A 288,358-nucleotide genomic window follows, 5' to 3' on the forward strand; every position below is an offset into this window, starting at 1 on the left:
CCTCTCTACTTGGCTTTCTTTATAGTGGAAGCAAATGGCCTTTACGTAATTTAACTTCCTTTTGCTTGGTTCTTTCTGTCCAGCCTTACAAACCGCAGAAGTCTTCAGCTGAACAAATGGGAAGTCCATAATCTGAGAGCTCTTTGTTCACGATAAGAGGGTCCTTTGTGAGATCATATTAAACATAAATACACAGCGTAAAACAAACTGTCTGAATTATCTCCTCAAATGCATAACATATTAAGTTTGACATTTCTTGCAAGAAATTTTTAGTGGATTTAACAATTAAAGAGAACAAATAAGAAAAGAAGGAAAGGGAGGGGAACTGCAACATAAAAATCAGTCAGAAAAAAAAGTTAGTTAAATAAGCTCTGTTGCAGTTGAATAGATGAATTGTATGAATGAAGTAGCTCGCTTTAGTATCTGGCAGGAGGAAGTTGATCTGCATTACTTTCTCGTAAACAGTATTTAAGGACAATTTAATTGAGAACTTGCTGACGGCTTGGAAGCATAAAAAAAAGAAGTCAAAAATACTTTGAAAATATTTTAGATCTAGAATATTGCAGTGCTTCCATAAAATGCCAGTATTGGTTTGCAAACTGATTTCTCAATCCCTTTGATAAAATCTGAATGCAGTCTTTGCTAACCTTTTTCCATTGGCTTCTATAGAGGAAGAATCTACTATGCCTTCCATTGATAATATGCTGTTTTCTGGAAGAGAGCTGGGTCTGTCCAGATCTTTTCATATTGGCAGCTGGTAATGAGTTTTGACAATAGCAGAAACCACATAAAAGCATACAGAGTTGAGATTCTGTAGGAATAATTTCAGCAAAAGTTGGGAACACAAAGGAGAAAATGAACAGGAGGTTTAGCGCTTAGATGCAGCACATGCATGTTTACTGTATACATGGGTATTCTAACTGAGATGGTACCTGTTCAGTCAGTGTTTTTACCAGAAAATGAAACAACACCTGATTAATTGAGAGATAAAAAAGACCCACACCAAACTGTAAAAAAGGAATCAATAGTACATGGAAAAGTTCCTAGAGGAGTCTCTGTTTTCTTGGCTCAGTTGTTATTTAATATCTTCCTCTTTAATGAGTAGGAGAATTTAAATCATTTCCAATAAAGTTTACGTAAAACATGGTGTAGTGAAAAAAATAGCCAGACAGATCAGTTATACACAGCAGTCTAGTTCACGTGGTTGGTCTGTACCTTGTATTTTAGTACAGCTGCAGGGAATATTTCACAACTGTGAGCAGAGAACAGTTTTCTAGACAGGAAACTGAATCCCGCAAAGAGCAAGCAGCTCTTTGTGCATTTCTTTTTTTATGATCCATAACTAACTGGAAATAAGTTTCTGGTATACATATGGGATTATTTATGTCTTAGACCACACCTACGTCTGAACTGTTCTCCTGTTTTCTGGGGGTTTCTCCTGTTGATTTGATAATAGGATCTTCTAAACCAAAAATTTACACAGTGACATTTGTGTCTCTTTCTTCCTTCCAAATGTAAATATTTTCATTTTTCCCCATCCTATTTCAGCCAGTACATTGTTCCAGACTCATTCAGCTGTTTCATTTTGCTCGATATCTTGCTCAGTTAAGTATTAGCTTTGCTTCCAAGGTGAAATCAGCACTTTTTTAGAAGTGAGTCCATAACATTTCATTTTTACGGTTGAACCATTAAAATTGTTTTGCCCTGATGGCTTGCACAGAAACAAGACCAAAATCTTGGTAGCTTTTAAAGACCGTCTACTACTAAATGCTGTAGATGCTTGATGCACTGTTTAACAGTCCAGGTTGGATAATCTGACCTTTTTACAATGAGGCTGGATTAATCTGACCTTTGTACAATGTAGCATTTTCTCTGGAAATTGCAACAGAAAAGAAAACTGAAAATGCTGAGTGGACTAGGTCAATGAGAGGATCCCTCTGTCCTAACTACAACATAGCAAAAATGTTATTTTCAAAGACATATTCAGGGCATAATTCAAGAGTCCTGGCAAACTGCTTTGATTCTCCATTTGAAAGTTATTTTGTCTATTAGAAGGGATTGTCAAGCTTATACTCACCAGCTGCTCCACTTTACAATATAACTACAGTGGTGAAATGTGACCTAGCTGATTACATTAGACACCGAGTTAGACATTCTGAACCTCCAGAGCAAGGAGTGTACATCTCTTCATTGCTTCAAAGTTACCAGCTGTTTTCTTCCAAAACTTGTGCAATAAATATCATGTGTGATGGAAAAGGCCATGATTATGCTATTATTAAAACAATGGCTAAAAAAGCTGTGTAGATATTCAAAAGTTAGATGTATAACATTTATATGCTGGGGGCCACCCAGCTGGAAAACAGCTTGGCAGAAAAGGACCAGAGGGTTCTGGTGGACACCAAGTTGAACGTGAGCCAGTAATGTGCCCTTGCTGCAGAGAAGACTAATGGTATCCTAGGCTGCATCAGGCAAAGTATTTCCAGCAGGCTGAGGGAGGTGATGCTTCCCTTGGTCAGCACTGGTGAGGCCACACCTGGAGTTCTGTGTCCAGTTCCGGGCTCCCCAGTATGAGAGACATGGACAGACCGGAGAGAATATAATGAAGGGCCACTAAGATGATGCAAGGACTGGAGCATCTCTCTTATGAGGAAAGGCTGAGAGAGCTGGAACTGTTTAGGCTGAAGAGAACGTTCAGGAGGGATCTTACACATTTATTTGAATACCTCAAGGGAGGCAGTAATTAAGACAGAGCCAGGCTCTTTTCAGTGGTGCTCAGTAACAGGACCAGAGGCAATGGGCACAAACTGAAACACAGGATGTTTCTTCTGAATGTCAGGAAACACTTTTTTCTCTGAGGGTGACCAAGCACTAGCACAGGTTGCCCAGGGAGGTTGGGGAGTCTCCATCCTCAGGGATATTTAAAAGCTGTATGGACATGATCCCGCACAATTGGCTTTAGATGGCCCTGCTTGAGCAGGGGGTTTAGATCAGATACCTCCTGAGGTCCCTTCCAACCTCAGCCATTCTGTGATTCTGTGATTAATTTTGGGGACTGATGAGAGTTCAGTCATTGCATAGCTTGAAAGAAACAGCTACAAATCGTTACCTGAACCTTTACCAGCCTCCTGGCATTACTGCCATGGCCAAGTTATTTAAATAGTTGTAGGACTATTGAACCCTGAGGCTCATGTACATACACCCTAATAAGGCTCATATAGGTGGACCACTCACAATACATCTTTATTTCTTTATTTGCTTTCTCAGTTTTCTTCTTCAGGTCAAGTGGTCTTCAACAAACTCTTCTTTTCACTGCTTTGATTTCCCTTTTTATTCATTCAAGCTGGTTGAACAGAGGCCTCAATATGAGTTTATTTCCTTATTTAACTTGCTGAAAGTAACTGATATTGTTTGTATGTGCTTTTTTCAACCTGTGCTCCCAGGACCAAGGCATTGATATCATGTTGATCAATTAAACCGACTGGTCTTGCAGTAAGGCTCAATAAGATATAATAATCTCCTAGCACTACTTATTTTCAATGGCTTTCCTCCTCAGGCTCATCTAAGAGGCCCCAATGCCTGGCTTTCTTCCATCTTCACTGCTGTTGTTGGTGATATCATCAGCATATGTGTTCATAATGAGTGTCACAATCAATGTGTGCGTAAAAGATGTATCACATTATTAACAGAGCCTCTGATCAAAAGTACAAGATTGCTGCCGACTTAGTATGTAAAATGAAAAATCTGTAACTGTATGGTAGATAACAACTTCTAAGTACTGGACATCAGAAGGTGTTCAGGGAGGAAAAACAACAACTTTGGTTTTCACAGTTGCTTCTGTTTATTTGCTTTTTGCAGTTTACTTAGTGAAGAATGAAAATACCCTGGGTTCATTTTTGCATTTACTGTTTTTAAGCCAATTTCATTTTTAGTCAGTTCTGCAATGTTTTCTTTATAAACATCAGAAAAGGCTTTAATTACTTTTTTAAAAAAATCTCTTCTTGTCATGTGAAAAACCAATTAGAGTACCTCCTGTTAATGATCTTAGTTTTATGAAAAATGATTCCCTTGCCCCAATATTTAATTCACTGGCAAGTAAAGCTGAACAAATTTTGTAAGCTAATATATGTTTTCCCAGACCAACAGACATGATCAATGATGGACAGAAAATCAGCATCTATATATCAAGACCAAGGAGCAATACATTACGCATCCAGTTTGCAGCAAGTGATATGAAAATAAATAAGGTAACATAAATTAATTTGAAGAAGAAATGTAGAACCCTGAAATCAAGCATATAAGCAAAGTTTATTTTCATCCTTATTGTTTTTAAGTTCAAATAGATAGATCCTAATACTTCTTTGAGATCTGCTGCTAGAATGACTAAAGTAAAGCTTATACATTATCTCTTGTTTTATTATTATTAATATGTTCTTTAAAATTACTTCAGTTTACCTTACTGAAATCAAAGATTATGCAATTACTGCAACTTATTAAACCTACAACTTCAATAATTTTCTGGGAAAATGCATGTGTCAGTATCATGCACAAGTATTATTTAGCTAGATGCAAGAGTGCTAAACAAACGTAATAGAAAAGCAAAAAGTATAGCCATATGGGCTATGAGAATGCTTTGAGGCAGTAATTCTGCTGCTCCTGCCCTTCTGCGTCACTTCAGTATCTGGTGACTAAAACCATATGAAGCTTTGATTCTGAGATTCCAGAGCCCATATGGATATATATATTAAAAAGGAGTTGTTCTAGATGGCAACCGCTTTGATTTCTGAGATCACAAAAGTGAGATGGAAGTGGTGCAAGCAGCAGATTTCCCTGAGAAACTTGGTTATTCTGGACTTAAGCAAGCTTTTTTTGTGAACTTGTTTGTTGTTCTTCATGAAATGAGTATAAGAAAGGTTATCAAGGACATCAGTGGACATCAACACTGAATTTTTGAGTCATTACTAACTCTTGCTGTTTAGAAAAAATGCGAGCTAACTCCAAGGACATCTTACTGTGGAAGAACCAGGTTTATTCCTGAGATTTTTTTCTAAATAATGGCTGCATTCTTGGTCACTGATATAATTTAGGGCTTTACTTAATGTAGGCTGGCAGGAAAAGTACATGAAGGTTGTTAAAATTGGACCTGCATTTGTATTTATGTAGATAGTATTGTGTGTTTATAACCCTCTGATCTTCTTAATCCCTGTACAAACATTTTTCCTCATTACCTTGGAGGTAATTATACACAAACCATGCAAAATTCCTACAAGCACTGCAGTGCATCTTCAAATCCTCTCAGCAAAGTAGTGTATCTGTTTAAGCTCATTTTTCAATTGTGCACATCTACATATGTCCGAAGCAACATGGCTTAAACATACAAATTGGTCTGTTGGTTCTGTCAAAGAAGCATTTTTTTCAGTATTTTATGTTATCCACTGCTTTGCTGGGCTCTATTATTATTGTCATTCCCTTTGGGAGTGATTGTATAGGAAAACAGGCCTCACTGCTAGAAATTTTTTCTCACATGCTGTAAAATTCTGATCACTATGTACACTCCCTTTCAGTCCAATGGGACCACATACCTCAGTATAGAGCACACAATTATTTGCTCCTCTTTAAAATTGCTGTTTTAAGAGAGAACTGTGAAGGTTTTTTGTCAAAATGAACCTATCTAGTTATTTCTAATTGCAGTAGAATATAAATTACTTTCTCTGGCCAACATAGTAAGAGAGAAGTGATGAATATTTTAACTTCATCTCTTCAAATGAGAAAATCCATTTTGGAGGAATTGTTCTGTTTTCATTGCATAAATGAATACCCATTCAGACCCTTTGAAGGAGAAACTATTAGGCTCAACATAAACATTTCTGCACTGATTAACACTGCTTCACTTTCTTGCTTAATCTAATAATTTCTTCCATTAAGATCCAAATATGCATACATGAGAACATAAAAATAAACACATATTCTTATAAACATGTAATCAATTCAGTTTCTAAGTCATAACTGCAAATTTATTTAAAATACAGAGTTCTAACCTGAGAGCTGGGAGGGATGATAACTACTTTGCTTAGAGTGCTGAAGGAAATAAGACAGTTTATGCTCAGGCTTTGTGTTTTAGGCCAGAAACATTGGGGAAAAAATAAAATAAAAAGAAAGGAAAGAACATCATATACGATGGTAGAGGGAATTATTTAATTCTAGTTGTGATCATATTGGTGGTGGAAAAACTGACAGGCCTTACTGCTTTGAAAGCATGCGTCTTACAGTCTGCTAAGCATGGGGGGAAAAATATGTCACCAGCAACACTAACTTCCTCTCTGCCCATGTGTTCTACATAAATACAGTAGATGTATATTCTCTGTAGTGCAGTAGGAATAATAGTGGGGAAATTGTCTTTCTAAAAATTTATTTTGAACACGGCAATAAAGTAGGGATCTAATCTCATATCATGCTATGCAATGATATTTACCAGAGTCATGAAGATATACTCTTATGTATATCTTTAAAGAAAAGTAAGGGCACGTAAGAACATTCTTCATTTTAATTTTTATTTAATCAAGACAAAACAGCAACAGACTGTGTAGAAAGTTTCTTTGAATTAACTTGTTAATTCAACTTCTTTTTTGTTCTCTTTTGACAGAATTCTCATCAGTCCAATGGGTAAAACAGAATAAAAAGAAATTGTTCTTTTTTTGAGTGAGTGGAAGTACATGTGGACACTTCTTGTACTAGGTGATACTATGAAAGATAGTAAAGAGCTGGGTTTCAAAGACTCTTTAGCAAGTAAACAATTTTCTTTCTCTTTATGAATTTCTTTTTGTCTTGAGCACTTTTGTCTGAACAAGATGTGCTGTCATCAATAGTCCCTGAGCAGCAGTTAGGAATAATTGAAGCTGCCTGGAGAATGAAACAGGCACTTGATGAACCAATATCATGAGCCACTGATGACTGTACGGTGACACAGGAACTTGCATTCAAGAGGGAATGTGATGGAACATGTCTCTGTATCTAATACCTTCATCCATGTGCTGTCAGTCATTACAGATATCCAGAGAGTTACCACATACTGAAGCTAGGCTGCTTTCTGTGTGAAACCACCAGGATATACGGGTAGCCCACTGTCAAACACACCTTCTATTTAAAATTTTAAAGAATCTTTCAAAGAGAACTTACATGGTCTCAGTTTTTTACTAATATCCTGCCAGAGAAAAACTGGTTTAACATAAGTTTTGTAAAATCTAATTAAAGAAAGAATTAAATTTAAAAAATGAAAAATACAAAACACCTACTTCTTAAATTAGGTTAAAATGTTGGTTACGTTTTGTGATGGAAAAGGTGAGATTAGTTGTAGCAGGGGGGAAACAGGGTCTTTTGGAGACTATAGAAAGGGGAAGTTCAAGTACTAAAATAATGAGATGTCAGAAGTTTCTTCAGTGAGCTGTTAAGAGGAGGCACCGCACAAAGATGTAGATTTTAGATCTTGCACAAAAGGGAAAAAAACCCCCAAACACACGCTTCTGTTGTAGTTAGTATCATTCCTGTAGCATTAGAGATTCTAATGAGATAGAGACAAAACCTTGAGACACCTGAATCCCTTTCACAGATTCAACTCTCTTACTTCCTGGTAGGCTGGCAGGTAAATCTATCTTTTGAAATGTTCACCTGAAATCACATTTTAAGCTGACTTTCCTTATTCACAATTTCTTTTCTTGTTTCCTTTAATTGCTAGTTTACTTTGCTCTCTCTCAGCTCAGCTCCTGACCTCTTCATTGCTACAGTCTGTCTGGTATTTCCTGAGCAAAATGGGGTGTTCTCCATGCCTCCCAGAGTCCTACACACTCAGTTTCTGGCTGCAGGAAAATGTAATAATGTGGTGTTATGGAAGAAAACTTATTTTACTCTATTCTGAGTCATTGACAGAAATAAAGACTTTATTGTTACAATTACTTGACTTCACTTTTGAGCTACACAGATCTGAAATGAGCTGAAAGCATGAACTATTCATTCCATTTATGAGATGTCAGGAATCAAAGAATATTTTAATGATTTGGTCAAATAACTCTACATTTCAGAACATACTTCAGGTCCCCTAAGGATAATTTAGGATTATATAAAGCAATTGCAATACACATTAAATACGATAATAGCTTTCTTTTTTTCATGCCTTAAACACACAGGGTTGATGTTTCTTTGCTTGGTGTTTCCTTGTAATAAACATTCATGTCTTTCCTAGATTTGTTTGGAAAAAAAATGCAAGAAGGTGCTGCAAAACATCAAAGAAATCTTGTTTTAATTCATTATTTCCTATCTTACATATCAGTCTTCCATATCTTATCAGTTAAAAGTGTGATTTGCCTGGACAGAATTTATATTACAGAGTTTAGGAAAAAACACAGAAAACTTGTTTCACTATATATCCTAAGCAGCCACTCTGGGGGATTTAAAGCAGTGTACAGTGAAAAGCAAATACAATGGCAGCAGATAAAACATATTTTGTCAGGTTATAAGTAACAGAAACAGAAGAAAGTTCATGTATAATAATGCCTTTTTAGTAATCAGTGATCAGTTAACCACATGAGCTCTCTCATTCAGCAAAGTACCTAAACTCACAAATTTAAGCTCAAGAATAGTCCCACTGAAACCAGTCAGAATTACTGACATAACTTTCAAGGAACGTACTTTTTTAGGTTAGATCCAGTAAAGCACTTGAATACCTAATACTTAGATGTGTCATCTCTATGGCTTCCCAAATAGAAGCCAGAACCTCACCCAGAGTTCCCTATAGAGTGGACAAGCCAAGTACCTCCGAATGGGATCTATAAAGGGCATTTCCTATAGCTATGGCAGGAAATCTACAGAGGAATAGGGCTATTTCTAAAATCTCACATTCCTCTGAGGTTTAGGTAGATTCCTCAATTTTCCAAGACAATAATTCCATTCACAGAGCATCACGGCTCAGAACGACTGCTTGGATGTAGGAATCTAGCACTAAAAGTATATAGGTAGCTACTTATGTAAAGCCATATCTGAAAAAAACAAATTCCTACTCTCCCACATCAAAGAGAGAGAAAACTAGGTTGTTTCTGTTTTAAAATATGGTCAGTGGTAGCAGTAGTGACTTTGCACTGGAATTTCCCTTGTCTTTAAAGAGCTGATCAGTTTTAGTACCTACCTTATTTAAACCTGATCAGGATTAAGAACCTCAAGGAAATCACAGAAGTCAGAACCAAAGTATCTCAGAGAGATACTGGGATGTGGTTCCTTGATTTGGGTTAATGCCATAGCTGAATTCTACTGAAGTCCTTCAGGAATCCCCTTCTCGTGTATTCTTATAGTTTCGTTCTTTAAATATGTGATGGGTGATTCATAAAACTTCTTGTTTTACATACACATACATATATGTAATATATATATATACACACACACAAATGTCTTAAGATGACTACATGCTGCTGTGGAAGTTTCAGCCTTCATTTGCATGTCAAAATGAAAATAGATACAACCGTATCAGAAATTATAGCAGAGCAACTGTGCAGAAATACAGAGGAATATTTAAACCAAGCAATCTTTGAATGCCATTTTGGTTCTTTCTATAATCTACTTGCATAGCTGAGACCTTTATTTCCCTTAAGAGGATGTTGAGGATTTCTGTAAATTTAAAATAAACTGTAACTAAAAAAAAAACCCCAAAACAATCCAACCAAAAAAAACCCCAGCCAACAACAACAAAAAAACAACAGTGTAACAAATGGTGCAACTGTGTTTCCTTTTAATTAAGTTTTGCAGCTTCTCATCTGATGTGCAATTTCTTGACTATAATAGAGAGAGTTTATTGCCAAATACTTGGCATGGTTATTTATGTCTTTCCTTCACTCATCATGTAGCCACATGCAGAGGAAAGAAATGATTGGACTAAGGTGGATGTTGAGAAAAATGTGTGTTCATTTGGAAACTTTGGAAACTGAATTTGATTTATAACCCTCACATATCGCTTCTGATTCCATTTCAAAAGCTTTTTTAAATAATTAAACAAATGTGTTTGATGCTGAGGTAAAAAATAAATTTAAGAAGTAAATTTCTGTTTATCCAGAATGAGTGTTAGTAGGTGGTGATTACATGCAAATGATTACTGATTGAGACAATGCAGTCTTAATTGCTGGGTGGAAATGAGTTCTCTGTCCATATCGTGGCTCACATGTCTTTTCTCAAGTTTGTATCTGATTTGAGATTATGGCTTAAAGCAGGTTTCTGAATTCTCTCAAGGCTCACCTTTTCTCTGCTGTTTGCACCTCTTTCCACCTCACAGCAATCATCAGAGATGCAAATTCTGGTGTGTCTTTGATTTAACAGAGAAGGCAAGCTGAGGTTTATAGAAATCCTTGAGACTTGAGAGTTTCCCTTCTAAAATCTGTTGGGTTTTAGGGGATATATATAGGAAGAAAAGACAACATAGTGTTTGGCTTAGTGAGGCATATTGGTTTACTGGAAATACTGCTACATTTCTAAGTGTTCAGCTTTAGGGGTAGGTTTTGATTCCTAACCAAAGCTAAACTTTACAACGGAAATGGGGAAATCCAGCTCCTTGATTTTAACACTTCAAACATGGAACAGACCAAATTTCTAAGATTTATTTTGTATCTTACTCTCTTTCTGTTGTACTGTTGTTTGAGGTCGTCGAGTAATACATCTGAGTGCCATTTGCGTTGTACATTTATCATGATTCTTCTGAAGACAGGCTGAACGTCTGAATTCAGAATGTTTTCCATACCAACTTGCAGAGTGGCTGACAGTACTCAGGTCTCAAAATACTGAAAGGCTTCAAACTGTCATAAATTATGTTTGTTTTGGAAAAAGGTGTTTTTATGCTGACATGGAAAAGGAATCTCTATTCAGATGAAGAAATCAATTTTCTACGTCTAAATGTACAACTCCATCTTAGAGTTTTTACATTTAGAACAAGGGGTCAAAACCTAAATATACAGAAGATCAAACTGTAGCTCATAATCCTTGCATAGTTTAATTCTGAGACTGCTTATCGATAGGGAAGGCTCAGGTGGGACCAAAGCTTCTTGTGAACTTGAATCTCTGTAGGAAAGAATGGCTGTGGCTAGTGTTGCTGGGTTACTCTGTGTGTCCATCTCAGCTCAGCTCTGCCCCAGAAAGGAAAAGGAGTCATCATCATGTGAACCTCTCCCGGAACTCCCCTCCTTTTTTTACCCAGCTCTCTATAACTTGTCTCGTGGCTCTCAGATTTATAAAGATATTTTAGTGTTGCTTGTGTTGTCAGTGTTGCATGGCTAAAACTTTGCACATGAATGGGCATTGTAAAGGCTCATCTGAAGGACAATATATAAATACATTTTGCTTGAGAGCTCTGTATCTCTAGAGGTAATATTTTAAGTAGTAAAAACCTTTCTCCTGACAGATCTTATACTTGTTCCTTACTCTACTACCATATTTATAGGAAAAGGGCATTATATATTTCCTGTTTCTGAGCTGCAGCTTAGAAATTAATCGTTTGCCACATTATAATAATATCGACCAGAAAAGAAAGTGTTTAGCCCAGTCCTGGTACCCATGTTTCAAATCCTGTGTCCCTTTTTTCTACGATTTTTTCCCCTCTGTATCACTCCACTCACGAATTTATGAAACAACTCAGACCTGCACAGTTGCTATTTCCAATATTCCTTAGCAACTTCTACCATTCTAAAAAGTGACCATCATTTGCAAAGTAAAGCTCAATGTGGAAAAAATAGGTAATAGCATGGCAATGAGAGTGTGCTTGACCTGAAAGATCACTATATGTACCTTTAGAGCTCCCTTTTGCATATAGATTTTTTTTTACAATGCCTGTGACTTGAATTCTCAATTCAGTCAGGCATCAAACAGTATGTTTTCTCTTGTTTATGTAAAAAGCAATTACTGAATCTGTGAGGCAGTAGAAATTTTTCTAAGATCTTGATCCTGTAAGGCTCTAATTGCATTGCACAGCCCAGAACATGGTGCTGCCTTTCCATGACAAAAGTGCTGAGTGGAGGAAAGTGTAGATAAGTTTGGAGCACAGAGTAAGAGACCATTAAGAATTAATCTCACAGATTCATATTCAGACTATTCCTCATTTTTCATCTAGTAATTGGCTATCTACTGATAATCTCTCATCTATCAGGGATGATCAAATAGATTCTTGAGGAATGTAAAATCCAGGAAGTCTGTGAGATGGTCAATAACATGAATAGAGATGAGACAGGTTAAAATACAAAACTTCTATACAAAAGTTCTTTTCCATGAAGTAATTAACCTGTGTTCCAAGAAACAGAGGAAGCTACTAACTGAGTTTCAGACTGAAAGCTGTGGGGCTGCTTTCACAGTCTCTGAGGAGTGGCAAATCCCACCATGATGTGATTAATTCCTAGTGCTGGTTTCAGTGACTGTTCAGATGTTTCTAGTACAGCACTTGAGATGTGGGATCCTCTTAAGTGAATCACAGACTCATAGGTTAAAAGGTCTAGTCATCTCACCCATCATTCAGCAAGGATGAGCATGTTCTCAGAAGCTATTCCACTATGTAGCTGGTACCGTAGCAGGATCTTCCTAATACTCAGCTCATTTTTTTCCTGTCTGAATTTTACCACTTCCTCCAGTTGAGTCTCAGGAGGAATTTTTCCTAGTCTTGCTTGGCCACGACTTCCTGCTTGGCAAAGAAATTCTTATTTGGCAAGGCCAAAATCTGTTTCTGCAACCTAAATCCATACCATCAAAATCTGAAATCCTGCAGAGCCTTGCAAAAGAAAAAAAGGGTGAGGTGGAGAAAGGACAGGCTGCTCCAGACTTCGGTGAAAGATATCCCCTTTCTTATTTGAAAGGCCACAAGCAGTGTTACTGGTGACTCATGGCTAAGTCCCACAATGTGCTGTGTTCTTCAGGTAGGCTCACCTCAAGGGACTAGGGACACCACTACAGCATACTGTAGAAGAGGGCGAAGAGATGTACCCAGCTGGTACTTCCACATGATGCAACGGCAAGCTATGTAGAGACATTAGTTCCTGAAAGCCATAGAGGACTACCAGAATGCAGCTGGTCCTAGCTAGTTAGGTTTATCTGCAAGGCTAATTAGATCATATGCAATGCCATACAATTGTGGTTACAATGTTTTCAGGTCTGAAGCAGGTTCAGCTGACAGCAGGCTGGAGCTTTCTTTGCTATTCAGATGTGCAAATACATGCTAAACTGCCTGCTCCCTGAGGAAATAAGAGGACCTCAGTTCTCCCACAAGAGTGTTAAACAAAGCCACCCTGCCATAGGTTCTGTTTCTCTATTTGGCCTAATATTTCGCTAACAGTCTAAGCAAAATAGAGCAACTTCAACACAATTGCTTGAGAGACACCCAGCTCAAGGGGACAAAACTGTCCACTAGCTAATGCACACTCTTGGGAAGGCAGTTGTGGTTGAAGTGGTCATAGCAGGTAAAGGACTTACATGGTGTCTTCCACATCCCAGGCAAAAAACCAGTACAATCAAATACTCTGGTCCTACTCACCCGTAGCTGTGTGTTAAGTCTTATAGCCTTGACTGCATTCTAATTCAGATTATCACAATCTGAATAATTAAGACTGTAACCTATATTTGCAGTTAGAGAAAAATGATATCTCTGTTCTCTGAAATTCTCATACTTAACAATATTGTGCAAAGGATCGGCTCTGCCCTCTACCTGACGCACCCATATTTTGGAAGGAAATGAGTAATCTCTTGAGACATGCAATCTGAATTTCCTCAGACATTCAGTAAGAGTTTCTGGCTGCATGTGACTAGCAGAGTATGCTGTATTTTTACCTTTTTATTTTTCAGTTCCCTATGAGTGCTTCAATTAGTTCTCTAATGGGCTAAGCTAGAAAAAGTGCAAAATATTCTGGAACTGCTAAGTTCGGCAAAGACTGGGCCATGTGAACTGAGTTTCAGATATCTGTCTGTAAAGAAATGTGTGATTAAGGAGAGAGGAAAAACTAGCTAGGCTGGGATAAGAAATGAATTTGAATATGGGAGGGAGAAGTTAAAAAGGAATCCTTAAATAGTTGAGATAAGCTTTAGTATCCTTATATCTTTATTTGAACTAGACTGTTGAACATTCATAGCCTGTCTATCTCACATCTATACCCCTTGAGATATGCCTTATATAATTAATCACCTGGGGAGTAATAGATTTGTTAGAGTTGATGTTAGTGTAGGTCTGTCCTTCCCGAGCTAGCTAATACCAAGCAGTGGCTTTCCTCCTGTATAAGGGAAAGAAGCTTTGTAGGAGTGCACTCAACACATTCCATTTGTCCCGACTCAAAAAACTGTTTAGTATGATACTCTTTTTGTGGTACTGACTAGCAGTTCCTGCTTGTTAGGTAGTGGTGTGCAGAGTTTATTACAGTACCAGATCTATCAGACTCAGAGGACATTTTTTTCTTCCTTCTATTATTTCTGCCTCTTCTATCCATTCCCCTAGGGAAACTTTTCATTAAATTCTTGTAACAATTAAAGAAGGGTTCGTTACAGAAAAGAAACTGAGTGGAGTGTGAATCCCAACTAAATCTTTATGTGTATAACCACCTTTACCTTAAAAGTATCTTGCAAAAGATAGCAAGAGGGGCCTTTTGCTGATGGGACTTCCAGGTACAACGGACAGCAAATAAACTGCAAACTCTCTTGTTAGTTCTCATATCCATTTGTATATTACTGAATTTGCTCTCGTATCATATCTTTGAAATCTCAGATGACTCAGGCATAGATCATTTCTTGTAAATTCAGTGCAAGTTGGCTGAAACTTTAACATCTCAAGGAGTCTTAATAGCTTTCCAGATCTGACTTGTTCAAAATGCTGTTCAGACATGACCTGCTTAATCCTTCCAACAATTCAATAAAATGTTTAGCATATATAAGTAATGTTTTAGAGGTGAACAAATAACTCATGATACTTTATTTCTTGCTAGTTGCATATTTCTGCAAATTAAAAGTTAGTGAACACATTGCAACTATTTAGATATGCATTATTCAAAAGAATTTGGTAAATTCCTGAACAAGTGTTTTATTTACAAATTAATCACAAATGGTTGAAAAAGTAGTGTGCAGGAACCGAAAAATTATATGAGATTGGTTAGCAATGATGATCGTGTGATACTGCGTCATTTGATGATTAGTGTATTTATATAAAACACCAGCAAAGTGAAAATATTGTAATTTACAATTGCATAAACCATTGAATTTCTTTTTTCTGTAGAGATTTTCTGTCCAGTTGATATCTCTGTCACCCCAATCATTCCTCAAAAGGCAACCTGAAAGGACTGCAACTGAATGCAAGCACGTTTTCAAAATCATATTCAAGGTAATAGTTTTTTCTTAACTTCAGTAAGTTATTGTCACACAATATTACTCAAGAAAAGACAAAGCAAATAAACCACAGGTAGTATCAGCTTTTGGTCAGTAAGAAACATACTTTCTCAAACACAGCTGTGTTTTCTAGATATGTAATGAAAGAAATAAGCTTCAATGCATAATTGAACTCTTACCGACCATGTAATAATATCCCAGATGAGTGTTTATTTTTCATTTCTAAAATATCGGCTTTCATTGTTACTTAAGCCAAGTTGTTGAGTAGGCAATGGATGTGTGGTCTAGTGTGACAATTCGCAGTTCTAAGATAAACTCACTGTGTTGTAATAACATTCAGCTCCTCCCTTATCTGTTTTTTTACCAGAAATTCAGGAACATGGAAATGTGCAAAACCAGAGTTTTGGTCTCGCTAATTTTGTGAAATCTATTTTCTGTGCCTCTTTGCCAGCCTCACACAAAACTCCTGCCTCCAGAGTCACCCAGAATTATGTCCTTTTGCTTATTTATATAAAGAAAGCAATTTCCTTCAGAAGTCGTCATTTATTTTCCTTGACAATTCCCATATAAATTATGTACAGCTCAGAAATGAAAAATGCTTTCCTAATTGCCACCTCTACATGCTCCGAGTGAACTCCAAGGAGCAAACTGGTGGTGGTGGTGGTGGTGCTGGGGTGTCTTGCCTTGTGTATTCTCCATCCATGGATGGACGCTTAGTGCTGTTTGGACCTGAGGCACCTCCCTGGGCTCCCTGTTTTCCAGGTGGGCTCAGGGAGACAGCTGCCCTGGCTTTGTCTGGGTATGCCTAGGTGGGAAGGTTTGATATTCGGTAAAGAAGCTTCTGCTGTTGCACCAGGAGGAACCAAATTAATTGATTCCTGGCTATGTTTAACCTGCAGACCTAACAGTGTCTGAAAATATGTTATTTTTGGGGAAAGGGGGAAATGATAGTTGCTGCTGATGTGTGCATATCCAACAAGGCAAAAGGACTGCCTGTTTGAGGAAGAAGATGCTACTGCTGAAGTAAAGCATTACCTAAAGTCATGTAAGAGGGGCAGACTGCTTGGCGTATATTTTATGCAGCAAGTTTAGCATTCCAAAACTTAGCATTGTTATGCCTGTCGGCCTCCTCACCCTGTTCACCATATGATGTGCACACACCTGCACCTTCCCTCCTAAAGCCAGACTGGAACTAGCTATTATCTTTGTGTCTGAAAACAAACATGCCTATTATGGTCTAAAATTAGAATACTTTTCCTTCCCTTCCACCTTTCACAGTGGTCATAAACTGACTAACAGGGAGGCTGCTGAAATTCAGTAAGTTTCTGTTTATATATACAGACCAGGTCTGGTTTTAGTGTTCCTGGTAACTGGAAAAGACAGGCTTAACTATTCATTCCCACACTTCTATGTTTAGGGCACAGCCTAAATATGGCTATGGCAAGACTGGCACAAACAGACCTGGTGTGAACAGAAATTTTTCCATTAATGAATCCAACTAAAATCTGGTTCTTACTTTCTTTAGATATGAAAATATTTTATCAGTAGCTATAAATCTGATGTAATCCCTCTATCCTCTCAGATTATGTATATACAGAGGAAAAACGCAACACTGCATGCAGAGTTATCATAATATAGATACTGGGACTAAATCAAACACTGTTCACATCTGGCTTGACTCAAAATTCCTCAAAAGCAGTAGAAAACTTTCCTTGACTTTGACTGTCTTTGGCCAGGTCCATATTAGGCATAAGAGCCCCTAAGGATTTATCCGTAGGTACAGTTAACAGTTTGCCTATGCAAATACCAAGTGTTTCCCGAGTTGTGTGAATGTTTGCATTTTTTGAAAGCTCACCTGCTCTTCTGGAGGTTTAAATATTTGATTTAATTATTCTAACATGCTGCATAGAACAGAGAGTGAATAAGAAAGGAGGGGGGCTAAGGAGAAGGATAAATGAGTGGAGAGGAGAGAGAGAAGTCAAAGTAGAAGAAGCAAAATTAAAGGGAAAAGAATGGGAAGACAGTGGGGGGGAGAGTGAGGGAGATGAGAAAGAGCACATCCTGCAGGTGGCCCGGAGCCCGATTTACCTATCCTTGAACTGCAAATGAAAGAAATGAAAGTGGGAATACAGAATGCTTGGTGCAAAAATGGTAATTCGTGCTCTGATATATCGGTTTCCAGGTTCTTGTTGCATGGTGTGTGCTGGGAGGCCCAACCAGCAGGAGGGAGGGGCAGAGACAGGCTAGAACCACCTACAGAGAAAATGTCTCTCCTTCTCCCCTCGGTTCCCCCTGTACTCCCCCCACCCCCAGCTCTCTACACAGCTGCTTGTGGCTCAGTTAGTCACTGATGCATTCAGCATGCCTGTGCTGCATGCTTGGACAGCCGGTGGCAGCTGCTATGTACAGGTTTCCTGCCCCATCTCCAGCAGCAATGTAGTAACTAACTGGGTAGAGTGGTACAAGAGCTGTGAATGGGAACTGGTACTGTCATTGCCTGCCTGTGCTCTGCTGGGAGCCATGGAGATCAGCCAGGGACCGAGTGATTTGGGATGGTGCTAGGAACAAGCAAGCTGATGGGGCCACATGGTCTGCCACAGGAGAAACCTTGCTGTAAAGAGTTTCTTATGGCCTAATTGAGCGATTCTGGCTGTCAAGATTTTTGCCTGTGTCGGATTAGTGAGTTGTTTAGGGATCTGGGGCAAACCAGTAAAACAGGCTGATGAATCCACGCAGTAGGTGCCAATCTGGGTTGCTGCCTTTCTCAGAAGTAAACAACTAGGAGCCATTGTTCATCTTCCTAACTCTCTGCAGGACACAGGCTGTAAATTACGTCTAGGAACAAAAGGCTGATGGGAGTAGAACCGGGTGCCCAACTTCCCAAGGGAGTGCTTGCCCTCCAGCCAAAAGAGTAGCTTTTCTGGCTTAAACCAGCACAGGCTCTTATGCCTTCCCACCAGCACTCCATGCCCAAGTGTGCAGTACAGGATTTGCTACGCTGAAGTATTTACAACTGTTTCCATTACAAAAGCTGGTTTCAGGGTTGATCATGGAAATTAAATCCAGTCTGAAACGCAGAAACAAGATTGCAGTCTAGGGACATAGGAGGAAATCTTATTAAAAATACCATATCTTATTGACATTACAGTTAAATGAGTATAAAATCCTCACTCCTCTCCCAAAACTGATTTACAGCCAGTCTCACAGACCAGCTGTAGTCTGTGCTGAATGTATGCTGCCATGACTAGAATTACTTAATGAGATTTGTACTTTTTATGTTCACCAAGACTACGTTCTTCAGCTCCCCATAACAAACTTGAAATTTCCACTACAATACGTTCAGGAAAGGATGTTTTTAATATTTTATTTTTTTAAAAAAAAGTCTGCTGATAATAGTGGGAAAAGAAAAGGTTTTCAAATAGAGAGCTTCCTTTTTTGAAGTTTCTGGTTTTTACAATAGACATGCCAACTATTTTGACAGAAAAAAAAATTTCATTCTTCCCACCTTTCAGTTGTTCCCATTTGATCATGAAACCACTCTCCATTGGTGTCTCTCTTTTCATTGTAAGTTCAGGTACATTCACTTTCTGATCTGTCCACATAACAACATCCAAGTAAGTATACATTATAAGGAGATGCTGCCCCACTGAATTCCGTGGAATTTTGGCCTTTGACTTCAGCTAGGCCAGAATTTTATCCTCTATAGGGATTCCCACAAAAATATCTCTATATCACTGTAAGCCATCCATGTTCCTTTTCTAGGGCTCTAAAACACATACTCCCTAATAGGATTTTTATCAAAATTAATTGGTGCTGGCTACAGTTCATGTATGTGATAAAATCATGCCTGAGTTATTTTGGTGCTTCTGTACTATATTGCACCATCATAGATTCAGTATCTGCTATTTCAAAGGCTTCACAGGAAAACACTTTTTAACATGCTGGGGGTTTATTCTTTTTAGTTGTATTGTTTCGTTCTCTTTTGAAAACTTAATTTAATTATTTGGTACCATTTATTATTTTACAAATTTTTAGTGCCAGTAATTTAACTGCTTGTTGCCAACGGAGTAAGCAAATTCCAAAAGTTTAAACATTTAACTATGTGATTTGTGTTGTTAACATATAAATCATCAGAACATGGGAATGGGAAAAAAATGATAGGCTCAACTTAAAGTGATGGTCTGTGGCATTTCCTCAGCTGAAGATTTGATTTAGGATTTTTCTGTTCCTATATACAAATATTGTCTTAAGCTAAAGGAAAAGTTATGTATTTCTCACAAAGAAACTCCCAAAACAAACAAACAAACAAACAAACAAACAAAAACCACCAAAACCCCCCTTTTCCTAGAGCTGTACATCTCCTTTGACTAAATTTTCTGGGTAGCATCAGGCCCTGTACTCTAAATTTGGACTGCTGCTTACTTCAGGGCAACATGTTTTAGGGGAGAAATTCCATTTTTGGGTGGGAAAGAAGGAAATACTTTTGTGTCAGCTTTTTTATTTGTTTGTTAATGGTAGTTCTTTGAAGTGTTCAGTGCATTGGAATGCAAGTGTGTGTCCTAGGCTGGCATGTAAGCAGGCAGATGGCATGTGAAATGGATAAACTTACATGTTATATACATCCAATTCATTAATTATTTCTGTGCTTATCACATGAAATGACGTGCTGTGATGAATTATTTTTCTTGTACACAGCTGTCTCTTCCTTTTGCATTAGGTATTAGCACACTCATGAAATTGGTCTAAATGTGCCTAATCTTAACCCAATTTTATAGAGTAACAAGCAAGACAGAATTTCCAGAGTGGAATACCATTCATCCCCACCAAACACACTAAGATGCATATCGAATAACATTCAGCATTGAGAAAGCAACCTGTCCATAATCTGATGTCAGAACGGCTAGAATTTGAAACTTCAGACCGTGAAGAGACTAGGAATTTCCAGCCCTGATAAAATAAGAGTTCTGCTTCTGTAACACTTGCTCACATCCCTGAAACAGACATTTTTCTCCACTTACCTGTGCCAAATAAAACTTACTTTCACTTTTTCATTCCATGTAATTGTGAATACAGGACATTAACAGAGAGGTATTTTATGTTTACCAAAAAATAAGACTCAAAGATACCTAAATTTTAATTAAATACTCCATTCTTCATTTTCATCTATAGGGGTGAATTGTAAACCTCATTTAGCAATTGAAGAAAAAGATAAGCTTAACAACCTTAAAACATGCATTAACTGTGCACCAGCTCTTTAAATCCCACTAGACTTCATTCATATAATTTGATGCCAAGCTATAAACATACAGGAATTCACAGAACTATTTCTTTTCCACTGCTATAAACACTGAGGTATATAGGAGATTGTTTTTTCCTTGCTTATAAAGCCATTTGTTTCAAAAGAAAAAGTAGCGTATTCGCTAAATAAAATGTGTTTTATCTGTAACTTCAAAGTTGCTAGCTTCTTAATAAAAAGATCCCCTGTGTTTTAAGGAAAGATTTTCACTTTAACTTTGTCCCATCAGATATTCTAGACCCGTAGGAAAAGCCTGTTAGAACCTGTTGCTAAAAATTTGGCTGATTGAGGAAAGGATAGCCAACCATGTGTAAGTCAAAAGTCAAAGAAAAGGCGAAGTCCTGAAAACCTCTTTGTGTAATGTTCTTGTGCCTGTAGCTGGAAAGACCTGTCTGTATTTTTCCATTGTTCATGTTAACAGAGATTAAAAATTAGTGAGAAAATTCTTTCAAGTGGGAGGGCTGGCAAAATGGTAATCTGATATAGAACTATTCATTTCAAATTTGCCGAGTGAAACTGAAATCTAGGCATTACTGGCTGTCAATCATTGCCACATGTGGGTTGTTAAAGGTGAGATGTACTGGCTTTGGTGATCCCTGACCCAACCCCTCATTCCACTGCACACAAACCACTGCTGCAATTCTGCAGCTCTGAAGAGAGGCCAGTGTATGAAGAAACCATGAGAAATCACTAAGGCACACAGCAGACATAGCTTTCGCTTATCTACAGAGGCTTTGAGGTTTTCACCAGGGATTTCATGTGGCATCTACAGTCACACAAAACCTGACACTGCAATGAACATAAGTCCCTCAGGAACTGAGACCTCATCTGAATGTCAAAGACTGTCGTATGTTCTTATCCTGTTTCTCTGCTTTGCAAATTTGGAATAGCAGGAATAATTCGTCCTGTACCTCATACCATTGACACAATAAAATAGCAGCCTTAGTCCTCAGTATCACTGCTGGCACTGGCATCGGTTACCACTGTTGTTGGAGCAGCCTGTGCGGAGAAGCCCAGGGCAGAATGGGCTGTGGGAGACTGAGCTGCCTTGACTTACCTTCTGTGCATGGTTACCCTCCAGGGACAAACAGAAGCATTTTAGACAGGTCCATTGCAGAGCAGGCATTTCATTTGCTTTAAATAGAACTGCAAAAAGAGAAAATGATGAGATGGGACAAAATAAGCAAAATATTTAGGGGAAACCTGTGGGCAGTTGTAGGTGTGTTGCTGGGGTTCAGAAAAATCCAGTGCTTTATGATGAGATTTTAAAATGCAGGAGGGGAGGCTTATAACAAACAGTGCCTTTCTGCGCTAACTCATGCAAGATTGTACAAATTTTCCTGCAAGTGCAGTAAGTATAACTTTTAACTGTACTTGTGTAAGAAGAGGAGGTTTAGTGCCTCTTTAAAACTCGAGTGTGGCTGCTTAGTCAGTACTAGCTCCCCCCTTCCCCCCTCCTTCTTCCACTGCTGGGTAACTTTTGTTGCAATATGGGTGTGACTTTTGATGGAGCTCCCCCTCCCAGTTATGTCATTACTTCAGTTCCTTTGAATCTGAATAAAAAGTGCAGCAAACTTCAGACTCATTGACTGCAGGCTTAACGAGCGTCAGGGCTTTCCTTCTTTCCGCAGCTTGCAAGGATCTCTGGATTTTGCAAAACAGTTCCAAGAAAACAATGGCCAGCTTCTTATGGGCAACTTTTGGATTATGTTTACTGAAGCTTTGTCTAACAGAAACACGTAAGTTTTTTATGAATGAAAACACTTATGGTTGCTAATAGGTTTATGCTTCAGACACCAAGAACTCTTCTGCTAGAGAGCTAACAGCTTTCTTGCATCTATATAAAGTTTTATTATTTGGAAGAGTTATCAGAGATGGTTTAGAACTGTAACTTCAGCTGTGCTGGTCTGTACAATCACGGAAAGCTGTGTATTGCTTGTAAAGGGCAATTCCAGATCTATAAAAAGTGAATTGCAGATCATTAAAGTTAAGTTCAAACTAAGAACAGAAGTACATGAGGGAATTTAGAATAGCTCTGGTAAAGCTTGGTTCGACAATGTGACTGGTGTTACAGACTTAGTTTTCTCTCCCAGCTCCATTTCAGACAGTAGAGAAAAGGGGGGGTGGGGGGTGGGAGGGTGAGTGGAAACCCCCCCACAACATACAACCGCTGCATTCTTGAACTTACATGGGCAGAACTAACAGATAAAACATACTGCATTTGGACATAGCCTGGCTGAATAGAAGCAAAACTGCAGTTATCTGTGGCTGAAATTTGGAGAGCTTTTATGCCAAGCATGCTTGTTTCTGACTTCTTAAGGTTTATTTGGGGCAGACTGGCAAGATTTTGGAACACAGAGGGTTAGAGTTGACTGCAAAATTCAGTTGTTTATCAATTAACTTTTTGTGTCTTTGTTATGTGCTTCAAATATTTGTATTTAAAAATGAAACATTAATACAGAGAAAAAAACCGAAATTTCTATGTCCAAAATGAGAATATGCTTTTGAAATTTCACATGGTGCAGGCTCAACCATGCTTGAGGGAAATGGCCATGCTTTTAACAGACTCTCACTGTGACAACAACTGCCTTGAGGCATTTTGTGGCTAGGGATAACAATTATACTTCTACATTATTTTTCTACTCATTGGCTTCAAGAGACTAACAAAATACATTTTTCATGGCCATTGTCACCCAAGAGCTGTGTGTGTATGTATACTAAATACATATCTTATTTGTCTGAGCAATAGTGCATACTTCTGTAATGGCTGCAGCAGTGCTGGGCTGTGAATGGGTGTGTTGAAGTGAACAGTTCCCAGCGTATCTGTGGTAGCTGAGGCACCCTCATTGCTTTTCGTTCTAAAATTGTCTGTCCATTGTACCAAAATGCTCTTGCTAAAATCAGGTATATGGATAAAGCCCTCAGAGAAAGGGCAGAGGTACTGTAGGCAGATCAAGTATGTCTGACTTGGTCGAAGCCTGTATGCTGTATAAGTATTATAATTATTCAGTTACTGCCTGCTCAACTGATTTCTCCTTTTATGAGCTGCAGGAGCATCCTAAAGAAGCAGAGTCTGCACTGACTCTGAGAATAATACATTTTTACAGCGAGATGTAGCAGAAAACCCCCTCTTTGGTGTAGTTACAAAAAGTATGTCAAACTTCATGTATGCCCCACAGGGAAGTTTCTTTAGTGGCTTAGAGAGGTATTAGGCTATAGCTACAATATATTTTAATTGGTATGTGGTACATTCCAGCATGACTTTGTAGTCAGTAGTGACTTCAAAACAGCAGTTGATGGTGTGGTGTTTTGTTGTTTTTTTTTTTAAACCAGTGACTTTACTGTGTATCACAGGGTAGTTGTCATCACTATTGGGAAAGACTTTGCTTGAAGACAAAATTCAGATCTACTCCTGAATAGGAATTTAAATTCTTTTAGTACAGAGTTTTGCGAAATTAGAAAGCACCTGCGATTACTGTTAATGTGGTTACTGAAGATGAGCTACTGAGAGCAGCTGAAAAACTTACTCATCCTGAGTTCTGTGCTGTTGTGCGTGTGCTGTCACTGACATATGAGCAAGGTGCGTTCATGATATTGACGTGACTTTTGTTGTTTAAGGAGTCCAGATCAAGGAGGATATAGATGCTGTCATCTTGGTTAATGATGATTCTGGGAGAGATTTTCCCCTGTGAGCATTATATATTTGTAAAAATATTTCTCTCAAAGTTTTCCTTGATTAATACAAAGTGAATCCTAGAATTTTGACACCCATACTGAAAGAAGCTGGAATAGAAGTAGTAGTAAAGATGAAATGAGAGAGGATGAGTCCACTAGTGAGAGGGAGGAGCTTAGCTATTAGCACTGGAGATATTGCCAGAGTCCCGGTACAAGGTAAAGCTCTGAGACAGGGCTACTTACTGTACCTATCAGTCAGTCACAAAGGAAGGACCTGCCTGCCTCTTGACTTATATATCCATTATGTGAATTTGTAAATAACACAGTTTGAAGAAGCTATTTGTGCTAGTTTATTTTCATTTAGTCCTTGCAGTGTGTATCTTGGCTATTTTCCCAAAGCTGAAAAGTAACGAGACTTTATTGAAGTTCACTTGAACTTCCATCATCATTTAACATGAAGGTTGCATACTTGCCCTTGAAATACTCTCACACAGAGAGCCAACAAACCATGGCAGAGGATTGTCTTGCAGTCTTGGAAAAATGTTTGTTGATTCTTTAGTTAAAGGTGTTCACCGCAATGTAGAACCATTATCTTGAAAACAGGAAGTCAGAGAAAGGCTTAATGAGGAAAGAGCATTATACAATTGAGGAATAACTTTTTAAACTAAATGTTTTAAAATCACTGGTAGCCGTAGCCAAGGTTAAACAAAATGTTCCCCCATACCTGGTGTGTAATTCTTTCCAGAACAGTTCCCATGACTTTTATTGGCCAGGATTTGAAGATGGTATTACTATTGAAGTTAGTCATCTAGCACCTAAACTTCCATGAGGTTCTGCTGTAGCAAGAACATCCCAGCAGGATGAGATGTCCTGAGATACTGATAGACAGGTATAAACAGCAGAGAGAATCATGAGCTCATTACTGCTAAAATATTTGTGGCAAATATGGGTTCACAAGAATTTCATTAAGGTGTTAAAAAATGCTTTCATTGAAGGACAATTGCCATTTCAAATGAAAGAACTTAAGGAAGAGAGCAAGATAATATAGTGAGTAAAACTGTAGATCTCAAAGGAAGTTTGATTGTATAGCAAAGAGCTTGGGGGATTGCAGGAAGCAACTAAAATTAGTTATATAGACATCATGAAGACTTGAGAAATTTAAGTTAGAGAAGAAACCTGAAATATATCCAGGCAAGAATCTAGTGTAAACCTCTGCAGACATATCCACTAATTTGGATGCCAACTGTCAGGAAAATGGGGAAAATAAATGAGGAATAAAAAAAGACAGATAGCAGCAGCAATCAAGTTAATGCATAATAGGAGCGGAACCTATAGATAAGTGAAAAGTTAAAAAAAGTAAAACCAGCATTGCTGACATGGCATAGGAAAAAGCTCTGGTGAGCTCTGTGGGATATGGGTTCATTAAAAAGCAAAGAGCAAACATGGCAAGATGGCGATGTTCTTGCCAGAGAAGAGATGGCATTCAGAGGGAGTGGCCAGACGGCATCAGTAATTAGGTTTGAAAATAGGTTGCAAGGCGCATTGTTTCCAAGGACAGATTAGATAAGGACAGACTAGATCAACATCTTTAAAGGACAGTTTGGGTGTTGGTGGTTATGCTACTGGGTAAGAGGATGGAGTAGAAGACCTCTGCTAGCTCTGTTTCTTCTTTGATAAACTAATAATTTTAGTTCTGAATGTAGTTGACTGGTAGTGGAATACATTATAGAGGAGCAATGAAAAAGTGATGTAGAGTTTCTCATATAAGGAGAGGATAAGTCAGTTCAAGAGCTTAGAAGTCTTTTGGAATTCCAGAGATACTGTAAGAATACTCCTCCATTGGCTTTTCTGGTCTTCTTGCCTCACATTTGTTCCCACAATAATGGATAAGTGTTTGAAAATATAGGCAAGATAGAAGACGATAACTCTTAACTTCATATGACATATATTCCATTATTTAGAAAAAAAAATTTTTTTTAAAGAGAACCCTATGTGAGAGAGCAAGGGAAGGTATTCTGCCAAACTCTTGCCTAAAATTGCTTTTTCCAGGACCAAGGTTGAATGCATATAGTCACCTGTGAACTGTAACTTCACAGAGTGGATAATCATGAGATAAACATGACCCACCGCAGTAATCTTGCCTACTTTGAAAACAATACAACATTGTACTGGAGCTATTCATGATGTTCAGAACACATGATATTTTAGCATCAGCTGGTGACTGAAAACACGCTTTACCAAATCCAATTTTTCAGCACTAAATTGAATTCTTAGACTAGAGCAGTTCAAACTTTCAACTGAAGGCCAGCGAAGTGAGAGGAGCAAAAAAGAAGTTGGGTTTGTCACCAACACATCTCTGAAACATACATCATGGTTGCTACCAAGTAAAACCCACATCCACAGTCTGTTTTGTTCTTTGCCTTTACTCCCCTCTTTGTGATATATCTGGTGGTTTGGACTGGTCTCCATGGGTTATCAACAACTGTAGGCGTGAAGCCTGTTTGGCGTAGCTGCTGGTCAGACTAGACCAGAAATTCATCAGCTGTTAACATGTAGTTGTCTTTCACTCCCAGGGAGGTAATAATCATTTCAAAGCCATCAGACACTGTAATTATCAGTGACCATTATGGCTGCTGCTAATATTGGTGGCACAGAGGATTGTGTCAGTCTGGAATGTTTATCAGTTTGCTCCCTTCCAAATCACAGGCTTCCCTACGGTGGCATCAGCAGTTATCTCAGTAGCAGCTGGTGGTGATTTTCCTCCCTTGCCGCGGCTGCCGGAGCTGACCCCACCCAAGGGACAACCGAGCAGCTCCTCATATGAATGAGTTTGCAGGCAGTGAAATGGCAACTGAGAGAAAGAGGGGTTTTCTCTGGAGAATCAGTCAGACTGAAAGTTTAGCTAATTGTGATTTAAAATTCAAACCTTTGTGACTGTTTCCTGCCTAACAAAACCTGCAGTCATTTTTGGAGTCTGTGCCTACAATTAAGAACATAATTGAACTCTCTTTTGTATGCACTAACTTTGGGACTTTCCAGTTCCTCTACATGACAACACTGGCTGTGCTAGATAATGCAGCAATCTTATTTCAGTACGATAACTTTGAACCTTCACATTGTGAAACAGCAAAAAAAGAAGACAGAAAGGAGCTGAAGAATAAACTATGATTTTAGCAATTAGTAACGTGGAAGCTCAAGCAAACATGACAAATCAAATTAAAAATCACAGAGAAGACCTGAATCTTACATCTGCAGTTTGAAAAAATACGTTGCTTCATTTTTTTCTTTCCTTCTCTTGATGACTGAGCTCAGCGCAGTAGCTGGAAGCATTAAGACTGTGTTGTATCTTTGCAAAAAAAAAAAAAAAGAAAAAAGGAAAAAAATCAGACATGCAGCAGCTGTGGTAAAACTTCCGTCTCTGTTTCTGTTAACGAAACTGTTCCAAAAGCAATGTGAGATGGTTATAAAAGAGGTTGCCAGGGTACAGGCTGACAGCTGCCTAGGAAAATGGCATTAGCCAGCAATCATCAACTACACAGTTAATGTCTGATTTATTAAATACCTGCTTTCGTAAATAAGAAGCTACCCTTGACAGAATGTAAAATAGTAAAAAAAATCTGATGTGACATAGCTTTTGTGGATTATATATGTCTCATGGTGGCAGCATGTTAGCAAAACAGGTTCTCAGAAGTATATTTCCCTAGGGGGCTTTTTTATTGTTATTTTTGTTAATAGATAGGTGTCTGTAAAGAAGCAGGGTGTGGTATGTGTGGGTAGATGTAATGAAGAGTTTCTTGCAGCATTCCCATACAGAAGTGAAAGGTTAACTGGAGCTCAGCATATGGGTTTTGGTCACACAGGACCCTCTGGGCAGATGTGAGAGACCTCTGTCGAGGCAGAAAGCAAGCTGGTATCCAAATTGGGGTCTAGAAGTCAAGCACCAGCCTTGAATTGGCAGCTTCTCTGAGGGAACGTGTCTCGCCACCAGGAGCACTTATCAGCAAGGGCTTGGTATCACACTTGCCGGAGCAGCATGAGCGCCACTGTTCTCAGAGAGTAGGCAGAGCCCACATGCCCACTCAATACAGACTAAGCAAGCTGGCAGCCGCTCCTTCCACAGCATGTAAATGCAGTAGTTCAACAGCACCATGCAGGTGTTTGTGATGGCAGTGGTTAGTCCTTTACCTACTCTTTACCATCAGCCATGCACATCTTATCTACAAGGTGGAGTATCCCTACTGCAGAATGAGACTAAGGCAGTAAAAAGTACATCGCTGCTAGGGGCAGCCAGGCCTTCCCAACTCCATTACGGTGCTCTAGCTGAAGCTTCTGCACCAGGAATATGGAATAGTTAACTGGGCAGGTTCAAGGGAAAGTAGTATTTGCCAGTTATAAAGAAACATGATTCATTAATAATGAAGACGCTGAGGGTGAAGCCTGAACTCACCTTAGTGTTTCACTTTTACTCACTTCCCTGTTATTCCTCCTCCTGCTTGATTAGGTGTCCTCCATTAATTTGCATGTCCTTTCCCTTTTCTGTCATTCACTCTGGCATGCAAGTGTAGAAAAAAAGCCTTTTTTACTAATGAGTCTTCATAGTTATAAATGCAGGGTTTTGTTCTCTGTTTCTCTATATTTCTTACGCATAAATTCAACGCATAGGAACATCTACAACATGGAAGTGAAATAATATGTGTTCTCTTCAAATCAATTTCTCCAGTAGCAGTGCTATAAAAATCAGTTAAATCTTATCTTTGTTGCTCTGACAGTTTATCCTGTTTACTTTTGTGTATGTTATCTGTACACACACTGAAGGCTGGCAGCTATTTTCAGTTTAGTGGCACTTGGTTCCTGTTAGACAAGTATGGTTTTCTTAAAACTAAGTATAGTTTTCTTAAAAAGTTCTTATTCAAGATTTATCTTTTTATGATTAGGGGTGTTGGAAGCTGTTTGGTAAATGAGAACTGACTTAAGTCTTTTGTCCTACTGTCAAACTTAACACTTCTTTTGGCTCAAGATCTTTAAAAGTTATTTAATAATTAACTGAAGAAATATGTCTTAAATTTAGTCAAGTTTCTCTCCTGTTTGAAGCAATACTTTTTGGTGAGAACTATCAGCTATCTCCTTGAGAACTTGTAGGTATTTGTATGTAAAGGCTTGATACTCTGGGAAAGATGAGTGCCAGTAGGCATAAAATGACCCAGCAAGTCAGAGACGGCAAGAATAGACCCACTGTCTCTAACCCGAAGGTGGGCCACCTGCTCACAATGCCAGAAAACCATGTGGCCAGAATGTTACAAGTCCAGAGGAGTTTGAGTGCCACTGTGCAGCAACTATGTGCATCCGGGTGGTACCCAGATATATCTTTTAAATGTCCACCTCTTCTTTTAAACAACTTTTTCTGTTTCTCACACCTTTTTACTGTTGTCCCCACTAATCCATCTCTGTCTCTCTGGGACATCTGGCTGAAGCAGTCTCATAAATCTGATAGACTCATGTAAGCATGATAGAAGGTTATATCCGTTCGATCCATTTGAAAATTCTGTTCAGCAGCTTAGTCATTCTCAGGCAAAAGGAAACATAGAGACCAAGTTCTTCTTACAAGAGATAGGCCTTAGAGAAGACTCAAATGACAAGAAAATTCTCTCATTCATATATTTTACGATTTTCTTTTGGTTTTGTCCTTCTGTGCTGTCAAGTCTCACTTACTGTCATTGTGTTCAACATAAGGCTAATAGGGCAGGAACATCCTGTGACTTCAGATCAGTAGTAACAAAATGCTACTCTTACATTGCACTAGCTAGAGTGCCTTTCTTTTCTGGGAGGAGCAAAAACTCTTGTAGCACAGGAAATAAAAATACTTTTTTTGAAATCTCATATTGAGCTCTAAACTCTTAGACTCCTCTTTTCTAGAATGTAACAAAGTAATTTTATAGCCTACAGATAATAGATGTTCGGTGGTTCCAGTTCATCACTGAATGGGCACAGCTACGATTTTAGGCAGGCAGCTATCATCCACAGTTCTTGTATTAAAAGCAGTAACAGGCAGAAGTTGCAAGCGTGTGAGACACCTTCCCATGGTGACTGCTTAGAGCGAAGTTTCTTTCCTGCTTTTGTGGCTTGCCTCAGAAAACCCTGGATCTGTTTGCTCACTGTTGTGGTGTAAAATGTTGCAGAGCCCTTCTCAGAGTGTGTATGATGAAAGACTTTTTTGTCTCCTGACATTTCCATTAGATCAGTCCTATTCATTCATTTTCTCGTGGCTGTATTTCCTGGCTGCTTGTTGGGCGGGAAAAGATCACAGTAGTTTTATTCTATTTTCTCAACATGTCCTTGACCTGCCAAGTCTCACACATTATCTGGTAGTGATATAGTTCATGTTCACACTGGACAGAGAACAACATTAACTGGCTTTTAAAACAGTGAAGCAGAGGCAATCTTAGAGCATCGTGGAAGGGTAAAGACCACTACAGTTACTCAGTTTTTTTCAGAGCATGTCTAGGCATAAGTGCTAGGCAGCATTTTCTTTCTCTGTGGGTTCATGTGGATTAGACAAAAGAGAAAACCCTAATTTATTAAGACAAATGACTGAATCCAAATTTGTTTTCTGTTAATACTTTGCTAAGAGTATATTTTTATCCAAGTAGTGTGTGTAACAAGTGGTTTCTATTTCTTTCTGGAGTTGGAACATTTTTTTCTTCTTCTTTTGTATTTTCTAACAGCTTCACTATTTATATAAAGCCAGTGGGGGCCAGCCCTATTGTATATTAGTATACATAGTATATTACATACAGAACAATGCAAGACCGTAAAATGTTGCAATAGTGCCCTTAAAGATCAGTGGAATTTCTACCCAACATTTTCCACTTGCAAATGAATTAACTCCTTAATTCATTTCCTTTGACAAGCAAAGGAGGAAAAGTTCAAAAACTCTCTCTACCTGACTAGGTTACCGTTCAAAATAAAATACAGGCAATGTTATTTGCTTCAACTGCTTCTATGTTGTCACAATCCCATTTAAAAAACAAAGTAGCATAGCTACAGCATTGAAAGTCATGCATCCAGCAAGGGTTATATCCACTAATAATCGACAAGAGTGTTTGTTGATAACATCTACTTGATGATACACATCTACATCTTCAAAGCTCAAGGTGCTCATTAGTAACAAGATGAAGTGTTTTCTCCCCAATATATCCTACAGCATCTTAAACATTTGAACATTTCAACATCGACATATGTCTGAGATGTATTCCTTCCACTTGTCATCGGCTGGATTCTTCCAAGTACTGTAGAAGAAGAGCTTGAGTTCTTGAAAAAGATTTAACGTCTTATGCTTTCTCAAACTATCACTTCAGAAACAGGTTGTCTCTCTAATGAAACTTTGTCCTGTATAATATTTCTTTTTCTTGTGTTACGTGGAGTTGACATAAATATTACATTTTGTCTAGAGCGGTTTACTATCTTATCTGGTGTGTGTTTCATCAACACATTCAGCACATTTGGAATCAGGCTGAATGTGTTTAAACTATTGTAGAACCTAAAATTTCAGCTCTGGATATACTGTTATTTAACAGAGTAAAGATCATCCAAGAGAGTAAGAAAGAAGTGATCTGACAAACACACTGACAGAAGATAACAACAACTTGGGGTTTTTGTAGCTCTTTGGAAGTCAGTGATTTTGTCCCCACCTCAAAATAAGTCACCCCAGCAATGTAGCTGTAAATAGCACATTTTTCTCCTAAGTCCCAGCCACTGTGCCATCAGCAAGATTAGTGCCTCTTTCACTTGAATTTCAGAAAGCAGCTATTTCAGAAATTCAGAAAGGGATATTTCAGCTGAGGCAAGCATTATTATTAGTAGTAAGAAAAAAGCCCTTGTACAAACATTCTTCTGCTGGTACAGAAGTGAACATAAGTACAGAGGACCAGAGCATTCTCTGGGAAGCTTTTATCTTAGAAACAGGAAACTCTTCAGTTACTAACTGGTAATCCAACATAGATCCTGGCTATAAAACCTTGCTTCAGCTGGACTATCCACATCAGAAAATACTGTTTATGAGTAAGAGCTAAGTATTTTCCTAATTTTTGAAGCATCCTTACAAACCATTGTTTGCAGACCTGCACTGAATTTAGTAACGGAATCGGTCAAATACTTATCTGACTTTATTGCTCATACCCATAGTACTCAGGCCATGTCACTTTATCAACACCAGTCAGAATTATATTACTGTTGACTCACAGCAATTGCAAGGCAACAGTTTGCAACATTTTAGCACCTTTTTCCCACCCTCAACATGATACAAATATATCTACAATAATGGTCATAGCAACATGTTCAAGTCCTAATATAAGTCTGCCTTTTGCTTTTTAGCTTACTGGTTTGGTATCCTGAATTGGCTGCTGTATTGGGAGATATCCTGATATCTCCCATCCTTCCAGGTCAAATAGTTTTAAGAGTCAGCTGAATTAGCAGTGTTTCAGGAATTGGTATAGTAAGGTGTGTCTAAGACGTGCTTTCAAACTGTTCAAGAAAGACAAATGGAATCTATACGCAACGACTGGTAGCAGATCATCTGGAAAAGTGGTTCCATGCTGCGTCAGCTACTTCTGCGGTTCCTAAGAGAGATCTCTGCTTTGTTTAAAGAACTTTCCACTTTTATTTCTTGCAAGTATGTGATGAGACCTTCTTACTTCTAATTCCAGAACGCTATACTGACTTGCTTTCCTTTCCAGCTCTGATACCAGCTTACTGGTCTCAAGCTATCTTTCCTGTATATAGCTCACTGTTAATATTCATTGTCATGTGGTAGTAATGGGTCACACAAGATCAGTTTCTTTGTCTTAGTTTACCTGACAACTCAATGAATTTTATGTAGTATCTGAATTCACAGAATATTGAGGCCACACTGCCAATGCCTCTTTCCCATTCTTCCCACGTGCAAATGCATCTTCCCTGCCTCTTATGGATTGTTAAGTTTAAATAAAGGTTTTTTTTTAAAAAAAGGAAAGATATATTAAACTCAAGGCATATCATTATTCTCACCACATTTCTGATAGCAACAGCATTGTGTTCATACTAATGTTAACTATGATCTCCAGTTATTAAACATACCTTTTTACTAAACCAGTTATAAAAGGTTCAAAACTAAGACTGTAAGAATTATTAAAGAAGCCTAACTGAACATCTAACTTGAGATACTAATAACTTGCATACATCTTAGAAAAGTTTCTTGCTAGTCATTACTTTCAGTATAAATCTCAAGATTCTTAAAACTGTAGTATATGGATGGATGGAGTAACACAGAGTCCAGAAAATGGAAATATTTTCCCACCAAAAATTCAAGTGGGAGCTGCCTGCTGGCCCAGGCATTCTGGTTACTGGCTATGGGATCCTTGCCCTTATGAGTATCAGCAAAAAAACAAAGGGAGTAGTGGATGTGACAGTGTTCTCTTCCATCGTCAGAAGCTTGCACTGATTTAAGGTGGGGTAAGACCTTTCCCATTGATTTCTATAGATTCTAAATGAGATTTGCTTAAGTAGATTGTGTTAAGCATTACACACTTTTTACAAAGTGATAATTTCCAAAGGTAGGTTTTGTTTGAACCATACTTACTTCAGATCCCAAGCCAAGTCTTTCTGCCAATGAAAATACTGTTTGGATTTTTTTTTCTCTGTCTGTCCTAATATTTCCAGAGCAAAATTTCAAGGTCTTCAGGAAGTAAAAATGAAGTGTATTTCACAAGTTTTACTTTTTTCAGTAGGGTGCAGTATGCCTCCAATGCTCCTGAAAGCACCATGGTTGCCATCCCTCCATTGAAAATGTACTTATGACTGGGTACTTCTTGGGTTTTTATGGAGAGGAACACATTGAGGTCAACCCATTCTCCATCTCTGAAACTGCAGTAGCTTGTACATACAGCTGGATAAGCAACTTTCATTTTCATTACTGCCTGTGAATTAAGTTCTTCAGACTTCTTCCATGATCTCTTCTTCAGAGAATGCTTTCTTCCAAGACTGTTTCTTTACTTTTTCTTTTGTACCCAGTATTTCTGATCTCTTTGAAACACACCATTTGTAAGGTCTTGTGGGTAACAAGGACCAGACAGCACTGCTAGCAGAGGTTACTCAAAATCCCATTGTGGAAAGAAAATGGTATTTCAGTGTAACATCACAAAGCAGTCAGCTTTTGCTAACCATTGATTCTAACAAGTAAATTTCTTCAGGTTTTGGTTTTGATTTGATTATCATTCATCCAGTGATTTGTTAAGACTTAGAACTTTTCCATACTCTTGAGACCTCCAGAAGGCAGATGATATTATGCTTTATTCTGCTTTATTGTGAAAATCACAAATATTCAAAAGTAGTGTATTATCCATCTTTAAAACTGCAAAATTACATGCAAAGGTTACAGTTACATTCTTAATATGAGAAATCTGGATTTAGTATGAATCATTAAATCATGCATTACATTGGAGGTTTCACTTCCCCAGTTTCATTTCTAGCAGGCCAAATTCAACAGATTATCAGACAGTATTTTAATCAATATGCAATTACCAACTATGATCCCTGGTTTAAGTCTTTAATGTTGTACTACTTTGTACTCTTTGTAAGGTATCTTCTTGTAAATCTACACAAGAAACTTCTACAAAAGGTTGGGTTTCATCTTAATTTTCCAAGGCATTTGAAAAAAATGGAGAGGGAAAAGAAACTGGGAATGAGTTCATGTGCATTGTGGGGATGTTGAGTTTGGAATAACTACTAATATGTCTCCTATTTGGGCAGTCCTCTTCTGCCATTGTTTGTTACTAGGAAGTTGGCATGGGTCTTTTGTCTTTTGACATGTCTTACATTGTGAGGCATATCCTAAGCAGCTGCCTTCTTTTTAGTGTGACTGCCAGACTAATGTTACCTTCATTTTAACTCGCTGGCTTTCAGAGCTTTAAAAAAGATTCTTGGGGTTCCCTTCTCTGTTGTTTTCTTGCAAAGTGGACTTGTTAAAATCAATAGATGTTCTACTTCTTATTCAGCATCTTCTTTTCTCTTTTTCAGTTTTGGTCATTGTTTGCTTTTCCATAATGAACTTACTGCACAAATGAGTTTAAAATTTGAGAATCCTTATTAGTGGTTTTCCTGATAACTCAGAGGAGCAGAGGAAATATAAAAAACCATAGTTTTAGAACTTTAGAAATTGTTTATAAAAAAAAAATAATGCAATATCATGTGAAAAATAGTTTCAAATCACAGCTGGTATTATTATTGAGTAACAGCGCAAATCATTAAAATTCAAAATCTGTCATTCAATTGGACTTGTTAACTGTCGGTCTGATTTTGCAGTAATTTCTTATCTAAATAACCACAGACCTTAAAACAGACTTCTTGTGACTTGTCAGATCTTAGATGGAGGCTGAATGTAAAAGCTGTAAGAACACCATAAAATAATAATGTAATGGTTCTTTGCTCTTACAGCATTCTTTATCAGTAAATCTAGAATTGCTTTATTAAGGAGGTTAGTTGCAAACTGAGGCAAAGAGAAATGAATTGACTTATCCAGGTTATATCAGTGGGTAAATGACAGAGCAGGGAATAGGCATAAGGCCCTTCGACCTCCAGGCTGGAGGTATGTCTGCTGAGAAACACTGTCTCACCTGCTTTTATCCCAAATGACTAAATGGTTTGATTTCAGTCAAACAATGAAAGTCAGACTCCAACTATTATTCACCAGCTTTGTTTCATGTATGTTTCTTCACCTGGACTGCATGGAACTGATCCCAACTGATTTGCTTCACAGTCCCTGTTACTCAGCCTTTGGGGTTAGACTACTCATTGTACAGCCTGAAGCTTTCCTAGTATTGACAATGATGATTATGTTTTCATCATCTTGAGTAGGGCATATCTGATAACTGTCTAATTCCAGGACTATGATTTCACTGCCTGCAATTTTTCCACTGAGGTGCTGCACAGCTGTACCATGTTCTAGTGGAGTCTGAAAACTTTCAACTCACTATTGTGTGAAACTACTACAAAAAGAATAATATTAATGTCAACAGCAAGGACATTTATCGTAAGTGATGACTGTATAGGCTCACTCAGGATGTTTACCAGAGCAACGGTTGCCAAGCAGATAAAGTATGTTTGGAAGATGCATTAGCAGACTTTTTTCTTCCCTCAGCAGCTGCTGAGGAATGAAACATATTTCTTGTACTTACTTGCATTGTGAGTGACTCTGTGAATGCTTGATTCATGAATAGTGCCACCCCCACTCCCACTTTTCTAAATCAGTAGCCAGGAAAGCTATCAGATTGAGACACTGAAGACTTTTGCCCATCTGTAAAAGGAACAGAGACAATGACTTTGGTGGCCAGCGGGCAGATTCGTTAAGAACAGTTTAGAAGGAAGTCAACCGCCTGAGCGGGGTCCCACATCCTGTTTCCAGTGTGTACTTGCTGAAGTAACACAGCAATGTAAGGAGTACTTGTTAACATCTGGTGGAGAAAGGAGATCCTCCTGCTGCAGTGTATCTCTCTCTGGCCACTGTGTTTATCCCCAGCCACATCTCTCCTTTTCATTTCACAGATCCACCTGAGCCCACTTGGATCACAGGGTTAACATGGCTACGTCATGACTTTTTATGCAGTTAACAGCATACAGGAGAGTGAAGAAGCTACTATCTTATTTGCCTTTTCAGCCCAAATTACTAGGTACCCAAATATAACTGGGTAGTAGGAATAGCTTTGGCAACACTTCAAAGAAAGGTCTGATTTTATACCTTTGAATCTGTAGAGAGGCATCTTCACTTTCTTGTCACCACACCCAACTACTAAGAATATGTTGCCTCTATTTATAGCAGGCACTCCTTACAACATGCAGCTAAATTCCTTTTGAAGTGTTTTCCTGGACTTTTTTGTCTTTAAAAAGCCAGGTGTGCAGATTCCCTACCCGCCCACCCCCACCCCGAGTATCAGCAATATATTAGGGATATAATTATGGGTTGTTTTCTCTCCCATGCAAATTTTCAAGACTTACAACACTTTCCTATGCCAAACTGACACGAATATACGAGATTTTAAAAACCTCTATGGGGAAATTTTGGCCTGCGTTCCTTAAAGCATCTACTTGTATTGCAACCAGGTAAAGGTTCAAACTTAACTTTCTTAAATTGTTTTATTCTGTTTTGTGCAAACTAATTAATTAAGTTTCAAAATGAAAGGCAGTTTCAAACTGAGAAACAAACCCCTTGTTTTGCTTTATTTAAGTATCCACAAGGGATGCTTCAAGAATTGAAAACATGGTTTACTGCCACTAAATCTGGAAATGTATTTCCTATAAATCATTTTAAGTTTCACAACCTGTGAATACCCCTGAGAAGGTATTTCATCTGACAATTTCCAAGAACCTGTAAAGACTTACTTTCATTGTCACTATTTGGAAAAGCCTTGCTTATGGTGTAGGCAGCTTATTTCCAGGTTTTTTACTCTACTTTCTGTAGAGAATGGTGGCTGGCAGATCAAGAATATCATAACTGGGAGAACAGAAAAACATCACCCAGCCACGCTAAATGGCTATGCATGTTGCTTGATCCTTGGTGGTTTTGTGTTGTGACAGTAAAGGACTGCAGCCTCATAGACACATGCTTGCTTGACTCACATGGATCCTGCAGAATCTGACTTCTAAATTTGATCAGTGTGTAGTCATCCCAGTTTAGCCTCTGATTTTCCCAGCACAATTTTCCTTTCCCCATCAAGCCCTGAGGGATTCAGGTATAGGTGTGTTTTAATGATGTCGACACGTGTCTATTGGTGACTGCAGCTGGGATTAATGAATCATTTTACATAACCTAACAAACAGCTATCCAGTGATTTTCATCACTACTGACCTGGGCTTCAGTCCAATTTCTGACATAAAGGTGGAAGCCTCTGTATCCAATTACAGTTGTCTGGGCTGCGAATTGCCTTAGTGAACGGTTTTACTAATAGCCTCTGAAGAAATGATGGAATACTCAGTAAATAATAATACCATCCAGGCCCATGTGTATTGTAGTGTATTATTAGGTAATCACTGGATGATATCTTTGTACATTCAATTCTCCCGGATGTCAAAATGGTGGTAATCGAGATCTCTTAGTTGACAAAATGTCTTGGGTCTTGAAATGTTTCGTGAATCCATCCCATACAAAGTTTTGTATTCAGAGGGCAATTCATCTGGTCAGGAGTAAAATAGACATTCTTACTTAGCCATGAAGTTGTTTTCCTGAGAAACATTTTTTTTTTAAAAAAAAAAAAGATCAGCTGGAGATAGGTCTGAACTGAGAGCCAAGATCTGAACTGTCCAGACCTCAGATCTTAGGATTTATATGACCCCGTTTCTAGGTTTGCCTGGAGAGGAACCATAGTTAATAGGAGTCTCTTTTAAACAGATGTTAATCGGTTTCAAATATGCCACTTTTCTCTACTTCATTACTAGCATGCATTAAAGCAGGTGCTAATATTAAAAATGTAGATATCAGTGCTAAGCTAACAGTTGTTCCCGTTCAGAAGTGTCGCTACAAGATTAAATAATCTGAGATTATTACCCAAGTATATCTCCCTAGAGCTTGAAATCTAATAAATTTAGAACAACATTATTACAATAAATATAAGAACTATATTCTGTTAAAGCAAACAGAGAAGAAAACCATCTGCACTGTCAAACCCCTAGTTCTGTTGCTGTTTCCAGCTCAAATTTATCACATCCTGGTGACCTATCAATCATCTCAAACCACAAACAGAAAAGGAAAATCCCCTTGAGAACAGTACATGAACATTTCCTGGTTGCCATGCAATGCAGACTGTGGTTTTACCAAGAAGTCTGTTAACAACCTTGTGTCTTAAGTATTCTTCTACTTGTTTTTGTTTAAGAGGGGAAGGTTGTTTGCAAATCTTCCACTTCATTTGTTTTGATGTCTCTTTGCAGTTGATAAAATAACTTTTTTTTTTGTTTTTTTAATATAAGGCAGTATCCACCTCGAGAGTGAAACCTCCAGGTATTGTCTTGAAAACAATGAAAAGCAGGGAGCAGTGCATGAAACATCCATGCAGTGGATCAAAAATCTTTATGAAAAATCCACTCCAATGGGAAAAGTTAGCATGAGTCAGTGTTACTCATTGTACATAAGGGTTGAAGAATCAGGGTGGAAATGGGGATTGCAACCGTCTTCTTACTGTGACAGCTTCTAACAAGCTTCTAGTATTAAAATCAGGGTGTAACTCATACTTCCATGAAAGGACAATGCTCTTTAGTCTGTCTCATCCAATGCTGTTACACCAGTGGGCTCTAGCTAGAAAGTTGTCTGTGGAACTGCAGTTAGTGATTTTGGCTGAAAAGGATTAATTGACCCTGGTTTAGATATGTGAATGGCAATAGCAGAGAAGGGCTTGCATGCAGCTGCTTGAAACAGCACCAGAAATCCCAGGTAAGAAAGAAAGAAATGGCCTGTGTGAAAGTTAATGTTCTCCAGGCTCATAAAACTCAGTGCAGGCTTAGGGGCATTCCATGGCTTTGGGTTGAGTCACCCAAGTCTCATGGTCTGGACGAGATTAATGATGATGACAATGCAGACATACTTTCTGCCTTTTTAAAGAGCTATTATGAAACAATTTTGTCTTTCAGCTGTAGCAAGTCATGTGGATATCAGGAAAAGATCATGGCCTGTCAGCTCCCAAAGCCCGCCAGCTATAAGTGGGGGCAGAAGGGAAGGTTTGGGTAATGTTTGTGATTCCACTGTGAGTCCACTCTGAATCAGCTCCTTTGAAACTTCAAAAAGGTTGAAGGGTTAAGTAACAGTTTGGCACACAGTATGATTTTTGCATTGCCTTGTCTCTTGAAACAAAGGAAAAAAGCCATCTTTTGCATAACTGTGTTAAAGCCAGCTAAGTAACATCAACATAAAAGAAATGTATTTGACCTTCCTGCGCTATGGGAAAAGGTGGAATATGTGTTTAGATTTGGATTTAGCAATCATGTTTCTTTCTTAACTCAAAATTAGTCTATAAGCCTCAGCATGGAAAAAAATAATTTAAGGTGTTAATTCAGTTTAGACCCTGTCTTTTATTTTCTGTAAGTTTTGTATTGATACAACTAGAAATATTTTCATCAATTCAATTAATAGTCCCCATTGTCTGGATGTTAAAATATGAGAAGACAAAGTAAAAAATCTGGGTTGCCAGGTCCAGGCAGTACATTCTACATCTGTATGTTGCTGGTTTTAAAACATGGTATTTGCTGTCTTCACAGAGGAGATGCTGGGTTCATGCAATTTACTTAGACTATACAATTTCATGTGAGTTTTAGGTACTGCTGTAGTCCTTTTTCCACACTCTCTGCTTCATGACCAGAGTATCTATACTACAGCAATGTTATAAACATTTTTAATAGTAGGTGTAGAAGATATCATTAAGATAAAAACAAACCATGCTGTCTCAACATTACTTTAGGGCAAAGTGCCAACTAATTGGATGGCCTCAAAACTAGTTTTGGGAACTGAATTGCCACATTTTTGCCCAGAGTTTCCTGGACATTCATGTGATCTCCCACACTGCACGAGCGAGGCTTCTTGGGAGCTTTGACCCTTCTGTGTGTGTGTGCAGTGCAGTTGGTCAGCACATGTGCTGTAAGCCTGGTACTTCCCACAAGTGTCCTGCTGTACAGTACGTAATGCTGTAGAGACAGGCTGAGCATTTCCATGGAAAACGTACATGCATTGTAAATGTAGCCCACAAGTAGTTCCATTAAGCCTATTTGTCTAAATAAACCTATTTATTTTCAAGAGTTGGAGTTTAAGGGATTGGCTGCCTAGTAAGTGGGATTTTAACTACAGCTGGATCTCTGAGTGGTAGTGGAGCATATATTGTAGTGTTTTAAAGTGATGAATGGGCTGAGGTTTGATGACAGCTTAATCGAATTCACTCTAACCAAAAGTGAACTACATTTAATATTTCAATGAATCCAGATTGAGCTGCAAAATTCAAATGCAACCAAAGCAAACTGATGTGGTATCTGCTTTTATCACAAAAGTTCTTCAGAAATCAGCCTAAAGATATTGGAAGAGATGTTGATGTTCCAAACAAATCTAGTTCCAAAATCACTGAGCTTGTTACTTTTAAGTAATCAAATAGATCTTTGTGATCTGATCCCCAAATTTAATATTAATTCTTGGGCTTCACAGGGTATGTTTAATTATTAACAAATTTAGGCCTTCCTTGTTCTACAAGAGAGAATCAAGAAGGGAAAACTAAAGAGAAAGTTTTTTCCGTCTAGGTCATTTATGTTTTATACAGCTACTGACCGGACAACTTCCCAAATGATGTCAGGCTTTGAATATGGAACATTTGGAGCCAAAGTAGAAGCCACTTGTGGCAGCTGTAAGAGTAGCTCCATCCTATACCAGTAGCCGTGGGCCACATCCTTCTGCGCAGAGTAGCTATTTGTTGTGTTGTTATGAAAACTTCTATTTTGATCTGCAACTTGAACATCTGTTGACAGTATTTGTGACACCATGTACACGTGGCGATGGCTTTTGAGTATGTGGTGCTGTTCAGGGAGGGGTGTGGCTGCAGAAGGTCTCTAGTCCATCAGCTAGCCCCAGGACCAGTGCTGTGCCCATCTGTGCCAGGCACTTGTGGAAGTACTGTGACTATTTCAGAATCATGTGTAGGAACTTGTTGAGACTATCATTCTGTGTTAGTCCAGTAGCTTCTCCTCAGACTGTGCAACTCAGCCCTGTTGCAAGACGTTAAGTCCTCCAGGAAAGAAAAATGCATTTGTTAGTGTCCTTTTCCACATAGGTTCCTCATTCTTGCGTTCAAAACCTCTCATGACATGGCTATTATCAGAGAAATTTCAGTAGAATTCTTTCCCTGGAAGGAAACAGATGTGTCAAAATAAAGGCATTTTGAGAAAATGTGTTAGCCTTGTACAAATTTTACGAAACTAAATATTATGTCCTCTTGGTATTTTGTATAACATATGATAATAAAAATATTAAGAACTGTAATCATCAACGCTGTTAAACAGCTATGCAGTGTATACCAGTTTTGCCTACATTAAATGTTTTTGTCAGCCTAAATAATTGGGGATGGGTGTATGTGTATGTAGGTGGGAGAAGAGGTATTTTTTGCGTTCTTTTTGTGGAAAGGCAATCTGTGTAACCGTAATGATTAATTCTGTTGCCTATAGTAAAAGTATTTAAGATTGGAAGCAAGCTTTTGAGCAACTTCGGACAAGCAGTCATCAATACTATTGGACTCTTACCTATGCTGCCACTAATGGCTGTCTTCTTATACACCATACAGTCTGGATGTTATCTGGTATTTTATCTCCTTGATTGTTTCCTGTTACCTGTGGAAAGGAACATTCCTTCCAATTTACATAGAGTAGATATGCTGTAGATCAAACAAACTCAGTTTCCCAATGAACAAAAGCAACTGAAGGAAGAGTGCATGCCTTAATTACTATAATTTGCTTTCACATCTGTGCCATAGAAGAAAATAGACCATCAAGCAAAAATGACATTAGGGAAGTTGCTTGTTATTCACAACAGAATGTGTCAATGCAAACATGAATGAATTGCATTTCTGGTCTTCTAGGAAAACAGTCATTATATGGCATCATTTATTTCAAATAGATGGTATGGACACCCACTTTTGATATTTGGAGAAAACTGGTCTATTTTTGCCTTTCTTGCACATGGAACTGCGATTAAAATTAAGATAAAAATGAGTCATGCTCCTCTGGTCACTGGGTGTATTAGGCGACTCCAATTAAATGTGCTTTGTAGTTGTCATTCTAGTCTGGAGTTGCAACCACTTTTTTCTCTTGAGGGAAAGGTGGGGCAGGAGCAAAGTTAATTCACACTGCTTTGAAGCATCCTGATCCTTCCCCATTTTCTCCGCACACATTATTATTCTTATTTGTATTAGTATTATTATTAACTCTTTCTTAGCTGTTGCTGTTAAAAAAAAAAGATGTTAAATGTTTATTTTTCCTTTCATTTTACTCAGTCAGACTTCCCTTGGACTATACTGTTTCCCCACTGTACCTGTTGCATTGTGTAGGCAGTATCTTTCCAACATAAAGACGAATGGAGTGTGATGTCCTCTGAGCCTCTAGCCCTTATGCCTTTCACCCGATGTCTGTAGTGAATTGTATGCAGCGTGCCCCTCCCGTAGGCTTTGCACATGCTGCTTGTTCAGGGTTCCTGAGCTGAAGGCCAGAAAACAAATTGCACAACATAACTATGGGACCTAATTTTTTTAATCATCTTATTATTTTTACCCTGATACTGCTTGCCATTGGAAGTTACTTCCATGTGCAAACCTTTGAAGTATTATTGAATTAAAATCTGTCTAAGACATCCTTTAACATTAAGTAGGCTTACTGCAGCACATATTGAAACTCTGGCATGGCTGGCAGCAAGGTGTTTGTGTGTGTGTGTCAACTCAGCCAGAGGAAGCCTTTCAAAATGGAGGGAAATACTGGCAAGATGCATGAGCAGGGAGCAAGAAGTTCACTCGTGAATTCTTAGATAATGTGTATTTGACGCTTTTCTATCTGTCCCAGCAGGCTGAATAAGAAGAGCTTAAAGATTATCTTTCAGGGTGTATTTAACAGTATAATGTTGTTCTGGCCAGAATATCTGTGCAGCTCACTTAGTTTTTGTCTCAGGTAGATCATGCAACATCAAACCAATGCAAGCTTTCTGCTTTTATCTAGTCAGTAACAGGCACACATTGCTTGAACTAGGTCTGAAACTGGGGATTGACATATATGTTCATAAAACATGATTCACTGTGAAGGGATCACAATGAGATAATTAAGGAACCTCATGATCATAAAGGTTTTTATTATACACCATTTCATCTTTAAAAAATTATGTTATGAATGAAATATTTTATTTTCAAATGCATTTGAATATTCAGTTAGCTTTGCAGCAATGTGGCTTCCGAGACTTTCAGAATGTATTTACATCTTCTGTATGTTATTGTTAATGGAATTTTGCAAGAGCTAGGTACCTCACGAAAACATGCTGTATTGCTATTTTTGCAAAGCAAATCTGAAGTTCTGGCTTGTGTCTCAGCCCAAAGAAGGGAAGTAGTAAGAAGGTGATTGAAAATGTTAGTGCTGTTTCTGAACAGATCGGTGGCTGCTACTTGTTGCTGGTTCACATTGAAGCACTATAATTGAAAATAAATAATTTCTGTGTCTTTGGCGAAGCATTAAATCCAACAATTTGTAAATACTTTTTTTTTCTTTTCTTTTGATAACAGAATTCAATGTAAGTTGCAGATATGGAGGAGTTTTTCATGTTGAGAAAAATGGTCGCTACAGTCTCTCACAACCTGAAGCAGTTGAACTCTGCAGAGCTCTCAACAGTACATTGGCAACACTAGAGCAGTTGAAGAAAGCTCATGAACTTGGATTTGAAACTTGCAGGTAAAGAAATCCTTGAAAAAATAATATATCATGACAAGTCCATGCATCCATGCTATAGTGTAATACTTAAAGTTGATTTCATATAGCTGTTAATTACATGGCTATATCAGCCCTCACGTAAGATATTCTGTGATGAACAAAATGTTTTTGTGCATGTATGCTCTGGGTCCAATAATAAATAAATCCTTGACTGCCTATACTTTTTAGCAATTATCTTTAAGAAATCATAGCTTCTTACAGATAAAATCTAAACATAACAAAAGATTGACAGTATAATGAACTAATTAGGAAGATGTTCAGATCATACTGTATCACTGACTAATTGGTAAGATAAGTATGTGACAAGTATTTATGATTTTTAATGACCTGATGTAAGGTCAAAGACTGAAGATGTTATAGACAGTATAGGGAACTCTGTCTTGTCAAGACACAGTAAAAAGCAGCAAGTGGTACTGTGGGGATGATATCTTAATATCCCAGTGAAAAAATGGCCAGAGTATTAAGCATTGTTATAATCTGTGAATGGAAAAGTTTCAGAAGACAGCCATAAAAATTACCACAAAACCCAAAACCATGTTGTCAAGTGACTTAATTACCCTCTGCAATTAATAATGTGTAGGGCAACAAATACAGATAACACAAAGCCTTCAGTTTAGCAAAAAATAACTTAAACTACAAGACTGGAAGTTACTCACAAAAGATTTTGGATTAAAAAAAAAAAAAAGAGTACCAATATGTACTAACAAAGTATGTAAGGATAATGATTATTGGCTGAAACAACTTGCAAGACTTCTAGTATATTCTTTGTCACACCAGAATTGATAGTTTTCAGGATTAAATATTTTCCCCAACAATACATTCTGTTCAAACAGTAATCAAGTTGTGACGGTCCTGTGGTCTGTAAATACATCAGACAACGTGATCCTGCAATCTTGCTTTACAAAATATGTTATACATTTTTTATGCAACTCATCTTAAACATTCATATGCAGAAAAGAGATTAAACTCAGGAGCTGTAAATCTGAAGTTTTTGATCAACATAGATTCATGTTGGTAAACCATTATAAAGTTGAAATAACTTTCAGTAGATTTTCAACTTTATTATAATCTAAACCAAACAACAAATACAGAGAAATGGAGTTTATCTATTAACTGATTGGAGTAGAAAAATTCAGTGGACATTTCTCCAGAAATTTAAGACTTTCATTCTGATATCATGAGAAATCGTACTACCATCAATACTGCTTGAAACTTTCCTGTGAATTATTTCATTTCAATTTAGTCAGTAGTGCTTTACTTTTTTATCACCTAATGCATGAACGTTCTTTCCCACTGGTTTTCAAGCCTATGAGAATTGAATAAAGCTCCTTTCAAATTAATAGTATCCATATAAAGTAATTTGTAATCATGGAAAAATACACATGCAATGCCTTAAAAACATTCTTATACATATAAATGTCATACACTGCTGTTGATGACAGCACATGACACATCCATTTTTACAAGCATTGTGCCATGCAGGGTGGTGAAAGTGGTGGACAATAGTGCCAGGGAACAATGGATGGAAAATTCTTACAAGGTTCTTCTGTGAGAAGTAAGAATGTTGTTTAAATTGGTACCGCATAAAGACCAGAAACAATTCTTTACTCCGAGGGAAAAGTCCTGCATAACACAGTAGGCATGTTCTTTCTCTGGCATTAGCATATGACCATACTTAGCTTTCTGAATTGTCCAGCACCACACAATATGTAGAGACTAAGGTTCAAATACTAACTGAAGACCTAGGGGCAGAGATTTCTCATGCTAGCAATTATGAATACTCTGCAATGTGAAAAGTCTTCTCTGAAGTTAAAATATAAAGATAATTGAAAGAAGGAGTAGAGGGATTTTATTTTTTTTTTGCAGTAGGGAGCTGTACTTTTTCATTAATGTTACAATTCTCCATAATTTACTGTTTAGAGAGGGATAGATTTGGACATGTAAGTCATGTAGATAGGATTCCTTTCTCTGTTCCTTCTGGTCAGTCCTCCCACCCTCTTAATTTCATTTGTTGATCTTGTGCTAGAAGTCCTTGTCAGTAAGGCTAGGCTCTTATCAAGCTTTAGTAGGAGAGAAAAAATGTACTGCATATAATCATCAAAATACATGAGAATGGTGGGTGACTAGGATGAATCAACAGACCATAACACAAGTAGGTGATTAATGGATTATAAAGTGTCAATGTTAAAGGCTTAGTTGGAAGTGTGAGTAAAGCAGTTTATAATTCCACTCAAAAGACTGTTTCAGAATTGCAAGTATCTGCATGTTAGACATGTAACTGGAATGGGGCTCACAAATAAAAAACTGCAAAGCTATGAAATTTATTCATCCCTGAGAAATTGTACTTCTGAAGAAGTAAACCAAAAACCAAACCAAACCCAAGTTCTCGTTAACATTGTATTACACCTCCTAGCTAAATATACTGGAATTAATCAGGTGTTACAGGATTGCAAAATAGTAATAATGCATTGTGCAATATGGAGCTTTGTTAGCCACAGTCATCCCTGAAATATATGAGCTCTGTACATAACAGCCATTTTTCAAATGAAAAATACAGAAAGAATTTGTGGATGAATGAGTGTTGTATCTGAATATTTTACCAAGCTGTCAGCTTTTGCACAAAGGGATGTGTCCTACAGTCATTCTCTAAATTTGCTCAGGTACTACAAATTGAGCCCCCAGCATTTCAGTGTGAAATGTCACTGAGCAGAATGTTATGCTCAAAGAAATGAAAATGTGACTCCCTGAAGAAAAAAGAGGCCAGTCTTTAGTGTCACAGCCTCACACTGCCTCCCAGTCCCTCACCTTTGTTGCCTTGCTTTGGAACCAATTGTCTTAGATAACAAGATACTCAATTGAAATGGGTTTAGCTCTAGAAATTACATGCAGAGTGGTGTTGAGTGGCTGGAGACTGATGTAGCTACCATGTGAGAAAGGAACACCCTTCATATAAAAAAAAAAAAGTATGCAAAACACATGCATTTTTTAAAAATAATGTAAGTTGAAAATAATGGCCTCTTCATAGCTTCTTCATGTTTGGATATCTGGAACATTTCTATCACCTGCTATAATATTTAATATGGTATATTTTCCTCTGTTCTTCACAGGTATGGTTTTGTGGTGGGGAATATTGTTATCCCACGAATCAATCCCTATCATCTTTGTGCAGCAAATCATACTGGCATTTACAAACTTTCAGCAAACACAACTGGTCGGTATGATGCATACTGTTACAATGCAACAGGTACGTATATGCTTTTATGAAGTATTTTAGATGCAGATTAACAATAACATATGTAATCTATTTAAGGTACTAGAATGAGGACTTCTGTATTAAATATCATCATTTTTTCAGCTGAGAAGTAATATATTTTGTCAGCCTCTAGAAGTGTATCTGTAATGCCAGCAATGAATTTGACTCATTTTGTCATTAGTGTGTTTTGAACTAAACCACTTTCTCCACCTGGGACTAGCTTAGTAGCTTCAGAACAGCTTGTTACAATGGCTTAGGGCAGTGAACCACTGCAGCAGTGAATCTAAAGGGCACCAACTGTTTTAGGCTATGGTGTTCAGCTTGTTTGTTCATACACATACGAGCTTCTATAGCAAACAACAGTTATTTGTGTTAAGGCATACTAGGAGTGGCTGCCCCCCGCAGCAGCCCTACAGCCTGGGCTGGCCACCTGGCCCAGGCCCATGGATGTGGCTTCTGCTCTGCTGCTTGCAGGTTCATCCAGTATTTGCTCTCAAGCAAGTTGCCATTTACACATTAGGCAGTTGGATAGCCATGCGGGTCAGAAGCAGACTGTTTTTGTCCAAGGTTTTGAACTTTGTAGTAGTTGGAAATATTTTGCTAGATTACTAAGAAAATGTAGATAATCATGTGACAGATGCTGGACATAGTATTTGAAGATAAAATCTGGACTAATGTAAATGTCTTAAATTTTGGTAGATTATTACTTTCACAGTGGAAACAGAAAGATCTTACAGAAAGATGCAATCAAAATTCATTGATGATTTGAATGGCAGTGACATTTTTATATTTTGTTCTTCATGGTCATATCATTAAAAATCCTCTTTGCATTAGCATAGTATCAGGTGAGCTGCCATCCTCTGTCACCCATGGATGACTCTTCTGCTACAACGATGCCCATCCCCACCAGAGCTTTAGAACACCCCCTGAGTTGCATTCCCTTCTGGAGCTATAGGCAGACTCACACACTGGCCCCCGAGCATGGCACTGCAGCCTGCTCCCCAGTGTTCCCCAGTGCTCCCCAGACCAAGGCACACTCTGCCTGTGCAGAGCCTTCAAAGGAGGGAATGGGGTGCCTCCAGCTAAAGAGGATTAGAGCTGCCACTGCTACCACAGCAGGGCTCTATGCATTGCAACGGGGCCATAGGGCTATTCTAACTGACGTTAACTGCAGCCATTTTCTGGAATGGTTATGGGAATGGACAATCTCATCGTTAGCTGGCAGAACATTCTTGAAGTGCCCTACCTGGGAAGGAGCGAAAAAGGAACATAGGTAGATCAGTGAATAACATTTGATTTGGAAACTGGTTTTCAATTGTCCACTTCTGAAGCTGACATTTTGTGATTGTGTACAATTAATATGGGTATACACGTGACTTTGTTCTCAGTTTTCTCAAATTAATATTTACTACTTTTCTTCTTTTACAGAAACAAGAGACAAAGCATGTGAGCCAGTTGAAAGACTAGATACTTCTTTCCTCAATAATCAGGGTGAAATAGGTATTGTATTGATTATATTGTTTCAACTGCCACTTGTTTCTTTTTAGGATCTGGTTATCTTTATGTAAAAAATTGCTAATATTAAATATTAAGCAAAACATGATAAAAAGAAATCAAGGGATGTTCAACAAAAATTAAAGCAATTAGTCACTTGTCTTCCCCTAAATGCTATGGAGATTGGCTCATCTTAAGGTGTTACCAAACATCTTTTATATAGGTATTTGACATTTTTCAGCACTTCAGAGCTGCTAATGTTTCTTTGACATATAGAACTTGCTTAAGGCAGCAACCCTTGTACATCTCATTTGAGCTGCTGGCTAGAAAAGCAGCTGGAAGTGGAAGAAAAATCATAATGAACTATTTGTCGAATTCTAAAATTCTGATTGACTTTACAGAGGCCAAGATTTTATGTTCAAAATCAAAATGTCTGATCAAAATATCAAAATATTTGATGCAGAGTAGGCCCTGTATGTTTGACAAATATATAGATACAGTTTAGTGATGTATGATCTAGACAGATTAGATAGGATGGCAAAAATAGATGGACTGATATTAATCCACAGCTGTTTCTCTTTATTTTTTTGTTATAGGACATAAACTGTATAGCATTACTGATATATAGCTATATAGCTCCTTGGTAGTATCAACTGCTTAATCTCCTCTTTCCAACAGTCATTGACAACGCAGATGGCTCACGTTATACTGCAGATGGCACGCGCCATAGTGGAGAGTCCTCAACGTCAGGTGCCGATGATGAAAATATAGGTAGTGGATCAACACATGACACAACTCCCATGGATACCTCCATCAGGAGATCCAGCCCTTCTTATTATGGAAGTGTTACTCCAGTCTCACAGCTGCCAGATCATTCTTCTGGAGCAGGGGAAAGAGAAATTCATAGAAAAGATTCTGGTAAGGGCAGTATGTTGCCACTATATCCCCTTTAAAATACCGGAAAAAAGGATTACATTACTAGTTAAAGGATGTCACGAGGGAATAAGAATCACTGTCTCTAATTTATATCCTGGAGAAGTAAAAGGAAAATGTGTGTCTTTGAAAGAAAACAGAAGCATTCTGAATTTGTAAGGATTTTTTTGATTGCATGGAAATACAAAGCAGACACACATCAGCATAGTTTCCTACATAAACCTTCCCAGAATGTTGAGAACAGACAGTTCTAAAAATTTGCTCTTGTTCTTATTAAAATTAAAATCAACATGGCCTGACAATGTGCACTTGCAGCCCAGAAAGCCAACTGAATCCTGGGCTGTATCAAAAGCATGACCAGCAGGTCAAAGGAGGTGATTCTGCCCCTCTACTCTGCTCTCATGAGACCCCACCTAAAGTACCCAGGTGCCCCCAACCAAAAAAAGGACATGGACCTGTTGAGGCGAGTCCAGAGGAGGGTCATGAGGATGATCAGAGGCCTGGAGCACCTCCCCTATGAGGACAGGCTGAGAGAGTTGGGGTTGGTCAGCCTGGAGAAGAGAAGGTTCCAGGGAGGCCTTCCAGTACCTAAAGGGGGCTTATAAGTGGCTTATAAGGAAGATGGGGACAGACTTTTCAGTAGGGCCTGTAGTGACTGGACAAGAAGTAATGGTTTTAAACTAAAAGAGGGTATATTTAGTTTAGATATTAGGAAGAAATTCTTTACTGTGAGGGTGGTGAGGCACTGGCACAGGCTGCCCAGAGCAGCTGTGGATGCCCCATCCCTGGCGGTGTTCAAGGCCAGGCTGGACGGGGCTGTGAACAACCTGGTCTGGTGGCAGGTGTCCCTGCCCGTGGCAGGGGGGGTGGAACTAGATGATCTTTAAGGTCCCTTCCAAACCAAATCATTCTATGATTCTATGAAAATATTTATTCATTAAAGGTTCAAAAACGTATCTAGCAGTGAATACAGAGAGGTTAGTGAAGCAGAGGGTATGGGTATATAGAGATAAGGGTAACATATTATCTGCTCTCTAAAAGGATGAATTGATGATAATAAGAACATGAATGAGTTACAGTACAAGTGATTTCTCTTTCTACACATACAAGGGCTTTTTTAGGACATCTTACTACAGCATATTACAGAATGCACAGAGATACAAAACATTCAAATTAAAATGTTATTAATATCTTCTTCCTTGTTTTTCCACATAGTTAGCATGATGAAAGGTAAATCCTAACATTCTTTTCCTAAGGGACTGGGATCAGAGCCATTTCCCAAGGTGTATGCCATGTGCTTCAATTGTTTACCATGACAACTCTTTATCAACTCTGCTTACATGCAGAGTTTAGATTTTTGGACTAAATGTCAGGATATATTTCAGTAAAGAGGGGAATACAAATAACTTCACTCATTGCTCTAGAATCCCTGTCCAGATAGTGTACAGGTACGGTTAGAGATTGTATCACATGAACGGATCATCACCAGAATGTTCATTGTCACTGTAATACATACTCCTCATGAAATAATCAGTTTTGGTGATATCCTTACTATGTTAGTAAAGTAAGGCTATTAAGGTTGAATTTATGAAGAACCTAGTCTGTATCTTTCTTCTCTCTTGGACCAATAAATGAAGGCATGAAGCCTGTAGCATAGAGTAATTGAAGTAGTTGTGAGTACTGGGTTACAACTCAGCTAATGAAATAGTAATGGTTCATCCATCACCATACAGATGATGAAGTTTCTCCTGTATCACCTGACATCTCTTTGGTGACAGCAGCTGACGATGTCCCTGAAAAAGATGGTGGACAATATCCTGCAAGTACTAGTAAGATTTATGCATTATAATAACTACTTGAAATATAGATTGCATTAAAACTGCTTTCTTCTTCCAGCAGGAGATTCTGGTAAGTGGTGAAGTATACATCACCTCCAATTTTGGAAAGACATTGAAAGACAGTACTTTCCAGACTGGTTAAGTCAGAAATAAACTTGACTCTCTGGGACAAGGGGAGCAACAACATTTACTATTTATTTACTTCAGTGCTTATACTTGAGTTCAGAAGGCCCGTTCTGTGTTTCCCACTGCTGTTTTATCATGCCTATTTACTCTATGAGGCACCACAAATTGGTGCAACTTTTCAATTATCACTTGAAGTCAATTTATTTCTGAGGTAGAAAAGGACATTTTTGTCAATTTGTGATGGAAGTGTCTGTGATTCTAATGTATTTATGTTTGTGAATGTGGGTAATCCACATCAAAACCATGACCTCACTCACAAAAGTGGTGCTTTAAGTGTCAGTTGCAAGTGCCAAGCTACTTGTACACTGCAAAAACTAATTTTGACTTTGTTGATGGCAATATGCATAAGAAAAACCTGGGGCCTCCACAGGCTTTGAGGGGTCAAAAGAGCAATAGCCATTTTCTCTGCTTTGTCCTTAAATAACTGTAATGAGTGGGAAAACCTGCTTGTGATGTTTTTATCAAATATGCAGTGCACAACAGCTACAGCAAATAAAATACTTTTAAAGTCATCTTACACATTTTAATGTGTAACTGTACATATATTCACTCTGCTTCTTAAGTTTAGAGTGATAATGATATTTGCTCCAGAAAATAAAGTGAACTTAAAACGAGAACATTTTAATTATACAGAGTACATCACTAGAGATATGATATAGTAAAGACTGAACTGGTAGAAATGAAAGTTTCTTCCTGCTGACTCCTTTTTTCCCCACCATGGAAGCCCTCAATGGTGAGGAATTTGCTTAATTGTTTGTTGATTGCTGATAGTTTTGCTACAAAGTGTGGCCTGTAAGGGCAGGGTGGCAGGAACAGGGGGGCATGCAATGAATCCCACTGATAACAGTGGGGGGGTTTCTGCTTGACTCTGGTGGTGATATTTCCTGTATTTGCTTTTGTACACATGTGTTGCTGAATTCTTCCTTGTACAGATGTTTCTGTACCCTTTGCAAAAACCTGTGCATTGCTTCTAGACAGGAAATCCTTCGGTTTTCCTTTTACTACTTGATTATCAAATGTATCAATCCTAAATATGTATGTCCATTTCTGTTGCTAACAGTTCTCTCTCATGGGCATGACTATTTTACAGAGGGAAAACTAGAGGTATTTTAGTATTTTAAAGATCAAAATAACTATAGAGCTATGTAATAAAAAATGTCAATACTGATAGATATGAATCACACAAGTGATAGCATTGGCATGATTGCTTATTGGTTTAGAATTGATAGAGTGATTCTCTGGGGAAAAAAAAGACTATGAAGGTACTGCACCTGGCCTTTTCTGATAGCTTCAGCTATTACTCAGAAACATCACTTTAAAGCCAGACAGACCCATTTCATTTAATTTTACTGCATTACAAACAAATCAGGAATTTAGCACTCCTTTCAGAAGAATAAGCTATGCATCTCTGTGAGAAGTCATCAAATATTCAGTCGCATAGGAGAAAGTTACACAGAGAACAACCGAAAAAGACAATAAAGCCATACCCCAATGTCTGCTATTCACATTGCGCAGCAGTTCAAGCTCATTGGAATATCCTAGCCACAATTTAATTTCCCGGTGAAAAATCCCACAGACAGGAAAGTAGAAAATTAAGAAATGAGTAATGAAAACTGTTTGGCATATATCTTCACATAGGTGGCTAAAGATACATCCATCTAATTCTACAGTGCGTGAAAGTCTCAAACAAAACCAGTAGCTTTCCACCTATTCCACACACTATTTGTAAACTAAAAGTTTGGTGAAAAGGTGTCTAGCTTGATCAAAACATTTCTTTGGTATGGGCTTAAAGTGAACAACTGCCACAAATCCTTGTTCTTCAGATGATCCCCTTTCATTATTTCCTTGGTTTTGGACATTATTGATGATGCTCTCCATCAAGTTTATGGTCCAGATTAATACAGTGCTAGCTCTTTGCCATTGACGTTTTCTCCTGTCTGAAACAACTTTTTCTTTTTGTTACTAACAAGTTATAGTTCATCTGTAGATGTGCCATGGATCAGATGTCATAAAATTCTGTTGCTGATCAATGAAATACTTCCCTAAGTTATCAGAGCCAATTACTGAAAAGTGACTGCAACTGCTTTCTTTCATCCATATAAAATAGATATTTTAATGCTCTGGTGGAATTTCCTTTTATTTTGTTTGGGGCATTCCATGGGAAAAAAATCTCATCAATTAAAAAAGTCTTTTGTCCATACTTTGGCTGATATGACAGGAAAGCATCTGCATTGATATTTTTTATGTGGAGGGAAGCCATGAATATACTCATCACTTAGAAAATGAGCTCCTAAGGCTTGCCGTGGAAAGCAGGTGGAGGTGAGAATTTTGCTGTGATTACAGCAAGTCAGATGGAAATTACTTAGTTACTCAGTTATTTTCTTGTTAATTGATTTTTTTTGGCATTATCATTTTGTTCACAGTTCCATCCTAAAGCTCCAAATCTGAGGCTACCTGCCTTTTGATGATCTGTTGCTCAGAGATCAGATTTTGAACATCCAGGTTTCCCATTTTCTGACACAAATGGCAGAATAGTACTAATAATACTATTTTTAGGGAGCAACTAGAGACTGTGAGAAGAGACAGTATTTATTTAGTCAAGGACAGCTTTTCAGGAAGGCAAAATCTGTTAGGTTTTGCTTCCAAAATAGCTAAACCTTTTGCTTCCAAAATAGCTAAACCTTGACAAAGTGCATTTCCGAGTTGAAGTCTATACATTTTGTACACGTTGGAGTTTACAGATAAGCAAAATGTAACTACTGCAGGCTGAATAACATCAGTTCATCCTGTTTGATTATTGGAACTTCGATTCCTAGGCCTTGTATTTTCCAGTGCTTTCATATATTGCACAAAAATTGATCAAAACTGGTGTCTTTGATATTAGTCTTCAAGGTATATTTCTAACTGAATTTTAAAAGATTTTTTTCTGAATGAAAAAAAGTACATGATATCTTTTCTTCATCTTCAAGATATAGAAGTGAGATGGTCTAAGTGCTGGTAAAAATATTCCTTGTGAGGAACTGGCAGAATAAAAATATTTCCAGAGAAACATGAAAATTATTTTGCTTTCTTTTGGTGAATATGTGTATGATTTGAAGTGCAGCTCTTCTTGCAAACTTTGCTTCTCGTTTATTGATGGATAACTTAATAGAGAGAAAGGTTAAACCATTAAATGCCTTGCTTGAGGGATTTCAGTTTCTGTGGTGTGCATGCTTCTATTAGCTTTGAATGCTTTTTGTCAAAATACTGGGGCATATTGCACATAAATTACCTATTTTGATCTGCCTGAAAATGCTATGCTGAATTCATTGACTTCAGTGGACTTTCAGAGCTGGTAACGCAATCTTATACTTTAGTAGAATGTTTCAAACTTCACTTACACTAAAAACATTGGATCTTGTTGCTGTTGAGGAATGTAATGAAACCACAGGTTCATACATTCGTCTTGCACTCACATCCATCTCAGTGGCTTGAGCATGCTCAGGGTGCCGGTGCTAGTGGACTTGACTTTGCTGGAGGTAAAAGTGCTTCTCAAGAAATAATAACAAGATCTTGGTTGAATGAACCATGTCCTAACAGCTCCAGGACCTCATCGTGAAAACCTGGAGAAAGCCACCACCCAAGCTCAGTGGGATCTGATCTCAAACCACTGGTGGTGGTTGAACCCTGCAGAGAAGACGCAAGAACCCACGCAAGCAACCAAGGGTAAAGGATGTAATGCTAAGGGGGCTCTTTGGTTAGGGGCGGAATAACCAGGGCACCGGGGCAGCAAGCTTCAGAAGCATTGAGTGGAGGGGGGTTGAATGTGTGGTGTATGTCACTGCTTTTCGTTACCATGTGTTAGAAGCGAGAAAAGCAAAGTATTGGGCTACCTCTCACTGACTAATTTTAGTAGCGATAGAGCAGCTGTCCACATGGCTCATGTACTGCAGAGATATTCTGTGTTTCTGAAAGTGATGAGTATGTGAGTCATTTTATAAAGGACATACTTGGGTTTTTCTTTTTTTCCTGTTGGAGGCAATTTAGAAGTAGACTATTCCAAGAGAAGGATTTGTGGGGGAGAGGAAGAAAATATTTTCAAGCCAGTGCACTATGCTCACTCTGCTAGAAGAGGACGAAGCATGGTTAGTGCTGCAAGCATGCACAGGGCACCGAAATGTAGCTAAGAGCCACACTGGGGCAGGTTCAGCAGGGCCATGGCAGAGTGGTGCATCCCTTGTGGGTGGAAGAACCAGGAGGAGATACAGACTATGGGAAGCACGGTGCTGTACACTCACCTCTGTGATTCTAAGGCTGCATGTAGGGGAGACAGGAAAGCATAACTGCGGTCAGCAGAAGACTTGTGGGTTAGGGATTCATGGCAGATTTAACATCATCACAGCAGATGTGATCTCAAGTGGCAATGGTTCAGATGATGAAGACTCTTCAGAGGACATGATTTACCCAACAGTGTTTCCAGACTGGGACAGGAGTGTGACCAAGAACGAGTATGCTCCAAGTACTAGTAAGGAACTTCCTTTCTCTTTTGGTGGTTTCTTGCTTCTTTTTCCTGACCTACCTGATGTTCCTCCTCCTTTGCCACACATACACTGTGTGAAAATTGGATGCTCTCCTGTTCATCTCTTGTTTCAAGCACACCTCCTGTGCCACGGGAAATACTCATTTAGATTTCTGAGGCCCATATCCCTAGAAGCACGATCTTCCATGGCTTCTGGAATTGACACCTTGCCTCTATATCTTATTTGTGGGCTTCCCTCATGGCATGTTGTATCTCAAGGAATAATTCCTCTTTGGAAAGAGATTCCAGCCTCTACACATATGGCACAATTGTTTCCGTTTTCATGCCAATACTTATTTGTCTTGCTTCACACACTAGACAAAAAGGTTGTAGATTCATGTAATTTTTCTAAACAAAAATCTCTTTCCATCCTTAAATGCCTGTCAGAAATCTATGGAACATTACTATTTGAAATGCTATGTTCTAAGAAAATATGGTGCAGTGGTAATGTGACAGGAGTAAAGCTATGCCTCTCTCTCCATGCTATGCTGAACACCTACCTGGAAAGTGTTTCTGGTGTGGATTTTGCTGACAGCATCAGGCCAAAGGGAGTGCATGTGTCTTCTGAGTGGAATGGCTGTAGTCCTGAGCCCAGGTCCTTGGCAGCATTGGCTTCATGGGGTTCTCAGTAGAAAAGAAGGCTAAACTAATGGGTGTGCTTATTTCTGGGTGTCCTTTTTACACATCATGAATACTTCTTTCTCCTTTTGTGTGTGATTTTACATCATCTTGGTGGATGTTCCTCATTCTGGAGTCTATCTAAGGTTATCTGCTCTCTCCTGCTGGCAAAGCCTGTGAGGAACTCATTAACCTCGTTGAATGTGAAGGGCTAGTAAAGCTCCATAGGGCTTTTTGATGAATCTTCTCAAGGGACCATGCTCTTTCTAGGAACTGCCACTAGTGTTCGCATCTGGCTAAATGTTTGAGGAATGTAATGAAACCACAGGTTCATGCATTCGTCTTGCACTCACATCCATCTCAGTGGCTTGAGCATGCTCAGGGTGCCGGTGCTAGTGGACTTGACTTTGCTGGAGGAAAAGTGCTTCTCAAGAAATAATAACAAGATCTTGGTTGAATGAACCATGTCCTAACAGCTCCAGGACCTCATCGTGAAAACCTGGAGAAAGCCACCACCCAAGCTCAGTGGGATCTGATCTCAAACCACTGGTGGTGGTTGAACCCTGCAGAGAAGACGCAAGAACCCACGCAAGCAACCAAGGGTAAAGGATGTAATGCTAAGGGGGCTCTTTGGTTAGGGGCGGAATAACCAGGGCACCGGGGCAGCAAGCTTCAGAAGCATTGAGTGGAGGGGGGTTGAATGTGTGGTGTATGTCACTGCTTTTCGTTACCATGTGTTAGAAGCGAGAAAAGCAAAGCATTGGGCTACCTCTCACTGACTAATTTTAGTAGCGATAGAGCAGCTGTCCACATGGCTCATGTACTGCAGAGATATTCCGTGTTTCTGAAAGTGATGGGTATGTGAGTCATTTTATAAAGGACATACTTGGGTTTTTCTTTTTTTCCTGTTGGAGGCAATTTAGAAGTAGACTATTCCAAGAGAAGGATTTGTGGGGGAGAGGAAGAAAATATTTTCAAGCCAGTACACTATGCTCACTCTGCTAGAAGAGGACGAAGCATGGTTAGTGCTGCAAGCACGCACAGGGCACCGAAATGTAGCTAAGAGCCACACTGGGGCAGGTTCAGCAGGGCCACGGCAGAGTGGTGCATCCCTTGTGGGTGGAAGAACCAGGAGGAGATACAGACTATGGGAAGCACGGTGCTGGCTTCATGGCAGATTTAACATCATCACAGCAGATGTGATCTCAAGTGGCAATGGTTCAGATGATGAAGACTCTTCAGAGGACATGATTTACCCAACAGTGTTTCCAGACTGGGACAGGAGTGTGACCAAGAACGAGTATGCTCCAAGTACTAGTAAGGAACTTCCTTTCTCTTTTGGTGGTTTCTTGCTTCTTTTTCCTGACCTACCTGATGTTCCTCCTCCTTTGCCACACATACACTGTGTGAAAATTGGATGTTCTTCTCATCAACTGTTCCTTCAAAAATGACACTTCTGCAATTGGAGAAATCATATGAGGTCCATATCGATAGAATGAATATCTGTTTTATCATGTTTCATGCCTATTTGAATTCATGCATTCACTCATGATTTTCCGAGAAAGAAATGTTTACTTTTCATTTTATTATTTTCTTTTTTGTGAAACCAGTATTAAAATAATTCCAGTTCATGTTATTTATAATCTACATTTATTCTATAGTAGGCTTCCTGTCTGTGGGATAAGATTTTCAGGCACAATTTGGGAGGCCAAACCCCAAATGCTTTTCTCATTAGGAAGTATGAACAAAACAATTTCATATTTGCTGCCTTCCACACTCTTCCTATGCACTCTTCTAACATCACCTCATTTGTTTTGTGACTCAGATGGTCAGGCATGATCCAATACTACAACTCAGATATTCTAACACATATCCTTTTTCCTGATATGAACAGTCCCACAGTAATCATCTGATAGCTCTTTTTTAACTTCAAAACCCACCCATACCTAAAATCATTTTGTCTCAAAACCTGAATACCACCACATGTGAGGATCAAAGGTGAATGCTGTGCATCACTGAAGCACGCAGTCTGCTGTGTGGCCTTATGACCAGGAAATGCCCCCAGCCCTGGTTTTTTTTTCAGTATAGATTTTGCCATTAATGACTATACTTTAACAATCTTATTTGTACAAAGATAATAATCAGTTCCTTTTTTGCCCTTTCATTTATTTTAACTTGAGCACATCTTAATGCATCTTTTGTGCACTTCTTTACACAGTAGTGTTTATAATAATTGCTGTTTATACGCATTTTTATTTTTCTGAAAACAGTGGACTTTTTTTTTCAGTGGTGGTCTTCATTTTTAGAAGAAAATACAAAATAAATCAGTCACTTGCTTTGGGATTTTTTACTCTTTTGCCTAAGTTTTGGCTGTTTCTGGTGTTTATTTATCTTTGCATCTCCACATTGGTGACTTATTCCACACAGTGTATTGCATTCCAACTACCTTCAATGGCCTAGCGGTGTCTGCATGCTCCATGGGTGAAAGTGTATACAGTTTCTGATACACTGTGACTCTTCAGACTCTTGTGGAAGTTATATTTTATCTTTTCAATTTTAATATAACTTTCTTTAGCAATATTGGCTTCCTGGTGCCTGTCAAGGTGCTTCAGTTTTTTGCTGACTATAGCTTTTGAGCTCAGTGGTGGATATTCTAACATAAATCTGAATACATCTTGAGTACTTAGCAAGTATGCTTTACATGTATTCAGACATCTACCATATTCTTTAGTCCAGCATTATTTTTCAAACTTGCCTTTAAAGTCTATAATAGCTGTAATGGTTTTGCACTATTTCTGCTATACGTTGTTCTTCTATTGCTTATTTTCCTCATTCTTCTTGGGAAACTTTACATCTGTCCGATGCAAGGAAAAGATCAACTGGTTTTATGTAAAATGATTTGATAAGAGTAGAGAGACTACAGTTAAGCTATGCATGAATTTCCCTTTTCCGTCATCTTTATGGCATACACTAACAGTAGAGTAATAGCAGTAGATGTAGAGCATGGTCAGCGTTGAATCCTCCATTGTCCTAACAGCTGTGGACTCGCAATACAAAACACCTCTGGAAATCTCCACACAAGATCATTGGAACTCTGCCTACACAGATGAAGAGGAGCAGTATCCTAGCTCTGCTGGCAGGGGTAAAGCATTTAAGCGTTTCAGATAATATTCAGATTTGTGATGTAATTCAATGAAGTATAACACTGTTATGGTGCAGCTGGTTGTATTTCCCATACCATTAGCCCCAGTTCAGTACAATGCCTTTATATTATTTGTACTAGAGCCCAGCCTCTTTATTCCTCTGTGAAAACAAGCATTTTCTACATCCTGTGGTAGTTCTTGCATTTATATGATTTGCCTTCAACAGATAGATACCTGTCTTTCTGGTTCTGAGATTGTTTTGAGCAGTGAAAGTTTATATAATGGGCATCAGAACAGGTGCTATAATCACCCAGAAATAATTTTTGTGATAACTTTCTTTTATTTCTGAGTATGGTTAGATCAGTTGTATTTATACATTAGTTAATTTTAACTTTTTTTTTTTTAACAAGATAATCTATATCTATTAGGTTTAATTACAAAAATAAGGAATAATATTTTCATGAATACCCTCTTTATGAACATTTCATTGCCTGAATGTGAAGATGAATATTCCTCCAGTTTGGCTGCTTTTGGGAAATAGCGTAGGTTTCTCTAGCTGGTGACTTAGTGCATATGTAGCAGGTCTAGTTCATTCTTTGCATGCTCTGCTTAAGGACCTTTGCTTTACCTTTAATATATTCACTCACGGAAACTTCTGATACCTAAGGCAAATATATTTCACAGTGAGCTCTAATGTTCATCTTAGTGTTATAGGTGTTCCTTTTTTTTTCTGATGTATCTTTTCTAAGCCTTTTAATGTTAATTAGAAAATTTCTTATGGTGGTGGTACATCAGGTCATTTCTGGCTGCGTCTTCTGCTATGTAAACAACAGCAAATTAAAGAGTGAAGAATGAATTTATTTTACCAGTAAGAGCTTTAGTTATTTCTAAGTTTAAAACAAGTATGCTTTCAACTTTGAATATATGAACGTACTTATTTCATTCAACCAGGCCCAGAAGAAATAACAATTGCCTTGGAATAAGCCTTGTAAATGTGTAATTGAGATATTGATTCAAAAGAGAAAGTTCTTCCTCTTTTTCACTTTCAAAACCCCAGATTACACAGACTCAACAGTTAAGTTAGTATTAATAAACATGAACTAGAGATGCAAGCTGTTGTTTCTAGGTGTTCCTCCCCTGCTTCTCCTATAGCTTTTCTCTGCCATTGGTCATTGGGATACTTTCCAGCACACTTAAACCTTCTTCTGATCCTGGTGACGCTTTTGTGTGATAGCGTTTCCAAAGGACTTTAGTTTTCTTTCATCTTTCATTTCACATCAAATGCAATGATGAAAAGAAAAAGCCAAAACACAAAAGCCAAGCACTCTTGTGTAGAGCATGAAGGTGAGAATAAAATGACTGGTGTTGGGTATTTTGATCATTATTGATTCAATCAACGTCTTATCAGCACTAGTTACAAGTGAGAATGGAAACCGTCAAGGACCAACCCAACATCCGCTATTAATGAACAGTGTTCATTCTGGATGGATCAGTCAAGAACAAAATCCTGCAAATACCACTTGGAGTACTGAACAACATGAATTTACTGTTGCAGGTGAAAATGATATTGAAAAGGAATCTTCTCATACAGGTAATATTACAGGTGACATTTTAGTAAATTATCAGGGTTTATTAAAGCTTTAGTTTTAGGATTTTTTAAGCTAACAATTTAGTATTCTAAGGCTGTAACAGAAATTCTGTGAGTAAACCTGAGCAATTCTGATGTTATATTATGGTCTCTTTTAATTATTCTATTATTCAGTCCTGTTTCTGGAGGTTTGTTCTCTCTCCTATTTGGATTGTGTGTCAAGACCTATAGTAGATTTCATTCTGTAACTGACTCCTATATTTTGTGTTCTGTGTCGTGCAGTCACAAGGTTTTAACAAGTTATATACCAGGATTATATCTGTAGGAAAAAGTGAATGTTCAAATAGAAAAATAACATCTTTTATATTTTTCACATATTTGGGAGCTGTGTTCACTCCCCTGGTGCAAGTCATTATTAGTCTTGTTTGCTTTTTTTTTCCCCAGTTTTTTTTTAATATGGCAATTATATCTAAAAGTTTTTATCTAAAATATCTACTCACCCCACTTTTGAACTATGAGAAGATGTACTTGTGATGAAGGAAAGAAAACAAAGCACAGAGTGGAACAAGAGAGACTTCTCTCATATTGGTTGAAGCAATTGAAACATAAAAGATAAAATACTATAAAGCTAGTAACTGAAAATTGACATATGTTAGTTTCTGTCCCTGTGAGTGTATTAAGTTTACTGATTAATGACTGATGTGCTGTACTAAGCACTGCCAATATTGAATTTAACACAGTTGTCATCTGCTCTTGCAGATTACCAAATACAGGTCACTGAAGTCAAGCATATCATAAACATGGTTTGAGATGCTGTAGAATGTGGATCAATTCATTCAACTAAATGTAATCTTATTAGCAAAAGTTTTGTGTAGCTCACTGCTTCAGCAGACCCTAATTCCACATTCCTCTAAGTTATCAACCCCAGATGTTTCATCAACATCCTTTAAAAATCTGATGATGTAATAAAATGTATTACTGATATATGTATAAATACTATACTATACAATACCACTATAGCAATATAATTTGGCCTAGTTGCAATTAAAATTTTAACATGCTGTGGTGACTTTCTTGTGTTTTTTGATTGGGTTGGGGGCGTTAAGGAGTGGCATAACTATATAAATAAGATTCAGGTTCTCTTTTGCTGTGATTGTCTAATAAAAACTACAGACTGGTTGATACGGACAACATCATATTTTTCTAAATAACCGCAATATCAAATATTCTCCAGCTGAAAGCTGTCTTATTTGTTGTGTGCACCATTCACAAATCTACAGCATGTGAATGTCACACTTCCTTGTCTATTTTCCTGGACATGCTGCAACTAATAAAACAGTGAAATTTTGAGGGGGAAAAAATGGATATAGTCAATACACTCAAATTCTGTGATTAAAATCTTACTGGTGGGTCATATTCTTGCAGCTATTTCTGCCTTTGCTCTTCTTAATTCTGCATCAGTGGATACTGGTTTGATATTCAACCAGTACAAAGACAACAGCATGATTTGGGGAAGTAATTCTGAAAAAAAATGAGAGATCTTGATTCTGAAAAGCTCATACTCAGTTTGAGGAAGGAGTCAGTCCTATTGGTGACAGTAGGCAGCTTTTCTAAACATAAACCAGAATGAGAAGCAAATCTGCTTTAGTTCTCTTTACCATTAAATGTAGTAGACACGTGAGCAAGGCTTGTCATAGAGACAAGAACCAAAGAGCAGAATAATATGAGAAATGGATCTTTATATACTGAGTTCATAATTGCTTCACCATCATTATAACAGCTATGGTCTCCAGCCATGGAGCCAAACAGAACAACTCAGTGCAAGAGCCATTGGTGTATCCAGGCTGGGACCAGGGAGAGGATTATACTACACAACCTGCTATAATGGATAGAATTATTCCTTCCAGAGAGAATAATCATGAAAAAGAGTCTTCCACTGCAGGTACTAGTAATAATAATGTCAATTATGTGTATCTCTTCACTTCTGTCTCTCAGATGGCCTGTCTTGGAAAGATATTGCATGAACTTGTACAGAGGAGTAACTTACTGATCTCTTTAAGGCAATGATAAAAATTATAGGGTGATTAGTTTTCTCTGTGCTCGCACTGGGTGGTGGTGAGACAGAAGGTCTCAATTTTAGTTCTGTTGAAAACACTAATTTTTCACTTACCAACACCACTCTTAGTGCTTTCTGATGCTTAGTGAAGCATGAATGTGGACTTGCACCTGGCTTATTACATAAGTTCTGTTATTTGGTGGTGTCAAGCAGGCTTTACCATAAAGTTGAATTCAGATTTCTGTATATTTGCACATCAACAGGCTAATGCTTTTGATTTCTGAATATTCATCTGGGGAAAGAGTGTTCTTTTCATAGACTTTATCGAAGCATTTGTCCCTCTGATTTGTAGAATGATAAGAAAAAGGAATTTACAAAACTGGCATGACACAACATCATGATGCAGTCTCGTATAACATGTAACATTCATACCATCAAAATAATGTTCTAAAAGCATGATATGAGAAACACATGACTTATTCCTGAAATAAGAGGAAAGGTAACTTTAACCCTTTCTTAAACAGACAATGCTCAGAACCTGTTTTTGATTTTGTGAAAACTAGTTACATTCCTTTTATGGTTGCTCTGATTGTATCTCTTCTGTCTCACTGCTCCTGCCATTATACAGCATTAACAAGATATTCTGAAAAAGCAGGACAGCTTAGGAAATGAAGCTGGAAAGCTGATGACAATGAAAATAAATAAAAAGACTGTTTTCTTTTCTTCTTTATGATCCAATTAGAATTAAAAAACTTAAAGTCTACTCTGCATATTAGGAAGAAAACAGTGTGGGTGGTGGGTTCATTGCACACCACATCACAAAGTAATTCTAGCAGGTAAAATCCTTCAGTAATGCCAAAATCTGAAGCTGATTCTGAGAGAAAATCTAGTCTTGTGACTACCATGAACAGAACAATGAAAAAGAGCTATAAGCTCTTTTCTGTAACTTGTCACCACTCAGTCTTGAGCAATAAAGGAGGTGCAATGCCTTCAGAAAGGTTTATTTACTGTCAGTACTGATATCTGTAACATAAACCACACTGTAGCAGCACTTGACAGTGTTCCTGAAGATAAGGATCTGTGGTCAGCCTGGGATGCAGGTCCAGGAATTTTCCTGACTTCTGTCTCTATGTCCTTTCCCTGTGTCCACTGTCTCTGGGAATCTTTTGGATTAAGTAAAAGAGTCAATGAGAATAGCAAATGAAAATGTCTGATCATTGAGAGAGCAGAGATGATGTACATGAAGACAGGAGGTCCCCCTTCTCATCCCCTTTCATGGTGAGAAAAGGGTAGCAGTGGTTTAAAGTGAACAGGAGACTTGAAGGTGGTGGGAATGGGAGGGGCACAGCAGCACACACAAGGAATTTACAGCTGATTAAACCATCATGGTACACAGCCGTTGCATTTCCTGATGGTGCCTACCACGAAGACCCAACTCGGCCACCTCTGTCCTCAGATATGGAGCCAGGGCAGGGCACTGAAGGCTCCACGCACCCCACAGACGCCCCTGGCAGTGAGGTCCTCTACAGTACCACAGCTAGTACGAGGAAACCTGGCGACGACTCCTCTCTGACGGCTACCAGTAAGAATAATGGATCATACTCATTTCTCATGCCCAGTGTGAAATGAGGGATCATTTCTTCTGAAATTGACTCTTTTCCCTGTCTTTCTTATCCTGGGAGTCTACATACTTGTTGCGAACTTGCAGTGAAATGTTTTCATGATTTTGTTGCATGTGAACATTCCAACAAGAATTGCTACCTCTTAAGGATGCTTTTTCCCCTGGGTCCCCTGTTTCTTATGCCCCCCAACTTTTCTCAGGTTTGTTTTTCATAGAAGGTGATATTGAGAAAGCAATTGTTTTGTGAGGTTAGCGGGTAGTGTAAATGAATCATAGACTTAAAAACATTTTTTCATGTCTGATCATTCCTGGTCTTGGCGTTGCCACAGATTCTCTTAATACTGTAAACTTCTAAATAACTTACTGCAATCTGTTCATGTAGTAATGCAAAGTTCTAACCTCAATTCCTAAGGTCTGTATGTTATCCAACTAAAATTATCCCTAATCAAAATATTTTTTTCTTACTCTAATATTTTTATTGTTTAGTAATGGATTTTTATGACATTGTAGTACTTTCGAACTTTTAAGATCTTTCTTGCATTTTCTAAAGAAAAAATTCTAAGGAAAAATTAGCATTTATGCTGTCTCTTTTCATCTTCAAAATCCATTTTCATCAGGACTGTTTCGTCTGCAACACTTAGGATTTGCTGAAGAGCTATGAAACCCAAAAATTGTGTGGATTAAAATACAGATTTTTCCTCTACTCCTTACTCCTGTTTTCTAAATATGGAAGAGAACCTGTGTCAGCCTGTTAAGCTTTATGTGGTTTGGTAGATCAATTGCAAATATGAAAACCTAAGCATGATTTTACAATTTATTCAAATGTTTTCAACCAGGTCATTCTAATCTTATTCCTATGTAATGACAGGAGTATTTGTACTCGGTTTTTTTCTGATAAAAATGTTTTTTTTTTCTCCCTTCTAAATAGTGATTACTAGACATTTTCAAAACTAAGACTTTAGGTTAATGTTGTTTGCAAATACATTTTTTGTTTTCTTTTGCTTAGTGATGTTAACTTTCAGTGGTGAAATTTTGAATGAATATCAACCTTTATTATTCAGTTAATATTTTGAAGCACTTGGAAATTCTGAAAGTACATTTAGTTAAGCTATGCTTATTTCTTGCTTCTGTGAAATCCTTACTCTTCTGCATCGGTTGCAGTATTAGCACTGCCAGAATGATTTGTAAAGGATGTTCATTAAATAATTTAATTCCTTAATTTTTCAACTGAATTAATTTTAAGTTCTTCTCTTGGGAGACCAAAACACATTCTTGTGATCATCTCATGGAAAAAGAGAGATACCTAAAAAAACTTAAAAAGACATTTTTTTAACATGACGATATTGTCAATCTCAAATAGTCAGGTCTTAGTGGCTGCTACTTATTCTTTGGAAAGCCTTTACATGCTTTAATCCACGCTGAAATTTAGGACATTAATAAGTAACTATTAAAGTGATCAATAGAGTATTATTGCAGGAAAAGACAAATCAAAAATAATGTAACATATACGCAAGATCTTGTTTGCTTGTGTTTTTCTTTTCTCACTGTATATTCTATATAGGCTAAAAAGAAAAGGGTAGAGCTTGCTAAATAACATAAAGCCACAAAAATATATAAGGTGGGGTTTTCTTAAACATCTTTGAAGTTAACTTAGTCATCATCACAACAGTCACAGCCTCCACTGATGTTCTGAAACCACAAGATATAACCCAGGAAGCGTGGGCACCTCACATCATGGTAACAGCCATTGCCTCTCCTGATGGTGGCCACCACGAAGACCCAACTCAGCCACCTCTGTCCTCAGATATGGAGCCAGGGCAGGGCACTGAAGGCTCCACGCACCCCACAGACGCCCCTGGCAATGAGGTCCTCTACAGTACCACAGCTAGTACAAGGAAACCTGGCGACGACTCCTCTCTGACGGCTACCAGTAAGAATAATGGATCATACTCATTTCTCATGCCCAGTGTGAAATGAGAGATCATTTCTTCTGCAACTGACTTCTTTCCCCATCTTTCTTATCCTGGGAGTCTACATTGTCAGTGTGAACTTCCAGGGCAAAAATCTGTGGTGGGATCTGTGCTGTTGATAGAACTACCTTCTGGACAAGGCATAAGGGACTCCTTGCTAAACTGCACTTGGTGGTTTCTGTCCTTGGCTGAAGCATGTTTCTGGGTGGCCTCCTGACTGTTCTGCAAGACACACACTTTGGTGATTCTGAATCCCCAGCCCCATTTCTTGCACATCAGTGGGACCAGGCTTGATATGCTTTGGCACTGTGATTGGTGTGGTGGAGGTGCTCTAGTGGGTTAATCAGATGGCTTGCTCCTGTGACTCAGCAGCAGCACCCGCACTGGAGAGTACTGTCCTGGTGGTGAAGGCAGGACAGTCACAGAGGGACTACGTAACATAAATTCTGCCTTCAATTCCTTACTCCTCCTCACCAGTGGATTGCTAGGCAAGACCACCACAGATCTGGCTGCAGTATGGCTGCTCACTCCTGAGTTACAGTGTCAGGTTGTTGCTGTTGTGGTCTCTTCTTCTGAAGGTCTTCCTTCTCCATCTGTCACTGGGATCTGTATATGTAGCCACTGTCTCCCTCCAACATGGTGAGCACATATGTGGTACCTAAGGGTCTCTTAGAAGCCAGTGACAGCGTGGAAAAAGAAGAGGAGGCCTTCATGTCTTCTCTTCTTCTGTGCTTTGAATGAGGAAGATGGACATGCTTTTTGGCTCGCTGTGGTACAGGAAAGAGTGGAATAATGTGGGTGGTGGTTTTGTGAGCACTCACTTTTAAAGCTGATCCTGCTGTCGTCATGGCAGTCACAGAGTCCGTGGATGATGTTAACCGAGAGAAAGCAACCAAGGAGCCACAGTCACCTGGCACTCCTCCTGGAAGTGAAAGTGAACAAGCAAACACCACAGATAGTTCCCATCTCAGTTGGGTACCTGGAGTTTTTCCAGACATTGAAGATCATCTTAACCAATTGCAGACCCCTCTTCCTACTAGTAAGAACAATGAATTAGGAGCATTTTAATTTATCCATCAGTCAGTTATAATTTTGGACAATGGTGATTACCCCAAAAATACGTGTAAATTATTTTCATGTTATAGTTTCCTTTTTCACTTTTATTATTGTTTATAACCTGCTTTTAAGATGTTGTTAAAGGGAATCTCTTCCTGTGCAGAGCAGAGGACATTTTCTAAAAGACTGAAAACAGTGTTTTGGAAATAACCTTTTCTTATATCCTGTTATCTGTATGTGATAACACAACTGTTAAAGTGAACGAGGGTAAACTTTCTCCTCATGCTAATACATACATAACAGCATTTTGTCTTTCTTATTTGCTGGGCACAAATGACAGCTATGTAACACTGAACTGTCTGCAGCTTTTCCCTCGTCTATATTCCCTCTACATTAGTTGAATATGTATCGAAAGAAAGGTAATTCTCTGCAAAACCTTGTCTTCTAGGTGTATTTGCTGCTGGTATCTTGCCAGTGATTAATTATAGTTATGTTATTGGGCTATTATATGTAACTGACATTTCATTTGTGAACAACTTTTTTTTTAAAGGGCTATTCTTCTGATAGAGTTAGTGCAGTTAACAGTAACCCTGTTTACTTATTACACCAGCTATAGCCTTTCTTTTTGTGTGTGTGTGGTCACATGCTAATAGTACAGGAAATGAAGGGACTTTTCCTTATTCCCAAATAAAATTTCCACAAAAATAATCATCCTAATGTTAAGGTTTTTTCCAAATGCTACTTCCCATTCACACTAATCAAAATATGATTTTGTGCACTTTCTTGGAAGTCAGTGGAACCATCCCAGAGCTGATTGTCGCCAGTGCTCTGTGGATGTTCTTTGCACGTAAGCAAGATTATGTACCTATATTTTTATGGCATTGTACAGCAGACACTTTAAAGATACTTCTATTGCTAATTAATGATAATTCATACATTTTCAGGTAGACTTTGGCCTACTTTTTATTTTTCTTCAGAATTTTATATAAACTCAGTAAAATCAACTCTATCAAAATTGCCTGAGTTACAGTATTTTGACATAGGTACAGTAACATAAATGCAAAACATGTATTTGATAGAATCTTATTGGGAAGATAAGTCTGATTTTAATAATAATTTCCTACTACAACAAACTTATTTCTTGACTTTTTCTGCCCTACTCACTTAAGTAATCCAAGCTGCCTCCTTAATTTTATGTGCAGACTTTACGCACTATGAAAAAATGTTTGCTACCTTTCTGTTTTGAGCACATAAAACCTGTAAAAAATAATTTTCAAGGTGAATGTCTGGATTGAATGTTTGCATTCTCACTGCCCTGGCAAAGGCTTATAAGGCCATATTCCCAAAACTCTTCCTTTTTTCATTTATCTTCTCTTGGTCCTTTTTAAAAACACAGTACAAGGGAATTACTAGGACACTACCATCATCATAAAAGAGGTTATTTATTGAAGGGTTCATTCATTTGTAATGTTGCCTCACATAGCTGTAATGTGATGGAAAAGATTCATGAATGTATTGGCAGACTATAGTTAACGGCTTTCTCTGAACAAATGAATGGCTTGATGTATTTTACTACTTTTTTTCACTTGCTTTTTCTCTACAGCAATGTTTAAGCTGTTGCCTTACATCACGCTAATGACTGATCTGTTGTCCAAGTGTCCATGGAAAAACAAATCAGTCCACTGAAGGAACCCAAAAAATAACTGTCAAAAAGAAAAATATCTAGTTTGTCATCAAAATGAAATGTACAGAGCTTTTAAGGATCCCACCCTGCCACTTGCAAGCAACTCCCCAGAGCCAGAACAGCAGGGGACTGGACTGAATCCTGCTGTTTCTCAGTGCTCAGGGGAGGGGAAGGGCAAATGTAGCAGTTCTCTAAGCACAAGAATTTTAATAAATGTCTGAGTGCCTTTCTAAGGGGCTTTGTGGTGGAAAAGCTATGGCATTTCTCAAGGATGATATAAAACATCTTAAAAAAACCCCACCTGCTGAGATGTGGGGTAGACAAGTGCGTATGTTCCTTTTGGTCAGCTTTCTTGGAGGCTAGATCAGGGCTCTTAGCTGCTGAATTTGTGCTCTGTCCTGTGTGGTGAGATAGCACAAAATAACTCACCACTTGGTAAGTTTCTTGTTAATAAAAATATTCAAAACATCTGGAAGATTCATGAACTACTTGCTGGCTGAGCTTAACAGAGGGAAAAAACATGCTATTAGGAAATGAGATCAGAAATGCTGGCTAGAAATTAGTTGCAATGTGTGTTAAAGAAAAATAACTTTACAGCTGATTAGAGAGAGTGCTTTGTTTTCTGTGTTAGAGTCTGGAAGAATTCAGAGAAGTGAAGATCTGTAATATCTTTTTTGTAGTGATAAAGAAGTAGTAGTCCCAAATGAAATCACTATATCTGTAGGCTGCTGATAATTGTAGGTTTGGGGTACCCATATGGTAACGGCGTGGGCCAGAAACAGAATTGTGTAAAAGTTCAAGCAGTATAACCAGCACTGCAAAAACTTGGGACTGGAAGTAGGCATTTTGATTTAAGATGTAATACTGTCTTTGAACCAAGTTAAAAAACTTATTTAAAAAGGAGAAGGGGATCGACCTCTAAGTTTAAAGAGAACATTTTTTATATTAGGAAAAATATTTCGAATTTTTAAAGTCCCATTCTATACATAGCTATCAAATTTAAAATCATTCAGGTAATCATTCTTCTACTTTATGAAAGCATTAAACTTTTAGAAATTCAGTTTTATCCTGTGTAGGAATAAAATTAAATGTTATAAAAGTTCTCCATATTGGTCATTTTAGATTTAAATAAAACCCTAAAGTTTTTCTCCCCCTGCCTCTTCTTTTCTCACTTTATTTTCCCCATGGAACAGACAAGGTGTTTGACTTGTATGACAAAAACCTCTTCCAAGAGTTGCCAACATTCAAATGTCTTTACATTTTCTCCAGAAAATTTCTAGAAAATTGTAATTGCATTTTGGCTCACGGAAGTATAGCATAAGCAAAACTGAAATATATGAGAAAGACAATAAGGGAAAACCATGAGTTTTATTATTAAAAATACTAAAACTAGCCATAGTTCAGATGACCATGATTATTATAGTCTATGTAATAGCTTTCAGTATAAATAATTTTTAATAGCCTCAGCATGAACTTTCTAGAATATGTTTTTTTAATTGTTAAAATCATAATGTTTGTAACTCACTGTTAAATATCCACTAAGCCTATTTGGCCTAACAGATTGTTTTTTTCTTTAGGATCTACCTCCAGTATATACGGTGATCAAGGACCGCACAAGGGACATTATGAATCCACTACTTTCCCTGGGGACACCACAACAACAAAAATAGTTTCACAACGAAGGTCGGCCCAGGTACCAGGTAGGTTTTTGAAGTCTCATGTTTTAAATTTAAGCACAGAATTGTATTGATATGAACTGAAGTAAGAGAGGAAAATCTAGGTTAATTGCAGTTGTTCAGACTTTGTTCTGGATCACATGGTATTTGGCATTTTCGCTAGCAGTCTGAAAAACGGAGCATATTGTGACTCACATAATTTTCCAGAAATATCAAGATGAGATAAATCATGCATTTGGAGAATGGGATTAAGATCCAAATAACCTTTCTAAACTGATATGAAATCAGGCAAAATTCAGTAAAGGTATATGCAAAGAGAATCCACGAGAACATTCGGTGAAAATGGTAGCTGAGACGAGTGTTGCAGAATTAAAACGGAACAGAGAGAAGCCAAACCCATGATACAATTGCAGAAGAATGCAAATATATTCTGGGACATATTAACAGTAATGTTATTTTTAAAACAGAGAAAGTAATTATCCTACTCTACTGAGGCCCAGCAAATCCAGAGCTGAAGCTTTATATTTGGTTCAAGGCATTGCATTAATCACATAGAAAAAAAAATAAATACCTGAGAAGAGCACAAAGAAAATTTTGGAAAGGTAACTTTTGAAGTAGTCATCGTTGTCAGAGAAAACTGAAGGGAGATATCAAAAGGACATGCTACAAAAAGAATGCTTCTCAGTTTTTCACCATGGAGTAATAATAATTAAGTGATAAGAAGTAATTTGTTTCAAATGAAACATAGAAGACTTCTTAAACAAGGCAGACTTGTTTCAAACAAACAAAATAAAAGAGGTAGTTCTTAGGAGAGGATCTCTGTCAGTCATAGTAGTACTGCATAAAGCATAGTCTACTGGAAAGGTTGTGAAGTTTCCTTTAATAAAAATGTTAAGAGCAAATGGAATATTCCTCACCCATCTTCTTATTGACCCTGTTTCACTGGAGTGAAATGTAGCTGATATGACCTCTGAGGGTCCCTTGCAGTTTTGTAGTTCCTTCTTTTTTTAGGCTTTGCCCCAGAAATACCCCTTTAAGTAAGTTTTTAAATGAAAAAATGAACATTTCGCTCTACCTTTAAGTCATCCTGCTTTTGTGCCTGGGATTACAGGTATACCATTGCAAAGCCTTTTCTTTTGCTCTTGGAATAAATCAGTGACAGAACTCCTCTTCACCTATGTCCACCAAAGTACAGTGTTTATAGGTGCCAACAGTGATGGGATATTTCATCTGAGTTGGCCTGTATATAGCTGAATGATGAAAAGTATTCAGTTTACACAGAAGCACTTCGTAAAACAGACAAACATTCATGTGAACTAGGAAAAACTGACAGTTTAAAGAATGTAAAAGAGCTTGTGTTCTTGCAATTCTACAAAACAGCGAAACTACATGAGCTCCATTAACACGCTGTCCTCCCCTCCCTCAACTCTCCCCACAGAATGGCTGATCATAGTTGCTGCTCTTGTGGCTCTTGCGTTGATTCTTGCAGTGTGCATTGCTGTTAACAGTCGGAGAAGGTAAGGTAGCCCCTTTTTCAAAACACACTGCCTTGCTATTTTCTTCATCGAGAGGTTTCAAAGCTTCGTGGAAAGGCAGAGTAGCATAACACAGGAAAGAGCTTCCTCTGTGAAGCACTGTGAGTTGGGGTGTGGGGGCCACCACGTGAAGTCCGCAGCTGTATAAACCATTTAGTCTTCACTTGTAGATGGAAACTAACTGTACATATATCATAGAGAATTAATTATTCTCTACCTATTAGTTATTAATGGGAAAATCCTGCCCACTGAGGGTGAAAACTGTGTGAGATGGACATAGCAACCTGAGGATGAGCTGAGTATCACCCTCCACCATTAACAGTGTTGTCTGTGTATAGTGTGGAGGAGTGTATTGGGCAATCACTGTCACATGGTGAATTTGTTCATTCCAAACAAACAGCAGTATCACAGCTGGCAGGGATATAGTCTAACATTGCTATCAAAGCACTCAATAGCTTTATTTACTCCTCTACAGATGAAGAAGCTGAGGAATAGAAAGTTGCAGTGATCTGTGCAAAGTTAGCCAGGAAATTTGAAAAAACTCTAGCCTTAAGAGGCTATAATATTCTTAACTTTCTTTTCTCTGGGGGCTGTTCTGAGGTTACTTCTCAATTGTCTTAAACAGCTTTTTGCTACTTGAATGTTAAAGTTGAACCCCTTAACAGAGTAACTATTTGCTACTTGAATGTTGCATTTCAACATTTTTTATCAGAGTAACTATATAACATGTGGACAGAGTAACTATTTGCTACTTGAATGTTGCATTTCAACATTTTTTATCAGAGTAACTATATAACATGTGGAGGTTCTTGTTCAGGTTCATGAGCAAATTTATTCCTAGTCTGCTGGCTCCAGGAAAGCACATGATAAAGCTTCTATGAAATACTGTTAAAGTCCTCCAAAGCATGGCATGGGTGCTAAAATAAAGCATTGCCACTGTGGTGAGGGAGCAATCCAGGCGGTCCCTGACCTTAATGCAGAAGGCCTCTATGCGGCAAAACAGTGCAAACTAAATGCCAAGTTGTAATAGTAAACTGATACAGTTTTGCTGAAGTCAGTAGTGGGATGCTGCCTGATACGTTTGACCTGTGACTGTATCCACAATATCAGTGCTTCTCCGACAGTATTATTAGAGACCTGCTGAAATAAGAAAGCTGTCCAACATACGGTGAGACAGAGAATGCTACAACTTCCTTTCTGTGAAATGATTCTGGAGTTACACAGCCTGAATGGCATGGCTTATTGATTTATATGTTACTTTCTTACGTCTTTAACAGTAGAGACTGCCATAGTTTCCTCCCTCCACAGGAAGAGTCACCATAGGAAAACACAAACAGGGCCACTATGACTAATTATAGATTGCATCTGATAAGAAATGAAACAACCTCAGAGCTGTAAATTATGCCCTAGATACCGTTAATGGGAAACACCTTTTACTTAGTGCTTCCATGCAGCTGGGAGTGAGTAGGAAAGACAGAAAGTGCGTGGGGGTGCATGTATGTGTACAAATGCATGGATTAGACCCCAGAATATGTGTTAGTCACAGCAAGGAAATAATTTTGAAGCAGCAACGTACTCTGGTATGCTTAAAAGAAGTGGATTGTTTTCTTTCATTTTAGCAGGATCCAAATGATAACATGAATAACCTAAGGATTCTTTCTTCATCTATCCTGATAAGCACTGATACACGGAAAATTCATAGAGAGGCAGCTGGCGTGCGGTCAGAGCACTGCATGTGAACACCGACTAATCCAAAACCAACAGCAGCGCTTCGAGAAAACTGGATAGCTGAGGAAGGAGGGTTGAACATTTCAGGGTTAGCTGAGCAGCAGCTTGAGAATGTTTCAAGCATTAATTTATTTAAAAAGTGAGAATAAACTGTGTTTTTATTTGTTTAATGCTGTCAGTTACACGATTTTTCAAATGAATGCTAACTGCAGCATCTCCAGTTTCTCTCATTCGGGTTCTCTGAAAAAAGCCTAATGAAGCATAGGCTTCTGTTTCAAGGTAGTTACCTTCCTGATTCAGAAATCAATAGATTTAGCCTTTCTAGTTAGGAGGTCCACATGGCAGAGGTTTCAAGTATTTGAAACAAGCAACTGGGCCTCCTCAGTAAACAGCAAATTGTTTGGCAACTATATTTTTTTTCTTTCTTTCTTTTCTTTTTTTTATTTTATTTTATTTTTTTGTTAAATTGGTGTTGTCATAAGTGATCTTAACCAAAAATCAAAATGGCCAAGGTCCAGTGTGATCCTATTTAGTTAGTTAGTTATTCCTATTGTTGCAAAGACAACTGCCTCTGTCTGGTGCCTGTCATAAAAAAAGTTAGGATCTCCTTCCAGGGTCCAGAAGATGCTGCCCAGCCTGACCACCACATCAGGAGAGACATTCTGAGCCACTCTTCTGAGAGGCTGTGAAGCTCCCCAGCTCCTCGCTGGCCTCTTTCAGCATTTCAGGGCTGCAGAGCAGAAATCATTCCCAAGGACATGTGTAATTTTATCACAGTGAACTGAGCTACTTTGGATAAAACAACCCTCATCTGTCAGGCAGTAAGCATGAAAAAAGTAGTTACTTGGACGGATAATAGTATAACTGAACTGCCAAATTAGTCATTCAGACAAAATAGGCTTCCTTTAAGAAGAAAGCACTTTAAAATAAAGCTTCACAGAGACATTGTTCCTCTTAAGAGAGCTGTGCTTTTTATATTCAGTTTACACAAGACTGTTAGAGGACAAGTAGGTTGTTCAGCACTGTGTAGTCAGAGAACTGTCTTAACAGTCTGGGGCAAATCTAACTGCTGTACTGCTAGTATTTTTTTACTCCCTTGAAGAATACACATCCCACATTGACCAGCATGCATCAGTTTTGGACTGGTGTCGTGGTGTAACCCCGGCCAGCAGCAAAGCACCACGCAGCCGCTTGCTCACCCCCCCCGCCCCCAACCCAGAGGGATGGGGAGGAGAATCGGAAGGGGATGTAAAACTCAGGGGTTGAGATAAGAACAGTTGAACAGGTAAAGCAAAAGCCGCGCACGCAGAGCAGCAAAGCAAAGCAAGGAATTCATTCACCGCTTCCCATGGGCAGGCAGGTGTTCGGCCACCCCCGGGGAAGCCGGGCTGTGCCATGTGTAATGGTTACTTAGGAAGACAAATGCCATAATGCCAGATGTCCCCCCCTTCCTTCTTCTTCCCCCAGTTCATATACTCAGCATGATGCCGTATGGAATATCCCTGTGGCTAGCTTGGGCCACCTGTCCTGGCTGTGTCCCCTCCCAATCTCCTCCGACCCTCCAGCTCTCTCACTGGCAGGGCCCGAGAAACTGGAAAGTCCTTGATTTAGCATAAACATCACCCAGCAACAGCTAAAGACATCAGTGTGCTATCAACCCTGTTCTCACATCAGAGCCAAAACACAGCACTGTACTAACGACTAAGAAGAAAATTAACTCTGTCCCTGCTGAAAGCAGGACAACTGATGATTTCTTTACAAGAGTGTGTGTGTGTGTGTGTGTGTGTTAATCCAGAGCTACATATAGAATTTATTGGGCAGCACTACAGTGGGTAACTTTAAAAGCACAGTAGCTATTTCCAACCTTGATATCATAAAGAGCTATGCTGTTAATAGTAGCAAGAGTAGTTATTTCCTTGCTGTTGGCAAGCTTCTAGGCCTGACATGCTAATACAAGGAAGGAAAAAGTTATCTTGTATAATGAGGCGAGCGCTTGATCCAAACTTTTTGCTATCTCAAGTACTTGAACACTTTCAAAGGTGTGGTCCCAACTCTGGACTTAGAAGGACCCTGTCCTTATAGTGGGATATCTAAAAAGTTCATAAATGCTATATATCCAAATGTTAGAAAATATTTTTTAGCTTTCAGTAATGAATGTTATTCCTATCTGTAGTAACAAAAGATACAAATTGAATAAGTAAGCTCCTGCCAAATTTTATGAGCATAATGGTGGATGCTTTCAAAACCAAATTATGTACTATGGAGAAACTGTATGTTTTGCATTGTATAAGTGTGCACTGGCAGACACAACTGTCATTTCCTCGGCACTGGCAGAACAAGTTTCATTTCCAAGCACCTTTTCCTAAATAGTGACTTTCCATTTTTTTCTTATTTGTGTTAGTCTCCATTTATAGTACTTACTTTCTTTTTATTTCTTTCTAGATGTGGACAGAAGAAAAAGCTAGTGATTAACAACGGCAAAGGGGCAGTGGAGGACAGGAAGACAAGTGGATTAAATGGAGATGCCAGCAAATCACAAGAAATGGTGCACTTAGTTCATAAAGAACAGTCAAATGACCGAACAGGAGCATGTGACGAATTCCTGACCATTAATGAAACACAAAATCATCAGGAGTTTGACATGAAGAGTGGAGTGTAACAGTAGCAAGTTGCCAAGTAGATCAGAGCTGGGGAAATCAAAATCACATGGAACCTGGACAGGAATTCACAGATGCACTGTGCTACTGATGTCTTTTGAACATAATTAAACATAAGTTTTATTCATTTTTAATCACTTTTAAATGATGTCTGATTTACAAAATTGACATTTGCTTTCTGAAATAAGCCCCCAAGAGCTGCCTAATGTCGTCAGTTCCCATTTCCTACACAGAGGACACTCACTGTGTCCTGGGTGTTAGGAGGCATACAAGTTTACGTCATTGTTCCCCAGATGGAGGGTCTTCGCTGTGCGGAGCTGCAGAAGTATCCAGTCACTCCACCTTACAGGCATTTAAGGTACTAAACTTGCCATGGTACAAGAGTAAGTGAGGAACAAATGTCAAGACCAAAAATCAAGTTTAAATCAAAACGGCCTCCTATACAATGTCCAAAACATCTGAATCCTTCAGCAATGCCTTCCAAATGGGAAGAGCAATAGGTGCATTCAGAGTCTGCCAGTATAAACAAAAAGTGATGTTTTAAAACGATTTATGGCTTGGTCTGCAATAAGGGAAACCCAGAAGGACAAAATTTATTTATCTTTGTTTTTAAATGCCTATGAGCATACAGCAAGTCTTCTTGGGAGGGGGAATAAGGAGATTGAAACATGAGCTGATACCTAATAAATTTCTGTACTTTATTATCCTAACAATCTGTACAGTTATCCTTGAGTTTTTGAGGTGTTCATTGCTTTTCCCCCTCCTTCCTTCAGTTGTCACAGTTTGTGCATGTTTTTAATGAGGCTGTTAGTTAGGAGAATGAATAAAACAGAATGACCCCAGCTCTATCACACATGCACAAAACAAGCAATTGGAGGTCGTTAGGGAAGATGAAAGTATTTTATTTCTAAAGAATAGGTCTCTATCATCTGCTCCATTTTACTTAGGAGATGCTGAGCCTAGTAAAACTTGTTTCCCCTGTAACAATTATGTTACACCAGTTTGCTGATATTTTGAAAGTTACATTTCCATGATCTTGCTCACTCTGAATTCTATTTCATCCATGTTTTTCCCTCTGCTTTTTAAAAATACCGAAACAAACATTCTTGCTTATTGGTACCAGAAGTTCAAATTCTACAGAAAAGATCAAAGAAAACTAAAGGAAACTCTGCCAGCTATGTAATACAGCAAAGAAGCCGCAGCTGTATTGTTACATGCTTTTGTTTTGTCCTTATGTGTCTGTTATGTAAAGTATTTGTATTAAGCTATGATGCTGTGCATTGTATCAAGATGAATTGTCAGAAAAAAAATTATATACTACCAGTGGTCTGTGCCATTTTTAAGAAAGCATATTGGAATGGAGGGAGAATGATGACTTTTAATTGGGCTGCCTCAAGAAGATTCAAGTAAAAACAATCTAAGGTAATTGCGACCAGTGGTCTGTGTCAGCTGTGGGGTGGGGAATGTCCTGTAGTAGCATTATTCAAGTGTTCCTGTTCACAGACCATAGCACCTCCTTCGAAACTGCTCTGCTAAAGCATGTTATTTTATGTTCTCCATCTGAAGCAATTTGGAGGATGAGTATTCAGCTGGATAAATACTAACATTAGCTAGCACTGGAACATAAAGCACAAGACTGTTGATTATATTTCTCAGTCACAGCTCTCCAGAAGTTTCCCATGTGTTTCATCAACTTGCTCAGTGCCCTGGTGTCTGCAGGCAGATCTCCTCAGGGGCAATTTACACCTGGGCAAAAGGTCCCAAGAGGAGGTGTAATTTTATAGTACACATAGGATGATTTCTGACTTTATGTAGGTCAGCATTTTTCATCTATGAACACAGCTTGTGGTCCAAACGTGTTCAAATAAGCTTCAGCTAATAGAGTCAGGGTGATTTACACTGTCAGTACTTGTGGTCCACTGTCAAACTTCTCAGACTTTTGATGTATTTTAATACTGAACTGTGTAGTGGGAAGTTTTTTGACTCTGCATTGATTTTTGTTTAATTCCTGTAATGTTTTAAAGCAAGCTTTTCTATTTGTCATTATAAATCAAAACGATCTGTTGAAGGCTGTGTTTAAACTGGTGTTATGTACTCATTTCACTAAAGATGGACATCCAGAGTAAGAATTATTCCTCTCTTTAAATCCTAATCGGATATGGTTTAATCAAAAGGAGACATTTCATTGTCTTGAAGGCTGAATTTTTCCACAAAAAAAACCAAAAGGCTGTGGCATGATATTCATCTCCCTATTCAGATATTTAATGGAGAATTCCACAAACTCCTTCTAATTTATCTAATGTTCAGTAGCTATAAATGCACAGACAACACTGTTTGGCTTCTTTTTATATTTTTAGGTAGGGAGATGCTCAAGTTGTCTTTATAGAGGTGATGCCATTTTTTTATATATGCTGATTCTTTTTAGATCATGTCATGTGATTCATGTGTAATTAAGTCTCATTATAGTTTCAAAACTAGTTGGCCATTTCATATGTGTAATATAGTAAGTATTTTTATTAATCTTGGTTTTATTATTTGAGGGGTTGTTTGTTGTGTGTTGTATTTTTTTATAGAGAGCGCTTGATATATTTGCATATTTATTTAACAGATTAATCCAAATGAAAGAAAATATTATCTCTAAATTGTAACTAGAAATAGTATTTCTAAAAGCACATTGAAATGTAAAATAAGGTTCCAAAAATAAACTTGATTCCACATTGAGGATAAAAAGTAAGACCAGCATTATTAGTGGGAGAGAGGTATTCAGCAGGATAGTTGTGTTTAGTACTGGTGAGCTGAGGGTCATTTTTTCTGTTTGCAAACTCTAAGCCAGGCTCAGCTGAATCTGTGTGACCATTTCTTCTCTGCCAGCCTCCCATAGCTTCCTCAGGTGCTCTGGGAGTTAACAATTAACTCAGCTTCCCTCTAGAAGCAGACAGCTGGGTCCAGTTTGAGATCAACCCCATAATATCTTGACGACTGTTCCTGGCTCACTGAACTGATGGGATTTGGGAGAGCGCAGCACCCAGCAAGAACCAGCCATTCCTTCAGGCAGCTGACAGACAAGTTGGGTCTTGGTCTGTCCTTGGTGCCTGGAAAGAATGAGGATCTCTCCTTAAAATGCTGAGGAGACCAGAGAGGACCTAAACCAGACCCTGTGATCAGCTGGTGCTATTCCTTTGTCTTAAACAGTTTTAAAGAAATGTAATCCAGACCACCTCTCTCATGGAACTACTGTCTAAAGCAGTAAGTATATTTAACAGAGGGGTTGTATGTTTTATAAGAATGTAATATTTTCATTGGTCAGTCTGGGGTGATTGTTTTACCTGTATTTTCTTGAAGACCTTACAAGGAACGTTTGGTTAAAGCAGAGAAAGGTTATGCGGCCATCAGGTCTGCCTCCGTGGATGGTTAAGGTCTTTCCACAACATCGATCTCAAAATTATATTTCTGCACGTTTCCCATGTGATAGGGGTGTCTTTTGTATGTCCTTTGTCAACAACAACGACAGCATCTGTGCTAAGGAGCTTGAAACACATTGCCTGGAGTATTATTAAAGGACAATTACCAAGTGCCTCTTCAGCACATAGGAAAAAAGCTAGGCAGGGACAGAGTACATCACCCTGGTTAGGGCTGATCCTCATTGCTCTTTTTGTAGACAATCCTCTGACAACTGTGTTCTGCTTCAGCATACGTAGACGCTAGGGTATTTTGTAAGTCAGTAGGGTTTATTTTATGCTATATTAGGCCATTGGCAATAATTATTTCTCAGTCTTATTAAACAATTCAAGGTTCTGACTTCTCTGGTTGCAAGAGACTTGATTAGTCAAATACAAACCCTTTGGGTAACCACAGGTGCTGACTAGTTTTCCCCTGTGGAGGGGAAAAGGACAGAAAGGTGGCAGGAAAAGTGCTGGGCTGGGCTGTTCCTTACGGTGCAGTTCCACCTGTGTGGGAGTGGGTGACAAACCTTTTCCTTTCAGGGGGCAAGATTTGTGCAAAGGTGCTTTTGGGGTGGGAGCTCTGGGGGATCAGGGACGGAGGGAGGATGAGGTCACTGGCAGAGGAAGTAAAGTGAGAGTGAAATTTCTGTGCTGCTGCTACCGGGAAAGTCCCTCCAACACCCCCAGGACTTTGGCACTTCAATGTTTCACAGCTCTGAGAAGGAAAAAAGAATTGGCCTTTTCCTGTGAACCCACCACCACCAAATGACCCTCTACATTCACTACCTCATTTGCAAACTGATTTTGAATAATTTTCCCCTGGTAGCTTATTTCTCATTATTACTATGCCATGCTGCATGTGGCATCCGCCAAAACCATGTTGAGACCAAGCAGCTGTGACGATGACAAATGAGAGGCAAAGCACAAATTTAGCAGAGATGAGTAACAGTTTCTTTCATACAGCACAGAGACTACTTTTTGTCTTCCCTGTCTCGCCCATTTGGAGTAAGGTTAGCAACGGCAAGATTTCAAGAACTTTTCTCTTCTTGCTCATCTTCCTGTTTTGAAAGTACCAGACTTACACAAATCTTCACATAGGTCAAATGTGCTGCTGCATAGTTTTTTGAAAAGTTGAAGCTGATGAGGCAAACCTATCATCAGAGAAGCTCTCCTGACCTCAAGGGCGCTGGTTATTGTTAAAGTGCAAGTAAAGCAGAGGCAGTGAAAGCTTTACATATGCTTTAAACACGGCCTTCTTTCAAATTTGTCTGGATGGTTCCAGCAAGCATTAAAAAGGTTTTGCCTGAGCAACAGTTTCAAGGAGCCTCAAACTTTTTATTAAACTTCTTACTCTACAGGCAAAAGGGTTTTGGATGAACAAGTGGATGGATGAAACTCATTTTCACACATTCCCTGCCACACAGATCTGTGTGTGGTACGCCAATGTGAATGTCATTAGTTTTGTCTTTTCTTTCAGAAAAAAAAAAAAAATAATGAAGTTTTGGATCAAAACGAGTCTACAAAGACTGTCAAATGAGAAGATGACTTTTTTGTTTTCAGAAATAGACATAGTTTTAATATCTCGGATAGAAGATCTAGCTGTGCAAAATTACTTCTTTGTTTTGAAGATTCACCATGCTTAATACATAATATGGCTTTCCTTTTGTACTAAAATGAAACTCCTACAAGTAATTTATTTCCCATTGTAAAAAATGTCTGTGTAAATTTACAGTAAAATAGGACTTGTCAAGTCAAATAAGATCTGAGATAAATTAAAGTGTATCTATCCGAAAACCCTCAAGCATTTTTTAGAATATTACTGAAAAATCTCACTCTGAAACACCCACCTAACTCGGGCTTTAGCATCTTTTTTCTGGTGCTGAAGCTGAAGCAAGAGGCTGCCTTGTAGGTGATGCCAGAGGCACAGCTGAAGTTAGGGGCATGTAGGCTGGCAGTGGGAAATCAGCACAGAGCTCACAGGCAGCAGAGCCGCTGTACATCCGACAGGTTCCAGGTCTGCTGAGTGAGTCATGAAGGCCTTCAGACTCCCAGAGCAACCCAGGGCAGAAAAGGATGAGAAAAGGCGTTTTCCACCTCTTCTCCAGAAGCTCTAGGTTTTGTACCTGGCATCTGAAAGCCTTGCCTCAGACAATCACGTTAGGGTGAGATCAACTTCAACACCCATATGCTAGTCTCACATTGCAATGTATGAATGGTTTGGTTACAGCAGAGTTTTAGCTTTAAATCTAAATTTACTTGCAGTCGTTGGTGTGCATCTAGCTTCTGGCACCACATACTCAACAGGCTCTTTTGTTTTTCCTGGCTTAATCTGAAAAAAACCCCAAAAAACTTAGATCATTTTCTGTGACCACATTTTCTTTGCATGAATCGAGACTCCAGGCTTTAATTTTACCCAGAACAAACAGTAATAAACTGGGTATGTTTTGCCTTATGATTGTATGTTAAGTCTGAGTTTATATTCACTACTTTTTATCAGCCCCTGTTTTTTAATAACAAGCATCTGGTTCAGGGCTGCTGCTGCAGACTGCTGGCAGCACTCTTGTGCAGCTAGCTCAGAGAGGCAGTTTTCAGCAGCTTTCAGCCTGAGCCTGTGGAATGAGTGTTTCTAAGGTGAGCCTGTTGTAGCTGAGCCCCGCATCCAAACCACAGTGATCTTGGCTGACAACAGCACAAGAAGGGGGAGAAAAGCCCTCCTGCAAGTGCTCTGGACTATAAACATCAATGATACAAGCCTCATAGCGAATCTCTAGAAAAAGTACGTTAAGTTCATTTTACTTTTCAGATGTACAAATGATTCACTGTTTTGACTTTTTTCAAGCTCTGGCAATGTTATGTCTAAATGCTGCCTGTTTATCTGTACCCTGGTGTTCAAGTACATGGGGTTTGTTTAATGTTAAAATTGGTTTACGATCATTCATTCAATGAAGCATGTTTTTTTCTGCAGCAATGGGTCATCAGATTCACCAGTGGAGACTAGTTTATAGTTACTGGGTACTTCCCTGCAGTTGTTTTGTGGTTCATTTTCTAGTTAATGTTTCTTTCGTTCACCAAGAGAATCTGAAATGAACTCCAGGTAAGGATGCTTGTTTGTTTAGCCAGTGACTTAAAAAACAAACGTACCCTCCATTCAAGAAGGGTGACTTTCCCTGCTGTGTAGAGGACAGGTATAAAGCCTATCCACTGGTTACATGCCGGTCAGAAATGGGAGGCACAAGGTCCAGAGCACCAGCTTGCTGCTGGTTCACTGCAAGGGCGCGGGGGCTTCCTCGGGGAGCCTTGTTTAGGGCCATCGTCATTCATGTGGAGCAACACCTTCAAAAATCAGTGCTAAAAAATAAGTTAACAAAGCTTATTTGATCCTAGGAATTTAGGCAATATATGTAACCTAGGTGAAATGACGGAATGCATTTGAGTGCATTTCCTAGCCTGGCCCCTCTTCTCTCCCCTTCGCAGAGTGGGAGTCAGCTGCCTTTTCTGGCACAACTCCACAGCGGCATTTCTCCAGTGGTGTCTGTGGACCACAGGATAGTGATCCATGGAGTACTTTCAGACACCCCAGTAAGGAAACAGTCAAATGGAGGTAGATGTCTCTACAAATGGCTGCAGGAAAGGCAAACGTATTTTATGGTTCGCTCACGAGTGAGAATGAATAGCACACCACTGTGAAAGACAGACTCTGGGCTGCTTTGCTAAATACTCATCCTTGTACTACTCATCCTTTAACTACAGTTACAGAAGCACTGTAAACAGTGTGAGGCCTTGTGCCCCTGGATCCCACCCCCGCAAGTTTTGGTGGGCAGCGGTCACTTTGTAATTTATCTGTCTACACAGACACGTTTTTCTTATCACCGCAGGACCTGCCTGCCTTGCTAACCCTACCGCGACTGCAAGCCCTGGTCTTGCACATGATGTGTTTTCCTTCCCGCGCCTGCTGCGGCGGTGGAACGGTGCGGTGGCACGGTGCCCATGCTGGGCAGTATCTGGCCATCTGCCAGGGCTGGGGACCTGCTGCAGCTTTGTGTGCCCGCACGGGGCTCTGCACAGCTCTGGGGAGCTTCGGAAGCCTGGCAGCACCGAACCATGCCCAGGTACTTGTATGTTCTTGCACTGGAAGCAGTTGCTGCAATAACCCTTGCTAGCCCAACTCAGTGTCATTTTTAATGTTGTTTTCCTCCTAAAACACTGCAAGTTGGGGCCACCTGTTTCTTTCATATCCTTGTCCTGTTTACATGCACTAATAGAAAAGAGAAGACTGTTAAAGGTTTAGCAGCCCTCAAGTGTTCTCTCGGTTTTTCTTTCGTGCCTGAGAGGGTCCGTGACTCACTGTGCTTTATAGCACCTATAGCAGATGCTTTCCTGTAGAGAGGGACACATTCCAGATACAAAGACACTCCTGAAATAACCTTTTTCTCTAAGACTGAGGACATGTAGAAAGAGGGCACACAAGGGGCTTGCAAGGGGGGAGTATTTTCAAAAGGGACAAATCCATATAATTGCAGCATTGGGTCCTGCATGGGTTGGGGTTTTTAGGTCATTCTTGCAGAAACATTGCTTTAAGAAAAGCATCAAACATAAATCACAGTGTAGAGTCTTTAATTTCAAACTTTTTGGCATGATGTGGAACAGAGGAATAACGACCTTTTATGGTAGGAATTTGAACATACACAGTGCACATAAAATACCTGATGGGGAATCCTGAGCGCAACAAACATCAGTGAGGAATTCTACATCAGCAGCACACATTTATTAACAGTGCCTGTTGATGAGGCCACATCGGGATGTTTCCGCCTCTGGCAGAAAGCGGCAACGTGGTACAGCAATGGCAGCAGCTAGCTTGGGCCTCAAATGTCTCTTTTGCCAAAAGATCTTCCCAGGGCCGGGTCAGGACTTCGCTCGGTAGTGACTGCATGGGCAGGCTGCCAGCTGGAGCACTGCCAAAGCCACTTCCTGACGTGCCTGGATTTTCATTGGAAACTTATCAAGTGGATGCTGGCCTTGGTTAGATTAGTAAGAAGCAAGCCCAAGGTTGTGCAGACTGTTAAACCTCACAACCCGGGTTTTTGTTATGTGTCTCGCTCACACAACGGTAGTTACACTATTTCCGTAACGTGTGCTACTCTGAGCATACACGTCTAAGCTTTCTCTCCATTCTTAGCAACGGCCAGTCCTCCGGGCCATGGTTTACTCCGTGAGCATCTCTTAATTCATGTACTAAATAGAGTTGGTTTCTTTGCAAAGTGCTCCAGGGGTTCAGCTACAGGAGTTATTTATTGACTTTTTTAGAAGGGCTTTGAGGAAGACACTTATTTTTCAGCAGCCAGGAGAGGCAAGTAGATTTCTAAAGCAAGTGCAACCGTTGCACTGTATCCTCCTGCCCTTCTAACATCTCTTCCCACTTCTCTAGACTTCGTTGCCAAGAACTGTAGTTAGTGCACCCTGGCCTTTGTGGCAAATGAGCTCAGTTGCAGCCAGCACCCCGGAATATGTGAAGGATATAGTGAGGGGTGAGATTTCTAACCCTATGTCAAAGTCAGGTCCACCTCCTACCCTGCCTGCAGTTTTCAGAGCAGGCAGCCTCTCACACCAGACTGCGTTATCTGAGCTCCTACCCAAAGCATCCCTGTATTGAGCCCAGGCTGACATGAAAACTACACATATAAGCCATGAAAATTATGAATCAACATTTATTGATGATATGTACATAAGAGGTACAACACTTAGTGAAATACTATATTCTTAACTATTTCCAGTACAGAAGCAATGTCTAGTTTATTTTATACGCGAAAGTTACAGAAATCAGTTCACACCGTAAGAAAGCATTAAAAGCAAATGACTACTGATTATTGTGAGGAAGAGAGGATCTGAACTACAAAAATAGACTCAAGTCTATGAGGCATTCCAACTACAATATACAAGATCAGAGCCCAGAGTTGGGAGAATTGTTATCATCTGCATTCATTAGTTTTTAAACAAACTGTGCTATAGATACTGTACAGTATGTCATTTCAAAATCTGGGGAACTTCTTGTGTGTAAGGGAAACACCAACCTTATCCCTCTTCCTTTTTATCCTTTTAACATGAAACATCTGAAAACATTCCAGCTTGTGCCTGGTCGCTTTGAAGAGGGAGCCAGAGGTGATGACTAGGCAGCACACAGCACTGCAGTGTGCGGTTCCTACTGTAGCATCGTAATGGGGCTCACCAAGCAGGACACATTCTGTGCTTTGGGGCCCGATTTTGATCTCCTTCTACTCACAGGGGATGATTATATTGATGAGATCCAGGCCCAGGGTATCTAGAAACAAACCAGCTTCTTCTCGCTGTCCCAAGCTCTTTCAGAACCACCTTCAGGTTTTGCCCCAGAAAGGTCTTATTTTCTTACAGATCTGCACTGTAGCCCTGATTTCAGGAGATTTTTGCCACTGACTATATAGTTTGTACGTCCGTTTTATGATCAGACATACTTTTTGTAAATAACAGGCCTGTACAACAACCACGGTAGCTTGAGAAGCATTTAGCTTAGCAGCCCGCTGCTGCCTGCAGCCTTGCCCACTCACAGCCCTGTGACTGCACTTGCTTCGCTGGCGTCTGTGGTCAAGGAGGAACTGGAAGTGACTCAGAGGTATCCTTCGATGCTGTGACGTGACTAAGGGCCGAGTGATTCACAGTGCATGAAGAGTCAAAAGCAGCCAGGGCATCCAGCAGGAACACAGTTAGATGGATTTTCCCTTATTCATTGTGCCAATTTAAATAGTGACTTATTAAACTTCTGGTGATAGGAGTCCCAACATTTCAAGCAAACAAGAAGAAAACAAAACAGAAACCAGTAATTCTAGGTGAACATTAATTCTTAATGCTTAACAACTGCATTTACAAGGCAGCAAATCGATGCTGGGATTGCTTTCACTCACTGCCGGGGAACTATGCACATGCAGGTACTAACACATACCACACTGGTTAGACAGCTGAAAACTCAAAGTAACATTTACAGTAAGTTGGCTGCATACATGATTCTGAATGTTATCAGAACAGGATACTCCCTAACAGACAGATAAAGCAGTTACTACTACAACCTCATCAGCTAAAGGGCTAAAAGGAAGCAAACTCAGATACAAATGAAAAACAGAAAGTAGAACAAAATTTTAAAAGACAGTCCAATTTTCTACTATGGCTCAATACACAGACACCAATTAAATTAAATTAAAGCACTGCTACATATACTGTATACACCATTTCACTGAAATTACACATTGATAGCTACGTTATCTACTCTAAGTGCAGAGAGGCACTGGACATCATGCTTTAACAAAATGTCAAAACTGGTATCAATAAGGTTTTACAGCTATTAGTAACTCAGCACAACTCTACCTGTGGTTCCTAGTAAGATAATACCTGGTACATCTGATTTAAAATACAAGAAAGAGATTAAAATACAAGGGTATACCAACACACTTCCTATATGTGTATCTACTAGAAATTTTGTCTCCAAAACCTCAGCAGAATAACATGGCCCCATAGTTTTCTGAATAGTTGAAGTATCAGTCACACTGGGACAACAGTACTTGCTATTCAATGTTTCCTTTGTTTTGGATCACAGTCAAAGAGCTAGTAGGCCATAAAAGATTTTTCGTGATGTAATTGTTACGAATATTTATATTAACTTATTTTTATTCCTCTAAAAACTGTTGCTTGTTAATCAAATAGAAATTATTATAGCCACAGACTTCATGCCAACAGGTATTTGCCCAATGGGAACAGATGACCATGATAGAGAAGCAACTGTCACTTGTCCTGGTCAAAAAATAGAGTGGTTGTTCTCTTTAAAATACATAAGAAAGCAGGAGGTATTTGTACGGATGCTACCCAATTACATTGGTCCCGTGGTGATGCTGTTGGTCCCTTTTCAAAAAGGCAAAGGCAGACGGCCAAATCATGAACTCTTTCCACAGGCTGAACTCATATACACTGGATTATAGCAAGATGGACTGGGTACCTGATAATGTACTTCCTGCCCACCCAGATCTCCAGTTTTCTATAAACTGTATTCTGAGTCAGTCAGTTACACATGATCAGATCCTAAGAAAGAACTGCAGGATTTGGCAAAGGTAACACCAGAGGAAATGACAAAAGTGAGGGACGATTGCCCAAGACAGTCAACCTAGAAGATTGTTCAGATTATTACAACATTGTTCCATAATGAACTGCAGCATTTAAGGACATCTTGAAATACCTATTTAACTTCTTGCATTTTGTGCTTTGTTTATAATTCATCACTGAACATAACACAAAAATACTTCATTGATCCCAAATGTTATAAGAAAACTGTTTTTTTTCTAAGGTACAGATCACCTTTAAAGGACTATCCCCATACCTTATACGGTCATATAGAAAGTATTATAAGAAAATATTAGTGTGTCTGTAAATTACAGATACTAGGTAATTTAGTTCTGTCTACACTGTAGTTTCCAGAGAACAAGTACAAACCCCTAAAACATGTATTAATAAGTAAATCAGTATTGAGCATATAATATTTAACAATATAAATACATATGCAGCTTTTTCTCATGCATTCTACAAGTTAGGGTTCACACCAGATCATTGGGAATGGGATATATTTAAGAAAGGAGCAGGATGGGCTGGGTGGAAGTGTATGCAATTGTCTTTAAGAAGGAAGGACAACCTGTAGTACACAAGAACTCACGAGCCCATAAAAACACAAAAATGGTAATGCTATAATCTACAATACTGACTGCAAAATCAATTTGTAAACACGGTTTGCATACAGTCTTTGAAAAACTGCAGAAAAAAATAGAAAAGAATAATACAAAAATCCCTGCAAACTATATTATTTATGTACAAAGCAATATACAGGTACGAGACTATCCAGGTTGTGTGATGCTGCCTGTGACAGTTTCCCTTCATGTAATGGTGTGCGCCACAGAGCATCATTAAAAACAATTGCAGGCCTCCAGAATTTTGAAAAATCAGACTAGAAGGACTGGACATTCTGGCATTGATCAGCATGGGCTCTGCAGCAGAATGCAGCTAGAAGAGGAAGGGGCTCAAAGGTTGGGTGAGAAGTCTCACAAGTTTTCTTGCCTCCCCAAATCCTGCATTAGCCTGTTGGTGATTCCCATCCTGGGCTAGTAGAGACCTACTCAGTGTCTCCGTCGTATGCTTTAGATTTTTTCAATGTTTGGAGCCTGGGTTTTCCATAAGACTCATTGTTGCAACTGCACAACCACCCTATCCGTTAGGATTTGTATCAACCGGTAGTGGGAAGTCACCAGGTTTCCCCCGAGCAGGGGAGCATGTGCAAGGAACGGTTTCCTAGAGCCTCGTGCCAAGGAGCCCACTCATACACAAAGTAAAAGAATTACCAGCACCTGGGCATCAGCAGCGGTTTGACCCATTAATAGCAGCAGAATTCAATTTAACGTCAAACTATAAGGAGGAAAAAATGAGGGAGGCACCCACTGCCCAGCCTGTGCCCAGGCACTGCTGGGGTCATTGCCGGGAGTCCTGCCTTGGGTGTGCCGAACTGCAGGACCTGTGCTTTGTCTGCGGACCGCAGAGACACAGCCTTGGCGCCTACGTGGGAAGAAATAACAATGACTTTGAAAGGAATATGTACTAAATACACTGTCTCAGGTAAACTGTAAGCAAGAACGTAACATAACATGGTGAAGCTGAACAATTTGTTTACAGCTGGACTGCTGCTTTGACACTTCGGTATTGCAATGCTCTTTTTTTTCCCCAGTACTTTAAGCTACACTCTCTATATCATTATTCAGACAAAGGAAATTGGGTAAATATTTTTCCTTCAAAGCCATCAATATGATTGGAGAGAAGAATATAACTCATCTTCCCGAGAGGGCTTTCTGCTGGGAACAGCAGCTTCTACATAGTCTTATACGGTGAATTATAGCTGAGGTGAATTGTGCCAATGGACTATATGCCTATCCTAACAACTAACATGAAAAATATCTTAATTGTGGCCTTAGAAGTCACAGTAATAAAATCAAGGATAGTAATCTGGCTCAAAACAGAGTAATATTACAGTACATTTTTATAAAGTGCCCTTATTTGTCCTTCTGCAAATTAGTTCAAATGCAGCAATAAAAATAGACAAATGTAACTTAATGAAATGAGAAACAGTTATATCAAAAGGATTCTCCTGAGCCTGGTCCTAAAGCTCAGATCCTTTTAAAAGATAATTACAGAAGTGAACGTCAGAGGTGAGGTTTAATATTGCCTGTGGTTTTGGGGATTTGTGCGATTGCTGCTGCGTTGCTACAACAAGGCTGCAACAACACAAGTGAAGATGAGGAGGCAAAGAAAATCCAGGCAGTTGCCAGAATAAATATGTTCAAACACTGTTGCTGCAGCTTCTCAGATGAATAGTCTGCTCTTCTGAGTGTCTACTGCTGGAAAACTAATGACCCTGGGAGTGATGGAAAATGAATCAGAAATCTGTATTACTTGTACGCTTTAAAGTGGCATAAAGTTTGGAATTCCATGTGCTTTGAGAAAGAAATTGAGAGCAGCTGTATCTTAGAAAAGAAATGGAAAAAAAACCTTAATGATAGTCATCCATATTTTTGTGCTGAGTTTTAAATTCATTGCTGGACTTTTAGCATAGAAAAAAGTAGGCAAAAAAGAAGCATTTTGGCAGAAGTCTTCTGGATGTGAGAATCAACGTCATCATAAATCGCAGACAAAGACTATCCCCTAGGATGGGATTGTGAAATATCTTATAACTTAATGGAGACGGGAAGGGATCTGACCTTTCCTGGAAGACCATGATTCCCATAGATTTCAGTGGGGCTTTCACGTAGTCAGAGCACTGCAGGCACAGGTTTTACTATAGCAAACAGTTTTTTGAAGACATACTGAGTTTCTCACTCATTCAAATGGAAGGCGCACATCCCACAATATGGTTCAAATGGCTTATCCCCTACCTGTTTCAAGCACCTTCATGTGAAGACCCGCGCGCATTTCTTACAGTGCTGGTGCAGCCTTTATCTTCTAAAGGAAGCAATGAAGAAACAAATTCAGCAGCGAAGTGCTCTACCTCTTCTGTAGCTCTAATGTACAGGATGCTTTAGTTTCAATGAACAGATACTAAGAGCATGGCGACCTAGCTTAAGCAGTAAATGAAAAAAAAAAAAAAAAAAAAAGCAGCAGCAAAAAGCAAAAAAGCCAAAAAAGCAAATGCATAAGCATGTATTTAATTAAGTATGCAATTAACTGAGTCTTCGCCTGGTCTATACTTTTCCATGTGCCCATGTGCCAGTGTCAGCAAACCAGACAGCAAAGGATATCACAGTTGCACAGACAAGGGTGGGCGTGGGTGTGTGGAACTGACAGAGCAACAAATGAGATGGATATAGAAAGAAATGTTAATTTGTTTAGGAACTACACAGAAAAAAAAAATCGCTCTGCTTTTCCTTTAATTTTGCCACCCTAGCACTGCAAACAAAAGATCGGCCAGATGCAAATTAATGCAACACTCCTGGTGAAACTAAAAGGAGACTGGCCAGTAGCCAGCAATGCCTGCTGAAATGCGAACCCTGTATTAGCTGAAGTGGCTGGTCTCTGGGTTATTTTCTGTTTATTTAGTTAAGTAGCAACCCAGCCTCATGTGGAATGAGCAAATCGAGAAATGCAAGCCAAGAGTGAGTTACATTTTCCCAGAGAAATGGAAAGCTTTTTGATGGTTAAATACAGTGCTGCGCTGGAGTCACACTATATTAAATATTCAGTCAGGCTAAAAACAGAGGAGTATACCAAAAACAACATTTCTCCTTCTCCCACATCCACATTTAAATAGAGAAGTACCATCGTAATTATCTTTTGAAACATCCCTGAGTTACTGTATCTACAGAATTACTATGTTAAAATCACAGTCTGCTATTCTAGTCCTATCAAAAGACCCAAATTTATTCTTCCTTGTGTGGGTGGGGTTTCTCCAGCATCTCATTTCTTCCTCCCCTAATCTCTATCCAAAGAAGCGCTCTTCAAAGGACAATACGTCCCAAGTGGGTAAGTCTAAGCATATTCTAACTGTTTCTCAATAGATAATTTTGTGGAGCTGCCTAGTCACATGTTGCTGGCATCCCTAGTTTTTTCCAACGGCTAAACAGTCTCCGATGACAGCTAAAAGTGCATGGGACCCATTTTTTAAAGGTACTTTCAAGGCAAGCAATCAGTGTGGCTGCTCCTAGGAAACTACTACAGTGAAGAGGAAAAGAAGTCATCTATTAATGGGTGAGCTGTGCCACGAAACAGCTTGAGAATGCTGGATATAAACCGGGGTAAACACTGCATGTTATTCTTGGATATAATTACCACCCAAGTCACAGCAAATTTCACGTTATGTGAGCCAGCACCCTCAGAGCAGGCAACACTTTAGAGTACCTGCACACCATCCCAGGCACATTTCTAGCACATAACCCAGCAGTAAAAATGTCTTTGAATGTAAATTGGGAGAAGCAGCAGTCAGCTATAGGTTAACTCTGAATATCCTGATACCAATGACTGAGGAAAAGAGAAGACAACCTGCCTACCACTTCCTCAAATATCCTACAATTCCATCACTCACACAAAAAACAATCCTTAAAATGCTTCAGGAGGCCTTTGGAAAAGGTCTCCACCTCTAATGCGTGTTAGAGGCCTACAGACTTCACAGTGGTTCAGTATTTGTTAAATTATATCGGCCACCTTGCTTGGGACTGTAGCCACGGCATGCAAATGAGGACAAAATACAATGGCAAGAAAAACATTCCACAACAGCAAATGCTTCCATGAGGGGCACTCCCCCAACGGAGCTGATCTTGCACATGATGATCCATGCCAGTAGCCTTGGCTGGCTCAGGTCCGTGTGCATTTTTGGAGATATTTATATGAATGCAGATGAGCAAAAGCAGATTATATTTATATTTCAATAGCTTCTACAAAGCCAAATACCACTCTACATTTAAACACGTTATTTCTGTTTAAATCCATGACAGGTCTGAGCACAGGCACTGAATGGCCAATTTCCGTAAATGTTTCAACCCTGTTTTCTGACACTTTTAAGTGTACCATACGCTCATACTCTGATTCGTTCTGAGAACCTCTCAGAGCTCCCCCCAAAACTGCACAAAGCGTATTCTGTGCACAGAGACTCCCAAGGTCGCATGGCTCAGCTTTGCTATAGAACATTGCTAACAGTACAAATAGCATTCAACAGTGCCTTAAAACTGCTGAGTATTAACAAGGACCTTTTAAAGCACTTCACAGGGTAATAATTATCACTCTAATTTCTTCTGACAGGATGAGTCAGCTATGTTGACAAAACACCATCTTGTTAATTCAGATGCCATGTGCTCTAAGATAAATGTATCTGACATTAGAGAGTTATACGTGTTTGTTACTCTGCAAAAGACAGAGAGAGAGATGTATATTCAATGTACGGGTCTAAATCCTGAAATCCTGCTTTATTCTTCATTCTGTCCTAACCCTGGCCAAATTCTATTAACCTTATGTGGAATTCAGCTTAGCAATGAATTCAGGATTTAGCCATTCTCTGAAATATGACATATACTTGAAAGATGGCTTTCACTGCACACCAAATGCTACTGATGATTGCATTCAAAAACTTAATTTCTTAGAGCAATGGATTCAGAATTTGTTTATAGCTCATTATCAAATACCCAGTCATGGCATCCATGATCAGTCTCAGCAGTACCTTACTTGAGTAGTCCAGTCCACACGAGGAATCCCTCTGACATCAGTGGAGCAGGGTGAATAGTAAGGTGCTACCTACTTTAAGAATGACATAACTGAGCCCATGGTATTCTGTATTTTGTACATCAGGCATAAATTTAGTGAAGGAACTACCAACCCTTGTAATACTGCCTTGTACTACATGACGCGTTGTGGTCACAAAGCAGCACAGCCCCAGCATAAGGCTGCACCTGCCCTGGGACAGCCGATAAAAACACATCACATGCGCATACAAATCCAAGGTCTTGTCTTGATGTTAAGTATTAGTTGTACGGATCTAACCAAATGTTTGGGATAATCTACTAACTTCTACACATTAATCTTGTCCCTGGATCTAAGTTCAGTTTAAAGTACAACTAGGCACAAAAATACAGTGCTTGTTATTATTAAAACAAATAGAAATCTTTATGGATATTTTCAAAAGATATTTCAGCCATACAGTGCTAAATAGATCAGGTATGCCACAAGAGTCACCAAAACACTTGAAGGTTTATGTGGTGCTATGTTTCTCTCGTATTTGTGACCCTGAGTCTCTGTAGTGAACCGTACTGGCACTTTGATCTTCCCATTTTGCAGCATTTACATTCTCTGTGTCTTGAATGAAAGGGGAGGTGGGTGAGAGCACATTGCACTGCATGGAGTATTCTCCAGCTGCATCATCCAAACAGTAACACAAGGGAGACAGATGGTTATGTATCATTGCTTGGCAAAGACACTACCATGACTCGATGAGATCTTTGCTAAGTTTCAGTTAAGAAATTAAGTAAGCAGAAACTGTAGCTGTTAAATAGAAAAAAGAGAAATCTTCTTTAATCGTGATATCTTTTGCCAGAAGATAGCTTCAGGGCTTACTAAAGATGGAGCTAGGAACCTCTTCCCTTAGTTTTCACGTTTCCAAGGCTCTTCTTCAACAACACTGAAGTCTGCAGATTTGCCATTGGTTGCCAGTGTTACCTGCAAGTAATTATCATCAACAACCAACTTAAAGGCCAAGGCACTTTGACAAGAAAAGTCATGAGTTTTATATGGAAGATCATGATATTTACAGGAATTACATACACCATGTATTATTATACATGTAAAATGCATTTATTCAGAATTCACAACACTCCCAAATAGTGAGACTCCTGTTCATTTATTATACTGTCTAGAAAACATCAGCAGTAGGAAAAAAGTTCTGTATTTTCTTAGCCTTTGCTGTAGTGTTTTTTAAATAAATATTTCAGATTCTACTCCTTTCTATCTCTTATAGATTTATCTGGATTATTTAAAAAAAAAGATTTACTTTTTTTTTTATGTAGAAAGCCATATTTTTTCAGTGGAATTCCTTAGCAAAGCAGGATAGCTGATGCAAGGACATGAAAAATATGCAAGGCCAGAATAATCATATAGATGTCTGTCTATACAAACTCACCTACAATTACACCACCTTTAAAGAAATGGAGGAAAAGATACACTGTGAAAGTATCGTTCATTATACCACTATTTCTAACAATGTAGTGAAAGACTTTGACTATAGTCATAATGCTATCTTTGTCTCGCACGTAGTACAGCAAAACAGCACTCTTGCCAGTAAAGGTGTGTGTTAAAATTTTTAGGTTTTAAGTATGGTAGAAGACCAATAGTGATCTACAACTCACAGTAAACACTGGCCAGTACATCACATCCCAGAAATCACTATAAATAAACACATGCTTCCAGAAAGATAGCTCCAGCTAAAGGATTTGAAAAATTTTAAAAAGGTAAAATGTCAATTTAGCTTTACAAAAGTGATCTAGATATTTATAATTGGGAGAGAATCTTTCATTTCATCCTAAATGGATGGCTCACTCTTTCCTAACTTACCTTGTAAGTTAACATCCCCAGCTTCAAATGAAAACTTAAAGACAGAGCTGAAATTCCCCATGCTGGATAAACTGGATGCATGGAAGCGTTTTGGGACATGGAAACATGACAAAATGCACTGATTTTTGAAACAAAGTCAAGCTTTTTCTTAGATAATTGAAAGGGGGAAACATGCAAATACAGGAATGAACAGCTTATTCAGAAATGAAAATCACATAGAATCATGTGAAATATGATAATAAAAAAAATACAAAAATATCGTGCAGTAACCACCACTCTACCCCCGTATAAAGGTAAACTACTCATTAATTATATACATTGACCATGCAAAATTATAAACTAATAATGTTATATATTGAATTTATTACAGAAAGTAAACAGAAAGGACATGCTAGTAGATTACCTTTTCCAAATTCTGACCAGAGTTGCAGTGAGCTTTTCAACCCACCAGTGCATTTGACAGGATGAAGAGATGTCTCTTCAGATTTAACAGCTGGCTGTTTTGAAGCCCCAGATCCTATACTATGTTTCTTTTGCTACTCTAACACTTGGGAGCTATAGACCACTTGAACATGATCCAAATGCTTTGCAAACGTCAGCATACATTCATAGTTTATAAAGTAGACTGTAAGATCACATCCTTTTGGCAGCTTGCAGACAGACACATGGACAAGACAAGTGACCTGCTCAAAGTCAGCCTTATGCTGAATCCAGTAAACCCTGGCTCATCGCATGAGTTTAAATGTGCAAAATGAGATTGCAAGCAGAACAAACCTAAAACAATGAAAAAGGACAAACACTTCCAGCTCATGAATCACTGTCACCAAATTTTAATGAAAGGGTGGGCTTAGGTTGCCACACTACACTGTTAATCCATGTTTAAGAGCTGAGCTACTGCCTCGACTGAGGGAAATTATAAAAGAAAATGAAGGAGAAAAGAAAGTGCAAGCATTGCATCAACGGGCTACTACTTTCTAGACTGACTTGGATGTCTGTGCAAATCTAAGAGATATTATGAGATAAAATTATCAGTATTCAGTTCCATGAACTGAATATTCAGACTGATATATGGTAGCTGAATTTGTCTTATAACCCACTGAAATTAGCGGAGTCTATTTCACTGAAAAAGTTTTCTGAAAGTTCCAGAAGAATTTAACCCAAAAGTGCGTGTGTGCACATACTTATTTTTAACGACAAAAAAAAAAAAAATTATCAAATGAGACCCTTCTTTTCAGGGAGTTTCTTTTTTCCTTGAAATTTTTATCTATTCTGCATTCTTTTCTATTTTGAGAAGTACAGTTTAGTTTAAACATGTATTCTCTTTCCATTTCAGATTTTCTTTTCTTTTTTCTCATGAAAATATAGTGAGTCAGAAAAGGAAAGGGCCAGAAGGAAGTGTTTGTTTTCACTTAAAATAATCATGTTATTAAAAACTTGGAGGAAAATTGAGGATAAGATAAAAGTTTTTTCTTTCCTGAATTCAGTATTAATTTTTCCCCTGGAAATGCAGGCTTGGCCTGACATTATCTAGAAGCGTTAGAAAACAATATATGCTAAAGAACATTTCCATCCAGGCTGGAGACAGGTGAAAGTGACAGAATAGGATTTATATTTCCAGCATACATAGTGATCTGCTAATGGACTTAGCGTAGGCATTCACAGCTGAGATACTGGCTTAGTTGTGGCAACTGGAAGATGCAAGAGAATCTGTTTGGATGAATGGCTAAGGTAGGCTCACTGGCAAATTCACTGTGTCAAAGACAGTGTGCAGGATCAGATCAAAATATTAATAAATAAATATTAAAATATTACAAAATTAAAAGTTCCAGCTTGTTTACTCTCTTTTCAAAAACTGTTGTCTTGATTTTAAAGTGTCCTGTCCTAGTGGTGGGTGCTTAGTTAAGTTTTAACCACTAACCTCCCCAACTGTTTTCTCATTCAACTAGTAGGGTTTGTCAAGCTCACTTTGCTCTGATCAAGACATTATTATTACTATTAATAATCCATGTTAGTTACAGCAAGGATTAGAGAGAGAATACAACGTTTGTGTCTTAATGACTTGGGAACAATCACAGAAGCAAAGCGTAAGCATGCTGTATGAGTGCAGCAGCATTCTGATGCTAAAGTGCATTCAACATGTCCATCTCTGAACAGCATATCATGAAGGCAGTCAGCAAATGACAACACCTGTATCTGAATTGCAGCTATTCTTCATTTGGGTTGGCAATTTAAGTTCTCTGTTGCCATAGAAAATTAAGTAAATGTCCATAGAAGGTGATGCCATATTCTCTGCGTCTTGGCATATTCCATAATACGCTGCATCTTGCCTTTTGATATGTAAACAATGCACATGATTTTTTCCCCTCAAATGACAACTTTTAGGAAGAGTGCAAAAAAACATCTTTTGAACTGCTCAAACTCATTCAAAATGTCTGGGGTTCATGGACCTTGTTGTCACATTGTTATTTGCAGAACGATTTGAAAAATACATGCAGGTTAAAAATAAGATAAAATAAAGCATGCAGTGCTATATACATGTCTCAATATCCATAAATGTGAAAGGTACCTTGCACTCATCTACTATGACTGAGTTGTGAGCTGCAAAAACGCATTGGTTTGAGTTGTTTTCCCTATGATTTTTCATGTCGTCATAGATTGACTGAGTCTTGGTCATTTCAATGTCTTCGTGCCCTTTATGATGGGAATCAATGGTGTCAAGTTCTGCCTTGGAAAGGTGGTAGACAATGCCAGCACCGAAAGAATCCCCCACTACATTGACAGACGTCCTCATCCGGTCCCTATAAAAGAAGCAAAAGGCAGAGGCTGAATGGCATGAGAGGAAGAAAAAGTAGGGCACGGCAGCCCTGTTAATGTTACAGTTACTGCATTTATTTCAGAAAGTTTAAGGCGCCTTTAGAACAGAAAGATGGGAGCTTTCAAGTGAAATTGAAAAAGCTTACTTTCCCAAGGGACTTCTTCAGACAGGGAGGATGTGCAAACTCCCATGTCCCAGCTGCTCATACTCATGGATTTTGGCAAAGAACTTGTGCTAGAGACACAGCCAAGCTGCGGAGCTGTGCTTGACTAAGATCTCCCCAGTGCCTGCTTCTGGAGCTGGAGGTTTCAATTTCAGGGTGTCAGGCTCACATTGCCCTTTGTTTTATCTAAATTTTTCAGAGTACTGCATTTAAATGCAGCCAGAGAAAAGGATTTTGGGTCTGATGAAGTGTTCTCATTTCTGGGCCTGTCCCTTTATTCTTAGTGAGCAAACTACGGGGAAAAAACGTCTGAAATATCGCCACACGGCTCAGGCCACTGAAGTTCTTCTCCTGGCACCATCTTCACAGACGGTCATCTGTCAGCATGGCAGCATGCCTGCTCACACTGCTGTATGCCAAAGCTCAGCATATGCGCCAACCAAATATAGGTCATGGCCTACAAAATGATGAGCCTGTGACAGCATTTCAGTAACAAGTGCCCCTCGTTGTAGGAGGGCGCCAACAGAGGCTCACATGCTTCATTACAAGGAAATGTGTTTGTTGGCACTTACTGGACAGGATGCCGCTGGACAGACATGCCATCTTTCTCCTGTCTTGTCTTTAGAGCGTGGCTTTATCTGTCAGCAGTGAACTCATGGTTGTGGGTTTTCCCTGATTTCAGAATTCTGCCCCAAACCTGCCCAAAACTCTGCAAAAATGGAAGATGGTCTTACAGAGCGCTGCAGGACTATGGGCTTCTGTTATCTCGCCTGTGGCAGGTAGGCTGTATTACAGATGTCAAAATCATTTACAGTCTAATTTGCCTCTTTATATCTGAACTAAACATAAGACTCCTAAATATCTTCTGACTGAGGACTGCAATTTAAAGCTACTGCAGCAACTAAGTTTAGCTTTGTCAAATAGGTCAGGGAAGCAATTACACCGATTAATTCTCAGAGGTATATCCACAAAGACTCATTTACATAAATTAGGCAGGTTGAATACTGCGGACATTTGCCAAGTGACAGAAAAGCCAGCATGAAAGACTTCATTTCCCGTGACAGCCATTAATTTGAAAACACCCTTTCTAGTATTCCTAGTACTATCTTCATGTGACATCTCCTTTTCCTGAGAAAAAACCAACCCTAAATATATAAACCCAAACTGGTAAACATTCATTACACATTCCTATTCATGGCCATACAAACTTGTGAGCCCTTTTCAGCATCTGTCCTCTAAATATCTGCAAATCTTCATTTCCCAGCTGTAGAACTGTATTCCCTTTCAAGTTTTTCCCTCTCTGCATTATCGTACTTACATACTTGGAGTTTGTGGTGTAGTATTTTAACTGAAAAAGTTAATTTTTATTTTTCTGTCATCAAAAGAATACCCAGAGGGGAAAAAACCCCTCCAATAATCCCCCTGAAAACCAAGCAAACCAACAACCCATAGGAGGAAAACATCCTTCCAGTTTTTCTTCGCACAAATGAAATGCTTTATATAGTTTCTCATCCTGTGCCTGTGAAGAGTGTTTTAAACCTGGTCAGGTGGCAGAAAAGGAAGATATGACTTTCTGAGCATAATTTTTAATTAAGACCATTAAATTTACTGAACCTGGGAATATAGCCCTGCAAAAAGAACACCTGCTTAATTATTTTTTTTTGTATGAGTGGTATTAAATTTTGAAAGGATTCGCTGATGCCAAGCAACAGATAGTATAGGATGCCAAAAAACCAAGGTGGAGAGAATACGTAAATATAATTGAGGTACAATTCAAACTCTGAAAGGGTCATTTGAGGAGATGCTCCAGCCCATAGGCATGCACTACTCACCAAGAGATTCAGCAATGCAAACCGCACAGTGCTGCAGAACACGCTATACCGAGTGAACCAAAGTAAACAAGTAAATTTCCTTACAACCAAAAGGACAAAGTTTTGGCTCTCAGGAGTCAACAGCGAAGTGCCACTGACCTGTTTCGGGCCAAAAAACATCCTAAGAAGAATAAAGAAGACTGTACTTACTCCTTTGTTCAAAACAACCAACGGATTAATTCCAGCTATGCTGCAACAATGTTAACAAAATCAATGTGGGAAAGTTGCAGTCTAGTAAATGACTTGCCCCAACACAGCTATTTCTGCATTGTCCGTAACAACTTCTGAGAGGAATAATGGGACTGAAAGTCAAACTTCTCTCTCAAAAGCCAACTCAATGTCTGGTAAGAATGGGCCTTGGAATAACTGGGAAGCAATTCTTTAAATCCTGATAAGGGTTAATGCCTGGTTTCCTCAAACTGGCATAAATCAGAAGAACTGGAAGCTTAACAATGTAGATGAAAGGAAGAGAAACTAGAACTGAATCAAGCCATGACATCAATCGTGTTATTAATGTCATAGTACCTATATATCATGCTAGTATGCAAAAAAGTTACTCCAGTTCCCTGAAAGCTTGAAAACCCAGTATATCAACCTTACTAGACCTTTGAAAGGAGATTAAAATCTTAGCACAGCTGCTAAACCAAAGACCAGGTGACATGCTTAACTTGCTTTACCTCTTTGCCATGACAGGAAAGAGCTCCTGGTTTATATAACTTAATTTGATTTCTGTAAGGCCCTGTTCATAACATTCAGACATCAATTTAGTCAGACTATTCTGAATTTAGATCTAAGCCAAGGAACAGAGTCAGAACTCAAACAATCTTTTCTGAGTTACTGAATGAAGGTTTAAATACCAGATCAGCTGTCCAAGCCCATTTTCTCTAATTCCTCTCTTCACAGCAAAATACCACTGTATTTGAGGTTGTGCTATGATATTCACTAAGCTTGTTAGTCTCACATCTGGAAAGTGGCCAGCTTCTGGCTAGAGTAAAAGAGGCTGGTTTTAGTCCAGCTGTTGGCATATAACTACTGTCCTATTAAATGTCACTGCTGTGTTGTATTTAGTTTTAAACTGAGAAACGAAGAGAGTTGTGAAATCTTGGGAAACTTGCCTGATGAAAGAGCTCATGCTGTGTATGTATGTATGCATGGGAGGGGGAAAGGTTGAGCAACCTAATCTCTAGATATTGGAGAGGCGTGAGAAGAAATTGATACAGAAAATTTTTGGCTCCGATTTGAAGGAGAGAGTGCCAATTTTAATAACAACCAAAAGTCAGCTTTGTGTTACACCACGACCAAATTGTGCAAAACTGACTTTGGCAAGACCACAGTTTCAGAAGACGATAGTGTTGCAAAAATCAATCGATGTTCTGACATTTTCTTTCATCAGAAATATTGTGACACTCAAAGTATGAAATGAGTAGAGTAGAGAAGGTACTCAATGACTTTTCCACCTCACTCCTCACCCCCAACACTCCAGCCACACCGCCCAAGTTGCAGAAGGCAAATGACAGGCCTGGGAGAATGAAGAACTGCCTGCTGTAGGAGAAGATCAGGTTCAAGACCATCTAAGGAACCTGAAGGTGCACAAGTCCGTGGGACCTGATGACGTGCATCCACAGGTCCTAGGGGATCTGGCTAAACCACTGTACATCATATTTGAGAAGTCATGGTAGTCCGGTGAAGTTCCCATGCACTGGAACAGCAGAAGCGTAACTCCCATTTTTGACAAGGCTTAAAAATAAGGAAGACTCAGGAAACTACAGGCCAGTCAGTTTCACCTCAGTGCCTGGCCAGACCATGGAAAAGATCCTCCTGGAAACTATGCTAAAGCACACGGAAAATAAGGTGACTGGTGACAGCCTTTAGCACCTAAAGGGGCTGACAAGAAATCTGGAGAGGGACTTTTTACAAGGGCATGTCATGATAGGACAAGAAGTAACGGTTTTGAACTGAAAGAGGGTAGATTTGGATTACATATTAGGAATAAATTCTTTACCGTGAGGGCGGTGAGGCACTGGCACAGGCTGCCCAGAGCAGCTGTGGATGCCCCATCCCTGGCAGTGTTCCAGGCCAGGCTGGACGGGGCTTTGAGCAACCTGGTCTGGTGGAAGGTGTCCCTGCCCGTGGCAGGGGGATTGAAACTAGACGATTTTTAAGCTCCCTTCTAGCCCAACCCAGCCTATGATCCTATGATTTTCTTAAAGGTTTTCATTATCTGAAATTAAAATGTTGTAAGAGAGCCATTCTAAATATTTCTACATGGCTGGTTGCATTTACACACTGGTTCCAGAAAACTGGCTGGAATTGGGTCTTAAATATTTTACTAACTTTCTCTTCTACTAGAAGTACTGATGTAATGTTAGTTGATGATAATGAAATGGAAGACAACATTTATAAGTAAAGAAAACATATTTTTATGACCTTTCATTTCCAATATTGTTTAGGTCTGGTTTGTGTGCCGAAATATTTGTGCAAAAGCTGGCTTGTGTGCCTTCTCTCAACATCAGCAATGTCAGCAGTGACATTTCCCATAGCTCATTAGATCGTCACGGCTACCACAACACAACCACTGGAAGATTGAAAATAAACCTATTAGCTGTTAAACATATGTTAATTAGCACAACAATCTTGTAACTTCACAGCACTAGGGGCATGACACAGAGCTTTCCGCCTCCTTTTTTATCGCTTTTCCCTTTTCCCGCTACCTTTCAAATCTGAATCATGCTGCAGTTGCACTGCTTATTGTTAGGCCAGAAGGATCCAAACCCAACTGTTCGTGCTGAAAGGTTCTTTTGCCTGGCATTTGTTTTGGAAAAATACCTTGAAACATTTATTTTAGAAGTACTGTCCTTCCTATAGTTACATTCATCACCGCTACATCTCCACATTACAGATGTTTTTATTTCCTAAGCAGGGTTGGATCAGCCAGTAGTAACAATGCTGCTGAAGCCAAGCCTGACATGCAGCACTTGACTAGTGGATCAGAACTGCTGGTCAGCTTACAGCTCTGAGGTTTGCTAGTGTGGGCAGAGCTTCTCAGTCCACAGGAATATTTTTAAATGACATTTCCCTAAAAAAACAAACAAACCACAGGCTCCTTTTGCACACCCTCCTACCAGCTGCAGAAACCTACCTATTTGCCTTACTTTGAGAGCCAGCAAAAACATGTACTTAAAATGAGTATGCACCTCCCTTTTGCTCTCCTCCTCCCATCTGCAGATTCCTATGCCACTTTCCTGTTTTCAACCATGACTTCATAAATATAATAAACCCACAGAATATCACATTCTTCCCTATGCCAGCTGTACTCTGACTGCTGAACCCTGCCTCATTTCACCATTCTGAGTCATAATATCATGATAGTCAGTTATATATAAAATATGTAAGTCATCTTTTCCCTTCGCCTTCCCAAGCTGTAAATTCCTCTTTTATTTTTCACTGAAGCAGAAATCAGAGCTGTGTCCTATTCTTCACAACTCTTGGTGACGAGATAGGTAACAACAGATAGAGTGTAGCAGTAGATCCAAGATACATGTTGGAGAACTGACCAGGTTCCTGTATTCTTCTCAATATGCCAAAAGATAATGACAGAAAATTAATTTTCTATTTTATCTTCACATTCTCAACTCTGCTATTCCTTCTTGCATCATTTTAGTAGTGTACCTGGGACTGAAAGCTACCACAACTGGGCAGTTGAGGCTGCTAGTGTAGGAGGAAATGCACAAATAGTACAAAGTGGTACTGACTTCTCCCCTTCTGGGCATCACAGCTGGCACAACAGAAACATACGTCTTTACTACGTAAAAGAACATTAGAGGAGAGATGGCTGTTGACCAGAATATACTGTCCTGAGGCAGACTGTATAAATATAAATAATATATTGTTTATATAAATATATGTACATACATATAAACAATATAATATAAAAATATAAATAATATATAAATATAAATAATAAAAATAAACATAAACAATATATAGACAATGAAAAAGCCTACAGAGGCCAGTACAACTTAGAGCATACTGAGTCCCTGTCAGCTCTGCGCAGGTGACAGTTATCCTCATTGTCGAATGACAACATGAGAAAGGATGTGGCCTGGCATACGCTCTGTCTATATTTACAGCTTCTGTATTCAAATGTTGAAGAACAAAAGCCTTGGAAAACTATCTGTGGGTTAGCTGTTTCTTGTTGGAGGACCTGCAATGGCACTGAAGGAATTTGATCCTTGGAAATGCAAGTCAGCTCTTCCAGTCTGAGGGATCTGTCAGTAAAATCAAACTAGGGAAGGACCTTCTCCCTCTCTCTGCTTTCTTATTTGTCTTTGGTTTACATCCTGTCCTAGAACAGTTTCTTTCTTAAAACTCTTTTACCTTCTTACATACAAAATGAAGCAGAGTTTCCCCACTACAAGCATAAAACATTTGATGCTATGAGTGCCCAAATCACCGTATAACTTGCTGACAACATCCTGATGGAACCTGCATTTTTCAGCATTTGTCCTTAATTTTAGACCATAACCATAAGAAACAGAAAGAGGAATGCAAAGATCAGAAAATGGCTGTTGAGCTATGTCTGAGATTGGAGAGGCATCATCAGGAAGAAGAAAATATATGTGCATGAGCCCAAGGGTCTTACAAGAAGATCCTGATTTCATAGAAACTGACTTCAGTAGCTCTGTAACAGTTTGTTCCAGCTGAGAAGCTGCTTTCAGTGTCTCCTACTTCATCAAATAACCTATTCCCTCCTTTGCTATATATACAGTGAGAGTATATAACACAGGAGAGTGTTATAGTTCTTTAAGATAAATGGCTGAAAAGCACTACAGAGAAGCATTACTTCACCACTTTTTCTGCACTGAGCAGTGGAGTCAGCACAACTTACAAAAGCCAGTCAACAGCGACAAGCAAACTGATGTCCTGGGTAGGGAGACCCACTGCAGTAAGGATCAGAAGCATAGTGACAAGTCCCGCGCTGGGAATACTGGCAGCTCCAACACTTGCAAGGGTGGCGGTCAAACTGCAAAAACAAAAATCAAATGCAGTAATAGGAAGAGAAATATATGCCTTCAATGCATACTCATGATTATTAGGAAGGTCTTATTTTTAATGAACTCTTCCCAGAAAACTAATGACTATATGATAACTCACGGTAATCTCAGGCCATAGTTTTCACGCTTGTGTTTCTCCAAAAATACATATTCGGTGAGGTCAAATCTATGGGGTTTGTTCTGAGAGTTGTAAGAGAGTTTCATGAGAGTTTTAAGTTCTTAAGTTGTAAGTATCATATTCAAATCTTTGACCTGGTGGTGTTTTCTGAGCTCTACCACCACATCCAGGGTGCTGAATTCTGGACTTTGATCATCCAGATTTGCTGAAGTTTGGTGGCTACAGGTTGAATTTTCAGGGTGGTTCATTTCTGTTTATTTATGGTAATTGAAGACTCAATTGTGAAGTAATGGCTGAGAGAAAGTTGCTATTACAAAGTACAAAAGAGTAAAAGTCTTTGCACCCAAAACTCCCACAGTAAAAGCCACTGGAGTACCAAACCTAGATACAAATAACCCTAGATGAAAAAGCAAAATTCATCTGATTGCTTCATGAATCCAAACCTGTCTTGGTTTTTGCCTCTCTTATTTTTTGATTAAGACCAGTAGAGTGAATGTATGTGCTCCAAATGTTTGTAAAAATACAACACAGACTGTAACAAATATCAACAAAATTGGGCAGTCCTACTAAGGATGGAAAACAAATTTGTCAGAGACGAAGCAAGGGGAGAAAACAGGGAAGAGAAGGAGAGGGAGAGGTAGGGATAGGAAAAAGGAGAAAGGAAGAAAGAAGAAGGAAAAAGGAAAACTGAGAAAGGAAAAAAAGGAAAAAGGAAAAAAGGAAAAAGTAGAAAGTTATTTCTGTCTTGTCAAACACAGAGATCAGTAACACTGTTGTACTTCTGTGGGTGTACCCAACAAATCTGAAAGTGATTCCAACACAGAAGTAGGGGAAACAGGTCTCTGTGGGGGAAACTCCTCAACCATTACTTCTGAGCTAATCTATGAAGATGTTAGCTTGATTTAGAGCTGGCAGATGGCTCGATCTGACCCAGACAATCCAGGTTGCAGTGTGTTTGTCAGGTGTCTGGGTTAGAGTGCAACCTGGCCTACTGAACACCCAGACAGGTCCAGCAGGTATGCAGGCAGGACGCTCTGCTCTGCCATCAGGCTCTGCGCACAGTGCCAGCTCCTCAAACACTTCCAGCCTGAGCTAGTAAGGGACTGCTTCCAAGCTCCGTGAGGAAATGCTCCTGCCAACCTCCCCACAGCAGGAATGAATCTAGCACTGTTCAGGTCTAAACAGTCTGGCTCAGCCACCATTTCCAAGATCACCCTCTCCCAAAGAAAACAGGAAATCAGAGGATCTACATGACCAATATGAAGTAACTAGGGCTGGTCAAGGCTAATTAAGTCTTTGTTAGTTTATGTCTGGGTCACTTGAATATCCTCAGTATCACAAAGTGGATTTGGCAGACAAAACCTAATAACCTGTCATTCATTTGTATTGCCACCTCAAGCAACAGTTCTTGTCATACTGATGTAGCAAAAATGCTATACTGCATGAAGAGAAGAACCAATGGTTTTCTTACAGGTAGCTCAAAGTTGCCGCCTGCTTAGTAAATGTAAGTCACAAAGCTGGCTACATCAGCTTTGAAACGGTGAAATCAGGAAGAGCTAAGGTGTCAGTCCCTCAGAGGAGAAGAGGAGGAACCTGGGTTCAAGCCTACCAAATCCGTTGACGACAGCTGACTCCTAACTTGAATTTCCCTGGTCTCAATTTAGTTTAATATGTGGCACATCTGAAATGACCGTTTTCAGTCTTAGCAGAAAATACACATCAGGCAGGTCTAGCACCTACCTGCATTAGAAGCAGCCTTGAACCTTTTACAAATGTTGGCTTTACTATTTCAGGGGTTGGGGCAGGAAGTAAAGAAATGGAAAATGTGGAACTAGTATAGCTGGGCAAGAAACAGCATTAGCCAGCCCTTTGCAGGAGTTTCTTTACTGTTAAAAGAAAGGTGAGTGGCTAAAAACTACACAAAGGTGGCAAACTTGGCAGCCTTCACTTGTGGTTTTCATTTTAACTTTTCAAAATGTTAGGCCTGGTGTCTTCATCAAGTTTTCCACTGCAAATTAACTTCAGCGGCAGCAGTCATAACACTGCCATTGTTTTTTATTAGTAGCCCTACCTAATAAGTCTTAAAACTCCATTACAGTAAACAGTCTTCAATCACTCTTACCCAATTTTAATGGGTACTTTCCTTTGTCCTTCCAGACACTCAGTCCTAGATATGACAATTTGATATGAAAACACTAGAGATATTTGCTGGCTTAGAAAGAAAATGTCTGGGAGTATCCAGACCATGCTGCACACAATCTCACCCCCAGGCTAGGTTATTTTCAATCCATTTTGCTTGCTGTTCACCAAAATCACAGAAAAAATGCAGGCAAACATAAATACATGGATACATTTCACAGGTACACCTTTTTCTTCCAATGTATATAAACAGATACATTCTAGAAAGTTAATGCCTCATGTATTGCTTGTAGCAACCCTCTACACTAAAAAAAGGTATTGCATTGACAGAGAATACTGTATTTCACCTTGTATTGTCAACAGCAAAACTGTAAAAGAACACCAGCGTGCACTAAACTGCAAATGATAGAAAACACATGTCACCAGAGAATCAGCACCTACGTCTATGACATTCCTTTGCACATCATTATTAGAAATCCATGGATTTCACGGTGAATCACAGTTACTGAGAAGATATCCAACCCAAAACTCCCATTTTACAGTCTGCAGGACCAAAGCCTACAAGTACTTTGAACTGACCTCACAGTAACTATCTGTCCTCCATCCAGCTCAATTCCATTCATCTGTGCTATGAAGATGGCAGCCACAGCTTCATAAAGGGCAGTTCCATCCATGTTAATCGTTGCTCCAACGGGAAGAACAAACCTTGTTACACGCTTATCAATGCCTAGATTTTCTTCAAGACACCGGAATGTGACAGGTAATGTTCCAGCACTGAAGGAGAGAAAGCAAAAAAGTAGAGAAGACATAATTACAATATAATATATACACATAAGGGAGCAAAGTCAGAAATTCTGCTATCATTGTTTACATCTTCTACTTCCATCTTCTGCTGTGATTCAAGCCTCTTTTTTACTAAATTTTTAATTAAGCTGGAGGTGGGACTGAGGCCAAGACATGAACATGACTTGAAGTAGTGATGAGAGCTTGAGAGAGCGTAGATGAATTTTTGACACTCATTTATTAATTACTTCTTGCATTTTGTTCAAAAAGGCAAGTTCCAGATTTTTTCTGATGGACAGAACTATGAGTGTAGGGACAAATCCTGAATTTCTTCGATTGCAAATTTGCTCTGAACAGAGAAATCAGTGTCACATTAAGGAAAGAGAAAGCCAGGCAAGAAGACACAACCCATGGAGTTCCTGGCACTGGAGGACAGGAAAGGAAGGACATGCAACACAGCTGGATGGCTGGAACTGAGGAACAGCTCCTTGCACAGATCCACAGCGCTTCGCCTTTGTGAGGGTAGTTCAGACTACTACATTCACTTGCTCAAAACAAAACACCTTCAACACTGCTGAAAACAGAACATACTCTTTTTCCTTGTAGATACAAATATCTTCTACTTCTTCCCTTCCCTACCAGGTCTGCCTGCCTCAGGCTTGCAACAAGCATGAAACCCAACACAGGACACAGGTTCCTTCCTTTTCTGTTACCTCTGAGCTCAAATCCACCACTCGGTGGAGAACATCCATTGTGGTTTATTTGCTTTTCTTCACCTGAGTTGGCAAAATTTCTCAAAGGTTTCCACTATTGTATCCCACTTATTCTGGTGTCATTACCCCTACAAAAATACTAATTTGCTCATAGAAGAGTAAAGGACTAGACTCACCAAATTTTCTGTTACTTGCTGCACCATACTGTTGCTAGTGCCTTCAGCTTGAGGGTCATCCCAACTCATTCATTCATCCACTACCATAGAGATGCTTTTGGGTACAAAAAATGTAATCTTTCCATTTTACAGATAACTAAACCATGGAATAGGGAGATTAAGGAACAATTGAGACACCTAACTATAAAAATGTAGCGTCATAATAAACATCCTAGGTTATCTGGAACAAGCAAATGACGCTGACCTATCTCAGGTGGGATCTACGGAAAACTCAAAGCCTTCTGGATTGACAGGTGCCTGAGTCACTTCCTAATGGCTCCTATTGTTGCACATCTATGGAAACATGAGTAAGAAGGTAAAAGCTTCTAGATCCCCACCCTGTGCTCAAATGACTGGACCATTCTTTGTTCACAGAAATAATTATTTTAACAGATGTCAGTTAGCCAGATACACGATAACAATCATTTGTGTTCTACCACCCTCACAAATACATTTGTAATTATGATTTATTTTACTGTGGTTTTAATCATAGGTAATAAAATGCTTAAGATTCTGTGGGTTTAGCCAAATCAGACAGAATTCACACTTTCTAAAAACAATGTAGTATATTCCCTTACTCTAGCAGCTATATTTATAGCTGATCGCAGAAAATACCTAGCGAGCAATTAACCAGTAACTACTGGTCAGTTTTCAAGCAAATTCCTGGACCACTTTGCCTCCTACAGCAAAGACATTCCTGTATCTTCTTCAAAGAAAAATAGAATAGAAAATGCAGTTCACTGACACATATTGAAACTCGGTCAGATAAGGTCCTTTTTCTTCAAAAATACAAGTTCAACCTTACCTTTACTGTTACAAATCAGATCATCAGCACAAGTTGTGTACCAGTCATGGCCTGCCACTGTTGCAATGAACACCAGCGGGCTCAGCAGGCAGGGACTATGCAAATATCTTCCCCCTTCAGTTCTGCCACCATGAGCAAGGACATGTGGGCAGGCCATGGAGACAATATTTCTTTATTAGAAGAGCACAATATGTGGATGCCTTCCGTGATTCCTCAGCCTAGCCAAAAAGCTTTAATAAGTCCCTGAACAGGCAACTTTCAGAGGTACCAGGTTAGACCATGCAATGGTGATTGTTGTCATGTGGTCACTTGTCTGTGATGCTATAAACTGGTCCACTTCTGTTTAGATAGTAATTCAGATCTGGATAACAATCAGGTGGTAAAGCTAGTACCCAGGTAAATCTATATGCTGGAATCACTTAGAATCCCCTATGTTTTTCCATTTTGGTACTCCAGCAGAAAAACATTACACCACACTAAAAAAGAAAACCCACAAATGTGTGTAGACACTGTACATTTTGTATTGAAAATCTAAATGGAAACTCAAACACTTCAATAAACAAAAGCCTTAGGGAAACTGTGGTTTAGTGAACCTCCTGGCCAGACTGTATCTCTTATAATCCCACACTGTTTATCACAGAGCCACAGAATTGCTGAGGTTGGAAGGCACCTCTGGAGGTCACCAATTCTAACCACTTTGCTCAAGGCAGGGGCAGCCAGGGCAGGTTGCTCCACACCGTGCCCAGACAGGCTTTGGTCATCTCCAGGGATAAAGACTCCACAACTCCTCTGGGCAACCTGTGCCAACATTCAACCACTGTCACAGTAAATCACAATAAAAAGATTTTTTTTGTGTTCAGAAGGATTTTCTTGCATTTCAGTTTGTGCCCACTGCCTCTCAATGTGTCACCAGGCACCACTGAAGAAAGCCTTGCTTCATCTTCTACACACTATCCCATAATATATATATGCACATCAGTAAGGTCCCCCCATAGCCTTTTGTTCAGTAGGGGAGAAATTGCTCAGCAGAGTGGTTTGGGTTGACCCAAAGAAGCAAATGAATTACAGATCTTCCAAAGCATTCCTGAAATCAAAATTGCTCAGTTTTCTGATGGTCAGTTTTGAACTAGGCTTTTTTGTTTTCACTTCTTTAATTCAAACGGAAGATTAATTTTCTTCAGAAATAAAACATTAATGAAAAACACTTTAAAATTTAACTGAAAAATATTTTCAGCCCAAGATCTACTGACTGTTCCAATGCAAAGCATCAATTTATTACTGAGAGCCAAGTTGCCTACACAATGAGTCTAAAATGCTCAGCTCTTCAATGAAGTTCCCTTACTGTGCCAAAAAGACGAAATAATAAAATGAGAAGTTTTTTCATTTCTTTCTTGAAACCTAGCACTGTTTTGCTTTTGTTTTTTTTCCCCAATGCAACAATACTGGTCTTAAATAAAATTATCACTGTTTTCTAATTGAGGAAACAAGTACAGGCGTAATACAATTTGCATTTGGCCAATGCCCGACAAAACAAAAAAATGGGTCTCCCAACTCTGGAGTCAGTTGTACCTCTCTCAAAAATCCGGATGGTATGTGCTTATTTTTATTTATTTCAACATGGCTGGATTAAAAATAGTTTTTATTCAATGGCATAAAATGATTTTGCAATGACGGTCAGAACAGCAGATGTATTATCTCTATAAACAGCAGCTAATAATCTGCTAAAATATAAAGCAAGCTGTTATTTCCCAAGTATACCTGGAAGCTGTGCCTAGTGCGGTGATCCATGCCTGGAAAATCCCAGCAAGGAACGAAAATGGGCTTTTCCTTGTTATCACAAAGTAGAGCAGAGGCAGGAAGATCCCTCCGTGGATGAGAAGACCCACAATCACAGTGACCATGTACATGCCAAGTTGTCTAGCAACTACTTCTAAGTCCTTAATTGCAATGATTTTTCCACAGATGAGGCAAGCAATGCCTAAAGGGGAATACCTGGAGAGAAGGAACAAGCATAAACAGAACTAGTCTTTGCAGCATAGTCGTAATTGTGCTTAACAGAGTACAGACTCGAGAAAGTGTAGGGGGCTCTCAGGCTCAACTCTGAGATGCAGATGAGGAATTGATGGAAATTCCATGGTTATTTTTCACATTTTTTAAAAAAATAATGGCCATCTCCAGTGAATTCCCCATCTGCTTCATTTCATTCCATCCCATCAAATGAAATATGCATTTCCTGAATAGTCTTTGATCCTGGAATAACATTGTACAAGAACACTACAATGTTACGCAGGCTTGGATCATTATGAAGAGTGATGTAGTATTTGCTCTCAATACATAACTTCTGCAACCCACTCCTTATCTAGTTTCAGGGAGTTGCGTTGTTTCAGTTAAATTATTTGTTGAGATAAATTGCTTTTATCTTGAAAGCTGCAACTATTTCCATTATGTCCTTTCAATAATTTGGACAAATGCTTTTTAGCTTATGGATTCTTCGTTACTTATGTGCTTCTCCTTCATAGGGTAGGTTTTTTGTCACTTCAGTCATGTGATTCCCCAATAGCATAAATGAAACTTTCAAATAGGATGATAATGGGTAGCACAGTTTGGTAATAAAAAAAAAATTGAAATGGATATTATTTTTTAAATGTAATAATCAGCTATAGTGAAAGTGCATGGGTCAAAGACAATATTTATACCTGCACTGATAACGGTGAGTATATTACATAATTTTAAGTGACATAAGCTGGGAGAAAGCAATGTGTATAACATACGGAGAAACAGTAAACAAAATGCCTCTCTGAAAATAAATGATAATGTATATTTTCAAAAGTGGTAGTGATTTGGATGCTTAATTAAAGACAATAAAAAGGAAACTGACTTTCAGAATAAAAGTGCTTCACGTTTTCTGTAAGAAGCATCTCATTTTCTCTCAAGCAATATGGCCAAAACCTGGAAAGCCCTCAATCACTTCAAATGCAAGGCCAGCTGTTATACCAGTTATCATAAAAAGCCATATTTCAATGAACTTGATGAAGCATCTTTCTCATAAAGAATTACATGGTGTCAGAGCCAGATGTCTGATCTGTTTTATGTTGGTGTAGCAATGCCATGCTCCTGAGAGTCTGGAGTTGCCACAGGTGTAACATCTCTCTGTACAGAGAAATCATAAACCAAACAAAACGTAACTTTACGTGAAGAAGTGCATTTATCTTTACAAACACACACAAAAAATGTTGCTTCTGGCTAGGACAATTCCTTAAAAATTCTAGACAGAGATGAACAAGTGAAATTTCCAACGTCAATCTCCTTTCTCACAAATTGTAAGAGAAATAAAAAGCACATCAGTAAAAAATAAATAGTTACAGTGATTTTCTTGAAACTTGAATGATTTCCTGCCAACACTGACTACTACAGAAAATTTATATAGGCAAGGTATATTATTTCTTGCATCCACCAACTGGTGCCAAGTGAAGTAAGAATAAATTCTAGCTCTTGGAGTGTTATGAGAGTATAGTCACTGTCTCTCTATAGTGGAGAGCACAAGGTTACAGTAACTAGTGAAAGCAGAAGGGCTTTGTGAATAAAAACAACTGTGCTTTTATGCAGCAAGATCATCTACAGAAAAGCAGAAGCATAACAGGAATGCAGTCATTGCTTCAAGTTCATTCTTTTGTTCTACACATTTCCACATAGCTGTTGCTGTCCGCATCACTCTTGCATAACAGTCTTCTTTTGAAACACTGGTGATGCTGAAGACTTGTACTTCAGGCACCCTGCTCCCTTTTCTAGAGCCTCAAAGAAGCATGCTGCAGCCTTGTAACTCAGGCAATCAATTCCAGGGACACCACGGAATCACAGGGAGCAATGAGCCATGATACATGTATTCTATTGGAGTGGTTATTTCTGCTTTCAAAGCCCTAAGAGATACAGTAGTACATGTTTGAAACACATGATACGCTTTTCTGTGTGATATGGCCATGCTTGGCGCTGCCTACAAATAGCTCAGGGGAAGCCCTCAGAAGAAACATCTTTAAAAAAAAAAAAAAAGAAAAAAAAAAAGAATCCTCTTCCAGAAATGTAAACAAGGGCTCAGTCTTAATTGGGTAAAGTCACTCCCTTGAAGGCAAGCCAGGCCCCATTGTTACGGATGGGTACACTTCAAAAACAGGAGACATACCTTCCAGCGACCCCACTGCCCTAAGACACAGATACTGCAGAAACTATGTATGGGTGAAAGCACTACACATCACTGAGAACCACTGGAATTTTACTTGGTGGTAAAGTATTTTTAGTACAGAAGACAGTGAATAAAGTGTGTCTCCGGGCTTCTTTGTAATTATACCTCCCAGCTAACACCCTGGGATTATGCTAACCTCCCAGGAAGATTTGGATGTTCATATGTGGGGCATTCTTGCTTGCTAGGTGTCCTTCTAGGTAATGAACTTTCATAATGAATGTGGCATTTGAAGGCCTTTGCTGGTACCTGCGTGTCTTGGATTTCAGTAAACAAACAGAATACTTCCAAAAATATTTCAAACTGGGTCCTGAATAACCCTCACCGTATCGAAATAATGCTGCTGTGGTTCTAACATGCCTGTCAAGGCTTTAAAAAATGAACTATTTAATTACATTGTTTACTAACAAACTGTGGTCACTATATGCTATCTTAGGGGTTTATGAGGTTTAAATTTTTTTGTTGTTGTTCTATAAGTTAGAACTTCAAACTTACCACATGATCATAGTTACTAACTTCATTACAATCTCATTCAGGATGTTGAAGAAATCCACCATCATCTTGGCCTGTTCTCCCATTTTCCCCATAGCAATGCCAAAAGCAATAAAGAATCCTATCAGACCTGTTGGGGAAAAAATGGCAAGACAAAAAAAAAAAAAAAAAAGCAAGTAAAACCATGGGGCTTAAGAAGATTTTGCACCTAGTCAATGTCTTTACACTACCTGCTAATCCAGTTTTCAAAACTAGTGCATTACACATCTCTTGGGACTTTTTAACATGGATTCACTCTCAATTTTCATGAACGTATTCAGGACATATTTTATTCTTCAATATTTTACTAAATCCCAATTTCACAGCCCAACTATGTTTTCTTCTTTTTTCTTGAATTGATCTTATCATCAAAAAAATACATATACCATAATCTTAGTGCCACGCAACTGTTGGAAACCTCATAGCTCCTGGCAAATGGGAGAGGCAACACACCACCACATCATGATTCTTCTTTGTTGCTAAAACAGTCACTAGAGACCAAAATATTTTTTTCCCTAAACTTTACAAAAGTCCCTTAACAGATTCAACCTATACAGTAATCACTCCTGGAGTACATGAAAAGGGAAAAGCAGACCTAGAACATACCTTTCACAGGCCAGCAGTATTCCAGTTAAATGAAGAAGGTGGGTATTGCACTTCAAACTAAACTATCCCATTAAGCAGGTTAATCTCACTGAAACTGGCTATCAGTAGATACACAATCATTGAATTCAGTATGAGTAACATTTGCCTCCTAAATGTAAATGCTAAGGTGCGAAAGTCTGGAGTATTGGAGAATTAGTGTGAACTGAGTACACGTCATATATGACTTTGGAGCTGTGTCTCCAGTGCTAACCATTACCATCCAGCAATTTTCAGGGTCCAGAGTGGGATTATTAACCAATACTGATAGATGGTTTGAATTTTCAGCCACCCTTTGAAACTAAACTTTCAGTCAGACTCAGCATGAGTTCAGTTTTTAACAAATGTGTGAACTCAGCTGGGAAATTCCCAAGGAAAAACCCATCAGGACACAAAAGCATTCAAAAGAAGGGAATTTTAGTTACCAGTACCCTGGGAAAAAACAGGCTGTCCCATATCCTCACACTGGGTTTAGCAATCAGATTTTTTTTTTTTTTTATAAGCCAATCTCTGGCATATAAAGTCATTCTTTAGCACCAAGCTCTCTTTGTTGACTTACTTCAATAAGGAAGTGAAGTGTACGTTTGTGTGCTGCAGAGCATAGAGAAATGATGAAGATGAAAAACTTTTCAGTCAAAGACCATGTAACTTCCTGGAATTTAGACTCTGCATCAGAAAATGGTAGTAGGTGGTTTTATTCGTTAATTCCAAATGAGCTGCTACATTAGTCATAAAAGTCAAGTTGGTTCATATTTGCAGGAATTTGCCTGGCTTGTACAATTTATGCAAGCTGGATGGCAATGCCCCAACATTTTCACTTCTTCATTCAAAACCAAACCACACCAAACCAAATTAAACCAAGGAAACTCTGCAACATTTGATACTCATTGGTCAAAATACTACAGCAAATCCCCCACCTAAACTGTGTATTTCCTTTCTGTAGGAATTGTATTTTATCCATGACAGAGCCTGCACAAAACAAGTCCAGCACTAAATGTAATACAGCTCTCACATTAGAAATACTGTTTCATTTTAATGCATAAGGAGAGCTCCACGAGAAAAAAAAGCAGGTGAGGGTAACAGCACAAGCCATGAGCTGCTGCTTCATGCAGGGTACAGAACAGCAATTTGCAGCTTTGAAAGAAAGTGGCTCCTCTGCCCACAAATGTTGAATGGAAGGAGCCACAGAGGCAGGCAGAATACAGTGGCTACTGGCTGTTGTACAGCAGGCTTCTTTGCAGAGAAAAAAATGATCTCTGCTCAGCTTACTGATGCTATCTCCCCCACGTCTAAGCAAAGTTGCCACTGCCAACCAACTCACCAACACTTGGAGAAGCTCTGCAGGCACAACAGCCACTGTGTCAGCAGAGGCAGCTCATCAGTTGTAAGGAGTCTGTAAGGGGCCTTTTGTTCCTAAAAAGTGATGGCCTAGTGGTGAGACAAAGCAGTGCTTTAGGTACTGCCACATACTTGGGGACCTATAAACACAGGTGTCAGCCTCAGCCCTGTGGACATGCTGCCACGGAGCCTGTGTACCTTCAAGGGTAGGCATGCCAATGAGGCTACAAATTGAGGGCTAATTTGTGACTGACTTCACCCACATCCAGAAAGTAAGAAGGTGAAGGAGGGGCACCGCTTTCTGGGCTGACAAAATTGTGAGTCTAGACACAGAGGAGAAAACAGAAGTGGTGTGGTAGCTCTGTTTCCCTGCACCCCCACCCCAATCCAAACAGGTGCCTTTAGGAAGGGGTGGGAGACAGGCAAAGACTTCGTACCACCCTCGCTTGCTGGCTTGTCCAGACAAGATGGCAGGATGGCAGTTGTTCATAATTTGCAGCTGGTAAAGGTCAGCAGACAAGATGAAAGGAGGAGGGAGTCGTGACTCAGAGATGTGTCGAGCCTCTCTGGGATTTTTCTTGGGTGGTGCAGTTCACACCCCACCTCTCACTTCAGGCTCTGCCTCAAGCCAAATTCTAGTTCAGCATGCCCAAGACACCTACTGGAAACAATGAGCTCGAATTCATCAGGGGGTGGGTAAAGCACTGGCTCTTGAAGCTCTCCCTCATACTGTTTTGCCAATATGCCTTAGTATTAGTCTAGGTAGGCTACTTCTAGGATGAAAGGATATTTTGGGTAACTCCTACGTGCTGCTCCACCATACTCCAATTAATACCTGCAAAGATGCCAATCCAGAATAATTCACTTGATTGTTTCTGCGATACAGTCACATTTCTAGTACGACCATTAGATTTTAATCTCAGAGACCAATGGGAAGCCAGTAGGCGATAACACTTGATGATTATTTGGGGAGACTAAACTTGCACTGAAGAGCAGATCAGACAACACTGGCTACCTAGTCACAGTCAAAAGCTGTGTCATACATATCATGTATATATTTGACAGGCAAAAAGTTTTCCTACCCAGGACATTCATGCCATCCTTAAATTCAAGTCCCTTCTTAATGACCAGCTGGGCTTCTGGTGGTGCTTCGCGCACCGTCTCATTCATCAGAGCAAAAGCAGAATCAGTGACATTAGGCAGTTCTTCAATGGGTGGTGGCACCAGCACTTTCTTGGTGACAGTTTGGATCTGAAGGCAATAAAAAGGGAGGATAAGTTGGAAACTGAATGTAATCCATATGGGAGATCAAGAAATAATAATAAACACAGTCTTCACTTGAAATTCCAGGGAACTGTATTTTTAAAGGATTAGACATGCATTCCACAACCTCTTACCCCATCTTCCAAAAATAATTCTGTTTTTCAATAGTTCCAAGTGTCACAAAGTCCTGGGAGTCCTCCTCATGACTCTAGTGGGAGAAGCATGGCAAATACTTGTTCCTTACCACTACGATGTAACATTTTACAGGGAGTTAGCCCCTTTGTCCAGATGGTTCACAAATGGTGCTTCACAGAACCTACGTTACATGTTGATACCATTATTTAGCACCAAAAAGCAGACATCTCTACAGATCAGTCACAGCAGCAACTCTGCACTAAGTCTTGTTATTCAGAATGGTCTGTCCAGCCCTAGTTATCATAGTTTGATGGTTAACTTGAATCAAAAACTTCGAACATTTCCAACACTTCACTGTGCGACGGTTCAAAATGGAATACACACAGTCCCCTGAGCTCTCTAATTAAAATACTGTAACAGGATAACAGAAAAATTATCAAAGCTGCCAGATACCTATTAAATCAAATCTGGCCACCTCAAAAAAGAAGACATCAGCATCAGAATGCATCTGAACCCCTCCTGGCACATGAAAGGCAGGGTCAAAGGAAAGCTGGGAAGGAATTGCAGGGGGAGAAATGGGCTTGAGTTTATGGCTAGGAAAAAAGGGAGGAGGGAGTGGAAAAAGAGAAATCTGTGACTTGCTGCTTTTAGAAGGGACATCTTCCTCCCACTTCACAGCTTGAGCCTTTCCTGCCTCTTCATGGCTCTGGGACAAGCAAAATGATTAGGAAGCTCTGACCAGTTTGCCATGGTTTCCAATCTGCTCCCTACTTTCCTTGTTCCTAGAAACATGTTTGAGCAAGCAGCAGAAATGGTGCATTAGCCTTTTGAAGAACATTTGCACCTCTTTCCTGTTGAGACGGACATTGTAGTAATATGGATAACGATATCTTACATCTCTCCTTTCAAAACCTGCTGTCTAAATCTAGAGAGGGGTATGCAGACAGAAAGCCTAGCTTTATATGAGAAACTCTTCAGTTGTCCTCAAGCAACCCAAAATTCCTGCATGTTTATATCTTTTCCAGAGTTAAATTTTATCTGAGGGTTATGTGAAGTATCCAGAATGAGAGAACAGAGTCACAGAAATTAAACTTAAAAGATTAGACTCCATGCACTCAGAAATTCCACTACAGTCACTTAAGTCAAAGGTCCTCAGCCCTCCTTTGCACAAGGCCACAGTCACTAAAAATTCCAAGCCTAGCATCAAGCTTAGATTCTGACACCAGTGTTTAAGGCCAGAAAACCATTTAAACGTCACAATCATATTTATAGATTAAGTCCTATTCTCTTTCATAGCACTTAAGATCTTAAGTCGTTGCTGGAATAGCAGTTTTCATTATAAATTAAGACTTTCCTGTGGTCCATACAAAAATTCAAGAGTTATTGAAATTCCATGATGGTTCAAAGTTCAGTTTCAAATGAGCTGTCTCAAAATTGCAAGTGAATCCCTTCACTGGCTTTCTGCCTGGTCACAAGGGAAGGTGTGTAAAACTCCCCCCCAGACCATGGCTACACAGTACCATTGCTGTGCACCCTTCAAAACCATTCTTCACAGGATTTCTGCAAAAAATTACTTCTGCCTAAGGCAACCCGAATGCTCATGGAGGGAGACTGTATAAATGCAGGAAAATATATGCTGACACCATTAAAAGCAGTTAATTTCCTCCTAAACAGAGGGACAAGCAAAGCCTAACTCCTTACTGAGGAGAAGTCACAAGTTCCATCTGGAAAAAAGTGTGACTTACTTTGCAAATGAAACGTGGCTTTGTGGCAGGTTTTCACTGGCAACTAGCTTGGAAACTGATAAAATTCAACACTGGAAAACCAAAAAGCTCAATAACTTTTTTGATTAAGTTTAAAAAAACAATCAGTGGATTGGTGATCCATAACTAGTGACCTGAACATTGATATTACACACACCGAAAAAGCAATATTAGGTTCTAAGAAAACTATCTGACACAGGTAGCTTAATTCTTCTTTTTTCCACTTTTTGTCCCTTTGTTGAGGTTTTTGACCACTTTCAGCTGACCAGAAATTTAATTCTCCTCTCTTCTGCATTTCAAACAAGGAAGAAAAAAACCATAAGGACCCTGCTCTCCCCTCACTCAGTTTTGCAGAAATACATTTATTACTACATGTGATGTTTAGCCACTCACAGCTTGACCACATGACTGACATTCACATGATGATTTGGAAATACTGAGAATGTTCTCTCTTTAAACCCCCAAGGACTATGTTTTTATGTGGAAGTCCATGGAAGAAGTGAAGCAATCCAAGTGCTTTTGGCAGCTTAGGTAACCCTCTATTCTTCCACCCCCCATGGCCTTGTCTCCCTTCCCACTCTTCACTTTATTCTTTGGCCATAAACACAGCTCCAGTTATCATGCCATTTCACATAGGAACACTTAAGAACAGGTTTGGCAACAAACCCTGTTCCATCCAAAAAAAAAATATTCAAAAAAGGTCTGCATTGTTACCATCAATTGAGTTTTAGGAAAAAGCACATTAATAGAAGAAATATGTTTAAGCAGAAATTAGGAAGCATGCATTTTTCATTTATTTTATCCCTTGAAGTGAAGCTGTTTTGATTAAGCATTAGTGAAAAGCTTTTAGACAAAATTATCTACCAACAGAGCAAGCAACACATGGTGCGAACATCCTTCTTTCCCAGCACGCTTCAAACCTGGCCTGATGAAGCCACCTGAGGTGGGTCAGCCACCTGACTGTATTATCCCCACCTAGTCAGGACTCTAATACAGCAATAGATATTATGAGAGGTTGGGGGTTGGGGTACGTTTATACTGTCAACCAGTTGGAATGAAGATTATCCATCTATTACAAATAGAGCATTGCAGAACCATCTAACTACCAACCAAGATCAGGTCTGGGTAAAAGATTCTGTAATTCATCAGCTGTTCAGTCCTAAGCCAGCATTCATGACTATATATATTGTATTAAAAGTGAGGAAAAAAATTAAGTTTACTTAATAACAAACTAAAAATAATCTTTTTTTAAAAAAATCTATGATTTTAAATAATAACTACAACATATAACAAAGCAGCTATAAATAATGTTCTTTCATTTACCTGCTCAAGACTTAAGACTTGTATTTCTCTTTGCACCATTGTTTTTGTCATTCACCTAAACAATGACATTAACTCTACAGCCATCTCTGGTAAGTAAAAAGTGTAAAAAATATTAGCAAGGAGTAGGATTTACCTGCTGAAAGCATGCTTGGACTAGATTTTCAGGGAAGAGGTTTCGGATCAGATCCAAGAAAGCATCCAGACTAGATACTTCATCATTCTTCTTCCCTTGACCAAGCTGTTTCTTGAGTTTTGGATTCCCTGGATGGATGGCTAAAACCAGAATCACGCCCAGCACAGCAGCAATAATAGTGGTGGACATATAGTAGACCATGGCTCTTGTACCCAATCGGCCACTTGCTTTAGCATCTAAACCAGACAGTCCTGCAGATGTTTTATTTTAAGAAACAAAAAAACCCATATTGACATTCAATCCAATTCAATAATCATTAAATAAAATCCTTCGTAATTTGCAAAGTTTAATGACTGCCTACAGATGCCTACTTTGTCCTTGTGAAATTCGCACCGCTAGATAGATTACTGAAGCTTCTGCCTCCAGTTCCTATGTGAACAACGTTTGCTGCTACTAATTTGAAGAGAATCATTTAAGATTCCATCTAATTGCAGAGGAGGCACTGAAAAACAGAGAATATACACTATCTTTTGCCCTTGATTGCTGCAAACTAGTCACAATCTGGCTGACACCACAGCTTTAAGAAGGCTAGACTTGCTAATGTCATGCCATCTTATTTGCAAGGTCCAATCCAGGAATTAGGTGAAACAGCATATTAAGAGATTTCTGATGTTCAAGAAGCTAGTATGTGTGCATGTGTTTGAAAATAAATTCACTGGAGCGCCTATGTATTAAAGTCAATGAAGTTAATCAGAAATACACATTGCAACTGCAAAATCCCTGACAGGGTCACACTATCATTCTTCCTCCATCACAAAAAGCAAACCAGGTGATATTTGTAGCAAGCATCTTAAAGTATTTATGGCTAATAGATCTTACCTGTGATTAAACTGGAGATAATTAAAGGGAGGATCAGCATTTTTAGCATCCTCATAAGTATATCTCCTGGGAAGGCTATTAACATGATGATATCAGGGTCAATAGGTGTTGCTAGACGAAGAAGACCCCCACACAGTGCACCCAGGATGACACCTAGAAGAATAAAAGAGGGCAGGTCAGTAACATATATATCTGAATGCACACTGAATACCCAGAATAACAGCCTAGGAGAAAAATGGTTACACAAGGCAGCTGATTTTTGGAAGACTTAAGCTTCTGATTAATATAAGGCTGTAACATGCTTACTATGTATCTCTTAATTAAAGAGAAGTGGTCCTGATGTGGAATCTTCTGCCAGCTGAGCTTATACGTAACGTACTATTCTGCTTCTTCAAATACAAATTTGCTGCAAACCACAATGTTATTGAAGTTTACTGATAATGTGTAGGCCTTGCAATACATAGAGTGATAGTCAAATATATTTCATATCATTGTTCTATAGCTGGCAAAATTGAGGCACCAAGAGATGAAGTGATTTACATGAGGCTACACAGATCTGACAGAAGAGCCGGGGTTACGACTCAGCTCTTCAGTGTACGACATCTAGCTGTCAACATAAGAATGGAACCACTTGACAACAATGTCAGCACGCGTAGCTATTTTACAGCCTAAGAAAAACACTGCAGGAAAGCTAGAATATTCTTGTGAGGAAAAGAGATTCTAGTTTCATTTGGGGGTTTTGGAAGAGAGTGCCTGACCTGGAATTGCGCAGATATCATTGAAGAAAACTCAATTCTTGGTACTTATTTATCATTCCTTCCCTTTGATGGTCTGCATCCTTCTCTTTGTGCTAATATTCTCCAATCACAAACAAACCCTTTATCACTTATTTAGATTTATACAGTGGTAACACCTAAACCCCTCTCTCAGGGGAAAAGGCCATGTTTACTTTCATAACATGGTCTTTGTGAATACATATTTTATGTTTACATCCAGGATGCCTTTGTTTTCCTGATCCCAAGCCTCAAGTGTAATAAAACTTGACAGCAAAGCCTGCATTGTGATTTGCAGCAACTATGACTCTTTGAAGTATCAGTTTGATACAATGAAAAGATGTGTGTACTTAAAACTTTTTCTGGACCTGCATCAGGCACCTTCTAAAAATGATTCAAAGCAAATACTGTCTAAACACTTCAGCAGTATGGGTTTTGAAGACTGAAAAATATGGATGTGAAATTTGCAGCTCAAGACCAGCTGCAGCTAGTCTTTCAAACAATAACAAAATAGAGTGTGTCTATGAATTTGCTGCTGCATTTGGCTGTTAGGCTTTCAGTGAAAAAGAAACAGGCAAAGAGCCAGCGCACCACAATAAAATGTCAAATTATTCCATATTTGGAAGCTGCCAAAGCCAGAGGCAATATTCAGGATGAGATCACGGAGCACTGGCTTACAGCTACAGGGAGAGGGACCAAGCCTTAAAAGCAGCAGAGCATGAACTGAGAGATAAAGATGAAGGGAAGGAAATTTTGAAGAGTTTTTGTCTTTTTTCAAGTAACTGAAAGAAAAAAAAAAAACGTGTAGTGCATTTAGTTCTACTGAATGACATTGACCTGACTGGCCTTGGGACTTAGATCACACTTCATTCAAAACCAGATACAGAATGTACCTCGGTGGTTTGGATTTGCTCTGTGCTGTGTCAGTAATACCCTGCACACCTGAACTGAAGTGACAATGTCTACGGGCATCCTATTTACTCTCTGGCTGTTCAGCTGGAACAGAGTCTGTGGTATTACACGAACAAATCCAGATACACACAGAATGTTCAGACCAGCAGCTGTAACGTACCGAATACAGTAAGAGTCAGGAGCAGATTCCTGTGGAGCGACTGGCAGAACTGCACACATATGTTCCTGGATCTGTGCTCCACTGGACTTAAATGACTTTCATGCATCCGTACTTCTACTTGCTTAGGCATATTGTTGGCACTAGAATGGAAAATGAAAATCAAGGAAAAGTTATAGCACAAAATGCCAGAAGTGAGAGGAAAGTCTGAATTACTTCCATCATATTTAACTGGGGAATCTGATGCATATTCCGTCACTTCCCACATTTCACAAACACTATATATTCACTGCTCCGAAGAAGTCTCTGAAATTGGCAAAGGTTTGTCCTTCTAATGGTGCAGCCTTTAAGGTATTTTTTGCAGTTATCTCTCAAATGGTGGAGATGTAAACAGAATTAATTCACTGGACACATCATCCCAACTGTTTCATGGACTAAACTATTGGTCTTGAGCTGGAAAATTCAGTTTCCCCAAAGATCATGGCTGTCTCCTTAAGCAGGAGAGACGGCTGAAGAACAAAGTTTTATTAGCAGGAAAACAGAGATTTTAATACCTTATTTAACTCCAATTCAGGAAAAGTTTATGAAGATTTATTTGCAAAATAAAGGTTTCCACAATATTTTGTTCAATCTTCCCAAAACGTTTCATTTCAACATTAACATTTTATTGTAATATAATCACAATGCTGAGGTCAAAAGAACATTTTTCAACCTGGTTCTAATAAGACTTGAACAGCTGCCACTTAAAATTAGTCCGAAAACTATGCGTCCCCCAAGAAAACCTTTGGTTTCATTGAATTGGCAGTGTTCAGAGGAAAGTTGTTTGACTATGGTTTATATTTGAGTAAGTGATACGCACATAAGTGCAGGACTTCAAAAGCCATGCCTCTAACTTTCTCAACACCTGAGAAATCATCAGCAAAACAGTCCTTCTTATAAATAAAATATTAAAATATACTTGAAAAAACCACTAAAAATACTACTACAGATAAAATGTATAGTTTCCCTAAAAGTTAAGGCTATCTACTTAAATAGGAGAAATGGGTAAAGAACATATTTTTTTAATCAAGAAAATATATATTTTTGAGATCTGGTCTTATGCAAGATAAAGACAAGATTTTAGAAAAAGGAAACCAAATCTTCTATAACAGTAGTCTGAGGTCTACAGACCCAAAACAGGTTTGAAAAGATATATAATGTTTTGATGTTCTCAGTACTAAACCATTTCCAGGGAATCAAAACATTTTTTGTAATATATAGTATAGCTTGTTGTCTTCATAAAGTTTCTCACCAGAAAGTTATGATTAGACTGGTAATAAGAATTCAGTCATTTTGATGCAAAGAGTTTCACAATTTTCCCTTTCACAGTAAAATGCCATTTCCTTCCAATATATTTGGTTGTTAAAAAAGTAGCACCAGCAGAAAATGCACTGGTGGATACTCTTTATTTTAAGGGGGAAGGTGGGGGGGGGAACCCTCAAAGTGCTGTAAATTTCACTTTGTACCTTTTAAAATATTTTACAGTGGTTGTTGCAACAAAATATACTGCTGATAGTAGAATAAAAAACATGAATATCAGTGCACATTCTGACAGCTTAAATGTGAGGCATGCCTACTTCTTGAAGGCTTATGAATGCAAGTATCAGAGATATATAAGGATTAGCCAGGGGATAATGTGCACAGCAGTTATTTGAGGAATTATAAGAAAGATGAGACAGTGTCTGCAGTTTTCATCCACATGGGACAAAAAGCTATGAAATCACTGGTGGAAGTGTGCCACGAAATCAAGGAACTTGGGATCCAAACTTTGCAAGTGGGGATTACATCTAATTTCACTTGTACTCCAGTTCGGTACCGATGCCAGCATGAGATGCTTAGAGCCTGGAGGGGAATTGCAGGGCAGCGAGAGAGCACCTGAAGAGCAGCACAGCAGAATTCCAGCTGCTCCAGCCAATAACTCATGTTCATCGCGGGCCCAACTTAAACGCCTCAATGCAAACACATATAGCATGGGGAATAAACAAGAGGAGTTAGAGATGTCAACATGCCTGCAGGGCTATGATCTGACTGGCATCATGGAGACATGGTGGGATGACTCTTATGACTGGAGTGTTGGAATGGAAGGATACAAGCTCTTTAGGAAGGACAGGCAGGGGAAAAGAGGAGGAGGTGTCACCCTTTATGTCAGCAACCAGCTGGAGTGCACGGAGGTCCATCTGGATGTGGATGAGGAGCTGACTGACAGCTTATGGGTCAGGATTAAAGGAAGGACAGGAGCAGGTACAGATGACATGACAGTGGGGGTCTGCTACAGGCCACTCGACCAGGAAGACCGAGCAGATGAAGCTACCTCACATTCACAAGCCCTGGTCCTACTGGGGGACTTCAACCACCCCAGTACCTGTTGGAGGAGCAACACAGCAAGGCATAGGCACTCCAAGAGGTTCTTGGAATGTGGATGATAACTTCCTTCTTTTAGTCCAGAGGAGGGCCACGAAGATGATCAGAGGCCTGGAGCACCTCCCCTATGAGGACAGGCTGACAAAGTCGGGGTTGGTCAGCCTGGAGAAGAGAAAGCTCCTGGGAGACCTTACAGGGGCCTTCCAGTACCTAAAGGGGGCCTACAAGAAATCTGGAGAGGGACTTTTTTGCGGGGGCATATAGTGATAGGACACGGGGGAATGGTTTTAAACTAAAAGAAGGTAGATTATATTAGCTATTAGGAAGAAATTATTTTCTGTGAAATTTGTGAGAACTGGAACAGGTTGCCCAGCAAAATTGTGGATGCTTTGGGTAACCTGGTCTAGTGGAAGGTGTCCCTGCCCATGGCAGTGGGGTTGGAACTAGGTGGTCTTTAAGCTCCCTTTCAACCCAAACCACTCTATGATTCTATGATACTCTGAACACGAACATGTAACTTATTTAGACCTATTATTCACTACAGGTTGATTACATATTGCTCTGAAACATTGAAATATGGACAGCTGAAAGTAATTCAGAAGAAAACCTTAGAGGCTCTTCCATTAGCAAATGATTAGGCAGAACTGGAATGGACCAGTAAACAGAAGCACTTGGTGACATTATATGTCTTTCTAAGATTTTGCTTTGGGCTAGGTTTAGTCTGATTTCCTGAACCTTTCCCACCTCATGCCATGCCTATCGCTTCATACCATCCAAAGGAAAGCAACCTCACAAATATCGGCTTCCTGAGCTGTGGGCTTCTAACTCACAGACAATGCAAGCATATCATTCCCCTAACATCACTGCTGAAATAAGTCCTCCCATGCAGAAGCAGGCCTCTGGTCCTGCTCTTGTACTCAAGCCTTATTTCTATTCCCATGCATTTCTGAGTGACAGCACAGTGTTTGCTGGCCAGATCCCCCTTCCATTCCGAGTCAGGCCAGCACACAATGGTTCAGGAAGGGAGGGGACAGTGGACCTACTCCCACAGCTGCTGTGACGATTCCAGGATTACATCCCATGTGGACTGAAGCCAGCCCTGCTTGAGGTGGTCAAACAACACAGAGCTTTTACGTGACAGCAACCATCTCCTTCAAAAGTTCATCCATGTAAAATGTAGCTATCCAAATACCCTCTGAGAAGACAAGGAAATGAGAACACAAAGCTCTTTAAGGACATTCCTAAATTTCCAGGAACTTAATACCATATTGTGTGTTTCCCCCAAGTGCAAAAAATGCGTTTTTCACTCTCCAGCTTTTCAAGATTGTAAGTGAACCCTCAGCACTGACTGAAATTCTGATTGGTATGGGTCTCTTAAATAAAAAAGACCCAATACTAAAATATGCTAACCATGCAGACCTGTTACAAAAAGCATTGACAGATGAACATCATCACACAAAACATGGTACCACAAAGGATAATAATCTAAGCACATGCACTGTTAGCGCTGCTCTTAGCAATGAGATTTTTATCACCAGACCACAAAGTATTGTTCTAGACTTTTGAGTATGTTGCAGGGGGGAAACAAGGGGAAACAATAATGAAATAAAAACCTTCTGCAAAGGATAAGAGAAGCTTCTTATGTAGCACATTACAAAAATCAGCATTTTGCATCAGAAATTTTCTATCCAATTACTAAAGATGAAAATGTTTGACCTCTAAACCACGAATTTTTGTCTTATGGACTGTCATCCTCCTTGCACTGTTTTTGTGCCTCTATTTACAGTCGTAAACAATACTTTGTTCCAGAAAAATGCAGAACTTTTTGCACCTGAAACCTGCAGTCACATAATGACAAAACTGCAAGAATGTCCCACTGAAGTAAATAGAAGATACACAGATTTAAGTTAGGGCAGAATCTGGGCCCTGATGGACTGGATCCCCCTGGATCTGTCCTTCTGCTCTGCTGTCTGTCACTGACATCAGTGCGTGCCCACATGCACAGCTCTCTCTATATATCATGAAGGCCACAGTACCACCTTAAAGCACGCAAGGAAGGGGCTTAAATATGTATAAGGCTTTCTTATGCTTCAGATTTTTTTGCTGAAGGAAAAAAATAATGCATGACAGAGTGGAGTTTGACTGCACACCAACTTATGGGCAGTGCTGGGACACAAATGCAAAGTCAGAAGCAAACCTACAACGTGAGCCCCTCCTATGCAACTGAACACCACTAATATAATCTCTGTATTAATGGTACCTCTGTACACAGGTAGGTATCACAAAACAGTGCAGAATGCATTTTAGCAGCTGTGATCTTTCAAACATGTAAATGATTACCTTGGTTAAATAAATCATTGTTCCACTGTGCTGAGCTTCTTTGGCTATTCAAACAGACAAAGCATTCTGAATGCTTGTCTGAAGCCCATCAGACCAAAACCTCATTTATTCTAACTTCACTGAAGCCAGTACATGATAATATAAATTAATTCTGCTCATTATTTTCCTATGTCATAGTGACAAGCAGCCAAACAGCTAAGTTCCAAGGTAGGCCCACAGAGAACTGTAAGAACTGAGACCTTCAAAGAAGATAATATTTTCTGCCAGCTACAGGCACTTGAAAACATTGACAAGATTTATAAAAGAAATGAACCAAATATTGGACGATGTGTAGTCACATGAAACAGCATTATCACTTGGCAGCAGCGCATACCAAGAGCTAGACATACGTGGTGGCTTTTGAATGACTGAGTATCATCTTCTGCCTAGCCCAGTGACACCTATCCTTCTCCCTTTTGAGGCAGCATTTATCGCTAGAAAAAGGGTGGAACTCCCCTGAGCCCAGGATATTTGATTTTTGTTCACCTTAGGAGAATACAGAAGTGTCTCAAAGTGAACACAATCTGTATTTTCACCGACTTCAAATACTCTCTACTCAGCCAAGGTGATATGTAAGCACATTAATACAAATGAGTATCAGGATTCAACTGCAATTTTACCACCTTTTAAGCAAAAAACAACCTCTTGCCTCAATAATCCCGAATTTAGCTACTTACTCTTTCCATTGTCTCTCATCCCCACAGTATGCACAAGGTACAAGAAAAAAAAATAATCTGTCCATAAGCATTTTAGATTATCTAAATATTTACAGTTTGTTTTGTATACAAGATATACAGTGCTATATGAGATAATCTATTTATCTGCAATTTTTAAGCTGTAGTCTGTTTCTCTTGCTGGTTGCTACACATAATGGTATCAAAATGCAGGAAAGTAATTTATTAAACACCAAGGTCCCTAAGATTTTTTGTTCCTATTTCCTCCAAGCATTTTTCTTAGGTTTTATTTTACCTTCCTCTGGGAAAGTTTGCTGTTCTACTTCTTTTCAACTGTTTATTTCCTTCTCCTATTCCCAGTGAAGTTTCTAGGCCAAAAAGGTTGGAAAAAATGTTCACTTCTTTACCTTAGTTACCAAATATAACTTCTTTCCTCACAAAAGTTAAGGGTTAACAATTTGCACAGTGCTTGAGTGACAATGCCCTTTTATTTTCAGTCAGTTATGGGGAAAGAACTCTGCATGTCCCAAATACTTACCCAGCTTAGCACAAACCTAGAGTAAAAACTAGAGGGGAAAAAACAGTATTTCATCTAAATGAAAAACGTAGACAAAGATCATAACAAGGTTACTGAAAACAGATGCTGTAGACAGGGTAAATTAGCAGAGACCGTGTTTAATTTGTATAAGGTATTTCAGCTGTGTCAATTAATCAAGCAGGTAATTCTCAGCACAAAAGTCTGCTCAGCACTGCCTGGAGATTGGCTTTTAGGGTTTTTTGGGGGGGCTGGTGAGCTGCTCAGAGGGGAGGTTCTTCTTAGCATAGCAAATGGCTATTTCAAAGTAGGATAACAGAATGAGGAAAATAATTTTTGGGGGGTCTGGCAAAATAGCACTTGGAGGCTTATTAAGGGTTATTTAGAAAACATTCAGGATTTCAGAAAAATATTTAGGAAGAATTTAGGGAAATAGCATTTTCTTCCTGGAATACCATGAATAAAATACCAGCTTATGTTTTGTAGCAATTATTTCAGTCTAGGTAGTAAGAGTTACTCCTGAGAAAATGACCTTGGACAGACTGGCTTAAGTTTCTGTTCAGGGTCTAAGAACATCTCTTGAGCTAGATCTTTGCTATCAAACCAAACTCTGCTTTCTTTGGAGGCAATGAATAAATGGCAGGCATAAATGGCAGCTCAGTTGTTCCTAGGAGGATTGGCCTTCTTAAGAAGGGTGGGGGGAGAGCAGAGGTAGAAAGGGTCTTGACCTCAGAATAAAAAGTGAACAAGCTGCAAATGTCTTATTGCCAATCACCTTATACGCAGATAGTTCAAATATAGTCACAGCTGAAAAGTCATGGCAAAAATGGCATCATGAAGTTTGGCGTGTAGTAAGCTTGGTGAATCTTTGCTGACAGAGCTCATCCTAGCAATCAGTGGAATTGCATGGGAGTAAATGAGAACTTAATCTGCCCTGAAGGGTATTTGTTAGCAGCGATATGCTTGGATCAGGGTTGTAGCTCTTCCCCTTTCCCTGAAGAGACAGTGTAACACTGATGACTCAGGACCATATGCTGCCCTCATGGCAGGGACAGGGGGTATGGATCTGCTCTACCCTGCATGGTCCGCTTACTCCTATCCCATATGTAGGAAAGGGTTAACTCTGGTTGCCAGATAAAAGACTAGTGACTAGAAAAATGGAACATCACCAGGACAACAGGGATTTCACTTGCTGCATGTGAGGAATCTGGACTGTCTGCCACAACTCTTCTGAAATTAGGGCTCAAGCATCAGCTTACCAAGAAACTTCTTTTTTTGAGTTGAAATAGAGTTGTCTGCTGCTTGAATGATTTATATCCAGACAACAGCTGCTGAGCCTACACTGGGGGACAAGCGGGCTATATTGCTCCACTGTGTCATGACATGTGCTGTAGTGTGGGGGTTTATTTTCTTAGATTTGATACGAGTTCCAAACCACAGTTGAGCTGGTGAAGCTCATCATATACAGCCACAATATGACAGGCCATAGAGGGGAAACAGCTAAAATACTTTTACTGTGCAAAGTATACATTAGCTGTGGCATCATTCCTGTGATGTCACATTGTTAAACGTTGCATTTGCACCATTAAAATACTCTGGTCAGGTCTCAGCCTCTTCACAAAAACAAAAATTTAAAAAAAGGCAAAACCAAACACACAAAACTACTACAAACATGAGTAACATAAGCTTTAGCCCGCATTAACCATGGGGTTATTTTAAGCCTCTTGCTGCCACTAAGCTCTTTCAATTTTAACTCCATTATGTAGGTTTTTTTCTTCTTATTCGTAAGACATTAATGAATTCTGAGTAGAGATTTAGTCATTTACCGTGGAGTCTGATTTGGCCTAGGGGCTGGTATTACAAGCAATACCCTGAAGCATGACTTGCCTTTTTGCAGTGGGAGAGGAACTCTTCTCCCTTGATCATTTTCCATCCATGTTGTCCCCTCGGAGTTAGCATTTAGTATACATTCTGTGAGTTTAATATAATCATTTGAGTGAGTTTAATCATAATCACATCAGGGCAACCAGGTGATGAGGCCCAGCCAGCATGGGTTTATGAAAGGCAGGTCCTACTTGATGACCTGATCTCCTTCTATGACAAGGTGACCTGCCTAGCAGATGAGGGAAAGGCTGTGGATGGTGTCTGCCTGGACTTCTAGTGTGACCAGTAGGACACGGGATGTGATCGTCCCCCTGCACTCTGCGCATCTCAAACACTGCATTCAGTTTCGGGCCTCTCACTATCAGACAGACATTGAGGCGCTGGAGCACATCCAAAGAGCAACAAAGCTGGTGAAGGCTCTAGAGAACAAGCCTGATGAGGAGTAGCTGAGGGAACTGGGGTCGTTCAGTCTGGAGAAAGGGAGGCTCAGGTGGGACCTTACTGCTCTCTCCAACTACCTGAAAGGAGGCTGTAGGCAGGTGGGGGTAGGTCTCCCAGATAACAAGGGACAGAACAAGAGGAAACAGCCTCAGGTTGCACCAGGGAAGGTTTAGATTGGATATTAGGAAATATTTCTTCACTGAAAGGGTGGCCAAGCATTGGAACAGGCTGCCCAGGGAGGTGGTGGAATCACCATCCCTGGAGATGTGTGTGTAGATGTGGTACTTAGGGACATGGTTTAGTGGTGGACTAGGCAGTGTTAGGTTTATGGTTGGACTCAATGATCTTAAGAGTCTCTTCCAACCTAAATGATTCTAAAGATGCTATCTATGATTCCGTATTTAAAAGAGCTGACCAGCAGCATCCTTACTGAACCTGCAGGGAAGAGTGGTCTGTGCAAACCCACTCCTATCTCCAAATTAGTTAGCAGTTACATGTATCTCTTTCTTCTGATTTTTTAAAAATACTGTTCCATGAAGTCATTTAGAAAACCAGCTCTTCATGGTCTACCTGAGTTTGCAATCTTTGAACTTAGGCTCCATTTGTTTCCATTTTTAAAAACTTACTGGGGTTTTAAATCCTATTGGGGTTGGCAGGAGGTTTCTGCTCACTGAATGCTTGATTTAACAGTTTCTCCAGCTTTTGAATCTGGCTTAGGAAGTTTAATTGTACAGTGGAGAAAGAGTAGCCTAGAGGCCATTTGAAAAAAGGAGCAAAGGAAAATGACCTATAACGTGACAAGATTTTTTTACAAGCACATGGTACTTCTTTACATATCTGTCCAGGTCTTTCCACAAATACTTATCACAGTGGAGCACAGACTTTTTTTTTGTTTGTTTTGTTTTGTTTTGGTGAGGTTTCTTTGTGTCTGATTGACTAATGTATTGACTTATGTATTAACTGGGCTGCAGCAATAACTCTGAACTCTAAGAAAGAGAAGTAAAGATGATGGGTCTGCCAGGCAGGCAGGAATTGTTTTATACTCACAATCACACATCCTGTACATGTCCACACACATGGGTTTGAATAATCCCTTTAGACAGACTCCAGTGTGTGGATAAAGTCTCTTCCTGTGCAAGACTTTTCCTGTTAACTTGCAACTTAGATTTTATATAGCTTTTTATGCCTTATTATATGGAAAATGAGTCCCTATGGAGAGGTTGTGAACTAAAGTTCACTTTTCATGGAACCTTGCGCCATAAACCATATGAAGCCAGTCAGACCACATCATTGAATTATGTTGGTTTTGTTCGAAAGAAGATACTTGTATTTTCAAGAAATAAGTATGTAATTGCATACCTAGAAATGTTTTGGGAGTATCAGGTAGGCAGGGGAGGAAGCAATCAGGATAACACCTAGGTGCTTGAAAGGAAGAGAGATGGACATGTCTGCAGTAAGTTGCAAAAAAGGAGATCTGTAATACCAACTCTCTACCCACCAGGTGGTGGGTCTGATGGTAGGGAGCCACAGGAAGCTTTACAGGTATCCTTCCACCCCTCAGTCATGAACCTGCTGGCTGCGGGACCTCACAAAGCAGTGCCTTCAGGCACCTCTTACCTAGTCATAGGGAAACCTGATTTTAACACCTCAAAGGGAGTGTGTGTCAGAGTGTCTGTGTGTGGGCACTTAGCAAGTTAACTTTCTAATTTAGTGGCGTGACAAAGCCTGACAGAAAGAGATTAAGTTACAGTTCCTAAGAACAAAGCCAAGGTAGTTATCCAGACCTCACGCAAGACAGGTGTTGCATGGAATTCTATGGTCCTTGGCAAGGAAGATCCAAGGAAGTACAAAAATTTGAGCGATTGGAAAACCACTCCCTGCAGAAATATCTGAAAGACCCAAAAGTGCTTCTTGTGTCTGCATGCACTGACCAGTCTACAAAGCAGAGTGAGTGAGCAAAGACATGTTATGCTCCTCTCCTTGTGAGCATCTTCAGGGTGAAGCCTTGGTAGAGATTAGCTGTTGTTTGTAGAAAGACAGAATTTGTAATATAGCTTACATTTTCACAGACAAAGAGAAAGCTTCCATAATTCTTCCTATTTGTTAAGTTTTCTGATCATGACAGCTGAGAATCTGGCCATGGACTTTTTTTAACAAGTCTTTATATTTGGCACTGACATATTTATGTGAAGCTCTGGCTCTGTCTGTTTACTATCTCTGCTTTTCCAATCCTGAATCTCAAGCCTAATCAACCTAAAAAAGCAAATCCTACTGTAACATGGTAAAGATTCAGATTTACTCTAAATTTCAGACCTTAAAGGGATACCAGTTCTTTATGGAAGGAGGGTTGCTAGTTTGTTTCTTGTCTGGTGTAAACAAGATGTGTTTCTATCTACAGGGATTGTATTCTATCCGTCATTCAAAGTCTAAAGTGAGAAAGTGTGTTTTAAACCATAAAGTATAATACCTATCATAAAGATGATCACTTATTTATGTAATGATGCACATGTGGAACATCTTTTTTAATTGTTAAATTTCTGATAGGGCTTTATAGTGGAGTAACAACCTGGGAACTTGCATGCTTCATTACCTCAGAATTGTGTACTGAGGCCGAGATGAAAAGTAATAGAATTAAGGATGAATCACATTATTATCATTACAGAAAAGGATATAATAATGATGTGCTTTGTGCAAAAAAAAATTATCTACTTAAATGCTCAGAAACTCAGAGACAAGTAATATCATGATGTTGCATTTGCCTCTACCCAAGTTGTGCCAGGTAGCACAAAGTAAAAGGCTATGAAATGATTGGGGATTAACGTAGTTTTTAAGGGCACTGAGCAAAGATTAAGTCAGCAAGAATGTGAGAAGATCAGAAATATAGCAGCTTCTAGACATGCTAGCTAGGAACAAAAAGGAGTAGAAGTGTGGAGGCTTTTTATATAATTCAGAGTACTTCACAGAATGGCAGACTGAACAAGGAGCTCTGATTAAGATGACAGATTGTAAGAATGAATCTTGCCATGACAATGGGAAACAAAAAGCAAGTTCTCCTATGAATTGATTTCTTGAGTGATGGCTCTTGAAAGACCTTTCCTGCGATAAATTCTCACAGGTTTGTCGTTGAAAGCAGCTACACCAGTGATTTTGGATCACATCACTCACACAGAACAAGTTTCTAGTGGCCACATAAATCCCTGTGGCTGAATTGGTGCATCAGAGCTCTACAATTAAGTAACTCTTAACTAAATCCAAACACAGTTATTAGCATTCATCTAGACACTGTTAGGGATAAAAAGGCTCAATCTTAATAGCTTAATTTTTTTCTCAGCAAATCCACGTATTAACCATTTAGTAACAAAAGTACGATACGTGCCAATGAGCAGAAAAAACAAAAAATGAGGAAAACCCTCCTTGCCTGTCCTGCAATTCTTGGTATCCTCTTTGAAAGTTCCCTATAGCTTTCATAACAGCATGAAAGTACCCATCAAATTCATTAGGAGTCTTATTAATGCTGTGCCATAATGAAGTGCTGTAAACATCTGGGTGATTTTAAGAGATACAGCTCCAAAGTAAATTTCAACTGAAAAGAAGTGTCCAAAGATGATACTGCTTTAACATGCAAACAAAAGTTCTCTCTCATACCAAAGCTTCATCTTTCTTTTCCAGTGTACTTTAGAAGCTATAAACCCAACAAGTGGCTTCTCAAAGTACTAAAACCCCTTTCATTTATAAATGCTTTTTGACAAATGACTGGATAGTACTAGGCTTGCTACACACATTCAACCAGAAAAACTAGAAAATCAAGATTAAAATCTTGATTTTAATCAAGCTGGGATCAAAAAGGCTTCTTAACAGAGGAAATTCTAAAAGGCAGCAATAATTTTCACCCAGTGTAAAGCATCTCCTTCATTATCTCATGTGCCTTCATAATTAGGGTTTGGAGCATTTTTTTCATACTGTACCTTTAAAACAAACGAAAAACAGTAGTAAACACACTGCAACCACATTCTTGGGAAAGAAGGGAAAAGTTTCCTATTCACATGGACTAGGAATTTATTCTAGTAGCTGTACAAAATGGAATGGCCATTCAGGTAAATAGGTTGCTCAGGTGGTCTGTTTATATTGTTCCCTCCTTATCAACATGAGAGATGTCTGCCAGGAAAATACACCCACAAAACCAACACTATGAAGACAAGAGCTCATAAATACAAAATAGCTTTCACAAATAAGTGTATATTTAGGATTATGGCCTTGAAGATGATGATTCACTTGTTTTCTACCTTATATATTATACAAGTGATGCCCTCTGGGCACACACCGCTGTCAAAAGCTCTGCCTTTGAACCCCTCAGGTCTCCTTACGCTCATTTTACAGATACAAAACAGCTGAGAGAATTTCAGCGTTGGCAGGAACAAGGTTATTGTTGGCATTCCGTAAGTCTCTATCCTAGCAAGACATTTTCTTGAACATTTTGGTTTTGCTCCTTATTTAGTATTGTCTACTTGACTGTAGTATAACACTTTGGGTAGCCTCAGCTGAACTACTTCAGCTCAGCCTGCTGGTGCCTTCTTAGGGAGATGCTCAACTTCAAGACATAGCAGCACTGTCATCACTATGTATGTGTTGAAGACAAATCTTTACATCCAAAAGTTGTGAGGCTCAACAACAGGATGCATTACTCTGAGCTGCAGCAGTTGGTTTGCTGCATGATACAACTACTGGCACCGCATGAGGATGCAATAGCTTCTGTGAAAATTAGGATGGACTTTAACCTTGGCCAAATTCAACCATGGAAACTTGAATTTTTCAATGTTAATGGAAATCTAAACAGGTTAATTTTCCAAATTATTCTGTGCTACTCACCCTAATGGCCTTTAAGACTGAAGAAGGTCAAACTAGAGGGATCATTTAACCCAGCTGGAAATCCCTGACAGTGACCAGCTCTAGATACCTAGGACATGACAGTAAGATAAGCATGAAGCACAGTACTTCCGCAAGTACTGTCCTAGCATTCATCAGTCTGTGGGTTGTGGATTTTAAGCATTAACCAGATACAACCTTTAAGATGCCTTCAAGACAAAGTTAGAAAAAGAAAGTACAAGCACGCATCACAAGCAATTTTTCCCATTCTTCTTTGTGAGACTTGTAATCCAGTTAGATTTAGGAGAGACCAAGCCTGAGTTGGCATTCCTAAGGCTTTCATTGAGTTTTTACTGAGATTTCTACTAAAGTCACTTGAATGTTTACCTGAAGTTGGAGCTTTTTTATTTTTTCCCCCCACTTTTGGAGGAAATTATTGCCAAGAAATAAAAACAGCCCACACCACTACACATCTAAGCAATGGATGTCTTAAGGGCTAGTAAAACCATGTGACGCATGACACCCCTCAGTGTTGATTGGCCCATCCCTTGGCCAATTTCAGAGTAAACACACAGAATTGTAGGCTCACTTGAGAGCACATCACAGCCAAACACAATCTTCTGGTCTTTTATCTAATGAATAGTGATCTTGTGGGACACAGCTATGTTTTAACTCAACAACTCTTACACATGTCCTTAAAGTTAAGTATATGTTTATCTGGTTGACTAAACTGGTCCCTAACCAATGAACTGCAGGAATATACAGCTCTAGAATTTACTAGGCTATTTCTTGTTAAAGAAAATCTTACAACAGAATTGCAAACTGAAAGCAATCACTGCCTAAATAACGATCAAGGGAAACAGATTTTTTTAGTGAAGGCTGTACGTATCCTAGCTTATATTTTTGATGCTGACTAAATATTAGGCTTCTAAGTACTTAGGGACTTTGAAGCCACCACTGCTTTAAAAGACCCTCATGTTTTTTTCCATTATATGCAGATCACCCAGAAACTTACTACTTTTAGGACTATGGGAAGCTTTAGATTTCATAGTTTTTATTTACTGCACCTCTATTTTGTTGCTTGAAAACTTTAATAGCAAAAGACATTTCAAACAATAATTCATTGCTGTCATATTGGCATTTGTAGCCAGAAGTGAGCTGGAGTCCATGGAGAAAGCCATGCTGCTTCCAACTCCTGGAACTCTCATTTGAGCTCTGGCTGTCAATTCAGCGTACCATGGGTGTTCTCGGTGCAAGCCAGTAAACATTTTGGTTATTTGCATTTACAGCTTATTCCTTGTCAACAGAGCTTATTCTGTCAAAAAAAATGAAGTGCAGAAGCAGCCACAGTGGACACACTAAAAATACGATGGACTAGGTAATGGTGTGGTTGTGCCACATTCCCATTGCAAGGCGATGCTTAGGTTAGGCTGAATTTGTAAACATCAGCAAGGTGTTTACACGTGTGCTGAGGTTACAGAGTTTTATAGCATCTTACAGCATTTGCATGTTGCTTTCAGATTAGCAAAGAAATTGATATTAAAAAATCCACAGAGTACATGACTTAGCTCTGTTACTGCAAACAACTCAGTACATGCTAGTTCAATTGCTTGCCTTTGGCAAAGTATTTAGTATACAAATTTAAGCGGGAAAATCTGACGTTTTCTTTTGCTTAACAAACCTAATTGAAGAAGCATTCTCTTCAAATGCTCTTTAAAACTTTGCTGCCCTTTCCACATATCCTGCAGTAACAATGAGTGTTTAATTTCTGGTCCTTCTCTGCCTGATTACTTAACAGGTGACACCAATCAAGGGACAAAGTCTGTACCACTGAAACACTTGAAAAGCTCTAGGAATGAAAAATCGGTGACTGTGTATTTGTGTGTCTTTCCTCAGGCATCATGAAGTCACTGACTTGGAACTTACCACATACTTTTGTTCAGGTCTCTTCCCTACTCTCTTTCTGCCCAGCTCAAGTCTCACATACTAACCTTCCTACTTTCTGATTACTGAAAATGATAGTTTTTCAAGATTGTATTCATTGTAACACAATTAAACAGGCTGGGTTTGCCATTCTTGGACTACTTAGCTCAGTTTCTTCTGCTGTTAATGCTTTTTTAGCCTGCTGGTGCAACCCAAATACCACCCCATTACTCTGTGAATGGCCAGAAGTCATTCATTACCCAAGCAAATGTCTCCTATGACCATATGTCTTTCCGTCACTACACACTTCGCATGGCACTAGTTGCAGTGTGTTTCAAAATATACAAGTGTCCTTAAGGACATTTACACGAGCACTGTGGCCATCCCCAAACGTGATGAGCAAGCCCCTTCAGCAGGCAGAAAGTGGCAGATTCATCAAAATCAAAAATGTTTGCCCCAGAGAAAATACCAAAGTATTAACTTCTTGAAAAGGTGTGCTCAGCATTTTCTCTCACCAATTTCTCTCTCTGTCTGTTGTCCCCTTCACCTGTCCTCACTCCGCTCCTTCACAGCAGCGGGTAGTCACTCCCTGCTCCTTGCTGTACCCCGCCGCCTGCCCACAGAGAAACTGCAGCTGCACCGTGCTGCACACACAGGCAGGCTTCCCAGCGCTCAGGTAAAGTCACTTTCTAAGAGTGTATGAAAGTGACAATTGGGAAATTTCAAGCCAGAACCAATGCATCACTCCTAGTTCAATAATTATGACAGTTACTATTTTTCTTGACAGGTTCACTCGACCTTTCAAGGGGCAAAAGTACAGTTGGTTTCAATTGGCTGCAGTAAGGAAAATATCCACTGGAAAAAAATATTGTCTTCAGCTTTCCTAGCACAGTATGAAGTTTTACTTCTAACAGTCTTCAGAAGGGTTTTGCCTGGCAATCATGGCACAACCTACAAACAGAAAGATCTCTTCTCCCTCTTGCTACACTGTTGGAGATGAAGAGGAATACTTTTTGCTGGTAAAAAATTATGTGTTTCTTCTAAAACAAGTATCTTATGCATAGCTATACAGTGCCAGAAGGAAAACTGGGCTAAACCAAAACCTAGTTTCCTAAGGACTGTATGGAGCTCAAATTTTGGCCCAGACTAATATAAATATGGGGTCACTCACGACTTCCCCTATTTTATTTTCAGTTCTGGGCTTCAATTGTAAAGTGACAATTAAATCATTTTATAATACAATTAACTTCATTTTAAGTCTGGATTTATTCCTGTTCTGCCGCCTTCTTCCTTGTTGTGCTTTAAACTCTCCAGCAACTGGAGCTTAAAGTACCTAATGAAAAAAAGCATCTTCAGCTGAGCAGGAGGATGTGATTCCTCCTAGTAACCTGAATAACTCAACAGCTCCACTTCAGGGAAAAGATGCCTAATCTGAAGTGGCCCAGGTAATCCAACGTGTCCACTTGCAGAGTGACAGGAGTTAGAAAATGTCACTTATGGTGAAGATATACTCCTTGCGGCTTTCTTGACATACCTCCACGCTCAATTGCCCACAGTGGTTGGAAAGCTGGTGCAGATTTGCAGAAGGCAGGAGAGGCTTGGGCAGAGCACAGCCCTGAACAGCACCTCATACCACTGCACTTACTGGGGTCACGAGCCCAAGATACCTAACAGGCCTTGCCTTCACAAACCAAGCAGATAGGGAGAATGAATATTAATGACCTCTGCATTTTTGCCTCTGGCTCTCGGGCTCAGTAATTTGATTACTTTCATGGCAAAGTCTAACACAAATGATTTTTATACCCTTAACATTTTCCATGCATTTCAATACTGCTTTGCTCGCAAATTTATTAGTAGCACAAATAATGACTCCCAGGTGTCTTGCAAGTGATTATAACAGGAAGCATAGGTGTTAGATGAGAAAATACAAACATTCTTCACCTACGCTTAAAAATAAACACAAAATTTGAACAGTAACGGTGAACACATGCTATAGGCAACCAAGTGGGAAAGTATAAAACAACAGAGCAAAGTTACAGAACAGAGCCTTACCCTGTTGTATTCATGCATGAAATCCCTCCCTTGAATGACAATTTAGAACCTTTGCATTTTAGCTGTGTATTTTTATAAAATAAAATGCTTCTCAGCTTCTCCTTTTAGCCACTCACCTCTAGAAACATGGAGCCTGACTATCCACTATACCACAATAACTTAGCACTAACGATGGAAAAGTCAAAGGCCACAGGATGGTTGCCAACATCCCAGTCCATTAGACAAGAGAACCAGAGTACCTTGGGCTCCTCCTCACCACAGCCATAACCCCGGCCACTTCCCAGGCTCTCACTGATGTCTCTTTGGCTGCAGACTGAGAGCCACCAAGTCCTCTCCAGGGAGCGCAGTGGTATGTTGGGGGCACAGGCCAGCCCTGTGCCAGATGAGGATAAACCATGCTCAGTTCTGCCAGGAGACGGCTCAGAGGTTTCCTTGAGGTGGTTTAACTGCCTTGCTTTGGAGGCCTGGCCATGCTATGCCCATTCAGGTACACGCAACTCATCATGAATAAGTTTAAGCCAAAAACTACTCAGAGAAATAGAATTAAGTATTCCTGAATTAGAAACACATTAAGCAAAAAAACCTTACTCTCTCCATGACTAATCCTCTCTATCTCTCTGGTCAAATTTTTGCATCTTGCTCAACATGTAATACAAAAAGTTCCCTAGCTAATACATTCATTTGGACTTACTGGGATGTTCTAGTAAGACATGAAAACACTTTGCAACCCATATCTGGCCTTGAACCCATCTGAGAAAACAAAGCTTTAGCCCTGTTCCAGGAATGACCTTCCCACTCTGTCATTCTTCTTTGCTTTTGAATATTTTCACACTTCCAGGTTCCAGAAGACAGACTTGAGAGCTACAGGAATCTCTTGACAATGCCCAAAGGAGCTGGTTCAGACCACGCAGCTCCAGCAAACACCATGCTAGTTTCCCCCTACCAACCCCCCTGAACAATTTGTGCTTATGCATCCCAAAGCCCACAATGGAGGTATGAATTTTCCTGTGCTTGCCTATTTTGGCCTTATCTGTATCAAGCAGAACTTGGAGCCTGAGTTCTGCTCATGTTACATTGCCTCCTGCAAGCCTCTGCGTACGGTAATAACTCTAACCTGTTACACAGTTTCCTGTACTGTCTATATGAAGAAGAAAAAACATTATTCTGATTGCTCTTCTTCCTCTTAAACATCACTTGGGTTGCAAACAACTTGGCTTGCTATTGCGCTTGCAGGAAGTGCGTTACAGATTGTCTGGGATGATGAAACGCACACTTGCACTAGCAGACAATCTGCTTCTGAAGTCATTAAAAGGGAAGTTGCTTTGCTTTGCTAACACAGCATTTTTCTAGCACAGACACATTTTTTTTCAAACATGTTAAGCCCAGGGTTGGTTTTACATTCAAATATGATTTATCTGCATGTAGCCTAAAAGAAGGAGAAGGCTGGAACAATTCAGCAGAATGCTACTACAATTTTTAAGGGTAAAACACAGTTGATAACCATAACTTACCCATTAGATAGACATGAAATATTGTGAACACTTTACAGCCCTTAAAGCTGCAAAGACACTCAGGAACCCACCTGTTCCTGAAAGTGTTCTCAAAGTGGACACAACTAATTAGTTGACTAAAGTTACTGTTACTCCTGGGAACCTTATACCCTTTGCTTTGGTTACACCTGGCAGGATACAAATTGGTAAGGACAAGCCCACATCTTAAAGGCATAGGCCAATTACTCTTTACCAGGAGCAAGGATGAAAAAACGTTCTTTGAGTACTCCACAACTGTTTGACAGGGAAGGATTTCTGCAGCTTTCTCAGGACCACTCCTATGGGCTGACATTAAACACTGATTTAAGCAGGTATAGCAGTAAACAGGCTTCCTAAAATTAAGGGTTGTTGACTATAAATTTTTTCTTCTACTATTTTTTCAGAACTAAGAGCAAAGGGAATACTTTGCAGTTCACTTTTGCACTCTGGGATTACAAAAGCCTGCATGAAGTTGTCCAACAGTAGCTCGGGATGAGTACAGTTGAGGCCTATGCTGTATTTTCTATCTGAGGGAATAATCTTTCTCTGACTTCTTTGCCCCTGCCCTCCTCTCTGCTCTCAGACCCTGTTGGCAATTCTGGCTTTCACACAATTAAAGCACTTAAGCAGTTTAAAGAACTTCAGTGCAGGATGTGCACTCATACATGTATAAAGCCACTTTCTCTGCCTTCAGTAGAGGATGCAGTAAAAGTGAAAACATATAATTTAGCACACAATCTGTACAGGGAAGATTTTGCTCTACCCCAGTGTCCCACATATTTAATACACCAACGTCCTGGAAGGAAATCCTGACAGACCTAGCAGGATTATTCATAAGCTTGCCAATCTGTATTGCCATTTATATTAGTGTGAGGTAGGTGCAACTCATTCTTGAGTTCACCATTCTCTGTAGGTGTACCCTGGCAATACCATTTTGTTTCCATTGTGCATTCCCTGAAGCCTTACTGTGGACTACAGCAACAAACCTCTGTGGACCCTAAGAGCATCCCCATCACACTAGACCTGACACATTAAAGCTTCTGCTAACATATACAAAACTTCCTCAGAAGTACTTTGTCCTGCCACATTATCAGAAAACCATGGAGAGGAGAGGGAACTACGCTAACCTAAGCCCCTGCAGCTAATCTTGATGCCAACAGCTTCTGCCCTGATTTCATGCTAACTACCATTAAAATCTTTGCAGAAGTTTGGGTGGGAAGTAGAGCCCAGGATCTGCTTTCAATATCTGATTTATCAAGATCTGCTAAATGCCAAAAGAACCAGAACAGCATTAGAGAGACACCTTATAAAAGTGCAGACATTATGATGGTAATTCTTACAGTCGATTGTTGCTGAGTCTTTGCATCTCTGATCTTCCCAATAAACACAAGTTTCTAATGCTGCTTCCTGCTCTCTCCTGTGTCCTACACTACTTCTGTCATGATACCATGGCACCAGAATTCAGTATTTGGTTTACTAATAGCCGCTGCAGCAATCAGCAACACCCAGTCTGCTTTAAGCAGGTGCTGCTGTTTTGAACACAGTAGGCATGGGTAGACCACATAATATTTATCTTGTGAAGGCTATCTGGACTTCTTCCCTGATATGCATGTGTACAATATGGGGTCCATTAGGCACCACAAGATTTTAGCTAAATTTCAGTATTTCGTGGGATCAGACTGTGCCCTGAATGCAATTTTAAATACTCTAGCCACAGAGAATCTCCTTAGTGTTAAGTACAATTGAAACTGTCTCTGGTCATTTCCTAAATCCCTTCTTTCCTCTCTGTTATGGGTGATATGGCTACATGTAATCTTGTAATGAGCCAGAAGGCTCTTCACTGAAAGAACAAAGGATTCTTGAATGATAAGAGAAATGAAGGATTTCTTATACAAAAGGAAGCATCTGTCCTAGCTGGAAAAGGAAAGCTGGCTACAGAGAGCCCCCTTTTGTTTAATCTGTAAATGGCCATTGTGCCTAATTCAAGCCCTTGTGGTACACTGATGGAGTAACAGACTCCACTGAACTGAGTTTATCAACAGTAAAAATAAGAAAAAGCAACTGTTAAATAGCAGAAGCTGATGTTTGTGCAGAAAGATTTTAAGTCTGGCACACACTTGCCTTCCAGAGTATCCCAACATATTTCACTGTTTTCCAAAGGCAAACTCCTATGTGCCTTGTGGCCTGAGCACTTGTTCCTTAGGCAGTTTCCCTGGATGACTGATAAGTCTTACTATAAATTGTTTATGCTGTGGTTTATGCCATTTGAAGAGGAAAGGCACTGAAAATCAAAGTTCATCTAGGCACAAGATAAGTGTGTAACCAAAAAGCTACTGCAGCTCATCTTGAAGTGCTTCAAATACCTTCTGGACTAGAAGCCTACTCTTTAGATGGCATATAGCCAATATAAATTAGTCCAGGATCACCCATTCTTCTACCTATCAGCTGTCCCACCACACTTTCTATTAGCCCTCTCTGCTGGTACTACAGTTACTGCCCCAAAGGCTGAACATTACTCTAAAGCAGCAAATTGATCGCAATGACTACCTTGTGGCATAACCTCACCCTCTCTGTGGAAACCAGTCCTGTGCTGCTCATTTAAATATCCCTGGTAACACCTACTTGTTTTTTATCTCTGCTTGTTTCCAGTTCTGTATTTAACAGAAAGAAGTGTTATTGTCATTAAGACTGTATAAGATGGATCCTGGCCACTTAAAAGGGGAAGCCCCTTATGGCATTCATGTGTATGTCAAAGATCACAATTCAACTCCCTTTGCTTTTACCCTGAAATGTACAAGGTTGATCCTCCATACTTCCCAATGAGTTTTTCTGCTTAGAAGGGAGTCTAAGGACAAAATTATTCACAGGTTTTCTACAAAGTGACTCGGCTGGCATGTTACAATCTAGACACACTTCTACTAGAAAAACAGCTCTTCAGACTGATATTCTGTATAGTAACACCCTAGACTTAATAAGCATCACCTAAAAGAAAGCTCACCTTCAGGCTGAATCCTGCACCATGTTTTTCCTCTTTATTAATTAGCTTTTCCAAGTTAACCAAGGTCAGTACATCTCATTTTTGTCTCTCACTTGCCTGCCCCTTTAATCTCCTTATGTTTCATTTCTTTTCTGAGCTGCCACCTCTCACACACTGACAGAGACATACAGTTCATACAATATTTTTTTTTTTAAGGCTTCAGCCCACTAATGAATTGTCTGGGTTTTTTCTTTGTCTGTTGGTTGGGTGGGGGTTTTTTTCCTGTCAATTCTACAGAGAAAGAGAGGATTTCCTCCTCTTGGTTGTGTATGGGAAGGAACGACCTGGCTCTATGAGTTACCATAATTAGGAGTTCATAAAGCTCAGCAATAATCTCTTTCATCAAAGTGAAATGAATATACTAGGTGGGACTTTATCATGTCTCTCAGTTGAGAGCATTTTCACTCCTAATTCAGGGCTTAGTCAAAATCGAGAGCTTGAGAAAAATTCAGCGAGAGAAAGTTCAGAATATATTCCCAGAACAAAATATATCAGTTCACATATGCTAAAATGAAGGTCTCTGGTTACCTCTGGTCAATATATTTTTATCTGCGTAAGGGACGTGAACATGATTCACTATCCCCATTGCAAGGCATAACACGACCTTTAGCTCAGCCTGTCAAGAAGAATGGGAAACCATCTGGGTACCCATATTACAACTACTATGGCAAGACAACAGCGTAATACATTGTGACAGTTTGATTATTCAGCCAAGGTAGTTCTGACCTGAGTTTAGTTTGAAGTGATTAGATTTCCACAGAAGGAAAAGAAAGCACGCCTCAAGATCTCTGTCTACACATTTCTTCCTCACACAGACTATTCAAGCAGTTTAAACACCTGCTACAAAATCAGATTCACAAAATTACCCCAATTTTCATAAACACCCTTCATCCCTGAGCCATATCTCTATGACAAAAGAAATTAAACATCCTAGAATTCTGGAAACCCTATGTTTTAGTTCAGTTGTGACTTATTACTGATGCAATGTAATGCTTTTCAATTTCAATCATAACCACATCAGTTGTCCAACACAAGTAAAGCAGTATGTACATGCCCTTCATGTACTTCTGCATGAAATACATGCAGAAAAGAAAGCAAAAAAAAAACAACCCAGGAGGTCTACCAAATGCAAACATGCAGAACCAAAATAAATACGTCATCACTACTTGCCAGGAGATATGCTCGTAACACCACTCCTCAGTGTATATCCTCAGTGAGGAGTTAAATTAGCAGTATTTACCATTTCTACTCTTCAGATTCCTGACTAGGGTCACATGAATTATGATGAAGGTCAAAGTCTAGTGGATCTTCATAGTGAAGCAGAAAAAAATTACAGCTGATGATTTTGCTCATTCTTACTAAAAACCCCTCAACTTTATATATTATCTAGGAAATTTTTTCGCCTCAAAAGCAAACTCTATAAGCAATTAAAAATAAAGCTACTGTGGAAAAGTTTCAACAGCCTTAAGAGTTACTGTCAGTATTGATCAGGATTAATAACAGCATCCCTAAACACAAAAATGGTTATGTTAAAAAAATGTTAAAGGCTGTTAAACCAGATTAAATCAGGAGAACAGACTTAAAATATGAATGTTACTATTTTAAAGGTATACCAATAAACATGTTTATCATCTGTCACAAACAGAGACAGACAGAAGAATCAAATTATATGTAATACAATATACAATGTCAATGTCCACATCTTCCAACATCTTTATTTTTAATGTTAGAAAAGATTCTTTAATGCAGAAATGCTTTGGGCTCTACAGGTTCTCAAAGAACTTTTGAAACTCTGCACATGCAGAGTAAAGTGTCAGGAACTTTTTCACAGCAGTGCGAGATGGAAAGCAGCATATAATAGAGCTGTATTCAAGTTGTATTTGACTGCAGACAGGCAAGTAATTTGCAAGAAAATTAGACAACACAAAACTGCAATCTGACTTTCAAACTTCCTCACCTCTGCTAAAATTTGTACTTGACCCTGACTTTTTGCAGGCAGTTCCTTTCACACAAAATAAAATAATCCATATGCAACAGAAGGAGAGGGCACTGAAAACACACTACTGAGTTACACAGAGTTACGGAATGGTAACCTCAGTGCTTCAAGTCTATCTCCATGCAGCAATTGTGAAGAAACAAGCAAATGCGATGCAATGAAAACCAAAACTTCTGTTTCGCCTGTTCTACCCCCATCTGCTAGAAAGACAACAGAAGAACTTAAGTTACCCGTTCTATTTCACAGTCACTATGCTGGATTATATGTTCTCTTGTATACAATGCTGCATCAGTTCCATGTGTAGCATACTTAACCCATAGACTAGTTATGAACTTAAAACAAAAATCCCAACAGCAAGTAGAATTTAAAAATTAAATACATACTAATGAATTTACTATGCTCTATCTGGTGTAAGTCCTGCAACTTGAAATTCATAAGGAAGGTTGCATCGAGTGTAAACAATCCTTTCAAAAAAACCCAGAGCTCAATGCTTCTCTTCACTGTTTGCTTTTGTCCACCTCCTTATGTCCAGCAGCCCAGCCTACAGGTGGTGGGTTTGGCTCTTAAGTATCAAATGCTTCCCTTACTTCCCTTCAACATAGAAGGCAAAAGTACTTCCAAAGAGGAACCTTTACAATAGAAACACTCACACTTTAAATGCTTTTTTCTCAATGTAGTGTGAATGGTGCTGTGAAAATGGACCTTAACATAAAGCTTAAAGGGGAATTTGGCCAGAACATCACCTGTCCCCATGCCTCTCATTTGCCAGTCACCCACGACTTCAGCATGCGTTCCATAGTAATACGCAGGCTCCAGCCCAGTGGTATGAAGAAAACGTGTTATCACAGGTATGTGAAGGAAAGAGAATTACTAACCAGATATTTCTTGTCTGTTGCTGCTTTCCACAAGGAAACGTTCAGTCATTTCACATCACCCCCGTGCGACATGCTATTGCTTATTCCTAAAGCCCTTTGTTAGAAGAGGACGTAGGGCGCTGTAGTGGTGAGAAAGGTTTTGCAGAAGCACTGCAACTGTTGCTCTGGAGAGGTGCAATGTCTGTTTTCCTCTGCAGCCAGCTGTCTCCTCTCCCATCTCTTCTGGCACACTGAGAGACACCACCGTGCTACAGGAGAGCAGCAGCAGCAGCCTCTCACTTGCGCTTCCTCTTCCCCTTCCATTCACCCAGACGCAGGCACAATGGGGCTTTTAAAATGAACCTTCTTACTAGGGCATGATCCTGAAACTGTGACTAATGCCTGGTGAGATTCAATCACCTGAATAGATTTAGTGCACGAGGTGGTATTTGAAGAAGGAAAAGTGACGTGTCTGGCTAGTGAGGGCTGCAGCATTCCTACAAGCATGAAGGAAGATGGGAGTCTGGTTTGGTCCTTCACTGTCTGGAAGCTTTAGAAGAAGTGCTGTCTCCCAATGCACATGTATGTAACTCTTCCTGCTCCTTGCTAGAGATTTTCAACCATAATCTCCCTACAGCCTGAATTACTGAATTAACATTTTTATTTTACCACAACAAGTCATAAAGTTGGGGGGGGGGGGGGGGGGGGGAGGTGGCAGTTAAGAGCTGAATCTCCTGTACCTATGTTAAGCAACCTGCAACTGAAGAGAAGTATGACATGTGGAATGAAGATCCAAAATGAGAGATTAATAAAGAAGGAAGGAAGTGAGAAAGCAAACATGAACAATTTCAATGAATGCCACCTTTGTTCTTTGTAAATGCATGTGAATGTCCCAACTCTAGTTTCACAATTTCACATTCTGACGTAAAAGAGGTGTACACAAGGAAAACGGAAAGGGGGAAATTTTAATGGGAGCTATTCACTTCTAAAGATAAGGACAAGACCTCATGAAGAACACACTTTCTCTTACTTCACTTTAATATATAAAGAAAAAAAAAAACCTCCTGAAAAAAACAAACTGCCACAGGTACACTCAAACCTCAAATCTTTGAGGGGCACAAAGCTTGTACTATTATGCAAGTAGAAGTGCTGGAGTGAACAAAATGTTAGTTATGATGGAGCAGCTTTGGTTTAAATCCTGTTTTAGTAAAGTTTCAGGAGGTGCTTCTGTGACTGGCGCTCAGATTAGCAGCCAGCAAACAACATGCCCTTGCTGTGGCCACTCTGCTTAGTTGCTATTTTTTTGTGTATTTCTCTCTTGATTAATTACAGTTTGGGAAATAGGTACAACCCTGATTCACACTTCAAAACAAACAACAGGAAAAACAGTCATGGGGGGAAAAACAACTGCTCTTTCAAAAGAATTCACTAGGGCCTGTGAAACCTCTGAGCTGATGCAAACTACTGCAAGTTGGAGTCTGCTGTAGTCCAGACCTGGTGAGCTCTAAGGCTCATACTTTGGTCTTACAGACTTCCATGGGTTCTTCGATTTCAGAGGATGAAGAGAGGACAAGATGGATGGTTTTCACAAGGATGCTTTTGCTTTGTGATCTACTTTATATGATTCTGCTCATGCTCCTAACACAGTTTCACCTCTGATTTCAAATGAGCAAGACACTACCTTGGAAGATCTTCCCCACACTCAACCCTTACTGACTGAGCTCAGCAGGGTGAGGCTCAAGTGCTGAAGTGCTCGGGCTGTGTGATCCATGCAGCCTCCCAGTGCCGAGTCGTGTACACAAGAGACAGTATCATGATCTCATGGGCTTGTCTGAGATGATAATACTGAAGACTTTAAAGAAAGAGCCTGTTTGGTTACTTAACCTGACCCAAGCTGTCTTAAAGCTCACTCAGCTATCACTGGATGCATCTCCTTGAGCAGATGCCTCAAGAGCTCTTTTCCACAGCCAATAAAAGGCTACAGACAGGAAATGTAACTGGATATCACAACGACCAGAATCGATGATTGTCACAAAAACTGCTTGGGACTTGGGGCAGTTGGTATCATTTAAAATATTAGAAGAGTATAATGGATTCAAATTATGCCAACCTGGGCTAGTATTATGATCCTGCCTCTAAGGTGCATCATGCCACTGCATGACCACGTCAGTGGTTGATTTCTCTTCTGAGTCAGCTGCATGACAATTATTATATTTTAATGAAAAATCCAAAGCTAAAGTTACACAAGGTGAGTTCTTTGCAAGCAGTAGCTGCTCCAAAGGAAGCAGAAAGGGACTTGAAAAAAGGCCCCCATTATTCCATGCCAACCGAGATGACCAGGTACAGAAGACAGCACACCATGCATCCTCCTACATGTGTGAGCAGAGCATGTTTCCTTCCCTTGGGTACAGTTCTCCACAAGTGCACATCACCTAGCACTGCAGGACTCTAACATGTGTGACTTACTAAAGGTTAAACAAGTTGAGAGAGAACCCAGATCTCTTCTAAGACTCCATGCTTTTGAACCTGAACCAAACCACGATGAAGTAAATGAAAGATTTCTATTTCTTTTAGTGATTTTCAGAGAAAGTATTCAAACCTCAGAGCTGCCTGATGGGAGGACGTGGGCTCCTTGCCATCTGAAAATCTTGAGCTGCATGCCAGGAAAGATATTTACCTGAGCAGCAAGAAGGAGCTATTCCATTCTTGCTTTTGTAGATAGAAATCCCATTCACTCATTGCTGGTTTTATACACAATCTCTTCTCAGTTGCTCAAGCAGAACAATGCAGCTGGCAATAGGTTTTGGTTTATATCTTGCTTGGAAAAAAACCAACCAACAGATGCAAGCACACCTGGAGAGCATGCCACCCTCCCTCTGGACATGAAAGAATGACAGTGATGGTGGCAAGCCTGCTCAGAGGTTTGGCTGTGCCCCCCAGTACATTTTGTCACACTCAGCAACTGAGTTCTTTCTCAGTAACTTATATAGGATGGCAACTGTTTTATCCTGGCATTTGTAATGAAAACCACAGCACTTAAAGGCAAGGGCACACAGAACAGAGAAGCCTCCACCTCATTTCTTGCACTCATCTTAAATACTGCGTAACAATTGCATTCAATGTACATTTGTGCCTTAGCACTCCCTTACACACAAGAAAAAATAAGAATGTGGGAAAAAATCCAATTTCTTCAATCCCCTTCACATGTTATTGGCTTTATTACATAAAGCTCTGTCCAAAAAGGCAGACTAACTAAATTTCAAGTGCAGTGATTCTGTTTCTGTCTAGTATGGAAGCTGTTCCCTACAATCTTACAGATACTAATCCACTCTTTCCCTCCCCGTGACACTTCTTCCAGACTTACACCGTACTCCCCAGCTCAGTTATGAAGCTTTCAAGTAATAAAAAAAGGTCATTCTGTATTGATACCATGTACAGTGGAGCTTCAAACCTTTTCCTCAGCAATTAGGGTCTGCAATACCATCAAAGACTATTCCCATCTCCAAACATTTGTTACTGAAGCATGGAAATAATTGGCTATGCAAGTTCCTTTTGGGGATACTGAGCATAGATGTGCAATGTCTAGGGGAAAAAAATGTTCCATACAATACTGTCAAACAAATACCTAATTGCTTCCTTAAGCAGAACACCCTCTGACTTTTTCAGAGTGTGTAGCTTAGCTCCAAATGAAAGAACAGATTTATGTTTTAAAGCATGCAATATTCGCGTGAGCTGAAATAAACTCAGCAGAACAATCAGTCCCCTTGTTTCAGGGAGCACTCTTGCGAACAGAACAAGAGGAGGTGCCTGCATGATTTACTGCCAGGCCACGTACGCTGAAAGGACCCTATTTAGTTTTACACATGCAATGTGCCAGTTATTCAAAACATTTGCTTTTAGAAATGTTTTTCGTCCCAACTTTTTTGCTGGTATGTTCCTTCTTTCTAGAATTCCCAGTCTGGGTTTGAAAAATAAACAGGATCTCTGCATTTGTTTATTTCTTTTTCATTGAAAAAATACGAAGTTCATTCAAAGAGAATCTGAGAAAACTTGTCAGTTTGAAAGACACGTAACAACAATCAGTCCAAGAAAAAGCTAAGTTCTATGTCCAGACGTATTTTAAAGGCAGAACTACAATGGCTATAGGAAAACAGAGGAGGTTACAGTCCTGATCATATCCTTCTTCCTTTAAGGTTAGTGGAAGTTTTGCCCATAGGCAAATTTAGCCAAGAAAAAAAATAATAAAACAAAAACCTGTTTCCCAGTATCAACTAGCCAGAAAGCAGTTGTGTGCCAGACTTGATTGATTGATAAGGAAGATTGATCTTGGACCAGAAACAGGCGCAGGGATTTTACAATACTTGGCAACTATTTCAAAGGCCTAACTGAAGACAGTTCATTGTAGGCATCACCGCATGCTTTGTAGGAGACAAGACAGCTGCTGGAAGACAAAGATATACACTCCAGTTCTTTTATCAGTGTTTTTCATCTACTGTAAATTTGAATCAGGATATGAATTATACTGGCAACTATTAGGAAAATTTGGCACTTTAAGGGAAAACTTACAGTGGAGTAAGACATCTCAGCTTTACTGACACTAGTAGAGTTAAGCTAGTTCATGATGAATTAGTTCACTAGCATTTTTTAGAGTTGTAACTCCTTTAGATTTGTCCTTGACTCTGTCATCTGTTCACTGTTACTTTAGTGATCTGCCGAACTTCTCGGTACCTCCGTTCACCTGCCAGCACAGAAAATGTAATGCTGCCTTTGTGTTCCTTCTTAACAACAGCAATGGTGGTGTTAAGATGCAGAAACATGTTTGAAGGCCACTAGAGAAAGACAGTAGCTTTATTTCTGTTTTATTTCAGCTTCAATATGGAAATGTGACTGAAGGGCGCAGGGGAAGAGGCTCCCTGGCAGAAGAGGCCAGCAACGCAAGCGCCAGAGGACAACTCCAGAAACGCATCAATGCAGGGACACAAACTAGCTGATGTGGCACCGGGCACTGTGAGACACGGCAGAGCCTCAAGGCTTCTGCCACTTTACGCTGACAGACAATCCCCTGGATTGAGATTGAGCCTGGAAATCACACAAATAACCGCCTCAAAACAGAAACGTAGGAGAAAGCCTCACAGCTCAGCAGCACAGTCTTTACCTTGGGCTGGCAGCTGTAGGCAAGGTACCTGTTTTGGTAGTCCTTACACAGCCCAGAGCTCTCCTCAGACTGTTTTCCAATGAAAGCAAACACTGACTATAACTATATTCTAGGTCCTTGCATAGCATCCCTCAATGATTCTAGCTGTATAAACTAAAAGCTGGCATGGGGGTTTTTACACTCCCTTTTTCTCCCAGCAGCCTCCCAAACAGCAAATCAGTCTGTAGTGCACATTCATTTCAAGCACAGGTATGATTTGTGTCAACTTATATCCAAACCCTTTTACCTTTTGCCTTGAGAGGGAAAACAGATTTTAAAAGGCCTCTATGAAAAATGCTAAGGCATCACTATATGCCGTTGATAAAACAGGGAAAAATTGTTCTTAGGAAACATCAGAAATTCTCACTTCCTTCTGACTCAACCTACTCACCCAGATTTGACATCAACATCATTTATTTTACAAAGTTAATATTAGAACTCACATTCCTTATATATCAAAGATCATCAACATGGGAAGGTCATGCAAGTTAAGCTAGTGTGCAAGTGCCAATACACCCTCACTTCGTATGATTGCCTGTGTAAATGTAAGCTACGTTAGGTGCTCTCTTCCAAAGCAGAGTCCTAGACACAATACAGAGACGTTACTGCAAACCTTAACGTACTTCTTAGTAACTTCATTTCGTAACAACTCATCCTGTACTTCCTGTTTCAGAATGCTAGATTCCAGTCACCCCAATAAAAATCAAAGGATTTGTATGACCTATGTTACAATGATAATAACACATACGCATTTTCCATAAAACAGATCTATGCGTACAATGACATCTAAAAATATGGTCCTTAGAAAAAATATATAAATGACCTGACCCTCAGGTTTATTACACCAGTCTTGGAGAAGTCTGATTCTGCCAGGTCTAATCCTCTTTATGCTGGCATCAAAGGATTCATACTGGAGTCAATGAGAACTGCAGTGAGAACAGGGACCATCAGTTCATAGGATTCACTCTTGGCATTGTAGCAATCCACATGAAATGAAAACAAAGGCAAAGTCCTGGAGCACTCTGGCCAGAGCCACCACAGACTTTGTTCCTCCTTTTTAATTTTGTTATACCACTCAAGAGAGTTACAACAGCATAATACAAAACTGACCACCAATGCAGCATTTTCCTGTCAGTTCAATTAGTCTCAGATGCCAAGAGGTAATCACCTAACCATTTTCCTGTCATGTTTTACCACTGACTTAATAAACCACTGTGCTTTTATTGTCAGATTCTAGGACAAATTTCATCAAAAAAGCAGGGTGCTTTAATCCAGACAACGTACTAAACTCTTATTTTGTTCTAATTACACTTCCCAAACAGTGTCTTTATAGAGGGAAAACAAAGAGGAAACTAAGATAGCCTAGAAAAATTAAATCCCAATTGTGGCTATGCAGAGTAAGAAAAATGAGACATTTTATTAGAAAAGTGAAACATGCCCCTAAATTTGCAACTAGCTTATCTTGAGCTAGACACCATCACTCTTATTTGCAATGAGGATCACCAGGTCAAAACTCTTTCCAAAATGCGGCCAGTATTATAATGTAGAAGAACAAATAAAGTAAGATTTTCTAGAAAGAAAACAAATAGAGCAAAATAAGATAGACATCACTGGCCTTACTGTCTTAATGACAGCACTGCCTTATGTGAGTATGCAGATACTTCATGACCTGCTGAACAGCATGACTGATTCCATCTTGGAAAGTTCTTCACTTTTTATTTTTCTATATCCAAAGGCTAATCTGTGATTTTGACAGTGTACACTGAGATGCTTCACTATGAAGCAATATAACTTCCATTTATGATCTAGGAGTTAAAGTAGGCTCTCTGAATAGACTTTAAAAGGTAGAGTTTTCACAAAACAAGGGTTCTTTTTGCAAGGTGTATCAAAGAGAGGCTCTGAATCTTCCCTGCTGGCGAAATGCAAACAGGTTATGCTGAATATAGATAGCAAACCATCATTTAAAAAAAACATGTTATAAAACCAAGTAACTGATAGCTTTATTACGGTTGGAACAAAAGGGGAATTTTATTCTGTGGTTGCACAGCGGAATTGAGTACTGGACTGCATCTCCTGTAAGCTTTAATGTAACTCTTCCCATAAAAAGATAGGTATTTAAATTAAGATATTACACCAAACGGGGATCCGAAAAGCATTCCATTATAAAACAGGCTGCTCTATGGAACAGAAACTATTTTCTACCTGTGGCTGTAGTAGGTAGAAGGGAAAGAACTTGATGTTTAGCAAGGAAGCTATAGTTAGATGTTACGAAAACTCTTCTGCTCTGCAGAAGTAGCCTGCAGAGGCTGGGGATGTCCTTCACTGACCCTCTAGTTTAAAGATAAACCTGTCAGAGATGAGACCAGAGCAACCGATCCTGTCTCAGATGAAGGATAGGAAACCTCCTTAGGTCCCTCACAGCATTATTTCTTGACACTATAATGGTTGGGTTACTGTGTTGTTTTGGTTTCCACCAATGTGCAATAAGCATTAACACAAACAAACAGCAAAGGGCTTTGCTTGCCTGACTGCATTTAATCTCTTACTAATTATCAGTTTGCCTCAGTGAATGTGTTTTATAGTTTGTGCTGGGCAGAGGAGTCATGCTGCTCTCTGTGAACCAGGTTTGAGGTGCTAAATCCCTAACAGTGGTGTCAGGGCTTTTTGGGATGCAAAGCACCCTGCCACTTTCCAAATATCAAGGCATTTTTAGCCACCAGAGTTTTCAGTAGTTCATTAGTAGGAAGATTCCCACGGATATGTCTGTATGCATGCTTGTTTAATAACACGATCCCATTTAACCATAATGCAGAATTTCCGTTTCCTTAAAAAACCCAGGGTAACACCACTCCCCATCTAGTGCAGAGGTATTAAAATTCGTATTTTACTCATCTTAGAACAAGACAGGTATTTATTCATTCTTGCATTGTGATTCCATATGGTTTTAAGCAATGGCATCTATTTGTAGTCCTTGTACCTATACATGGACAAAAGCATGACAGTTTATTTTTAGTGAACTTTTTTCCAAAGAGTTTTATTTTAAAGCCTGACTAATCTTTGCTGCACCACAGACTAGGCTGATCTCTTGTAAACCTTAGCTTAGATTGGTGGTGAGCTGCAAGATGACACCAAATGCTTTTTCAATTAATCCTCTTTTATATCTACCCTTAGAAGCGGGTAAGGAAGGCACGGGAAAGAGCCAGAATGCATGCAACGCTTCCCAGGGATCCCATTGCAGCCCAGAAAAGGTGGGGGAGCCACACACATTTAGCTGTTTTCTGGTTTTTACCATGATCTTCTTAGCAGCTCTACAACGCATGAATTTGTCTGCTCTGCCTGCAGTTATTCACTGCATCTCAAAGAGACAAGAAAACATGCATCAGATTTGCTTGCTCAATTTTTCTTACTTTTGTCTTAGCCTGTCTAACTAGGATGTTGGAAAAAGAAGGGCTGAGGGAGAAACATATTTCAATTTACAGAATGGTGCACTTTTAGGTACGTATTACTGGTAAATCTTAATACATAATAAAAACAGTGCCAAAGACATCAACAGCCTTTGAAGCCTGCAATCGGCAATTCCACAGCTTGAACCTGTGAGATAGAGAGAGAAAGAGGGAGACAACACTCACCCCTCTTTTCTGTTCACAGCCTCGCAGCTGCTAATTCTGAGTGCTCCCTTCCCTTGCACTGGGAACCTGGCAGCATGATTATTGCAGGTGGCAGAAAGGTAAGGGTCACTTGGCCATCATACAATAATTAGGAGGGATATTTCCAGCATGAGGGAGGTCCCAGAGGTAGAAATACACACACGTGTGGGTATATAGGTACAGGAAAGGCCATTTCACACACAGAAGAGCTGTGAGGAAGACAAATAGCTGACTCTGTCTGTCCTGAAGTGACAGCCTAGACCTTGGGTTACTCCCAGCTGGGTAGAAAACCAAATAAACTTTCCTAATCTGTGCAGGAGTAACGGCCACGTGGAAAGTGGGGGAGCTCTGGCAAGCAGCTCCCCATTTCACCATGTCTCAGGCACAGGCATGGTGCCTGACTGTCTTCAGCAAGAAAAACACTCTTGGCTTTAGCTTCCTGATGTGCTCTGCAGACAGGGAGAACGCCGCCTTTATGCTTCCCAGTAGCCTCACAGGGACTTATTACGAGAGCAAGCTTTGCAAAACCAGGCTTGAACTCTTCTGCCCCATGCTTAAGTAATCATCCTTTCCATTTCAGGGAGGGAACCAAGAAGACACAAGTACATGAAAACAGTGATAATTCAGATTTTTGCTGTGAAATGACACCTAGATGTACTACTCAGTTTGAGATGTTTATTGACCTCTGGGCAGTGGAATGCCTTGTAAGTGCAAGTAAATGTCTCTAAAATTATTTGCCTAAATCTTATAAATGAGACTCCAGCAGTAGCATTTTTCCCTTCTTGGGGCCATGGATTTCAGCTTTTAAATCCCCTGGCCAATCCCCCTAACACTTTTGCAGGGAAATCAGCGGAGTGGGATAGGGCATAACACGTACCACCCTGCAGAGAGCCCAGTGGCCATCAGCCGTCCGCAAGGGATGGCCAGGCTGGCAGCAGGATGGGTGGGGAATAGCAAAAAGCAGCATTGCTCTTGTTACAATCAGAACTTCTGGGGTTTCCATAATTCCCTATTTTTATCTCAGTCATGAAGGCATGTCTGTGTTCAAACCAGTACGTGAAGTGCATCAGGGGCTGGCGCCCCTTCCATTCACCCATACACTGCTGCATACCAGCCCTCCTTCGGGAGGTCTGTTGCAGCCAGCCCTTCTGGGCTCGATGGTAATCACCATACAGCAGGCAAAAAATACATATTATCCACACGTCTTCTGGATTTTCAGGAAGGTTTACTGATTTTTTTTTCTGCTTCATCTTTTTCTTTTTTGTTCCTTTTCCTTTTTTCTTCTTTCTTTTTCTTCTTTGCTCTGTTTGCCATCTGATTTGTAATGTTTCCTTTTTCAGTCACACGCAAGAGGGAGTTGCCTTGAATATTCCCGAATCATGATTCTATCGGGGTTTACTGAATAGCTAAAATATCTGCTAAGGACAACTCCACTGCTGATGTTATGGCCCCACACATTCCCCACAGGCCACCTTTCCTTTCACTGTCTAGCCTTCAGAGCATAACATTTCACGATCACTCCTTGGCCTCAGTAAATAGATAATTTCCTACCATGGACTGCACCCTACAGGGGGAAGGAATATTTTCTTTCCTGCTAAAAGGCAGCTTTTGGACAGTAGTGCAGATGCTGCAGTGATGAAGAAACTGGAGATAAAGAAATGCTCTCCTTCCTATTTTGCACACTGAGTACATCCACAAAGAATCTGGCGGGGGGTCTCAAACCCGCAGAGAACAACAGGATCCCACTGTAGAAAAAGGAGGGATCGATTTTTTTAATTTCCATTAGTGCCTTTGGACCTTTCAAATAAAGCCCTAAACTAGGCATCTAGTGGGTCATCTGGGCACTTCCTAGGCAATTGAGGTGGTGTATCTTGTGATAGAGCGATTTGTCCAGCCTGCTCATTAAAGTTTTAAGGAATTTATCTTCCCCTACTTCCCCTGAGAATCTCTGAAACTGTTTAACGAATCGTGACATTAATACATAAATACATGCATACATTTGGATTTTTTCAGTAAACTCAACTCATTTTCCCTTCTTTTTTTCCATCTGAATATTCCTAATTATATCTCATGAGGACCAAGCAAATTAATTTCCTTCCTTTCTTGATAGTACAAATACTTGTTTCAACCTGCTGCACTACATCTCAGCTCAGAGCCCAGCAGACGAACGTCCTCAGATAAGCACAGGCAACTTACTTAAAACTTCCACTAACATCACTGTTTCTCCTTCCCATGGCAACAATGGTAAAGGCTAGCTCTGCTTCTCCCTCTGATTTCAGTGGCCTAGTACTGAAAACTTACTTCTAACAAAAACCTGAAAAAGGAAGTCTGTGCTTTGAACTTCCAGTTTCTCCAAGAAGCCTGCAGGGCTGCCACTCACCTGAGGTCAGCTCAGTGGCCTTACCTGCTCCCAGCTTTGCTGAACAGCTGAGGTCTCCCATTCCCTCTGAAATGGGATCACACACTTGCCTCTATAAAGCTGCAGCAAAACATGTTCTGGCTTGAACAGCTGGCAAAAAAGCCGCCTACTCTTTGGTTTATTGCTTTTCCTAGAAATGATCAATGCCACCTGCCAGGTGTCTCAGCAAAGTGAGGCATCCTACAGCTCTGATTTCCTGTTTTTATCTTTTTTTCCAAAAGAACTCATTAAGGGGCCTGTGATGGACAGCCAGGCCTCATCTGTTTGGCTGATGAGGTTGCAAATATGTGTCCTAGACCATCAGCTTTGCATTTCAAACCCTGCATGTAAAACCTGTCTTGGGTCTCATTCCTGCATATCAAAGACTAGCTGGAATGTGAAGAGAAGGTAAGAGCTGCAGAAAAATCTGCAGCAATAAAAATTACAACAATAATTATCAGCCTACAGTAACATCTGACTATACCAGCTATCACAAGAGGAGAAGTTGAGGTTGGAAGAAGACGTCCATGAACTTCGATTAAGCTGCACGGCCCTACAGCAAGCCCTGAATCTGGCCCAAAGATGCAGGTCCCTGATCACAAGCCATAAGTGTCGAGCTACCCTGCCTCAGCCAGCCATTTGGGAAAGAAATGCCTCCAGCCAGCCAGAAGCAGCAGCCTAGCAAAAGACCCACACACATCCCTTCCAGATCGAACATGAAAATTCACCTACCGGGACAGACCATTTGTGGGGCATATTAGTCCTAGATGGAAAAAGTTGTGATGTGATATTTACTCAATTATAGAGATGCTTCAACAAAAAAAATTAGGATCACATCCCCAGTATTTTTGAGCCTAACTACATCCACTGAACCTCCTCCATATGTTAAACAGCTGTATTGTCCTAGAACATATTCATAAACCATGAATAGTGGAGGTTAATACATATGTGTTTCTTAAATCATATTTTAAAGACTTTCTGCCATTTTTGTAACAAATATTCAAATGCTACCAGAAATTTAATTCTCTGGAGTCACCAGATAAAAGGCTAAGAATAAAGATAATCTGAGTAACCAAAGAAAAACGATTGTACATACATGGAAAAATCAATAAGCAGGATCACATCTTTAAGTAGTTTTAAAGCAGTAATGCTTTAGTAAAGCCCTACCACCAGCAGTTATTCAGAGCCTTTTGAAAAAGTAAGCATTGTGTCAAGCAGTTTCGTAAGTTTAAAAGAGTTCTCCGACCCTTTGGAGAAGAGCTGCTGTCTGCCAATACCAGAACACAGAAGTACATGTTGATCTTCACATTAAAGACGGAAAATATTCTGTCCTCAAATCACACCACTGGCATGTTTCATTCCAAGTGAATTGCCGTCTTATCCTCATTATGATTTCATACTAAACCCTAAAAATAATTTCCAGGAATTTATAAGAGAAAATGTTTGAGATATGTTTTGGGGGGACAAATATGAACAAGGAAAATTCATTATGAAAATTCTTAATAAATAGTGCAAAACCAGAGCTTCAGAGCTGATCAATTTAGCTTCTGTTTTCATAGAAAAAAAGTTTGTGGACACTGAATGTATAAAAACAAGAATTAAAATCTTCTGCAAGACTTTTACAACCATGCTATTTCTGCATATAAAAGCTGTAGCAAGAACTAGCAAGCATCAGACACAGTTTTTCCCCTAAATTTTGATTTTTATAGCTACCATTCAGATTCTAACTTAAAATTTTATTAAGTGTCATACAAAATTTAAAACAAGTAAGTTTTGCATTGCAATTTTGAAGCTAAGAAGAAGAAATTCCATTTCAAACATAACCCATTCTGCCTCTCTGTTGATGGTTAGATAAACCGCTAGACTGGCTGAAAGATGGAGAGTAGATAACAAAGCTCCAGGAAAATACGTAACAACAAGAAAAAAGACATTATAGTTCGCATAGTATACTACGAAATCCCAGAGCTACAAAAGTCTTGCACTATTTTCTTAATAAAACATGTGACACCACAGTACACAGCTATCAGGAACAGAATTTTGCATTTTCTGCTGCTGAAAAGCATTAATAATTTACTCCTGACTGACAGTATTAGGTTGCCATAGTAATGTCTGAGATCTCTATTCATAAAAATGTACTTGGGCTGCTTTGAACATGAACAGTGCATGACTTGACAATGGGTAGGTAGGTAGGTGTGTATAAAACACAGTCTGCAATGGAATGATGGATTGTCTGTATAAATTTCAGGCAAGCAGAAGGTCACACCTCTGCTGATGTAAACAGACAGAACTGCACTGAAGTCAGCAGAGCAATGATCAGTGAACACAAGCAGAGAATATATCTCACTGTCTGCAGTGTCTCCTGGCTGAGGGAAAGTTAAAAATAAATAGTCTTCATTTCCATTTTCTTTCTCACTGGGCCTCCTGTTAAATAGTTGCTGGCTCTCATGTTCACATTGTACTAAGATCTATTTCTCCTCATGGAGCACCAGTTCCATATAGTCATACATGCACAACCACCCTCAGTATGGAGTGAGAATGCTCTAGCCTGTGTCCTTTGGCCATAAAAGTCTCTGTCACATTTTTGCACAGCTCTTTCAGTTCCCTGGAGTGTGAAAGTAAGTCAGGAGGAGTGGTGATGGATGCATGGGGTGCTTTGTGGTGCTACCCATGATTTCAGAAGGACGATCTTGTAGCTTATGCCATTTTTACCAGCTTGAAGTAATTATTAACAACATATAATTCACTACTGCATGAGTTGCACACGTGTAGTCAGCCTTGCTTCTCTAATAGGGTCACACCTCTATGATGGATGTAGCAACAGCACCGTGTACTATCACAGGGACTTCTAATTTGGGAGAGGCAGAGTGAATTTTGCATGGTGGAGGGTGCTGGTGTTGCAAGTGAGTGGAACTGGATGCCTAAGGGAGGGGAGCTGGGCTCATCCCTGGACCCAGTCCAGCATGGCTCAGCTGCGACCGAAACGCACAACCACTAATGGCAGCTTGGCGATATATGTGAAATGAGTGATTTCAGCTCCTAGGGAGCATGTCCCACAAACCATGAAAACATCACTTGCGGTAGACACATCAGGGAGAACCCAAAGGATAAATTGCTTATTGGGACTGGATTCACTCCCTGCAAGAGACAGGAGGAGATTTTCAAACATACACAAATCAAATGCTTGCATATTTGGAAGCCTTCTCTGGAAGACCATACTGAAGTGGCACTGAGACCTTCCTACCCATGGATTAATACTGACTGAAATCTGTTCCTCTGGGTTGCTCATTTAGCATCATTCATGAGCACTGAATTCATTCAGACCTACAGCAGACAAGAAGCATATTAACATGAAGCCATCAGATAACTGTGGTGCAGCTTAAAATGAAGGCTAGGAAAGAAAAAAAAATAAAAATCAGAGAAACTGCATATGACTAAGCTCTAAAGGCAAACAAAGATAAAAGAGAAGCTTAGCATGCATGTATTTGGGATGAGATGTGAATAAGGTAGTAGTAAGAAGAGGGTAACGGGTTAAAGAAGGTTAATTCATATTCTCTTATGTTGCACTAGAATATAACTAGCCGCATTAAAATTTGTGTATTAAATGCATTAAGAATGGTATCTAATTGTCTAGACAAATTTTAGTTTCCTGGAAAGTTGGTACTGTTGGCGGGTTGGCCTTTGGGTTCGGGTTCTTGTCTGGAGACCCAGTGGAGATTCCCAGCTCTGCAACAGCCGCATCCTTCCTGCTGCATCAGGCAAAGCACTCTGAGGTCAGCCTGCAGGAGGGCTGGTGCACCACAGCCCTGACTCCCAGTGCTCCAGCAGCATATGGCAGGCAGAAACAGAATCCCTCTGCTCGTGCTCAGCAGAACAGTTACGACCATAACAGACACAGTCTAATAATCCCAGTTGACAGGCAAGATACACTAGCTTAGCCACAGCACTGGGCTAATGCAGCTGCACAAACTCCCCTCGATGGGAAATGCCTGACATCCCTCCAGCCCAGAGCACAGGCAGACTGACCTCAGCACAGCGAGGGTTTGAAAGATCTGCACCTTGAGGCTATATGAAAAGGCAGTAACAAACTTTCAGCTAAGTCCATTTCTGACCAAGCCTAGCTCTTTCTGTCCCATGCCTTTCTGCATGTCCCAATCTGAGTTTTACCAGCATGTTACTCTAAATCCAGATACAGCAGAATTAAGTAAATAGGGAGGAGCAGAGACCGATCTTTCTCCAAATCTTAAAAATATGCGATTAGCTGGGTTTGATGACACGAACCATCCCTTCCCTTTATACAGTGAGTCTTTGCTGTCCATCTACTGGCAGAATTGAATTCCACATTTGTATTTTTCTAAGGCAGGAAAAAAATGTCACTCCACAACTGCAACCTGGAAGCGGTATTGTCAGTATATTTATAAACAGAGTTTTGTTAGCCTATTTAGGGTATTTCATTTAAAAAAAAAGTCCACTTACCATCTGTGAACACCTTCATCACAGCCTCATTAGGGAAGTATCTAGTTGGCTTGCTTTGGTTTTCCCAGGTCATCTTTTTTTAGTGCTAATTACACCCTCCCGTACAGCCTTGTGTCCTTGTGGTTATATATTACTCTATGGCAGCATTTACTGTTAACAAAATGCCCTGTGAAGGGAGAACTAGGAATGTTAGCTTTTTAGTTCCCTTTGCTGCATATCACATAAATGTTTCTGAGCTCTGCCTGTGCCTTCTACTCCAGAAGAGCCACAGGCAATTGCACACTACTTGTTTTCATGACTGTCCTGCTCCTTTTACACCCAGTGTGAGGGAACAAGGCAAAGTTCCCTTCCCTAAAGAACAAGCAAAGACCTGTCGCTCTGACATAGCTGCATTATATTTCTAAGACAAGTTAAGTATGAGTCAAATTCATTTTGTGCATAAAATCCAGCGGTTTTACTAGCTGCCAGGCTCAAATTTGCAGAGTGTCTCGTGTACTGCTAGCTGGTAGTCAGAAACGAGCAAGAGTCAAAATCAATTGTTTAACCCCATCTCCTGGCCTCATCTGGGCAGTCACATTCAGAACGCAGCCAAAGGAAACAAAGCTGCTGAAACTCGCAGTAAATTGAAAGAAGATGTCATTTTTTGAGGACAGCAAAGCCTTTACAACTCTAAAGTTGCCTGCACTAGGAATCTGTTGCTGTGCAGGCAAAGGTACCATGCTGGCTATCCTACACTTTCAAGGTATAGTCAGGTACTTCACTTGTGCTTTAGTGTATCTGTGTGAGGAATTTTAGTGCAGAGTAGCTAGCTCACAGCCAATTAGCTAAATAGCCTGCTTCGCAGTAGGCAAGCCCATACATTTCCAGACAGAGTGCTAGTATGTTTGTGAGCACCCGAGAAGGAATTCTAAAGAAAGTCTTTCAGATCAACAGGTAATCCAGGAAAGCATCAGAATTTACACATGTATTGTGTATTCTGTGAAAGTCTGGACTTCAGGAAAAAGACCAGCGTATTCCACCGACACCGCTTTCCTCCTGACAGCCACATGAGCAATTGTCTCACTGGAAGAAAAGTAAACCCAAAATGAAATTTTCCTCTATTAGAACTGATGAGAAGTGATTGCCAGAACATGGGCAAATAGAGCAGTCTGTACTGGCAAACCCAAGTAAACTATGCATAGTTGGCCAGGAGAGCTGCAATTAGTGTACCACCTTCCTCACATTCCTTTGTAAATAAAAATTATTTGTTCTTGCAATGAGTAAATATTTAGAGAGTAACAAACAGGCAGAATACTTGCCTTTCACTTACTAAAAGAAGTATTTGGACATGACTCTGAAAATCCTACAATGATCTTTTTTCCTCACTTCCTTTTCAATAAGAAACTGACATTTGTCACATGAATTAGTTCTAGCAACTATCAAGTCTGACTCTAGTTCAGGTGACCAACTATTGCCAACAGTCTGAAGAAAAAAATACGATAAAAAGGCTTACAGTATAAACAGAACAGAGCAGGTAGCCAGAACTGTTAAATCCTGTGCCGTTTTTTATCAGGGGGTCACTATTTGATCTGTTCAAAAACTTGAGAATGAAAAGTTTTCAGGTCTAAGGCATGCTAGAATGTATGGACAAACTTGGGGGACACTGCATGTGAACACCAATGTCCACATGAATGTGGACATTTGCACTCACAGTGACTGAGAATACACACTCACACATGAGAGTCTGCTTACGCAGTCCGCCAGGGACTGTCAAGGAGTGCAGTGCATGCAGGTCTTTGGTACAAGCTCTATCCATACAGGTACTACACAAGCTGTAGGGAACTCCCACTTCAGAAGTGGATGAGTGAATAGGAAAAGGCACTAAAAACCACAAGTGTTACAGCCAAATAGTAACTGTTACAGGCAAATAATAACTAGATGGTGAAATAAAACTTCTCATTTTTGCACAGGAAAACTCATAATGCATGATCCCACAGACCTGGAAGGATTTGCATTTTAAACAAGACTTAAAAATGCTGAGCTCTTCAAACAGAATGCACATCTGTGCATTGATTTTAAACCCACTGAAACATACTTGAGTGCTGTCACCTATATGGAACGCACAGATAAAGACAGAGACTACTACCTGATGTCACCGATGTGGACCGGTAGGACAGAGGAGATCTCTCTCCCTACTGGGGAAGTCATTGATTATTCTTATTTGCAGAGTTGTGAGTGGATTTTTTTAATGTGAAATCAGATTCAGTATTGTCCACAAAACAGATAAGCTAACTTGCCATATTTTCTTTTATGGTGGGTATTTACTGTAATTTTTCTAGCTATACACTGTAGGCCTCGTGTGATCTGATGCGCCTTTTTGTCTGCCTTATTATTGTTTTCTGACTTTGTTTCTGCTAATCTACCTAATCTTTGTGGGACTTTACGGCACTCAGAAAAAGAAACATTAATCACTAGGGCAAGTTAATACTTACAGTGTGAAAGCACTAACAGTGGAACAACTTGTCAGGGATGACTGTTAGCTACATAAAGGATTTTAGAAGAGGACTAGATTGAAGGGTAAAATCTGCAGTCTTTTCTGTTCCACATACATCATTTGATTATTTTAAAAGGAATTGAGAGTGTAATTCTTGGACAGAGGGATGCTCATCTGAAAAGACACTGAAAGATACAGATACAGCTTAGCCAACTCCTATATCACCTTCTCCAGAAGTTCTGGAGAAAGGGTGTGTTGAGGAGGAAATACAAGATAAGGGTGTCTAGTCCACTCATTAACCATTATAAATGATCCCAAAGGCTGAAAATTAAAGCAGCTGCTAGAATATAAATCAGAATTTATACTGGGATGGGACTGTGAAGACCAATTCCACAGAGCCCAAATACTTCTTTCACACTGAACTCAGGACACGGTTAAATAGTGGAGAGAATCTGTCAATAAAACTTTAAGACATGTGTTTTGAGGCCAGTAATACCCAGATAAACCAAATGATAGCTTTATTGTAAATTTTGCAGTATGTCAAATCGGGTAATTTAAGACTACGCCATGTTTGTCAGTTATGTTCTAGAGACACCTGGCAAGTTGGTGGCAGATCACCACTTGGACATAACAATGACTACATGTTGGCATGTATTTCTTTTAGTAAGTTTCAGTATGTAGAATGTCTTCCGTGGCTCAGTACATGTGTGAGCATCTTCTTTAAAAACACAAGACCCTTGGCAATAACTGTTTACGGCCCATTTCAAGAAAGCACACTATTCCATTTTTATTTTACACATGGTCATGTAAAAAATTCCCTACTGGGGTGTTATCTTGCTTACCTAATTGCTTATTTCAACTGGTAGACTAACTTTTTTCTGTCTCTTGCTATTTTGTCGTGCTAGGCAGCACCTGAAGTTATGTCAAGAGCATAAGCCATGAGAAAGAATCTACCTGCTGAAACATGACACGTTATGCCAGGAATTGTTAAAGAAAGCATTGGCCTCAGATAGGTTTTTGACCTTCCTTTTCCTGAGTAATTTTTTTTATAATAGTCCACAAACAAATAGCGATGGAAGGTTTGTGAAATGCAATAAGCTGGTCATCTGCTAATAAGGATCTTTCCATTCTGGCTTTTGATGAATATTTGGCACTAGTTTATTTTTCATCACTGGGAAATGTCCTATCCATCCTTCAGGCATGTACTTTTGACGTCTAAAAGCTGGTTTGCAAATCAGCCACCGTTAATAAACACATCAGTTTCACAACAGTGCTTAGAAACAGCAGTTCTGAGAAAGGCAGCCTGCCTCTAAAAATAAATAGTCGTTGTCAGGTTTTCAGATATTTTAAGCTTCAGGGGAAATAAGAAGAACCTGAGAGAAAGCAAAAGGAGAACCTAAGCATTCCCGAGCAATTTAGCAACTGGTATTTTCTTTCTGTAAGAAGAGGGAAGGCACTGCAGGTCCAAGCAAAGAAGCAAGTTCAGCCCCTCACCTGGCCTCCCTCTGCTCTAGTCAGGCAGCAAAGGGGCAACCAGCATCACCCGGGATGAAAAATGTGGGAAACACTTGCATTACCTGACTGGCCATGGTGGCATGACAACTGTCCTGTCCACAGCTGCAGATTCTTGTGAGAAAGGGAGCAAACCTCACACCTTAGGTCTCCAACCACAAAGATGAGAATATATTACTTCTCTTAAGCTGCCTCCAATATCTCTGTTTAGACAGGCAGACAAATTAGGAAGGAGACATTAACCTTTCTGTACATGTTATTTTAGCCCCGAAGAGGCACATCTTAGGCATCACAGCATTACTAATTAATGCCTGGAAAAACAATGGCTCGATGTGGCCACTCTTCATATGCTGTGGGTGAGAAGGGAGGTTACCGAAACTACAGTCTTTCTTCATGGCAGGAGTATAAACAGCAGGGAAACTGGCTGGAAGTTAAAATCCTTCTCTTTCCCTTCTCTCCCCCTTGGAAATAATGAAGAAAGTAGATGACAGCTACTGTGATTTCTTTATGGTGTCTAAAGTTACTGAAATACTTCACTCAAAGGATGATGTATGGTCACTGTGTAACCCAGGGTAATTACCAGGCATTAACACGCAGTACAAGACTGTAATTAATTCATCTGTCCCCCACTTTTCAGTTCTCAGTCTTGAGGCCAAGTCTGACCTCCAGGCACCACCAACTGCTGTTTCTGCAGGCCCTGTTTGACACGCCTGTCCAACCCTGTTCTGGCAAGTTCCTCTTGTGGGCTCTGACCAGCTTCCAAGTGATGACTTGCAGCGCTCCCTTGGCAAATATAAAGCCAGTGGCTTTAAGGTGAGAGCTCTAGCACTTTCTTCCCATCACCTCCAGCACTCAGCAGGCAACGGCTGCCACAAGCAGCCTACCAGTCTCAGACATGTGGCAACTGCTGAAATCCTCCCGTATTTTTGGCTGCTGCACTGATTCAGGTATCACAATCATTTCATACCTTCAATGCAGAGGCTGAACAGCAAATATTATGAACTGTTACCACCCGGTAGAATTAAACTGTCACTTAATGCTTTTTCAAGTCAATTACACCAGTCCTACACTGACATTACCTCAATTTGTCAAGGAATCTAAGCTATTGAACCAGTTTCACACGCAGGTTGAATAGCATGACATACAGCAGAAAATCACTTGTACTTATCAAAGCAAATGATGAATCTAGACTGAGTGATCCAGACACTGGGGAGAAATTCACTGATGAAACATTAATTTTCTTCATGTTTTTATTGTTAAAGGCTACATATGCTGGCTCTGCAGGATATTTTGGGGGCAGCCCAAAGTTCAGAATGGAAAGGAATAAAGTTACTGGCATTCAAGCCTTTCTATGACTACATCTTTACTATTCCCTCAAGATAGGAAATCACATTCTTTTCTTCTGATTTAGACAATATATCCAGATTAACTAACACCATTGTTATTTTGAATTAGAAACATTACTCTCAAGTGAATAAATAAAACCTACAAATTGATTTGGTTTAGGACTCCACCTTATTCCTGCTCTCACCCCAACATCAAAGGCCCATGACAACTGATGGTGTCTTTTTTTTAGCTAGAAAAAGCAGCACACAAAGAAGTTCTGGTAGTAAATACTGCCACACTCACTGCAGCTGTTCGCTGGATCTCTGTAAAGGAGTGCAAGTGGTATGAAGCAGACAACTGAACTTTTCTCCTGTGAATGTATGGAAACAGTTCATGTACGGCTGGGCTCTGAACCCCAGCCCAGGCTTTTGGACATTGCCAGCACAAAGACAAATGGCAAGATCTCAAGAGGACTAATCTCCTAAGTCGCAGGGGCTTCCAAAGCACGTACAGCTATGAAACTCATGTACCTAAACTCAACAGCCTACCTCATTTGTGGAAAGGCAAAATAACCTAACTGTTTAAGTGCACTTGTTGACACAAAACCACCATACAAGTCAAGAAGCTAGCAAGAACCCAGGTGGCCAGAACAGGATTCCTTCAGTTTGAATTTAGCTACATATATTCTTCATGCTTCACAAAATCCTTAACTGCTACTGATAGTATTTAAGCAATGAGACTTTACAATCAAGGGAGGGGGGTGGGGGAAACATTTTGGCAAAAATAGCCAGGTATGATAAACACCAACCAACACACTGGCATTTTACTTTTTGCACTATGATTTTGCATCTACTGCCAGGTTACCTAAAATAAAATTTAAAAAAAATGGGGCTTACACAACCACACCATCCTTGCAGGTTTTGTCTGTTTCCCACCACCCAGTAAGTCTTTCCATCTATTCACTGATTTCAAGCCAGACATAATTAAGGGATCAAGATCTGAAAGACAGTAAAGTTCTGGTTATTGAGTGAGAGTGAAGATCCCCTAGACCTTCCCGAGACAGGCTGCATTGGGAGTTGAAGATTCATTCTGTTTGCAAGGGTGCCACCATGTGACACACAACCCTTACCAGAAAAGGGAGATGGGAGTTGCTCTTAAGGAGTTCCACCTCAAGGCACTGCAGCAACTTGCTTGAAGAGACAGTGAATGCTATGGGGCCCTTCTGCCCTTAACTTTGAGCCCAGTACCATGCTTTTCAGACGGTCCTCCAGCTTCTCCTCATAAAGGGCTGTTGGGAACTCCCCTCAGCATATCATCAGGGCACATACACCTGCAATCAGGCCAGGAAAGAATGCAAGAAGGAAGGCAACAGCTAACCCTGGAAGCAGCAGCAGACTTCCTGCCAAGGTGCTTTGGTATTACAGTGACAGGTTTTGTAACACTTTTGGTCTACGTAGCTGTGATGGTTCCTCTGGCACTTTTTATATCAATGGAATAGTATTTCCTGGCAGCTTCCAGCACAGGACACTGACATCTGCCTGTTCTAAAGCCCCCTAAAATGTTGGGTGAGGGATTCTGATCTGCTTGTCACTTCCCGTCCTAGATTGCTGTGATATAAATAGCAGCCAGGTGTTAATTAATTCCCACAGTCATGTGTGTGTTGGGATGCCATGTGTTTATATACACGTGTGCTTTTAAGGACAAACCTTATCTAAGCTACTATAGCAAGAGTTCTTACACAGATAAGGACCAGATGTTTAATTAACGAGATAGCTTTCTGCCTCAGAGGAAGTGTACCACAACTTTGCATACTTAGTACGCTGCTTCTGCCATTGTATGGGGCCAAGAACCCTCTGCACATGCAGCATGGATTTTCAACAGAAGCCTCCACGTTCTCTATGCCTGGAGACTATGGTTTACCTCCAGCCATGCTTTGCCCCAGACTGTGCTCCTCCTTACAAGCAGGCCAAGTACTGTTCACTAGCAGCTTATGTATGCAAATGTCTCAACAGGCAGGGCAGCATCTCAGCTTGTGCCCACAGAAGCGGCCACGCTGCCAGCATGCACATGAGTGTCCAGAAGATGTCAAGAACCTGCCAAGTAGGAAGCACGTACCTGAGGAGTATCAGTAACTAGCTGAGGGTAAACTTACATTAGCAATTTAATCTGAATCAGAAGCAAGCTTCTGGAGTGACAATGCCCACCTGCTGCACCCAGGTTTGCACTGCGGAGCTGTGTTGGGGCAGATGCACAGAGCTGGTTTTGGATTAAGGTACTGCATTGGGTTAAGTACCTTTGAATTAAGGAAATGCACTCTAGGAACACACCTAAGACTCTCCACAAACTAATCAGTGTAGCGTGAACTTATCAGGACCAACTATTCCTGTTGTGCTGTACTATTGTTCATGTATACATAGCCTGAAGCCAATCTCATGAGAAATTGGCAACGCGGATGTAGTATAGTACAGTATGGTGTGCCAGCAGTATAGGGCATCACAGCCATATTCAAGAACTGAGATGTGAAGCCACTACATGGAGATAGCTGCATACCATGGATTTGTGGTATGCAGAATATCAGAACAGTTAAGGTTGGAAGGGACCTCTGGAGAGCCTCTAGTCTACTCTCGTATTCCCAGTTACATGTTATAGATGGGTTGGCTTTTTTTTTTAGATCAAGGAAGCCACAGTCCTAGATGGTTGGTGATTAGTAAAAATCATAAATGCTAGCCATAATTTTCATACCATAATTTTCTCTAGAAGAAGTAACATTGAACTTTTTATTCTTTGACTGAGAAACAGGCTTTTGGGATCTGTATGGGCCTGACCTGGGATATAAAGAGTACCCATGCCTGCCTCTGTGCTAGCTTGGGACATCCATACTAGCACTTTCCCACATGCAAGCTAATTAGCCAGGCTAAGAGGCAGTCATCAACCTGGAACAATGCTGGGCAACTATAGTTACATCACCTTCAGGCTCTAAACTGGTTCCCGATCATGTTGCTCCTCCAGCTTGCAAAGAGGTACCAGAGGTGTCAGTCAGCCCCTCTAAGAGGGTGCTGCACCAGACACACTTGCCCAAAGCAGTAGAAACAGTCAAGTTTGTACACAGCACCTGCCAGATAGCCTTTTGTGAATTATGTGTAGAAGCTTAGCCACACACATGACTTGTTTACCAGTGATCTCTTGTCATTGTCCCTGCCAGAGAGCACATCTCCGAGATCCAAATTTAACTCAGATGCTAGGATTAGCACAGCAAATGACAGGAGGAAAGTACAATGAATAGTTGGAAAGGCAAACACCAGGGGTTCCTGCCTCAGGGGATATGAAGTCCACCATCTGGAGAACACATGCTATGGCTTGGGGAGGCCACAAGTAAATCAGAGGTGCAGTCACTCTCAGCTTTGAAGCACAAATTTGGCAGTGGGGCTAAGTAAGACTAACTTGATTCACACAGAAATGTGAACTAGCAGGTGATACAGCTCCTCATAGACCTGTTTACCTGTCTTCCCTGGGGTAGACGTATAGGGATAAATTAATGCATTTAAACTTTTGGCAAGTGTCAGTTTCAATGCAGGTTTTACTACTACCCTCTCTAATTGTTCTAGTACCCAACTGACCATCTTCTCACTCAACACAGATTATACACTTGTATACATCACTGATTATTCTGAATATGCCAAAGGAATCATTGATTAAATTTTAACTTGCCCCAGAATATCTACTTCAGAGGTGCTGTCTATTACCTTCTTACTGGGGATGCAGCTGATAATTAGATGTAACAGAATAAGAAAAAAATCGGTTCCTGGATGAGGCTCAAGGACCTTGACTTTGGCAACAGCAGTTGCATCCTGCCCGCCCAACAGAGACAGGCAGGTAGCCCCTATGCCTATATATAATTTCCACTATTAAAACTGCTGCAAATCTGTCATTGTGAAAATCAACAGTGCAAAACACACTAACAGGTTTTGAAACTGACAGAGAGAAGGCTCAAAACTTTTTGGCAATTTTGGAAGCTGCTTCAGTGAACCAGCTGAAGCCAAAATCAGATATGCCTTTGTATGTAGCCAGACAAGAAGAAACATTTCACTCCAAATTAAACAAAACAGTACTGAAGCACAGAGACTTGGCAAAACCTTTTCTCAGTGGGCTGTCTTCACAGAGACCCTAGGTAAATTGTCAGTGTCTAGCAACCAGGAAAGAGAACTACTATTTAAAAAAAAAAAAAAAAAAAGACAAAACAGAAGCCACAAAGGACTAGAAATAAAAGAATGACAACAAAGATGGCACAATACTGTGCTCAGTTTGGGGCCCTTCACAATAAGGCAGACATTGAGGTGTTGGAGTGTGCTCAGAGAACGGCAATGAAGCTGGTGAAAGGTCTAGAGAACAGGACCTATGAGAAGTGGCTGAGGGAACTGGGGTTGTTTAACCTGGAGAAAAGAAGGCTCAGGGGGACCTTATTGCTCTCTACAATTACCTGAAAGGTGGTTGTAGTGAGGTGGGGGTAGGTCTCTTCTCCCAGATAAGAAGGGACAGGACAAGAAACAACAACCTCAGGCTGGGCTGGGGGAGATTTAGATCGGATATTAGGAGAAATTTCTTCACTGAAAGGGTGGTCAAGCATTGGAACAGGCTGCCCAGGGAGGTGGTTGAGTCACCATCCCTGGAAATATTTAAAAGACATGTAGATGTGGTGCTTAGGGACATGGTTTAGTGGTGGACATGGCAGTGTTAGGTTTATGGTTGGACTCAACGATCTTAAGGGTCTTTTCCAACTCAGACAAATCTGATTCTAAAGTGTAGGACGGAAGCCAGCATCTAATGGTAAAAGAGAAAGCCAGATGTTACTGTGGAAAGATATGACAAAGGTGGAATTAAAATACGCTGGTATGACAGAAACAGCAGCAAAGTCTACTAAATAAAACTGTTGAAGAAAGGAGACAGTATCTGAAATGGAGCAATGAAGCATACATATGTACTTGTACATACACATATATATATACACACAATATATATTACAGTTGTAGGTGACTCCTTTCCAAGGGGAATGGAGGGTCCAGTATGCCAGACAGACCCTCCTCTTAGGGAGGCCTGATCTCTCCCTGGGGCCTGAGTTAAGGACGTTACTAGGAAACTTCCCAGCCTGGTATGGCGCTCAGACTATTACCCGTTACTGCTCTTCCACTTGGGTGACAATGAAGCCACAACACATAGTCCAAGGGTGATCAAAAAATACTTCAGGGCCTTGGAACAGTTGATGAGGGAATCTGGAAATGCACAGGCAGTGGAAAAGCACGGACAGGTATCCTGGGAAAAATATAGGGATGCTGCCCAGTTGTGTAGGGATGGGGTCAGGAAGGCCAAGGCACAGCTGGAGCTGAACTTGGCAAGGGATGCAAAGAATAATAAGAAGGACTTCTACAGATAGGTCAGCCAGAAAAGGAGGGTCAGGATGGGGACTGGGGAAGGAAAGTCCTTCCCACTGTAAAAGAAGATCAGGTTTATGACTACCTGAGGAACCTCAACATAGATAAGTCTATGGGACCTGACAACATGCATTCCAGAGACCTGAGAGAGTTGGCTGCCATGGCTTCTTAAATACCATGGAGGGTGGCTTGGCAGCTAGGTGAAGTCCCTGGTCACTGGAAAAAGGGAAACATTGCACCCATTTTTAAAAAGGGTAGAAAGGAGGACCCTGGGAACTACCGACCTATCGGCCGCACCTCTGTGCCTGGGAAGGTCATGAAACAGACCCTCCTAGGAGCTGTGCTACAGCACATGGAGAACAGGGAGGTGATTCGAGACAGCCAGCATGGCTTCACCAAGGGCAAGGCCTGCCTCACCAACCTAGCAGCCTTCTATGTTGGAGTGACTACCTCAGTGCACAAGGGAAGAGCTACAGATGCTGCCTATCTGGACTTCTGTAAGGCACAATCCCCCACAACACCCTTCTCTCTAAACTGGGGAGCTATGGATTCGATGGGTGGACTGTTTGGTGACTGAGGAATTGGCTGGATGGCCACATCCAGAGGGTAGTGGTCAATGGCTCCACGTCCAGATAAAGACGGGTGATGAGTGGTGCCCCTCAGGGATCCACATTGGGACCAGTACTGTTCAATATCTCCATCAATGATATAGACAGTGGGATGCACTCTCAGCAAGTTTGCAGATGACACCAAGATGAGTGGTGCAGTTGGCACACCCGAGGGATGGGATGCCATCCAGAGGGACCTGCACAAGCTCAAGAAGCAGAAAGCAACCTAGAAAAATTATTGATTTTTGACTTTGTGATTAAATTTTTAAGAAGTCAAGAAATAGATCAGTCACCACCACACTAAAATATGTTAAGTCTTTCAGCAAAATTTAAAAAATAAAACAGAAAAATAAATTGTTTTAGTCAACCCAAAATATTTCCTTAATACACAGTGAAGTGCTTGCCTTTGTATTGGAGGCCCTACCATTTAATTTTAGTCTTCCTTTTTTATTTGATCTTTTTTTCAATTGAAAAATAATTTTGAAATTAAAATGTTTGGGCTGAAACTAGTTTTTACTTATCAAAACCAAATGCTTAGATGTTTTTCATTTTTAAATTCCCTTTCCACTTTCTTTTCCTTAAAGCACTTCAATGAAATTGATTTCTCAGACATGTCAATGAACCTGAAATACTGCATTTTGGTGAATTTCTCACCCATTCTCCTGAAAACAACTGTAATTAGCAGAAGTGTTCCTTAATTCTTTTATGCCTTGGTTCTTTATTGTTCTTCCTTGTAAGGATTCCCAATGTAGAATTGCTTACATGAGATCAAATATGTTCTAGATAAAAGTTGGAAAATATGATGATCTTTGAACCTAGTCTCTTTCCCAAGCACTGAGATGTGTATTGTAGCCAATTGTCTTATCACTTTCTTTGAAATTAATATAGAAGTAGGATTAAATATATAAAAGCACGCTTATTTTTATTGCTTTCATGCCTCTGAAAATAGCATTTTAAACTAATGAGCTGGAGGCTAGAAGTGTGAAATATTTTACCGATTTGGCAAGAGAGTAGTTTTCATTAGCAGACTGACAACAAGACAGATGATGGATTTGACAGATTCAGCCAATGTTTTCAGGAACTCATACAATTAATTGTTCTAAATAACAGGTATTGCAACACATTGGACTGGAGAAGAGAATTAAATCATACAAAAAAATGAAAAGGTATTAAATGAGGAAGTACTGAAGTTGAAGGCCCACTTGTTAGCACTGCACCTTCTCTCCACACCCCTCCCAAGCATACAGCTGGCTCCTGTATGAACACAGCTCTTTGCAGACAAGCCTGGTACTGCAGGCTGGGGTTAGCGGGGGTTCTGCGTCTCCCCGCATACACCGCCCCAGTACTCCCACCATCGCATACACCGCCCCAGTACTCCCACCATCGCATACACCAAGAAGGAACCTGTAGCAGCACAAGCAAGCTATCAGGCTACAACAGGGCTTTACATTTGGTCAGATCCTACTGTCTATACTGTTTCTCCTTCCTCCAGAGGTCAGACCCTCCTCACGGCTATTTAACCACTTAGAAGAACGAGCTGCAGCTGCACATCATGCACATCGTCCATGTCAATCAACCCACCGCCTTCGAGGCAAGGCCACAGCTGCATGTTATCAATGTTAATCAACCCACTGCCTTCATTCCTCTACAGGAACCCACATGGAAAACATACTGCTATACAGGTGAAACAAGATGGAGTTTTAACAACTGCCTTTTTTAACTGAAAAACTGTGACCCTTTAAACACTGCTCACAAATTTACAGTTATTAGTGATCTTGGTTGGGACAGCCTGTAGATCAAGGGGAAACAGGAAGACAAGGAAGAAAAATAAAATGCAGTAATTTGCATGTCTAGAAAATACTGCTTTGTATGCTCAGTTCTTAGTGCTCTTGTACATATACATCTACATGTACGATACCACAGAAAGCTACAGTAAGGCAAGACTTTCAGAAATTTTAGCCGTGTTTTAAGGAAGCACTATCTCCCTTTAGGCTTTGTATATCTAATCCAATACTTATTTTTTCAAAAAAGTTCAGAATAAACAAGCCCCTGTAGACTTTATAAGAAGTACTTCAATCCTTGTGCATCTATATAAAGATCTGGACACACAGAAAAATTAAGTCAATGTCTAGGTAACAACTTCTTTTTGAAAGCATAGCTCAGGGCCAAACTGAAGGTTGGAGCCATAAGAACTATCATGTCATCAGATTAGTTTTCAGGAACATGAGCTATCTTCTGTAGAGCTTAATTCTATTTTATTGAAATCGATGAGAGATTTGCAATTGACAACAGTGAAATGAGGTCAGAGCCACAGCTGATATGTCTAATTAGTAGGCTACATCCAGTCCATCTGTCCCACAAAATGTCTGAGAAAGAGCATAGGGTAAAACATCTCCATCCTGAGTAGGTGCTGTTCAAATCCTGAATATAAATAACAGTGGGAGCACTCGGAGAATTTCATCCTCTGAAGTATCTAAACATTTGCGCCAGCACATTTCATCAAGTTTCCATATAGAGGCATTTTGTGGGTAAATTATAGAGTAAAAACTCAGATGACAAGAAATCTGTGGGTGTGCTTGTTGTACATATTGTGGCAGATCCTGAAAACCACTCTCCGAGGTAGATGCCTGAACCCTACCATGAAACACAAAGCTAATTTTTTCTGACTCACCTAGGTGTGTCCTGTTGTCTGTCGGCTAGGCACATAATACATTTTGGCCATCTCCCTTTCAGGCTTTGTCTGGACAATACAGCAAAGGGCTTTAGGACTCCTACTCCCAAGACCTAAACCCACCACAACTGCATGACTAAAACACTAATCCTGTATAATAAATTAATTCTTAAGGCTCAAATTTGTTCAAAAAACGTTGACAGGTTAACTTGTATCCGCAGGGCTTGATGCCAGGTAAGGTATTTATTATTTGTGTCTCCTACATTAACTTTATGTTCAATTGACTAATATTCATCTTTCTACAGCTACTATAAAACTTTTGTAAGTTCTATACTATGTGCTGTGCCTAAATTTAGAGAAATCAAATCATACACTCCCTGATCTGTACCAAACTCATACTGTTTGGTGATCAGGTGGTACAGACAAACCATATTCATAACTGTGGAACTGTAGCTTTAGAGAAGTGAAACTTAAGATGAAGACAAAGTATCTATAGAAGAAGAATGTAGGAACAGTCAGGTTTGGAAAGGAGAACAGGACCTCAGCTGTTTTGTTTGGTTATTTTTGGGGATTGGGTTTGTTGGGTTTTGTGTTTGGTTGTTTGGTGGGGTTGTTCTTTTTTTTGAGGGGGGGTGTCTGTTAAGTGAGATATTGATGAAGTCAAAAATCAAGACAGGGATCTCTGTAGCTTGCATGCAATATTTCTACTACTATGAACAGAATGGGAGCTCTGCATCTGTTCCATTTCATATTACATAAGCACCATTTATATTAAGTGTACATAGGATTGTGAAGCACTTACAACTGTTTCACTGATCAAACCACAATGCTAAGCAATTACCCAGACTTCTGTATTTTCAGACGTAATAATGTTTCAGTGTACTATTCCACTTCAGTAGATTTATTTTGTGGCAGGGTGCATACACACACACACACACACAGACCTGCCTGTTAACTGTGTGCCATATATCCATAAGGGTAACATCTCTGTTCTTTTATAAACCTGCCTTGGGGCTGTTTTGTAGCACCGAGACCAACAGAAATGGAAGAGCCCATATCAGTGTCATTAAACTCTCCAGAATATGGTGATCATATCCAAACTGCCCACTGGGAATGGCCACTGGCCCACACTGACTGCCTAACCCTGCCTGTGAGCTGGGAGAGGGGCTGCCCGGCCAAAGCCATGGCGGGACGGCTGCGAGGCAGACCTGCACACAGAGGGTTGAGCTCCGGGCTCAGACACCTGATCTGCCTGTCTAATTCACTACTGTAGACGCAGTGATAGTGTCTCCTAGTGGCTATATTCCTGAAGGAACAGCCCCAAACCCAAACTTCATACCTGGAAGTCCCACTCTTCAAAAGTACATAAAATACAAATGCGTTTCTAGATTTTTAGAGTATCTAAAACAGCATCACTCAAATAGGTAAAATAAAACAATTTCAACACTCAAGGTTTAATATCTGAGTTACAAAGTCGTCAGCTGATTTAACATCTAAAGTCTATCTCTAGGTTACGCATATGTGGGTTTTTCTAAAAAAGAAGTAGCAAAGGTATTGCATTCTTTCCTTTTGAAACAGTAACACTAAAGAGAGAGACGAGAGCCAAAACAAAGCCATTTGAAGCAAGGTGTTCAGGACTTCGCTCAAAGGTCTGAAGACAAGCATGGGCATCAATCGGATCAGACTCAATCTCATTTAACCGTTAGGTCCTCTCAGACCCTGTAAGACCAAAGGAAATTCTTAAATGCTCTGCTACAGTAAGTCTTCATAGGTTCAACCTACCACATACTGAGCCCTATGCCAGACACCACAATCTATGAACTAATGCTGCTGGATATCTGAACCACGCTGAAGATTCATGAAAGGTGATGTCAGCATAGATCAGAAGGCCACTTCTCCCTGCAGCACCCTGTCTGCAGTCACAGCCAGCAGAGGATGTTTAAACAGAGAACATAAAAACAAGCCATCCTGAACAGTATCAGTACTTGATTCTAGCCATTCCTCCTGGAACTTCCTATTTTCTGTTTTCAGCACCAGCTAAACATCAAAAATCCATCTCAGTAATGAGATCTGTATCAGGGGATTTTGTGAAAGGCAGACTTAACAGTCAAGATACAGACAGTGTATTCAACAGTAAGCCAAAGCCCCACTAGCTGGAACTACCGAGAGGTAGACCCAGAGGACACGTAGGTTTGATTTTTGCCATGCTGGGGAACATTTCCTTTCTCATTATCAACTGACTGAGGTTTCTCATTGTCCGCCATCCTCTTGGAACAGAAAGATTTGGGCAGCAAATTTCGATACATGGGTTAACCAAGTAAGACATTGAAAGAAAAAATAGGTGCAAACAAGGAAATCTTTCAAATCCTGGCTCTAAGTGATCACTGCTTCTTAACATAACACGGAACACAGATTTGCCTTCCTCAGTGTGTATATCAAGGCCTTCTGTTGTCCGCCTTTTGTTTTCCACCTTTTGTTGCATCCTGTCACACCCCTGACATCTCCACTTTGGGGATTTTAAGCTCCCCTGTTAGAGGAGAAATAACACACTGCAAAAATGGCTGTGGTTGGAGTAGCTCTATCACAACAAAATAAAGCCTTTATATACTTCAGATCTTGACTAACGTTATCTATCTGAACATTCCAAGAGCCACCAGGCATAAACCTGGAGTGCACACAGTTTGTCCCCACTTCCAGCAGGTCTTTCTCTGTGTATTTGTGTCTGCCTGAGATAACACTGCTCTGCTTGCGGCAACAGGGACCTTCTGCTACCTTTTTCCCACTGTGCCAGTGCTGATGGAAAGCCTGCCTTGAACAAGGTCTGGTGGTATTCACTTCCTGGTGATCCTCATGGTGCTTGAGTTTGCTGACCTTTAGGCCAGAATATAAAGCTTATCTCCATCCTCAGCTTTTTACTTGAGGGGAGGGAAAGATGACAATTTTGTTTTGGAAGAGGTTCTCACTGGTAAAAAAGGGATTGACAAGTGAAACGCTTCCCACTCAACTTGTTTTCCACACCTCCTTCAGCTACTGACAAGCACTAGTTGAATCATATCAAATAAACGGTTTCAGCTTGTCTTAGTCTAGGTAAGTTTCCTAAAAAGTTTGAAAGCAAAGCCTAAAGTTTTGTTTATTTTGTCACCCTGTCCAGTAAGGAAAGCAAAAGCATGCATCTATTGAAGCCTTTCTGTTTCTGGCACTCTGATTGTTTTTAGCCCACTGTTCAGCCAACTTCTTTTAAAAGCACCTCTCCTTCTACACACATATAAAACCTCCTTACATCCAAAGTTGAAAATCCCTCTGACACAGCCACCTCTCATCACACCTCCTCTTATTAAACCCCTGCACAACAGATCTCACATTCCCCCACCGGTCTGAAACAGGCATAGACATCTACAGCCACCTTATGTGGGAATGAAAATAACAAGTGACCGGAGCACTTGGAGTTTGAGTAGTCCAAGGAATACAGAAGGGACAGCGAAGAGAGAGGCTGGTTCCTTCATCTCTGAGCTCCTTCCTCGTGGCTCCAATTATTTTTTGACAATATCTAGTTAAGTGACTTCATCATCAGAGGAAATGCTACAGGGCAGAATAAACTGCTGGGCTGCTACCAAAACAGGAATGTACAAATTTAGAGCAGAAATTCCCCACAAAGGCAAGGCAGTAGCAAACAGTAAGTTAGTTACCTTTGTCACAGTCCCGTGAAGAGCCAGAAGACCCCACAGATTTGCCCTCTGTCAGATCTGGGGGACAGTCCTTTCCCTAATACAACCAAAGCTAATACTCTCTAACCTTCCACACCTCTCAAGCCAACTGCTCAGAGGCCACTCTGCAGAGAGCCAGTTCCCTCCTTTGTCCAGGTAATGGGACACTTGCGTGCACACCCTCCCAGACATGTGTCCAGTTATTTAAATCAGCTCAGCAAGTCTTTCAGCCTGAGAGACACAAAAGCAATATAAACAGAGCTTCCTTTTGCACTCTGTCCTCAGACAGTCCTATCCAGAGCAGATCATGCTGATACAACCTGACAACATCCAGGGATAAAGGGGAGGCTCACACCAGATGCAGTCTAATACTAGATAGTATTATAAGAGGGCAACCAGAGATCAAATAAATGTTTTCTTTTCTTTCTTACTACCAGTTACTCTGTAAAGTGAACAAGCCCCCAGCCCCATCAGAGCAGCAAAGCGGCTGATCCTTGCAATCCTGTCATGGGTAGGGAGAAAGGTTTCCTTCCAAGTAACGCTACCAGGGCTGAAGTGTGTTTGCTTTTCTTTAAAACCTCTTGTATAACCCTTTGCCCTTCCCAGCATTTCTCTTGCTAGCACTGTAACGGATTTGGCACAAAACTGCAAAATTGCAAAACTCCTCAAGAAGTTAGATTTGTTTGTTGCCTCTTTAAGGGGGGGGGTGGGGGGGTGGGGAATGGGACACGGACAGCTCCTCGATTCTTTTTGAACTATTGATGATGATGATTATTATTATCATTATTATTATTATATTAGGAGGCAGCTCCCCCCTCCACCTCTGAGTTAACCATTCACTTGGACTCTTCTTTCAGGCAGGTGGTTTAAGCTTCATCTGCCCTCCAGGGGTTAAATAAAGAAGTGATGGGAGGAAAACCAAAACCTTTCCAGTGGCTCATATTTGAAATTCTTTTTTCCCTCTCCCTCTCCTAAATGGGGCTCATCTGCTTCTCGTTTCCTCTTGCTCCCTAATTATTCCGTTAGGGAATGGCGAGGGGCAAGGATTAACAATGAAGCAGATGACAGGAAACTGTTACCAAAAGCACAATGCCGGACCCCCCCGCCCTCATCCTCCCGTTCCTCCCTCCCAAGCGACGGTCCCCTCACCCTTCGGTCGATGCCATGGTCCCGAAAGCCCCCCTGTCTTCTCAAGAGTCCAAGGGATTATTTTGGACAGTAGTGCGCGAAGGAGGCTGGCTCTTTGGGATAACCCTCGCCCGCGTCTCGGAAGGAGCGCGCAGTTCCGTGTAATCCCGGCGCTCCGCAGGGCGCGGATCCGGCGGCTCGCCTCCGCCGCTCTCCCTCCCGCCGCCGCCCAGCGAGGGCTCCCCGTGCCCGGGGACGGGCGCTGCTGCCCCCGGCCGTCCAGCAGTGGCCGGCGGGGCGCGGAGGCGCTGGCACCCGGGCTGCGATGGCCGGCGCCCTCCCCTCGCCGTGGGGTGCGTGTGCGTGTGTGTGTGTGTGCGTGTGCGGGAGGTGGGGGTGACTTCACATCGGCGCGGTGCTGGCTGAGGCTGGATTGGAAGGTTTTAGCCCTCGAGCCGTGGATTTGCAGTCAATCCCTCTCTATTTTAGGCACGGGCTGACATCACGAGCCGTTGTTACTCCTATAAATCCCCCCAACCGCTCCTTGACAGAAGCGGGGTGGGGGGTGGGGGCAGAGGGGCAGCGAGCCCCTCGCAGGGGGAGGGCCGGGCGCCGCCGACCGCGACCTGCCCCGCTCGCCGCGGGCCGCCACCGCCTCCCCGGGGCAGGCCCGGCCCTCCGCACCGAGAGGGCTCGCCGGGACTCTGGGGAGCCGGCCGGGAGCGACGGGAGGGAGCGACTCCCCCGCCACACACACACACACACGGTGGGCGCCCGACTGCCGCCGCATGCCCCTCGTGTTCCCCGGCGTGCGGGCCAGCGGGAGGGGGTCCCACAGCCCGCCCGGCCCAGGGGCCCGCCGCTGCCTCCCCGCCTGCCGGGCCGCGCCCCCGCGACCGAGGCACCTGCCCCGCCACGCCGCGGCGGCAGCAGGTTCCCCAGGCTGCGCGGCACGGCGCGGCCGCCGCTCGCCGGCCCCGGCCCGTTCAGCCCGCCGCGGGAGCCGCCCCGTCTCGCCGGAGCGGCCCAGGCCCCGCTGTCAGCCGCGGCAGGACCGAGAGGCCGTGGGGGGGGCCGGCCGGCCCGCCCGTGCTCGGGGACGAGCGGGGCACGGCGCGGAGGCACCGGGCGCACGGGGCCACGGCCCGGCGGCCACGCGAGGTGGTGCTGCCCCCTGCCGGGGAGGAGGGGACGGTGCCGCGGCAGAGGCCCCACCTGCCGGCGCGGCGGGACCCCGGCCGGGGGGCCGAGGCCCGGCGGCGGCGGCGTCCCCGCCGGCTCAGCCCGGCCGCGGGGCAGAGCTCGGGCGTGCCGGGCCCGGCCCAGCCCCGCGCCGCCGCGGCCCCGGGAAGAGGGGCCCTCTGCCCGCTCGCGCCGCCCGCGACCGCGCCCAGCCCGCACCGCGCCGTGTCCCGCGCCGCGTCCCTACCTGCCCGCCGCCGCCGCGCCCCGCAGCCCCGCCCCGCCCCGCCCCGCCCCGCCGGGGGCGCCACGGCCCGGGGGCCGGCGAGGCCGAGGTGCGGGCGGGGCCTCCTGCCGGCGTGGCCGCGGGGCGGTGCTGCCGGCGGCCGCTGGCGCCGGACGCGTCCCGCTCGCTGGGGCAGGAGCCGGCGGGAGCGCAGGGCTGGCGGCCCCTGGCCGGAGCGGGGGGGGCGGGGCAGCGCGCGGGGGTGCCCCGGTGCGACGCCTCCGCCTCACCGCGTGGCTCTTGGGAGGCCCAGCACGCTTTATGCTGGAAGCTTCCAGATGCTGCTACCAGCCAAGGGCAGGGCTGCCCGGCCCGCAGGCTGCAGCCCGCAGGCACAAGGTTCTAACGCACCATGGTGCCGGGGCACGGCGTGCCCATGCCGTGTCGAGACCCTGTTGCGTACCTTCGCGTCCATTTCCCCCAGCCAAAGCTCTGCCTGCCTACCTCGGTGCTGCCTTTCCATCCAGGTCTGACCGCCCAATATCCCATTTCACAGGGAACAAGCGTTTCTGCCGCAGCCTGTTCCCTCTGCACCAAGGAAGCAGCAAAGGAAGCCAGCAGCCATGCGGGAAACTCCCTGCCAGGACAAGGAGCTGCGAGGCTGCAGGGGATGCACAGCCGAGCCAAGGACGCCTGACCTTGCCTGCTGCCTTCGCTCCTCCACGATGTCTTTCCTGCAACTGAGCTGATTCCAGTAGCTGTGCTTAGAAATGGCAGCATGCAGCTTAGTATGCATTCCCTAGTCCTAATTGATTACGCATTTTTTTCTTGTAAACCAGGGACCTAGGTTTTTGAGCGAAACAAGCTGCCAGGGCAATTTCATTAGAGTCACTGAAGGTGTGCCTGAGAAGAGTGTGTACTTCAGGATGTCCATTTCCTTACAGTGCTGTTTTTCAGCTAAGCACCCTGGCTTTTGGAAGTAATTTAATGCACCCCCAGCTCCAAAAACACACAAAGGGAGAAGTATAAATCCATCGGAGTAAGTAAGGATGCAAAGACTGTCTTGCTCTTTTTTTTTTTTTTTTTTTTTATAGCAATACCTTTACGCTTTTCCAAAATGCACAGCTCTTTTCCTTGGAGGGAAGATGTTGTGCTATTTCACACCCTTTCTCCAACAGATGGCATAGATCCTCACCTGTTTAGAAAGAGATGTTTGAAATAGTTATTCATCTTAAAAATAGATCCTAGCTATCAAAGGAATTAGTGATTCCAGCTCACAGGTTGGTTTTTTTGAAACGTTCATCCTCCATTTTTCCTCCTTATTGGTGTTAGATGTTAAACCCTGTTCTTCTCAGGCTGTAAGTGTGGAACTACTGTGGGTCAGCCTGCCAGACAGGATGGACAAGCTGATTTGTAATTCCTACAAATACTAGTCATGGTACAGGTGCTTGGGTATGTTGATGTGACTGCCCACCTGCCCATGTGAATCCAAGTGTCATGTAATACTAGAAATAAAACATTATGTTTGCATTTAGAAATAAGCCAGATCTGAATCTAGGATTCAAACATCACTGAGGTCCAGAAGTAAGAGCAAATGCTACAGCTAATTCCTCTTTCTATAAAGGACTATGTTAAAATCTGAATCCTGGGGTTGAGAGAAGCCTGGCCGTTTTCTTGCTTCTGTTTTCTTTGAAGAGTATCATGACTGTAAAAAGAAGGGGGGTTGAATTCTGCTGTGCATGCACAGCTGTAGCAACCTCCTCCTGTGATTTTCATTCCCTGAGTTCCTTCAAGTTTCTCTTCAAGAATATACTTTTGTGTGATACACTGCCAGTGAACAGCTATGTTGTTGCTGCCCAAGCCCAGAAATTTTCAGCTGTTTGTTGCCAGATCTGTGAGCAGTTTGAAGCCAAATGGGGATGGGATTCAACGCGAAGAGGAGTTAGAGGATCAGTAAATGCTAGACATGGCTGATATTTAGTAAAAGTAGAAGAGTGAGGGCTAAAGCTGGAATTAACGCAGACTTCTGCAAATCTGCGTGGACTGCCTAGTTCTCTACTGGACAAATACTAGAGGGAGAAAAAAACATTTAGGACCTCTTCTTCTCTCTCAGTTGTGGCAGCAGAGAACAACAATGCTGTAGAGAGCAATGCAGTTATGATGTCATAACTGAGAAAAGAATCAGCTCACAGACCTTTATGATTTCTGTTTTAGAAGATAATTTCTCTTACCATTAGAGTGTAGAGACTCTCATTTAATGTAATCGTGGAAGAGTTCTGACTGGGCAAGCCAGGTTCCAATAAACAATCCTATTCCTTTCTTATTTAATTCTATATCAATAGTGTTAGGAAGAAACACATGTTGACTTTCTGCAAGTTTGCCCTTCTTCAAAACTGTCACCTAATTGCCTCTAACCCCTTTCTCTCAGCGGGGGAGTACCACACATTCACTGGCATGTGTTCCTCCCAGCAGAGGAACGAAACCCATCTTATTTTTCACATTTAAATCAGAATTTTTGCTGCTGTTGTTGCCATGCAGTTTGTTAGCCAAGCATAATCACCTGGCAGGAGGAGACATGCAAACAACATAAAGAGAAGCAATACACTTTGGCTGTAGCCCTTAAACTTTTTTATTCGAGCAGCACCCCCTGGTCCTATTGCCAGTGAAAATAAGAAAAGTGCAAAAATCATAACACATTAAGTCTTTCTGGCCAGGAAAGCAAAAAATAAATTACATGGAATGACCTCCAATACTAAGTGCACTTTTAGCAGCAATTTTCAGATTCAAAAGTAGGTGGAAACTACTGAATGCTAAGAAACTCTTAATAAGGTTTCACAACACCAGAGAATCACCAGAGCTGAAATCAGACTTCTAAGCTTACATTTGTCATAGCCATGCAATAGGCTAGGTAGAACACAACTACAGGATCTGAGTCCTTCTTGGTGAGAGTACTAAATCCTTTCATCAGATCCCCAGCCTTCACATCTAAATATTTCTGTGAGCTGGTTCGGGCACTGCGATAACTTAGAGGTTCTAAAAATTCCAGGGTGTCATAGATGGCTTATCCAGGAGTCATTACTGATGGAAGACACTCCCCTGTCCCTGCTCCCCAACTTTTTCCAGGGCTCATCTCTAGTCTTTAGCCACAACTGAACAGAGAATGATTTAGTGAAAGAACAGTGATTAAGGACTATGAGGACACCAAAGTCTCTCCACTGGACAACATTAACAATGGGAGAATCTTAACACTTTGATGTCAGTCCAATCAAGAAAAACCTCTGCTAAATTTGAGACCTGGACATTATTCTTCACCCTGAAGAGCTATAGAGGAGTTGTCTTGCCACAAAAGTATGTGAACTGTTGGAAACAGAAGTTTTCCTAAGGTTTTCATAGGTCTTTGAAATAATCCACATGGAAAAGTCTTTCTAAAAGCATATTTCAGGTTTTCATCTTCAGAATATGAGGTGGGAGATAACTCTCCTGTACATTTCATTGCAGTGGTTCATGTACAACAATCACAACATTGGTTATTTATTTAGTAATTGAATTTTGTGCTAATTCTGCCTTTCAGTGTGCCTGAAGAGTCCCAGGTGAGAATCACAGGCAAACAGACAAGGGCAGTAGAGAGTCACTAGAGTTTGACACCGGTAAAGCAACAAGGCATCTAAATAATGTCAGACTTGGATATGTAGGTTAAAAAAACAAACCATAGTTTATTTAAATGTGTAAAGTACTTGGGAGGGAAAAAGATTACATGGTACTATGGCAATACAGACAGCCCAAACTGTAACAAGCTCATCCATCATAATGAATACACACTACTCTTTCCAGCCTCCTAATCTGCTCAGATCTTTGGGAGAGGCTTGCCATCAGTTTCTCTAGGGGACTCCACACTACACAGTAATTTCAGTCAGAATTTTCTGTCCTGTTCCTGTATGTCAGACTCAGGAGCAGAGCATCATCCTCCCACCAGGGGAGGCAGGTGAAATATGGCAAAACCTCTCATGCACTAAGACCGTCTGTCAAGGGTTAAGTAAAAGTAGCCTGATGGAGCATCTGATCTCAGGACAAATTGCCAGGCTGTCTGCTGTCTGCCTTAACCTTATCCAAGATGTGGCTCATCACTGGGATGAGAAGCCTAAAGCAGCAGAGACTGAGAGAGATATTATGATAGTTATAAAATGCCATTTCCAGACACAGCTTTTTATTTCAGGTTCTTCTCAATCCAGTCTTTGAAGGGAAGAGCTTTGGTGTAGCCACTGTAGAGTTCTAGGCTGCAAGTTTTATCATAACCCCAGCTCACTAATCCCATCAGGTGCCATCTTAGCTCAGGAGATGCTTTTCCTGGCAAAGTTATGGCTGCAATCCCACCAGTTTCAGCAGGGCAGATATTAGAAAAGTCTGCGTGGTCCTGTTTGGCACAGAACATGCTATCAGTGATGCTGATTTGTATCCCATTATCTTCATACTGTTGCTCACACAACAGTGAATCCACCATCCGAACAGTTCCCATGCGGATTGTGTCATTCTTGTATCCGGGATCTTTAATGTCAGCCAATACCTTCCAGCCAGTAACCACTATTTTTAAATCCTCTGTGGATGAAGTCAAGTCATGAGAAGATGACAAGCAAATGGGTTGAACACGGCTGCTGATTCTGGCTTTGTCCAAGAGTTTTATGATAGCTATGTCAGAATCAAGTAATATAGGATCATAATTGGGATGCACTATGATGGCAGAAATCTGGGGAGGAAACAGAGCAGGAAGAATTGTAGAGTTACAGCAATGGCAAGCCAGCAGAACTCTTTCCGTGCTACTATAATACATATTTATTCCACATACTTCTCCTCTACCCCCACTCCCAAAATGTTCTTTCACCATAGTGCTCACTCAAAGGAGAAACATACAAAGAGATCAAGCATCTTCTAAGGTTTTTTGGCTTGGATTTCAGGGCAATTTTTATTGCATGAAACTCTCCCTAATAAAAAGCAGTCAAGAATATTTTCAGCAGAATGGGGAGTTCGAGTGCAGATCAAATTTTTCCACTGTTTACTGACAAGATTTCACCTGCCATGTCAACTTCAGCCTGTAGCATGTGAAGCGGGGTGGGGGAGCTTTGAATTAAAATGTTGTCTTCTTGTTGAAATTCAACCATCTTCCCACCAAAAAAGAATACTAGCAATACATTACATAATGTTGGGGACAAACTTTTAATGCTGGTCACTTTGATGAAACGCTACAAGACTGTATAGGATTCCTATAAGGAAATACTGTAAAAGATATTTCCTTACAGGAAAAGTCTGAAAAAGCTGGAATTAGAGAAACTAAAAAGGGGGGTAACGTGAGGTGTGTGATCAAATTAACTATGATTTCTTAGATAAAATCCATTAACTCACAACCACACACACACACACACACACACACACACACACTCCAAGAGGAGACACACACAGAGCCAAAATTGATGTATTTCTCCTCATTTTGACTTCAACCTTTCCAGTCCAACTTGAGAAAAACAAACCACTCTGGTCAGCTTGAGGCGCTATTTTTGAGTCAGACATAAACTTCTTTTGAGTTTAGAGCTATACAGCCTTGGGGCTGAGATGTGAAATGTGCTCATGTCGTCAAACCAGGATCTAAAGCACAAGTGTTTCCCTTGTAAATTATGCTAATCACTTTTGACAGTAGCTGGCATCTCCTCTACTTTTTTCTGGAAATATCACTCAAGACATTATAGCCCATGGAACCTGAACTATTTTCTTAGCGATATGTGTCAGGGGTGAAGATATCAGTTGGACAGTGTCAGGGGAATTTAATGAACTATAGCAAGTGCCCTCCTTGTGCCATGAAAGTTCAGTCAGATATGCATTTGATATCTTTAGATATGCATTTGAAAGAGCAGTGTGTAAAACAATATATTGGTCACAGGATAACCTTTTTCTCCCCATACAAGATGGAAGTGATCAGCATCTGTCTGTACTCATCATTTTCTGCTCCCAGCAGACTTACTCACCCGCAGGTTCTGGATGGTCTTTTCATCCCTGTCATCATCTCTGTAGAATTTCCCCAGAACCACCTTGAGCTCTGCTGTCTTGAGCACAATGGTCTTGCCCAGATCAGTGACGCAGTGAGCTGCCACCACCACAGTGCGCTCGTTCACCAGGGCCCCGCTGCAGATAAGGATCCAGGCCCCTTTTCGGAGGCTGTTCTCCTTCACCCTGTTGGCCGTCCGATAGATTGCTGCTTGCCAAGGCCACCTGGTAGAGGTCACTGTCTTCTGAAGGGTGATGTTTTCTGCTTTTCCACAGACTGAGAAAACAAGAATGAGTAGCATCTTTTCCCCACCAAAAAATCTGAATATCACTCTTGATTCCTGCTTAGAATGTGCTAAAATCCTAAAATGCAATGGTTAGCATGACTGACAGCTTTCTAATTAACCTGTCTCCAACCTGCAAAATTATAAGAGGATTTTATACAGCTTTAAAAAAAATATTTTTTTTCAATTTTTCCATTATTATCTGCATTACTGGGTGAAGTAGGAATGTGGATTTAGCACCTGAGCTGGTGAATTTTCATGACAACCTTATCAAGCTGCACTACAATGAGATAACGGCATAAAGAAATGGAAAGAACACCCCAGATTCTTGCTTATAGTAAAACGCCATAAAGACAGAAGTGCACTAAAACTTGCCCCAGGAAGTCACAGAGTAATTGTGGGGTCTTCTAGAACTGACCTTTGCACAGACGAGTCCATGCCTATGAGAATAGACTTGTCTTGCAACAAGAACCTTGAAGCAAATGCATCTAAATCAACAGCTATCCTAGGAAAAAGAAAAAGCACTGCCTTGTTGTAGGAATATATTACCTAGGCTTAGACCCGGGGTGAAATCTCCTGTATGAGGAAAGGTTTCCTTCAGTTGAAAAAGTTACATCATGTGGTCACATTTTTCAGTCTCTCTCTTAGGACATTTTTTTTTTTCCCCTGGGATGTAGTGTGTGCATGCCCATAGTGAAAAGGATTGAATGCAATACTTATCAGTACATGAGATCACCTCAAAGCAAAACCATAAGCAAGAAATTTACGATTTTCTTGAAGTTAGGATCTACTTTTCACAGTTTGCCTGAAGTCAGTAGTGGGTTGTACCAAATCTTGGGGTGTTCCTACCCTGAATTACTCTGTGCACTAGCTCTGGTTAAGATTTTACCTGGACTTACAGTTTGCAATATGAACCCTCCCTCAGCAGGTTATATTAAAGGAAGAAGAGCCTCTTTAAAATGCAGGCTCTCCATTCTATTGGAATCATCATTAAGTTTTGATGGTTTTGTCAGTTGGGTGCCAAAGTATAGACATCAAAGAAAAATCACATTTGCAGTAAATAATTCTAGGAAAACATGAAGTGATAGTAGGAAAATATTTTCAAATCGGGAAAGAAACTCACTGCACCTTTTGCTCAATAAAAAAGTAGGAAAATTAATGGCAAATTGCAGTGATGAAACCTTGATTCCTTTACCATCAACTGCACAAGTTCTACTGGTGGATAAAAAGAGCCATATATCCTCCAAGCTTTATTTCTCCAATCTGCCAGCTGGTAGCATAGGCAGCCTGCACTGCTGGGACTCTCTAATTATCTAAGATGAATACACATCCTGTTCCCCCACCCACCCAGAAATGGGTGCATTTATTTTCCCTTGGAGACTCACTTGGAATACACACAGGGGCTCTCCCACTCCATTTTCCTGTCTTCAGACAAGTCCTCCTGCTGCTACCCAGGCGGCGGTAGAAAGGAGAAATGCACTCATACTGAAGCTGAGTGTGCAGATGCTGGTACCCTGGGGGCAGGTCCCCAAATGGCAGTGCTGACTTCTTGGTCGGATAGATTTCAAGCTTTTGCTTGCTGAATGCAGATGAGTAAAGTTGATGCAAAGGTGTTTCCCTGTTTCAAGTCACAAAGAACACAAGCTAATAATAATAATATAAAAGCAGTGATTACCATAACTTTATCACCAGCTGTGTTAAGTATCATTTAAAAGCACGTGAAGTTTGCTTCTGAAAGAATAAGCAAAAATATCATTCCAACATAGTGTAGCAATACTCCCATTTACATCCCAGCTATTTTATTTACATATATATATATATGTACCCATATACAAAAAAAACCCCACATATTTTTAATTTTTATAAATTTTCTATTTGTGTCTCTTTCATTTTACAGTTTCTGGATAGCAACCAGTTGCCTCTGAATGTGGAACAGTTTTTGACATTCACAAAAGGACTGGAATACCATGTTTTTAAATAAAGAAATTACACTGGAACTTGGCATTGCCGTAATTAATTCTCACTAGAGAGGAGCTAGGCACATCTTTTCTCTAGTGAAGATTTTAATAGGCAGTATTAGGAATCAATTCAGATTAAATCATGTTGATAAAGTTGCTTGATTTAGCAATTAACTGAGATAATTGCCTCACCACAGAGATTTCATAATTGCAATAATCACTAAGCTTCCATTTAGAAATTGTACTGATTAGCTGAAACATGGCACATAATTAAAAAAATAAATATACGCACCAGCCTAGATATCGACCATAAGCTTGACTACAGACATACTTAAATCTTCATCACTTAAAAGGTGTCCCTTGTTCTAATGGTTAAAAGCACATATCTACAGAAAAAACTATTTACATCTGAAAAATTCATCAGGACATTAATTTCCCCTGAGATTTCTGGTACTGACTGCATCCAGAAAAGCCATAAGAGTGTTTTTTTCACACGGTAATTCCATTTTTGATCACAGAGAGATACAAACAGCTTCCATCATATAGAATCTGTGAGGCGATACATAACAGCACTCAAGGAAAATAAAGCTACTAGAAACAAGAGCAATGGCAAGTTTCTTGTATTTTGGAAGGAGGGCGAGAGCTGCTGTGGTCATACTTAGACTGTTAGGGTCCCATTTCTTACTCACATGTGACCTTGCAATATTGCATAATCCACACTTCGCCTCACTGTTTATCTATGAAATGGAGAGTCTGCTTCAAGGGATAAAAACAGTCCATGAACATGAGATGCCATCATGCTGCTATGGAGGTGGAGGCATGTATGCACTTTCATATAGCTATCTGAAATATTTAGCATAAAAAGATGTGTGTTCAAAAGTAAATTGAGAAATTTAAGCAAGAAAAATCCCTTGATGGCTACTAAGGTCTCCTGATGGCTTCTCAGGGCCATCTCTACAATCACACACCACAGAGCTGGAGAGTGGGAGAGTATTTGGGATGTACGTGCTTGCCCTGATCCTATAGTCTTCTCTAGGTGTCTGCTACTGGGCATTGCCATAGACAGGATATGGCTTGAGTTGGACTTTTATTCTGACCTGGTATGGTGGTTCTTAAGAAAAAAGATGAGGACTGCTCTTGCACTGCATCTAAAAATAAATGAATGATGTACTGCAAAAAAAAAAAAAATATCTGAAATCAGAAATTACTACTTGGACAAAAATGAACCTGAACATTGCAGCATAACTAATTCAGATTTGGTTTATTTCAAGAAATCAGCAGAAGGGTAAGCCCAGACGGGGTGTGATCTTTCATTCCCTCCTCCCCTCCTATTCTACTTCCTTCTTTCCCCCATGCCCACCCCAAACACAACTTTATATCGATTGTGCTATGTTGCTTTGGATGGTGAAACATAATGTGAGCAGATTACATTGCTATACCCCCTTCTCTCCTTGTGCTCTCCCTACTCATTTCTTCACTACGAAAGCACGTGTTTATTTTAAGATATCATTAGCCCCAAGGAACTGTTCTCATAGCCTATCACAAGCTTGCAAGCCTAATTCTGGCATCATCTGATAGTTTGGACATATCTAACTGTGCATTTCTTCCTGGATGCCTCCAGCAGCTTGCCAGCCTATGCTTAATCAGACCTCCTCTTCCAGCAGCTCTCATTGCTCAGTTATCAGTGGAGTCGCAGGAACGGCTGCTCAGGCAGGCTAAACACACAGGGTGGAAAGGAGAGGAGGGGAAAAGCAATCACATTTTTTCTTTAAACTGTAGTTGAGATATTGCATTCTCACCTTGACTGAACCTGCATTGGAAGCACTTTCTGTCTCACCAGGTCAGAGATCTTTGGCTCTCTGCAGGCTAGAAAAAATATAATGTTGCACAGTACTTTTCCACATTCACAGCTCAAGTGTTATGGTTCATATACATTTCTACTTTTTCCTCTCACTAGCTATAGTGGACTGGATTAAGAAAAGAGGCAGTAAGTTAGGTGCATTAAAATAAAGATAGGCCCTAAAACCTAAAGCCTTGGAAAAATGCTTCCACACAGATCTCCAGATTTATCCCATTTACAATGGTGGAAGCAACTGATCATCTTCTGCACTGGCACTCTCAGCCATGGATGAAGATTTGTCCATCATTGTATCTGAATGCCAGTTTACACTACTGCAGCTGATGGTTTGGAATCTGAGCAAACTTTTGCAATAATGGAACTATATAAAAAATACTTAATTTCAATCTGTGTAGCCACACACAGCTAATCCCCAGGACTCAGCATACAGAGAAGGGCTGCAGGATGTTACAGACTTCTGAGAGTCTGTTTGGTTGTGCACCCATGGAAGGAGCTGGAGACTGATTCAAAGGAACATCTCAGAGTTACCTGAATATGCATAAAATAAAAGAAGGGAGATCCAGGACTTCTGATTTTGCATATTCAGTTTATTTACTTTAAGCAAGCTTTATCAGTTCAAATAATTCAGCCAGGATCTCCTTCCTGCTGCACACAGTGCGAAAAAAGGAATCTTGCAGGATGGATTTTATCTGTATGCCTGAGCACTTGTATTCTGTGGATTTTAACAATATCTAGTTCTTTGTGATGACCTTTATGTCACTATCAAAATTAACATCAATAAAGATGCTCTCCAGAAATTATCATCAATAAAGATGCTTTCACAGGTGATTATGTGCTTCAGGAAGAGAGTACTTACATCTAAAATAACAGAATAAAGCAAATTCCCAGGGGACAGACATATTTCCTTATATTATCATTACTTCAATTAAAAAAAAAATCCATTAAAATATATGTCAAACAATTGCTTTGGGAAAATGAATTTGGCAGTTCCCCAGCCCAAATTCATTCATCCATTCAGGGTTTCAGACACACTTAGAGTAGCTCCAGGTCAACAGCGTAATTCCCTTTATAGCAAAGGATTTAAAGATGTGTTTCAGTGTTTTGATGAATACAGATAGTTTAGGCATGTCCTCAAGTGGTTTTCTGAACCAAACCTTCAAGGCTGCAATCTACAGGCTTGGTCTTTTACACTCATGACTGGTCCCTGATTTAAAATGATTGTGAGAGGACAGCTGGGCCCTATGACAGCAACTCTGATGAGACAATTATTTCCTTCTATTTCAGTTCCCTCCTGATCTTCTTTGATTTTGACCTTATGCAGGTTTGATCATAGAATGAGGGTAATAGGGGTCTTAGGGCACATTTCTTTCCATGTTTAAAGATGGAAACATCTTCTGGAATCACTGGCATCTTCTCTAGCTGACTTTAACAGCCAGTAGAGCTGGCAAACTAAAAATCTCAGTATCAGGTGTCAGTCAGATGGCTTATTCTTAGCAAAAATAATTGGTGAGTGTAAATTATATAAAACAAATTCCAGTAAAACCACAGCAACTTTTGTGAGTTGCGGTAATAAAAGAACATAAACTACCTTTAATGCAGATGGGCTGCTTCCCTGACCATTCTCCATCGTCTTGGCAGGTCCTCTGTTCATTCCCACTAAGAACATACGAGTTGTTACAAAAGAAAGCAATGACTGTGCCAATTTTTGCATAGCGTCCATTCAAGAGCCCAGTGTCTTCTACTACTCTTCTGTAGCCATTGAGTGGGCCACCAGGATCTGAGCAGTTTTTTTCATCTAGAACTAATGATAGGGGGGAAAAAATAGTAACCATTTTATCAGGTTCACAGCATTATTTTCACCCATCAGATTGCTTAGCATTTCATTCAGATGTTACTACACAATCTACACTTTGTGAAATTTCCCTTTTCAAGACCTGTCTGGGATCTGTCTTCTAAAAGATCAAATATTAAAGAAAGAAGTGATAATATACAGATATCTGCTTATAACACACACTTTAATCTTCACTGAAAGCATAAGATTCTCAAATTGTTAGAAAGACCTTAAAATGTAGCTGACAAGCCTGAAACAGAACCTTGACTTTACATGATGTTAATGTCTCATTAACATTAACAGGGCTACTTCAAGATCATAAAAGGATGCACTTAAACTATTTGCAGGAAACAGGCCCTTGGTATTCCTTTCCCATTTTCCCATTTCTTCACTGGATTTGGATAACAAAACTAGACTACTTAATTTTACTTTTATGTGACTACTTAATTTTACTTTTATGTTTGGTTGCATTTTGGCTTCTTAGCATTGAAAGAGAGATCTCAATAACCCAGGGAAATACAGGAAATCAAGGGGAACATATATATATATATATATATATATATATATATATATATATATACTAAAAATTTACTATAGAAAGATTACTAATGCTAGGTTCTGCCTACAGAACCCCTTCTACTTCCTCCTTCCCGATATTTTCCCCTTCTTTTTATTTGTTGTGTTTTTTTCTCTCAATAAACTTTAACTTTTGGCATAAATCAGGATGACAGTACTCCCTATGTGATGGTAATAAATGGTTTCCCCTGTGTTTTTAACCCTTCTGCCTTCTTTATTTAGCAGCTGAAAAGGTACTTTTTTTTCCTTTGGATTTCATCTCAGTTTTCTTGTCAGGCTGATAGTATCATGGAATTCTGTTTAATTCCTCTGCCTGGTGTCTCATTGCATGATAACCAGTGAACATCTAGTTTAGACAGCTAGTGTTGGTGCTGCTCTGCTTATGCAAGGCTGAGAAACTAAGACATATCAAGTGACCAGAAATGACCTCTTCATGTCATTGCTTCAGACTGGGATGAAGCTTCACTTCTGAAAAGCACCAACAATAACAAAGCACTTAAACATTTATCTAAATCCCTGTGAAATCAGCACAGTAACAGTGCAGAGGTATGGCCTGTCCTGTTGCCATATCCTCATGTCACCAGACAGAGCCAAGCTCAGCAAAGCATGTAAGCACACAGCTAACTGTAACAGTACAAGTTCAATGAAGGGCATGTTTTTAACACTGAGTATATAATTCAAGCTAGGCATATATTTCAGTGCTTTCTTCAACAACACTGGATTTTACCATATGCTGAAGGTTATATATGTACTTAAATACTTTTCCATGTGAGTCATATTCAGTAAATAAAGAAGACATCTGAACTTCCCCTCAGCCAGGAGGACGGGAGAAGCAGAGTCCTGTCTTCTTTTAAATTGGCTCCATTTTTCTTTTCTGTACCTTACAAGCTCTCTAACTTGTGAACCACAAGTGACTGATAACTTGATAGCAGGTAAAGACTAGAGGGAATCACCCACAGTACAATGCTTTATTTGCAAGTTGCTTTCTGTACTGCTATCTAGCCTACAGGCATCATCCGATGAGCAGAGTCCATGTTTCAAAATGTGCCTAAGCTTGACCAAGTAAGTTAACGAAGCCTTCTCTTATTTCATTCTCTGCCTATTAGTAACTTCAACAGAAATTCTCTTGTTCCCAAACTCAGGGTTATAGCTTTTTTCATGTATTAAAAACAAAGAGAAAACATCTGGGAAGGAGAGACCCAAATTACACCATCTAGCACTTCAGTAACAGTCAAGTTTAGAGACAGATCTTTAGCCAGGGACATCATGGAGCAGGGACTCATCACAATCCTGATATTACATTTACTGCAACTGGAGACATTCTCTCCAGACAGAATGCCTATTCCTTCCTCTTTCAGATGAAATTATATACTGCTGTTTCACAACACTGCCCTGCCCCCTCCCACCCCTCCCGTCCCCGTCCCCCGTACATTTTTTGCCACAATACACTTGTAAAAGAACTTTTCCAATTGATAAAAAATATTCTGGAATATGGAAATAAAATTGTGCAATACAAAACAACTAACTAAATAAAAAGTCTCTTTAGATGAGAAGAAGGGGCTTGGAATTTGAATGGTAGGCATGCCAACTTGCACAGCCAGAATGAATGGAAGTTTCTCTTTCATCAATTTTTCTCTAGCATGGGAATTCTGTTGAAATTAGTCTTCATGCAGTAAGCCCCTAATCACTGCCACAGCGTGCACCAGACTTGTGCAGAGAAGGTATCAGGTACATAGTGCTGGAAGTAGCTATACATTGTTGCACTATGTCCCTCACTCGGTTTTGGTCAGACATTTTGTCTCTGTGTAAGAAGGATATACGCCTGAAGTCTTTGAGGAAATTATTTTTCAGTAATTTGATGTTTCAATCAGATCTTTATACAAGTAAGTCTTGCAAGCTTGGGCTCCAGCAGAATAAAATAAGAATCCCTACTGCTTCTTGAAGACAGGAAGATAAAAGAACATCATGTTAAGCCATGGATCTACCAAAATTCAAGTGAGATTTAGATATTCTAGTTTCATGTGAATACATTGGCCAAAATATTTGATAACAATCAAAACTTAAAGTGACCTTACCACATTCAGGATGCTGTGTTGACCAAATCCCATCAAGCTGACAGTAGGCAACACGGCTGCCTTTTAAGCTGTAACCTGCGTTGCACTTGAAGTAAACCTGGGCCCCGTATTTAAAGTCATCTCCTTCCACAATACCATGAGCGGGAGCACCTGGAGTCCTACACATCACCACTGACAGTTCAGATATTTCAAAAAAATCCACTTTATTACAAAAACAGGACTGTGTTAGGATAATTCTTTATTTAGAACATTGAAAAACCAATTAAAATGGGCACAGGAGTCAAAATGACAAGACAGGTATATGCTGATCTTTAGAAAGTTGTATAGATGTCAGTTCTATGCACACTTACATATATGCCACTTTTTCAAAACATATCTAGATCCATTCATTTCAATGGGAGTACTCAGAAATGTGATCATGTGCATAAGTGTTTGTATCCTTAGGGTTCATTTGCTCTAATTGTTAGTATTTGAAGCACTCACCATCTTAACAGGGGGTTTGAGTTAACTACCATGCTTGGTCAAGAAAAAATTTAGACCTTTAAAAGCCTTAAGGCTTTTAATTTTTTATTTCAAATTCTTCTTTCCATTTTTATATAATTATTCAGATAACCTTAATAGAAATATTAAAGCATCATTATCTGTGTAGATAAAATGTTATCATAATGACATTAAAAAGGAACCCTGATATTTACCAAACTGTGATATTTACCCTTTCCACAGGGTTTGCTCTATTAGGAAAATGCTTACAGACAATGGTCTGTTTAACTACTGCAAGTAGTAAATATTAGATTAAACACCATAAGCAAGAAAATCTGGTATCAAACCAGCCATACTACATCAGAACAAAGGTCCATCCAGCACAGAAACCTTCTTCAACAGTGGTAAATGGTAGATTTGATGGAAGGAATATAAAAACAGAGCAAGCATATAGAATACTTTCCTGGCATATTCTGGCAGCATTCAGTAACCTGGGGTCAAGGACTACCTGACTACAATGGTATGTTTAGTATAACATACCCTGGTGATTTTATTTTTTTTTAATTAATTTGTCTGAGTACTGACTAAACTCAGCTACATACTTGGTGTTCACAACGTCCTGTGGCAATGAGTTCTACAGACTGTTTTATATGAAAAATACACTGCTTTATTTGGTTTGGTTTCTAGCCTGCCACCTGATAATTTTGTTTGATGCTCTGCTTTCTCTGTTACGAAAGACAGAAAACATCCATGCCCTATTCACTTTCTCCAAGTCACTTTTTAAGACTATGTAGAAATTATATGCATTCTGTATGTAGATATTACAACGATGTAGGAGAAACAGTTTTTAGTGTCTACACCGTTACCCATCTCTCTGTGTGTCTCTGGCTTTGCCTGGCCATTCATTGTGGAAAACCTGTATCGGAAAGGATTCAGTGCAAGATTTAGATAGGTGTATAGGGTTTTTACCTGGGAGCTGTGGTACTCCACTGAAGATAGATGAATGCTAAAGAGATCATCCCTAATTTATGCTTTTAGAATTTGGCTTTTTCTGTTTTGCCTTGTTGCTAGGGGCATACTAACCTACAGCCAAATTTTTGTCCTTCCACTTCCAGAGGAAAAACTTTTCTAAGGCCTCATCCTGTAATCCTTGAACAGAACATACATGAATGCATCTATTTATATGGATTGTGCACCATCCAATTATTGACATAAGGAAGAAATTCTTGAGCAACAGTCTTAAAGTAGCAGCATTTGCAAGAACAAGTCTCCACAGAAATTCCCCTCCGTTTACAAATTACTACAAACATCAAACAATGAGTTGGCAGAATAATTTGTGCACTAGTAAGCACAAGTCTTGGAATAAACTGTCTAACATTTAAGCATTATAGGAGGGCCCAGACTCTCTGCTCCACATCAAAACGCATCCAGTTAGGGGAGCTCAACATCTCCTCTTGGCTGCAAGTGTTCCGCATCAGTGTCATCTTTAGTGAAAAAATAAAGATAAAAATTCAACAAGATTCATTCATAGCTCTTCACAATTCTCATGTGAAATATAGGCACGCATACATATACATGTATTTATAGGTGCATATGTATATACACAAACCCATACATTAGTGAAAGAGAAATAATGGGAGCATAGATTTTCTAGGTGTTTTAAATTCTCAGAACACTTGTCTTCCCAGTCATGTTCTTTGTATTCACAGCCACTCCCTCCATAGCTTTCTTTCAATAGCAATTCATTTCACTACATTTATATTTCTCTTCCAATGTAAAGTCACACTCAGCTTGTCAAATGAGAAAAGATGACTATAAACATCTATGCACCACTCAGTGTTCTCCTTTTTACCATAAATACAGGTTTTGTGTTTTGCTTGTGGTCCAGTTCAGTTCTGCAGAACAAATGTTTTGGTGCTTTTGTGTTCTAGATCCATCATGGAAAAAATGTCACCAAGATACCCTTACTTTTTTTTCCACAAACTGTAAGTATTCATTCTTCTTCAGTCTCCTAAGTGATTAAGATATTTAGTTTCTAGTCCTTTTGATTTGCTGTGGTTGCCAGACTTTCTCTACATTCTGTATCTTAGTGTGACCCAGCTGGAATAACTCCGGTTTTATTTATGATGTAGATTCAGTGTTTCGTGGACAGATTCCTTTAGTACTGGAACTATGGCCTAGAGTAGAGGATATGGAGGCAGAAGGTCATGAGATCTAATCATAGCTATGAAACTACGGCCATGGGTAAGTTGCTTCATCTGCTGTATCTAACAAATGGGAGCACCCCTTTCCTCACAGGGATGTTAGAAACATTAGCTCATACCCACTTGTGTCACAGAGTCACCATGGTGTTTCTCTGATGGCAAAACAACCAAGTATTATTAATAGACGTGTCCCTTTTGTTACCCACGCCTTTATCTACTGGTTGCTTGTTCTCTTGTTACACGGGATCTTCCCTCATGGTCTGTCCTGTTCTTTAAACTTTGCCACTGGAGGCACAGCCACTCATTTCATTTTTTCTTTGGAAGATTTTGTAACTTCATTCTTTCTCTCTACAAATTAAATGTGGGCTTGAATCTTTAGATAGATGTTCCCTGCCTCTCAGTACCACAGCTGAGCTCTCTGTTTTCAGATGTATCATCTAGCCCAAAAATCACATACGGTTACTCTAGTACCTGCCTCTACTGCTTTGGTTTGAGCTCTATAGCTTTTTTGCTCTTCAGTTTGACTTGCCTTTTGTCCCTTTCACCTAATATGCTTCAGGAAGCTCTTCTGCACCTTTTCCCATTACTTGTGAACACCTCAGGCAATGGAGTTTTGAACAGTTACTGTGAAGGGAATGCTAGTCTCTGTGTGCTTCAACCAATTCTCTCTCATCTTTTTGTGGATAGCTTCCCATCAGGATTGTGAATCTGACTGGTTCTTACATCTTTCAGAACGTGCAGTATATTCCATTGAATTTTAGGACAGCCTCCTTTGTTTGAGGTATTTTACTGAAGCCTTTCAACATTCTCTCCTGTTGTAAGACTATATCCAACTCTCCAATAGAGGTTTCTCAGAATTCAAAAAGAAGGGAAAAGAACATTTTGTAAATGTCATTCATTCCTAGTTCTGCCCCCTTACCCTCTGGATAAACATACTAGCCATAAAATCCAGCCACCTGAGCTGACCCAATTCCCTTCAGTTTCTCAGCTCTCTAAGACATTTGATATGATCTCAGTTTCCCTTGCCTAGGCATGATGGGCCTGATCCTGCCATCTGTTGGGTATTTCTGAGTGTCAGTCCTCCTCTGGACAGTCCAGCTTTCAGAGTCATGTGGGCTGGATCCCCTTCACAGCCCTCACCCACCCACAGCCATCCCCATACCACCTTGTATCCACTATATATATATATATATATATATATATATATATGTCCACAGCTATACCTGTGCCTGGTCTAGCCTGACTGCTAGAGCAGGGACTGGTCTGTGAGCTGTTGGACAACACTTCCTTGGGAAGCAGGTCATAGACTGGCCAGGAGCACTCCACGAGCTTGAACCATTCCTAGGCCACTAGCTAGACTGCTCTGCTCCATATGAAATAAATGATTCCTACTGCCCTGTCAGTCTGGCTTCCTACCTTCAAGGTGTCTTAGACACATGTCATTTGTGCTGTGTTTGGCTATACCATTACTTGTCCATGGCAAAACGAGAGAGGAAGGAGTAGGAATATCTGACTTTATAACCCATGGGAGGACTTTCTTACTGACACAGTAGTGGTTAAAGAAAGAATTGGCATCCACAGGTCTTATCCTACTTAAAGGCCTTATCAACATTTCCCTAGTGTTAGTGCAATGCCCTCTGAACAGCAGTCACTGCCCAGCTTTTCGTGAGATTAATACCTTACCTTTTCAATCAATGCACTTTGCAAAGCAGGCAGAAAAAGAAGCAAAAGACAAGGTAGAGAGCTTCAGACAGAATTATATGTGAAATGTACCATGAGTCAGTATACTCACCCCAAACTATAAAGTTTGAGACAACCTTGCCAAAATGAAACCAAGAGTGTCAGGATTTCAGGTTGCAGTGCTCGGTCTCTGCACCTTTCTCTCCACAAACAGAAGACCAAAGCTACCAGGAACTCAGAAAACGGATTAGGTGGCTGCAAATTCTACTGTGTGATGGTAATGGACAGCTAAATATGAAAGACATTTATTCAAGGTCTGCCCAAAAAAATATGAGCAACCCAGAGACTCCCAATCTTCATGCTATGATGTCGTCACACCTATAAAGATTCTGGTGAATTTATATCTAGAAAACAATAGGAAAACTGGAGCGATTTCAGAGAAAGGTGAAACTAATGTTAGGGGAATGCAATCTTGAGAGTGACTAAGAGCTAAGAATGACCACCCTGGTTATGCAAAAGCTAAAACCTACAATAATCTAAAAGCTAAAACCAGAAAGGATACTGTAAAATGCTTAAAGGAAGATGAAGAGATATATTCAGGCAAGATAAAATTCAGAATGGGAGAATTCTTACTCAAGAAAACCTATACAAAAGTCTCCTTGCCAAATATTTGAAAGGCGTAATAGGAAGAAAGGCCAGGTTGGATGGGGCTTTGAGAAACCTGGTCTAGTGGAAGGCGTTGGAACTAGATGATCTTTAAGGTCTCTTCGAAGCCAAACCATTCTACGACTATGATTCTATGTAAGTGGAAATGATACATCTCAACATTTGAAAATTGAAGCTTTGAACAGACTTTGGAGAGAACAGTGTCGCACTAGCAAGCCCATTATGAGCTGCGAGGTTTTCTTGGTTTAATTTTTCCATATTTTACTACACAACATGTTCCTGGGAAGTTCCACAATTAATCCATACAGGCATATAGGTAACCCTTGTCACTTTAGGGTCTGAGGTGAGTTTTGGCCTGGTACAGTTCATAAGAAAGCAAAGTAGGAAGGTATAAGACAAGGTGGCTACAGACACCTCTGGCAGAAATGCTCAGTCATGACAGCCTAGTTGTTAGGGAGAGAATAAAAAACAGACTTGCTGCAAGTGTCTATATAACTCACAGATTCCCGATAAAACTTGGTACCCTTCTTGCCTCTTACTCTGGTGTCTCGGAAAAAAGAAAACAATACTTCTGTCCCAGATGAAACATTAAAATGGCTCCAAGTTTCACAGAAAACTTTCTGCAATCTGAGAAAAACTAGACCAGAGGAACAGTAAGTTCCTGAATTTTTAAGTAAAGTGTTCCATTATTAATAATAACGGTGCAAATTCCTCTCCCTTTTAAATTATATGTAAGAGATATTCCTCAGATCTGAATTATCTGCCATTTAGAAATAGTTTTCATGCTCATTTTATCACCACTGAGATAAATTAGATGATCTCTTGAGCTACATTTTTCTCTCTTCAATGTCCTTCACATCCTGCCTGATGGAATTATCATTTGCTTTTGTCCCAGGGTCCCTTTATTAAATGAACACCATTTTTTTCTGCTGCCTTCCTCTCACCCACTTCCTTGTTAAATAATATAAACCCCCTCACACATATCATACATTATCTCTAAATTCTGCACAACCTTTCAATAATATATTACATTCCTAAAATAAATGTCATTTCTCATTGCTGGTACTGATAAAAGGTTTACATTTCCATTTTTGTCCCCCCTGAAATATTAGGTGTAAGCTCTTGTAATTGTATGGAGTTTTGTTCTTAATTTGCTACAGTTTTTTTTAATACTGCTACTTCTAAAGACATTTATCTTGTTGCATATTCCCAGGTCAGAGTCTGGCTTTCAGGCTGACCTGTGCTAATGTATATAGCACATTTTGACCATCTAGTAGTGGCTCTGGGGAACATTTTTCTATGTACTTGTAATATTGCTTTTGCATAAGGTGTGCTGGCATGCTTAGTGAAGGCCAAACACTGAAAATGGCCACAGAAACTGCACTTGGTAACAAGTAGGGGAGTAGAGCATCTTCTGCTGTTATGCATCCTAGCATATGTCTTCTTCAGCGAGACAGTGAGCTATGAACTTGCTTTGGGCCCCGGGTGCCACCATCCTAACCAAACCAGTCTAATGACTGTCAGAGAAAGCCTGATAGAGACTGAAACTGAAGAAATTTAAATAGCTATCCTCAGAAAGAGGACTTTTTTTCAGGAGAATGCCTAAATGACATTCTTTCCTTCAGCAAATGCTATCATGATCCAGCATACTGCTAAAGGCCGCAGCAGGCCCTGAGCCAGAGGGATGCTGTGCAGGGAACCTCGGCATCAGGATTTTGGATCCTGAGCTTTGAGGTTCCCTGGCCCCACAGCAGTGGCTGGCAAGTGCTCTGGAGCCAGAGAACCTGTAAACCCCAGAAAGCATAGCTCCAAATTATTGTTGCTGGAGGGAGCATGACATGCAGAATATGTGGAAGTGATTGGTTTTTCTCTCTGATTAAGGAAACAATAACTTAAAAAAAATCCAGCAGAAAATATAAATTTCATTGAAAATTTACTGCTATGAAACCATTCTAACAGAAAACTCCCAGCTGGCTCTACTGACATACACTTCATGTAGCTCACTGATATGCAGTCACTGCCTATGGTCAAGCCTGCTGAAGTCAGTAGTGGTAAATCCCATTACCTCTGACTTTTGGCCTGCCAGTCTCTGATTTGATCAAATTATTTTTCTTGGTTTAACTTTTGTTTTGAGGGGAAGTCTTATTACATGACTACCTAAGTATCATTATATAACAGTTCTTAAAGTTTATAATCTCTGTATTTCCAAAGGTTTTATAAAATTAGTGTCTGTCTGCGTCTTACTGCTGAGGAAGCTATAGCATGGAGACACCAAGTGATTTAGCTGAAGGCAAACAGCAAGTGAACAGCAGAGCTAGGAACAGTACTGTTATCTCCTAATATTCTTACTATGTTTACTTCTAAACTGACCCAGCTTTGTGCAGAAATCAGCATTAAATAATTATACCATTATGTAATCCACACATTATTCTCAGCAGCAATGTTTTGTACAAAAGTGGTGGAGCCATATGGGCAAAACACAGGAGTTAAGGGGGGAACCAGCAATGAACAGCTTAGCAGTTACTGCTGGGTATTGTGAAACCCTTTGCAAGGTCCTGTGAGTAAAGAGCTTTTCTGAATTCAGACTTAACAGAATTTGTTGTCTTCACTCAGACCTTATTTCCTAATCTTGGCCCATGACTATGTCAGCCCATGCAAATCTCTGATACCATTTATTCCTACACTCATCCCTTCTCTCCCCAGCGTGCACCCACAAGGTGAGGACACCCCAGGTTCTCACAGGGTTTGCTGGCAGAAAAGAACTGACATGGGGGAGGACTCAGATGGCTCTCCTGAGACATCATCCCTCTGCAGCTTGGCATAGCTGCCCAGAGATGGTTAATGCCTAACACATAAACCCACAGAGGCTAACTTTAGCCAAAAGCATAAGGACATTGGCTGTCAGAACATTTTTGGAATGGCTGTGTCCTCAAGGAGGGAATGAGGTAAGGGATTTCTGGAGGCCGTGACTCAGAGTGCTCAGCAGAACTGCTTTTTTATTCCTTTTCATAAGCAGTGAGCAGGGCTTTCAAGCAAACATATGAGTTTGACAATGGATTTGATGAAATAGCCTGCCAGCATCGGGAGGCATCAGGCCATCCCGCCATCCTGAGGCAACGTGGCTCTGCACTCTCCTCTGCCCAGGGCTGCCAGACCTCAATGTGTCAGGTCACACACACTACAGGGCAGGAGCTCTGACTCCAGGCTTCTGCTTTATGAGTCCCAGCATTCTTGTCTGGCTCCTGTCTGCCTTCAAGATTATCTGCATGCTGGGATCATGGGCACATCATAAGCCTGCTGATAGCAACACTGGATTCATGAGGCCCTGCAACACCTCATAGAGCAAGCCGTGTAAGTAGTAGTGGGAGCATCCTCCCTGTGACACTGCTGACACTTTTCCTGAGGCTGCAATCATTTCAGCACAGGCCTTTTTCCTACAAGGAGCAAAATTCACAGTGATGGCACTTAAGCTCAGAAAAGAGCCTGACATCTTCTGATGCTGCTCTCGAGATCACCTCTCAGCTCAAGCTTTCCTGAATAAATGGCAGCAAATACTGTGGGATCCACCGTAAGGACATTAACTTTCTTCCCACCTCTCCTACACTGGAAAGCACTGCTGACTAGGAAGCAACACACTGACAAGCATGCTGCCCAGCTGTTCTTCTCCAGACCCTGGCAAGAGCTGGAACAAGAGCAGGAGCGGCTTGATGTCATTAGCTTTCCTATGTGATCATCATTCTCCCCCACAGCAGGAGCAGACTGCTGGGAGCTGAACCGCTCCAGAGGACAGGTGGCCTTGGTCAGGACTCCCTGAATGAAATGCTTTCCAGGGGTGGTGTGTGTTCACACGGGCCATGTCTGAGGGGGATGGTGATGTCTAGCATGCTTGCTTGTCTTCTTTGTTGCTCTTTAGAACTTTTACTTTTTGGAGCTGGCAGGCTTTGCATTTTAGGTGAAAAAAAAGAGTGTTGTTGCAACTTTTACAACCAGAAATTAGAAGGAGGTGAGCAAGGAAAGATAAGAGTCCTAAGGTTTAGGTGGCAAATTATTTTTTTTTAAAGCAAGACTCTCAAAGCAGAGAACAAATACATGCAAACACTGCAGCAGATTCGGTACAGGAAAGGGCAAGGAAACCACTGTGATAAAAAGGTGTTCACAGTGGTAGCAGTGTTTTCTGGAATAAGGAAACTCTTGGACCTCAAAGAATGAGGATGCTCTGAACAGCTACAGCCACACACCCAAGCACCACTGCTCTGCTTGATCATGCCTGTCATGACAGACTCAGCAAAAAGTGGGTGAGGCTTTAGGTGATGGTCTCAGAGGTACCTCCAGCCTCTACGTTATCACAGGCACTTTATTTGGCAAGGCTAAGATACTAACAGCCAGCTCCACAAAGGCACCCACGTTGTGATTTCAGTAGCTAAAAGAGCAAATAGGTGCCTAAATGTCACTTAGGAACTGGCCTTCAGTATCAAATACAAGTCCTGCAGGGGTAACAAGGATTATTCCCCAAAAGCACCTCCCTGCATTGCAATAGCTTCCATTCAAGTTGCTAGAAAGGGAGGATTTTGGATAAACCATCTCTGCCCTCACTTGTGTTTCAAAAGAAAGGAAACTCCCCACCCTCCTTCATGCCTCTTGTGATGCCCCAGGACACATTCTCCCAGCTCCATCCCCAGCTGCAGCCACAGCTCATGCAGAAATGCTGCGACAGAGAATTCAACATAAAGATTTTTGGCCTTAATTTATCCCCCATGAAAGAGTCTTAGAAGTTCAAATCTCTTTGCATTGTTGCTTTTTGCCAGTCCTCACATTAATCCTGGAAATACCAAAGGAAATCATAACAAGAGCAGTTGATCAGCCAGTCCCAAGGACCAGAGATAGTAGATTTCCAGTTCTTCTCTCTGGGCCTCTTTGCTTTGCACTAGGAATAATTACACAAAACTATGACGTAATCTCTACTGAAATCCAAATCCTTTCATTCCCTTCCAGCCAATTGGAACTCCCCACTGATGTTTTCCAGCTCCCTGCGTCTGTGAATGGGACCGTATCCATGTGAAAATATGCTTGGATCACCCACTGTGATTTATTCATCCGGAGGCAATTTGGAGGTTGTTGCTTACAATTAGCCACTTGATCTTTATCAGCATTGTTCTTAGCCCTTAGAAAGCTGTGTCTCTGGATACAACCTTTCCGGTATGGTACTTGGATGGCCTATTTAATTATACAACTGGACCTGTTTGTGCATGGGATACTGGAGTGAGTGAAATTCTAATGATCCTTAATATTCACTTTCTCTATCAGTGGCAAGAACTAATATTTAGAATAAGTTCCCCAATGTGTCCCTTGGAAAACATCACAATATCACAGTGCAGAAGAGAGCACTATCTGCTCAGAGGGAAGATTGTAGGGCAGCAGAGAAGCTGATACGCTCACTATTATACTAAATTACAAAGGATAGTAAATCATCTTGAGGTGTTTCATTTTGGAGATGTCAGCTTTCCAGCTAAACAGGGACAAAGTCAAGCAATGCTTGATGGAAAAGACCCTCTAAAGAAATGTTTATTGCTTTGAAACAATGTTTGTGCATGTGCATTAACTGTACCAGGAAAATACCATTTAATAATACAGATTTACCCTAGCATAGCTGACAGTTTATTTAGTATTTTGCAGGGATCTGAGCTGGATTTCAGACAGAAAAGTAGATGTGGCATTGCCTGTTTAAGAAAAAGAGATGGAAATTACCAAGTGTTGAGATGAGAGTGTAGGGAAAAAGAAAATGAAGGGAACTAAAAAGCAGGAGAGTACTAAGGAAGTAGCAGGGCAATTTGGTTGGCTGTGAAATGCAGTTCCTGAGCTCCTGAAGAAACCAAAGAGGAGTATGGGAGCCATAAGAAAGAGCAAGTGGGATACTGCCTGGTTGTTTGTGTCGTCATTCCTACTGCCTGGGGCCATTCTGCCTTAGCAGTGGCTTGTATCAGCTGCAAACAGCATGTAAGACAGTGAAATCATGCCCATGAGCACAACAAAGGGAAGTGTGTAAGGTAGCTTGCCTCAGAGATGTTTGAGTTCAAAATCCTCAAGGAGGAACAAAGCCTTTGAATGAACTTTAGGGGGAAAAGAATTAAACTGTCAGTGTTTAAGCACGCTGGTTATTCCAGCAAACTTCTGAAGTAGCTTTAAGGTTACCCCAGAGCACTGCAAGAGCATGCAGTTGGTACACTTGGCCCCCAGAAGCTACGAACAGTGTATCAGTAGTCTTAAAAGAGGACAAGGAATCATTAGAGGCAGAGACCCCAAAACTGTAATCTGCTCTGGGCCATCCTTTTATTTCTTCTAGCTCTAGCTAAGAGGCAGAAAACATCTCCATCAACAATTTTTTACCTGTACACCAGCCCACTGCCAACTGTGACCTTTGCAAAAGGTAGGGGCAAGCCTAAAGTGTGCCAGTGATGCAGACTGGTTTTTTTGGCCTGCATGCAGTTACTGTGTGCTGAAGAGCTAATTTATGCCATACATTAGAGCAGACCTGTCAGGAAGACTTAGTCTCCTAAGTGATTCAGTGATTAAATGTCAGGGAGAAGTCTCTTTGTCCCATACAGTGTGCCAAGAATACCTGTCATGTTGCTTGGTCCAACATGTGCTTCTGCAACACTGACTGATCCTTCCACATGGTGAGTCATACCAGGGAGAATAATGTGGATGGTTTTATCTCTAAGGCATGTTAGCAGACTGAGGAAAAAGCTCAGGATTGTTTTGAGGTAGGGCAAGAGGAAATTCCCTATTAATCCATTTAATGTGGTTTAGAAATACACCTCTTTTCCTATGGCAGGCCAGTCCTTGGATGGATTATGTTGATAAAGAGATAATTTCTGATTCATTTAGATGATAGGGCTATGCTCTGGACAGAATACCATGGGTTTTTACCAGCCATGTTTCACTTTCGGAATAACTAAAAACAAATGGCTAGTTAATGAACACTGAGAAAATAACAAAGGGATAAGAAGAGTTGTCAATAAAGCAGATGTGCCGTCTCTTTCAGCCTTGCTGTCAGCTACACTTACTCACTGGTGTTTCAAAACCCTATAAAAACATTATGAGATCAAACATTGCTAAATGGCATGAGCAACTTCCTCCCAGAGAGAGCGTGATTTGCCCAATCCAACAGCTGTATTGACAAAGCAAAAGGAAAGAGAAGTCCTAGGGATCAGTTTTCTGCAGGCTGATTCACAAGCAGCAGTTGTTTAGTGATTGTTTCAAATGTTTGTGCGAATTTCCATCCTGAGCCATCAACCTCACTTTTCTGGTTGTTTCCATCCTATGGGGCATCTTGGCTATTTGGGTAACAGGAGCCAGACAGCTTTAGTTTATTACCCAGTGAATTAAAACAACTCAAAATTGATGTTAGGTTACCTTAAAGCACCAGACATAATATTTGATGGTTTGCCAGTTGCTGTGTGAACAGTACCAGCATCCTTCTAAGTAAGGGAGAAACCTCCGAGAAATATACTGAAGCGAAAACTAGGAGCAGAAATCTCTGCCTCCATGTCAAGAGAAGCCCTTTGAACGTACACACTAGGCACTAAACAACACAGATCTTGCCTCATAAACACATGATTCTCCTGGAAAGGAGTATACTGTGGGGCAGTATCGAGCAGCAAGGATAACATACTAGCAAACGTCTAGCCAGCGTCACAATGTTCTTCTGATCAGCTCAGAACAACAGAAGGCATTATGCCATCAGAACTGAACTTTGAAGGTGACTTATTAAAAACCTCCCTGAGGACTGCAGTACTATTCTCTTACCTGTCTTTGCAGAGACACGTGGGTCAATGAAGCTTCCTGTATGACTGCACTGGCCCTGTCTTCACTGCAGGATTATCTCACCCTGTCTGAACTAACTGTCCTTCTTAACAGTCTTGCCCATAAAGAGCAGTTTAACCAAGTAACAGTGCTCAAGGCACAAGTAGTGACACTACATTACTTCTCAGAGGGAGTCCTAGGAAGGTTCTGAAGAACAAGCCACCTCGGAGAGCATCCTGCCTGTGATCACACTACAGATTGCTATATGACACACTAAAGGGTGGTGCTGGTCTAAGCTTTAGCCTGTAACCCCTAATGGGTCTGCAAAACCTGAGAACTGCCAAACTCCAGTTACTGATTTTTGTTAGTATGTGGGTCTCAAGGCAGGTGAATCCTTGGATTGTGGTAGTTAAAAATGGCCGCTAGCCTTTACTCCTTAGCAGTTCCAGGTATATATGGTTTTGACAACAGGAGGAGTTCTTATTTCCCACCCTATACATGCAAGCCTAGAGGGAGGACAGTAGAAATGTGATGGATAAAGTGTGGCATTAATCTCATTTCTTTGATATATCCACCTTGACACAAGTAGGGATAAACTCTGTCCCTTTACAAATACTGTAATAAGCCATTTCCCATTGGAAAAGGTGAGCAAAACACAATGAACAACCAAAAAAACCCCAACAATGGCAGAACTAGGAATAGGGAAATTAAGAGTCATATTCCTTTTTGGAACATTTTCCCTAACTGGAATAGGACTGATTTCAATGCCAGAGTGGCAAGAAAGGGCTCAGAGGCATTTAGCTATACCTGAAGTTCTCCACTGTAATCATGCAGCATAGGCAAGGTCCAACACACGTGAGCTGCAAATGGCACAATATATACCAGTACCTATAGACAGGAATTATGGCACTCCTTGAAACCTGTTACTGAGAATCTTCTGACCATTTTTTTTAAAAAATCAAGCATTCCCTTAGAAGACTCTGCATTACATGTCCACGGTTAGGTAAGAAAACTAGGTTTAATGTCCAGAACCTTTCCCCAGTGCCTCATTGTAGATTCTGCTGCATTAAAACTCTGTCTAGCCTATGCCAAGCACTCACAGCTGGGCTCATTTCTCCCGCAGCAGAACAAGGCAGGGGGTGGGGGAGTGTTAATGCTCTCTCCCTATCTTAAATATGAGTCAGTTAGTCTGTTAAGGGTGAGGGTGTCCTCAAGAACCAGCCCAAGTCACAGCTGTATGGGGCCAAGAAGGATGGAAGAGGATTATATCAGCAGTGAGGAAGGGCCTGAAAGCTCTATTCAGAGGCCTCTTGGAACATAGTAAGGCCAGCCCTAGCAACATCAAAGGCTACAGAAACGAGTTAGTTTATACAGCTTATTCAGTTGGATTAGGCCCTTCATTAGGATGCAGAACAAACCTTCTTGGCAGACAGGAGCAAGAAACAGAATAAAAATGGAAATCGGATCTGAGCCCTGAATTCCCCATTCAGCACAAGTTCCTCTTATTTGCGTAGGAACTCTAGTTCGCCTGTCTTTGTTTGAAATAAAGGTAACAGGAAATTTCAGGGCAGGATGAGGTCAAGGTCTCTTGCTCTGGGGCCAGCAAGCCCTGGGAGGACTCCTGAGTCAGAACACCCCGTCCTAGCAGGAGGACAAGCAGAGGAGGAGAGCATTTGCCATGTGTTACCAGCAGTACATCTCTCTACAGCTGCATCTTCAGCAAGCAAACTCAACACTGAGACTTTGGAAAAGACCTTTCATAGTTTGAGTTGAACAAGTAGTTGTCACGCTGTACAGAATCATTGAGTCTGATATTTGAGTGGATGCTTTTTAGCATGCAGAGCACCAGGATGTTTGTTACCTTTTCCCTAACGTGCATCTTTTGAGGAAGTTGCTGCTGTGTTTCAGGGTATTGCAGGCTAAGAGAACAAGATGATCTGGTTTGGGGCATTTTTTTAGTGCCTCTGATTCCAGGATTTGAATTAAAATCCATAGAGGTCAGACAGAAAAGTCTGAGTTTGACCTCAATCATGTCAGCATGGCTAAGGGGTCACTGGGAGGGGTATGCAGGTATACTGCAAATTCAGTTTAAAACCAGAAAGAAGCCCAAATATTTAAAATAGGAATTTGTTTTCTCTACTTACTGTTTCATCATAACAGAGCATGCATATGTGTAAGAAGGTATTTGTTACTGGTGTCTAGGACAAGTCTTTATTGTGTTTTAAGGCAGAAGAAAGAAGGAAAGATCACCCTAATGGTTAGCATTTGTTTTACAATTTCATATAGGTGGGTTTTTTTAAAAAAAAACAGTCTCTGGAGTCAAATCATACATATTTAGGTAAGGTATTTCTTGCCCTGACACAGAGCTGGTTGAAATTTTAACAGCATTTCACTTCATGGTGTTGAAGCCTTTAAATCACTATAATAGCCCCTCAAATTGTAAACAAAAAGACAATTTCCGGGCTGCCATAGTAGAGAAAAGAGTCTGCTAGTTATAAGCAACCTGTGCCTTTAATTATTTTATTAATATTTCAAATTGTAACTGACGGAGTAATTAGGATTTAATATTACCCCAGGAAAGCAGCTTGACCAATGTTGATCATCCTGTTAAATAGATGGAATTTAGTTTAATGAGGAAAAAGTAGGTTTCTTGTGGTTTATCTGATTAAACTGATTTCTGTAATTCCAATAGTGATTCCCACATCTTAAAAACTAAACTTGATGACAAAAAGACACAGCTGCATTGGGATGGTGAGGGACTTAGAAAATTCCTAATTCTGTTATGAAATGTTCATTGCTGAATTTGTTTAATTTGGCCTTAACTTAGTCCTCAATAAAATAATCCCACAGTCTCCCTTCCTCTGAATCATGTCCCTTGGATTTCTTTAAAGCCCTCATACCTCCCTGGGTACCTCCTGTTGCACCACCATGCATCAAATCTCTGCGTGCTTTTAACTTTAAGGGGCTCTAATTTTCTTCTCTCTTATTTTTCATCAACATAAATCCGTTTACTTTAATGAGATTATGCCTGACTTGCTCCAAGAAAACCAGACTGAAAGAATCAGCCTCACAGTGTCGAAAGTCATATTCGGTATTCCAAAAGTGACCAGTTTATGATTGTTTTCTGTAGAAATAAATGTATTTCCCTTGGCTCTACCTCACAAGACAGCACTGTTGCTGCAAGACCTAACAGACAGAAAGATTTTGAGCATGACATGATCTCCTTGTAACACTTAAACTGTTCAGGATTTCTGTTCAGGAATGTTCAGAAATGCTGTTCAGGAAACTACATGACTAATTTTTAAAGAAATACAGCCATGGCTATTTTTTTCCAGTTCTTCCTTCTGCTCTTAAAAAACAAATCAAAATTTAATTTTCTGCCTTTTTTGCCCCATACACTGGAAAATACTTAGCATACATTTTGGCAAAACTGAATGAAATATATAAGAAAAAACTTCTTTGAAGCCATACAACAGAAATTTGCCATAGTGTTTTCCCACTGTGAGGTTTGCTATTCATGTACAAGAAAAAAAGTCAACCTTTTTCTATGTCATGGAAGGCAGCAATATAGGTGCTGGAAAAAAATATTTCCTAGCATAAGCAAAAGGCAAGGATACAGCCGCAGACACCATAAAGTAACAGTATTTTATCCATCTAAACTGTTATTTCACAAATCAAACTACAGGATTGCTGTCAAGTTAAAAATCTTACTGTATATATTTCTAAGTGTCTCCTCCTTTTTATTCTGTTACTACCTATACCCTTCATTGTTTACAATAAGACAGAAGTCTCATCCTGTCGTTTTTTGACTAGCTTGTCTGTTGTTTCCTGTGTGAGTTGCATGGCTGAAGTTTCTACATTAGTATTACAAAAGAAAACTAGTAAAAGAATGTGAGATTCATTTCTTGCCTTCACTGTAGTGTAGAGCCTGCCAAAACTAGGGTTGAGGTTTGCTGGAAATTTAATTAATTTGAAATTTAGGTTGGTTCTGAACCAGGCAGGAATCTTGTTCTTTTCTTAACTCTTTCCTAAAGACAGGAACTGAACCGATCTCACAGAGCAGTTGCAACAAGCTTGGGAGTTTCCAGTCCCTAAGTAACCTGCTAAACAACTACTCACAGGCAAGAGGCTGTTAGCAGAAGAGCCAGCCACATTAGCCCTGAGGTCAGGAACCCTCAATTTTCAGCAACCCCTTCCCTACAGAAGACATACCAGGAACCTGTGCAATCTGGCAGAATGTAGCATGCTGTTCAGAACCAAAACTTTTTCAGGCTTATAGAAAATGCCAAACTACCTCTCCTCTGGTCTACTGGGAGAAAAGCCGAGTCTTATGAGTTACTTCTGGATCTGTAGGAATCAAAAGGTCTTTTATCTCAAAATGATCCATGCAAGGAGGTACCATGTCACTATGATTTAACTTCCCTGATGAAGTAAAAGCAATTCCAGTAGAGAAACCCACACCTGACAATGGCACATGTGGTGAAAAGATTTTCGAAGTAGTGAGGTTTGGTGTATGTTGGCTGCTCTGACATAGAATTGAAAACTCTGGAAGCAGGCAAGGCATTGTGTGCCTTACCGCCAGAGTAATGCCACAGCAGGGCACAGTAAGCCATGCTTTCTGTCTTGAGTCAAATATGATCCCAAGTGGATTTCACTAGTATCACTGAAATTGTCCAGGGTCAGCTGGAGCTCTAGCTCAGTGACTTTAAATATTTCATAATGCTCCTTTCAGCTAGTAGAGATGATATGGGATTTATCATAGCATATGTCGCACAATTCTTACCCCTTCTTGCTCTTTCAAGCCCTATTAGATGAAGACAGACATTTTCTCAAGCATGAAGAATTAAATTACTAGAACAGACAATTGATTTGAACTGATTTGAACTCAGTTATTTCACAATTCACTCGGCAAGACAAAACCACGTGTATGCCTGTATGTACAGTGAGGACCACCAACACAGATACGGACAGAATATCTGCTTTTCCACTCGTTTTGGTCACAAGTCTCTGTCACTCATGGTGCCAGAACTCTACCTTCCAGATAGCTGTGAGGGAAGACAAACTTCCTAGGACTGACCTTGGCTAGAGCACCAAGCACAGGTCTCAGCTGGGGTATGTGCTTTTAGAAGAGAAGAGCTGATCCAAACAGTGGAAAAGGGCAGGCAGGTATATCTTTATCTGATAAGGCTAGTCCATTAAAATACTTCTTGTGTGCTGTTTCCCAGCTCCAATTCTGTTTTACCGTTTTACACATAGATATAAAGCTCCAGAACTATTCAGTAGAAATCTTCATAAAATGTGATGCAATATGTCTTAAAAATTGCCACAAGAAGCTCAGTGCATTCTCTGGCACTGTGACTGACCTCACCTACATTATCGATGACACTCCTAACAATTGATGGCCTGCATCAGTGACAACCCTGGAGGCTGGTCATACACACAGTGTCTGTACTCACAGTTTTCACAGCGATTCCCTGTATAGCCAGCCAGACAGGCACATTTGTAGGTACCACTTTTGTCTAGAATGCACGTTCCATCATGAAGACATGGAGATGAAGAACAAGCTATAAAAGAAAAGCAAGACATTCATGGTCTCTCATAGGATAGGGGTCCTATCTGTTTTTCCTCATGATGGTTACATCTTGGGGTAAATTATGTATTCTGGTTAACAGTTAGGAAGACACAGTCAAGAGCCTAATGCATGACAAAACGCTTTCTGTCTTCTCTCTTACTTACTGGAGAGGGGATCTTATAAGGGTGGGCAGTTCTTTTCCCAGCATTCGTCACTTTTACCATTTTCCTTTAACTGTAGTAAAGTGGTAAGAAAAGTTTGTGGAAGAAAATTAATTTACAGCAAACTCCAACAGTGTTTACAGCTTAGCCTAAATCAGTTTAATATCAACCTACATTTCTCCTGCCATTCATCCCAGAGCTTAGGGATAAGTTCTGGGATCCATGGTTCTGATGGGCTTTTTGGGTCTCAGATCTTGTCATCCCAGACTTTGGGAGTTGCTTTGGCCCTGAGGAGCACTTCTTTGGTGTTAAGATCAGGAAGCTCTGAATGGTCATGATGACCGTAAGTATGCAGGGGAAGAACTTGCACACCATAAATCTAGCAGTGATACACATCAAACTGTACGTATTAGCATGAATTAATATCAGAATGTGTAATTGTGCCATTTAATATCAGCAAATTCCACTGTGCAATAACACACACTTTTTAAACACACACTCTTTTTTTTTTTTTTTTTTTTTTGCGCCTGCTTTAAGGGGAGATGAGCGAGTAGGACACAATTTACTTTCAAAAATAGAAAGAAATCACTTCCACTTAGATTATTTTTCAAACTGAGTGCAGGTTTTAGCAGACAGAAAGCGAGCCAAAAATTTCAAGATTTAGATCCTGTTTAAGATTCAAGTAACTCTAAAATCTGAGGTGTTCAGGATCTGATGCCCTGCTTCAAGTCAATCTCAAAAAACCAAGATTCTGCAGCAAAGTTCACATCTGGATCCATACCAGAATTTGAGTTCAGTTTAAGCTCACATTGACTACAAAGCATATTCCTTGCCATGTTAAAGAATTATCCAAGCATGCTTGATAACTTGCAGATTAAACTTTGAAAACATAATTACTAGAAAGGTCTACATTCTAATTCATTTAAAGATCATCTTTGTCCTACCACACTAAATACACTAATTACTTCAGTTATGACAGAAATATGAATCTTTGTACCAGTCACTGAGTTTTGCAGCCATGAGCAACCTACCCTGGGGGACCTATGGTGAGGTTGTGTACTATTACATTTAAAGCATTCTCTCTGTTGCTGTCCAGAATGGCAGATATCAGAATCAGCAGTTTTCCTTGCAAAGACTCCACTTGAAGCATAATCTTTGAGTGTCTTTATATCCAGATGGCAAGAGACAAGAAATATATAGATGCCACATATATATTTCTCTGGAGGTTTCATGTGGTGATGTAACAGCAATTCATAATGACTGGGTAATTAATATTTTCCAGGTCTCATTGAAGACCAAGGTCTGACTAAGGACAGTAATTCACTTGTTAAAAGGAACATATATGTGGCAATTGTACTGTATCCAACGAACGTAAAATATCACTGAGAAAGGGAAGGAGAAGCAGAAAAGCCTGTAGGGACTTGTATTTTGTAGTGACTGGTTGGAAAACAGTGAACTTTCAGCTTTGTCCTTGCCCCAGCTTTGTCTCATGATTCTATAGAAGTAAGCATGTCAAGTGAATAAGTGCTAGATACTGTCCTTTAAAATGCCTGATACTCAAGAGCACTAAATATTTTTCTTTTTAAAGGAGTCTTGATTTCCTGTCTTCAGTCAAACATGGGACAGTACTACCAAATATTGAAGCCCCTGTGTTGTGTCAAAGATCACTAGCTTGGGGGTACAGAAAGTAAAGTGTTATTGAAATTCAATAACAAGCTTTCAACTAACTAGATCCAGCATATGTCTAATCCCTAAGAGACCCTGATGCCTCCCCATCTGGGCCCCCATTCTTCTCATCTGAACGCTGTTGAGTCACTTCTAGTCACTCATGCCAATTACTGGTTCCCATTTAACACTTGGCATGGAATGAGACCTAACACCTGCTTCCAGACCAGGCAGCACAGCAGGTTCTGTGGTTTTGTCCTTTAATAACTGCACATGCAGTGACCTTTCCTAAAGGGAATATAGGCTTTGCAGCTTATTTTGTATCAATCAAAACCTTTATGGCAGTTGAACCAGTGACCTCTGTGCAGTCAGTGCCACTGCTTCAGCAAGTGCTGACTTGTAAGGCAGCAGAGAGCTCAGAGAAAGGGAAGACAGAAACGGAAGCAAATCAGTTCTGAGGGCACAAGACACTTCTTTAGTCCTCTCCGTTGTACCACTAAGGTGCTGGGGACATCAGATAACCTCCACAGCCTGGTCCACAGCCTGTGCTGCTGCTGCTCTCACCTGCAGCACAGGGAATTGCTCTAGCAAGCCCTGTGCAATCTGCTCCAAGGACCTTGGCTTTTCCACAGTGCTGTGCAGAGAGGAAAATTTTCAGGGGAAATGCTTCAGTTTACGATGTGCTGCCAGAGCTTTCGATGCTGTGTTGCTCCTGCTTTCAATTCTACACTTCCCCATGCATGCTGTATTCTTCCCCTAAACTGTACTGCTGGCCAGGTTAATGCTTCACATAAAAAGACACTGGGAGTGTTTTAAAAGCCTTTCACTGCAGCTACACATTAGGCCAGAACAGCCTCATAATAAAGTGCACAATGAGACCTCCTCACAAACTCTAAGAAGCCCTTTGCAATGTGCTCTGTGTGGATTACCACACTTGCAGCCACCCAGCCTCAGAATAATTACCACTAAAAATGGGGCAGAAATAAAGTGCTCAACAGTATTCGAATAGCAAGTGTTCCCTGCTGAGCAGAGAAAACAGAATCAATTCAGCTTGCACCATATGGAAAATGTTAGTTCCCTGAATGTAGGCAGCCCTTATGCAACATAGCCCACACCACAGTCATTTGTTCTATATCACCCCTCCTGCTGTAGCGCAGACGAACTATCAATAGCTCACTGCTCCTGCTATGTTACTAACAGGTACTAAAGGTAACGTTTGAAGAACAGGGCAGGCTAAGAAATGGCATAGGCACTGCATCTGGCAGTATGCACATTTCAGATTGCTAGTTACACCCCTGATCATTGTTAACAGCTGATCCACTGTAGATTTGTGCATTTTTATAATGATTATATTAAATAACTAAACCTCCTGAGCCAGATACACCCTGGACGACCTCATGAAATAATGGGGTCATCCAGGGTGTGCTGAAGGCAAGTTATGGTGAGTCATAGATCCTGCAGAGGTTATCTATAGCAAAGCAGCATGCTCTGATTAGCCTTCTGTGCCACAAGTACTGTGGATAGATTCGACCAAAATTCCCTATGTAGCTAAACAAGGAAGATCCAGAAAGAGCATAGAGGCTGCTTCAAATGCAATGGCAAAATAAGGAGCCAGCTACACTTTCAATGTTATTGTGCAGTCAGAATAAAATGATGGAAAGCAGTATGGGGGACTGAAGCACGGAGTACTAACAGAAACACAGGAATTCTGGAGCCCTGCTTCTGTCATTGAGTTCATCACAGAATGGGAAAAGCCTCTGGTTTTCTTTTTCCTTAAAGAAAAGAATCTGTCCTTTGTACACAGTTTTGTTTTTTAAGTTGTAATGGTACGATACATGAGCCAACACAAAAGTCATGTCAGGGCATTTCCACCGAGATAATTATGAGGCTTTGCATCAGGTTTTTGCTAATTGAGACAGCGTCTGTGCTCCTGCACACAGGATTGGGCAATTCTGCAATTGCAGATACACATGCCCCTTCCTCTATTTCCTTCTGTGCTCTTAGTTCTCAGACTCAAACAGAAAAGTCTCACAAAACAGCAGCTGTTCTGTGGTGGCTGGTGCTGCCTGTTCTTCACACAGGTGGAAGGAATGCAGTCTTTGTTAGAAGAGCCTCACATTCACACACCATTTGACAGCTTTTGAATCTTCCCTGCACTGACTTTGTGTAAGTTGCTCTTGGCAACACAGCATGCAAGTTTTTAATGAAGCAAAACAGGGAGAGAGATTAGTGAAATTGAATTAATGAGAATTAGCGGCATGTTCCACTTTGGGATTATTTTACCTGTAATTTCTTCAAAGACAGCATGAAATCCATCAAAGTTCTTGGATCCATCAGACTGGAAGAGGACATGGAGTGAAGACCCAGTGCTTTGGATGGGAGGTGGCCTCTCATTTCCACAGAATTTCTTAATTATTCGGCTGTCCAAATTGTCCCCATCACGGACCTCCACGTAGTCATACTGGCACATGTAGTCAAACTCCAGGCTCAGCATGGAAAATCTTGGGGAAGAAGGACACACAGTCAGACTGCATACTGTCACCTGTGCACCCTGACTCTTGATTTATCTGGATGTTCAGCTATATTAGTGACTGCCCCACAATGAATCAACAAGTCCCTAATCACATGCAGTCCCCCTCAGTCATCTCAATTTTTGCATCATGATCCTTGGAAGCCAGCTCAACTCTACACAGTTGCTCCATAAGAGTATTTCAGTGGCAGAACAGTGAAGTCTAAATTGAAGTAATACAGTCTGCTCACATGCATCAAGTCCCTAATCACATTACAGTGTTAGAACTTTCATCTAGGGTCAGACAATGTAGGGGGCATATTTCTACTGTGGCTGCTTGCTAAAAATTTTTCTATTTCCCCTAAATAAAGTTCTAAGTACTGAAAGTAACAGTATCAAAGACCAAGGCTCGAAAGATATTTACATTGTGATGTTCAGAAGCTGGCAATCAGGGGTTGAAGGAAAGCTTAGGGATGTAACAGAAGCAGAAATAGGCAGAGAAAGAGAATCCAAAACACTACAGCATGCTTTGCATTAGAAAATAAAATGGTAGTAAATCCCCAATGTCTGGCACTTGCCCTTCTTTGAGGACAGAAATAAGGGACAGGAGTTAGTGCAGAAGGGAAATATTTAAAGGCTTTTCCCACAATGTCTGTCTTTCCTAGGTTTGATCCAGCCACTGCACGAGGCTCTTGTTCATTAACAGCAATGTTATATGCTGCTGTTTGAATTCAGTGGGGCACAGAGCCAAAGTATCCCACCAGAATATGAATGAGAGAGAGAGAGTGAGAAACACCAAGTGCCTCTTGGAGCATAAGCAATGGCCAGGGGTGCTGGGCCCAGCCTTGGTACAGCAGATAAGAATGAGGGAAGAGCTGAGCCTGAGAGGCCATGTTCCTAACTGTTCAGCAGAATACTTTATAAATGAAATTTGTTGTGTACTCAATCTTCCTAAGAACTCCAAACACCACAGATGTGTACTTAGGTATTTAGGATGAGGCTAAACTTCCCACATTGCCTATTCCAATATGGGCCTAGTGCCTTGCAAAGACTGCATTTCCACATCAAAGAGATGAGACAGACTTCGGATCTGCTGCTGGATCTCACAGTTTGAAAAGGCAAGACAGTACTGGAGCCTATTTCCTGCTTTTCTCTTCTTGGGACTCAGGCCCCCGTATTAGAAAGGCCCCCGTGTTATGTAAAATGACCTTTCTTTGACATCTCACGAGCTAACTTACAGAGGCCTCTTCATTTAGTCACCTTTGTTCATCATATGATTGGTTTTAGAGCATCAGGAGTACACTACACAGACAAATGAATAAGCAGTTGTAGGAACCTACAGCAGCAATGGAGCAGCACCCCTCAATTTTTAAATCATCTAGTGGAATGTAGAATAAGAAAAAAATTACATCTGCTTTAAGTATGCATTAGAGAGAGATTAATTCAACTTAGCTTTGCATAAAATGCATGAGTTGAAGTCTCATTCTGTCGGGTTTGCCAGAGATATCCTCACAGGCATCAGGTTATGCACTACATCTTCAAAACATTCTTTCACTGGCAGATCATACCCCAGGGGTCTACCCTTATGGAAGTTACAGAGCAATACAAATTAACCCATTCATTCTTGTCACACTTATCAGGCTACAGTTTATCCTGACTCAATCCTGCAAATATTTACTGGTTGTCTGAACTGATACATTTCTGATTAAAATTAAGTATGTGTGTGTACAGAAGGAAAGTTTCTGGGATGCCCGCCATGTAATGGGGGCAGTATTATTTATAGATGCAAAGGTAAATTCTGTCTAGCAGTGTGTTCCTGAACAAAGAATATCAAGAGATATTCACACAGAGTGAAGGCACAGAATGAGAGCACCTTACACAGAATACTGTTTTTATTTGTTTGCTTCCTCTGCTTTAAAAAATGATGAAAACAGAGTGGGAGATGTGAAAGGCATAGAGGGTTCTGGTTTCCATTTTATTTAACTTAGCATAGAAGCAGATGCACTGTACTGATGACATGGGATTCCATGATCAAAACTCAGAATTGGCAGGTCTGGAAACCTGCCAAAGCTTTTCAAAACCTCTTGGCTGTGGCCCAGTTGATGGGACCCTTTACAGACCATGAGGTCTGTTGCTGTTTAAATTACAGGTACAGGCAATGTAATGAACCTCAGTTCCCTCACCTGTGAAACTGTAATTATATCATAATTATTTTGGATATTATTAAACTAAATGCTAATTTAGTGCTACAGGTGTTCAAATACAAAACAGAATGCAAAGTATTGTCTTGATTTCATCAGTGTGTACAGTGTGAATACATTCATCAGCCCCTCTGAGGAGAGCTCCTAGCCAAACGAAAATATTTAAAACTGCATCTCTGCTGAGGCATTAAAGAAAATGATAGAAAGTTGCGAGCTACTTCTACTGTGGTATGACATATCCCTGATGATATGGCTTGGGCTGAGGGAGCCTATACATCACAACCTAAAGAAAAACAAGGCTGGAAAAAAAGCAGAGAAAACAAACTACCACCACAATCTGGGCACCATTTATCAAAACAGCTCTGCTTAGCCAGCCCCCAGAGGACTGTGTGGCATAGCCTGAAGCAAGGGAAGATTTATCTGTGCTCCTGAGAGTGTTGCTCTTCCTGCCCTATGTAAGCAGAGACAAACCACTTTGTTCCCCTTCTGTATCACACTGTCCCCATCTCTGCCCTCACAAGCCATCAGAGAGGCAGCAAACAGGATTTGTGCACAGAGAGAAGAAAGGAGTTCTTTTGTTAGCAGCTGTGCTGATTCAGCACAATGTTGGCATTACAGCTCTAAGCAGGGTTAGCATCCACAGAGGGAATCAGTGTGTTTATATGAAAATGCAGTGACATTCAGCATGAATTGTTTCATTCACTGAATTTTTATATAAAAGTCTCAGGTGGCCTGCTTAGTTGTACCTGCCCTTTTGTGTAGGAATGTCCTAAAGGAGAAGCTTTAAGCTACATCTACCAGTTTTCCACAGTATCTAACTGCTCAAGTACCTCAATGGCCAGCTTTGAATGGTCCACCTTGGAAACCTCAGCTGATTCAGAACACACTCCAGGATTACCTTATGTGAGGTAGATACAAGGTCTCATGCTCCGGGTTTGCTCTTGAGGCTTCCTCCTATGCCTTCTGACTTGCAGGGTGGCAGAATTAAGTGTGGACATTCAGGACAGTTCCTGATCTTTCCCTAGAAGTGTCACATCATCTGCGGGGTCTTTAGGCACCCAGACATCAAGCTCAGCTCAGGCTGGGCACAGGGCTTTAGGCTTCTGCCTAATGCCACCCAGCTCAGATAAATGTAGTTCGTGACAGTAGAAGGTTAGACGATCAGGCTTCCCTCTTGCAGACTTTCACAATTAGAATGTAACATTATGTCACATCAAAGAGATGCCTAGTGTGTTTAACTGTAGGAAGGACGTACTGGAGAGGGTCCAGTGGAGGGCTACAGAGGTGATAAGGGGAGTGGAGCATCTCCCTTATGAAAAAAGGCTAACAGCCTGTTTAGCCTGGAGAAGAGAAGACTGAGAGGGGATCTCTACTAATGTATATTAATATCTTGAGGATGAGTGTCAAGAGTATGGGCTCAGACTCTTTTTCAATAGTGCCTAGCAGCAGGACAAGGGGCAATGGGCACAAACTGAAACACAGAAAGTTCATTCTGAATATGAGGAAGACCTTTTTTACTTTGAGGGTGACAGATCAATGGAACAAGCTACCCAGAGAGGCTGTGGAGTGTCCTTCTCTGGAGACATTCAAAACCTGCCTGTACACAATCCTGAGCAACCCGCTCTAGGTGAACCTGCTTTAGCAGGGGGGTTGGACTAGATGATCTCCAGAGGTCCCTTCCAACTCTGACTATTCTGTGAATCTGTGATTCTGTGATTCTGTGATAGACGCAGGGAGAAAGAAAAAAGCACTCTCTGCAGGATGCCCCTCATATTAAAGTTTTGCATCTTCTGGTAATAGCAAAGGTAAACAGTGAACCGTACAGATCTCATGTGATGCATCTTCCTAGCATGTATGTGGGTGGCCCTCAGGGCCTGATTTCTCCAAAGAGTTGGTACATCTGTTAGTTTAGTTTACAGCATTCCCCATTCCTCTGCCTTGAAGCGGATGACAGTGTCCTTAGCTCAGCCACAGCAAGTACTGCTGTTTGATCTAGTGTCCTTTGCAAGAATAGCCTTTCCTCCTTTTCTTATACCTTGTGCCTGGTGCCACCTGCCTGTCAACTCTTTACCCAGAGATGGGTGCATTCACTAGTGATGTGCATACAGAGGATCCATTTCCACTCTCACACCCACCCCCATAAAAGTGAAGACAGGGTGAAACCAGTAGCTCTTGAAGCATGTTTTAAGACTTACAATTGACAAAGCCTTATTCAGAAACGTAAAAAATACCAGATTACCACCTCCCTGAGTTTGTGCAGTTCCAATCACACCTGTAGCTAACATCTTTTAAAAACAAGGCAGGTACAGCTCATATCGGCTAAGGCTGATGCAAAGTTGTGTCATGAGAACACAAAACTCCTCCTCACAGTATTGCTGCCCTTTGTCTCCTACACACTTCTCCAGAGTCAAGAGGTTCCAATGCTATCCAGGCAATAATTGCAGCTGCTCAAAACTACACAATAGGCTTGCACTTGCAGGTCTGGAAAAAAGGGCATTCATGTGGGAATGCCACAAGCTCTTCCTTTCTATTTAATCATCTTCCTTTTATTAAATATTAAGTCTATCTTTAAACATATAGAAAGAAATCTGTGTCTCTTGGTTCTTTTGCCTAGCCTCCAAAGTCAGTGAAATATTGATGTGAAGGCTTCAGCTACTGTTTTTGCTATATTAGTGAGTTTTGAATACAATCCCCTGCCAAGCTTCCTGCTGCACGTGAGCTACACACATGTGAAAACAGTATTAATTACCCCAACTAGGGGCTCTTCTGCACTAGGCAGAACACCCAATCAAGAACTGTGAGTTTGAATCAGCAGGGGCATGATAACAGGTCTAAGCATACGTAGGTCAGAGGAGACTTGGAGAACTAATGACATCCTTCAGACACAGGAATGGTAAGAGGAAAAACTGAGGCTGGTGGAGGACAGGGCTGGTAAAATGAGTGAAAGGAAAATAAGAGAGGGAGAATGTAGGCTAAATGCAAGGCAGGACCCATTGGCAACTATCTCCTGGCATGAGATGTCATATCAAAATATTTCTACAGCTTTTCTTCAAAGAATGTCTTAGCCTGGTAGACTCTTCAGAAAATGTTGGGTGCTTTCGTTTCAAGGTCTTGAAGACACCTCTAGAGAGATACATTGTGCCCAGTATCTGAGAAACACTCCTTAGAAACCAGCTGTCCTAAATTGGAATTGAAGGCACAGCACTAATGATTTGTGCAGTGGCTGCCCATCACAAGCTAAACCGGGGAAAGAGCTGAGGTAGTAAATGCAAAGTGGTGGCACTACCTTCATTAACCCAGGGCTTCCTGCTGTTGACCCTCGTTGACTTTTGGTTATTCATGCCCCAATGTCCACCTGAAACCAGTGCTGGCGAAAAGTCAGTATGACCTACCTTAATTCAATGTTAAATCCAGCTTGAACGTGAATAGTCCATTCGCATCGTGCATTCAGTGGGTAACCCTCCAGCAAGATCTGACCTCTAGAAGCCCGAAGAACCTGCCCACACCCTGGGGAGCAAAAGAAGTAAAAAAATACGTGTGAAGGACCTTCAAGATGCATTTGAAGAAAATACATGTAGAAATAACACCACAATGAGAAGACAGGGTGACTTAGGAAGATACACACTTTTTTACACAGCAGAATATAAAATAATGGGACAGCCACACAATGGCTATGAAGGATTATGACTCTGTAAGAGTATTGTCTAGGTGAAGAGCACCCCTATAAAAATTTTAGTTGATCGCTTCTCCCTGGTTTTCAATGCAGCCCCACAAAACCATTTCTTACAGCTTTTGTCCCACTCTTGATTAGCCCACCCACCCACCTGGCTGACATTACATCTCAGAACAGTTTTGATAGATCTCATGTTGACCTGTGCAATCACTGAAACTGAGGAAGCTGGTTGGCAAGTGCCAGAGGTATGATGAACACTTGAATTAGCTCAAGGCAGAGAAACAATGAGAGGAGGAGCTGTTGCACCCAACATCATAGTTTCAAGTCCTTCACAAGCAGGCTTTTGGAGGAAAAACAGCTGATGTACTGCTAGAGCAGACATCTGTTTGTCCTCAGGATTCATCACATCATCTTTATATGTTAATGCCACCATGACATTGGAGACATAACCATCACAGCTCCTCCGCCAATGGCTCAATGTAACACACATATAATATACATCCCTCACCCTTCTCTCAGGTTCATTCTTATCTTTCCTCTCCTCCTGTCCCCCTCTGCCTATGTCACTCTCAACTTTTCACCATACTATGAAATGTACTTCATATCAACAACTATCCAATCAACAGAATAAGATGAAGTACTCCCGTCATTTGTGCCCAGTCTGAGAAAAACACTGGAGGACAATGACCTGAACAAACAACAGACAAGGTCACACACTGAGGAAGCAACATCTTCTCATGGCTATCCTGCAGCTGTCCCTAGGCAGCTGTCCAGGGGTAGTTGTCTTAATTCCTCATCATGAATGCTGAACATTTTTAGTCCAGAGAATTCTCTCACTTTAAGTAACCTCTTCCTTTCCCCCAGCTATAAAATACAGCTAATGGTATTTTCCTCTGCGGAAGAAGGAAAGTCTTTTAGTGATTTTTGTAGAGCCTTCTGTGGTCTGTAAACGCAAGTGATAGCAAAATGTGCAGCTAAATCATGCACCAAACAGAGCTAATTTCTCAGTTTCTGTTTTCCTGGCTACGTGGAGTCTTGCACATGGCTACATTCCCTGGTAAGCCTTCTGTTGCTTTGCTGGGGGATGAGGCTGTATCTGTAAACCAGAAATTGCAATTGAGTCTAACAGCATCACTGAACCAGGGGACTCTGACAGGCTGTATACCACAGATAACGAGGGTAAGTAAAAAGACAGATGACCCAAAAGACCTCTGCAGCAACTCTCACTTCTTTTTACCTCTTTAGTCTAACAGAAAGCCCTGCTCCTTCCATCTTTTTCCAAAGAGGAATCCTAAACTTTTAACCAGTAACACAGGATGATTGTATCCTACTGAAATGGTGGGGTTTAACACTTGCCTCTGGGCCCTTCCTTCCTTTGGGAAAAGAGGGTGACAGTGACCTGATTTGGTGAAGTACCAAGCATCTGCAGTTCCCATTGATCTTAGTGTCTGGAAATCAGTCCTGCTGCATCTGATCTATGGGGAAATGTGAAAACTGCAGGTCAATTACTCCTCTTTCTTCTTAAGAAAGTATTGCTCAAATGAAATACGCTTTTCATTTACCCTTGGTTACCCTTAATTAAGCAGAACCCAAGGAAACAGAAATGCTACTCAGAAGAGTTCCTCAAAAGTGTTTCATCCTCCTCTGTGGCTTGCTTAGTTCCCTCTGTAAAAGGCAAGGATTAATGACTGTGCCCAGCAACCACATTAGGATTCAGTGAGTACAGCAGGATCTGCTGTGATACACATGATAATGCTCCTTCCCACAGCAAGAAACAGGACCTTGTGCTGCTGTTGGCTACTGCCTCAAAAACAACCTGAGACAAAGCTGCTAGAAATCTTCAAATGGTTTGACAGGGGGCTTGGACCACCTCAAAGAAAGTTTCTCTTTCGTCCCGAAGGGCTTTTGAGTTTCCAATGCCTTTAACAAAGGAAAGCCAAAGAACTGGTGCAAAGAGATACTTGTATGCATGGCATACTAAACGCACTTTTCTGTTTGCAGTGGTACAGCCTGAACTCTCTGAACATTGGTGCCAAGGAAGTAGGTTTGTCCAGCAAAGCAGGTGGTCCAGAGGCTAAAGAGGAGCCATTCAGTGACTGCCTCCAAAAGAATGTTCTCAGATTTGTTACCGCCCTTCTCCACATGGAGCACCTTTGCGATCACATCAGATCTGTGCTCTTGTATCTCCAGCCCTTCCAGCAGAAGTTAGGCTGACTCCTCAGATCAACAGTTCAATCATCTGTTGATCAAAAGAAGTCTTTTCTCTTCCCATTCTGAATCTGCGGGAGACCTGGAAAGCTCTCAAAAATAATTTACATCTTAAACACAAATGCTGGCAAATTCTGCCTCATTTACAAAAAAATAATCCACTTTGGCGGAGCATCAACATCCTTGTTCCGTTCCTATTCCTCAAAAAAAGGCAGCTTTCAGGGCCTCAGTAAGATTTCCTCTAAAGCTTGTTACTAACAGAAAAGAAAACAATTCAGGAGACCTCTGAGTTGTAGCCCACGGAGACCCGTGGGTTGATGGAGGGAGAGGTCCTGAGGAGACCTCTGGTAAGAACTCAGTATCTGCTGTTTGAGTGTTACAGCATCGACATGCGGCTCCTTCAAAGGTCAAGAGGACTGAACAGAGGAGAATGAGAGTAGAAACCTTACTGGTATTCAGGAACAGGCTGATACAGGAAGGCAGCTGTCACTTGTCGTGCCTTGTTGCTACCTGATGCTTGTTGGTCACCAGTATTAGCTGAAACACTAATGTTCACAAAATCTTTAAAACTACAAGTACTGTTGTTGACCACGAGACCACATTTGGACAGTGAGGCTGAGGACAGCTGTCAGATAACACGGCTTTCTCCCCTGCTTTTGATGGAGCATGTGTTAAGTGACGTGGCAATCGGAGGCTGACAAAGGCTGTTAAAGAGTACAGGGTACAGATGAAAGGGTCCTGCGGGGTCATTTTTTTTTTCCTGGTTTTAGATTCTGATACACCTTTTTGGGCACGACAGTTCCAATCCAATAAACAGTCCCATTGGGTCATGTCCCAGTATCCAAGTAGTTCTCTTCAGTGTGGCTTTTCCTAGTAACATTCCTTTGGACTACCCTACACCATTTCTCTTTTTACCAAATGATATGGTGTCCTCTGGCTGTTTTTCAGCCACGTCCACGGGTTCAGCTCTGCCACCAGACAGTACAAACCCCATGGCCCCACCGGCCAGGCCAACCGACTTCTTCCTTGCCACGGTCCCCCCCGGCACATCACCACTATTGCCGGCATTTGCCAGGCGTGGCTCCCAGGGGCTCACCCTGCCCCCGCGGCTGCGGGCAGCCCCCCGGCTGCCGGCACCAGCCCACGGAGCCGCGTGGGCACCCCGAGGACCCCGCGGGCAGGCCTTGCAGCTCCCCTTGGGGGAACCGGGCACCGCCCCACCGCTGCCCCCGCCCCTCGCTCCCCCCCCCCCCCCCGCCGGTGCGGTATTAAATCGGCGCTTATCGTGCCCGCAGACTGCACTGCCGCCGCAGGCTCCCCCGCGGTCCCGGCTCGCCCTGCCCCGCGCCCACCCGTGCGGCCCCCCTCCCGCGGCGGGCAGGCCCAGCGCCGGGACCCCGCGCGCCACCTAGCGCCCACGCGGCGGCGCTGCCGCCTGAGGCGGGGGGGGACCCGGCGCGGCGGGGGGCGGAGCGGCGGGGGCTGCGCTGCGGGGGCGGGGGGCGCCGGGGCGGGACGGGCCCGGCACGGCTTCTTAGGGCGGTCCGGTGGCGAAGGGATGGAGTCGGAGGGTTGCTTTTTTGCCGCTGCGACGCTTGCCCGGTGACGGCGGAGCCCGTCCGAGCCGCTCGCCGTTTTGGCCGGCCCCGGGGCCGGCGCTCCGTGGCAGCGCCTGCGGCGCCCCGCGAGAGGGAGACAAAGCCCGGCGCTCCCCGGGCGGCGGCGGAGAGTCCGCCCGGAGCCCCGCCGGATGCCCGGGGGCTGCCCGCCCCTCCGGCGGTCCCGCCGCACTGGTGCGTGCTCTGGGCAACCGCCCTAAAGGGGGGGGGGGGGGAGGTCGTCGGCTCGGGGGCAAGGCAGGCGCGGGCCGCGCTGGGCGGAGGAGGTGACATCAGGGGAAGAAGCTTCAGCTGGGGATCCCTGGCAAGGGCGGCTCTGCCAGCAGGAGCCCACCTCTCTGGCCACTGCGGCAGTGCTGCACCCGTGGCTGCCGTCCTGGTGTGGGGTGAAGCTTTGCGTGCAGCTTGTGTGCACGACTGGCGTGGGCTGTCCGTGTGTGCTGGCAGAGGGCACTGGCACCCGCAATATACGATGGAGTAGGTGGATCACATCCCCCGGTTACTGTGGTTGCTCTCCCTTGGATTCCCAGGATTTACCGGCACTCTGCTGCTGGCGAGGCGCCAGGGCAGACTGCAAAGTTCCAGATGTGATCCTGTGCGGGTACCTCCTTAGCTCTCCAAAATACATCGTTAACACAGCACATCCACTGCTCCAGCAGTCAGTGCATGCTGCTATTCGAAGGCTACTTACTGGCTGCCCTCCAGACACAAAGCCACATAGCCTGTGAACCTGGCATGGTTTTAGGCTGCTTGCCGGACATGCAGCCTCCATATGCTTGAGCCTACCGTCAAGGCTGAAAGTGAGATAGTTGTGAGAGCCAAAGCAGGGGAGCTCAGGACTGTGCTGGTATCACAGCTGCCCCCTGTGCTCCTCTTTAAGAGTGGAAGAGGCAATAGTGCTGTCTGGCTATCCTACCCTGCCTCTGAGGTGCTGCAGAACCGTATAGTAGAGACTGTATCCTCTGTGTCACACTGCTTCCCTCAAAAGAACAACTTAGTAGGGGAAAAACACTAAGACAAAGCTCTGCAAAATTTCTGTATTGCAAAAGTGTCCAAATAGGCTGCAGTATGAGGCTGTATTTGCTTTAAAACACAAGTAGGTGGAGCAGGCCAAAATATACTGTAGGCAACCAATCTACCTAGGCAGAGGGAGGAAGGATTAGATGAACTAATGATTCTTTCTCAGCTCTGCTCTTATAAAAAGTACCAGGGGAGCTCTAGCATCGACCCAGAGCAAAAGTGCTATCAGAAACCACACCATAAACTGCAAGGGACTCAGTTTATCAACCTCTGAAGCACCAAGGTTGAGTTAGCTGTGTTACTGAGGCATGTCAGTTTCCCATGTTCTGCTCTTTGAAGCAATGGTTTGATTTTGTTTGCTTTCACCTCCAGAACGGTCATGGGATGTGTTGGGAAAGCAGGTTCAGTGGTTGCTTTAAAATCAATAAATAAGAGGAGACAAGACTAAGGTGTCTAGAATAATGGGCAGAACAGAGTAGGAAAAGAAGTGAAATGTAAACAGAGAGACAGTCAAGAAAAATTGAAATTGAAATTCTTCACCAGTGAGAAATTGGTAAAGGAAACACTAGTCTTAAACTGTATCCAATTAGTTTATGGATTTCCTTATTGCAAGATAGCATTGGGACCAACAGCTTAGCAAAGTTCAACAAGCAGGAGCTTTTATACACAGTCAGGAACAAAACCTTCAGATATCGCTATCAGAGCCTGAAACGCTCTTGGTCCATCACAGCCCTGTTAGCAGTTGCAAATACTTTTCCAGAGCTGCCTTGGAGCGTTTTGGAGCTGTGCAAAGGATGGAAGGAGCACTGGGGCTTCCTCAGGGCTGGTTCTGCAGCCCAGGGGTTGAAGGAGGACAAAGGAGAAGCTCCTTGATATAGTGGTTGCCCTTGTAAATGTTTATGCTTTGCTGAAGGCCTCTGGGGAACAAGTTATGCTGAAGTATGTCCAAGAAATGCAGAGAACAGAAGATTTCCAGAGTCACAGTAGTTAAAGTTTTAAAATAAACCAAAACAAACCACAAGTTTAGTAGGGTTGTAACCTCCTGTGACTTGTGGCCCAGGCCAGTCCCTAGCAAATGAGCACTGAGAGAGAAGTTTTCGCCACTGTAGATCTGCTTATTGCCTGATTGTGTTTCCCCTCTCTTGCCTGTGCCCTTTGCCAGAGTCATGCACAGGAATAGCTGGAAAGGCACAGCATGGCTTTGGCTCCATCCCACCACTCCCTGCCCCTGACATGCCACCCTGCCATGTAGGACACTTACTCATGCAGTCCCCTCCATACCAGCCAGCTCTGCACTCTGCACAGTACGTCCCCTTGATGTAGAAGTCGTCAAGTGTTCCTCCCCAGGAGCCATTGCGGCAGGACTTGCAGTTCTCAAAAATGGTACAGCCTGAAAGAAGAGCCACTGCATTAGAGGAAGGTCAAGGTGCATTCTCCTGCGGGGAGAGGAACAGTGTCTCTCTATTTTCCACAAAAAATGTCAATTACATTAGTGACTGGTGCAGTGTTGGCAGCTTCCGCGCTGTGAACCGTACCCAACCTCCACTCCAAGCCCTAGGCAGCTCAGACTCTGAGATTTGGAACCAAACCCCCTGTCTGATTTGCCCAAACCTCTAAATCTCATTGCTCCAACTGTAAATGCCTCTCTCAGGAGTCTGAATGTGGATGCTGGTGCTGCTCAGGCCCAGCCCAAGGGATTGTGATGTCTTCTAACCTGGTCCTGTCTCTTCCTGCTCTCACCTTTCACTTTGTCCTTTCCTCCTTGCTAACTGAATTACCAATTTGTCTCTCATTTCTTGCTTTGGGGACGTAAATCATCCCAGAGCACCTACAAAACACTCCTGTTGTGAAGCCAGCTGCGACATCATCCTTTGGTAGCTCCCAAGACTGCCCAAGACACCCTAACTACAACAGTGCTGTAGGTTTTTTTCTGGCAGCAATGCTACTTGCTGTGGAGGCACCTTGCCAAGTGTCTTGCTGCTGTCAGCAGAGGGGCAGAGGGGGTTCCAGATGAGATGCAGGGCAATTCCATGCCCCAGTGAGATGTACCTGCCCTTTCCACTGCCCTGCCCAGCAGCTACCATGACATGCTAAAGCCTTGGACAAAGATCTGGTGTAAACGCAGTGTGACCCTAAACATACCGGGGTGGATTAAGCAGGAGTCACACTCATTCTCCTCGTTCCTGCAGCAGGGAATGGTGTAGCCCACTTTTTCTTTCCGTCCCGGGCAGACGCACTCGATCTGGTCGTATTCACAGCACTCCCGACACATGATATTCCACTCGGCGCCTGGGCAGTTTTCATTGATCACTGTGTACTCTGCAAGCAGGGAACAGAGAAGGACACACATGGAAATAATCTGTTATCTGCCAAGGACTGACAGGATCTCTTATTCAGCCATTTGTCAGATCATGTATGGCATGAGGCTGGCCAAAGTTCTTTGGCCCAGTAAATCCCAAACTATGTGGTAACATGCGGCTGAAACATCAGCTCGGTTTGGGTGTCTAAAGAACACATGGACAGTTTTGCAGTGCCAGCCAGAGGAGGCAAACAGACCAGAGGGAAGAAATATGTTTGCTTCAGTCTTTCTCTCTGCGAGGCCTTCCCACTTCTGTGGTAAGAAAACCAGTTTTAAAAAAAATACAGAGGATGACGTGACATGAGAAAGACTTCTTCAGATTGCAGGACTGATTTACGACCTTATAGTATAGATTATTTAAACTATAGTAGCATGTTTTTGTGGTATTTCCACTTGTGAATTTGCTACTCTTGAAGACTAGGGTGTCCACCAGGAAAGGCCAATTTTGAGGCTGGATTTTAGCCAGTTTCACTCCCTCCTTTCACTCAGAAGCACACGGTGTTACACTTGGCTTCACTGCCAAAGGAAACAAGATTTTTCATTATTTTTAAAGGTTCATTTTGTATGGGATTTCTAATATGTAAACATTATTAATAATATTTAGCATAACCTCATATGATGATATTTAAGCTGTGTTGGAAGTGCCCTTTTAGACCTCAGACTGTGACTCTGGACTGCCACAGTAATTGCAGATCTCATCTTGCTCCACCAGTGTGCCATCTTAATTCTACAAATTGAAATCTAATTGAGTGCACTGTGCTGTCAGTGTGTCTTCTAACCAGCTGACAGACCTGATGACTGCTTTCATGGAGTTTGATGGTAAAGAGAGAGAGAGTAGACTAGAAAGATGAAACTTGAAGGAATCATGAGACTCTCTTTCTTCTTCCCTCTCTCATCCCCTTTTTTCTTTTTTCATTGTGGTTAGGTACCATCCTTTTTCCTTTTGTTTTCAACTCAGTAACAGGGCTGCCTTGTCATTGCAACAAGCCATACATCTCTAAGATGCAGCACCCCTGTTCATGCCTGTACCTGTCTTCTCACAGTGCTGTTTGTTGTTTCATTGTGCCTCATAACCTAATTACCATGTCTGCTGGAGCTCCCTGCCACTGAACCTTGCTGCTCTGTCTCGGTTGATTCTCCATGGCCTCATGAAGCCTGGTTCCTGGAAGATTATCGTTTCCCCTGATGATATTTACTGGCTCTATTAAAAAGGGACCACCAAACTGTTTCTTCTTTTTTTTTTCCTTTGGCTGGGAAATGAAATTCAGCCCTTTGTGCTCCTCAGAACTGAGTATTTCCCTTGTGCCTGGTGTACCAACTGGGGAGAGTCTACCACCACTCAGTTTGGAAACCAGGCTGCTGTTTGTTTTGTGCTGAAACCTTTCTACTCTCCCTCCCCACCCCCTTAATAATTCCAAAAAGAAAAAGAAATCTGCTTTTGTCATTCAATAAGGTTCAGTAATTTTTTATTCCAATTACAAATTCTTGTATCAAAATAACCTTAGTGTTTAGCAGTTATAAAGCCTTTTGCCTGTAGAACTCAACATGCTTTACAAAGTCCTTTTTCCAGATGGAAAAATGAAGCACAAGGGAGGTAAAGTGACTTTGCTCAAGGTCCCAGAGAAAAACAATAGCAGAGACAGGAATTAAACTTATGCCTTCTAATTCCCAGAACAGCAGTCAATCAACCTGGGCAAGCTGGGTCTTCTTAACCTATGGCTATTATTCTCTTTTAATGAAGCCATTTATCTGTGAACTGTATCTGATTCTGATTCCAGAGCAAATTGATTGCATGTGTCTAATTATCTTATTAGAACTGGCACTCACTTTGATACATCTCACCATACATGACTGAAAATAGCTGTATCTGTGGTGTATGGGGGTCAGTCCCACTTCTTGTTTAAGAAGGACTCCCCAAAGTCTAAGAAATAAATAACTACCTAACACTCAGGAGCTTTTGCAAAGCTTCCTTCAGATTCTCCTGTTTCCCAGCTCAAACTACAAACCTAATTTCTCTCAAGATACTAAAGCTTATTACTAAAGCTTATTAATAAAATGGCTATATTTGGGTTGCAGCTGTAAAACGCCCAAGAGAAACTGCTATCTGTAAAATGATCCAGATGTTCACAGGCAAAGTTGCACTGGGGTGACTATGGCATAGAATCAAAGACCTTTAAGACCATCTAATCCAACCATTAACCCAGGACTGTCAAGTACATCCCTAAACCATGTCCCTAAGCACCACATCTATGTGTTCTTTAAACACCTCCAGGGATGGTGATTCCACCACCTCCCTGGGCAGCCTGTTCCAATGCCTGACCACGCTTTCGGTGAAGAAATATTTCCTAACACCCAGTGTAAAGCTCCTCTGCTGCAACTGGAGGCTATTTCCTCTTGTCCTGTCCCTTGTTATCTGGGAGAAGAGACCTGCCCCCACTTGCCTACAGCCTCCTTTCAGGTAACTGGTAAGGTCCCCCCTGAGACTCCTCTCGGCTGAACAACCCCAGTTCCCTCAGCCACTCCTCACAAGACTTGTGCTCCAGACCCTTCACCAGCTCCATTGCCCTTCTCTGGACACGCTCCAGCCCCTCAATGTCCCTCTTGCAGTGAGGGGCCCAAACCTGAACACGGTATTTGAGGTGCAGCCCCACCAGTGCCGAGTACAGGGGGACAACCACTTCCCTAGTCCTGCTGGCCACGCTGTTTCGGATACAAGCCAGGATGCTGTTGGCCTTCTTGGCCACCTGGGCACACTGCTGGCTGATGTTCAGCTGGCTGTCATGTCTCCATCCTTGCAGGAATTCAAAACCTGGCCAAGATAAGGCTGCAAGCAACACAACGTAACTTCTGATTTAGCACTTCCCTGAGAGATCAGATGACCTCCAAAAGCCCCTTTCAACCTAAATTACTGTGTGCTTCCAGAAAATATTACACGTGTTTGTATGTGTGTAGAGAGTGTATGTGTGTGCATATGCATATTTATTTTTTTTATGTAGAGCTTGTGTACACAACAGGGCAAAAAAGCAGATGCCACACTTACTCTTGGTGAACCAAATGGGTGTATTTGTAGCATAAATAGAGTTTAAAGTAGTATTTAGTGTTAAGATGGAAGCAGCAGATCTTGACCCTTAAAGAATTGTAAAAATAAATTTGCTGCCACCTAGAAAAAACTATTTGCTCACTTCTTGCCCTTGTCTCAGCTGGGACAACGAAAATAGACTCTTGATTTACTGATAATTTAATTCCTTTTCAGCTTCTCAGGTACTGCAGTTTGGGCAACATATATAGCCTTGACAAGGACATTTATGGATCTGAGATTTTTTATAAGTGATCATTTCTAGGATTTTCTTCACAGAAATAATGAAATCCATTATTCTGAAGTTTTGTAGAAGCTATTCTTCAAATAAATTTGTGTGAAGACTTTATGCACCTTTTTAATAACAGTAGGATCTGTTTTGTTTTGCATAAGTATCTCCAGGCTACTGAACAAAAGGCAAAGGAAACCTTTCCCTCATATATTTCAGAGGGAGCTGCACAGACCCGCTAGTGTGTGTAATGAATGTTGGGTTGGTTGTGTTGCTGAGCTCAGCCTGGGCTCCAGGGAGGAAGAGGCATAACCCCACTCCCTCTTGTGTGTTTGGGGAATGGTAACCACCGGCAGCTCCCCACACCCACACAAGGCCATTGTTACCCCAAAACAGAAGAAAATGAGGCAGAGAAGAGCAGGGGGAGATTTATTAACTGAGTAAAATACTGGAAGCCAGGCCTTGGCCAGTGGTGGCAGAGATAATTGTGGGGTGCTTTGTGGGCCTGCCTTTGATAATCTTCCAAAGCAGGCATTCTGGCTTCCAGGCAGTGGCTGCATCTCCCAGCATCAAACACAGTCCAGAAAGTGGCTTGACCTGATTTTGGGAGAAGCAGGAAGAAGCTGCTTGACAACCCATGCAAAATATTTAGCTGAAAAGAACAAACAACTCTCTGGACAGGCAAGTAAACAGTGGATTAATTTATGGGATTTTAATGATGGAAGAAAAACCCATTAAATCCAAACATAAACAGCAAATAGGGAAGCAGCTCAAGGCTGTGGAAAACAAGCAAGAAATGGCTGTGTTGGGACAGCACGTGAACCTCTGGGGAAGGTGCCAGAGGGAAGACCTGCTTGGCTCGGGAGCCTGGCAGAGCACAACACAATATTTTGCCTGATGCTTGGAGTCCAGCCTGGGGGACAAGTGAGGTGGGAGATGAGCCCTGAGGCATACACAAGGTGGCTGGTAATCCTCATGTGTTTCCAGATTTGAAATGGAGCCTTGTATTGACATCTGCACCTAGCAAGACTGGCTAGTCCATATAGCATATTTCAGAACTTAAAGGCTGTCAGTGGTCAATTTTGTAAGACAGCGGTAGAAGGGGATGTTCCCAATGTCCTCCCTGTCAGTCTGAGGCCTTGGTAACAGCAACAGGAGTTCATCACAGTGATGCTGCCATCTCCCCTGCTCTCCAGTGTTGAGCCAGGGCTTTGGAGGAGCAAAAGGCTCCTCACTCTGGAGACTTCCCCACTAACAGCTGGGTCCTGAGCTTCCTCCTTGAAACCCTGTATGTGTGTGATGAGCCACAGCAAGCAGAAGATGCAGCAGGACCATGTGGAGGGGTGGGCTGCCTGATCCTGCTCTGAGCCAGCACTGGGAGCTGAGCTGCTGAAAAGCAGATGAAGAGCACCTACAGAAGAGCTGGCAACAAATGAAACATACAGCCAATTTGCTGAGTAGTTTAATGCTTACTGACTTCCAGTAACAGGTCAGTAACAGGACCTCAGTTTCTCCACAGATTGTCAAGACTGCAAAGGCAAAACTTCAGCCTTCACTCCTGATTTTGGTTTGGCTCAGTGTTTGCCTTTTTAAAAGTGGTGCTTGCCTGTCTGCCTCTGTATGCCTCTGTCTGCCTCCTGCCATGAACCCACAGGAGCCAGCGAAGGGAAGGAGTGGAAGTAGGTTTCTCCTGGTGCTGCAGTGGCTTGAAGGGTAAATAGTTCTAACCTGTTGGACTATCAAGCTTCTACTGTCATTCAGTTCCTTTATGAAGTTGCAGCAAATCCAGCTCTGATTTGATGTGCCAGGCTTACCCACATCTCTCCCATTTTCAGGCCCAGAATTCCCATTTTTGCTTCTTACTTTTGCTTCAGCTTTCCAAAGCATGCTGATTTCCTTGGGCAAGATGCATTTGGGAAGCCTGATGTGCAGCAGAGGAGCTTGAACAGTTAGCGATGTAGTCATCATCTCCCTGGCACAAGTGTGTCTGGTTTTCCTATCACACTCATGGCCTGGGCACACATATAACTCAGCCACCTCTGTCCTCGCTAAACCTCGAATACTATCCTGTTCCAAACTGCAGGACTTTGGAAAATGAGGTGATAAAAAAAAACATAAGAAATTCTTTTATTAGTACTTGGGAAGGGTTGTGATGGAGGTTTGACAGAAATATTGTTTGAAATTGAGTGGAAACGCAACCTTTCAAAAGGGTAGTTTTTACTGCACTATTCTGAAAAGCCAGAAGTCTGCTCGGAAGATAAGTGAAGGCTCCATTAGTATTCACCCTGAAGGTTGGATATGCTACTTATTCTTATGCCGGTGAGTTCAAAGAGGATGCCCAAGTAATAAAAAATAGCTGTAAGGATAACACCATCTTAAAGCACTAGTTCTATTCAATACAAGGTCTGCTGGAAAGGATACTGATGAATCCTGTGGGATATACAATGAGCCCAGTCAAATCTCTCATTCAAGGGAAAAGCAGAGACCTATCAGGGATGGAAAAAAGTCTGATCATCAAAGCAAGCTATGTCTTAGAGCTCTGGGACAAAGGAAGAACTGCCAAAAGCCAAGCTGAATTTGACCTTGCAAAGGAAATTAAAATAATAGCAAGAGGTTCTTCAGCCATATAAAGAAAAAAGAAATAAGTAAAGAGGAAGAGAGACTCCTTTGGGATGGGGGTATGGATGAAATGTAAAACCGTGGTGGAGAATGTAGTGAGTTATTAGCTTTCATCTTCAGCGAGGTTATTTATGGGGAACCTCTGAGCAAGGGTTTGAGGGTGTGGAAAAAAAGTGTGATCCACAAGTTAGTGGGCTTCTAACCAACTGCAGTTTGCACCTAGGAATATTCCAGTAAACCAACTTCAATTCTGGTTTATCTTACTAGGTCAGGCTTAAAGCTTTGGTGATTTGGGAACAGATTCACAAGCACATTGCTGCCTCAGCACTGGGTCAGGCAGCTCATCATAGTAAAACTTCAGCTTCAGCATGCGTCTTTTTTGCCATGGTGAATTTTTCAGTCGTAGATACCTTGCTAGATAGAAAGGGGATTTCTGTTCCAAAGGTCTGAGAATAGGAAAATTATATAGCTAAGAACTAAGGTGAATTGAAGCAAAAAAAATTACACCAATTAAATCCTGTGGCTTCCACTTCTTTGGAAGAATGACTTTTTTCAGGCTGCAGTCACTTTAAGCTGATATAAGCCCATGCTGCTGCTGAGATGGGACACTTTCCTCCCTTTTGTCCCTGACTTCCCATTCCCACACACTATCTTTGGGCTGATGTTAGTTGCTGTGTGGAGGGATCAGAGGACAGATCCAGCAGAAAATGAGTTTGCCATCTCCATCTATCTCTTGGGGGGGGGGGGGGGGGGGGGGGGAAGAAAAGTTTACAACCTAAATGTGCTCTACAGTCCTACAAAAGAGAGAGCATCTTAGGACCTACTAGATATATGTATTTATCAGAACTCCTGAAAGATGGAAGTGCTTTATAAGGACATCCATATCTTGGTCAAAACTGATGGAACTTCCCATCCTACAAGTCCATTCTGTTATCCTGAAAAGATGAGTTCTCTTTCCATGCATCAATTTATCCATCAGCACATTGGTAAAACACTAGTTAGACTCAAAGAGGTATTATTTCAAATTATTTTGAAAAATGTCATACAAATTAATAGTGCATTGTAAATAAGAGCAGATAGGAACAGATACGTCTCTAAAATTAGAGTCCATAGAGGATGACTATTTCAAAGTCATTGTTCAAACAGTTCATGTTCCACAGATAAGAATATGCCCCATTTTATTTGATTGCATTTTAATTATTCAGCGTGATACTCCAAAACAATTCCTGCCTTCTGCAGAAGAAACAAGCATTTGAGTTTAAAGGAGCAATTTCTTCAGGCTTTTATTAAGGAATGTTTGGCTATATAATAATTCTTAAGTGAAGCTTTCTCATTTAAAGAAAAAAATAGCTCCATCACAGGTGAAACCTAGTAACAACTAACATTTTCTTTAGATCTGTCCCATTTCTGTTACTGTTTTATCCTGCTCCTTTCTTACTCAGCTGTGCTGTCATTGCTGCATCTGCAAGCTGGGTCCCACCCCATAGGTATCATGTTTGTGGATGTTAACAACAGAGAGCTCTGTGTTGAGATTTGATGATCTAGAATACATCAGCTGGAAATGAGAAACATGTTGCCTGAATTTGATTTCAGCAAGGCCAAGAGGAATAGACCTTGGAAGGGAAGAGAGATGATCCCTTTATGAAACTTTTACTGGAGCTCTTGGAAAATGATGTTTTCCCCAAACCATTAATAATGAAAGCAAGTGCAGGTCTCTATTCTTAACTTCTTTTTGCCTCAGATAACCTATTATGCAAACGATGCCTGTTTTCCTAATGTGTTAAGAGTATGGCAAGGATAATGCTGTCTCTAAAAACACTTGCTTCACTTTAGAAGTTATGTACTTACTCTTTTTAGCAGCTGGGCTAATCAAAAGAGGAACTAAAATGATCCCTGGTTTAGTTTTACTTAGTGTGCTTACTTTATAGCTCACAGACCTTTGCTGAATAATTAGACTGCTTCTTCTACAGAGTCAGTTAGCATCCTTTCCTGGCCATTAGTGTATGCTTTCACACAGCAGTAGGAGTGGGGTGGGGGTGGGGAAAGAATGAATTTTTACTAAAAAAATCAAAGCCAGTGGGTGAACACAGGGGGAACTCTACTAAGCTGAATCTGTCCACTTAATAAATGTGCATTAACTCAATTGTCTCTTTTTAAGTCCCAAATGCAGGATTGTGTTGAAAGCAGGCTAAACTACTACAGAAGGTATATTCTGTTTAAGAAATGCATTGAAAATCTGTCTAGTGTAAGTACAACTGTGTTCTGCTGGATGAGACCACTGTTCTCTTAAGCTCCACCTTTTTAACAACTGAGATCATGTTTCACATAGAAAAAAAGGCTAATGCACATTCTCCTTTGATTCAGTTGGGGTCTGCCTAATGTTTTTAAATAGGAGGGTCTCTATTCCAGGTTTTTTGTTGTCATATAGTGTTTAGTAGCTATAAATTCAGAAATAGTCTTGATATTGTTCCTGCTGGGCTGTAGGTTGTTTTGTTGTGCTCCTACAGTAGTGCCTTTTTCACATTTGTAAGCTTCTATTCTTAACTAGACTATGACATACAAATCATAAACTGCCAACACTTTTGCTCCAAGGAGAGAAGAATTGTTAGTTTAATAAAAAAAAAATATTTTTGAGGTCTCCGTTGGGTCCTTAACAAGATTTCCCATGTGACTTTCAAAGCTTGTATCTCCCTTCACACTGCCTTGTTTTTCTTTGTAATAAAAATCAAGTATCTAGGTGTAACTGAAAGGAAAGCCAAATAAAAATTGTGCTTCGTATTTGTGTGGTCTAGACTTTGCCCATCTAAGCGTGCTATAATGGTGGGTTAATGCAAAAACAGCATCAAAGCAAATAGCTCTAGGGTTTTCTGGTTCCAGCCTTAACTGAAAACAGGACTGTCAGTTCAGTCTTCCTACACGTTAAAGCCTCAGTAATCCCACTACCCCTTAGCCAACGTTGCCTGAGTTGTGATGCTCAAATGGTAGTGTCATTCCCACTGTTTCCCTCTTTCAATAAACCTCCACGCTCTGCAGCCCCTCCTCTTGCCTGCTGTACCAGCTGCTGTGGAGGGGACTGACAGGTAGCTCTAGGGTAGGGTGCTTTCTTCCATTCCCTTTCTTCCTACATTTCAGCAGCTCTTACTCCCTGGTGGTAAGCTGTAACATGCAAAATAGAGCTATACTCCATATGTTCCAAGTCAAACCTCTGCTCCTTCTTTCCCCGTTTTGTTGTACCAAACCCTTATATTCCCTCCTTTCCCTTTAGGGACAGGCTGGCTTGGTCACAGCCTCAGAGAGCTGCATCAAGTGTTCATGCCTCCACTGCATTTCAGATCCAGTTCCAGTTTAAACCTCGCTCTCCTCTGCACGCATCCTCCCCTTGCCCTCAAAACACCACACAGCTTCCTTTCACTGTTTCTTTTTGTCATAGTTGGATTTAAATTACAGGCCATCTAAGCCACTAGCCAGCATGTTTTTAGCATCTAAAGCAACCTGAAGAAGCCTACCCTAAACCTCTCCCCCCCTTTGGTTTCTTCTCTATAATTATGAGCTGGCATTTGTGATCTTATCAGCATTTTGGCCTTGCGTCTTCACCCGAGAAGAGCTGGGGCAGGATAAAATAACCAGGGTAAGGCTAAAACTCAGAGGGTGCCACATTATGCTTCAGGCCTTGCTTTCTTTGTGGGATCAAGGAGCTTATTCCGGTCGGGAAAATTATACTAGTGGGATCAGGAAGAGACATTGGTTTTGCTGTGCTACAAGACAAGGAACGTAACAGGCAATGGATGTAGCACTTGCAAGTTAGTGACAGCATCAATGAGGTTAGAGAAGCCAGCCTTTGCTAATGGGGTCTGGGGGACAAAGCAGGACTTCTGCAATAGGGGACAATATTTGGGAATCTGTGGAGAAGAAGCAGCTGGAGTATTGAAATTTGTGACGGCATAACATGAGAATGTGCTTGTATTTGAAAGATGGAGGAGTGGTGCTGGACCTGTTTTGAGTGCTTGCTTGCTGTAATGGTACGAAACCTGGAACATGCTGGCAGTTTTCTTGCAGTTCATGTTGCCCAGATAGAAATAGTCCACACAGACAGCAGCAAAACCCCTGAGCCTACATCTCAAATTTTACCCCTTACAGCTGCTCCCAGGTTGTGTAGTTCAGCCCTAACCAAGGACTGCAGATGCCCTCAAGCTCCCAGCCCTCTATCCCTGCTGGTAGCTTGCCTCCCTGCCCTATGGCATCCCTCCGCATTTGCCTCTGCACCATGTCCCTGGTCCTGCAGGAGGGATAAGGACAGCCATGCCTCCAAGGGAGCACAGCCCTGGGGTGGTGAGGACTCCCTCTGGGCTGATGGAGAGCCAAATTCTCAGCATGGGCAGGCTTGCAGGGACTCTGGGGAGACCCTTGTGGTGGCCCCAGGGTCAAGAGTGAGTAACCCCAGCTTTTGTCCAAAACAAAAAGCAAGTCTCTTTCCCTTTGTCCATGCTAGGAACCTAAACATGTGAACTGAAGTAACCCGTTTGCTAAGATTGAATGCATCTGGATGCATCTGACTGCATCTGGCCTCCACTTCTCTAGACAGCGCCTGGAGGGGGAGGGGAAGAGACGATGGGAAGGGTTTAGATAGGCAGAAACACACACAAACACACATATATTTTTAAACAAATATGAGTCAGTTGCACTTCAAGTTTATTCCAGAAATCAATTCCCAGACCTCCCCGACTCCTGCTCCCAACTCTTGAGGCAGGCCCTGTGAAAGTGGGTGTGATAAACACGGATAAAAATTGGATACATCTGTGGGGAGGAGGCAAAATGCTATTTTCCAACCTGCCCTGACATGCTAAGGCCACCGCACTTTTGAATCGCTCCCCTGTCTCTGAGTGCCACTCCCGCCACTGCCGGAGGGGAGCTCCTGGCCCCCTCTTCATGCTACCAGCTGTGTGCTGGGCAAGTACCTGCGCCAGCTACTCTGCCAGCAGCAGGAAAAGGGATGTGTGGCAGGGAAGGAGAGGGAGCAAGGGAGACAGCTCTCCTCTGTGTGCTCCCCAGGCCTTTCTTGCACTGCTGCTGGTATGTGAGGAGCTGGTGTCAGGGGAACCAGCATCCTCTCTCCCAAGCTCGTGGCCCTGCAGCCCTTGTGTCCCATTGCCCTCCTGCCTTCCCTTGCCATTGCTGCTGAGGGGGCCTCCAGGAGACCAGTGCCAGCTCACTCTGCGGACCAGCTTCTTACCATGACAGAGACGTGCCACCCCACAGCGGGAGAGATTTGTTGCCCGCCTAGCTGCTTGACAGCCACAGCCCATGCCTAGGCCTGCTCTGCTACTGGCAGGGTTGTTTCTGTGCCACTCCGGCATGTGCCATGGAGTCACCTCACCTGGCCAGTGTGCAAGGTGTCATGTGGCTGAGGGAGAGGCCCCTGCAGAACAAGTCTGTGCATGTGGGACAGAGGTGTGGAGAAGCTCTCTGTGCTCATGTCCCAATGGGAATCTTTAGTGTGAGGTCAGCTTCCCAGGACAGCTGCAGGTGCTGGTGGCCAGCCTGGTGGGCAGCCATCCCTGGTCACCACCTGTCACTTGCACCCTGGGCCCCAAGGGGCTGGCAGGGAAGAGCACTGCAGAGGCCGAACCTCTGCTGTGGCCCCTGCAAAGTGGGCTCTGGAACACCATCCTTGACACCAATTATTTATAGCCATCACAATCAGAGTGCCCGTGTACCTGACAGCTCCCTTGGTAAGAGGCACTTACCTTGCCAGAAGTGCTACAGTCTGCAGTAGCTTGAAGGGTGGGTGATCTGAAGGCACCTCACACCTCCCAGTCCTCCCAGTCCTTAGGGCTGCAGCTTCCCAGAAAGCAGCCTGTGATGCTGTCAGCTAGCTGCTGCAAGTAGCTCCAGCTATCTCCAGGTGTAAACAGCCCACGTTCGTGACCATAACAACAGCAAATTTATACTCAACAGTAAATGCTTTTTGCTTAACCTTATCAAGAAGTAACCATACATGCTGGTTCAGCAGAAACTGGAGTGAGGCTTGAGTATAAAAAAGATCATTCTGCTTTAACAAGGCTTCCCCTTCGAAAGAATAATATTGGAAGAACTAAAGCTCAGATCGGAAACAATGTGTGGCTCTTGTTTTCTTTTTTCCTTCACTTTTTTCCTCCTTTGCCTTCATTTTTGGTATTGGGGTGGAGAGGAAAGTCTCTGTCTTGCCAAACTAAACAAATTACGCTTCACAATTCAGAGACTTAAATGCCTCTTTTTATCATCATTTCCTTAGCACTGAGTGTTAAGAAAATAAAGCAGTAGTAAGCAAAGTGATTGCATAGCCTTTTCTTGATGGCCATTGGCAAATAAATCTAGCCAGTTGTTTCTCCTTAAGGCTGTTAAGTTTGCCTGGAAATCATCCCTGGGCAAACCTCCCCCCACACATGCTCCATGCCGGCAAGAAAAGGTAAATAAAGCAAAGCCCCTTCTTTCTATTATTACATCCCTGCAGATCTCTCTACTTCCCATGACAGTGCATGAGATCAAACCCCTCTGACCACACTGAAGGAAAGGGACTAATTCAGCCATGCCGGGAACACACACACACACTCACTTACAGTACCTCTTGGCAAGCAGGAGATGAGCAGGAGCTGGAGGAGAGTGAGTCCTACATGTGTCCAGGGGGCTCGCTCCATGCTGCCCAGGCCAGTGCAGTGGTGTGACTGCTCGGGAAAGGGAAAGCAGGCAAACAGCTTTTACTGGGACCTCACCAGCTCCAGGCTGCGAGGGATCTCGGATTTCAGACCTCAGCTCACTCCCATCCTCACCAGAGGGGAACTACCTTCAAGAGACTTCTCAGTCGTCCAGAAGCACGACGTCACCCCAAACCTCTCCAACTGCTGCCTTAACCCTTTCTGGACTCTGGCAGCTGATCCCTTTTGTGATGGGTTTATTGGCTCAGGGCTCAGCATTGAGATAGCAATTTTCATCTCGGAAAGAAAGATATTGTAAAGAGGAAAGAAACAGAAATGCGAATACCTGTTTATATGAGTCATCCCAGTTGCTGTGGGTGAGTTGAAGTTACAGATGTCTCCAGAAGGAGGCACTTTGTACATACTCCCTTTGGGCATGCCATGCAGGAGCTGCTGCATCCCCGAGGTGCTGTCCCTACTGGCGGCTCTGGGCATGAGGTGGGTGCAGAGAGGGATTCCTGGCCCCGCTCCTGTGACCGGGCAGCCTGGCCGAGTGACATGTTCCACTTTACGACATGCTTAAAATAGCCGTGCATTTTTATGGTGGGGCAGATGAATGAATGAGGCTCACTGGCAGTTCACTCCACAGTGGATGAAAACCACAAAACACAAAAGGAATCAGTTGGCATGCATGCGCTCAAGCTAGTCAAAACCTTTTTATGGAGTCCATTTCTGCCAGAAAATGCAATTTGGGCAAAATGGAAATGTTTTTTCAGTACATTGTTGATACTGAGGAGAAGTTCAATGCACATAAAGGAGACCATTTAATTAGGATTTCATCTTTCTGCCATATTTTGTTTTGCTTTATCTATTAGCACATGCTACTGATTTTATATGGTCTTCAGCCCACATTTCATAGCAGTGCACTTCAATGTTTTCTAATATTTTTCTTGCACAGTTTTTCAATGCTGTCCAAAGGAAGTATTTCCTAGTGCTAAATCAGACTTTCTCAATTTCATTTCTGTAGCAAGTTTTCAAAATTTACGTACATTGTGAGGGGGGGAAATTGAAATATAGGCATTTGCTTTGCAGTAGAAACTCAAGTATCTCAAAAAGCTTTAACAAATACCTACAGCTGTTTGTAAAGCTCTTAAGCATGTTGAACAGCCTCAAAAATTTGAGAGCAGTAGTCAGTGGAAACCTTGAGTAGTTTACTGCAGTGGAAAATCCATTACACCTTCAGGTGGCCTTTCACAGGGTGAATTCCTTTATCCAGACATCTCTCTATGTTATGCTTGTCTGTCTACCAACCTATTGACTTTTAACTGTGAACAGTCTTTGTAGCGTTTGTGCACCTTCCATGATCATCTTTTTGTTCTAAATCTCTTAACACTGATACAAACCCACCATTGAGAATGCTAATATAAGAATACCTGAGGTAGACGCCAAGATCTTAACCATTACGGCACACAGTGCTACTCAGAAAATGTCAACATAATGTGGTACTTGAAGGACATTTTTGCACTTAGCTGCTGTTTGACTTTGTGCACGGCTCCCAACAGTGGAACTGATGCTAACTGCAAATACAGTAATGAGCATTCAATAAATATATAGTTTCCACTTCTCACACACCATCTTTTTAACTATTTCGGTATGATCTATAGATGCTAACTGTGGTGTGTTAACCTGGGCTAAAGGGTCAAACGCCCCCGCAGCCACTTACTCACACCCCTCTTCTCAGCAGGACAGAGGGCAAAGATAAAGACAGGGAAGTCAGTTACCAGTTTACCATCACAGGCAAAACAAACTTGACTCGATCTATTGCCAATGAAGATAGATTTAGGTAGTGAGAAACAAAAATGAAAAATAAACCAACATTGCTTTGCCAGGCTAAGCTTGACACCTTCATTCCTGACTCCTCTCCCACGCTCAGAGTGGTGCAGGGGGACAGGGAATTGCAGCTGTGGTCGGTCCATTGCAGCTCCTCTCTGCCACTCCTTCCTCCTCACACTTTTACCCTGCTCCAGCACGGGCTGTCCACAGGCTGCAGTCCCTCATGAAATATCCACCTGCTCTAGTGTGGGCTTCCCCAGGGGTTGTGGTGTGGATATCTGCACTGCTGTGGGCTCTCCCTGGGCTATAGGGGAATCCCTGCTCTGCCTGAGGCACCTCCTCCCCCTCCTTCTTCTCTGGCCTTGGTGTTTGCAGGGCTGTTTCTCGCTTTTTGTCTTTCTTTCTCTGCCTGTCCAGCATTTTTTGGCCTTTCTTAAACACACTTTTCCCACGGTGCCACCAGCCTGGCTGAGGGGCCGTGCCCTGTGGCAAGGCCGTTGGAACTGGCTGGAACCAGCCATGTCAGGCCCAGGGCAGGCCTACTTCTCAGAGGCCCCTGCAGCCCCCACTGCCGGCGCCTCACCAGGGGCACCTGTACAGCAAAGTAGTTTCCACACACCCCTGTATTTCGTAGTAGCTCCTGTTTTCCACCTCTGGCACCACAGGCAGAATGTTCACAGCTTTTGTAAAAGGTGAAGAAACCAAGGCTGTCAAGTGGAAACCTCTGGGCACAAGAATAATTGCAATGACAGTCCATAGCAGTCTGAAACCAGAAGTCCTAACAAGCGGACCAAAGCTTTTTTACCAATCCCAGTGTGCGAGCCGCCCTCTCTGGGCTAGCCCAGCAGGTGCCCTGGCTGCTGGGCAGCTCAGGAGGAGGCTACCAAAGCTCTCCAGGTCCCACTGGGTCCTGTGATGGTTCAGCCACCACATTCCCCCAGGGCCCTTGATCGGTATCTCCATGGCCCAGAGCCCTGAAACCCTGCCTTGGTGGCCCCAGCTCCTTTCTGATCACTCACATATATGCTTAAAACTCTTTCCTAATTCCAGCTTTAGGTTCCTCTAACAAGTCATTGCTGGTCAGTGGCAGGAGGAAAAACAACTAAGGAAAAAACTGAAGCCTCCCAAGCAAGATGAAAACAGTGAAAAAAGTGAGCTCTTACCTCTTCACAAAGACACACAAAACTATTTTAATGTTTGTGGAATCATGATTAGTTCATTTCCTAGCCCTTATTTCTAGTAAACAATTACATTATTTAACCTAGTAAGTCCTTTTAGGACTGAAAGTTGGCTTACAGATATCTGAGGCTTAGACATCTCTGAGGGGGAGTCTCATGAGGACTTAAAAATCTGGTTTTGGTGTGAGAAGTGAAGGGAGATCCCAGAGCACCGAATAAGGCTGTACACAGGGAAACAGAGTGTTAAGGCCAGGCATAGAGGACCTAATACTTGGGTTTCTCATAAAGGGCAGAACCACTGGGGAAAAAATACCCACAAGGGCCACAACTATTTTTACTTGAGCCAGTTCCTGTGGTGAGACGTTCAGCACGGTAGAAAAGGAACAGCTGAAGTTGTGTCTTTGTCCTGTGCAAGGAGCAGCTCTGCAGGGACACCTTCTGTTTTAGGGTGGAAAAGAGGTCTTTCTGTATTATGGAGGAGTGGGCTAAAGGGGAAGACAGGTAGATCTATGACATCTTTTTGTTATCTTGTCTCTGAGGGAAGTTCATTATGACACCAGGAAATATAATTGCAGTCAGCGTTACTCTACAGTGCTTAACTTCGTTTGGCACCTTGCAAAATCAGTTTATTTGGTGCATCCACTGCCTCCTTAAAAAATGGCTCAGCAGCCAAAGAAGTGAATTCAGCCATGATCCCACAGATTTGCACATGGCCTGTTTACACGGGATGTCTGGTGGGATGCAGCTTTAGCCCCAGGAATTACTCTGGGTAACTTACGCAGTGCTCCTGAATGCACTTCTTGCATTCCTATTAAGAGGCAGGGACCAAACCAGGCAGATCGCACTGGCCAAATATTTCAGGCTGTATGTAATCCTCTGTGAAAGAAAGCTAAAAGCTCTTAACCATGTGTCTGTACCACTGAGGAATCTCACTGTAGCGTTTGGCTGCAACATTTCTGTCTGCCCTATTGCTGAACATACTCAGAGTACAGGTTTGACAAGTTCTCTGATAATTAATAATTGACCATTGATTCAATAATTAGTGTAATTAATGCCACTAACTTGTACTTCTAAAAATCTGTTTTAAATCTGAGACATGAAAACACTGTGTGGTCTAGTCAGCAAGAACAGAAAGAATGCCACCAATTTATAGTGGGGAAAAATTGACATGCAAGGAGATAAGCTGAGGTTCATATCCTGAAGCAGTGGCAGGTCAGGAATGAAACACAGGAACTTCACCCCTGTTTGGTACTTGAAGCTCTGGACTCTCCTGTATGAGAGGACTCTGAAGAACAATCATGAATGAATGTATGGTTCTGAATAAAATCAATTTGGGTGTGAAAAAAAATCACTTTCTCAGAGTCAGAAGGCCTTTTTTTCAGTCTTTGAAATTTTAATGAGCTTTTTATTTCCCCCCATTTTAAAAAATTACTGAAATCTCTTGTTTCTGTTACTGGAACAATGCCAGAAAACTTTCTTCTTTTGTGACTTCTGCTCAGATGATTCCATCCCAAATGGTCCTGATGATCTTTCAACGCTCCAGAGGTTCTGCTGGAAGGAAATCTGTGATTTTCAATGTTATTCATTTATGCTACTACAGATTGGATGCCTTCACAGGACATCCTTCTTACAAGAACATTTGGATCCCATTTCACTCTCTTTCTCTTCTCACAGGCAAAATTCCCACTGAAACTAGTGGAATCTTCTGCCAAAGAAAGAATTTGAATCATCTGAGCTCAAACACATTCCCAGCAGGGTTGATGGAGTCTTGAACTGCAGTGACAGCCCGGTAATACCCATTCCACTCGAAGTCTGAAGAAACCATTTGAAAGACGTTGTAAAAGAAAATGGACCCATTGAGAGACTGAAAAGGGCTTGCATCTCAGAGGGAAAATAAAGCTCAGCTGAAACCCAAACCTGGAGCTTTAAGAGTAGCGGGCAAGAGCAGTTAATGAAGGATTAGCACTAATATTTTATTCCTCCTCTCAAAGCATCATTGTCAAATAAGGGGGTCCTTTTAGAGGAGAGATTACAAAGTGTTGGCCTTTAAAACACAGCTTTTAAAGGAAATCCCAGACCTTACTGTAACATCTGAGGAACATTTTACAAGTTTCTAGGAGTATTAAGAGTATACTTTGCCCTTTGGGCTTCAAGTACTGCCAAATGTGTGCAATGCAGTATCTAGCTTTTATGATCCACAGTAGAATTGCGGCAGCCTACCTGCACAGGCACCTATAGCCAAGGGCACTTTGTGCAGCTTTTTCTGGCCTGAGCTCCACAAACTATTCCCATCTCTGTGTGGGATGTTAATCCTCAGCAACTGAGGCATCACAGTCCAGGAAGGCTAAACGGGGTGAGAATGGAAGAAGCCAAAAGAGCTAGGAGCTGTAGTGCCAGCATGCATTACAGCCCCTGACCTAACGGGACTTGTAATGACAATGGTAATGCTTGTATTTGTTAAAAAGATTTTGTCAGGAAAATAGAAGTAGTTTAAAGTTTATGATTCCAAATACATTTCTGGGCAGGTGATCAGCAAAATATGGCTAGAAAAATATGACTGCTTAGTGGCACCTAGCAAGCAATATGCTTTTTTTCAGTTGTTATTTTGTGTCTTAATCTGTCTGGATGTTTTTTTTCAGCGATCCTTCTGTCTTTCACTTTTGTACACAATCTATGATGATCTTCACTATGGCAATATGTAAGAGAAGAAACAGGTGGAAGATTTGGTTAGAAATCAAAACCAGACAGTAGTCAAGCCTACTTAACAATCAGTCAGACACTGATATTACAGTCTAAGGGGGTAACAAAAAAGGGCTGCAATTACATATTTCCCTACATGGACATGAACAACCTGTAGATTCAGTCATTCTTGTGATACATGTTTTTGTTTTATAGGTTAATAAAGAAAGCTTTCTAGGTTGATGAATGAAATTTTTAGTCTGTATAGCAGATTCAAACAGATCAACAAAACAACAGACACACAGAAAACTAGAAACTGTTTTGATTTTAAGTTGCAGTTATTTTTTATCATCTTGCATACATGTGAGTCAGCATGGAAGCCAAGAAGTGAGTATGATTTTGAGACAGAAACTTAACCACACTCCATGTAGAAGGCCAGACTGCACCATTACTGCAACATGGAGTCCAGCCAGATAAATGTGTGCATGAAATAAAGGTCAGAAAAACGTATGTTGGAAGTAATTGGCGGCAGGTCAGCTTTTCAAAGGTGCTGAACGTCTGATTTTCCAAACTGGAAATGTGAAAGTGTAACACTCCTGGAAATATGATTCACATGAGCTCTAACTGCATTGCAGTTAGATAATGGAGTGATGTAAGACTTGAGCAGTGCTGTCTAACAAGAGCTTAGTTTGAAGTGCAGGTTTTTGTGACCTCCTTTTCTCCTTTCATTTATCCCTGTAAAACCTGAAATTAAGGCTTACTTTCTCTGTCCCTGTAGGTCAAATGTGACAAAACATCCTTACGAATGTTCTGTGAGAAAGTCTCGCCAGGAAAAACTGTGAAATTGTTATTACAAGCATTAATGAAATAATTCACCTTTTATACAGTTATCTTACACGTCATACAAGTAAATGATCAGGAAGTGTATAGTATCATGTCATGTAACTTCCCAGTGCATCTTCTGGGAGTTCTGCCATCCATCATTTAACACTGTCTTATGCTAATCATTTCCCAGTTTTTCTGTCCTCCCTTGATTGACTTGACTGACCTTGACAAAGTGTGTATGTGGGGGGGGGGGGGGGGGGGGGGAGCTGAATAAGATGACAAAGACAATAAAAATGATTCAGAAAGAGAGAGCAATTTTGCTGAAACTAATAGATGAAGTGGCTAAGGTCTTCCAGAGCACTAGCTCCTTCCGAGGACAGCTGGACAAAGTCACCAGGGCATTGTAAAATTTGATTGCATAAAAAGATATACTGATTAAAATATTAGGTCAATATGCTGTCATGTCTTCAATTTTATTAAAAAAACAAACCCAAAATAGCATATTCAACTAGTGCAAAACCAGGTGCTAAAAAGCAAGTTGCTGAAAAGTAGCACCTTGTCCACCTCTTCTGTCCCTATCAGACTGCCACATTGATGTAGCAGTTGACAGTCTTAATGATCCTGCTCCCACATATTTATTCTCCATGTCATCTTCAGACTCTGGCTCACCAGGCCACAATTGATGGTTCACTTAAAAACTTGGGGGAAAAAAATAAAAAAAAAAGTCACAGCACTCTCCAAACTAGCAGGCTACAACAAAGTCTTTTACCATCACATACCAACATACTCTTCATGCCAATCCCTCTGCTGCCTTCTAGTCTCTCCTCTTCTAGGGCATGTGTTTTCTCTCTGCTTCTTCCTCCTCTCTCTTCCTCAGCTGCTCTCTCTTCACTGGCTGCCCAACCCCTTAACAGAACCAGCCACAGCTGCACCTTATCTACATCAGCCAACATCCACGCCCCCCAAGCCAGCCCACAGCTTTATATTATCAATGATAATTAACCCAGCTTCATTCTTCTACCAAAAAAAAAAAAAAAAGTTTCCTAATAATTTTTCTTTTATTATTTTTTAGGCAGTGGTATTGGGATATGAATCAGAAAGATCATACGTTGTAACATACTGTCCCTCAGTATGTAAACTGTGTGTAATTCTGAAGCAGAGATCCCACCCATCTTCCTTACATTAATTCCTATGGGAAAATTTGTTTTGCTGTCAAAACACTAACTTGCATTTCTCAGGAGTGCATGCTCAGTGAGTAGTAGGATATGCTTGTATCAGGGAATCCCCCTCTGTATAACTTAATGCCACAAAAAATGCATATTTTTATAATTCTGTTACTTATGGCTATGTAATCTGGGGAGATTTAGAAGATTTAGAAGCTGTTAAACAAGGAAAAAGACTCTATACACAAAAAACATGAGCTAAAAATAGTTCATTCAAGTTAATGGAAGACTTTGTATAGCTCATAAGACCTCTGTTTAAAATATCCATGAAGATACTACATCGTACTGATCACAATGGTATTTTAAGCTCTGACCTAGCAAAGACTTAAGGGCATGCTTAACTTTGGTTAAATCAGTAATCCCACTGAATTCAATGGGATTAAGTGATGCTCTTTTAAGTTTTTGGAGCCTAAAAGTCTTAGTGGACAACCATAACTGAAACTGGGGGAAGTGACATCAGAAGTCACACAGAAAGCTTTCTGCCCAAGTCCTGGGCTGGCTGGACTTCCTGCAGCTCCAGAGTTGTGGAGCCTTGCTGTCATTACTGTATCAGTTACTGCCCTCAGCATCAAACAGAAACAAGGCTTTCATTTTGCAGTGTGCTGCCTGCTTGGTACAAGAAATAAAAAGAAATAGATTCTATCACACCAGATTTCTCACTGGGATTACCAACAGATTAGTGCCAGACCACTACTTCAGAGGTATTGAAAAAGTGACAAGAGCTTCTAAATAAGACAGCCTTCAACATTCATTGTTAATAGGTGTATCAGAGTTTTTAGTAAGTATTTATGTAGCAGCCTCTCGGATTAGAAATCAACACTGCTGTTTCCCTTTAAAGACTGAGAAAACTCAGCTGAAGCAAAGTAAAATATTTTACCACACCATTGTTGCTCCCCTTGACCATTAGTGTTGTGGCATGCGAGCTGACAGGGAGGGTATTGATTTTTATTACTTTGAACATTTCTTTGTAGAAGAAAACCAACCAAAAGGAGTAGAAAAGAAATAATAGCAATTCTTGTTTTCTCCAACAGGGCTTCAATCTTACAAGTTTAAGCAGTAAAAGAAAGGAATAGTCTATTCCATGGCACTCTGTCCTACTAGAAGATCCACACTTCTCCATCCTTGTCATTATTTCTCTGTCTTGAAGCTATGAGGAGAGCACGTGCATCATGACAGCATAGTTTTAAACTTCTGATATCTATTCATGGCTCCTGGAGACCTTTCCAAACTCCCATTGCACTATAACACACAAAATCATGCAAGGAAAGAAAAGTACACAGAAAAGTCTGCTTCAAGTAATCTAAACTGAAGACCTCAGAAAAGCTGGTCTTGGATCCAGTAGAGAATTTGTAGTTTGTGCTAAAAGACTATTGACTATTGCGGGGTATTTCCTATATATTTGGTTCTGTCCATAATTCCATTGTTTGTATTCAGTCATTGTCTTCTGTGTGAAGAATCTCTTGGCCATTGACATTTGTTTTAGATTTCTCTCCATGTATTTTTAATCCAGAACAGCTTGATCCAAAGACACTGAAGCGAGTGGAAAGACTATCACTGAGTTTAGCGGCCTTCAGAGCAGGTCCATAAGGATCCTGATGATTAAGACAAATTTGTCTGAAAAGTCCCATGTCTATTCTACATTGAAACAGAAACCTCTGGAGTGTTTATGAGCCTGTTTCCTTTCCTTTCCTGCCTGTCTTGACTTACCTCTTGGCTGGCCTGGGCATACATGAACCTATAAATGATGGAAATGGTGCTCCAGGTGTACCTCCAACCATGCCTTGGAAGCTCACCCTATTAAAGATAGGCAATTCATCTCCTGGGGCAGTCATGGGACCATCCTTTGCAGGCAATATAGACATAGTTAATATGAGCACACCACTTCAAATGACTGTATCATCTAGCTCTATGTAACTACAGGCAAAATTGTAAATGAAATCTATTATTTCTTCCTGTATTAAATGTGCTCATGAACAAGGATTTTCCCAAACACTATCAAAACAAACATTAAGAGGAAATTTCCTGTATGGACTGTTTATATTGTAAGTATCCGAAGTTGGCTTTCCTATGCCTTCAGAAGTAGCCGCTGTCAAAGACAGGAGCACAACTGAGTACCTCCAGATATTTGATCTCTGTGGGGAATTCTTCCCTTGTTGATGTCCTCAGCTGTGTTTCCCAAAGGTTTTGGTGTGTTAAAATTTATAAACTATGCATCTTTCCTAAGTCACCTAGTAAGTAGTGGCTTTTAGACAATTAGCTTGTAACAGTAGTATCTCAAGGCCAAATCCAATACTCACACCTTGAAATGTTTGATTAGTTTTCACATGCAGCTTTTATTACTCTACTTTAAACATACAATTGTCACACATGTCATTATGAGTAAAAGATCTAAGGCAGAAGCCTGCTATAGCAACTCAATGACCCACTTAATGGGATTCTTATGTACGGTGGAATATTACAATGCCTAAGGCAGACCGCAATCACTTTCCTTTTCATAATACACGGTATTTCTGTTTTTTTTTAATGGGAGTCAGTCAGTGAAAATTGGTTCTCCTGCCTCATCTTCTGTTCCTGATCTAAGGTGTAATTCAATCAACATGTCTCAGTCCTGGCCTCTAGTATTTCATACTGTTACGTGGCTCTTTAATTTCAGGCATGGAGATAGCATCCACCTCACCAAATGCTGGGTGATTGTATGTAGTTATCTGAGTGCTGTAGGTCCTCTTCGTTATAAATGGAGAGAGCTAGAAACTTCTGGTATGTGATTTATTAGCATTCCTAAAAATCAGCATTAGGATGAGTTTTCTGTTCTTGTCCATGCACTAGAAGGGATTTTTAGATGACTGTCTTTGATGTGAACACTGACATTTAGGATGTTGGATGTTGCATATGTTGAACTGAAATGCAATCTGGTGAACTTCTGTGAGGACTGCATACCATATTAAAAGGTAAAATGCAATGTTGACTTCATCTTCAAACCTGTATTTCATAGGACAGATTGCACAGGTTGGAGTTACCATTCATCATGAAGCAAAATATTGTCAGAGCACAGATGCCAGAAGGGTGGCAGACAAACACCAGATGAGGATCTGGCCTCCCTTCTCTGCTGTTTTGGCAGAGTAAAGCCTTACTGGCCAGCACAGATGAGCTGCTTTAAAAGTTTTATGATTTTCTGAATCAGAAGAGGCTATATGGCCCACAGTAACAAATAAATGGAAACAATAAGATGCGGATGACAGAAATCTGCCTATTCCTGGCTATCTGGAGTGTATTTAATATTATATCATCCCCTTATTTCATGTGATCACAACTAAGGTGGAACCACTGCTTTCTTTTATGGCCTTCCCCTTTGAAGGATGACTGCAAAAAGAGGGAGGAAACATAAATCAGGATGCCTTAATAAGTAGTACTCCATAATAAGTTGGTGAGACTTTTTTTTTTTCCTTCTGTATGTAGGCACAGAGTAAACAGGTTAGTCATTTTAAGATTCTTTTATAATGTCACAGTGCTCAGTATGATTAACTGGAGATTAAATTTGGCAGACAGCATGTTCATAACATGATCTAATCATGTTTGGTAGTGTGGGGAGGGAAATAAAGAAACTGGCTGAGAGGATTGCTTAAAAATTGGCAACCTTGCAAATACTGTAACTTCTCTATGGAAATCTCAACAGAATAATGAGCCAGCCAGCTTTTCTGAGTCTGTCTAAAATTTTTCCTTTCAAAATATTTGTGCCTGAATGATAATGGATGACTTCTATTACTGGATGCATCTTGCAGTGCACTTCAGGACTGACCTGAAGTATCCTCTGCTATTTCCTTATTGGACTACAAACTGCCCTGCCAAAAAACCTCAATCCTCAATCCCTCCTTTTCTTTCAGTCCTAGGGTTCATAGGTCTGTTAGAATAGTGTCAAACAAACACAGTCAGGCCAGACAAGATTGAGTATTCTCTCTGTATAGGTTCTGCCTCCAGAAATGACCAGGACCATCTATTTCAACAGATACAGACAGTAAACTCATTGGGATAACCTGTTCCAGCCCACAGTTCTGTCCTGTTCTTCACTAATAAGGACTAACTCAACTCCTAAAGTATTTATAGCTTAGCAATTACACTCCTTGCCTCTTGCTATCTGCATATATGTCTAATACCCCTTTTAAACTTGCTAAGATTTTGCTCCCAGAAGTGTGCAGTGGAAATGATCCATTACCTAACTACATGTTGCACCAAGAATCATTTCTCTGGTCAGATTTGAACTGGCCACCTTCTGCTTCACTGAATTACCCTTTTGTTCCTAAAAAACAAGGCAAATACGTAAACCATAGCTCTCTAACATTTTCTTTATTCAGCAGGTTACTATTTTTTGGTAAGACAATTCTCATGTTGTTTTTTTTTAATTGCTACCAAGACCAGTTCAATGTTTTTTCCCTGCCTCTCCCCTTTTCCTCTCTATCCTGTAGTCCTACAACATCCATGTGAAATGCAGTGATTGGGATGAGGGGAGTATCCTACAGGGGCCATCCCACTGATTAGATCAAACCATCACATTGTTCTCTTGACCATGCTCTCCTCCATCCATACTTACTGGTTTTCTTAGATGCAGCTGCCACTGCAGCTACCACCTCTTAGGCCCGTGCAGAGCAGGATCCAGCTCAGTTGCTTGAGCTGACATGGCTAACCTACAACCCTGAGAAGTGCAGGGGTAATTTGCTCTTCTGATGCTTGTATTGAACTCTGCTTGTTGTATTGTCTGCTTCCCTAGACCCTTACTTAGACTATGCTTGGGCCCTTTGCAGGTTCCTCATAGACATCCTTGGGCTGGACTGATCAGCTTAACCTTATGCTATCTGCCACAGTTGCTAGGTCTCAGCTCACACCTCTTTAATATGTGTATTAAACTACATATGGCTTCACATCCATGTTAGAATAGATCCATGTCAGACACCTCACTACACCTATGTTGTCAGGTACAAGAAAAAAAAGTTCATTCCTACTCTTTCTTCCTACCTGTCAGGCAGCTTTGACCCATATACTTTGTTTCTCAGCCATGAGAGTTTAAATTTTATTCCTGTCCTTCTATAAGGCACATCAGAAGGGGCTGCAGGGAAGTCTGAGCTATGGCAAGCAGCTACCCTTCACCTACTGCTTTACTGTCATGTAAATTTACTGGATTTCTGCTTTGCAATGCCCTTTGCTATTCTGAGTCCACAGCTCCTCACAGCATCAGCACAGCTACCAGTATCATCTGTTGCAGCCTCAGATGGTTCCTGCTGAACTTCTGCCTTCACCTGTGCAATTCCCCATTATTTACTGTCAAATATGCATGCAGCCCTGTTGGTATGAGTGATTGATGTGAGTATTGCCTAATTTTGATCACAGGAATCATTATTTTCTTTATATTGCTTCATGCCCTTTCCCCCCATATGATCAAATATGCAGGCATTAGGTCCCATAGCAACATCACTATGAGGTGTTTGAAATTTTTGCACCAAAAATACTGCTTATATTACAACAAGAAATAATAGCACTGCTGTCACCAAAGAATGATTCGTCATTCTGTAAAGCTTTGGCAACGTGACAAAGGGCAAATGTTCAGGAAAAGAGAACATTTTCCCAGTGTTAGTAAAATGTTCAACAAAATAAATATGAACTCCCTGGAGATCACAGGCAATGAACATCTAATTTCAGCCTCCACAGAAATACATCATTGTTTCTTTTATTCTTTGGAGCTCCCCAGAATAAGAAATGTATTTATGGAAGATTAATCTCTAGATAGTGGGTTTCCCATGAAAGGCATTTACCTTTTCTGTACTCTCTTCAGAAACTAGCACATGGGTGTTCTGAGTATTAACTGCCAGAGAGTTATTTGGTCTGGGATACAGCCTTGGCCACACACTGTTGGAGAGATTCTTTTAGCATTGCAAATTGCCTTTGATTTACCCATCTCACCTGTTGTGTAAAATAGCTTTTAATTTATGGAATACAGAACTAAATAGGTGCTGGGCCAGCATGACAGCATTCTGTGGGTACCTAAGGCAGCAACCCTGCTTTGGAGCAGGTGCTTCAGTCCCAAGCATGAACCCTGTTTCCAAAACTGCTCTGCTATGGAAAGTGGACCTAGTCAGCCTCTCAACAAGTGCCTGAAGGAAGTGAAGGTATCAGCCATTAAACCGTACTGATAGCCTGCCTAAGGGAAACTGGGAGAATGGGCTGGCTACAAGTGTTCATTAGCTCCTCCAGCTTCTCTGCAAGAGAGAAAGAGCAAGTGGAAAGTGGAAGGTGCCTAATATCAAAGCAAAAGGGCAAGATGTTGGTGATATGCTGTATAAAACTGAGCAATTCACAAAGGACAGGAAATCGTAGCCAGTGAGAGGATCAATGAAATGTTTTCACAGCAGGAGGTCTTCTCCTAATATGTGGGAATAGACAATCAAAGCAAGCTGTTCTGTAGCAATGAAGAGAAGAGTGAGAGAGAGAGAAACACCATGACTGAAGAACAAATTAATTTTCATTCATTGTTCAAGTGAAATGCCTGTCAGAGAAAGCTAAGACACAGGCATTTTTCACTACTTTGTCCACTACTTTTTTGTTCTTTTGCTTTTATTTAAGTAAATCATTGTATTCTGCAAGTTTTTACATCCAGAGTGTTTACTTTCCCTGTCATGAGAGTTACACTATTATCCCAAACCCTCCAAGCAGAAATACTGGGAAGAGATGCTCCTATTCCTGTACCCCACAGGATGGCAGCAGCAAAGATGCCAAAGATGCACTTCCATAAGGGCACTTGGGGCACAGCGGCAGTCTGCTGAAGAGGGTAACACAGCATCTCTACAGGCAGTGCCCTCAGACAGCCTAGGGCCTCTTACGGGATTGCTCAATCATGACCTGGTGACTGGCTGGTATGAGGAACTGCACCAGACACAAGCAACTCCATCCTACGGTGGAACATAAACAGTCAAAAAAGCTCTCAAACAGATGCTTATCTTCATAAAGATAATGTTTACAATTGAATGGGTCCTTAAATGCTTTCTTGAATGGGGGTGAACTGAAATGTGTTCACAAGCCACAGCTGTTGCACTGTCCTGAATGGAAAAAATGTCTTATCAAGTTCATAATCAGGTTTAAATGAACTATCAAACGTGAGGCTTGCTAAGTTTTCAGATGTCTCCAGAAGTGTAATTACCTTATATTCCTGGCGTAAGGGATTAGCTGCTGGTTTTTTCTTATCCTTTGCTATTTCTGTCCTAACTCAGCCTCTTTAAACGTATTATCCTTGTGTAACAGAGGGAAAAGACATGATTAAAATCACATGGCTAATAATATGGCACAGTTTTCAGTAGGAGGAAAATTACTGATTAGGCCAAGTGATATAGCTGGAAAAAACAGACAAGCTTTCAAGCACAAGCATGAGTGATCCCAGAAGCTTGTCAGTTTTTCCCAGCTACATTATTTGGTATAACGAGAACTATTTCCTCTCTGTGAACTGACTTGTATGAATCCTCTGGGGGCACAACGTGGAGAATGCACTGGGACCAAGGAAGCCCATTGAAGTGTCCGTAGCGTCCCACTTCATAAACTGTCATAGCCTTGGCTGAAAAGTGCCATGTTGTTATCTGGTTGCCTTGAAATCACTCTTAATTCAAGCTAGAATAAGATCAGTTACAAATAAAAGTATTTATTCATGAGATCCAAAATAGATAATGTTGTCACAAAATTTGTAAGATGTAAAGGTGAAGCAATGGAAGGAAAAAAAACCATCTGAGATTCAATAGGGAGGGGACTCCTCCTTATGCGCTCCCTCTCTCCCTTTTTCTCTGCCTTTCTCCCAGTAGTTCATTTCAGCTTTTTCCCATGCTCAGTTGGCAGGGGTGGTCTCTGTCTGTATGCCTTTCACCTCAGCACTAACCCACAGGAGGACCCAGCTGGACAGATCATGACAGCTCTCAAGCCTTGTCTCCCCTCGAAACCTTCCAGGGGGTGCAGGCACATGTGATCCCTCTTTCTGAAACTAGTTTATTTCTTTTCTATCCAGGCAGGAGCCTGATCATTCTTCATTAAAATATGGGTTGCTTGACTTTCTTGGGGACTTAAACATCTCTGCAATGGACCAGGTGTTATTTTCCATTCTTTTCTGACCACTTGCCCATGCATTTTGCTTCCTTCCACATCCTCCCACTGCCATACACGTGACTCTGCAGTCATGACCTTACACTGAACTCCATATTTCATAGTGATCTGTACCTTAACAAGTGTGCTTGATATCAGCATCTCTGTGGGTTAACTGTATACATCTCCTGACTGGATTTTAACTAAAGCAGGCATAAAGGCAATTAAGCTTTTTATGGCAATGGTGGATTTAGGGTTATTGACTGTGAGTATCTTTCTTCTAAACATACTCAAATAAGTGTCCTTCCCTCATGCCTCATAACGATTAATAAATGCTTTCTCACAGCTCTGAACAAGGAGGTGATGGCTGTGTCTCATTTTTTTACCTGAGGGGCTGAGACAGGTGAGCTGAGAGATTCAGCTGAGGAGTGTATTTGTTTCCATGGTCCAAAATGAGACACTTAGGTTTTTTGTTTCTTTGTTTCTTTGCTTTTAAATTCTGTTGTTTCTTCTAACAGTACCAGAGCAGACTCACATTGGCTTCTGCTACTGCTGCCATTGCCCAGCTGGTCAAAGCTTGGGATGGCGAGTGAAGAACATGGAAAAATCAAATGCAAATAGCTGAAAAGCTTGGGTAAGGAACTCAGATGAAGTGTTTGGGTCTTCCGTGCCACTCTGTAACAGAACTGTGGATAAAATCTGCAGGATTATGCTTCTTTGAGCAGAAGGAACCCTCCTTCTCTTGTATTCCCTGATTTAATTCTCTGCAACACTGCTAATTTCTGCAGGATGTAAGGCAGAGGTCTGACTACTTCACTCCCTTGGTAAAACACCATAAGGCAACATCTGGCAAAGCTTTCCCTGTGTGTTGTTTTGTACAAGATATGCAAAGCAATAGGTAGAAATGGGTGTTTGGATGATCACCTTTGTTCAGGACTTTCAGTGCTCCCAGAAAATCCTGCTGTCTGAACAACCAATGTTTTGGGTTTATTTCATTACTTTAAACATTCTGGGATGTTTAAAGCCCTGAATCAGTTGCAAGGTCAGCTTCTCAAGGCTGAGGAGGAGACACACAGCTCGGCTGCTTGCCACTTGGTGACTCTTCAGCTGGAAACACCTGCCTTGACTGCGGCTCTTTTCTGATATTTCCTGAGCTATACGGAGAAGCAGAAAGGTGAAATGGCAAAAGGAAGTGCAAAATGAGTCTGCGCTCTTCTTGTTCCTTTTCAAGACAGATAAAAAAAGTCCTGAAAAGTGGGACTTTTTCTCCCTCTCAAAAAGTCTCTGTTCTCTTCTTGTTTTCAACCTTTGAAGCATTGGAAAGGTCAAGGCTCATCCTCACTGCTTTTTCTTGTGAAAATGCATGGATATCTGTGATATTTGTTTTATAGGGCAGACTGAGCTGAATCTTTAGCAAATTGGTATTTTTTTCTCCAGCTGTCTATAGGGCAGTTGCATTAACAAAGTACTAACAAAACCAGCATTTTAAACAGCCTAGATAAAACAAACTCTCTCTTAGCTATTCATGCTGTACATTTATCACAGTTATCATAATCCTATTAGTTCTCAAGCTGTCCAGAGACTCTATCAGGAAAAACAGTAGAGGCAAGATCTGAAATTTTCCCGTACAAAGTACCTGCTGATAAGTTCTCCCAAAACATCTGTAAAATAAAACACTTTCAGGCTTTCTTTAGAGCTAGAAAAGGAAAGAAAAGACATGGACCCATTTTTTTCCTCCCTTGAGATCATCTCAAAAAGCTGGGAAAAGAACCGAATTTAATTCAAATAAGCTTGACAACTCTTACCAGGATGCCATGGCCGAGGCTGGCCTCACAGTCATGGCCACCCATTTTGAACTTTGACACTGATGACAGCCCAGTCACTGCAGTGCAAGAGCCAGCAAAGCTAAGTGCCAGATCCTGCACTTGGGTCATAACAGCCCCACACAGTGCTACAGGATTGGGGAAGAGCAGCTGGAAAGCTGCCTGGAGGAAAAGGACCTGGGGGTGCTCATTGACGATGAGCTGAACATGGGCCAGCAGTGTGCCCAGGTGGCCAAGAAGGCCAACAGCATCCTGGCTTGTGTCTGAAACAGTGTGGCCAGCAGGGCAAGGGGAGTGACTGTCCCTCTGCACTCAGCACTGGTGGGGCTGCACCTCAAATACCGTGTTAGTGTTTGGGCCCCTCACTGCAAGAGGGACATTGAGGGGCTGGAGTGTGTTCAGAGAAGGGCAACGGAGCTGGTGAAGGGTCTAGAGAACAGGACCTATGAGGAGCAGCTGAGGGAACTGGGGTTGTTTAGTGTCGAGAAAAGGAGACTCAGGGGAGACCTTATCGCTCTCTACAACTACCTGAAAGGAGGTTGTAGCGAGGTAGGTGTCAGTCTCTTTTCCCAGGTAACAAGAGACAGGATGAGAGGAAATACCCTCAAATTACAGCAGAGGAGGTTTAGATCGGATATTGGGGGAAAAAAATTCACAGAAAGGGTTGTCAAGCATTGGAACAGGCTGCCCTGGGACGTGTTTAAGTCACTATTCCTGGATGTATTTAAAAGACATGTAGATGTGATGCTCGGTGACATGGTTTAGTGGTGGACTTGGAAGTGTTAGATTTATGGTTAGACTCAATGATATTAAGGGTCTTTTCCAACCTAAATGATCCTACGATTCCTTGATGCTCAGAGTATACCGATTTCTCCTGCTTTGGGTTATTAGGCTGCTTTCCAGATACAAGAGGCACACAGCTCACATAGTGAAAAACAAAAGCCTTTCAGTCTTCCAAAGATGTTCATCTGAATAATAAAACCTTTATCCCACTGACTATTATTTCAAAAATGCTGGTTTCTACTTCATGCAAAATGTGTCAGGGTTGCATCAGGAAATAGTGTCACAGATTTCCATTGCATCTGGAGAAGTACTCTATCAATGCTTAATACAGACAGAAGCTGTTCACATGTATATGAAATAGGCAGGCGAGTGAGGCTGAGAGCACTGGCACTATGTTGTCCTCTAGGAGCTGCCATATGATGAGAGCCCTAGTCCTGAACAGAGCTGTGTGAAATGCGCTCAGCTGAAATGCAGAATTGCATGGAATTAATGTTACACACTTGAAACTGAGCAGTCTGGTCAAAAGGATCCCTTCGTCTGGGATGTACCTGGCCCCAGTTCTGAGGAAACTTGGATGAAATAATGAAAACCATAAACTGCTTGTTGTTGATGTTGTTGTTGTTTTTTAACTTGGAAATTGCTGAAACTTGGGGAACACGACTCCACTGAGACAGAATCCAAAGAAAAAGATTGTCATTATTCTCATTTACCCTTGTACCCACTTCTTCATGATGCTTTGCCAGGACACACACTGAGAAGTTTAACAAGTCCTTGAATGAAGGAACACAACTCTCTTTCTTTCTGTACTATGAAAGCAGATATATTTTGATGTGACACCAGAGAGAGTTATTCAACAATGATGTTCTTTGTACAAATGAGAGACTTTGTCCAAGAGGAAGATGGCTGTGATGCTGATAAAGCTAATAATCTGTAACTTCTATATGATTTTTTCCTCCTCAAACATCTAAGGACTTCACAAAGGAGGGTATTCTTATCCTGTCATTATAGAAAAGGGGAACTTATACAACAAGAAATGAAGGAACTAGTCCAAGATCCAATGGTAGATCAGGGGGAAATAAATAACCACTGTCCTGTTCCTGTCCCCCATGATTAGCCTGCCCTGTGAAACACACTGAAGCCAGGAGTTACTTCCTCAGTCTGCTCTTCAGAGGGAGGAATCCACACAGATGAAATTTCATCTTCTCCCTCTCACTGCTGCTGCTACTCTTTATCTCCTCTTGCCACCCTGGCACATGTTTTCTCCAAACCCTGAGCAGCCTGGACACAGAAACAACATCACTAAGAGAGGGCAGGTTTGCTGTGAATTTCCTTGCTTGGCTGCTCTGCAGCCAGTGCTCCGAGTAGTGTGCTACACAAACGTCATGTATTACACATATGCAGGGGCAGTTCACATCACGGACGCTGTATAGCCACAGTAGTCTTGGTGTGTTGCAGTCGACTGTCCTGTCTCCAGAGCAGCAGATGTTCAAGCCATATGTCTCCTCCTTATGATGCTTCACAGCCTGGGACAGGCTCACAGCAAGGGCATTGGGGTAAGGACAAGGACAGTGGGGAAATGTGATACTGCCTTACAGGAGGAGAAAACCAGAAAACTGGCCAGTCCAGGGAAGACTTGCTCAGAGCAGCTGAATAAAAAAAAGGTACAGTCACTTGCCCAAGACTCGGATGTCACTGCCATTGGCTGCTGAGAAATTTCATTTTAAAATTAAAAAAACAGTTAAACACACAATGGAGAATTGCTCCATATTTTACAAGGAAATAATGCCTGTCTCACAAAGATGACTTCCAAATTATTATACATACATCATTAGAAGGCAGCAGCTCCTGGAGCTCAGAAATCCAGGCGCTGAGCCTTGCAAGGGGTTGTGCTGCAAGGGAGCCGCCTGTCAATACCTTACACTGCAAGTTCACCCAGTGAATACATGGAATACATGAATACATGAATACAGTGAATACATGGAAGTAGCTTCACCAGGTCTCAGTTCAGGTTGAAGACTCATTATAGCAGATGCTGTACATGCACACAGGACAGATTCCTTGCCCAGATGGGTCATGGTCTCTCTGGCATAGACACTTCAGAGCTTGAAGGCATAGTGAAAAGGGGTGCCTTGTCAAGAATCTTAAAGGAACTTCGTGGCAGAAGTGCAAACACATTAAATTCAGATCTGCTGAGCTGAAGCCTCTGTCCTGATTTCAAAAGCCCCTGCCTTCTACTGAGCATTTTCAGACTACTTACCTGTCTTTTCCTCTCCAGCTGTTTACTGGAAACTTCTGTGCTATGATAGTTAGAGATTCAGATCCACAAAGGAAATAAAAGAAACAAGAAGAACCTCTTTTCGGCTACTCTGGATAGAAGTCAGAAAGTTTACATATGGAAATTATCTGTTTGCCAGGGATTTAGGGGTTGAAGGGAGACCCGTGAAGTGTCGTCTCTAGGGCCAGGATAAACTGGGACAAAACCCAGCATATCCTGAACTCATACATCATTTTCAACAGGGAGCTGTCAGTTAGCACAGAGAGAGGAGAAAAATGTCACTGGAGAAAAATTTCTGCTCTTCAGGGAAGAGAGGAATCTCTCCGTGACTCAAGAGCGGATGGCTTGGCAGCAGCAGCTCAGCCAACTCCTATCACTGCATTAACAAATTACACAGATATGCTCCCTCCTTTGTATTTACAGCACATGACTGGAAAGAAGGCTCAGGGAAAAAAGGGATAATGTAAGAAGAGCTCAGCTTGTCAGCTGAGTGGCCAGAAGGGATTCTGATGAAAGCCAGCAGCCTGCAGCAGAACACTGCCTATCTACCTCTACTGGTGCATATACCTTGCTGTGCAAGGGCATAGAATCCCATTTCCTCATCCCAGATAAAACACAGCATTAGAAACTACTGATATTTCCCTCACTCTAATTCCCAGTGCTTAAATTAATGCTGAGCCTGTATCTTTAAGCCCTGTTTGTTGTTCCTCTTGTTGCCATAGCATTTAGTGTTTCCATGTTGGAGATTTCCTTTTTTTTTTTTCCAGACATTACCCCATCAGCACAATTCCAGACCTGGGATTCCAGCCACTTTTGGCTAAAGGGAAACTCATTTTTGTTGCTATAAAAATATCAAGCCATGTAAATGCCTGTGTCTAGGAATAGCAGCACAACTGAGAGTGAATGAGAGAGGAGAGGAAGAAGCACACAGACCCCTGTGCATCTTATCTCATTCCTCTGAGTCAACCTGTCCTCTCAAGGACAGGGAGAGGAATGGGCCTTTGCCATTCTCTGGTACATTAGCAATCCCTATGGCTTTTTTTTTTTTTGGTGTTAAGGATGCTTGCCTCCAGGTTTGCCCCTGCAAGAGAGGTGGCCAAGGCCAGTGTGCCCCACCTGAAGCACTGACCCATATAAAGGGGGCTGGTCTGAGCCAGAGCTGAGAGAACATGTCACCCACTCAAGAATACAGTGACTCAAAGACAAAATAAATTGCTCAGTTTGGGCTTGATCCAAAGTCCAAGACGTTAGAAACTCAGCCAGCCCTTTAAGAGGTGCTGGTCCACCGTTTGCCCCAGCTTGTCACTAAGGTCTTTGCTGGCATGCAGTGGATGTTAGGAGGAAGTGTGACACCAGAGACCCTTCCTTTGCTACATCCCACCTTTGCAGCCTGAATAAAACTGGAGTCAAGTCTGCTCTCTGTCCACAGGGATGAGAGAGATCAAGGGTCCCTCAAGAGTCCAGGAGTGACCAGTGTAAGAGGAGACCTAAGACGAACCTTCTGAAGTGAACTATCTTCTCCTGAATACCAGAGGGTTCAGAGGGAAATTTTGGCTGGGTAGAATGTAAGTGCTGTGTTGCTCCTTGTGCTGGACTCCTGCAGCATCTGCAAACCCCAAGAAAACAATGGTGTGGAAAAGATACGGCAATACCTGCAAAACACAGATCCCAGATATTAACACTGCCCTGAAATCACTGCACTGGTCTGAGCCTCTGGTTGTCTAGCTCGAAAACAGAAGTAATGAATGGATATTTAATCGTCTTAGTACAGTGTCTGCTGTTACAGGGATGGAAAATATGAGCTAAGCACAAAGTACCACTAACATTAAGCTATTTCTTACAGCATTGTTAACACTGCTTTCTGCAAATCATTGCTGTTGGCTCACACTGGCAATCAAATTATGCTGCACAAAGTGCCAATCTGTTACATTGCAGCACAGATTGAAAGAGTAAGATAAAATACGCTAGGGAATACGGCATGAAGTTTTAAGTAGCTCTAAGTAGCAACTACTGCTAATGATTAACATTATACATTTCACTAAATTACATTGAAATAATAAAGCATTTCAGCTACCTTATTAAGTCATATTGTAATATATCAGAAGCAGCAAAGCATGTTAAGAATGTATCAGGAAACTACATTAAAATTTCAAAAAATTTGAAAAGTGGGGAAACAAATTAAATTTGAAGTAAAATTGTGATGCTAACGCAAACATTTTTGACAGTGGATTTTTTTTTTTTTTAATTTTGGACACTTTTTTCGTTCAAATTCTGTTCATAAGCCTCATGGATTTTGAGGAGAAGGAAATCCAAGATAATTCCTGGAACTTTTCATGAGACTAAAATGGGAAGTGTCATGCCAAATTCAAACAATTTTCCTGGTTTCTACCCACTTGTGTTTTCTTGTGGTTTTGGATTAATACTTCCTGTGTAATACTCAAGGGTTATGTTGCTGCACCGGGAAAACCCCTAAAAGAAAGTAATTTAAATAAAGTGCTTTTTGGCCATACTACCACTATTTATTTTTATTAGGATTAGAAGTAGTATCTTTTTTGTCCACTTTGCACATGAAAGGAAAAAATGTTTCTGGTAAAGTGGAAACTAGTTAAATCCTCTGGGTGAAAGTCTCTCATTTGGGCTTTCTTGAAAGCCCAGGAGAAAAGAAGGCTAATGACAGCAGCAAGACTGAGGGAGGTGGATAAATAATGATTAGGGATGTAGGAAACGTTGATCAGCTATGCCATTCCTCAGCAAGTGGGACTCCCCAAGCCTCGCCAGCAGAGCACTGTGTAACCATGCAGAAACTTGCTGCAGCAGTTGTGAAGAGCCACTGCTCTGAAAAAAGCACAGGCAAGTGTTCTGGCTTCCCTGTGGAGACTCTTCAGCAGAGGCTGATAAGCTCTGGCATAGCACAAAGCAGATGTACAGCACAGCAAGGTTGGGCAGCTCAGACAAATGACTGGTGGACACCACCTGACCTTCCCAACAGATCTCCAGCCAACATTTCTGTTACCTGAACAGTTGAAACCATTGTCTCTCTCTAGCTTCACCAAGATCCACAAAGAAGTCTGTTCAACTGGCCAACAATGAGCACAAGTAAACTAGTGAAGACTGAGGGGTAAGTAAGGCGATCTAGACCTCCTGTTCCAGGCTCCCTGGCTATTAGTGAACCTGTCCATTTCCAGGCAAGTCAGATTAAAGCTTGCAGTAAATACCAAGGGGGATATAAAATGTCGCGACGGAGGGAAGACACAGTCACTCAATATGAGTGATCAGCAGACTTCGTTTATTGTCTCTTACAGTCACCTTTTATGCCTTCTTATAATTAGCTCATACATATTACAAAAGTTAAGCTCATTATTGGTTAGTTGCCTAAATACCAAGCCCGCCCCTAGTTTCTCTTCTGTAGTTATCTGTTCCCACCTGCAACATTCTTTTCCCACCGAAATCTTCCTGTTATTGTGTAACAAGAACAGCCAAAGACAGTGTATTTTTGCTTTACTTCAGATAAGCTGAGAGCGATGTGTGTTTTTGTCCAGCCAGCTGGACTATGTCTATGTGACCCTTTTCAGCTAGCCAGTTATCCACAATAAAATATTTCTAAAATCAAGATGCACATTCAAGCAATGCTGTGTGACACTGCCCAGCAGAACTGCGATTGTGAAAATCAAATCACAACTTGAGAGGGGAAAAACTTAAGTTGCATCTAAAATTCTAAAGTTGATTTATAAGGATCCTATAGAGGATCCTAAAGAGGATCCTAAATAAAGATCCGTGACAGATGGAGTTTCACAAAGATTAGAGACATAAAACTATGTACTGAAACAGCACATAGGGAATCCTTAGCTCAAGTTTCTTATTAGGGTAGGGTTCCTGACTTACTGCAGCCCTGGATATACCTTCTCTTCCCTGAGCTCCCTTCTGTACATGCCAGGCTAAAGATTATTTCTGTTCTTACCTACCTGCCAGCCAACCTAATTGCCCAGCTAATTGCCCCCTCACTAGCCAAGTGAGGGGGGAAATTTTACCCAAGTTAAATTCAGTGTTTGGATTTTCACCAATAGAAACATCTTGGAAATTTAATAGCACAACTATTATCCTATGAGCAACGAGCTTTCCTGGAGCAAAGATTGATTCCATCTTCTGTTTTATTTTAAAGATCCAGACCCCAGATGATGGTGTCTTTTTGCCAGTTACACTCCTGTCAGCACAGTAAACTGCATCCAAGAATACAGAATGTCAAAGGCTCTGAGCTCCAAGAAATGTGTCAGAAGGCTCTTGGCTCCCCTTGGCTTCTGACACAGCGCCCATGCACACAGAAGGCAGTCACTATCTCATGTCAAAGCTGACATCCCAATCTGCAGAGCTCTCATCATGAGGATTGATTTTGATTGTGTGGTTTTGACTTTCCCACACACACTGATAGCCCCATGTGCTGCAAACTCAAATTCTGTGCGAGCTGCATGTGGCAGAGGCACGATCCAAATTACTGTTCTGTTTGTTCATAAAAGAACCTGACCACCCTTGGTTTTGTGACTCCTTTTAGCTCAACACCTTGGTGACTAAACACTGTTTTCATGTGCCTTTTGGATCGTTGACTTCATTTCATCCAGGGTGGGGAAGGATTCTTGTATAGACAAGTTTTGGGACAGCTGAGCTGTTTACTGCTATGTTGGTATTCTGACCACCAAGCCCTATTGAAAACAATAAATCTCAGAATAACTTACATTTAAGTCGAAACTCCCAGTGGTACATTGACAGCACTTTAATTACTTTGGACATTTCAGAGCATTTGACCATAAGCAGATTCAACCTTGACATTTTAAGATAATAAAGCAGTTATGATGGGTGTTGCACATTAAATATTATTTTGTTTCTTGAGCAGAATTCATAATATGAACCTATCTGAGCTTGTCACAGCTGTAGTCTTCAGTACAGCATTAGCATCATCCTCATGGTGCATATGTAACCTAGTGAATGTTGTGTTTGCTTTGGCTTTGGCAGCAGGAGGCAGGAAGTTCTCAAAGTCCTCATGTGGGCTCCTGAGTACTGCAGCTCCTGGTGGGATGATATGCAGAAGGAAGGTCCAAGGTCTTCACATAGGCTTTGTCCTTGTCGTCCTTCGCCTTAGCAGGCAAAGGAGAGAGCACCAACAGTCATTTTATGTAATTGCTTTAGGTTGCCTGTCCGTACAGTGGCATAGCACTGCAGTACAGAATGCTGAGAGGGTTCATGGTGATGCAAGTCCTACTAAGCTGAATTCACTCCATGTTGATGCTGAATTTGAGGAACCGTGTAAAAGGATGATTAGAGAAATGCAATGTACTTCATACACTTGGTTCTGTCCAAGAGTAAGAAGCTTTTGGTATAGAGCTTGTGAAGGGACCTGTAATGGCTGTATCTGCCTTGGTGATTCCAAAATCCTAATGCAGACCCTAAAGACAATCTTTAATGTAAGGACACAGAGACAGAGAGGGGTGCAGGTGGTCCTGGTGATCTGAACTGGGGGGGTTGACACAGCCCACATGCCCATGCAGCTGCTTTTCAGCCTGGAGATACGCAGGACCAGCTCAGCTCTTCCACACGACTACTTACCATTTCTTGTGGGGCAGATTACATTAAGATGCATCTCTAGTGCCATTCCGTATCTGAGGAAGCTTGGATGTCTGTTCAAATCCATCTCAAAGCTTAAAAAAATAAATGTATATTTTCTTCATGATGCTTTTGTTTGTTTGTGCTGTCTCCTGTTATCTCCCTTGTCTGCTTTTTGTGACTCAGTGGAAAATCATCTCCTGTGATGGCTAACAAACAGCAGGAGGAAGGGAGAGCTCACTTCAGTAACTCATGACTATGATTATTTTTTTCTTCTTTGGGGGATTTAGTTTATGACTCTCACTAAACTGTTTACAGAAAGTTCAACAGCTAGGCAGAAAGTCATTTGCAAGGAAACTGGGCTAAATTAAAGCAAAAATGTTCGTTGGTTTCCCAGAGGAAAAAGAGCTCTTCTCTCTAATGTCTGTGCTGTTCTTCCTTTCCACCCACATATTGGGGAAGTACAAATGCGATAACAGGGAGCTGAGCAGGGATGAAGACTGCATGAACTGTAGCTGATCTGGAAAATGAGGAAGCTCATTTATTGACCAAAACTTTTTGCTTTTTTCCAATCATTAGTTTGAGATCAATGAGAAGGGCACAGTCCTACACAAATCAGGAGTTACATGAAATGACAGCGTATAGCAACAACAAAAGTAATAAAATTCCTCTAATGCATTGACTTCCCTGGGTGTCCACCAGCTCCTCCCAGCTCTCAAGGAGGACTCAAAGACCTCTTTAGACATCCTCAAATAACATAGCTTACAGCATCCCATTCTGCAAGTGGAGAAACTAAGGCACAGGCAGGCTAAGTGGCTCACCCAATGTTGCACAGTGGAAATGCAGTAGAGCCAGCGGCAGAAACTAGCACCTACTTTACCTGTCATGCCAAACTATTGGATGCAAGACAGACTGAGGGACAGACTCACTCTTATGCTTTTGTATTTCATCATTCCTGATAAAAGACACACTTTGTGCAGCACATGGTAAACGCACAACATGGACCCTCATACACTGCTCTTAAAATCGGCTGCCAGGAGCCCTAAACATGTCTCAGGCTTTTGGAGGAAGAGGAGCAGCACCTCTTTCCCCAGTGAGGTGGAGGAGGCGTATTCTACCAGAATACATGTTAGAATGTACAGCCCAACTACAGTAGAACTGTAAATCATATCTTTGTTTTGTAGTTTTACAGCCTAAGGTTCCAGCCACTAACCAGCGTTGCTCCTCACCGCTGCGCTGTTTAGTGGCCAGCTTTCCCCAGTGAGGTGGAGGAGGCGTATTCTACCAGAATACATGTTAGAATGTACAGCCCAACTACAGTAGAACTGTAAATCATATCTTTGTTTTGTAGTTTTACAGCCTAAGGTTCCAGCCACTAACCAGCGTTGCTCCTCACCGCTGCGCTGTTTAGTGGCCAGCCACAGGCTTTGCAGGCTGAGGAACCAAGTATTGCTTGAGGCCAGTTAAACTATGCAGTAACTGAAATGATTTCCTGTTTATAGATAAAGTGTTTGGATTTCATTTAGGGTCAAAATACATTTTGATTTAACAAAAGCATTATGGTATTTTTAATAAAACCAATTGAACAGAAAAATGTTTATGGTGCTTAGCTATTGGGCAGATTCAGTTCCTGATTGCAGTCCTTAACCTCTGAAGGGTGCTTTCCCAGTTCCTTTTAAATCACATGCGGTAACTATGGCTGCTTCTGACTCTTTATTCATTCCTTAAGAGAATGCTAGTTAAATACCAGATAAGTAAATATGTAATCAATGAGACATTTATTGAATGTTAATGCTGTGTTTAATAAGGCTTAGAAACTTAAATGGGTCACATTAAGATGTAGAGGGTGCAGAAAGGAAACTTCTCAATGTCACCAACACTAATCACAAAAAAATCATGGGCAGGGACCTTCAAAACTGGGACATTTTCATGACTCAGGTGTTGGGGGGGGGTGTCTTTTGTTTCCTGCTTCTCAGCCTGTCAGCAAAGGGTTCCTGACAGGGAACACCTCCACTGCAGAACAGACCATGGTGTAGGGTTCACTGCAGTTACAGAGACATGAACTGCTAAGTCCACTTGAGTCCTAATTTGGGCTAGTCATGCAAGTGTGGCAGTATTCCTGTGCTAATAGCCTCAACCCGGGCTTCTGAGCTCAGACAGGGAGCCTAGCTAATGCAGCTAGATCACATGCAGGCTCAGCTGGCTCACCTTCAGACACTTTGGCTGTCCTTACATACATCAAGGTAGACCCTATTTATTTTCTTCAGTGAAGAGTGAGAGTGTCAGTCAATAACTTGATCTCAACAGCTGGAATGTGTAGAAAAAGTGTTACAATGCGAATTGCAGCCACAGTCAGTGCTCCCAGCAGAGATGCCGGCTGGATAGAACTAGGAAGGGGCACAAATCTCATCATTTGAGTTACTTAAAATTGGACGAAACCAGTCCCTAGAGAATGTGGAGAAGGAAGACTCCCCACAAGAAAGGCAAGAGCCTTACTGTGGCCTGATGCAAAAGACAGTACTGTCACCTGAGGTAAGACCATACCTGTCCTCAGCAGTACACTTGCTCCACATATGTGGCTGGAGCCCATGGGGTGCTGATGTATATGCACTGCTGGATTGCATGCTATTGTACAGCCCTAAGTGACTGACTGTCGGGCCAGGGATGCCCCTATGTGCAAGCTACAGGCTCCCTGGAATGCTGATGTATATGCACTGCTGGATTGCATGCTATTGTACAGCCCTAAGTGACTGACTGTCGGGCCAGGGATGCCCCTATGTGCAAGCTACAGGCTCCCTGGAATGCCTGGTGTGGGTAAGAGACGGGCAGAGCTGATAAACCCTGTACCGTGCAGGCACAGTGCAGAGAGGACCTCCTCTGGCAGGACCCATGGGCCAAAGGAGAGGGACTGGGGCACTGCTCCCTATTTCTCACCACCTCACCTCACAGATTCATGCAGGAGCGGAGGACACCTTCAAGGAATGGAGAGGCTGGGGGAAGAAAACCAAAGGTCCAGGGAATTTATATGTTTGCTTCTTCTGTGTCTTCCCCGTCCAGCACTCTTGGCAGCCAGAGGGGCTCCTCTGTCCTTGGAAAGAATCCAGCTGCCTCTCCAGGCAACACGACAGAGAAGGTACTAGGGGCCTGGAAACTGGGTTTACTATTTAAGCTGGTCCTTTTCTCTGCTTCGCTTAGAGAGAACTGAACAGCTGGCTTTTCACTGGTGCAGCTGGGGTTTTTACCTTAAGACTAATTAGAACAGTTTCACTGGCAGTGCAAGAGCTGCACTTTTTTAGGACTTGCTGAAAAGTTTAAGATGTGTCCTGGGTGTATTTTTGCAATAGAAGCTAAATTTTATGACCATTTTTTTCCTTCCTGTAACAATAGTAACTCTGCCTTTAGCCTGGCCTCATTTTTCTAGTCAAGTCTGGTCCATCTCAGTTTTTAACTGGGCCCATCACAGGGCTCTCTAAGTGCCTGGAGAACACATTAAAGTGAGGATATTTTTAATAGTGAAGGGTATTTAACCCCTGTCCCAGCTTACCAAAAGGTGATGGAGAGTCTCTACCTAAAGGCAGTACCTTTCTAAATCATACATACTTCAAGTACAATTTAATAGGTTTGCAGGATGGATCAGAAGGAAAGGAGGTCTATGGGCTGTTATAAAGGTGATTTGATGTTCTCTTTTCTGGAAAGACACCGAGTTTGAGTTTCCCCTCTCTCTTCTGTTATGCTATACCAGGGCAGGTGCCTGGAGTTACTCTGAACTGTATTAAACAATATTCCTCACTGACAGTGTTTTGGCAGCCAGGAGGAAAGTTATCAATATATATGACATGAATATTGCAGGCCATGGGAGCTGACCCTTCAGGAAACCCTACTTGAAAGCAAAGGCTAGTACCCAATGCATTATTTATCCTCTCATGTGGTGATTACCTTTTGTCTCCCTAAATCACCTCAGCAGTTTCACTTGAAGAGGTTTCTTGAACTTCTTTACTTCCTGACCTAAAAAAAATATGCATTTTTTGTAATGGACACAAATAGCTACTGTGCTTCCCTCCAGAATGGACTGTATTTCAGGGTGAGCAGGGAGCACTGGCCTGCCACAACTCTACAAATGTGGATGCTGTAAGTTTCAGTGAGCCACTCACCACCGTGCAGCTTTGCCAGTTCAGATCAGCGTAGGATCTCACCCTAAGCCATGAAAAGCAAGGCCAGCATGCCTGATGTTGCTTATACGGAAAATCCTCCCAGCTGAATCATCAGCTGTTTGGAGAGGCTGGGTTGTATTTGTATAACGGATGCTGCTGATCTATCATTTCAATATATTTATTCCATGACCATTCTGCAGAGCCTGCTTGTTGGAGACCCTGAGAAAACCAGTCTGAGCATAGCACAATTTTCTTTCCATCTTTGCAGTTAACCATTAATAGTGACGAGAACCGATCCCCTGGCTGACTGAGCATCATCAGGCACCTGACAAGTCTTATGAACACTTTCAAGAGCCAGGCACAAGAGCTCAAGCACTTACTCATTTATTGCTTTGATATTAAAAGCAGGCAGTCACCGATACTTAAAAACAGAGTCCCAGAGTGCAGGGAAGATAGGATATGTTCTGTGTACCGAAATTGCCTAGCTTCTTGTTCTACATGGTGCTTCAGATTACAAAACAAAAACCTGGTAGAGTCCCATCTGTCTGGGAGCTTTTCTGCAAATTCAACTATGGAATCAAAGAAACAGAAAATCTTCCAGATTTCTCTATTCCAGGCTGAGACAAGTTTGTAAAAACTTCTAGAAATTGCCAACACACCTGCAGGACAAGGTCTCTAATGTTCACCTCCCTGCTATGAAATGCAGAGCACCTTAACTTCATCAGCCCTTCCCCCATCACAACCAGCTATAAATCCTGCCCTTCGGTTGTGGAATATCTCATCATGTGGGATGCATTTTTTTAGGTTGAAAAATACAAATCCACTTTGACAGAGCTCTAGTCAGGCTGTGTTGCTAGTCATGGGCTGCGTTGCTGATATATTTGCAAAACACTGCTAGCGTGGAAATAACTTATAGTGACACTAAGCACATATTTTTGCACACTAATTTTTTGCCAGTATAGTTTAGTCCAAAATTCCCACCCTTCCCCAAGAGAAACAAGCTGTATTGGCAGTAGCATTGTTTTGATGGTAACCCTGCATCTGTACTAGATGGCTTTGCAGGCACAACTCTTCTCCCCTAGCCAGCTAGCCTAACTTTCTTGCAAAGGGAAGAATTGAAACACACAGGCCACATGGACAAGTGGCTCCGTGCAGAAGCTACCCTTTCCCCAGGAGGACACAGGTTCAGGCAATGCAAAAGGGCAGCATAAGGTGCTCTCGCTGCCAAATAAACCAGCACTGGGGAGACTGCATCAGGAGGAACCTGTCACCAGCAGAAAAGAAGTACTGTAAATCAGCCAGTATAGGTTACTGTGATGTGGAGAGCTGATACTGCCCTCCTGAGACCCACATTTTCGCGGATCCAGTGCCTCAAAACACAAAGAGAGGAAATGTGGAGGGCCAGGAACATGCAGCACTGAGGAAGCAGGGGCATCATTTTGGTACAGCCTGTTCGCAACAGCTTTCACATCCCCAGGGCAGACACCCACTCCATAGGTACAGGCACATTGCACCATGCACAGTGCTGCATTCCTGACAGCAGTGTCAAGCGGTCTCTTTAAAAATGGCCATCACTAGTTTGGGAACTCATTGGCAGCAGCTCACTGCCAGGAGCCAAAGCTACTAAATACGAGTGCAAACAAGCTGCTCAGGGACAGTTGAGGAAATGCTGGATAGAAACAGGGGTGTTTGGTAACTGATGGATAAAGAAGAAAGAGTGCAGAGAGCTGGAGGAGTGCTCAAGGTGGGAACAAGCTGTATAAAAAGTCTTAGGAGGATGAAATCCAGAGAAATTATGCTGGACTGCAGTAAAAAGCCCCTATTCCCACCCCACACAGAATCCTCAACCACGAATCAGAGTAAATACAGGACCTCATGTTTTGCTGCTGAGAGAGATCACCACGAATCAATAGCTCAGGCTCACCCACTGCAGTCTCCAGGGAAGGAGCTCACTCACAGCCCTGCTGAGGTTACTGTGACAGCCACCAGCCTCAGTAACTTAGTGCTGAGGTGAGTTAGATCCGGCACTGGGTATACACCAAAACAGACGACGGTCATTAAGTGTCTGCCAGTACTCAGTGAAGGGAGAGACATTTCCATGAGCCTGGGAAGAATTTGGGCAGGCTAATCTTGGTAGTCTAAAAAAGTCTGTGCTGGGAAATAACTTCCATGGCAATGCCTCTGAGAGGCAGGGATGGAGGGGTTGTACTGAAGCCTTGAGCTGTGGGAGAGTATCAGGTGGAGATGCGCAATACTACTACAAGCCAGCTCAGTACTACGCGCCTGAGCCAGAGGGTGCCTGTGCATGATGGGGGCTGCGGTCTCAAGCTGTGCCCCCTGCAGTGGGCTGCAGATGCATCCCCTCTGCCAGCTGCAGCACCGGGCAATGGCAGGAGCCTGCCTCTGGCTGCAGAGAGTATGGATGGATCGCTGGGTGAGTTGGAGCTGTTGATAGTTTGGGACTCCGGTGCGATGGAGACTCTGCAACTGCTCTGCCAGCCTTCCTTGCCCAGCAGGGATTGTTAGCAGAGGCAGAGCCCCTCAAGTCCAGCATAGGCAAGCTGTGTCCAGAAAAATAAAGCCCCCATCTGCTTCCCCGTGATCCTATTCCTACCACAGCCCATTAGAGTCTGGCCTTTGACCTGAGTATGAAAAAACTTCACTGCAGGGGAGAAATCTTGAAGTCTCTGTTCAGTCCCCCTTTCTTCTGCCTTTGATGGGAGGAATAACTGCTGCCTGTAATGACAGCTACCCCACATCACCAGGAAGCTAGGTATGGGGGGTCAGGAGGGGAATGAGGAGAACAAAATCTTCACTAGGCTAAAATCAGCGCAAAACACTAGCAGCTAGGTATTCTATGAGCCTATCTTTGCCAGGCAGCTAAAATCAAGTTCATACATGAAGCAGTGTAGGGAATCCAGAAATTATTTTGTTACCTTTTTTACTTGCTAGGATTCTGGGTGTGGACAGGGGCCAGCTGTCTCTTTCCTGGTGTAGGGCTGAGAAGCCTGGAGAGTGTTCTCCTTTATCTCCAAGCTGCTCATTGCAATGTCTGCAAAGAATTAACAAGACATCTGATTGACTCAAATCTATCACTGATCACAGTTTCAGGAATGCTTAACTTGATGTAAATTGAACAGTACATCAATTTGGCTGATGGATAACCCTCTGCCAATTGTCTGGTTTTAAAAATATCCCAGCTTGTAAGCAGGACTATTAGCCAGTGGGACAGCTCAGCAAAACTCTGGCTAGTTCTCCTTTCAAACAGTGTAGTTAGGAGGCTGAGTATTTGGGAGAGATGCTGTCTTCCCAGCTATTGATTTGTGTGTAGTTACAGTATAGCCTGTTGGTTAACTGCTTAACTTACAAGAGGCAAGCTGTAATTGAAATACATGTCATGCGCATCTTGGAGTTTATATTCACCTTAACAGGAAATGTGGGGTCCTTATCCGTGGCAATGGTACTTCTCCAGGGGGATTGCCCAGTGCAGGCACTGGCAGCTGGATGCTCACTATAAGCATAATTCATCCTGAAAGAAATGCAAATAATTCACTTAAATCAAAATGCATGTCCAACCTATGTGTGGAATAAAATCGTCTGCTTTCAGTCCTTTTCCAACAAGCCATGAGTTTTTCTTGAAGCTATTTCAAGCTGGAAAGTGGCAGAGAACAGAGGCAATTCTGTGCTGTTTCTTTGGTTAAAATATTCAGCCTACCCTTGGATAAAAGCCTCCTGCTTAGTGTAATGGTCTGGCCACTGTGAGTTGCAGCAATCACCAGCTCCAAATCACACACCTGCTGTTCACCGTGCAACTCGTGTGGCTTCAGAAGGTGAAAGTGTAAAGCATCATCTGGCAATAACACTTCAGGGTCGGAATAGCATGAGACCTGGATTAACAGGTAATGAGAGGAACAATTCTATTGCATTTGAGGGAAGCCAGGATGGTGACTATTTCTCATTATTTCAGCAAGTCTCTGTGTGTGAGGGACCCAACAGCACTAATGCTCCCAGTTACAGCAGCTGCACTTAGATGGGAGGTCTTATTGTTAGAAAAAACATCAGCAAAGGACATCAGCCACAGTTTTTGACACGCGCTGGCTGTCCCTTCTGCGCCTGGCACTCCCATGTCTTGCCGAGAGCCCCCTCCAGCCAGGGGTGAGGCCTTCATCTTCGAAGGGCTTCCTACAAGCCGGTCTCCTCCGCCTGGGCCCTGCTGGGGTGGGGGAGTGCGTGGCGAGGCCAGGCTGCCCGCCCGGTCCTGCCGCTGCCGCTGCCGGTGGCTGCAGCGTGGCGCCGTGGCCAGCGGGAGGCGCTGGTGCGACACGACCGCTCGGCGCCCCGCTGGAACGGGGGAAGCGGCCGCGCCGCTCGGTCCCGCCTGGGCTGGGGGGCAGCCGGGCCGCCCGCCGCCGTGCGACCGCAGGAGAAAGGGCGCTGCCCGCACTGCCCGCGGGGCGGGGGCACTGCCGCCCTCCAGCCCGTACTGCCTAGGAAGGCTGTGCACTCCTGGCTTAGAAGGGAATTTGAGGCAAAAGGCAGGGAATTCAGCTTCTACCTTTTTTGTTTGTTTCATTGTTTTTTTGGAAGTTAAGGTGGATTAGCAGAATTTGAATGTTTTTTAACGAAATCCTGGGCAAAAAAGATACTTCCTTTTTTCTTATATTAGAAGAAAATAAATTGCATTCCATCCAGCCTGGAAAACTGTAGTGTGGCTGGAAAACTAGGAGTTGTGGTTATCTCAAGAGAGCAGAAAGAGTTGAGGAGGTGAGAAAAGGATATATATTTTGTGTGTGTGTTCTAAGATTCTGTTTGTGGTGGTTTTGCCTCGATGATCCAACTCCAGTAACTGTTTTGGAGGATAGCCACGGCACTGATGGAAGAAAGGAAAGGTGTTTAATCTGACCCGGCTCACAAACATCCTTCCCAAGAGAGGTCTCCAGTGAAATAACAGAAAGAGCAGAGCTGAGCTTCCTTGCCTGGGGAAGGCAGGAAACTGGAAATGGGGGACACGGAGAAACAGCTGCGCTTCCAGTCTTCCAGTGTCCACCCTAACGCCTTCAGAAGCGCAAGACTCGAAGAGAAGGGCTGGCTGTCGTCCCCGGGCCGAGAACCCCGCGGGGCGGGACCGTGCCCTGCCGCCGGCTCCGCCGCCTCGGCGCTTCCTCTCCCGGGGTTGCGATGCCGGGAAGAGCCGGTCCGCACCGCGCGCACCGGTGTGTGAGGAGGCGGCGGGGCCCCGCACGGCTGTGCCCGCCGCGGCCAGAGTAGGAGGTGGCGGCGGCGGCGGTGCCTACAGTCGGCGGTGGTCCCGCCCGGCAGGGAGCCTCGGCACCGGGCCGCGGGGTCGCGGTTTGGTCCCGGGCGTTACGCTCCCCGGGCGGTGAGCTCCGTGGCCCCGCCAGCGCGCCCACTCGCACGCCCGCTGCCTGTCCGCGTCGCGGGCGGTCCCTTCGCGCAGCCACCTGCCGGCTCCCGGCCCCCGGCGCCGGCGGGCTGCGGGAGCGGAGGAGATGCCCCCCACCGGCGTGGGCGCCGCCGCCGCCTCCCCCTCCCCCTCCCTCTCCCTTTCCCTTTCCCCCTCCCTCGGTGTGCGGGCCCCTTTGTGCTGCCCGCAGCGGGCAGGGGGAAGCGCCGGAGCCCGGCGCCCCACCGCAGCGCGCACGCTTCCCGCGGGCGGCCGCGCGGCCCCCGCGCCGCCCCCCGCAGCCTGCCGGACGGAGCGCCCCACCGCCAGCGGGCCCGGCGCCGCGCGGGACATCGCCGCTTTAAGCGGAGGGCCACACCGGGAGACGGGGCGGGCCGGGCGCGCCCCCCTGGCTCCCCCACGTGGTGTGGGTACCCGTGCCTGCCGGCCGCCGGCAGAGCGGGGCGCACACAGCGCGGGGCTGCCGCCGGGCTCGCCCGCTGCCGCTCCCCGGGAGGCTGGTCCGGTCCGGCCCGGCGCCATGCGCCAGCGCCGCGCCGAGCGGCCGAGCGGCGGGGCTGCACCGCCGCCGCGTCCCGCGGCAGCGGCGTGAAGCGGCGGGAGGATGAAGCGGGCGAGGCGGGCCGCGCCGGGCCCCCTGCCCGTGCTGGGGCTGCTGCTGCTGCTGGGAGCCCTGCCGGGGCTCTGGACGGTGCTGCTGCGGCGGGAGGAGGAGGCGCGGCGGGAGCGGGAGCCGGAGCCGCGCGCGGCCGCGGGCCCCCCCCCGGGGCGCTGGGGCTGGGGGCGCTCCCCGGCGCCGCGGGGCGAGCCCGGCGGCGGCGGGCAGAAAACTTTCCGGACGCTGCTGGCGGTGCCGGCGGCGAAGGGCCGGGCGGAGCGGGGCAGCGAAGGGCGGTTCGCTGCCGCCGGCTCGCCGCCGCCGGCTGCCGCCGGGTCCCCGGTGGAGCGGGGCATCTTCTGGAGCCGTGAGCTGGAGGAGCAGGTGCCGCCGGGCTTCGCGGCGGAGGAGGCGGCGGCGTGGCTGTCGGCCGCCCGCGCCGCCCGCGTGGCCTCGCTGGAGCGGGGCGGCTGCGGGCGCAGCTCCAACCGGCTGGCGCGGCTGTCGGACGGGAGCCGCGCCTGCGTCCGCTACGGCATCAACCCGGAGCAGATCCAGGGCGAGGCGCTCTCCTACCACCTGGCCGGGGTGCTGGGCATGCAGGAGCGGCTGCCGCCCATGGCCCTCGCTCTGGTGGAGGCCCGCGGGCGGCAGTGGGAGCCGGTGCGGGAGGAGCTGCGCGGCTCGCACTGGGCCGAGGGCGCCGTGGTCAGCCTGACCCGCTGGGTGGACAACCTCACGGCCGTGGTGGCCCCCGCGCCCTGGGGCGCCGAGGCGGGCGCTGGCCGGCGGCTGCAGCCGCTGTCGGCGGGGGAGCTGGGCGGCCTGCCGCCGTCACAGCTGGTGGAGCTGGTGCAGTGGAGCGACCTGATCCTTTTCGACTACCTGACGGCCAACTTCGACCGCCTGGTCAGCAACCTCTTCAGCCTGCAGTGGGACCCGCGGGTGATGCGCCGCGCCACCAGCAACCTGCTCCGCGCCCCGGACGGCGGGCTCGTCTTCATGGACAACGAGGCGGGGCTGGTGCACGGCTACCGCCTCCTCGCCATGTGGGACCCCTACAATGAGCCGCTGCTCCGCTCGGTCTGCGTCTTCCGCGAGGGCACGGCGCGTCGCGTCGCCGAGCTGCACCGCCGCCGCAGCGCTGCCGCCGAGCTGCGCCGCCGCTACCGGGCGCGGGAGCCGCTCTGGGCGCGCCTCGGCTTCCTCTCGGAGCGGCAGGCCGAGCTGCTGCAGGCCCGCGTCGACTTCGTGCACCGCCACATCGCCCACTGCCGCGCACAGGCCGCCGTGCTCTGACGGCCCCGGGGCGGGCGGAGGCTGGCGGCGTGGGCCGGCCGCCCGCACCGCCCGGCTTTGTCTCCCCTCGGCGGCAGCGCGGCTTCACCTGCCCCGGCGGCTACCGGCGGCGGGGGCGGACCCTGCCCGCCCCCCCGGTGCTCGGTGCCGCGGCCGGGGGCGCCGCTCGGGCCGGGGTGCTGCCCGGAGGGGCGGTCAGTGCGCGCCTGTCAGCGCCCCTGCGGATGCGGAGCGCGATCGGTACAACGACAGCCCGGCTCCGCTCGGGGCTCCGCTCCCAGGGCTTACAAATCCGACAGGATTCGGCAGCTCGAGCACTTTCCTTAACTCTCCTGGTGCAGTCGCCCTCCTAAGAGGACCCTTGGAAAGCTGTCGTCTTTGTCTGGATTGGGGCCGACTACCTTTTCCTTCCAAAGGAGGCAGGCGGAAACATTTTTTTACATATTCTTCCTTTTACAACGGCATCTTGAAATATGGCTATTGATATTCACAGACTAAGAACTGAGTGCACCGTAGGGGAGCCCCTAACTAGCAAAACTGCCCTATTTATGAAGCTGGTTTGTTACCGATTTTCTCTAACGAGAGTGAACCTTTCTGCTGTTTCTTAAATCTTGTCAATGAGAAGGGTATAGGAAGCCCATATTGCGTTAGATCTTAGTCTTTGTTGCGGATGCATCGAGTTAAACTTTTGATTCCTAAGCGTTTGTTTGTCATCATCACTGTCATCGT

The 288,358-nt window shown here is 41.5% G+C and overlaps 4 protein-coding genes across 19 annotated transcripts; 2 read left to right on the forward strand and 2 right to left on the reverse strand.

The window, feature by feature from the left end:
• The first annotated feature begins 22,215 nt into the window (after window positions 1–22,215).
• On the forward strand, window positions 22,216–80,978 carry CD44 (CD44 molecule (Indian blood group)). Of its 14 annotated transcripts, none has more exons than XM_027795816.2 (15): window positions 22,216–22,404; window positions 44,641–44,806; window positions 47,953–48,089; window positions 49,527–49,598; window positions 50,271–50,510; window positions 52,259–52,354; window positions 60,763–60,867; window positions 62,277–62,459; window positions 64,237–64,398; window positions 65,909–66,094; window positions 67,803–68,063; window positions 68,957–69,142; window positions 72,421–72,543; window positions 73,958–74,036; window positions 78,225–80,978. In XM_027795816.2, exons 1-15 carry the CDS (start codon window positions 22,341–22,343, stop codon window positions 78,439–78,441), a joined length of 2,277 nt encoding a protein of 758 aa, XP_027651617.1. In that variant the 5' UTR covers window positions 22,216–22,340; the 3' UTR covers window positions 78,442–80,978. The 14 variants fall into 14 exon arrangements, with proteins under 14 accessions (XP_027651617.1, XP_055658083.1, XP_055658105.1 ...); XM_055802108.1 differs by having other exon boundaries at window positions 65,969–66,094; XM_055802130.1 differs by having other exon boundaries at window positions 22,217–22,404; window positions 62,424–62,459.
• Window positions 80,979–87,567: 6,589 nt separating this feature from the next.
• Window positions 87,568–186,971, reverse strand: SLC1A2 (solute carrier family 1 member 2). Of its 2 annotated transcripts, none has more exons than XM_055816256.1 (11): window positions 186,834–186,971; window positions 126,281–126,420; window positions 124,436–124,588; window positions 123,557–123,807; window positions 120,022–120,190; window positions 116,924–117,050; window positions 113,953–114,186; window positions 110,258–110,452; window positions 107,256–107,390; window positions 100,085–100,316; window positions 87,568–96,627 (listed from the first exon to the last, which is right to left on the reverse strand). In XM_055816256.1, the coding sequence occupies exons 2-11, from the start codon at window positions 126,408–126,410 to the stop codon at window positions 96,553–96,555; spliced, it is 1,701 nt and encodes a 566-aa protein (XP_055672231.1). In that variant the 5' UTR covers window positions 126,411–126,420; window positions 186,834–186,971; the 3' UTR covers window positions 87,568–96,552. The 2 variants fall into 2 exon arrangements, with proteins under 2 accessions (XP_055672231.1, XP_027651640.1); XM_027795839.2 differs by lacking the exon at window positions 186,834–186,971 and adding an exon at window positions 185,426–186,291.
• A 3,528-nt stretch (window positions 186,972–190,499) lies between these two features.
• Window positions 190,500–249,994, reverse strand: PAMR1 (peptidase domain containing associated with muscle regeneration 1). 2 transcript variants are annotated; one of them, XM_013304303.3, is made up of 12 exons: window positions 249,770–249,994; window positions 237,028–237,204; window positions 236,147–236,275; window positions 229,758–229,872; window positions 223,939–224,156; window positions 219,714–219,821; window positions 201,425–201,595; window positions 198,531–198,743; window positions 196,884–196,950; window positions 194,512–194,744; window positions 192,824–193,119; window positions 190,500–191,553 (listed from the first exon to the last, which is right to left on the reverse strand). In XM_013304303.3, exons 1-12 carry the CDS (start codon window positions 249,840–249,842, stop codon window positions 191,017–191,019), a joined length of 2,337 nt encoding a protein of 778 aa, XP_013159757.2. In that variant the 5' UTR covers window positions 249,843–249,994; the 3' UTR covers window positions 190,500–191,016. The 2 variants fall into 2 exon arrangements, with proteins under 2 accessions (XP_013159757.2, XP_027651645.1); XM_027795844.2 differs by lacking the exon at window positions 201,425–201,595.
• A 36,139-nt stretch (window positions 249,995–286,133) lies between these two features.
• FJX1 (four-jointed box kinase 1) lies at window positions 286,134–287,810 on the forward strand. Its single transcript, XM_055793742.1, has one exon. It carries the CDS (start codon window positions 286,337–286,339, stop codon window positions 287,627–287,629), a length of 1,293 nt encoding a protein of 430 aa, XP_055649717.1. The 5' UTR covers window positions 286,134–286,336; the 3' UTR covers window positions 287,630–287,810.
• Window positions 287,811–288,358: the final 548 nt, after the last annotated feature.

This window comes from Falco peregrinus, chromosome 1 (assembly GCF_023634155.1).
Source record: "Falco peregrinus isolate bFalPer1 chromosome 1, bFalPer1.pri, whole genome shotgun sequence".
In the NCBI taxonomy this organism is placed as follows: Eukaryota; Metazoa; Chordata; class Aves; order Falconiformes; family Falconidae; genus Falco; species Falco peregrinus.

Bases quoted from the DNA above. Each gene is read 5' to 3' on its own strand.
- CD44 (XM_027795816.2), top strand. From the start codon at position 22,341: ATGGCCAGCTTCTTATGGGCAACTTTTGGATTATGTTTACTGAAGCTT. The intron at 44,807-47,952 runs GTAAAGAAATCC...TGTTCTTCACAG, and splicing joins CTTGGATTTGAAACTTGCAG to GTATGGTTTTGTGGTGGGGA. The intron at 64,399-65,908 runs GTACTAGTAATA...CATGGTACACAG, and splicing joins AAAAGAGTCTTCCACTGCAG to CCGTTGCATTTCCTGATGGT.
- SLC1A2 (XM_027795839.2), bottom strand. The intron at 114,187-116,923 runs GTAAGTTTGAAG...CCTTCTCTCCAG, and splicing joins TTAGTAACTATGATCATGTG to GTATTCCCCTTTAGGCATTG. The intron at 100,317-107,255 runs GTAAGTTGTGCT...CTTCTTTTATAG, and splicing joins GTCGCTGTTGACTGGCTTTT to GGACCGGATGAGGACGTCTG.
- PAMR1 (XM_013304303.3), bottom strand. From the start codon at position 249,842: ATGGAGCGAGCCCCCTGGACACATGTAGGACTCACTCTCCTCCAGCTC. The intron at 229,873-236,146 runs GTAAGTGTCCTA...TTTGCTCCCCAG, and splicing joins GTATGGAGGGGACTGCATGA to GGTGTGGGCAGGTTCTTCGG. The intron at 193,120-194,511 runs GTGAGTCTCCAA...TTGTTTTCTCAG, and splicing joins AGCCCCTGTGTGTATTCCAA to TCTGTGGAAAAGCAGAAAAC.
- FJX1 (XM_055793742.1), top strand. From the start codon at position 286,337: ATGAAGCGGGCGAGGCGGGCCGCGCCGGGCCCCCTGCCCGTGCTGGGG.